Source organism: Ursus arctos, unplaced genomic scaffold (genome assembly GCF_023065955.2).
Source record: "Ursus arctos isolate Adak ecotype North America unplaced genomic scaffold, UrsArc2.0 scaffold_11, whole genome shotgun sequence".
In the NCBI taxonomy this organism is placed as follows: Eukaryota; Metazoa; Chordata; class Mammalia; order Carnivora; family Ursidae; genus Ursus; species Ursus arctos.
Window position 1 is genome coordinate 24,881,767 of NW_026622775.1, and position 288,358 is coordinate 25,170,124.

General features: G+C 33.9%; 1 pseudogene; it reads right to left on the minus strand.

Moving 5' to 3' along the window:
* Window positions 1–189,864: 189,864 nt before the first annotated feature.
* Window positions 189,865–190,777, minus strand: LOC113255475 (nucleophosmin-like; annotated as a pseudogene).
* Between the last annotated feature and the right edge of the window lie 97,581 nt (window positions 190,778–288,358).

Here is a 288,358-nt window from a genome sequence, read left to right on the forward strand (position 1 = left end):
CTAATTGTGAATTGAAAGATAGTTAAGAAATTTTCCTAGCACATAGAGTTAAAGACAGATAAGAAGTAGAAATGACAAGTTAAGAGGAAGAGTGGAAATATCCATCAGTTCCAGGATTTATTGGTCAAACAGGAGTCCAGATGGAGATACAGAGAAACCAGAGATGACATTCATCAGTCATCCAGTTCACAAATATATGTACTTACATTCTTCCCTTCAATGAATTATGTCAGTGATAATAAGGGAGACCCCCTCCCTAGAGAAAGCAGATGGACAATAATCATAGAAAAATAATCAGATAATTCAGATACATGTAAGTATTAAATTAGAAGATAAAACCCATAATGTTATAGAGAAAGATAGTGTTGGGAATGGTGTAGCTGGAATTACTTAATATAAGACAGTCAACATTGTGAATGACATTGGAATTAAATATATATAATACATTATATATTATATATATATATTTTGAAAGGGGATTATCATGTGAAATCTAGAACAGATCAGATCAGCAAATATAAAAAGCTCTCGAAAAGGATTGAGGTTGGCATGTTTGGGAGAATGAGAAACAGTGGTCTGGGAGTAGCAGGACATTATTGAATGGGGTGAAGTCAGAAATGATGGGCAGGGCCTTATCAAATGGGAACTTTTGGACTGGCCTACAGAGATAGGATCTTATTTGGGCTGCAATATGAAATCTTAGGAGGATTTTGGCTTTAAAAAGATTGGGTTTTGCTTCACAAGAATCATTTTCCTTGGTAGGTAGAAATGCTATTATAGCTTTCAGTGGGCAAAACTGAAGATGATCTCTTTGACTGCTGTTGAACTAGTTCAAGTAAAAGATGATGATGGCTGGCAAGTGCAAGTTGCCTGTGGGCCCTACAGAGGTGGCTTCCTGAAGCCTGGGATCATCTTAGCTTATCCCCACCACCTGTCACTGGGGGGTCAGGTCTATGAAGACATACCACTTTTTGGTTGTCTTATGCAATTGGTCATCCATTGACACTAATTGTTTTGATTGTATAGACTCTGTTTTAGTTCGCGTTTACAAATTACCAATTTTTCTCGCATTTATCTGTAGACATTTGACCTGAAGTTTGCACAGCAAAAAAATATTTTAGCAAAAATTTAAAAGTTAGTTAATTTTGTCATTCAATTTTTGCTCAGAAACAAAAGTTAGAAAATACAAAATGAACCTCAGAGTATGGAATGGTATATTAATCATCAACCGAATATTTTTAAATGGAAAATTTTACTAACATTACCCACCAATTTAAAGTGATTTCTATTTCTGTTATAAAAAGATTTCTTTGAATCTGTATACATCATGAACAACTTTAGATTAATAAAATTTCACAATTTTGGCTAATGTCATATTTGTCATTAAAGTGAACAAGGAAGTGCACTGAATTGTGTATAAAAGATTAATAAATTGTATTACTTTTAAATATCATTACTAAAGAACCTGAGAAAAATATGCAATTCTTTGGAGCCCATGCATGACCAGTAGCTAATTTTTCAAGTTTATTGTGTCAGAGTTGTGCTTTCTGGATTTCAAAAGCAATTAGTTTGAAATAAATGAATTGCATTAAGTTTGGGTAAAAGTTTTTAAAGAATTTATTGAAACCAAGAACAAGGAGAAATTCAACTTTTCAGTTGATATGTACATTGCTTTTCAAAAAAAAGTTAAAATCTTGGTATAAAATACCTCTTTATTTCTGAATAATACAAATTTAGACCTTAGTTCAGAGAATAGCCATCCCTTTCCTCTTTTCAGATAACACTGACAAGTATGCCTTTGTTTAGGGAATTATTAGCGAAAATGCCAGCTTATCTACTCGATGAAAGGGGTCCAAAACACAGTGAACCAAATAACCAAAAATGTATTTCATCATCATTTAGCATGAGGAGGGAAGGAAGGTCATTACTTGGCACAGTGACTGCCTTTCTCAATACGTGACTTCAGTTTTAGAGACCAATGGACTCAGTACCTTTTTCTCTCTCAAATATTTTTACTTCTCTATTTCATTTTTTTAAAATTTCATTTGATTCTCAGCATCTGTCCTTGTATTCTAGAGATGACATTGTTCGCTGAACAGACCAATACTAAGATAAAAAAATAAAAAATGTAGCATTCTTCAGCTACGATACTCTATAGTGCTATAAGCTGCAGGGAAGAACACTCATGCAAATATGTGACAAATTCTCAATCGTTACTGATAGATACTGGGTTTTCCTAACAAAGTTAAGTGTCTGAGTATTTTTACATAACTTATTTGCAGATGGCTAACCATATTTATATTACCCATAGATATTTCCGTTAAAGTATTTGTTATGCAATATATCCTCCTCATAAATGGGTCAAACACAGATCCACTATAAATTAAGTGGTGACATTTCAATATGCTTAACTGCTTAATACAGAGTTAAATGTTCTTAAAATGTCAAATATACCTATATATACTTAGATACACATGCATGTGTATATATTCCAGTTGCTCATATGTGTATAAGCATGCATATATCTTCTTCACTTACTATTGTTTAATAGAAATAATATGCTTTCATTAAATAACAGTTCAAAGTACAGAAATAAGATAAAAACTAATGTTCTTTTTCATAAGTCTTTCTCTTTTTCCCAATCCTGACTCGAAAGTCCTCCTCAGAGGTCTTTGCAACCAACAGTTTTGTATGTATACTACCAATATCTTTACACATCTTTAAATATGCTTCTGATTGTGTGTGTATATACTGCATGGTTTTCCTTTGTCATTTCCTACGATGTAAATCATACTGTCTTATTTTTACGGAACTTTTAAAAAACTTCAAGGTACCTCGAATGCTTTTTATTTTAGTACACATAATTTCATGTTTTTGATTATTTAGAAAGGTCTTAAAATTAATCATTGCACATGGTAAAGAAAAATAAATAAGCCCTGCAAAACTTAAGCAGTTATATAACCTTCTCTTGAACTACTAATAGTTTTCTGTGTTTCTAGTATAAGATAGTATTATATTACTTTTTAACCTGATTTTTGTTTTATTTAAAAATGTAACATAGAGAGGGAAAAAAATGTAACATAGAATGCTCCTTATTCTTTGTAAGACTGCTTAAAATACGTCATTAACTGGAAATAACATTGTGTTTTAAACAATCCACTATAACGAGGGTGTGTATTTTTTCAAGTTTTTCTGTAATTATACGTGGTGTTCTAATGACCATGTCTGTATAGAGATAGCCATATTTTAATGTGTGCATGTGGTTTAACCTAAGGGCTTTTTAAACTTGAGTTTTTAGCAATATCACAGAGTTTTTAGATGGACCACACTTAATACAGTAAAATCTAAATCCTCCTTTATAGATAAGGGAACTCTGGTTTTCCAATATCATGCTGTAATATCACTGCCACCAGATAAAGCATTTTGTTTTTTTTCCTCTTGGAATTACTTCTATGTTTATCTGCTTTATAAATGCACATGTGTTGATCGGGAGGTGAACTTGGGACCTCTGACAATCCAACATCATGCCAAGTTTAACTTGCTTCATACTGGGAGAGGAGATTTTGTTCTGCAGATTCTTTTTTCTAAGTATTCCAATTCTGAAATTATAAACTCTGCTCATCTCTAATTACTGTACCCTCATCAATCCTTATCCTTCTAGGCCGATTTATTTTCTTGATTGCATTTATTACCTTGAATTATTTATTTTTTGTTCATGTTCCTTTTTCTTCACTTAGAATACAAGTGTCAAGATGTCATGAAGAAACTGATATTTGTGTTTCTGATATTTGCACAGGGGTAGCTCTAGCATTTAGAATGATAGGCCTAACGTAGAAGGCACTTAAATATTTATTGAACAAATCCTCTTCTGCCTTTTTTACTGATACAAGAAGCATTTTCCTTTCATTTGTCACAAAGGTTATCATATACTGTATCATGTACCCATTATTGTTATTTTTAGATGCTTTCCTCACAGTCCTATGGCTACCTGCTCTAAAAGGAACAGATCTCATTTACATCTACTCTTTGCTCTTTTGCTTTTTTTGTTTTCCTCTGCTGGGCAATTGGAGGGTGGTTTCAGTCAAAAATCTCTTATGTTCAGGCTTGGGGCATTTTCTCTTATTATATTTATGAGCACTTCTTCCCATTCTATATATTCCTCTTATTTCTATTTATTTACTTTCTGGGAGACTGTAGTTTGCCTTTTGTATTTGAACTCCTTTCTCTTACCTTTTCTTTCATTCTTTCTATGCCTTTGTCTTTTGGCTTTTTGACCTGGGAGGTTTCTTTGGTGTTTTATTTTTATTATTTTTGCTATCATTATATTTTAATTACCAAGAATTTTACCTTGTATTTGAATATTCTTTTTTTATATATATGTAGCTGTCCTTTCTTATGCTTTGGATGCACTATTTTCTCTAATCTGAAAATATTGAGCAGTATTTTCTTCAATCATTATTATTCACTGAATTATCATTGTTTCATCCATGGTTAATTTTGGTTTTCTTTGTACTTTTATTCCTTTTCTTTCTTCAGTTGTTTGGTGATCCTTGGTTGTTGGTTGATATTTGTGAATGAACGAGAAGATAGGTTAGCATAGGTAGTTGGGAGGCATTTCTTCTCTTTTGGATGGGTTTGCTTCTCTTCCAGATTCCTCTGCGCGGGATGCGAATACTCCATATGTAAGTGGGGGGTTTTAGCAGACAGGATTCACTTTAGTGCACAAGTTCCTGTCACTCTGCTTGGAGAGGTTTTATCTCTCGCTCTAACACTCTCACGAGGAGTCTTTAGCTAAGTTCCAGCAACTCTTGAGAATGCAAAATTTGTTTTTACTTTGGGAGACAGCGACAGTTCTGCTCTTCACTCAGAATGTGTGGTGATGATGGTGATATCCAGCTTGGTTGTCCCAAATGTGATTACGCTGATTAACATCCTGCATCTCATCCCCACTCTCTGGATGTGCACCATCTGCGTTTGGAGTCTTTCTGAAGCTGCACAGGGAAGGCCTTTCGGTGTTGAGAACCATAATCTCCTCTCCTAACCTGTCACAGGCTCCTTTGTCACACCATTCTCAACACCTACAGATGCTCTTACCTCCAGGTTATTGCGATTATATCAGGGCTATCTCTATTCCGTCTCGACTATGCTGCTTCACCTGAAATGAAATTTGGGGAGAAAGAGGTGAACATATGTATACCTAGACATCATCTTATATGGGACACATGGAATTCTTTTATATTTTACCTTAATGTGTTTTTCTCAAAGTACACGATCAGGCAAACAATGCTTCAAATCCAACTATTTTCAAATGATTGAAATTGTAAATATTAATCAAAGACTATACAACAAATGAGATTTTTTCCCTCAGATTTAGAGGCATTCAACATATTATTTTCTATATAATTCTATCTGAATATAAAATCTATTAAAATTTCTGTATGTTCACTTAAATCTATAGTTCCTCCTAATTCTCAATATTTTTAGCATTATCCCAATATTGCTAACTCTAATGAAAATATAATGTCTATTTATTAGCAATATTTTTAAATGACTATTGATAGTTTTATTTCATACTATTACATGTTATGTAAAATGATCTGCTTACATGCATCAGAACAAAAATGTTAGTGTCTTTTAGACTGTGGAACCATATTGATGTATGGGGGGTTCTTGGAGCAACAGAAGGGTAGAGACCGGTTCTCATAAGACAGTCCTTGAACGAATGTTGTGGCAAACTACAAGGGAGGTTGAGTGAAAGTTTTTCACTTTCAGCATTTTATCACACTTATTTTGGGTTTCTTATATCTATAACGAACCTGGTTTAGTTCTACATTTTTTTCCATTGAGAAGAGATTTGATAATAATTTATTTTCTAAAGTCAATTGTCTCTTACAAGGTTGGTGATTTTCCTGTGGGCCTGGCTACTAGAAATTGCTGGGAACTAGGTGGAAACATCGAGCTTGATGTTGTTTCCACAGATTTTATGCTTCATTTGTTCTGTAGAAAAATGAACACAAGCTTTTCAAATAGCCGTATCTTGCTCAAATGTGTTTTTAGGACCTAACTCTAAAGCTCTCCAGTACTTTGGCTCACCATCAAGAGCAGTGCTGTGAGCAGCACTTACATAATATAGTATTGCTTTTGTTATTTTATGACAATCTGCAGGCACTCAGGAGAGCTGGATTGGCAATTCATATAATTCTACCACATAATGCAAATTTCCTTGAACTACAAGGTAGCATTTGTCTTAGTAGTAACATGAAGGTGAACACCGAGTACTGTAGAAAAGCCAGTGATTTATGATCCGTGGGAATGAGTCTGCCCCACCGGCTGGTTAAGTGTGGGGCTTTAACAGCTATAAAGCATAAATCTACTGACTATGAGGCTGCTCAGTTTTATTACTATTTTTCTAACTTGAGAATTTTCCTGTTGGGGATAGAACCACCTTGTCTCATCACTTATTACTCATGATTAAAGCTTTTGTTACAGCATGAGTCTGCATATGGTGGTATTACAATTTCCTAGTTGTACAAGGGATCACTTGCATCGAGTCTCTCTGACTCTCTCATTCCCTTCTTTATAGTTTAAGGAAGGAGGCTAGTGGTAAAAGGAAGTAGATTAGTACAAGATTCAGGGACATGAAGAGTCCAATTCTGAGAGACTGGGGGAATAATGCAAAGAAAACCTAAGGTACATTTGACAACACGAGAAAACAAATCAACCTTCCAAAGGTGACAGGAAAAGCAAAGAGTAAGAAAGAAGTGCTAGTATAATTCTTCTTAAAGGCAGGAAAAAGAAGGGAAACAAAGGGAAGAGAGCCGAGGGCTTTGAAACACCGAATGGGAGGAACGAGTTGAGTCCTTTCCTGTAAACAGTTCATGTCTTTATCTAGCTGATTATTTTTACTCCTGATATATATATATATATATATATATATATATATATATATATATATATATATATATATATATTTACTCCTGATATATATATATAAATATATAATTTTACACTTCGGATCTATTCTTGGCAATTTATTTAGGCAATCATACACCTTTATTTATTTCATCAAAGAGGAAAATGCATTCTTGTCTGTATAACCTTATGCTTAACAAATGAATGATGCGTATGCATGTGTGTTTGTGCAACTGTCCTGCAGGTTCTAACACTTTTCATATTGGCATTCTGAGTCTTGTAGAGTCTCATGCAGAGATGTTCTATCCTAGAGATCGCTATGTGTTACCCCACAGTCTCTATTAGCTTTGACCAGAAATAATCTCCTTGAATGGGCGAATCTCAAGGTGATTGTCAATGGTTAATACCAAAGTGGAACGAACGTTCACTTTCAGCAGGTTTAGTGGTTTTCTCTGCATGTGTATTGAGTCGCCAGCAGTCTTTGGTAGACAAGTTTTCTTATAGGAATCTGGTGGCCTATGTTCTACTCCAGCTTCATGACTTACTCGTTCTTTGACCTGGAGCATGTCCCTTTATTATCTTAGCCCATTTTCCCCCCAGTCTGGAAAGGACAAATAATGTCTTCCCAATTGCCACATACTGCTATTATGAGTACAAAGAGAAATTACATTCGAGAGCATGTACAGACTACTTGATAGCAGAGAAACATAAAGAATCATCCTCAGTGTGGGAGACTATCACATACGCACATAATTATATCTTCTTTAGATTTTATGTAATACTCAGGGCAAGAGGTTTTTATTTGGTTACGGTATTCTATAAGAGGACTTCCCACTAGATTCTTCTGCTATTACTACAACTTTATAGGGATGTTTCAGGATAGATTGACTTTGTAACAAATCTATAATTGGTATCAAATTATTCCCATATACCATACAAATAATTGCCTTGTTGTATGAAAATATAGAATATGTATCATTAGTAAATATTCCAAAGAGTAAACGATTTGAATAATCAGTTGCCATGCTAAGATATAAATTTTCATTTCTTAGCAATAATAAGAATTGTCTACTTACACTGGGCTTTTCATTACTAAAGAAGTGATACAAACACAAAATATATATTTAATACAGTTAATGTCTGTCTGGAAGGCTCCATTAGATAACTTTATAATTTAACACTGTAAGCAAGGCTTGAATGTAATTCAGTGACTGCAAAATTAAATTTGAATTATCTTTATTGATCTCAGATTACATGTTACAGTTTTTAATTTAGAAAAATGATTTGACTGAATCATTCCATCAAACATAATCCTAACCCGTGATATAAGATATATACTCGATAACATATTACCATTATCTTAAGTATACACTGCTACCATGTTTTAAAATTGCAGGAACATAAGTTTAGAAGTTTGAGAGAAAAATATTTCTTAGTAAAGTGAAAGTTTGTTATATGTAGTGTTTTAAATGTTGAAAAGTTTTTTTTTTTTTAAAGATTTTATTTATTTATTTGACAGAGATAAAGACAGCGAGAGAGGGAACACAAGCAGGGGGAGTGGGAGAGGAAGAAGCAGGCTCTCAGTGGAGGAGCCTGATGTGGGGCTCGATCCCATAACGCTGGGATCACGCCCTGAGCCGAAGGCAGACGCCTAACCGCTGTGCCACCCAAGCGCCCCAAAATGTTGAAAAGTTTAACAAAGACTTAAACAATGACAGCAAGTCACTCAGTAAGTCTGCTTTGAGAAAAACTGGGAACACTATAAAGTATGCAACTATCATGATCATATGATTATAATGCTATTGATAAAAAGTGTCTTCCAGAAGTAATTATGAAGTCTGAAAAAGCACAGGTCATATGCATTATTTATGTTATCTAGGCGATTCGTACAAATGCGGCCATGTAAGTGAGGTGCCGTATAATTGAGATCAGTATGAATTTCCATTTTACTGAACTCATCTCAGTTTTACTCGGAATATGAATCACTTCGCAACATAGATTTACATTTCACTGATTAGTTGATTAAATATAAAAAAAAAAAATGTTGCTGCTTTGCCCAAACCACTCAGTCACATGCCGACACGTGGTAAGCAAGGCGATTAGATACAACCCTGTGTACCAACCATGCTTCCTGGAGATCTGGGATCACATGCAGCTATCACTGAAGAATGAAAAGGTCACTTGCTTCGTTATGTGCTTTAGTGCCTGGCTAACATTCAAAGTTCACACATCAGAAAACAGGTTGAAGCATTTATTTTCTCTACAAAACAGCAACTTTTCAGAACTAGGGCCCAATGAAAAAAGTTTAAAATCAAGACAATGTTCTGAGCTTGCATGTTTTTCCATAGGCTATTCCTAAACTAATCATCTAACCTAATCAATGGAAACTCTTGAAGCATGGCCGGGACCCAAATATAGAATTACTTTCCTGTCGAAGAATCTTATGTTGAGGAGCATTTCCAGGTCAACAATCTGAATGCTTTCGAAAACTGTGGAAGAAGTATTGTTTTAGGAAAGATGAGAATATATTCTGATGTAAACAAGTTTTAACAGGTTGAAAGTAGAATGTCTGCAACCGAGTGGGCAGGATTTGCTAATGGAATGTTTTCTCGCTAATATTATCTCCAGGGCCTGAATATTTCTGGGTGATATGTAAGTTGATCTTTCCAAAATAATACAGCTGAATAATACGTCAGAAAGAAGAATGGGGTTGTTCATGATGAACTGGTTATAGCTTTTATAATTCAGTACATAAAGAAAAAAACATGTTATTTATAAAGACAGATGTGAATGCACACTGCACTGAATTCACTCGAAGTTTTAATAATTTACAATGACATATTGTGCTACAGTTTGAGTCTAAATTCGTCATTGGATTTTAGAGAGTTCTTCTCCAAGGATTTTTGGAACTTGAAAACTTGGATGGGTGGGACAATTGCTTCACGCAATTCTTGTGCCTCTATGTTCAAAACATATTGAAAGCTTTCTCTACCCTGCCAAGGGTTCACCAAGAAATAAAATGGGGTTACTTATGGATTTGTATGTTCCATTGATACATAATGTTTTCCTACACATTTTCTGACATATATTAGTGTAAATGCACCATCAGTTATCCCTAAGTCTCCAAATTTTGCTAATTTGCACCGAAAAGGGAGCAGATTGACGAGCAAAGCTACAGACTTCTGTGCAGGTGCTAATACTATTTATAATGTTCAATATAGTTTCACAAAAGTAATTGTACATGCCCTGTGGTTCCAGTTCTTCTGATTTGTTCTATCATTTCAGACTTACAATGTTCTTTTTTCTTCACCCTGGCTAATAACATTTATTTTACCAGTAGTTTTATTTAGTAATAACCACCCAGAGTTAAATAGCATTATTATCCGTTGCCTCATGCTGTACTTTTGGAATTCTGGTGCTGCAGTAGAAATTATGAAAGTTTCCATTCACAGAATGTAGCATCAATGGACAAGAGGTTAGTGCTGTTCTACTCCGTGATTTTTACCGATAAATACTCCCTTGAAGTGTTTTTGGAATTCCTATGCTAAGAGCCACTACCCTTGTGCAAAAAATAAAGATACTGCCCACAGATGAAGTAAAATGCACCTTTTGCAGTAATTGAGGGGTACTTTTTACTTCAAAGATTGAAGGAGAATGAGTTAAAAATAACCTAGTGCTCCCAAACATTCCAAATAAGAACTCACAGGAACATCTCCAACTTGCTGTGCTATGATCCTTCTAACTTGATTTTCCCACATGCAGATAATAGCTTAATGATAGTCTGTCATTTTCATGGTAAACATTATAACTTTGAAAAAATATAAAATTTATACTTAATGACACTCAATTCACAGATTTTTTAAGTGTGTTTCCTTTTATCTTCCATTCTTTCCTTGACATATTTAATGTATCTCTTTGTGTTTAACAATCAAATAATTATGACTATTTTTGCAAATTAGGTACCTTTTATTAAACTGTTAAGAAGACTTCTGTTTGTGTCCTGTAATGCGTAAATAAGTGGCATAGAAGTTATGGTTAATTTATGGTTAGCTTGGCTGGATTATGATTCCCAGATATTTGGTCAAACATTCTTTCAGATGTTTCCAAGAGAGTATTTTTGGGATAGGAACAGTAGTTACATCAGTGGACTTTGAGGAAATAGATTGCCCTCCATAATGTAGGTGGACCACACCCAATCAGTTGAAGGCTTTAATAGAAAAAGACTGACATCTCCCCATGAGCAAGAAGGAATCCTGACAGTAAACTGCCTTTGGACTTGAATTGCAACTCTTCCCTGAGTCTCCAGCCTGATGTCCGACCCCATTAGATTTTGTAATTGTCACACCTTATAGTCCCTTGAGCCAATTCTTTAAAATCTCTCTCTCTGTCCTTTCTTCTTTCTCTTTCTTTAGATTACACATACACACACACACACACACACACACACACACACACACACAAGCACACATGCAAACACACCCTGTTGGTTCTATTTCTCTGGACTACTCTAATACAACAGATTTTACTTGGAGTCTATTCTTCTAATATTTTTCCTACCTCTTCAGTTCTCTTCGTGTTTTGTATTTTGATACGAACAAGAATAAACCACGATCTTAATGAATTTGTTGTCAATAATTCGAGTAGTTTTTTGAGGACCCTAAATATATAAGAGCAAGGATCAGTTATGAAAACATACTGATCATTATTTTGGAATAACATTGTAGGTCACCATTATTTTATTGCAAGCGCACTTGTTTTTACATTTCTCTTTAAGCTGACGAAAGACGAGAATATCATGAGCACTTCTTACTCATCTTACTCGGCAGTATCCTTGCTGCCTATCTCCTACCCCTGGTAGCTCCCAAAGCATCCTCATTAAACACCGTGGATTCTGTTTGGTAGCTGTTACTGCTCTTGTTTCTAATACACCGGTTGTAATGTCATCATGTGTTCTGAGTGTCTTATTTATAAGCCTTGCAATAACAAGTGCTCAATAAATATTTTATAAAGTATTCAAGTCTAGCTATAGTTTAAAAATATACTCTATCTGCAAGTCACGTGACCATTCCATAAAACACGAGTAGATTGATCCAACTTAAAGTGGAAACAATCACAAATGGAATTGAGAAAACAAACTAGCAAAAACTAGCAAAGAAGTTGGGCAAAAAAGGAGTTGGGAAAAATTATGAAGAGGACTGGAATTGTTTAAAACTTTAATTGAACATGTTAAGTAACTTGGACTATAAATTAACATAATTGCCAAAATTAGTATAAATTATATATTTTTGCTAACATGTCTGCTCTGTAAGTCTTCAGTGCTTAACTCCTTCAATAACATTGTCTTCCTTTATGTAGTAATAGAGTCCTTCATCTAAGCCTTTTCCTAAGCCAGGTGGACATCTGTTTGAATTGGCGCGTGTTGGGGTATTTTTTCCGAATTTTTATTAAATTCCAGTTAATTAACAGGCAGTGTAATATTAGTTTCAGGTGTAGAAATTAGTGATTCATCACTTCCACACAACACCCTGTGCTCAACACAAGTGCCCTCCTTAATACCTATCACCCATTTACACTGTCCCCCCATCCACCTCCGCTCTGACAACCCTCAGTGTGTTATCTATAGTTAAGTTTGTTTCCTGGTTTGCCTCTGCTTCCCCCCCCCCACCATTTTCATCTGTTTGTATCTTAAATTCCACATATGACTGAAATCATACAGTGTTTGTCTTTCTCTGACTGACTTATTTCATGGAGCATAGTCCTCTCTAGCTTGGTGCTGTGGTTTTCATGATGATGTCTTCTTCAGGGTACTATACAAGGTGGTTCGGATCCTTCAATAATTCTGAAGTGGACTGTAGTTATGATTCATTGTAATTTGATACAAATACCAATTTTTGATTGAAATAATCTAGTACTTCATCATTAATGACGCAGAGACCGAGAGTTAGAGGCAACGTTGGTTCGTTTTTAAATTGTAAAATATTTATCATGCTACAGAGATTGAATTCTCATAATAGGCGATAACAGGATGGCAGGATATATTGGCATATTTTTATCCATAGAAAGATGTATGTTTTCTTGATGTAAACATTGATTCCCAATTTAGCCTTAGTCACGATGAATATCTGAGTCAATGAATCTTGGTATTGACTTTAATAGTAATCAATTTCTACTTCGTGTGGCTGAAGTCATAAATCATAGTTATATGGCATTTTGGTGTTACTGTTTTCTAATTTCCCATGACATTCTCAGATCAATACCTCACTATTTACTAAATGAAGAAAACAATTTATTCTGATAACTCATTTGTAGTACACAGCATTTTAAAATTATAAAGCTGATATTTTAACTTTTGTAATTCCTAAAAGACGTTGCAAGATGAAATGTGATCAAGGGAACTTATGTTCTTGACACCTTTGAATCTTAAATAACTTGATTTATAATTGATGATTGATGCACATTTTTATTTCTAAGTGTGAAGGCTACACAAACAAATAGGCAGTTACATTATTTTATTCAGAGACATGCCACTTAAAGCAATATTATAAATGCAAAATACTTGAAACTGAATTAAGCATTTTAACCTGAGCCATAAAATTAGTTGTTGGAATGCAGAGTTAGAAGATAATTGCCAGATTTCAGCATCAGTATGTACCATTTTCTAAAACTTTAGAAGGGTTATGACAGTCGTTAAAATATAAAAAGCTGCACCTAGATGAAATTGACTCATCAAAAGAAATATACAGCAAAGAGACTACAGAATGGGCCTGGAAAATTAACAAGGCCTGGCGCTCTCTGCCTAAATCATTGTTACACACTAATTAGTGCTGTGCTCTGATTTGAGGCTTTAAATTTGTTCCTTTGAAGATTTTCTTAAAATCGTATTCAAAGGAAAGGCTCTTCTTTAATAAAACTGTATAATTCTCCATTCACTTGGGAAACATAGCTTCCCAGCATAATGCTGCTGAAAACTAGGAGCTGACTTCTAATAGAGGTGCTAATTATTAACATTCCAGCATCAGCCAAACACTGCATTCTCTTAGACTGAAATGAAATAATAGTGCACAAATATTTCTCCCCTATTCCAATAAGTACTTGAAAAATTCAATAATGTTCATTAAATACATAAATGTGAATATTAAAAATAAAGATTTTTCCCCTGTGATTCATTATGTACTGTCTGAAAAGCAAAGCTAAAGGAAGGCATCATTATATGGCATAAAAAGGAATTCTTGGGCTGTTAATTATAATGTAAATTTATCCTTATACCAGGGGAAAAGAATGACTTCATAGTTGAAACCATCGGGCATGGCTGGTCACTCAAAATAAAGATGCATTAATCTTTAATAATTCATACAGTACAATATGGACAAGGATAATTTAAAATGATGAGATACCTTAAAATGATTTAAAAGAAAATTCTAGTAATGGTCTGTTATAAATGGGAGCTTGACGGAAGAAAAGAGCGTATTTTACATTGTCTTCTGGAAGATAGAGTAGTTAATAAGAAAATTTACACAGACGATAGCTCCACGCAATCAGCAAAATACCTTATTTACTACCGTCTTTTTCTACACCGGTTCTACAATGACACAGAGTCCTCTTCCTAAGTGAAGAAAGTTATCATTGTCAGGTTAGAAAAGGAAAGACCTAGGACTGGCAGTTAAAATAATGAACTTGTTTAAACATTAACTCTGTGTGTCCTTGGGGAATTAACTTATCCTCCTAGGCACTCTGTTGCCTCATCTGTCCAATCAGAGTCAGAGAAGCTGATTTCCAAATGTTCACAATTCATGCAATTGAAATCAAGGCAGCTTTCACCCTGAAATGTGGCAGCTACAGGGAGAGTGGGTAATTTTTTTTATCATGTCAATTTAAATACACGATACTTCCAAGATTTTTCTTTCTTGTATCGTTCCGAGTAAGGATTGGACAGGAGAGAGATTTGCGCGAGACTGGGAAGAAGGTGTGAAACGAAAGCCATTGCACTTTGGACACTGTCATCCTTTTAGGCAGTGAGGGACGGGGCAGAGTTGCAGCTTGTTCTCACTTTGCTCCATGACCAGCTCTTCTCATCAATTTCTGGCCCTGCTGATCCACTAGATGCTTAAAGGTCAACTCACAGAGACAGGAACGATAAAGAGCCAAAAACCACCCACAGACGTCTATGCCCAGCTTGTGGTTCCACTCTAGTAGCTTTCTGTGAGTTCTGACATTTTCATCTGTATCAGGGCTATTTAGTGACTTTTTTTCTCATCCCTCTGATTCTCTAATTCTTCAGTTCTCCAACAATTGTGTAAGACCTAATTTATATAGTAAGTTCCTGATTTTCTAATACCTACTGTGATCCTGCTTTCCTGATGAAACTCTAGCTGATACAGTTGGTGAATGTATGTATCAGGGTGAGATTAACAGGTTCATAGATAATTTATATGTACTAGTTGAATAGAAAGTAAATGCCTACATGCCTTCACTTTTATAGGTCTGTGAAAGTTATTAGAAAATTACAGAATTCCTAAATATATTTAAGGTTGAAAGTAGTACGAAATCCATGTACTCTAGGTTTTATACCATTTCACTTTCCTAGACTTTGCCTTATCTTTTAAATTCTATTTAAACTTAGCTAGTCAATATATTAAAGAAAAATTTGAAATAGACTTGAATTTGATATTGATATAAGCTAACTGAAGATGAAGAAAAACTTTGAATATAAACACATTTATGGAAATTTTACTAATACTGAAATTACTATTTTAAGTAGTATCAGAGCTCATCTGACATGAATTCATTGAGGAGTTCAACTTTCTCTTGGTTTCTAAACCGCAAGTGAACATTTTTTTTTTATCTTAAACATCATTTTCCAAAAGTATTGTTTCATGTTTCCTTTCAAGGAGTCTGTATGAGGGGGGTAGGAAAATTATTCAAATTTTCCCACACTTCTTTATTCTTTCCATCAAAGTGTATGTATACAATTCATTTACGAGGAAATGGGATAGGGTACATTAGGCCCTTTCCTAGGAATATTGCTATCAAAATTTGGGAACTTGTGAACGCTATAGAAGCAACAGAATGATATGTGTTTACCTATCAGTTTGTGTGTCTGCCTTAACTGTGTATTTTTATTTCCACTTTTAAATTTAAAGCTAATGTCTGTTTATAAACTGTAACTTTCAGGAAACCTCAGGCTCTTCAATGAAGATTTCTCAGAGATAGTGTGCATAATGACAGATCCTGAAATACCTGAAAATTGAGTTCACAGTTAAGGTTGTAGATAAACTGAGGAAGTCAAAAAAGTATCTTCAAAAGGTTCCAGCAGAGGCAAAGGGAGTAGAAGAAATAAGAAGATTGACCACCTATCTTTTCCCACCATGGACAGAAGAAAGGTATGCAAGAAACTTCTAGGGGATTAAGAAATTTCAGCTTTATCCTATCTCCTATAATGCTTATTTTTCATTTTACTTTTTGTGAATTAAACAGTGTATCATTCTAGAAGTATTGAAAGAAGAGGTAAACTAGAACCCCCTTCACCCCAAATAGTATTCTAAATTCATGGTTTATATATATTGTGGCCAATAATCTTGTTCTTCACTGATGGGAGCTAAAGTGAGAAAAAACAAACTGGAGGGGGGACAGGGAAAAAGGTAATGTAAATATTTTTCCCAAGTATTTTTGACAAAATGCCAATTTTTCACAACATAGAGCCAAGGCAGAACAAATTATAAAATGTTTTCACAAAGCTAATTCCAAAATAGCAATTAGTTCCATAGTCAAGTGAAAAAAATCCTACATATGAATTATCTAACTCAGATGGGTTTTCCAACAAACAGTAACAAATTCACAGAGAGAACTCAAGATGAGCAGGGTAGGAAAGGCCAGAAGATGAGGAAACAAAGGTGAAGAGCTGTTTGGTGTTATCTTTTCTCTACAATAAAGAGTGGGAGAATAGTTGCTGTATTCATTAGAATTAGCTTTGACTACAAATGTTCAAAATGTAAATAGCAGGATAAGTAAGATATAAATTTCCTCTTTTGTGTAGAAGAAAGCCACGTTTCAGCAGTTCAGGGGTATTTTCATAATTTACTTTGTGGTTTCACAAAATTGTCAGTGCGGCAGGCAGAATTCTAATGTGACCCCAAGATTTTTACCTCCTACTTTACACACCCTATATAATCGTCTTTTGTAGACAGGAATTGTAACATTTTTCTAACCCATAAAATATGGAAAATATACAGGGATTTTGCAGATGCTGTTAGGTTCCTAACCAGTTGACTTTGAGTTAGGAGTAAAAGGAAACTTATCCTTGGTGGGCCTGACTTAATTAGCTGAGCCCTTTAAAAGAGATTTCAGACTTTCCCTAAATTAGAGACTTGAAGCATCAGAGACATTTTCTTTTGGGCCTCAAAGAAGAAACTGCCAGGTTGTAGCGAAGGGCACAAAGCAGGGAAGGGCGGGCAGCTGCCAGTGACTGAGTGCCTCAGTCCTGCAAGTGCTAGGAACTGAATTTTGCCAACAACCACATGGGGTTAGAAGAAGATCTTGAGTACCAGAGCAGACCACAGTCCCAGCTGACACTTTTATTTATAGCCTGTGTGACCCTGAGCAGAGATCCAGCCTAAACCATGCCTAAACTTCTGAGCCAAAAACTGTGAGATCACAGATGACTTTACCTCATGATTCAAGACTCCTTGAACATTTGCTCTCATATCTCTTATATAAAAAGTAACATGAAGGAAGGATTTTAAAAGAAAAAAAGAAGAGAAGGAGAATGAGAAGAAAAGGCAGTGGCTCACTTCAAGGACTCTTTCTAAATTTCACACACAACAATCCTGCTTATTTCTCACTCACTAGAGCATGGCCACATGACCACCTTTAGCTGCAGGGCTCCTTGTTCTGAATAATTATTGAGGGTTTTCTGTCCAAGAAAGAATGTAAGAATGGATATTAGGGAAAAACTGAGAGTCTCTACCACAAAACAGGAATAATTAAATAATTAAATAAATAAATAATGGGGAGTAGGCAGTGGGATGGCTGTGCGCACCCAGAATGTTACCAGAAGAGAGAGCTGCCTGTACTAGAAGAGATCCATATTCAATCTGGTCACAAAATAATAAGATGCAGAGCAATAAATTATCTTTGAAATCACCAAATGCTAAATTCTACGTCTGTTAATAAAAATAAGACCTGTGGTTGTTTTTAACTTAAGAATACATAAATCTAGGCAGTAAAATATTTCCTATGCTTACTACTTTCTCTGTATGATAACCATATTTATATTCTAAGTATGCTTTTGTTCTTATAAGTTAAGGAATAGAACACTGTAATAGAGTGAAATTCAGAAAAAGTTTGTGGATCAATCCACATCAATTGACATCAAACTTCATACTTTTAAATAAATTGAACACTTCATCTAATTGCTTATTTTAAAGATTGTCAAGTAATAATCAAATTAAATACCTTTGTATTGGTTTTCTAGGGCTGCCATATCAAATTACCAAAAACCGTGTGGTTTAAAACGAAAGGTTCATTCTTTCACGGTTCTGGAGGCTGGAAGTTCTAAATCAAAATGGTAGGTTCCATCTGCAGGCTGTAAGAGAATCTGTTCCATGCCCCTCTTTAGCTTTTGGTGACTGCTGTAAGTCCTTGGCCCTCCTTAGCTTGTGGTAACATAACCCCAGTCTCTGCCTCCTTCTTCACGTGGCCATTGACCCATTATGTATCTGTGTCCACATTTCTCTCTTCTTATAAGGACATCAGTCATTGGTTTAGGGCCCACCTTGACCCAGGATGACCTCGTTTTAACTTGGTTCCATCCACAAAGACCTTATTTCCAAATAAGATCGCATGCATAGGTTCTAGGTGGATATGAACTTCAGCGGGGGGCACTATTCAATCCCATACAACTTTCAGAAGTCATGAAGTCAAATATATGCAAATGACAATTAATAGTATAAGTATATCAATTGGTGGGGAGGTGGCTGGAGGGGGAGAAGAACAGACAGGTGTAAGGCAATGAAGAGTGGTGGAGGCTAATGAGATTTCAGCTAATGTCTGAAGGATTGCGGACTATTCAAACACGGCTCCCTGCTGCATTTGGCCCTCTGGCTGCCTGAAACTAAACATTCTTACTCCCATATAACCACAATTTCCAGGCTCTCAAGAGTTGAAGAGGAGGTCTAGACACTTTAGGAATTGAAGGATCAAAGTTTGGTGTAAAGAGAGAAGATAAAATTTTGCAGAGATTTGGTGAACGGTAGAAGGGCAGTCATTTGCCCCGATTAATCTATTATCATCATCAGAGTTGAATTTTACTTTTTTCTTGCTCTTACAAATCACAAACTCTCAGTCTTCATTACTCTTATCACCCATCTATCTGTTCTCCTCCCAGTGTCTTGATGTATTTCTAGATATGAATTTAGTCACTTCCTCTCATCATACTTCAAAATTCCTAACACAATACTTTTATAAAGTAGATAGTCAATAAAAGTTTTTTTGAATAAATGGAATTATAATAGTTTTGCATTGCAGGGAAAAGGAAGTGGATCTTAAATAAATTTTCTGTTTTCTACACCATTTATTAATATTTACATTATTTCTGCTGAGAGATTTTGTATGGTTTGAAGTTAATTCTCTGACACTATATAATTTCATGTTAATGTAAGTAGTATCTTAATTTATAGGTTGTATTTTTGAGGTGAATTTCTCTTATGAAGAAAAAGATCTTGCATAAAATCAGTTATTTAAGACTTCGAAATATATTTTATCATATATAAAGATTGAATTTGAGATTTCTTTTTAATTCATATTTGACTGGTATATATTTTAATTAATTATTTTAATTAACGGCAGAGTTGGACTTTTTTCTAATATTTTTTATCATTTTATAATTTAAAATGAAAATAAATTTCTGATTCCACTGGACAGGATACTTTTTTATTTACTAGTTTTAAAATTTTGTGTTCCTTTAAAATTTCTTCACATGATTCAACTTTAACATTTTATTTATTTTTATGAGCATTTTCAAGACATGCATGTAAAACTTGAATCCTTGAAATCTCATTGCTCATATATGAAAAATATTTGATAGTTGTTTTTCTAAATTTCACAGAAAAGCACTAAATCATACATAAATTACCATTAGAGTTTTAACGTTCCAAGAAGTATTTAAAATTGTAATACTAAAGAACCAATTTCAATCAACCATGTTAAAAGAAAGACTGATTTATCATTCTCCACATTCTTTCAGAAAAATATTGTAATATTGTTGTCATATGAAAAGATGGTCAGAGAATACATAGCCAAAAAGTATAGGGAAATAAAACTGTTCTGGAAGTTCAGATGGGTAATTAAACTAAATAAAGTTATACATAAAATTATGTTGCTGTTTAAATTTTGTGATATTAGTGGTATTTTCTCATTCTAAATATTTATTTTATGTGCAATTTTAAGTTTGTAATTTTCTAGAAAGAAAGTTCTAAAATTTAAGAACTTCAACCCATTAAGCTTGAGTGTCTCTCTGGTGTTCTCTTGTCCATTTGAGTGTATTTGTTTACTGCAAGTTGAGTTTTGCTTTCCACTCATTTTGCTTAAATGCTATGTGTTTGTTGTCTTTCTTTCGAATAGAGATTGTGTACTTTACGTTATATATTTGCTTCTACTCTATCCAATAATATGTGTTGGGAAAGGTGGTATATGCTATGTCCTTCAGAGGACGTGAAGCAGTGTGGATAAGGTGAGCCAGTGCAGTGAGCGCCTCATACCATAGAACCATCGTTTAACCATATCATAGAACCAATTCATATTTGACTGGTATATATTTTACCGCTCTTTCAACTATTCTATATTATCTTTCTTTACTATTATACATCCAATATATTTTTGTTATTATCTTTACATATTATAATTATGTTGCCCTGTAGGTAAAATATAATTTTATCTTTGATATCAATCATAACTCAGAGTATACCTTCTTGGTCTACTTCCACTTTTTAAAATTAATGGCATAGTTGGGCTTTTAGGCCACAAGGCCATGCTTCTAGGGCTTCACATTTAAATTCATAGAAAAGAAAGTGTTGGAAAGACACAGTTGTTGACAGCCAACCTTGGGGGCAGAGGAACAATGCTCAGAATTTGCTGTCCCAACCCGATTTTGTTTCATTCAATTTCTTACTCCCAGCAAGACTTCTATATAGTCTAGATGTTTCTTCCCAAACACCAATAGGTGGGCTGTAGCTGCAGATTTCTAGGGTAAAGAAACGAGCAATAACTGTCTCTGTGCAATGACAGGGAGAAGTGAAAGCAAAATTTCTTTGAACCATCTTGTGACGACTGTCTCTGGATTCATGCTGGCCCAAGCTGCATTGAATCCCCACAGCCCACTCTGCAACACATGGGCCAGATCAGAACAGCCTCCTATATTCCCAGGGATATCTCTGAGTTGTGTGTGTGTCTGTGTATGTGTGGTTGCGAGTTATTCAAATACAGACTGCCTTCTGATTTCTGTAGTTTTGCTAGGGTAAACATGCAAAACAGATTGAACAGCCTAACTGGTTGAATGTTATTCTGTGCACCAGTTCTTTTTAGTAATTCTTTGCCAAGTATATTTTCCATTTCTTTATTTTGAACTTTCTTGTATCTTTTTATTTAACATATGTATTTATTTTTTTTTTAGTAGGCTCCATAAGTGGAGCCCAACACAGAGCTTGAACCCATGACCTTGAGATCAAGACCTGAGCTGAGATCAAGAGTTGGACGCTTAACCGACTAAGCTGCCCAGGTGCCCCTAACGTATGCATACATGCATTCATACATATACCATATACCATACATACATATGCTATTAAATTCAATAAAAAATTTTCTGATATGTGACTTTTTGTATTTTGACAAGGTAGTCTAATCTGTACACTAATTTTATAGATTACGTCTTTCCCTGGATATATTTCTATAATCTATGTTTTTTGTTCTTCATTTGTCAGACTTTCTCTTTGTACTGTAGTTGTTGTTATTCTGACTTATAAAATGTTTGCTATTAAGGGATTTGTTCAATAAGTAAGAAAATGAACACACAATGAAAGAGACGTTAATAGCTCTAAGTCACTCAACCATATAGCCCTCAGTTAACTCATGTGAAATAAAGATTTGGAGCCAAGTCATATCAAAATTAATGCCTATTTCTAAAATTTCTTTTCTTTTTTTTTAAGATTTTATTTATTTGACAGATGGAGACAGCCAGCGAGAGAGGGAACACAGCAGGGGAGTGGGAGACGAAGAAGCAGACTCCCAGCGGAGGAGCCCGATGTGGGGCTCGATCCCAGAACGCCGGGATCACGCCCTGAGCCGAAGGCAGACGCTTAACCGCTGTGCCACCCAGGCGCCCCTATTTCTAAAATTTCTTTATGCTGTAAACAAAGGCAATAAATCGGAAACAAACTGGTATAGATGTTCAAAGTAAGGCCGTTTGAGTAACAGGCATGGGGAATTTGAACTTGGATTTAGGTACAACTGTGACACTTAGTAACCACGTGACTTTTGCAAATTAATTAATCTTTCTGATCCTTTATATCCTCAAGCAGAAAATACTGATAGTAATACTCATGTAAGGGAGGTTTTTAAAACTGTCAGTGACATTTTAATGCAAGGAAACAAGATTGCAAATATTGGGAACATGATGGGACTAAGATTCCAGATGTTCAGGAGAGATATTGTATGGGATTATGCAGGATAAGACTATATATTGCAGAGAATGCCAGTTGTTAGAAAATGTTCCTGTCTTTGACATCCTTACTCAAAAATTTCCAGCAGTTAAGTTATTGAAGAAAGAGAAAGTTGAAATTCTTAACCCTGTGTGTGTTAAGGTTTGGCGACCATAATTATAATATGCATTGGGTTGTTCTTAAAACTTGTAAATTTATAATATAATTTAGGGATTTTTTTTTGTCTTGACATTGTTTTTAAAATTGATTTGTTTGTAACAATTGCATCACTTTTGAATCTCTAGTAAGTTTTATTACTATAGCTCCTTTTATCACTACTCCACTTCTCATGCTCTCATGATAGCACATGTTAAACTCAGTCTGTTATTATATAATAACATTATTTGACAATTGTAATAAAAGTTACATATACATAATTTACAACTTTATGATATGAAATGGGATATTAATCTACTAAATGTCTTTTAGTTTAAAAATCAGTATCTTTGCAAATAATCATACTGTAACTAGGTTGTAAAACTGGTATCACATTCTTGCAATCAGTGTGTGGCTTTTCAGTTTCACCTAATATGTTTTATATCTTGCCCTTTTAATTGTGATTATAGGAACACAAGTTACCATTTTTGGATTTGGAATGTGAAGTCTTTGTTGTGACAATTATTTCCACAATCTCCAAGAAAGCCGTATTTCAGTTCTTTTTCACTTAAATTGGCTATCTTAGTTGTGAAGATATATTATGCACAGATTTTTTTATTTAGTCATAATATGTCAAGCAAGCTATTATAAAGCTATCAGTTTAGATCATTCTAACTTAGTGTATTGGCTCAATAAATAGAGGGGTGTGCTATTTTTCTGATGTTCTTAAGTTTCTCTGAAGTTTTTTTCTTATCTAAACAAACTACTTTCTCCTTGTTAAAACTGAAGGACAAAGGGTCGCAAAGATTGAACTCAATTGGAAAAAAATTAAACTGACTTTAGTTTCAGCTAATATAATGTGGCATGGAGTTGGCATTTAATTCCCATTTGTTTACAAATACCAGACACTATGGAGCTTCTGAAACCTCAGGAGGAACTCCTCTTAGAGAAGGGAAATATATTAAAAGAAAAGTAAAAGTCTCTTTTTTCTTTTCCAGTTCTATACTCAAACTGTGACATTTAACTTATTTTATCCAATTCAAATTCTCTGTGTTAGAAAAGAAATTTGAAAGCAAATATTTATTTGACAAAATAAGTAACCTACAGAATTAGGGAAGTCTAAATGGATAACACAGTATTGCTCCACGATTATTAGATGAATTTGGAAATTACAGTATTCATATTTATTTTAGTAAGAGAATATCATTTCTTGAAACAAATAGGAAATCACTTGGGACTATGGGAGAGGTGGGATGAAACCCCAAAACTGGCACCAGATAACTCTCTCAGTTCTTCATCAGCAGGGCCAAGTTGATAAGCCACAGCAAACAGGGAGGAATGAAACTACAGCCATCCATGAGGATTCTATTGCTACTTCCTGTCTGTAGCCCCATCACCTCCTGATGGGAGTGTTTTGACCATGGAAGTTAAACTTTGCCAGGTAGAACATTTAGCTTGTGGGTTGGAAAATGACTTGAAGTCCTGTGATAATAAAGGAACAAATCCAACACACTGAAAAGTTCCTGAGATTACTTCATAAAGTAATCTTATCTCCCCATCTTTTAACTTCAGTTTGTCTAGAACAACGTCTAAATTTTTTTTCATAGCTAGCTCATTTATAGATCATGAGATATAATCCCAATGTGTGGAGTTAAAAAAAAGCAGTTTATCATGCTTATTGAAAACAATAACACATGTTTGGTTTGTCATCAAATATAATCTTATTTTTAGGCATTTACTTTTGGGGAGTAGCTTTTCTTCTAATTTATTAAAGTTTCCTCTCCTTTGTGATTGCACTCCAATATTAGTCTAACTTACAATGATTTTTTTTCCCCCTGACACTCTAACGGGCTGTAGTAATTTTGAAACCTCATGAGGGATTTTCAGGAAAACAAAATACATTAAAAGTACACAAGTTCTTGATTTCATTTATGTAATCCTAACAAAATACATTGTGAAGAACACTTTTGTATTACCAAAACTTCCTATACTCTGATTCTAGGTATTGAAAATGTACCAAATCATGAAATCCCATCCATTCTTATAATGTAAATATGTGAAAAAACACATTAGATTCCGAACTCATGATCATGTAATAATTTTAACAACCCTGTTCTTAGTTCACATTTCACAGAATTATTTCTTATATATATATGCCATGTTTTAAATTCAAAGAGTATTTCAAATTAAATTTACTTCTAACATTAAGAGTTTATGATAATCATTATTATTCCTGCATTACAGACGAAGATACTGAGGTTCCATCAGGATACCTAATTTAATCCAGACTACATGGCCAGTAGGAGGTAACAGGTACTCTAAAACATAACTCCACTTATTTTCTGGGGGTAGTCGTCACTCCATTGAAGTGGCTTCAGTATTCTCTCATTTTACTGTTCTGATTGTCTTCAAGCATTAATTCAGCACCCTATTTTTTTTTAATTCTACCATTAATTTTTTTAATTTTTTAAAATATTTTTTATTATATTATGTTAGTCACCATACAGTACATCCCTGATTTTTGATGTAAAGTTCGATGATTCATTAGTAATCCAGCATCCTATTGAATCGGCAATGTATAAGAGACTATTCAGAGAAGTAAACCTTATACCACAAAATTATAATTGCTTGTTTATGTAAGCATGCATGAAAGCAGTATCTTTTTATTTATAATTTCCTTGCTCCCTAATTCCTAAAGGTAACTATTTGATACTAAATAGATGTATAATTACAGAACATAGGACCAGAAGAAGGAATCTACTTAATGTTTGTTTTATAATTGACACAAACTAACTGCTTTACCACTTTCAGGTGCAAATATAATGCTATCACTTCCATTGTCCAAATAACTGTGAGAGTTCTAGATGTTTTTATTAGCAAGAAGCAAAACATGTTCCTCCCACCGCACCTTAAATGATCGGAGAACCGAGAGCATGAGTGTCAAGTCGAAGGTATTGGCCCATCTTTCTGACAACAGATACGAGGCTGGTGAATGATTATAAAGAGGGGTCTGTCTTCCAGAACCTCGAATGGGGCTGCGGCTCCACGGCATCACTGTGGAACAGCCTTTCCAAAGAACCTTGACACAACCTTCATAGCTCCATTTCATTTCATATTTGCAACTTTGTACCATGTTCCAAAGTTAGAGCAATTTTCATTCACCTTCACATACTTAACCTATCCTCAAACAGGGCATTTTGCCAGGTAATTAAGCCTGGAGATCCCAGGGTTGTCCCTCTGTTGTGCCTGAGAGTGGACTGGCCACAAAACCTTAAGCCCTTGGTGTTACTGCAGATCACCAGCCCAGATGGCAGCTTCCTTTAGGGGACATTTTCCTTTAGGACCTTTGATACATTTTCATGCCAGAAGATGAAACTTACTTAGAATAATCTCTAAACCTGCAAAAGGTTCTGATAAAACGAATTGTCAAAGAGAAATAGATTGTGATTTTATTCAGTTTGTTTCAATAGAAACTCCCTAATGAATATTCGAATACATCCCGTCTTTCATATACCAATATCCATCAATAGGCAAGAGGGGTAGTATGACTTCCTTCAAATAAGGAGTGATTCCGTTACACAGGACAATAAATATCTACTGACTTTACATTTGTGGAAATGAGACTTCATGCTGTGTACTTTGCCATAAAAACAAAAATAAACTCCAGTTACAAGACGCCTTGCTTGAGCAAACTGCACAGCAGCTTCTATGACTCTGTTGTTAGTAATTTAACACCCTCATCCCCCAACCCACTCAATTTAACAATTCTTGAAGGAGAACAAAATCCCAGGCTGTGAAAACAAACTGAAATCAAAGTATGCTCAATAGTGTAATATTTTATTGTATTTTATCATTTTATTATAAATATTTTCATATTTGAAATAATTTATAGAGGTGTCCTATATAGCCTCCATCTAAATTCTATCACTATTATTTTGTATTATATTTGAGTTGTCATCCATTTATCCATGTATCCATCCCTCTACCCATCCCTTAACCAAACATGTTTTTCTGGTGCATTTCAAAATAAATTCCAAACGTTTTCTCTTTAGGATATCAGAATGCATATTGTTAAGTAGATTTTAATATTTGTTCAGTTTTTCTTATGATAAAAACTGATATAAAATGGAATACACCCATTTTAATGCACATTCTAGTTTTTCCATACATCTGCTTAACACCACCCCCAAGCAATATGCAGAATATCATCATCACCAAAAAGTTGCCTCTTACCCTTGTTTACTCAACCTTTGCCACACCCCAAGGTAAACATCTTTATGGCTATTTTCCACTATATATTCTATTATCCTGTTCTACCAGTTCATAAAAGTAGAGTGACCATGCAGTATGTACACTTTTGAATAAGCTTCTTTCGTTTAGTGTAATATTTTAAAAATCCTTGCATACTGTTGAGCGTAAGGACAATTTATTCTCTTTTCATTGTTGGATAGAAACATATAACTGGATGAATATGATATAGCTTATTAATTCTCCTATTAATGGATATTGAGCTTGTTTCCAGTTCTTGCCATTATGAAAAGAGCTATGAACATTCTCATATGAATTTTTATGACATTTGCTTTCATTTCCCTTGGTTAACTACATAGGATTAGAACTGCTGAGTCATAGGGTAGATATATGTGTAATTTTATTTAGAAATTATCAGGTTTTTTTTCCCCAAAGTCGTTTAGTGTTTTGGAATCCCACCAGGAATATGTGGGATTTCTGGCAGTTGTACCCATTTGCCAATACTTGATATTGTAAGTCTTTTTAATTTTCACTATTTTGGGTAGATGTGGAGTGGTAAGCTTATTGTGGTTTTAATTTGCACTGTTTTACTGTGTAATGATGTTGTACTGTTGACGATTTTTCATACATTTATTGGCCATTTTTCATCTTACTTTGTGAAGTGTCTGTTCAAAGTTTTTGTTCATTTTTATTATTGGATTGTTTGTCTTTTCTATTAAGTTGTAGGAGGTTTTCATCATATACCATGGTATGTAGATGCTAGTACTTGGCTAAAGATATATCTTTTTGAATATGTTCATGTAGACTATGGCTTCTTTATTTTCTTAATGTTTTCATCATATGAATATAATTTTTTTATTTTTATAAGTCTAACTTATCATTTTTTCCTTTAGACTTTTTTTTTCTGTAACTTGTCTAAAAAAATCAACGCCTCCAAATCAAGAAAACATTTTCCTCTACAAGTTTTATGGTTTTAAGTTTTATATATAGACTTATGTTCCATCTAAACTTAAATGTTTTTGTAGAACGTGAGATAGGCATTAAGATCATTATTATTTTCATATACATGTTCAGTAATTCCAGCACCATTTGTTGAAATGATGTTTCTTGCCACACCAGCTTGCTTGGGAGACTAAGCTGAAAATTAAGTGGTCATGCAAATATCAGTCTATTTCTGGGCTTTCTATTTTGTTCTATTAATGTGGACATTGATTCTTATGTAAAATCAACATTCTATTGATTACTATAGTGTTATAGTAAGGCTTGAAAACGGCTATTCTAAATTTTTAAGTTTTGTTTTTTTCAAGATTGCTTTGAATATTCTGTCTTTTTCTTTTCCATACACATTTTAGAGTCAGATTGTCAATTGCTACCAAAACCAGACAAACAAAACTTGTTGAGATTTTGATTTGACATTGACTGAATCTATACATCAATTTGAGAGGAATTAACATCTTAATATTGACTCTTGCACTCTATGACAATAGGTTTTCTTATTATTTATTCATTTATTTAGGTCTTCATTAAGTGTAGAGGTGTTAGCATATATTTTGTTAAATTTATTTCTAAGTTCTTCATGTTTTTGACACTCATACAAATAGAATTTCTGAAATTTTTGCTCATAGTATATAAAAATACATGCTTTCTATATATTAATCTTGTATCCTGAGATTTTTTACTGAATTCACTGATTAGTCGTAGTAATTACATCATAGACTCCTGATGATTTTATGTGTAAACACCATGCCATCTGCAAATAAATTGACTTCTTCCTCTCTTGTCTTTGTGCCATTATTTCTATTCTTTGCTTTTTGCAATGGCTGAGACCTCTGTAGAAGTGGTGAGAATGGGCATTTTTTAACTTGCTCCCAACTTCAGAGAAAAGTATTAAAATCTTCAATATGAAATTGAATGTTAGCTCTAGGTTTTCCATAAATGTCTTTTATCAGGTTGAGGTGTTTTCCTTCTATTACTAAATTGTTACAAGTTTTAATTTTGAAGGAGTGTCAAGTTTTATAAAATGCTTTTTTTCATTTATTGAAATTTAATTTGTACTTTTTCTTCCTTATTCTGTTAATATGGCAAACTACAGTAATTGATTTTAGGAAGTTAAATTGATCTTGGATTCCTGTGACAAAACCTATTAGCTATGATGCATTATCCTTTTTATATATTATTGGATTCTATTTTCTAAAATATTATAAATTAATCTTACATATAAGTTCATGGGGGAATATTAGTCATTACTATTACTTTATTTTAATATATTTCTGTGGGTTTGGAAATGTTTCCTCTTCCTCTATGTTGTGGAAAAGTTTATGTATGACTGGTAATATTCTTCCTTAAATGTTTGAAAGAATTTACCAGTCATACCATCTGGTCCTGGAGTTTTCTTTTTTGGAAGCTTTATGATAATGGATTCAATTTATTTCCTAGACATAGGATTATCCAGATTTTGTCCTTTGTGCCATGTCAGTTTGGGTAAGTTGCATTTTTCAAAAAAGTTGCTCATTTGATCTAAGGTGTTGAAGTTGTTGGCAGAACATTGTTCATAATAGTCTCCAGTCTTATATGTGCTCGTACCACTTGTAATGATAACTGTCCTTTCATTTCTGATATTGGTAATTTGTGTTCTTGCACTGTTTTTTGTTTTGTTTTGTTTTGTTTTTTTACTAATCTAGTTAGTGGTTTATAAATCTTGTTGATCTTTACAACATAACAATTTCTCACTGCTAAATTATTCTATTAGTTGTCTGTTTTCTATTTTATTAGTTTCTCCACTGATCTTCATTATTTTCTGGTAGTCACTGAGGATTTATTTTGTTGTTAATGTTAGGGTAGTGTTGTGTAAATATCAAGATAGATGGTTATCGGTGTTATTCCGATCATCCATATCTTACCAATTTTTTGTTTAACTGTTCTATATATCAATCATTATTTTTGTGGAATATGTCATTTATTTCTAGTTCTTTGTATGTGGAGTAATTGGATTATATCCTAAACATTGTGAATGTGATGTTCTCCAAATTGTTGATTTTTTTCTTTTTTTTTGGTAATGTTTAGTAGGCTTTTAACTTTGTCATACTCAAAATGCAAATTCTGTCTCTTAGATAACTAACAAACCCCAGACTGGTTCTTTTTGTCTAACTGAACTCTGTCTCTATCATGCATGGTTCACAGGTAAATCAAGGAATCAACAGAGTTTCATACAGAATTTGGGCCTTCTTCACTTTGGCTCTCTATTGTCTCAGAATCATCCTTTGTTTTATAACAGCTGTGGTTGCCCAAACTCTGTCTTCTGTTATTTCAGACTGAAAATACTGCACTTTCTATCATTGTTTTAACCATCATTTTTGTGCCACAGACATCTTCCTTAAAGCTTACAGCCAATAAACAGTAAGTCTACTCTGAGCCGTTTCCTTCTTTCAATATTTGACTCTTCTCCTTAATCTTCTGTATGTTCCCTGTTTAGTTACCTCTGTATTTTGTGCAGTGTAATCTGGGTGAGCCTAGGTCTAGTAGGAGCTTACTTAGCCAAACCAAAAGGGGTCGCCCTTCAAATTTTACTAATGCAAAGAAGGCACAAGTGTAACTTCTTTTACCGATATTCTAAATGCTTACAGAAGTTTAGTTATATTTAGAGCAAGATGGAATATACGTGGGAAACTGCTTTTAACAAAAACTTTGACGGTCAGCTATTTCAGGTAACCAAAAAAACAAAAACAAAAACAAAAAACCCAGGTTTTATTGTTTGACTAATTATTTTATATGTAATTCAACCAGTAATTTCTATTCATGTACCCTGTGCTATTTTTTGACTGTTTTATAGATTTATCCAGAACTAGAATTGTCAAACTGTAGTCTTCAGGTTAAATGCAGCCCACTGCCTATTTTTATAAGTGAAGTTTGATTTAAACACAGCTACATTTACTCATGTATGTATTGTCTAAGGGTGACTTCTACCCATATTAGTATAGTTGAGTAGGTGAGACAGAGACCATAGAGCCTGCAAAATCTAAAATATTTACTCTCTATAGAAAGTAAAATAATTTGCATTTTATAGATTTGCTAAACACAAGCTAGAATATCCTATAAACTTCTTAAGGTGATTTTTTGCTAACTTGAAGAGTCCAGACCATGTTAAAATTGTTGGAGCTTGTATACTGATGGCACATAATGTTTCTTCCGAGTTAGAAATCAACTCTGTAAGACTTTAGCTATACCACTTCCTCCACCAGCCCTTGGATTGTGAATTATAAGACTACCTTATCATAATTATAATTTTATTGTACTGTAATAATTCCCAGTTTTTATAAAATAAGCTTCAGCTGTCATAATATTATCTGTATGTTAGCATGTTCAAATGTAATTTTAAAGAAGTTATCATTTATTTTCTTTATAGTATAGAATTTACCTATAACATTGTTTTATTTTTTGCTAGTATTTGCTAGTATTTCAGTACTGTATATTTAAAAGTAACTTTGCTAGTATTTCAATATTTGTTAGTATTTGCTAGTATTTCAATACTGTATATTTAAAAGAAACTTACTTATGGATATAAGGATAGTAATGACTTATATCTGATAATCATTAAGTCAATTTATAGTAATGTATTTCTCAGAACAAGTTTCTCTTATGATTTTCATTAGTCATTGATCATGTAGACATTCTTTAATATGTTTCCCCTTACTTGTTTTTGCTGGTGGCCTTTATCATTGACATGAATTGGGGATTCAAAGAGTACACAGCAAAATAAAAGAAAGGAAGAAATGTTACTTTCATTGTTCATTATCAAGAACAATTACAGTGAATTTTTTTAGGTCAATCAAGAAAAAGAAAAAAAATTTAATTAAAAAATATATATAGTTCTCATAAGAAATCTTAAAGATTTAGTATTCTCTTGAAGCTAAACTTTGAATTCATGCTTTTAAAGAAATATGCTGATTGTGGTATATGACATAAGAAACTTGACATAAATAATTTTTTCTTTTAGACTTTTGTTGAATTTTTCTATCTTCACTGGGCAAGACATAAGGGGAAAAGACCATCTGTTTGCCTAATATTACTATTATTCATATTTTATCCACTTTTAACCTCTAATCTTAAGATTCATGTGAATATTAGCATCTGTAAAGGTACATTGCTGCATATCTATTTCTTCCAACCAATTTTCTTTCATGAAAAATACTAAATTACCTTTTACAGGGTCAGCCTAAAAAAAAAATCACAGGATACAATAAATCCTTTTAATCTTCCTATGTCCACATTGGCCTTAATCTCCTTGTTCATTTTTGGACACAAATATCCAGAATAAAATTTTATTTTCCTTGGAGTGGAGAAACACATTCTGCGGCTTTCATGTTTAACAACTCAACAACCTTTGCTCAAGATTAAATACTTCATTGTGTCTACAGGCAGTTGCATATTTATTACTCCCACGGCAGCGGTATTTGAAATAAATGGAATTGAATGACTCTGTGAAATAGTTTCTGAAATCCATATATCGTGAGTTGCTCCATCTCAAAGGAGAAGAAAATATTTCTGATCCCCACTATGAGAACAGTCTATATGAGACACACCAAGGCTATGAAAGTGAAGGACATTTTAATACTGGCTATTTTGCCTTAGTTCCTTTTTTGCTGTTGGTCTGAAGTCTTGGAATCATAGAAATGGTTCTTCATATTTTTATTCTTTGGAAAAAATATATTTCTCTGGATTTTATGTGTCAGCATTTCATAACATTCTTTAAGTCTACTAGTTATCTTAGTCATATGACTATTTACCACAATAAGTTTGTGCATTAAACATATATACAACAGCACATATGTATATATGTATGTTTAATAATGATAAGAATGTGTGGATATATTTTATGTTTGGGGAGGTTTTTGGACTTATCCATACTATTAACTTCAAGCCTCACTCCCACCAAACTGGACTCCACACTTTTCTGAGTTAAATCCCAGGACATAACCATACCTGAATCTTTTCTCTTACTCTTTCCTCTACCTAGAAATTTTTTCAGCAAAATATATGTGCATGACTTTTCTTCCCCTTCCTGAAAGTCTCTGCTAAAAATTCCCTCATTGGCATGGTAACCAGTCACTCATATCCTCTTTCCCAATTACCAACTTCCATTATGTTTTTATAGTCTTATCACTTGTACATGCTTCATGTGCTTGTTCATTGTCTTCTCTCACTAGAATGTTAGCTCTATGACAGAAAGGGTATATCATATATATTCATATATTATTTATACATATATAATACACACATACACACACACACATATAAAATTAAAAAAGAAAAAATACATCCAGGCATACAACCATATGTGGAACAAAGTAAGTGGATTTCTTGAATGTCAAATAAATCTTGTTTGGTGAAAAGAAACTAAATTAAACACATGAAATCATTTAATTATATATTTTACTAAACTTGTATTTTTAAAAAGTAAATGATAATTATTAGAGAAAAACTTTAAATTCTTCAATGTAAAATGGTTGTCTTTAAAAAATAACTTCTCATGGAATTCTTCAAAAATGAGTCATTGCCATACTTCAATTGTAATAACTCCTTAATCAGCTAGCAACCTGTGGGTCTCAATATGACTTATCAACACAGTGTCTTCATATTCAATATAATATTGAGTTTGCCAAAAAAAGTGAAATAAAGTCATGGTTTAATAAAAAATGTCAGTGAAGTGTGTAAATATATTTAAATGAATAGGTGAATTATAAATAAATAAAGTAAAAGTCAATGTTTTATTTCTTAAAAGGTTAGATTGCAGTTACCTGTGAATTTTGTTAATATAAAGCTTCCAATTTCTTAACAATGAGGATAATTCAGTAACTATTTTGTCCTGCTAACCATTTGGGCTATTTCCCCTCCTAGCCACTAGGTCATAACATAACATAACATAACATAACATAACATAACATAATCATAACATAACATAACATAACATAACATAACATAACAACGTAACGTAACGTAACATAACATAACATGACATAACATAACAAACATAACATAAGTAGGGCCAGGTTAGGTCTGATAAAGAAAGAAATAGGCTATATTTTAAAAGGAGCTTCAAGAACCACCCAACATGTAAAAGATTTGGAAGAGTATGCATGGTTAGATTGGGGGTTGCCTGACTAAAAGTGTGCATAGTTAGATAAAATAGTTTTGTTGATTTGGGGTTGTTCTTTGGGGATACAGGATTTAACAACCTGTCATGACACCAGGGGATGGTGTGAACATACTTTCAGAATGCTTCCAAGAATCACAGAAATTGATGGTCTGCATTGAGATAGAAATGCCAGAATTTGCATGGCAGACAGATATAAAAAGACTAAAAGACTCCAAGATGTAGTTATGCTAAAATGGAGATTTATTACAGCTGGAAAAACCAGCCATAAGACTATGCTCCACAGGAGGATATAGAGAATACATCACTGACCAGACCCATGAGAAATCTGTTGGTGAGTTTCAGTAAGAAGCTCATGAGTCACTTCCTTGTAGGCCAGGGCTAGCAGTAGATGTCTTTACAAGACTGGGTCATTGATAATAATAGGAATGATAGTATTCTCAAACCACATTGGCTAAGTGGCAGCACTTACCTGTTAAAAGACAATGAACACAAGTTTGTCATAAATAGTGGCAAGATCAGATAGAGCCTGGGGTGGGCTGACTGCTAGAGAGTTATGAAAATGATGAATAGAACATGATATTTCAAGAGGCAAAATAGATCATCAGCCTATACAAGTACTACTTAATTTATGGTTCAAAGTAAATAAAGGATGAATGATTGGGAGGGTGAAGACAGTCACCCAAATAAAAAGTCATTGTTCCTTGCTCAGTTTCTAGTCTTAAGAAAGTTTTCAGACCAAGAATGCATTGAATGAAGGAGAAACCGAGGTCCCCAGGAAGTAAAATTCTCTATATAACACTATGGGAAGTGACCATGGTAATTATTACCCCAGGCTTCTTCAGAGGACCTGTGACCATATAAATAAGTACTTGTGTACTGGGAAAGGAGATAACTCAAACATTTCAGGGACTCTTGGCCACAGAGCCTTACTTAACATTGATACCTCAAGACCTGAAGTGTCATCATGGTTTCCTATTAGAGGGATGGTATATGCAGGCCAGGTAATAATTAGAGTCTTTAGATCCACGCTGATTATTTGCACAGTCCCTGACTATATAATGGGAAACACATACTTTGTGGTCATTGGCACGAAATGCATGTTGATTTCCTGTTCCATGAGATAAAGAAGTATTAGGGAAGACCATGTGGAAGTCTCTGGAACTGTCTCCCTAAACTTCTGCCAACCAAGATGGTAAATATCATATCCTGGGTATAATGACAAAAATCAGTGCCACCCTTAGAGATGTAAAGAATGCAGATGTGATGGTCTTCATCATACATCCATTTAATGTACCAGTTTGATCCATTTAAAAACCAGATGATGATTTATGCAAAAACCAGGTGGATCCTATTATAGTCAACTACTGTAAAAATCCATGAAACAGTAGCCCCAGTGGAGCTTCTGTGCCAGATAGAGAACCTTTGCAAAAGCAGATTAGAAAGTCTGTGAGTACATATTATGGGACCATTGATTGAACTGAAAGTATCATTTTCAGAAACAGTTCAAATTTACTTTGACTAGACAACATTATGCAGTTATAGTCTTTCCCCCAGACTGTTAATTCTTCTGCTCTCTGTCATAATACATATTTTGAAAACACCTGGACCTGCTCAACATTTCAAAAAACATTGTACTGCTCCACTAGACTGATGACATCATGCTATTGGAGTGGGTGAACAGCAAATGACAAGGACACTGAGTTTTTGGTAAGAATGGTAGAAGTACAATGAAAATTTTATAAGCCCTATAAAAATTCAGAGGTCCGCAACGTAGTAAAATAGTTCTGAGGCATGCAAGCATGTCCTCTTCAAAACAAAGGGATTGTTATTGCATTGGGTACTTTCCACCACAAAGAAGAAAGCATAACGCCTAGTGGACCTCTTTGGGCTCTGGCCAGCAAAGACCACACGTGGTATAGCTTTGAGCTATATACTAGGTGACACAAAAAGCTATTAGCTAGTGGGGATCACACTAAGAAAAGCTCTATAATATGTCTCTACCGTTCTACAAACAGCATTGCCTCTTGTGCCATATGGCCCAGCAGAACCTATGATACTAAAAGCAAGAGTGATGAGAAAAGACCCTGTGTGGAGTTTCTTACAATCGCAGTAAGAAAATCTAAAACAGACTCCTGATATCATAACAAACCATGCCATCTATGATGCCAGATCATATACCTTATAAAAAAAAGATGCTGGTGTGTTGCTAGGTCTTGAGAAGTGACTACAAATCAGATTTAAAGTGATCATGTAGTCAAAATGGCTTACTGTGAACTACATTCTTTTATAAAGTGGGTCAGGCAGGACCAGCAGCAATCCGTCTAGTAACCTGGAATGTGTATATACCAGATCAATTTTGTGCTACAAGATCAAGTACAAGCAAGTTCAGGTGGCATAAGTAAGCTACAGTTGTCCCCAAACCTCATGTCATCCACCATTGTTTTACTGGAGCCTCTTCTTCAGCTGATAGCAATGCCTGTGTGGGGGATATCTTATAACCTAATGGCAGCAGAAGGAAATGCCTTTGATTGGTTTACAGATGGATCTGCAGTTGAAAATAGATGGTGATACATTACAGCCACATTCAGGAGTGACTTCGAAAGACAGTGGTGAGGAAAAATTCTCTTATTGGGCAGAGCTTTGGCTAGTATAAGTCATCACCCACATTCTGTAGAAAGAGGAGTTCCCCAGGGTTATGGATTCATAGACAGTGATGAATGGCTCCTGGTTTGGTCAGGGGCCAAGAAAGAGAGAGCCTGACTTCTTCCTCTGCCAATCTTACTTCCTTTCCTTTCTGTCCACAAATGTTGATCCCAAGAGAAATCCCTATTAAAATCCCTGCACACATATCTATCTCAAAGTCTGCTCTTCAGGGAATCCAACTTGCCACAAAATCCCTGGCCCAGCTGTGGGCACCTTCAAATCCAACTGCCAATACAGTGTTTCACCACCCACAAACAAAGATTAAAAACAAAAACCAAAAAAAAAGAGAAAAAAAGAAAAAAAGAAAAAACCAAAGAAACAAAAACAGCTTTCTTCATTTTTTTTTTTTTTAAATAACTACCCAGAGTGTGTTTTGAGGGAGGCAGGGAATGCAGGTATATGCCAAATCAGAAAACTTAATTTAGTCATTTTCAGGTAATCTCATTCCTGTTTTATTTCTTCTTCACTATAAAATCTAGATTTCTTTTTTCTTTCCCTTTTTTATGTTGAGTTGATTCTAACTTCTGAGGTTAATAAGAGAGCTGGATGGTTCTTAAACTATCTTCCACAAATATCTCTTGGTGTGTCCAGTCATCCATTGTGATTTTTGGATTTAGTCATTCTGGCTTCTTAGCTGTTGACATTTCTCCACTGGGGTAGGAGTGTCAGTGAGGATGGGGGTGACAGCGTGTCACTGAGGCCACTGCATCTTCATCTAGTCGTTTGTTCATGTGGCCCACATCAATATCTGGGGTTGCAATGGCTTTACCATAATCATGAGATCCTCTTTAGGCTGGTAGTTTTCTCCTCCAGCTCTTTTGCTTCTTCTTTTCAGGGACATGAAGTGTTTCTGCTGCTCCTCCCTGTCTTTGATAGGCCTTGTGGACCTTAGGTTGTCATATTGCCCTGATTTCAGACTCATCTCTCTCTGTTCTCCTGCCCCACACAGTTAAGGCACCACGGATGCCTATGGCAAGAGCCACCTTCCAGGAGTTTCAATTCCAAAGAGAAGGATTAGTGGTGGGTACTCATGAATCCTTAAACTTAAAGAGGTACTCCAAAATTCCTTCACAGTGGTGGTTAAGATATGTAAGGCACAGGACCTGTCATAATGGTGTTAAAATATTGTTTATTATCACTAACACACAGAAACTTTACCAACTCTAGAATGTGAAAATTATCTTATATTGTCAAGCATTCTTCCCATACCTATTATCGCATAAACATCACTTCCACATTCAAAATGAGATTTTGTTTTCTCCCAACTTACGTTTCTGCACAGAGCTTCAAAAACTCTTTTTTACAGACATGAAAGTTAAGATTCTTGGCACCCATGCTCTAAGAAAGCTCCTCTGAAGGCAGTTTGTGCTAGATCTCTTCTTTTGCCCCTTGAGAAAGAAGCAAGGCAGAGTATGCCCACGAGTTTGCCCATCTCCCACCCCTTTCACCCTGCTCCAGGAGGACAACCTCTGTGCATCACATTTAGTCTTTCACTTGCCCTCTGGTTTCCTGTTGGACTCCCCGGAGAGCAGCTGCAGTAAAAGAGTAGAGGGAAAAGAAATGTGAGATCAGAGTATCTTCCCCCCAGCTCTCTCCATGCAGGACTGCCTGGAGCAAACTGTCACCCAAGTCACAGACTCCCCACACTCTTTCCCTCCAGTTTCCACAACGTGTCCCCATCCTCAGTGCTTTGGATTTGGTGTACTAACCGCTTAGCTGCAATGAAACCCTAGGTCACTACGCTACCTTTTCGTACTTAGTTATTAAAAATAAGTCTGCTCTTAATTATTTTCCTTCAAGAGAGCCATCATTTTTCTGTTTTGAAGAAAGTCCTCAGTGCTGCCTGAAAGGTGAAAGGCTATTAATGATAGGAAATCACTGGGAAGAAACATTTGTCAGTATGAAAATGTTATATAGTCCAGGGAGGCTGCCACAGATAAGGTTAATAGCTATGATATTTCACACTGTGTTTTCAGTTGTGAAAACAAATGGAAACCTCTAATTTGCCTTTACTCCATTCAGGATTTTCTTGTTAAGAGAATTCTTTCTCAGAAAATGGCTACTACATTCTGGGAGTATCCACATCAGGGTGAAGTATCTGGGCTATGATCATTGTCCAGACAAAGCCCTTTTCAGCAAAGATGTTCACGGCACGAGCATGATCTTGAAGTTCTTGCCTGGTGCACTAGCCTGTCTGGGATGCCAAGATGGCATCCAGTCATTGATGCTTACATGCCCCATCCTCATTTTACCAATTTTTTCAAGGCAGCAGTCTTCTCTTAACCGTTAGTCCTTTTGTGGCAGAATACAGGCACTTTCCTTATTTTCTCCTAATTTTTTGAGACATTGGGGCACTATCTCAGGTGCTCTTCTCTCTCTCATCTTCTTTCAAGAAGCCAAACGTGCATATCCTTTATTTGGTTCTCACCCAAGCCTAGCTGAATTTCTGTTTCTCCCCTGGCGACTTGTCACCTGGGAATGACAACATTCTCCATTTTCCCTGAACTTCCAATGTTGTTTGAACTTCACTGATAATGGGAAATGTTCTGTTTTTCTATGAACAATGGTAAAGAAGTTCCCCTGCACAGTTGCCTTAAAATTATCCCCATTTTAAAAACTGCACAAAATAAAAATCACAACTTAATAATAATACCTTAAATATGAAATTGATCATGTTGGTCTTTTAACATTTCAATAATTATCTAATAATGTCATTTCACTTTCAAAAAAAAAAAAGATGAATGAGTTCCCATTCTGACCCTGAATTACAACAGCAGCCTCTAGCCCCTGTTCATTGAACTCCTGGGGTAGGGAGAGCCAACGACAGATCTTCTTCTGGGAGACTCAGCTCACTTTTAAACCTAAACTCTCTCAGATCCTTCCTCAGCCCACGCAGACTTTATATAAAATACATGACTTTGGCCGCATTCCTTTCCTCTTTTTTTTTTTTTTAAGATTGTATTTATTTATTTTAGAGAGAGAGCGAGAGTGTGTGCCTGCAGGGGAGGAGCAGAGGGAAAGGGAGATAATCTCTAGCAAACCACGCTGAATGCAGAGTCCCATGCAGGGCTTAATCCCAGGACCCTGACATCATGACCTGAGCTGAAACCAAGGGTCAGATGCTTAACTGACTGAGCCACCCAGGTACCCTACAATACTTTTCCTCTTGACTTTTTGTACCACTCTAGCGGTAAAGTGCCAGTTTCTTCAGAATGTTTTTCCCTATCTGCTTGCCCTAAGAAGTTCTAATGATTTTTTCAAAATGCAAATTTGATCCTGTCATCATTCCTGCTTAAAATACTCCAATGGCTTCCTTATGCTCTGAAAAAACAAAACATATGTGAACTATAGATATGTTATACATATATAAATCTTCTGCACGGTCTAGAAGATGTCACATGGCTTGGCTCCTGAGGCATTCTCCGTCTTATTTGCTATACTCCAGCTACAGTGACTAAATTTTGATTTCTTTGAAATATTATGCTTGCACATGCTCTTTCATCTACATCCCCCTTTTCAAGCTTAGCTGCTATTTTAAATTTTACTCTCATTTTAAGAATTCCTCTCAGGGAGTCTTTTACTGACCTCCCAATTTAAGACAACACCTTTGTTGCATGCTTGCACATTACTAATGTACACATAATCTTCGTTCTATACTTAAAACTAGTCATAATATTTGTCTTTAGTGTTATCTCAGATTGAGTTTTAAAAAAGAATACTAGGATGCTTTAAAGAATATAACTTGAGGGGCATCTGGGTGGCTCAGTCAGTTAAGCCACAGATTCTGGATTTTGGCTCAGGTCATGATCTCAAGGTTGTGACCCCTGTGTCTGGCTCTGTGCTCAGTGGGGAGTCTGCTTGAGATTCTCCCACCCCCTTCCACTCCCCCCATTTGTGTTCTCTCTCTACACCCTCTCTCTCTACACCCTCTCTCTCTCTAAAATAAATAAATAAATCTTAAAAAAGAATGTAACTTGTGTATAATCAATTATTTGGTTGATATTGTCTTTACTGCTCGATTTTAAACTCAGAACAAAAATCCTATAGTCAATACATGATCAAGTTTCACCATGGCTTTCCCAGCACCTAGCAAAATGCCTGAAACATGGTGGGCACTGAACAAACAACACGGGTAGGAATGGATATATGTCAACCCCTCTCCTACCCTCCTTCTTTACCCTAAGCTTAAGTCCACACTCATCTTTTACTTACTCTAGAACATGCACAATCTTTTCCTTTCTTTGCATATTACTTCTCTTTTTACCTTTTTTTTTTTTTTTTTTTTTGGCTGGCTCTATTTCTTCAAGCCAGGATTTGAATACTGTTTTCTCATAGAGATACTCTTGGACTAAAAAATATGAAATGGGGGGTGCTTGGGTAGTGCAGTCGTTAAGCATCTGCCTTCGGCTCAGGGCGTGATCCTGGCGTTCCGGGATCGAGTCCCACATCGGGCTCCTCGGCTGAGAGTCTGCTTCTTCCTCTCCCTCTCCCCTGCTATGTTCCCTCTCTTGCTGGCTGTCTCTCTGTCACATAAATAAATAAATAAAATCTTTAAAAAAAAATATGAAATGGGTCCACTGATATCTATTTAACTAAACACATATACATTTCACTCACAGCAATGGTTTCCTATCTCTGTTACTCAGTAAACTATAAGAAGCAAAAGGCATGAATTATGTCTTTTTTGTACATCATTTTGCATGTCCTACATCTAGCACAAAACCTGGCACCCCATGCGTCATTGCTCCTCATAACGCTATGAATGAAGTTGCTGGGTTCCTCGATTACTATAGTTACAGGAGGATTCTTGCGGTGAGCTGCATTTGAACTGTGTCATCAGAGAAATGGCATTATTGACACAGTTGATCTAATACTTGTGTTAATGGTAATTAAAGACATAATTCCCTTGTCCAGTAAGGTCAAAAATATTTCCCGGAACATCTGAGAATTCATGTCTTGTAACTCTTTGTTCAAAATTTCCAGACACACTTTACCTGGCTAGTACAGCCCAAACATTTATTTGTATTACATATTCATCTTGCAACTTCTGTGTAACACTCATTGTTCAGGGTATTTTGTAGGATTAAAGGAAATGTAAGACATAGTCACTGACTTCGAAATGCCATGATTATGTTGCTGAAACAATGCAAACTTACATCATGTTATTAAGGACAAGAATTTACAATTTAAAAACAAACGGTGTGGCACTAAAATGTAGGAGTTTAAAGAACAGAGTGATCACTAGAGGTCAGAAGAGACAAAACAAATCAAATGTCATGAAGGAACTAGGACTTGAGCTTGTTCCTGAAAACTGAATAATATTTGATAGAAAGGAAAAAGAGGATATTATTCCTGGATGATACCTTCAGAATTATCACACCATTGCAAAGCCACTAGTTAAAACAAACAAATAAATAAATGACATCATCTCTGCCAGCTGCAGTCATATGCAAATTCATACACAAATTCACCCCCAGTGGAGTCCCATTACCTCCTGAGATCCCTTGCTACCCTATTTACCATTAACATTTCAGGTATTGCTTTTTAAAAATAAATTAGAATATATTATAAACATAAACTTCATTATGATTGATTCAATCCTATTTGTGTCTCCTATAGCCAGAATAGAGTACATTATTTATTGATCTCTTACCCACATTCTTCTACTTTACTATTACTAAATGAATTTTGACTTATAAAGAATGACCCATAGAGTCAAATGTCATCTCCTACTCAATAGAGTGCTAATTCCTGTTGCTAAAATGGTCTCCTTCCTATCCTAGAAATGTAATGCATATGTTGCTTATTATAGGATTTCAATAAAATATTGATGTACTAATACCTTATCCACTTAAAGGATGTGAGGTCGAGGGTTCAAGAAAAAGGATAGTCTGTTCAGAGTTTCATCATAGGAGGACATTCAAAATGCAAGGATTCTGGATGGAAGAAAGAAGAATGCCCTGCTGTCATGCCTTCCGTGGATTTTGCTGTAACAAGGTTTGTGCCATATTACAGTTCCGAAAGGGACTCTGTGCAGTGGGAATTTGAAGTAAAATTTGTTACATTCCATTAAACAGGCCATAATGAGATCTTTTTAACGTGATTAACATTTTATGCTGTTATATTATTATTTCTTTATTTAGGACTTTATATTTTTAGGAGTATAGCACAGAAAGTATAAAATCTACTGTAGATAGCAATTGCTAATTAACAGATTTAGCCTATGTTAGGTGAGAAACGTCTTTATTAGAGCCAGACAGAATCCCTTCACCTAAATAGCTATGCATAATATCAGCTGTAAGTTGTAAATTTTTATGAAAACTGCAAAATAATTTATCAAAATGACTGAACTAACTCTTTGAAATGAAAAACACATATTTCTAAATATATTTTTTTTAATGAAAAAGACATGCAGTAGGGTCTGGTACCAGGCTCCAATTTTTCTCCCTAATGTTCAGGTGTAACTCCCCAAATAATTTATTTTCTAATTTGTTCCTGGTGCTGCTTTTTCAAGGTTGAGGGGATCCTTTTGTGAGGCTTCAAGTAAAGTTCTTGTGCTCTGCTATCAAGGCTGGATGTCTGTCTCAGGGGTCTTAGTCTTTCCTTGTGCACAGGGTCAAAGCACAGTCATTAAAACACCACATCTTTATCAATTATCTTCTGCAGACAGCTCTGCTTCCCTCCAACATATTCTGCAAAATGCTGGCTTCCTGTTTTAGTATTTAATGGTGAGGCTGTATCTCTTAGCCTCTGTCTCTAACCTGAACATTCGAAATCACTGTGATTGATGGAATTTTACCTGCTGGCTGCATTCTTACATCTACAACTTGCCTTCTGCTTTTTATTAGAGTGAGAGCAATATTTTTAATCCTTTAGGCTGGAAGAAAGTTTGTGTTTAGTGTAAAAGCTGAAAATAATTGCCCCAATCTTACCTAGCTCCATAGCCTGTCCTTTCTAATACGTTAAATGATCCTTCATCAATAATGGTGGCTTGGGATCTATTGTTAAATCACTTCATGACTGGTCTTACGTAGACTAACTTTTCACATACACTATTTTACTTGCTTTTTATCTGAAGTGTTAAAAAAAAGAAAGAAAAGGAAGAAGAAGAAAGAAAGGAAAGAAAGAGAGAAAGAAAGAGGAAAGAAAGAAAGAAAGAAAGAAAGAAAGAAAGAAAGAGAGAAAGAAAGAAAAAGAAAGAAAAGGAAGAAAAAAGAAAGAAAACACACACATGTGCACACAAACGTGTTTCTTTTTGATCTGTTGCCTTGGTCCCTGTAAAACTAGACTTTCAGGCTGCAGTGTCTGGGACATTTGCGTCAGAAGGGGAATTATGTATAAGGATACAGAGAATAGAGTCAAATTATACATTCTTAAGTATCTAGGTAGCCTTGAAAAGCAGGGGTTTGATTTGCAAGGCCACATCTTTTTGAGAGAGAAAAGGTTTCAGAATTCAGAAGGCCTGTTTTGCATATCAAAAGCAAAACCCCAAAGGAATCAAGGCCTAGGGCTTCTGCCACTTAAAAAAAATATATATATATTTTTTTTATTTATTATTATTATTTTGTTGTTGTTGTTGTTTAAAAGCCAATCTCCCCCTTTCCAAACCAAGCAAACAAGAAGGAAGTTAGGAGAAAACAATGAGTTATTTGCTGATATGAGTTCAGGAAATGGTCCAGCCAACAGATACCCGCTCTTCAGGCTGTAGGAAACAGTAAAACCCCAGACAAGGTTTGGTTTGAATAGAGTTGTGAGAGCCCTGCATCTTACTTGCCATTGACACGCTGAGAAATGGCGAGCCTCGTAGGAAAGTCTCTCACAGCAACATTCTGTGGAGGCAGGATTGTTGACACAGCGTCCAAAAAGGTCCAGGCAGAGAGGGCCTGAGTAAGCCCCTAGTCCATGTGGTCAACTAGGGAAAATACTTAAATGATGTGAGTTTATCATCAAAACTGGAAACTTTTGACAGTAAAAGGGTGCATGATTAGTTATTAATCCAGCATAAACCAGCAAGTCCGGGGCAAACCAGGGCACATAATCACCTTAAAGAGGAACCTACAGGTTCGGAGAGACAGAGCCAGAGGATCCAGTATGAAATCACAGATGGCATAAATAAAGTCTATGTGGTGCCAGGGCTGTGGGGATCTCATTAGATGCCAGAAGCAATGGATACTGTAATGAAAGACCACAGACGGAACATAGACATCCTCACATATGATACCAGTGGACAAGAATGCCTACACATACCCAAAGATTCCTATATTGAAGTTATGGCCGTGAAACACAGGGAATAGACAAGAAAATAGAAAGTGAGAAAATTATAAAAAGGCGAAGAAAACTGTAAGCAGAAAGAGTTAGGGGTCCCCAGAAAAAGAAAGAAGAGATACAGCTTTTGTGACACAAGAGAAATCATCTTTGGACCCGGGTGTTTTTTTGTGATCTATGTCGTACTTGGCCAAACACACTTCTTGCAGAACTTCCCAGGAGGTGCTGAATTGCAAACACATCAGTGGTTAAGGATTGCAAGGGAACAAAGGGAATGCAAAACTAGCAGTCTCCACCAGGCCTGAACATAACCTGACCATATCAAGACAATAAATCAGTGATTAAACTCTCTGTGCTGTTTCAAAAGTGTAAGAGGCCCTGCATTCCTTACTCCAGATAAGGAGTCCAAGACCCCATCCACTTTAAACCAGCTCTTGGAACATGCCCACAGTCCCTTCCCCTTGTCTAACAGTTACTCTGCTTCATTATAATATTAAAGTCCTCACTGAAGGAGGAGCGCAAGCTTCATGAACATAACACAGGATGCATGTATAAGCATGTTTTCTAACTCCGCCTGCTCAATCTTCTGCCCTCCTTTACAAGGGATGGCAAAACTCCCCTCTGTGAACATTCATCCTAACCCTAAACAAAAGAAACTCACTCACCCCCACTCAGGGAGTCAGGGCTTTGGAAGTTATTCTCCATGATCAATTTATTTGCTACAAATAAAGTACCCTTAGTGTGACAACTTCACCTGATGTGGTCTCTATCTGGAACCCACCAAGGAGCAAGCTCACATTAGCTCAGGTATAAAACTATTCATTGTTTAATATAAGTTTCTATTTAACAGCCAACAATTGAATGATGAATCAGGATTTAAGTTATAGAAAAACAATGTCTTCTATTTAACTGTGTTTTTTGGCTTGAGAATAAATTACATGCTATATCCACAGAAAATAGGAAGTATTGAATCCATTTTTCAGATGAAGAAACTGAGCCTCAAGACGTTTGCTGAGCAACCCTGAATCTCAGAGCATGTAAGATAGGGTGTTGGGACAAGAACCTATATTATCTAGTTCTTGATGCAATATTTACAGTCATATATCTTTTGTTTTTGCTGTTTTTCCGACTTTCTGTAGACTTACCCATTCTTCCATATTCTCATAGGTGTATCTTCTTTTTCTTGAGAATGAAGTAATATTTGAGGATCAGTGTAGGATTGGTGTGATCACGCTGGTGCACATATTTTTTTTTTTTTTTTTGGTCTTAAATTTTCTTGATAGTAAATGTTTCCAGTGAAGGGTTCTCCTCCCTATGTTTTGATGTTTCTTTGTAACTCTTATCACTGTCTACCCAAATCTAGTCATATTTGTATGTATGTACCATGCACACTCAACTCAACCATTAAAATGCAACTTCCACGGAGGCAGAAAATTCATCTTTTTTGTTCGTTTTTATAACATTGTGGCTAAAACATTGCTACAACCATAATATGCAGAGAGTAAGAATTTGTCTAACCTATTCATTAATGAAGAAGCAGTAAGCCTCATCAAGTATGGCACTAGAACAAACAGAAAGTTGACTAATTAATTTTGAGTTTAATTTTCATGAGTACCATTAAATTAATTACACTGCATGTGAACACATTATCATAGATATTTCTAGAAGGGTCATTCTCAAATTCTATCATGTTTAATGATCACTTGGTGAACTAGTAAAAATGCAGATCCTCAACTCCGTCATTAAAAATTCTGCTTCAGTGGATCTCGAGTGGACCCCCCAAATCACTTAACAGTAATTTAATAAGTACCCTAAAGAATATGGTCAAGTTGCTGCTTCAATTTAGGCTCCAGAGCTTCACTCAGATTTCACTATGTAAAACAAATTTCATATATTCACCAGCATTTTCTCCCAGCTATTAAGTACTGGTTTTTATAAACTATAGACCTATAAAATATATACCAATTTCGTATTATATTGAAAAAATATGGAACATAATATTTTGAGAAAAAAAACCATTGCATGTTCATGATTGACATTGCATGCAGACTTGAACCTTCATTTTAAACACGTTCAGGTGGTAAGCTCAGACAGACACAGTTATCCGCACACATGAGTACTAGACCTACCAATCTAAAGAGGCATATTTGCAGACAAACTGTGATTGCACTTTGGCAGAAAACATACATTTATAGCAAAAAGTCACGTCCTCATGAGTAGACCCTCCTGTGATAAATAATTGTTGGCAGGTGCTTGAAATCTACTTATTAGTGTAAAAAAAAAGTAAGCAGAGGGTCAGTAATGCTCATTTTGCATATGAAGGAAAGGGCATTACAGCAATTTGAACGCTTTGTTCATTCACAATGGGAATAATCTTTTGAGTGGATATTTTGATGACCCTGTTTGATAGAATGTTTAGCAAAGAAAATCTGTGATTTTTTTTTTTTCTCACCTATAGAAACATTTACCTTAGGGTCATGGGGAATTTAATATGCCATTGCTGTTGGCTCTATATTAAGGATGGTAGAAATATATTAGAATAAAAGTGTGCGATATGTAACCTGTTCCCAGGAGGAGATAGAATAATGAGCTCTGAACTCTGGCTATAACATGCCTTGCACATTCTAATGCTACATAACAATACATCCTTCTCGGATTTAATCTAATAGATATTCAGCTTCCAAGAACATGAGAAGGATGTAATTATAACATGAACACATCCATAAATACTTCTAGTGTAGTGAATTCTAACATAAATGGTCTGTTGTTTGTCTTTTTAGATATGTTTGTGGTTTTTTACATAGTTGGCGTTTGATACCACATGCATACTTTCAACGTCTAAATCTCCAGCTCAGACCTACCTCTTCACCAAACTCATATATATCCAAGTCCCTACTAGATATTTCCATTTGAAAGTCTAATTACACATCTCAAATTTAATTCAACATATCCCAATCTGAATTCTTGCTCTTCCTGCAACCAAAATGTTCCATCAACAGCCTTCCCTGTCTTAGCTGACAACTCTTCAATTCCTTCATTGGCTCAATTTCCTGACTATATTTCTATCTTTGAGCACTTTCTTTCTCTTATACTTACATATAATCTTCTAGGAAATTCTATTGACTCCACCTTCAAAATACATACCATTTCCAACTACTTTTCACTGCCTCACTGCTACCAAACTGATCCAAGTCTTCTCCACGTCTTCTCTTGCTTGCTGAAATCGTGTCTGAAAATGTCTCCTTGCTTCTACCATAGTTCCACTGCATTCTATTCTAAACACAGAGGGAGTCATTGAAAGCATAAGTCAGAATACACACTTAAAGTCTATAATGGCGAGAAATCATTCTTTTTGATAGCTGAGTAGTATTCCATTGTATGTATGGACCACAACTTCTTAATCCAGTCATCTGTTGAAGGGCATCGAACTTTACATCAAAAACCAGGGATGTACTGTATGGTGACTAACATAATATAATAAAAAAAAAATTATTATAAAAAAATAAAGTCCATAATGGCTTTTTATTTCACCCTGAGTACAAATCAAAGTCCTGACATTGACCTATAAGACCCTATGAGATCTGGCCCTAGTTAGGTCTCCATCATCTTTTCTGAAAACTGCTCCCCTCCCTTCATTTCCTTCCAGCCACACTAGTTTTTTGTTTGTTTTGTTTTGCTTTGTTTTTGCCCTCCCCTGAAATTGCCAGGCACAGTCTTATCTGAGGGTCTTTACTCTAGGTATTCCCTCTTGTGTGTCTCTGCTCTGTGTTCCAATGTCTATGTGGTGAGTCCTCTAACTTCTTTCCAGTTTTCATTCAAATTTCATCTCCTTACTTCGGCCCACCTTATTCAGCCCATTTACTATCACAACCTATTTCTCCTCTCATCTCTTCACCCACCACAGGCATTGTTGAGTCCCATTCCTTTCTCTATTTTTTTCTTTTTATGTAGCTATTATGGTCATCAAACAAAATATGTAATCTCCTTAATCAGTTATTAATTTTATGGAAGCACATCATTGTAAAAAAAAAAAAGTGCAGAAGCATACACATATAACACAAAGAATTATCACAAACCAAAAATTGTGTAATTGCCACTGAGGTAAAAAAACAAAGCATTGCTAGCAGCCCAGAAACACCCTCTTGCCCCCTTTAACTGCTCTTCTCCCCATTCTCTGCAAATGTTATTACTACCCTGATTTCTCATACATTATTTAAATTTTGCAGAGTTTGACTCTTATATACAGTAGTGTGTGTGTGTGTGTGTGTGTGTGTGTGTGTACAGCATGTCTGTGTCTTCTTTCACTCCATGGTATTTTGTGAAACCCATGCATGTTGTTTCATCCAGCTGTGATGTTTTAATTTTCATTGTTGAATGAATTTCCTCGTATGACATATGACAAGTTATTTGTTCATTCTCTCAGTGAGAGGACATTTGAGTTCATAATCTTTTTTGTTTATAGGCTATTATCCCCCCAAGTTTTTAAGTTTGATGAGAATGAGATCTTTATCTGTTGTACCAATCGATTAACACCCAAACTCTAGTATAGTGCCTAGAACATGACACGCAACCTAATAAATAGTTGAACTGAAATAAGTTGAATTAAAAATTGGAGGAGATTCTACTGGTTTGTTGTTGGAAGTAATGAAAATCCTTATATTTGGGTTGCCTTTTGAAAGCTTTTATTCATATATCACTAATACTTATATTGCATTTACAGGCAATTGAAAATAAAATAATGATTTGGAGCTATTAGGCATAAATTATCAGTGTGTATAAGCAATTTGGGAAATAGAGCTCAGACAGTTTTTTATGACCTAACACATCACGCAAAATTGAAAGATAAGATTGGTCAGGATTATCAAAAAATTCTGACACTAATCTTATATAAATAAGATTGAAGCATCAAATGTCAATAATACTCATATAATATTTTTAGATTTATAAATATCTGAGAAAAATCCTAACACAACACTCTAGACAAAATAGGAAAATTGTTTTTGCCCGGCCATGGAAAATAGGTATCATAGACATAAAACACTTAACTGTGTAAATTTAATTTCTTTTGGATTGTTTTATTATAACTAGTTGATAACATCCAAGAAAGGTGAATTATCAAGTTATTAATGGTTTGTATGACACACGTTTAATTAACTAAATTAATAATGAATAGTGGCATTACAGGGCTATCCAATTCATTTACTATGTAATAATATACCAGTTAACACTTAAGAAAAGTGGCCAGTCATTATCAATGTACCATTGTGCATTGTGCTAACATTAATCGGATCAAATTAATGTAGTGTTACTTTTATCTTAAGCAGGCATTAATGATGCTTCATCATTTCAAAATGTTGCCATGACATATTATCAAAATATCAAATGCTTAGCCTAATGTTTAGTATAAAAAGGTTCATTTGATACTCATGTTAATGAGAACTTTTTTTCTTTTTATTACAGGTATAATTAAAGGCAGGTATTAAAAAGGCTTTTTAAGATTATTTAAATATATAACAGGACCACCTTCAAAGTTGTACTTGTGAGGAATAATAATGCATTTAAAGCTATGGGGATTCCTTTTCATACTCCACTTTTAGCCAGAAGATCAGTTCATTTCTATTAAGAGACAGAAATATGACTTCATATTAATGATGGAATCAAAACAGATGGAGCTATCTAATGGTTCAGGCAGGAAATTGGAGTAGGAATTATAGCTTCTTACCCTTATATCTACCACTGATTCACTAAATAACCTTGGGCAAATTACTTAAGCTGCCAGGTCAAATTTTCTAAGAGCACGTCTTCTTTTTTTATGCCCAGAGCTCATATTAACAGAAAAGGAAGCTCTGGAGATATAGAAAAGGAAATGATATAATATAGAGTGGAGGAAAATGCCTTTGGCATGAAAGAGATTAAGTGGCTTACCCAAAGTTTCACAGTTAGTATGTAGACTACGGGAGATTCAAATTCAAGTATGTGACTCATTGGGCCTCAAGTACCAAGCTTTTGATATCAGTGGTAAAATAGCTACCCTGATTTTGATTATGATAGTATGAGCTCAGGATTTGCCTGGCAAATTACAGATGCTTAATAAATGTCATTCTTTTCAGTCTTTTCTCCAACACCCAATGCTTTTGATACTTACTCTAAAAACAGCAGATAGATTTATGTGCTCATTTAATTATACTTTACTATTTATGTGCTCTTTTAATTAAGCTCTATTATGATAATTGTAGTACTTATTATTCCTAACCTAGGCATTGATTTAAAAATTGTTCTCAGTGACTCCACTGTTTTCCCAAATTTATTTCAGCCTCCATGCTTTTTAAAACCTATAGATATTTAAGACCATTGAAATGGTGGGAGAGCACACAGAAAAGAAGGACGGCTACGCAGAGCTCTTTGAACATGAGCATTTACCAGTCATATAGTAGAAGAGCCTGAAACAAGAGCGAAATATCCTTGTCTCTGTCTTCTGTCTTCTTTCTGATCAAATTTATTAGGTTAACACAATACACTGATTTTGCTTCTCATGTGTTATCAGAACTAAGCCACAAATTTTTTTTTAAAGATTTTATTTATTCATTTGACAGAGAGAGAGACAGCCAGCGAGAGAGGAAACACAAGCAGGGGGAGTGGGAGAGGAAGAAGCAGGCCCCCAGCGGAAGAGCCTGACGTGGGGCTTGATCCCAGAACTCCAGGATCATGCCCTGAGCCAAAGGCAGACGCTTAACGACTGAGCCACCCAGGTGCCCCAGAACTAAGCCACAAATTTCCATCCAAACTGCCCTTTCTCTAATTCAGACTTAAATTATTCCTTAGAAATTTGTTACTAGTCTCCTTGTTTCTAAGGTTTCCCCCTCAAATTTATTCTCCACATCATCTCTACAATATGTCTTTGTAAACTTTTTAACATCAGTTTTAGTCTAGTTACATTCGTCTCAAATAAGTCTGAACTCCTAATTTGTTGACCACACATAACATCCACACATCTTTGCTTATACTAGCTCCTCTGCTGGAATGGCCACAACTTTCTGTTTCTAATACTCACCCTTTAGCACTTGACTTGAATTTCACCTCCATAGACCTTTGATGCTTTGTTCACACCAATTACTGGTGTTGCCCTTCTGTGTTTCCACAGTATACTACATATATCACCACAATTACATTTATTCCATTATTTTGTAATTATCAGTCTTCATTTTTTTTTCTATCAAATTTTGCTCTTCAGAGATGGTGCTCTATATGGCTTAGTTCAAATGTTAAAGAAAAAATTCACACCAGATGAGTTAAACATACAAATAAAACTTTATTCAAGACTATTGCAATAACAGGGGCCAAGACTATTGCAATAGAGAAGAGAGATTGAACTCAACTCCATCATAGGAAAGCTGAGAGGTGTTTTACTTAGGTGAGCTGGTGGAAAAACAGAACAGGATGTTAAGGAGGAGGTTGGTCATGTGACTAGGTCTATCCCCATCCCCCCCACCCCCGATTGGCATTGGTGCTTATAGGGGTTAGGTTCCTACACTCCCACAGAGACTGGGAGTTAGGAGTGCTGTCTTCCTTGATGATTACATTTCAAATGGATGGCTGCAGGGTCCTTAAAAAATAATCTTTCTGGGTCATAAAACTGTTAAGAGGCTGGGAGAAGAGTCACACCTCAAAGGAATGGAGAAAGAATTTACAATTGCAAGTTTTCTAAAGTAAATGCTCTAAAAAAAAAAGGCAGGTTAGAGGCCTATAGACTGGGAGAAGCCTGTCTAAAGTTCAGGCAAGCTGAGAAGAATGTTAAGGCCATTTTGATCAATATTAATATTCACAGTTCTGAGACATATTAAACACTCCAGAAATTTTGCTTTGCTGCAAAGTTCTATGAAGTCTAATCTTGTTAGACTATCTTTATTGCAGCACAAATATTTTCTTTAAAAGTCATTATTTATTTTGCTTATGTACACATACACTGGGCATTCAATGTTGGGCATAATATGAATTTTTCTTTGCTTTATTTCCCTTGTTTGGGTGCTGTTGAGTTTCCCCTTCTTTATTTTTCCTTCACTTCCTCCTTGCTGCCTTCACTGTAGGTTCTGGCTCCTAACTGCTCTTACTTCTAGCTTATGCCAGGGATGTCCAGTAACTTCTCATATCTGAGTCCCAAACCTGTTCTTGCCTCTATCTTGGGAGGTCAGGAGCAATTCTTACTTTATATTAAGCAGAAAAAAAAAATACGCTCATGCTAATTTTGATTACTACTCATGGCCTAAGTAGATACCACATTATATTAAGCACACACACACACACACACGCACAAGCACATACACATCTGTATGCACACATTTTACCCCATGTATATAAGGGATAAAGCTGGAATCTGTGAGCTTAAAGATAGGTTAACAGAAAGTTCCCAAGTGAAATGCAAAGAAGAAGAGAATGAAGAGAAAGCCAGAACACAACATCCACAAAGTATGGGAAAATTTCAAAGGTATTCACATGTGTGATTGGAATACCATAGTAAAAGAAAGAATGGGAAAGATGTATTGAACTAACAACAGCTGAGAACTTCCCCAAATTTAATGATAGACACCAAACCCCACATCTAGGAAGCTTAGGGAACACCAAGCAGAATGATACCAACAAAAATACACCCACGCCTATCATATTCAAACTGCAGAAAAACAGACAAGAGAAACTCTTGAAAGAAGAAGAAGAGGTATGTATGGGTTGAATTTTACTTATAGCAGGAACAAGGATAAGAATTACAATGAATTTCTCATTAGAAACTACACAGATGAGGAGAGAATGGTATATATTTTAAGTATTTGAATTTTAAAAATTTAATATAACATTCTATATCCAGCAAAATTACCCTTTGAAAGTAAGAGAAATAAAAACTTTCTCAAACGAAAACTGTGTTAAGTTATTGCCACCAGACGTGCCCTACAAGGGATATTGAAAGAAGTTCTTTGGTGAGAAGGAAAATGATGTCAATCAAACACTTGGATCTACACACAGAATGAAGAGCATTCATTCCATGAAGAGGGAATAAAGAGTTTTGAGAGGGGAAAAAAACATATAGCATCTTTCCCCCTCAAAATATCTCATATAAATTACTATAAATGCTTCCCAGTCAGGAAAGCAATAGTAGTTATACTTCTTACTACAGGGAAATGTAGAACTGAAGCTTTCACCTACTTCTTCAAAGAACATTGTATCTGGGGTGCCTGGGGGGCTCAGTTGGTTAAGCACCCGACTCCTGGTTTTGGCTGAGGTCATGATCTCATGGGTCTTAAGATCCAGTCCTTTGTGGGGCTCTGTGCTCAGCAGGGAGTCTGCTTGAAGATTCTCTCCCTCTGCCCCTTCCCCCATTCCTTCATGCTCTTTCTCTCCCCTTCTCTCTCTCAAATAAATAAATCTTTAAATAAACATTGTATCTGTTCACACTTAGCATTTGTGTTATTTACAGGAATTGCCCCAAAGTAGTGCTACAGGGATGGATACTGCTTCCGGGGTATTTATGATTTAAGATAGCAATGGAAAAATATGAGATGTGAGTAAGGCCAATAAAATATATTCCATAATGAAATCTATAAACAAGGTAAAATTGTATAGTATTGGAATACAGAAGATACAGTGTATGAAGGAGTTGCTAGAAAATAAAAGTACAAAAAATAATGCTTATAATCAGGTAGAGCACCTTAAAGAAATTGAGATTCTCTGATCAATTTCAGAATTTAAGTGATAAAACAAGAGTACTGGGTAAATGAACAACAGGAAAGAGCTATAGATATTACAAACTGGTTTGTGAATCTGCTGTGATTTGTCCTTCTTACTCAATTCAAACACACAGATAATTTTGGTGGCACAACATATTCCCGATTTGGATTCCTCCCCTTTTATTTGCGAGAAGAGTGGCAGAGAAGAATAACTAATATTGAATTCTAATTTTGCATCTTACATCAAGAGGTACTCTCTAGTTTCTTCATTTGTTTCAACGTTATTATTTCCACTTAAATATAGACAAGGGCTCAGCTGTTGAGTATTTTGCTGAAGCTCCTACAGTTTGAAATAGGTAATTAAAAATTAGCAAGAAGAAAGCATAAATGCAAAAATATGTTTTAAATTTAATTATCTAGGGGCACCTGGGTGGCTCATATTTGGTTGAGTGTCTGCCTTCGGCTCAGGTCATGATCCCAGGGTCCTGGGATCCAGCCCCGTGTAGGGCTTCCTGCTCAGCTGAGAGAGCCTGCTTCTTCCTCTCCCTCTGGCCCACCCCCTGCTTGTTTGCTCGCTCTCTCTTTCTGTCTCTCTGTTTGTCAGATAAATAAATAAATTCTTTAAAAAAAATCTATTACTATTATTTATTAAAATAAGGAAAGCCCACATAAGTCTAAAGATTAAAAAAATGAAGAAAAACAGATAAAATTAGAAAAGAGAAAGCAGTGGTAAGTCCAAATAAAAGAAAATCCAAGAATTAGATGGAAAAACTACTCAAAACTAACCCAAACTAATAGAAAATCTAAAAAGATGAAAATTTTTTTTTATCTAAGTATAAATTATCAAGTTTCCTTTAAAAGAAACGGGAAGGCATGATATTTCAATTGTCACAGAAAATATGGGTAAGGTGATTAAAGTTAAAAAACGGTAACTAACATGTTTACAGCTGAATTTGATCTGCCCTTTCCAGAACATATTTCAGTTCTCTAAATTATTGAAGATGTTTGAGAAAAAGGAAATTTTCCCAATTCAATATACTAAGCCAGTGTAACATGTGATTATATCAGTTGGGGATAAAAAGACATTAAATAAAATTCAAATGTCAATTCTAATAAGAGCTCTTAAAAAAATAAGAACAGATGCTAACCTATTTAAACGTAATAGACTATTTAACAAAATTGAACAGCAAACATTATTTTAAATAGAGAAGCACCGAAGTAATTGAATTAAAGCAATAACACCCTTTATCATCACTGTTACTTGTATTTTTTGGAAACGGTACAAGAAAAGAAATAACTAAAAGAAATAATGGAAAAGAACAGATAAAACTGTCTTCTGCTGATATGATTTTATACCTTAAAAGCCACAATATAATGCTTTAAAAACACTATATTTAATAATGGGATTCTGTGTCTGCACGTGGATCCAGTACTTATTCTCTGTTACAACAATACACACCTAGATTTATAAAGGAGAGAAAAAGTGCCACCGAAAATCAAGGCAAAAAATGTGTGTGTATATTACATAGGATTAGCTTTTTAAAAAGGTATTAGTCCTATACGAGGAAAGCTACTGTATTTTGAATACTTCAAATATGCTCTTAGTCAATGGAGAGACAATATTTGTCATTCCATTTGATTAAAATGTAAAAAAAAAAATAATTGTACCAAAATAAATTTAAAAATTTAGTATAATTCCATTTGTTGGATTTGGAAAAGCAACCTGAAATTTTAAAAATGCACACAAAATTCCAGTAGAATCATATGAAAATTATGAATGATAAAGTGAAACTTCCCTTATAGATACCAGATAGTGGAAAACAACAGAGAAGCAAAATAAATCATTATTTTCATAACAATAATATAAGACATTACACAGTTAAAAATTCACAATGAAGGAAATAAAAATGGATGTACATTTTATATCCTATCCAAAAATAAATTCCAGACAGCTTAAGGTTTAAATTAGGGCAATATTAGTTGTCTTGGTGGTATATCTACTATATAGTACAGATTGAAGAAAGAAATATGCAAAGATTTCTGAATAATGTGATATTATTTTTTTAAAATGATGTCTAAACTTCTCTCCCCAGTCGGACTGTATGTATGTATGTTTAAGTGAATGTGTGTGTGTGTATTGGGGGGTATGGACATGGGTGTGTGATTTTATATAAATATATTTTGGGAGAAAGAGGAAATAAAGAAAAAGAAAGGTAACGCAAAGCCTGCCCCCTCTTCCATAGAAAAACTGGCTTATACGTAATCACATTCGTACACGAATGTAAAAAAAAACAAACCTATGTGTGTTTTGCACATAATTTAAGGAAAGTACATAGGCTTTTTTGCTTTGTATAATAAATATCTTCTCTTAACTTTTTGAGATTATGTATTATACTTATTCTGTATTTTTAAAATGTATTTATTTGTTTTATTATGTATTCTTGATCTGTCTCAAAGTTCTGCTTCCTCTGCTATGTGTTGTCTTCCTTTGACAGTGATAGTATTCTCTACAGATTCAGTTTACTGACTCTGAGCTCATTTCCCTTTGGAGTTAGGAGTTCTCGTATCTGATACTGTGTACCGAAACAGGGCCAAAGTTGAGACCTGCTTCTTTCTCTCTTGGTGAGTTATAACGAGAAGGGAGGGATGAGCCTTCACAAGAAGAAACACAGGCTTCCCAGAACTACTGTGACATATCCTAGTGAGCTATTTCCCCACCAACAGCTTCTTTCTTCAGGATTGGTTTCTAAACTCTTTGAAAGGACCCTAATGGAAGGAAAGATGCCTTTTAGGCTGTAATCCACCAGCCCTGAGGCTGTGATGGAGTGGATGCCTAATTCAGCTCTTCCACCTGCTTCTCCTTTCACCGTTTTCTTCGCCCAGCCGGATTTCCAACTGCTGTGATTTCAACCCTGGGGCAGCTGGTGGACTACAGAGCTGATGCTCTTGTGCATCTCAAAGCGACCGTGGGAGCAGAGAGCGACCCTTGCAGACCGATGAGACGGTGAGATAAAGGCAGAGTTAAAAATTTCTTCCTCAGCTCATTTCTCACTGCGGGGACTCTTTCAAACAAAAAAGTTCCTGACAGCCAGGAGTTCCCCCAGGACTTGGCCACTATTTGTTTGTTTTCTGCCTCCCTTGAACTACATTTTCTCACGTGAGCGTTATTTTTTATCTAAGGTTAATTTTGCTTTTCTGATGTTTCTGATCATGTGCCTCCATTATTTCATGATCGGCATTAAGTGTTTTGAATAATGGTATAATTTTAAAATGTAGAAAATGTTTTGGTCATTTTCTTCAAAAAAAAGTTGAACATATAAAAGTCCTCAATCCGTTTTAATTATGGATACGGGTGTTTGAGAGCAGAGTGTTATTTTGATGTTTTGCACAACAGCGCAGCAGTAACCACAGGTCGTAATTTGAGATGGCTTTTGTTTTTTACTTTTCTTCGGTTTTGCATTTGTAGCATTTTCTGTTTGCTTGTCCCATGCTGATGCACTTCATTGTAGCTAGCTGTAGCTTTTTACTCTGAACTGCCCAATTGTTGTACTTCCTGCTGATATTACCCTATTGTTCGAAATCTAACATTAGCCTTACAAACCACTGGAGTACTGGCCTTTGGCTACATTGTCTGTAGGAATGCCAGGTGCCCGTGCATTCGGCATTAATGTGTGATATAGTCCATTAGCCTCAAGTCTTTATGAGATCCTCTGAGGTTGGCTGAATGTTCCAGGCAGACTTTAAATAAAACAAATTTATTGACTTAGTGTAGAGCTTTATTGCCTGAATCATTTTTGGAGTGCCCTTGAACATTTTTATTTGTTAATGCATTTATTCATTTTTACTCTTTACATGCTGTTGATTTCAGAATATTTTATTGTCTGTGAATATTATATTTGGTTATGTAGTGTTCTCATTTATAAAACTCCTGTATAAAATAGGACTTATACACACTAAATGTTGTGGTTACCATTTTCCTTTAAGCAGAACTACGTAAATATAAGAAGTTGTAGAAAATTTGACTATAGGCACATAAGAAGTGAAATACAAATCTAATAATTATCTATGTTATTTAGCTAGAAATCTGTAAATTTTAGGTGAAATGCCTGGGGAGAAAATATGAAAATTGTAAATTGGTACACCACATTGATTTAATAATATTGATTTAATAATATTTACTTAATAATTTGAAGAAGGTGGTAGAATTGGTCTTTGGTAATAAGATTTTCCAAGTTCCTTTTTAAAAAAATTTACATTTATGTGTCTCTAAAGACTTCTCATTCTCCAAAATTTAATTCCCCCTGATGTAACCATGTATGTAATCTATAGTTATATGTCATATGTCATATATTTTATATGCTCATAGAGGTAAATCCTGTTTCCAGGTAGATGGCAACTTTTGGAAAAATTAAACATGTTTCAGCATCTTCTAGGCTAATGGCTGCTGCCCGAATTACAGTCCAAAACCCAGATCATCTAAAACAGAAAATAAAACCCAAATTTCACATTGTTCTATGGCAAAATTCAGAGACAGAGTGTATTACAAAATGTAGGGAAACATTTTGCTCCATCAGATCCATCCCTGGAGCCCACGACTAATCAGGTGGACACCACAGGAAAAACCATTCCTCAGGATCCTAAGCATGATGGGTAGGAAAAAATCACATTCAGAATGAGAGAGTCTCATCTTGCCTGTGGGAATACAGGGACCAGGTCTGAGATAAGGTACATCTGAATGCTGGATGCTGGAGAATTGAATGGAAGGAGTTGGGAGGATGTTAGTTCCAAGGAGGCAGTCTTGGGGGGGACCACTACCAAGGGAGAGGGAGCTACCTAGAGGGGTGAAACAATGTGGCTAGGTGGCAGGTGGGAAAAACATGAGTAAAGAAGTAGATACTAATGGTCCTACAGAATCAATGCAAGTTTTTCAAAATCAGGAAAGCAACCTCTCTTCAGAGCTGAAAACAATGAAATTGCAATCATGCTATGCTAAGAAACAAAGTATTATCATAAGACACCAAGTCAACCATCCAGAACTGTTGCTCTTGCCTACATAGAATAACTTCTTATTGCTGGACAGAGTTTCAAAATGAGCCGAAAATAGCTAACAATATCTTAACAAATTTTGCAAGAAGAAAAAGAAAACAACAGGGGCGCCTGGGTGGCTCAGTCCATTAAGCATCTACCTTCGGCTCAGGTCATGATCCCAGAGTCCTGGGATTGAGCCCAGCACTGGGCTCTGCTCAGTGGGGAGTCTGCTTCTCCCTCTCCTTCTGCCACTCCCCCTGCTTGTGCTGTTTCTCTCTGTGTCAAATAAATAAATGAAAACTTAAAAAAAAAAATAAATTTCTGTGGTAAAAAATTGTCCCCCAACACGCACACACAAAGCAAACATGAAGGGAAGCAAAAGTATAACAAAATGTCTTGAAACATATTTTCAAAGAAGTATCTGTAGAAATAAGTGCAAATAAATTGCATCTGAAATTAAAAACAGATCAAAAATGGCAAAGTCAGGAAGCTGTCAAATGAGGGCTGATGGAGTTCTATAAAAATACAAGTAAAAATCATTTGGAGAAATGATTAAGTTTTAGAGAGCTCAAAGGAGAATAATTTTGATAAAAATCATTAAAGTGCTTTATTAAAATACAATAAAGTGCAATAAAGTGCACATTGACAAGCATGCAGTGACAAACAGAAATCAAAATAAAAAGTGAAAATAAAGTAAAATAAAAAATAGACTGATGATCAGAAGAAGTGTGATGAAGGTAAAAGACAGACCAAGGAGACCAACACTGATATAATTAAAATTATGAATACTAAGATAAATAAATGAAACAGACCTAATCATTAAGACTATTAATCCAGGGGCGCCTGGGTGGCACAGCAGTTGAGCGTCTGCCTTCGGCTCAGGGCGTGATTCCGGCGTTATGGGATCGAGCCCCACATCGGGCTCCTCCGCTATGAGCCTGCTTCTTCCTCTCCCACTCCCCCTGCTTGTGTTACCTCTCTCGCTGGCTGTCTCTATCTCTGTCGAATAAATAAATAAAATCTTTAAAAAAAAAAAAAGACTATAATCCAACAAAACTTCCCCCAAATAAAAGCTAACCTGAGTCTATGTATTGACACTAACCATATGCAGCTGGGTGAATTGCTTCAGAGTCATCGATTTCTAGGCATACCCAAGTAAATTAATAGACTTTAATATGAAAAGAAAAAAATCCTCTGAACTTTCCATCCAAAAAGTCACCTACCTGAAAGAATTTGGCTGTAACCAGAATCCTTAATACCAATATAGAAGGAAGAATAAAGTGTGCAACACTTTCAAGAAGCTCAAGGAAAAAAATGCAAGTCAGGCATTTATATCAAGGCAATAGATAAAACTGTTTAAACATGAAAAAAAAATCATAGGGACTTCTGTACTTATGAGGTCTTCCCGATGAATACAGAAGAGATAGCTTACAGCCACAAAGGAAGAAGATAAACAAAATGTTATCTTAAATGTTATATGTTCTATATATTAAATGTTATATGTTCCAACAAAATGAAAAAAGATTAGAGAAGAGAGGACAGCAAAGGAGGAAAATTAAAATAACCTCATGGACTAGTTGAACCTCATAGTTGAAAAAAAAAAATTAAAGCTCCCAAAACTAGTAGAGACCGCTGCAAAAACCAACCAACCAAACAAACGAACAAACAAACATACAAAAACCCATTGGGTACTTAGTACAAAAGGCATAAAAGGAGTAAAAATAGAATGTTTAAGGAAGTCTAAAAAAAAAAAGCATGGGAGAATATTAGAAAGTACAGGGTAAAGTTTGTGATAAAGAGCTACACATAAGAAATACAGACACTAAAATAGGAAAGACTTTAACTCTAAATGAATACAAAGTAATTTTGAATATCTACACTTCCAATAACACAAAAAAGCAACTAGTTAAAGCAGAAACTACAAGAAATGGAAGAAGAAAAAGCTGAAATACAGAAATATTAGGAGCCTTTAACATATCACTGAGTCAAAGACAGGTCAAGCACACAAAAAATAGGTAAGAATATTACAACTCAAATTAAATGGATATATACCAAACTTTTCAAGGTGATAATAGAGAATATACTTCTGAAGCTCACGTAGAGCATTCTAGAAAGTTGAACATGTATTAATTTAAAAAAAGAAAGACTTCGACAAATTCCAAAATGTAGGTACATTACAAACAGTATTTTCTGATCACACTACAAAAAACTAGAAGTTAAAGTTACATCAAAAGAACAAAATGTCATCCTACTTAGAGATTTAAAAACTCTGAAAGAGAAATTGATGAAAGAGAAATACAAACCCAACTAATAGTGTTTATATTAAAATTAATTATTAAAACACTTGGTATCAAAATCCGCAAGTTAAAACTGAAGCAGTGAGTAGCAGAAAATCCATACCATTGTGTTATCTGTATAAACATGTATCAGTGAAAACAAGACAAGGAAAATGAACAGAAAAAAAATCTCAAAGGAATAGTAGGAAAAACTTAGTAAACTCAAAAAAAATGAGGGATATGATATCGATAAAAACAGAAATTAATACAGCAAGAAAAAAAGCAGTAGCTAAATATATGCACATACATCTGTACATAACATATATGTGCACATATAATACACATATATTTGTGTTTAGATGATAGACTCTGAAAAAAATCAATATAATAAGCAAACCTCTACCTAATATGTAACAACAGAAAAATAATAAATTATAAATATTTACAGAATAAAAAACGAAAAGAAGGAACACCATTTAAACATATATCAATATCTAATGAGTCTTTCGCATAACTGAAAATTAACTTAAAATCTAGATGAATGTCTTGGAAAAATAACATTAACAAAAACTGACAATTTTGAGAGTTAATTTTTAGATATTTAGAAATAGAAATGGTTTAAACAGACAAATTTCTATAGAAGAGAAAAAAGAAAAAGGAAAGCTTAATGTGTTTTATTTAAGCAGGTAAATGATTATACCTAAATCTGATAAAGACAACACAAAAGGAAACTACAGACTGTCCTCACTGATAAATGTAAATGCAAAACTTCTAGATATATAATAACCTACTAAAAACAATACAGCATGACCATAAATCTGGGGTTTATTCCAGAAATTTAATTCACTCATGGTTCAATATTAATAGATAGATTACTGTAATTAGTAAAATAGATCTATGAAGAAAAACCTATTGTCTCCAAAGAAACAGAAAGGACCCGAATTTCACATTTTTAATATTATACACACATGTACACCGTACAAACCAACACGGAAAGTTAGAAAGATGAAGTAGGAGAAGAATAAGAGTGGTTGACTCTAGAGCAACAAGCGTGTGAGCGATGATATTCCACAGTTTCCCCAACACTTCTGTAAGCTGGAAATGATAAAGAAATGGAGAAAGAAGATCATAAAACATTTTCAAAAATCTGATTCAAGTCAATGCAAGTCATCTTTAAATTAGCAAAGGCATTGACCTATTATTATTATTATTTTTTAATCTGAGACAATTTCTAGGAAAGAAATTTTTCTTACATGTCAGTGAAGAATTCACAGAATCAAGACCAATAAGAAGCACTTTTGCTGAAACATTCCAGAGTGTGTCAATCTCTGAAAATTTGGGGTTGCTACAGATTATCTCAATGAGTTATACTAACCACAGATGATTTACCTTACTGACAAATTCAGCTAACCAGCGTGAGGAAATGTTTAATGTTTGTTTTATAGTATTTTTTACAAACAAATTAAGTAACACTACTTAACACATATCCTCAGAGTAGGTTATGCTGCTCCAAATGTGGTTGGGATTATGGGGATTTTTCTTTACCAAAAAATAATTACAAATTGAAATGATAAACTAAAAGAAATGGTTAAAACATGAGACATAATTAAGCAAGTTCTGTTATATATAACTATACAATATAATGTCATAAAAAGAAATTCTTTGTACTTTAAGTTATATTTTATAAATTTTGTCCTTGACTTTTCATATAATTTTATAAAATTCTAATTTCTAAAATAAGTCATGGAGCTCACAGACATGGAAGTAATATCAGAGCATCATTCTTCTAGTTTATGAGTAGGTTTTTCCCTTTGTCTCTCATTTTCCTTTTCATGATTGTTTATGTTCTCTCCTTTATTATACTTCTTTTGTCATTTTTATTTTCTAGAAAAGCAACCAAAATCTCATTAGTAAATAGAAATTCAAGCAAAATACTTACTTTTATTAACATGCAGAGCAAATAGGGGAAGGGGTCATTTATTCCTCCTTCTATTTCCTGAAGTTCAAAAAAATTACATTGTTAAGTGAGATGAAAAGGATCTTGGAAGTTTGATGATACAAAATCCCAAGGACAGTTGGTTAAATAAAATATCAATTCAAACTCCTTTCTTACTATACTTACTTATGAGAATCAGAGAAATTGATCAATCTCTTGTTAGAAATTCTTTGCTATATGACATAACAAGATTTAAGAAGTATCCTTTCAGCCACATACTTTTAAACCAACATATTCCTATTTTCTTGTGAGTATTTCATAGTTCCCTTCTCTCCTTTGATTTATCAGCTTTAAATGGAAAGATCACCTGAGTGGGAGCTGTGGGATGGAGCTGCCAGTTCTGGCTCTAAAATGAATTAAATGTTACTTGAGACTAAGTCATTTCATTTCTCTTACCTTGCTTATACCTTACATAATCTGAAACACGAGACAATGGATGAGACTTTATGTATGTGAAATTTTAGAATTCCAGTAAAAAAGAATTCAGTGACTTCAAAGGAATTTAAGCATCTCTTAAGAGGCTGGCTAAGTATTAAATGTCTATATATATTTTGTTAAAAACTTGTGTTTATTTTTACATATATTTTGTAGTTTATCCATACTCTAACATTATAAGTACTCTTTAAAAAGGGCAATAAAGAGGTGTTGGGGGCGCCTGGGTGGCACAGCGGTTAAGCGTCTGCCTTTGGTTCAGGGCGTGATCCCGGCGTTCTGGGATTGAGCCCCACATCGGGCTCTTCCGCTATGAGCCTGCTTCTTCCTCTCCCACTCCCCCTGCTTGTGTTCCCTCTCTCGCTGGCTGTCTCTATCTCTGTCGAATAAATGAATAAAATCTTTAAAAAAAAAAAAAGAGGTGTTAGGAATGAAAGAAGTTAGTTATGATCCTATCTGTTAATAAAAGGCAAAATTTATAGTGACTAATCAGTTGTGTTGATAAAATAAATGATATAAAATATGTATTTTATTTAATACAGTGACTGAGCTATAACATTTACTGGGGTTATTATCTTATAGCTTTATTTTACTGGAATGATAAAAATAAAAATAATTCTATACATTTTTGGTTTAGAAACTACTGAAATGAAACTTTCTGCCATTTGATTACATCTTTCAAAGGACTATAATCTCTTAATTGCCATGAGCTTCTCTTTTATCCTAGTAATTGGCATTCATGCACATTGCATTCATATTAAATTTTTCATGTCAGAAAGTGAGGCTGACTGCTGAATTAGAGGCTTTCCAAAAGTAAAGCTTCTGCTCTTTTAGTTTATGATATATAAATCACATTGAATATCCCATCAAATATCACCCTTTGATGGGGTTAATCTATATGTTAATGATTTCTCTATTTTCTGTGATATCTTGGCCTTTTCATTTATTTAATACATTGTATTTGTGCAGTTTATATTGTTTAAAAAGAAAATTTGCAAGTTAGTGAAAGGGACAGCATACTCTTTGATGACAGGGAAATTACATTCTGTAAAACTTGTGTTTAAATGCTATTAATACATTCAAATGAGGTTAAAAAGCTCCTTTGAAAGGGGTTTGTCTGGAATAGAAAGACTTCTTACAGAAATTGCAAACAGATCCAAACAGGGGCATTAGAGAAGAGTAAGTAAGCTGTGTAAAACAACTGCATAGGAACCCTATAAGCTTTCTTGTATTTTAACAATCAAAGAAGACAAACTCAGAGATTTTCAATAATATGTCTAGCTAGCTAACTATACTATAAACACAATTCTATATCCAGAAGAGTAAAGCCTTGGGGATATTCCAAAATCTCTTCACAGCTGGACAGATACAAAGCAGGTATATAAGAAATGAGGTGGTGAAGAGAGCTGCTGGGTCATTAGGGAGAACCCTCCCTTTCTGGAAGCTTGTCATGTAAAAAAGGCACAGATAATAAGAAAATGAGGCATAAGAAAAGGAACTGAGTCAAAGAGACTTTTCAGTAATCCAGTCATTGGAACTCAAGATAGGTCTTTATCTTAGAAATCAACGACATGGAATATAAAATACCCAAATTTAATCTACACTTTATTTCTATGTATACTCTCTTTGTTGAGCCAATTTCAAACTTTTTTTGTCTCAGTTTCCTCGTCTGTAAATGGGGATAAATATGACTATATAATAAGTTCTTGATGTAGGTGAAGATTAACTGAGATAATGCATGTTCGATGTTAAAAACATTGATTTACTGTGACAATGTATTGGGGGTTGATGCAGAGCATGAAATCAGCCACAATACCTGGCTTGCTAAAATGTAACACACAGGGTGCCCTCTGGCTTGCTAAAATGTAACACAGAAGCTGCCCTCTGGCTTGCTAAACTGTAACACAAAGGCCGCTGAGGGCAGGGAAGGGTTTCGGAAAAGGGCGTAAGCCTTTGGAATGCCGAAGCCTACCTGACCCCTCTGCCGCTGGAATGCCCCGGGGAGTTGCCTTCTGAAACTTTCCTAGCCCAAACAGTCACCCTGTGATCCAAGCAATGTAGCATTGCCCCTTAGGTTATGTTTAGCAGACCTCCTGAAACACACAAATTAGCATATCGTACCTTTCCTGTAAACAGATCCCCCCAGTTTCTGTAAGAGCCCTTGTCACACATCACGTGCTTGAGGAACAGTGATAAGGATTTGTGATTATCCTGCAGCACCAACAAACGGCAGAGAGAAGAGCAAAGAGTCTTCGTCTCTGAGTGTTGACCCCTTTTCCTTCTCCTCTCTTTCACAGTGAAGTTTGGAGTCATCCTTCATCTGTCAGTACAGGGATTGCTGGCCATTCCCGGCAACAATGAATATCAGTCTTGCCATTATTAAAATTACTTTGGGGACATCTATAAGCTTTACATTATGCTAAATGTATCAGGTACTGATAATTGGCTCCTAAAGTTTTCCTCTCTATGTTCACAATTGGCCAAGTTAAAATGGAACAAACAAAAGTCACGTGTTTATGTCCCCAAATTAAATGCACATAACAGGAAATATTTGATTGCTTTGTTCATAGCAAAATTTGGAGTAAATGTGTAGCTAATTCATTCCATAAAGAAGTGTGTCATCGTACACTCCAAATCTCTAACATGACTCAGTTTTTTTGTATTATTGAGATTTCATTTATGTTTCCTAAAAATATTTTTTAAAAAAATATTATATAATTAGCTGTATTTTCCTCCCAATAAATTAAAACATATCAACCAATGCTAAATCTCATTTGACTTTGTTTTTCTCTCCTTCTCTCGAAGAATATCCATTCCTTGGACTACTTCCTTCCAGCATTTTTGCTAAGTGTTTACATTATATATGTGTGTTGGGGGGCGGTGGTGTTTCTCTATGTAAAAGGTATCATACTGCTTGAATCATTCTGCTAATTTTTCACTTAATAATATATTTTGGGACTATTTCTTTGTATATACAGATTTGTTTCTTTTAACATTCCTCTAAAATTCTTAACACAACACTTCTTCGATGTGCAGACTAAATGTGATATGCCTTTCTAATTCTCAAATTGCCCAATTCAGTTAAATGTTGGTCCTAGACAAAAATTCAAAAATGTCTTTTAAACAGAGTTCATTTTGGCTTTATAAAATTAGTTGTTCTGATATCCTTCCCACTTCTTAAGTAGCTCTTGAAAAACAGATTTGGGATATCAAGTGACAAAACTAAACCAATTTACAACGCGTTTGTTCAGTCCTTGATTCAAGAGAAATCAGTCCATGGATTCAGAGAATACAGTGCCTCACAAGCAATGGCACTCCCTGCCTTAGAGATTTGGGGCAAGAGCAAGTTTTATAGAATGTGAGAAAGGAGGCAATGCATAAACAGGACAGGATTGTCTAGGACGTCCCGATGAGGCCAGCAGGACCTATTTTCTAATATAAGCGAGCTAAAGCTAGGCTGGAGGATTGCGGTTGGTGTTGGGTTTCCCTGACAGTGAGGCCTTTCCCGTCAGTGCACGCTGACTTCGGTTTAGATTTGTGATGTGGTCTGGGCCACTGAGACAGCCTCCATTTTGTGGGTCCTGACATACATAGTCACTGTAGCAGGGAAGTGAGGAGCTTGAGGAAGAGTATGGCTCTTGTGACCTCAAGAGAGAAAGAAGAATTAGGGTCTCTGGGCATATTTTTCTGTGCTTCCTTTGGTCTCTAGAGGAGTGCTGCTTGTTTCTTTGCATGTTTTTAGCCTTAGAGACACCCATAAATGAAATCTAAGAAAGAGATCACTTTTCATGTGTTTTTTTCTCACGTTAGAGCCATCAACACTCTGCATCTATGTTCCCTCCTCGCTGCAACCCCTGAGTGTTTGTTCATCCATTCTATTGGTCAGAGATCCAGTGCCTCTCTCTTCTGTAGGTTCATCTCTTACGGCCTTAGAGGTACCCTGACGGGTCCATTTTCTCTCAATTTAATGTCCACAGTGCGAACAGACTCTGGGCGGCAGAAGACAGCAGACCCTAAGGCTTTCTCTCTCCTGGACTCCTCTGTACAGGCAGCTGAATGTAGTCACTTAGGTTTAGGAGTCAAACATGATGACTCTTTAGATAAATGAGGGGTGGATGGTTTACTGGTGGAGAATTCTCAGTAACCCCTCATTCCTCACTTTCTCTTCCTCTTTAGGCCAAAGCACAAGAAGAAGGAAAGTGTTATTAGTTTTCTCACCATTTGACTTTTCTGCTTCTCTCATTTTGCCTTTTTCTCACATTTTTATTGTCCTGGAAAAGAGCAGCTGATCCTTTACTTGCCCCAAATCATAACACCAATGGTGCCTTAAAGTGATGTAGGTGACATATGTGGAACGAGTTTATTCTCCACGCCACAGGAGAGCTCTAATCTGGGTTCTCAGAACCCTTAACTCACTAAGGAGAGAGAAAAGAAAGAGTTGGGAGTTTTTTTTTCTCTCAAAAACTCTCTTCCTCACAGATAACCTTCCTCTGGCATTTCAGAAACTGTTATTACCTTTACATTTGTTGCTTCCATTATTTTTAACTCTTTTGAATGAGATAGAAGATTCGGGTGAGTTAGGGTAAAGAGGGCCAGAAAACAAAAAAGAATAACACAGCTTTTTAAAATACTTCCTTCTCTTAATAATAAACCCACTTCTCCTTATTAAAATAAAGATGGAATAAATGGCTTTGTGTATGTCTTCTGTATATATACATGATAGTTTCTTTAAGGTAGACAATGAGGAATGGATTTGCTGGAACTGAGTGCATTTTAAATTTTTATTTCTACAGATAAATTGCCTTCCAAACGGCTATACTAATTATAGTTCAACAAGCCAAGTCAGAGAATACCATTTTCCTCTTGTCTTCACCAATTCTTGACATTACCAAATTAAAACATCCATTTTAGGGGCGCCTGGGTGGCACAACAGTTAAGCGTCTACCTTCAGCTCAGGGCATGGTCCCGGCGTAATGGGATCGAGCCCCACATCAGGCTCCTCCTCTATGAGCCTGCTTCTTCCTCTCCCACTGCCCCTGCTTGTGTTCCCTCTCTCGCTGGCTGTCTCTATCTCTGTCAAATAAATAAATAAAATATTTAAAACATCCATTTTAGTATTAGCATGTATTATGTCGTTGATATACCTTCTGCTTTATTTTGTCTAGAATGGTTTTTGATGCAAGTGGCAAGCATTAACTCTATTCAGTTAAATAACAGTTAATGTATCACATATCATAAAGTTTCAAAAATAAGGTGGCTCCAAACATGTTATGACCAAGGCTCCAAGTCCACTTCTCTGCATTTCCTCCAGTTCTGCTTTACTTCCCATGTTTGCTTTGTCCTCAGGCAAGATCTCATTCTCATCATTTAATGGCAACTGCAATTTCAGTCCTCGCATCCAGATGCAACAGTGTCCAGAGGCATACAAGAGGCCATTTCTCCCTCATGTACTTGTTAGAGCAAAAAAAAAGAAAAAAAAAAATCCTAGAAACAATTCCCTGCCCCCAATAAATATTGACCAAAAGAATTTAATGCCTATACTGTATAGGTTCTGAGGTTGGTTTCCACCCAAGAAGAACAAGCCTCTTTGTCAAAGGAAGTCATTAGCCTTCCTTGAGGTGAGTGGACATAAGGAAGAGAGTGGAAATTGGACAATGAGACAAACTGTGATGGAAAAATTCCAGTGTTGCTGGGGTGAAAGTTACCTAGGCAGATGACCGTTTCTGCTATTTTTTTTAAGAAGAAAGGGAAAAATAAGCTTCCCTTCTAAAGATATCCCAAATGGAGAATAAAGTGTATTCAAATAGAAAAAAAATTATGAAATTGTAATATATATAAATATATATATATATAAAAATATATATATAAAGAAAACTAAACACACATGAGGATGGAATCCATGGGATTTCCTGACAGAAATTCAATTTATAAAATATTAGTATGTTTTTAAAATCCAAAGTTATATGATTGCTAATATAGTTTATGAAAATATATAAATTCCTGCATATCCCAATATGGCATATGCAGATCCTTTTCATGTTTTAAAATATGAACAGAGATGAATCTTAAAATATATCTTCTCCACAAATCAATTACTTAACAAAATGGTTATTTCAATATGGATAGGAAAATTAGAACAACAACCTCATAGAGATCAATGTCTGGACACCGGAAACAAAAGGACTCATTCAGTGAGGCTAATTCTGTTCTTCTTATCACTGAAAGTACATTTGAAAGCAGAAAAAATATCAGAACTCACATTTTAGAAGCAAAGACTGAAAAAATGCATTCAAGTAAATATGTAGTGAACTGAACAGTGATAAGTACTAAGGAGAAGGAAAAAGCAAGGAGAAGGGTTTCGAGTGTACCGGATTAGGATTGGTATTACTGTTTTAAATATGGTGATTGGTTAAGCTCTCCTTTAGAAGATGATATTTCATCAAAGACCTGTAGGAACTGAGGAAGGAAGTCATGCAGATATCAGGGTATATTTTACAATTCAAGTAGAGACAAGTGCAAAAAATTAGGGAAAAAAATCAAGTGGCATTCTCTAGATAAGACAAAGAAGTGAATGCCACAATTGTTCACTTTGCAAATGTTATTTTTACTTTTTCTTACATTTTTTATAGTCAAGATCTAGTTGTAGAAGCAAGACATAACATATAAAAATTTCGCTACGTATTGAAACCTTCAGCTACATTCCTACTCTATCTCACAAAGGTATCACAGCGAAAGGAAAAATAATGGCTACATCTGGATACATATTTTTATTAAACAAGGTTTCTTCCTATATTATAATCACCACTTCTAGCACTTCTCAGGCACATCTTCAGGTTTGCTACAAACGGTACCATTTTTCAGTGACAGGTTATGAACACTCAAATAAAGAGATATGGATACAAATGTGTCAGGGCTAGTAAAACATTCTCTAAGGGAAAGACATAGTATGTCTGTTATAATTGAGTCACTAGAAACAGATCCTGCAATGGGCAGAGATAATTATCCAAGTTCTAGTTTAAATATCTTTGGTGTAGCTTCTCATAGACTCAGTTTCCTTTGAATTATTCAAAAGGTTGATTCAGTAAGATAATGCATATAATGCTTTTAAAATATGGCATATGCTTAATCAATGGTTGCTATTTTTATTGTGATATCTGTTTTTCTATTCCATAATCAACAGGTATTTTTGAGATTACTAGCTTGCTTCCCCTCTTCTTGTATAGACTTCAACTCTAGTGAACTGGAGGATTTTGAATGTGCACTGATTCTTGAGAAATACATTTTGGGGTGTGTGTGTGTGTGGTGTGTGTGTGTGTGTGTGTGTGTGTCTGTTTACAGATACATAAAAGCTATTCTGGTACAGATATTATAATAAAGAGTCTTAGTTCATTTTTTGATGTTTACTGATACAGCTTTAAAGCTTCAACCATCCCCCTTTCCTTTGCCCCACAGCTAAATAAGCTGCTAAGAAAGCATGGATGGCCTCTCCTTTGACCCAGTTGGGAAGTTTAAATTATGAAGCCCCTTTCCATGCATGGCAACACTCATGCCAGCCTGTGTCTTAACCATTAGAAAATTAAAAATTCCAGCTGGTCTCCTTTTTTTCAATCAGCTTGGGAGTCACCCTACTCTCTCTCCTTGGAAAGCCTAATGAGTATGCCATCATCAGTTTTGACACTGCAACCAAATGCTGGGTGGGTTCCATTCTATTAGTGCAATGTGGTCCAGACACATCCTTTTCTGTTTCTTACTTGTTCCTATTACTTATTTTGTTACTTGCATTGTACTCAAATTATTTTTCTTTAAAGACACAAGGACACACATAGATACAGCTACATTGAGATTTTGCTTCCTGCTGCATAGTATTTACATTTTATTAGCTGTATCCCTATTGGTTGACACTGCATTGTCATAATTCTTTACCACTACAAAGCGAATTAGGATAAATATTTTTATGTTTCCTCTCATGAACCTAAGTAATCTTTCTTTGGGATGTATATCCAGGTCTGGTGTTGCATGTGCATATCCTTTGTGTATTTTTCTATTTTTGTTCCTTGCTTTGCAGGGATCATTTGCGTATGTTAAATATTATGCCCTAATTGAGCATTTCATGAGTTTCTTCTCCCAGACAATTATCTCACTGATAAACTTTCTGCTTATCTTTTGTGCAAAGGTAGTTTTAATGTTATGTAAAGAAATCAACAACTTTCTTAACTATATGTGGTACATGGCTGCTGTTTAAGAAGTACTTCCCATGACTAGTTAACTAGTATTAATATTCTCAACATTTTGTCCTCCTTTTGGAGTCCATAGCTTTGTGTAGTGTAAGTTAAAAATCTTGTTTTATGTTTTCTCCAAATAGTGATTCAGTTTCCCCAAGATCATATATGAAACCTGTATCCTTTCTTCACTGATTTCAGTGACCTCTTTATTTTATATTGGTTACCACATAAACATAGGTTATCTCTTATTTTCCATTCTGAACTATTGCTTTACATTCTGTGGCTACTTGGTGTGTGCTAATACCTAGTAGGGTGAGCCCCCATCATGCTTTTCCTTTTTTCAAACATACATTATTAACAATCATTATTTTTCAAAATAAAAATTTGATTGGGGTTGCATTTACTTACTAGTTTAGTCTGAGAAGCAGATATCAGCCATTTAATCCGTTACTATGTTAGGTATTTTTTACTTATTTAGATAATTTTAATAGAATATTATGAGATGTTTATATTGTCAAGGGTTGTAAAATTTTTCTGACGGTGTTGAGCATTTCTTGTTCAGTTATTTCCTAAGATATTAGAACCTTTATTACTATTTTGAATTATAAATGAATATTATATTCTATAGCACAGTAAAAGTCCATTGTTATGTACCTAATTGAGATCTAAGACATTAGGCGATTGGCTTTCTTTGTACTCTTATCCATCCCCATTCAAAACAGGACTGAGATAAAAATAATAATAGTCATTATTGTTTATAAGAGCAAGGGGGCATGGAAGAGATGGAACTGTCCTTAGAGAAATGTTATGTTTAGGCAACTCCAGGGAGGTAGAGTGTGTCCCTGAGTCATTACTTTTCTTCCTGCTCAGTGTTCCTGGGTTTGGATCCAAATATAGGTAATACCCGGGTAGATATTCCTTCAACTGCTCTTCCTTTTTGGAAGACACTGAATACCACAGCACCAAGAGTCATCTTCACCAGGTTGAAGCCAGAGTGGGCAACTGCCCTTTGGTGATGTCAAGACATCTAGGATCAGGCTGCAGAATCCTGCCTCCTCAATTTGATCAGAGCATTTTATTAACTGGTAATAATGCAATACTGAATTATATGCGATTTATGTTTTGTGCCCTATTTATCATACGCTGGCAGGTCTTACTGCATTTTCTAATTGCTTTTTGCTGGTACAGAAAAATTCCTGTTACATTTGACCAAGTGTTACTTAAAAACTTGTTGATTTTGTTAAATTTTTCACAGTGATGATCATATCATCTTCAAATAATGGAAGCTTCATCTATTTTCTTTCAATTTTTTTTTGTATTACCTTACAGCATTGGATAGAATTATTTGAAACAATAGTATCAAAATCAAATATCCACACATTTTCCTGATATTAAAGTGAGTATGTCTACAGCTTATCCATTAAGTGGGATTTTTCTGAATATTTGGGGGATATAACCATTATCAAACTATAGCTATTCCTTTCTCTTTTATCTTTTTTAAAAGTAGATAATGTTGAATATTATGAAATTCCTCTCTGTACTTATACCTTAAAATTTTGGTGGTAAATTCCTCTCTTGTGAGATAGCTTCTTCTGTGCCATATCCCTTAAGTTTGATCAACCATAAATTAAGAATCTAAAATACCAAAGTCTAATAATATTTTTTAAAGATTTATTTATTTATTTTAGAGAGAGAAAGAGAAAGCACAGTGCATGAGTGGTGGGAGGGGCAGTGGGAGAGAATCTTTTCGTCTGCCTGACTCTGTGCTTGCCCAGGGCCCTACCTGGGCTTCATGACCCTGAGATCATGATCTGAGCCAAAACCAAGTCTGACACTTAACAGACTGAGCCACTGAGGCACCCCTAATAATATTTTTAATCATAGTAATCAAAGTAAGCGATAAACAGTGCATGAGTTCCATATGAAAATCAACCACCCTAAGTACACCTTAAGTACAACAGGCAAACTCAAACTGTATCAGGACATACATTAACACATTCCAGTTTGGCTAAACCCATAAGAAATTGTTCTGAAAGTAAGGATAACAGCGCATTCTTCATATAAAGTTAAAATCAAACTTAAAAATGCTGAAAATTAGTTTTTGGTTATTTACTACCTCTTGTGATTGTTCATGTATATGTGACTAGTTATATGTATATAATTTAATAAAATTACATGATAAGGAACATGTCTATTGTCTTAAAAATTCCTTTTAACTGGAAATGTTCTCATAAATGTACTTTCAAATGGCCTAATGAGGTTTCTTATGATGTCAATCGAAAATACTCTTCCAAATGTCAATTTCTGAAGTTCATCAAAATAAATTTTGAAATGTTCTTGCAAATATCCTTATGCTTTGGATTTAGTGATCAGGAGAATGAAAATGTTAGAATTTCACTTTATTAGATTTATCCTAAATAGTTATAACTCCTATTGTGAAACAAGCCCAGGAATTTATGATACAGAGAATTGACCTGTGGTGTGTGTGTGTGTGTGTGTGTGTGTGTGTGTGTGTGTGCTTGCAATTAAAATCTCTCTGGGAAGAAATGACTGTATAATAAATAAAATTCAAAATAATATAACTATGTACAATAAATGTAAGATGAAATTGAAGAAGAAAAATATGCGTATGGATTTAGGGAAAAGAACTAAGGGTTGGGCTGAATATTCAGAGATGTGAAAAATTAGAGAAGTAGATAAAAGGTTAAAGTACCTGTAGATAATTTTATGCCTTCCTAGTGCATTAATCTGAGAATATTAAAGGCTTGTTAAGGCTCTTTAATTATTTTTTTGGAGTAACAAGGTATTTTAACTGTTACTGATCCTGGAAGACAAAGAATCTTTCTCTTCTTTCTCTGATCTCTTTCTCTTCTTTTTCTTCTCAAGTGGATGATATATAAATTATCCATTTATTTCATTCCTAAATGAATTATATCAAATATTTAATAACATCTTGGCTTCATAATCTTCCTCTTGTGATATTCCTTGATACTCAAATGTAATAGGAACTTAACAACAACAACAAAAAATGTTAACATTAACAACTGTTAACAACTCCCCCTGCATTGACCTACATTAAGATGAGCCCTATTTATACATTACACCAGATGTCTTTCCTGGTGAGGACTTGTGTTTCCTTTGTTGGCCTCTTTGATTTATCTTTCAGATTTATAATACGTTAAGCCTTGGCCAGTATAAAAACGACAAGAGAACCATCAATACACCTGGTCATCACCTTCAAACTTTGTATCTTTACTGATAAGAATGTAAAACAACTATGGAAGGAGGGTGGCCTAAACCTTTTACAAAATCTCAGTGGATTAAGAGACAATTTACCACCTTGAAGTAATATGTCTATAGTCATGGAAATGCTGTGATTGCTAAATAAGTAAATAAAAATTAAAAAAAATTGAGCAAGAAATGTGGTGAAGTTATTTATTCCATATTTATTGGCAGTACTTTTTTACTGCTTATATTTTAATGGAATCATGTAATATAGCTTTCATAATGTATATGAATGCTTTTAAGCACTGGCTTCTAGACGCTATGACAAAGTTAGCAAGGTCACATCTTCATCAGTAAATTTTCTAGAATAGAGAAGCATTAATTGCTTTGGTGGACTTAAAAATAAAGTGATTTATTTTGCTCTCTAATTTCCTACCTGTATGCAGTTCAGTCATTAGTAGGTGTGGGCATATTTTCCTCTAATCAAATTTTTCAAACCATCTCTATTAAGAAGTCAGTAAAACAAAGTATTGAAATGCAGATTGCATTGATTTGCTCCAAGTTATTGCAAGGTAAGAGGAAACAGTTATCTTAGGGTAAATCAATATAATCTACATTAAAGTACATTGTCTCTTAGAGTGCCAGGAAATATTCAGTGATCTCCATTATAAAAGTGGCCATCGTGACCACCTTATGCTGTCAGTCCTTAAATTTATATCCATTGCACCTCAAGGTAAGCAAGATTTGTAAACTTTTTCACAACCTAAATTTAGTTTCCTCTGAGTTTCCTCTCAGTGTTTCTAGTTTCTGGTCAGAGAGGGAAACAGTGTCTGGTTAATTTCATCGTAAATAAATATGAATACCCAGGGTCTATTATTATCTTCAATGAATTGATATTTTTTATCACCACTGTCCCAAAACTTATTACTGTTTTTATAATTTTGGTTATTATGTAATTATGGTTCTATTAGATATTACCATCCCCCCAAATAAATTTATGGTTTTACTGACATTCACTCTAAAAAGTCTACTGGTGGAGCAGGTAATCCTTAACATTTCTGCTTCAGTAAGCTAAAGGAACTTTTAAACACTCTGCATGCGATATTAGTTTTTTTGTATGAATAAAAATGAATCTTGTAAACTATTGCTAGGAAAGACAAAAACAGCAAGGTTGAGACTATTCCAGTCACAAAAAAATGATTCTTTTACATTACAAATATATAGGACGAGAACAAAGTATAAGAATCTTAAGATGTCCTTTAATTTCTTTATTGTGATAGATCATAAAAGTCTTTACACTGTTCAATTTTTAAATCGTTACAGAGTTCTCAATAATAAAAAGATAGATGCATTTTCATGTCACAAAAGATGATATTGAGCATAAAAGATGGAAGTATGAAAAAAGCAATGTCTATGAGATCATGCCCATTACTGCTTGACTGGCAAGTCACTTTCTGTCTGTCTGTCCTGAGACTAGGGATGCGAACAGGAATCCTGGGCCTTCCAGAATGTTTGAAATAGTACAAAAACATGATGTTAGATAAGTCCATAAACACGAATATTTTGTAAAGCTCTTATCAATTACAAATTTGGACTTGCTGTTGAAATATGCTCTTTCATGTTTTATATTTTCTCCATTTAACCCATTGTAGAACTATTTATTACCTGTCTATTTAAGGGTCATTTTCCTCTTCTAATTTATTAACAGTACCTTCATTTTGAGAAAGACATCTCCCAAAGCTCTAGGAAGTTGCACCCATCTTCAAGACCTCAGAATAAATAATACCACTTCTAATTCAATAATAGTAATCCCTTTACCCTTTGTCCACGATTGGTTTAAACATGGGGATATCATTAAATTTTGATCAATTAAATGCATGGCAATATCTGATGAAAGGACTAAAGGAAAATTTTTCCTTCCTACCAAAAGAGAAACAATATTAAGAAAAAATTTCTCATTTCATCTTTGACAAAAAGAATTTGAGGAAGTTATGCCTGCAGCGGGTGCATCTATCTTGTGACCATGTGTGCAGAAAAAGATGTACTAGCAGTGACAGTAGAAACATACAAAGATCAAAAAAAAAAAAAAAAAAAGGAAACAACAAAAACCAGGGGATTTTTGAAGTTACCAATGTACTACTGAATCAACCGATTGGAACCATCTACCTTCAGATTTCTTATACAGTGAAATAGTAAATCCGTGTAATATAAGATAATAAACTACTTAAAACTGTTGGATACTATGCCACTCACATTCAAAACTTTTCAGATTTAATAAAGCCCACAAATATCCCCACACATCCATAATTCTCTCAAAGATGAATTCATCAGATTCTCACCAGGGTAAAGGCCATCAGGGGAAACTTTCTACTCTTCAAACAACAATATAAGTAATACAGTACAATCCTTATTCTCCCTTATCATTTTTAGAAGCTTTTCTTTTATAATGAATCTCCATTTGGAATCAAAGACTCATTAAACCCACCAATTGTGATTTTGTGAGCCCCGTTAGCCATTTTTTAGGACATTTTTCTTTGTTGTGTTCTCTTCTGTATTGACAATGCCTTTCTATGGATCAAATCTACCATCTTCTGGTTATCTTTTATATTAAAACAGAAAGAAAAAAATAACTAAACCATCCCTAGATTCTATGTATTCATCCTTAGATTCTAACCCTTCCAGATTTGTCTTATAGCAAAATTTATTTAAGGTTTTTATACTTTTTTTTTTTACACTGTTCTTTGCACTTTCTCACCCTTCAACCCAGTCTTCTGCTCCAACACTCCCCTTGCTTGAAAGGACATCAATTTCCTTCATGTTGAAAATCCCAATGGTCCCTTTGTTGTTCCCCTTATATTTGTCCAGCCAACAGCATCCCAAATAGGCAATACCTTCCTTTTGGAATATTTCCTCTCTTGGTTCATACATTTCCAGTTTTCTTTAGATTTGGCAGTTCTTTGTAATTTCCTCTTCTCCTTAACTACTTCTATAAATGTTAAGTTTTCTTAGTACAACTTATCCCCCTTTCTTTTCTCTACCACACTCTTTCCCTAACTGATTTCATTTATTCCTGATTTATGTGTCATGTTTTTCAAATGACTCTCTAGTTCTTATTCCAGACTAGAGCTCTCCACTGAGCTCATAATACTCTTAACTATCTTCTTGAGATCTTCACTTGCTTGTCTCATTGTCATTTTAAATTTTAAAACATGCAAAGTAGAAACCAAGACATTAGAAACCATACTTTTTTCAATATTTTTTTTTCTGGTTTATTTTCTGACTTCTTATAGCATGTAGTAGCATAAAGTTAGTAAATCTGCTCAGTAAAAGAGGGTTTTCCTGATGTAATGCTCACCTTTGAATGACTCTTTTTTTTTTTTTTAATAAAAGTTTGGGTGGGGCATAACCTTAAGGCAGCAGCTTGTCCCAGGTCTCAGACACGCAAGTTAAGCATCTCTAAGTGAGAGTAAACAGAGACTGAGACAGTGAGAGTTGATAATTGGCAGAGGTATCATAAAAGTGGAGCTTATTTCATGTTTAGAAATCTTGGAAACTTATGCAATATCAAGAAGGAACAGAAATTGAACCTCTGGAAATATAGCCAGGGCTTATTTTTGACTGAAACTCATTATTGACCTGAAGCAGAAAGGCTGACTGTTCTCAGCAGCTAGGGTATCGATACTGATGGAAGACAAGGTTTTTGTTGGTTTTGCTCATCTATTTCTTGGTTTGTTTATGGTCCCTAGTGCATGTGAAGGTGAACAGAGAAAACAATCATGGGGTGACAAATAAAGCAGAGAATCTGATCCGAGCACTGGTAGATTCACTTGTTAATGAAATTTACAAATTCCTTCTTGTTGAGAAATTAACTATGTATCTCAAATGTCCATCAGTGACTTACATGTCTCTAAGATTTGCATATTTATCCCATTCTGAATTTCAGATTTAGTCATTCTCCATTATTTTATTGTCTACACAGTCCTGAGATAAAGAGCTCCTGTAGGTTTTGCTATAAAGATAAATGTAACATATGAAACATGGAATAAAAATTTCAATGCTCTTTGTAATGGACCTCTAAATCACAGTCTGAACAAAGCATGGGAATTCATGATTAAATTACAGGAATAGTCGATTTCTAGATTCCCAGCAAAGAGCAACTGTTTCTTAATTTGATAAAATTGTATGTTTGTAGAACAAAAGTGAGAGCAGAGAGAATACGGTATTACTTGAGAGACTCTCATCGTCTCAATTTCTTTGTTCATTTATTTATATTTTATACCTTAATTTTTCACTGGGTCTCATTAATGTAACTGTTCCTGGCTGGATCACATAAGTTTAAGTTTCACTTTTCAAAAAAGATTGCCAAACACTTTTCCAAATTGGTCGTATCATTTTACATTCCCACCAGCAGTATATGAGAGTTCCATTTCCTCCACATCTATAGAAACACTTTGGATTGGTCAGTCTTTTTAATTTTAGCCAATATAATGCTTGTGTATGGGTGTTCCCTTATGATTTTAATTTACATTTCTCAATGAATAATGCTGTTAAGCATCTTTTGATATTTCTTATTGTTCTTTTGTGAATTATCTTTTTTTCAGAATAAGTTGATTTGTAGTTGTTATTAACTGTAAGAGTTCTCCATGCAAGTCCTTTATCAGATAAACACACTGTGAATATTTTCTCCCAGTCTGTGATTTGCTTTTTCATTTTCCTATTGGTGACTTGTGAAGAGCAAAAGTGTTAAATTTGGTGAGGTTCAGCTTCTCAGTGTTCTTTTTTATTTTGTGCTTTGTAGTCTATTTAACCAACTTCTTGCCGACTGCAAGCTCATGGAGTTTTATGTTCTAGAAGTTGTTTTTTGTTTTTTTTTCCCCTTTGGGTTTTTTTTTAATTTTTAATTTTTTAAATGATCTCACATTATAAATGGTTTCCTTCTTTAATTGATATAAACATTAAGGCAAAGATTTAATTTTAATTTAATTTTAATTTTTAAATGATCTCACATTATAAATGATTTCCTTCTTTAATTGATAAAAACATTAAGATAAAGATTTGTCTGTTGCCAATTATACCTTATTATTTTTTTAGAGATAATAGTGAAGGTGATATAAATAGCTAATTGATTGCTGAGATCTTACCATGATCTAGAACTCTGTTACCTGAATTATCACATTTAGTGCTAAGAAGAACTCTAAAGGCACATTCTGTTAGTCCCCTTTTTGTAAAACAAACAGAAGTAGAAAGAGGTGATGCTTAGACTAGTAAGTTGCACACATGGGATCTTTCCAAACAACACAATTTTATCACCTAACTCCATTTCATTGAACATATCATCTCTCAAATGTATAATTATTTTTGACCAGTATTTCAGAAACTTTCCACTAATTTAATAGAAAAAGCACATCTATAACTTTTGATGGTTGGCCTTACCACTCCAATTAATATGTATTTTAAAGTTTAAAAAATTCATATGAGAAGTGATTTCTACTTTAAGCTTTTTATTTATTATGTATATTTTTGTTTTGTTTATGTTTTTATTGTGGGGAGAGATGTATACATTTTGGGTTTTGCTTTTGCTCTTGCCTTTTAGAAGAGAAGCTTTAGTACAAGTAGTCAAGGACTTGTCATTTCCATATTGAATTGGTCCTTCTGGGGTGGGTGCTACAAAAAGGTGTAAATACACCAATCCAAGTTACCTATTTTAAGAAAAGTTTTCATAAATCCCCAAAGATATACTTAACGTGTTTAAAACAGTTCACTTGTCTCTGTCTTTCTTTGTGGGACAAATGTCACATATGTATCTGTAAATCTACACTATCAGCAGAATTATGTATACTCAGTCATTACTCATTCAGTTCTTCTAATTCACTTGACAGTTGACACAGGTTATGGGTTTTTCCACTCATTTAAGTGAATTTACATTTATTTTTCCATTATTTGTGGACATATTTCTATACATCCAAGACAAAGATGGATGGAAGTAAAGTAAATGGCAAAGATTTATGTCAAATATATCTAAAATGATTTCTATAGTGACATTTTATACTCAAAAATAATCCTTAAAACTTTTCTAGTGATTTAGAGGAAATGCTATAAATATTTGAAAAGTGTTTACTGAATAAAAAATAAATTAACTGAAAAATTTTCACTACACATTAATTTGAATATTTGCAATAAAAATAGTTGAAATCACCATATTGGTACATCATATTGATTAAGATTGTGAACTTTATATTCGGCTATGTCACTTTGATTAGATTTGGAGCAAGTCATCCAGCCTCTTGCTCTCAATTATCTACCCGTAAAATGGAGACAGTAATAACATATAGCTCATTGGATTACTATGGTCTTTTTTTTTTTTTTAAAGATTTTATTTATTTATTCGACAGAGATAGAGACAGCCAGCAGGAGAGGGAACACAAGCAGGGGGAGTGGGAGAGGAAGAAGCAGGCTCATAGTGGAGGAGCCTGATGTGGGGCTCGATCCCATAACGCCGGGATCACGCCCTGAGCCGAAGGCAGACGCTCAACCGCTGTGCCACCCAGGCGCTCCTGGATTACTATGGTCTTACATAATTTACCTATGAAACACTCTGAAGAGTGTTTGATACATACTAAGGGCTAATTAAATGTTAGCTGCCATTATTATTATAGATTTCACATCTCTGGAAAGCAATAAAAAGTCCTGTGTCTTTTTTAGTTAGTATTTACCAAAATCATATAGAGAGGTATATGATTTACTTCAATTAGCATTTAGAATAGATTGCCTTACAAATCCCATCGTATTTTAAACAAACAAACAAACAAAAACAAACATTTAAAGGCTTCCTATCGCTTAAAATTTGTGTTCAAAATCAATGACTTTATCTCCCTCTCCACCTTTGTCTTCTCTCACTATGTGAATACATTAACACTCCCTACAAGCTGATATTTCTCAAAGTATAGTCCTTGAGCCACATGCATCAAAAGCATCTAGTTGTTTAATCAAATAATCATTTCAGGGTCTCACTCCCAGAGATGCTAATGAGTTGGACTCTGGAAAGATTGAAGATTTACATTTTTAACACTTGCTCCATGTATCTTATGCACACAAAAGTTTAAAATGCAGTGTTTTGGAAGACTGATCTATTCATTATTACCCAAATGCTTATTTCTCCTTAGTTGAAAAGTGCTCTCTGTATGGAAAATATCTGCTTTAGTAATTATACTCAACCCTTGAAAAATGCCATAATTTCGTTATGTTTCATATATGCAACATTAATTCATATTTCAAACCACATTCATCTTTCAGATTTTGACTCACATCCTATCACTTTCAAGTCTTCCACAACTTTTTCAAATCTTATGTGAAAACACCATCAAATCCTGCAGAAACTTCTACTGCATCGTATGTTATCTTGCTTTTTCTTTTTCTTCTAACTGGCACTAAGTTAATAAAGTGAAGAAGAATGGAGAGCACAGCAGTGATGATCACTCAGGCAGATGTGGGTTTGGACTAATTGTGCTAAGTACTGAGGTTACTTGCTCTCTCTGCTCACTCTTCTCATTTTAAAATATTTAAAATATTAAAATGTTAACTATATTTAATATTTTAAAATATTTACTAGTATATCTATATTCACTAAATTGATTACTGTCAAATATAATTTATTTGAGCTACCTAATACATGCCTTGCACAAATTAGTCAATCAAAACATTTACCTTTCTAGCCTTTCATTTCATTATTTTTTAAAGGATTACATGTGAGTGAGTGTGTGTGTGTGTGTGTGTGTGTGTGTCTCCAACTAGATGCTTAAACATTTGGATGTTTGTATCTATAACATAGAACATAAATATTCATAAAAATTTAATTACCATCATATTCCAAAATTACTTAGAGTGTTGGAGCAACATTTATCATTTTTGCATGCTAAAATGCATGTTGATTACTTATTTACATGTATGTTGTCTTCATTAGGCTTGAGCTCCTTATTTGTGTAGCTCTATAGCCTTTTGTAGAACTTTGTGTAAAATAAGAACTTTATAAGCATGTGTTCAATGAATGAATGAGAAAGTCTCAAGAAATTTTGAATTTGGTAATTTGTTTAGTTTTAGAGTAGAGTAATGCATTTTTGTTTGTTTGTTTTTATCTGATTATTAGTGTATGAAAGTAAAACAATTAAGATCTCTACACATTCTTTGCACTTAGTTTAGCTGTCACATAACCCACTCTTTATATGCAAAATCTCGCATCTGGGAGCTGCTGGTTGGGTAAATGAATGAACAAATAACTAAGTTTGTGGATATTTCACAATCCCAACATCCTGGTATTAATTTACAAAATGGCATTTGAGATAGGTTTAGAGGTAACTAGTTCAAAGCAATTTTGTCCTTGTTTCTATGTAAGACTTTTTCAGTTCAAAGAATGAGGAGATGAATCCAAGGTCACAAGTTACTTACTTGGAAGACAGAAAAAAAAAAAAAATAGGACATACACATGGACATTTCTGTTCATTTATTATAATAAATATTTTGTATAATGGAAAACAGAAATTTAAAATAAGCAATATTGGGCACCTGGGTGGTGCAGTTGGTTGAGTGACCGGCTCTTGGTTTTGGTTCAGGTCCTGATCCCAGAGTTCTGAGATGGAGCCCCACGTCCAGCTCCGTACTCAGCACAGAGTCTACTTGGGTTTCTCTCTCTCCCTCTACCTCTGCCCCTCTCTCCTGCTCTCTCCCTTCTCTCAAATAAATAAGTCTGTTAAGAAAAGAAGCAATATAATAAACTTGAGATTGTACATATATTTTAAGAAAGCATAAAATTAACATTAAAAATAACTTCTTCTCTCTGTATATAACTATATGTAATTACCCATGATCAGAAAAATGTGGACCTACAAGAGTAAGACTCAGAATAAATTAGCAATAGTCAAGTGCTTTAAATTTTGTCTATATATTTATTATCCTGGCCAGCATTACCATTTTGATAAAATGTTGCTCACTGTGATTCACAGATTTTGGGCTCTATCTTAAGAAACTATTTAGAAGAAATTCTAAATCAATAGCTAATGATAATGATAACTGAACAAAGTGATTGAACGTTGCACAAACTACTCTGAGAATAATGGTTATGGGTAATGGATAGAAAAAAGTAAGGAAAAAAAGCTGTCATTCTTTTAGTTAGCATAATTTTCACATGAAACCAGCATATGTACTATTTATGTTGTGAAATTAACATTCATTAAATAGCATTTACATAAGAAGTATCATCCCTTTTTAATGGTTAACAAAAATGAGATTTGTTTCACTGATGTAGACAAAGTTATAGTCTTAGGCTAATTTGCGGGTCTATGACATTTAGAACATCATGCATCAAGTGTTTATTGTATATTTACTCTACGCCCTGAACCATGACTGGTTTGATATACTTAGTATATCAAAATACTAAGTAAACTTCAAGAAAAAGTTTGAAGGTTGGTATGAATCTTTGCTGGCTCAGAATTGCCTAAAGTACTTCTCAAAATTCATATTCCTGAACACTTACACACAGAGACTTTTCAATGTGTGGGAGTAGAGAGTAGTTCCTAGGAATTCTTAACATGGACTCCTGGGATTTGCATATACTAAAATTTGAGTTCAACTGAATTGGAAAATAAAACAGATTTTACTTTTTTCTTATTATTTCTTGCTTAATTAAGACATTACATAATTGTGATAAACAGTCCCTTCTCTGCTTTCTAGTCTCTGAAGACTGAGTAATTTTTTTTAAATGATAGAAGCATTAGCAAATTTTAAATTATGTACCTTATCCCTGGCAGCCAGCTCTACCATACTACTAGCGGAGCATATATTTCCTAAATTACTTGCAAGCTACTAAAAGAGATAATTTTCCTGAATGATACAGAGACAATTTGCCTTCTCACTTTTTGTATTTGAAGGACCAGAGCTTTATGAAACTTGTTTCTTATTACGAGTATTACCTTATTTTGTTTCTGCTGATTTTGGGAAACAACAACAACAAAAACAAACCCTGAAGAAAAAAAAGAACCTCAACAAAACTTGGTTCTTTAAAGCCTTTGAATCTGATGAAAAACAGTATTGCTATGTATCTATGCATAATTCCTATAAGAAAAATCAGAAGAAGCAGTTAACAGCTATATTACAGTCTTAATTCTAGGTCTATTTCTAGCGATGTTCAATGAAAGAGAGAAAAATTGTGCCTACAAATATTTGGAATGCCATTAAAACAAATAATTTTCGAATTTGAACAGTTAACATATTTGTATTGTTTTTGAAGAGCTTAAAAGGAAGCAACTTATTATCTGTAGCATAATTACCAACCAAGCAATTAAGCCCATTAATGCATACATATTCATTGTATATATTACTTGCCTGTCTCTGCAAAGTATTATGCCAAGAACAATAGAGAATACTAATCCTCTGAACAATGAGGAATACCAGGTTAGGATTAGACATAGTTTCTACTCCTTGGAGTTTATAGTTCAATATGGCCATAAGGCATGTACAATCAACATAAAGCTTTGGGTCTTTTTAATGGATTAAGAGGGACTCACTACGTGGAAGTGTCCACTAATTTTAAAGAGTAGGGATGAAGACCCTCAGAACCACAGCAGTAGGAGAAATAAGGAGGCTGTGGAACAAACTTTTTCATTCTACAGAAGTACCATTCCAGTAACTTGTCCACTGACACAGTGAGCTAAATTACACTGGTTTTCCAAGGGTAATGAAACAATCAAATAACTTGAATAAAGTAGACTATGTTAAAAATACATGAGAAATGATGGGGCACCTGGGTGGCTCAGTTGGTTAAGCTGCTGCTGTAGGCTCAGGTCAGGATGCCAGGGTCCTGGGATCGAGCCCCGCATCGAGCCCCGCATCGGGCTCCCAGCTCAGCGGTAAGTCTGCTTCTCCCTCTCCCTCTGTGACTCTCTCGCTCTCACTCTCTCTCAAATAAATAAATAAATAAATAAATAAATAAGAAATACATGACAATGACAGTGACCATATTTAGATGTGAACTTTATCAGAAGATAAAATGTATAAACTAACTTAAAATTGGTTCAAAAATATATTTAATTTCAACTAAAGCTGAAATATGTAAACTTTGACTGCTATATGTGTAAATACACAGTCATTTTTTTATTACAAAATGTGTTCGTAACAAAGAGCTAAAGGATTGTATCCTCTTGTGGTGTTTCTATTTTAAGGAAAATAATACAAAATTCTGAGGATAATTAGAACAGTATTGCTCTAAAGTCACTGTAAGGCTTTAGAAACTATAGTACGTGATTTCCCAGATGTATCGAAAAACCTACAGGATTTGCAAAAGAATTTAGTCACTGAATTATATTAAAAGACATCAAACACAAGATAAATAATATATGTTTATTATTAAAATGTGAATATTGAGCATAAATAGGGACAACAGTCTATACTAAGCTAATTTAATTTTTTCCTGGGGATCGTGGTAGATCTAGATATCAATGTATGTAATACTCAGATTAAAAGTATTTTTCCATAATTGGATTTTAAATGCCACTGCCAGATTGATCTGCCATGTATATAAATTAATAAAAGAGAAAAATAAAAATATACTTCATATGCACATTATCCCTGTTTTTCATTTGGTTTATATTTCCATTTATAGCTAAACACTTGTTTAACCTTACCTTGTTTCTTTATTTTTTTTAAAAGATTTATTTATTTATTTGAGAGAGAGAGGGAAAGCAGGGAAAGGGACAGAGGAGAGGGAGAGAAAGAATCTCAAGCAGATTGCCCTCTCAGCATGGAGCCCGATGTGGGTCTCCATCTCAGGACTCTGAGATCATGACCTGAGCAGAAAACAAGAGTCGGATGCTTAACCAACTGAGCCACCCAAGCACCCCTTAACTTGTATCTTTAATAATAATTATTATTATTTTTAGTGAGAGTTTTAAAAGCCCTATTTATTTTACTATAAGATTTTAGGCTTTTAGTAAAAATAACAATCTGTTATATAAATTAGAAAAAAATTGTTTTTTAGACAAAACATGTTTTCTTATTATGGTGTTTTAAGAATTTGGAAACATCTATTTCCTAAAGAAGTATAACCACTATATAGCTTGCCTTACTCATCTTTTTCCATGCATGAATACAGGAAAAATTCATTTCATTAAGGTCCAATTGTCAAATTCCAATTTATGTTATTCTTCCCTAGACTCAAACATTAGCTATTCTGAATTTTTTAAATTTAATTTTATTTAAATTCAATTAGTTAACATATAGTGTAACTAGTTTCCAAGGTAGAGTTCAGTGATTCATCAGTTGTATATAACACTAACGCTCACTACATCACATGTCCTTCTTAATGCCCACCACCCAGTTACCCCATCCCCCCACCCTATTCTGAATTTTAAAAATGATTTCTACTATATAATTTTTCATGATATGTTGTTGGAGCAAAACACTTTTTTAATCACTAAAAATATGTTAGACATTTTTAACTTTTTACAAAATAGTTCTGAACATCAAAATAGTTCTGAAAATTTTCTTGATATTATAGTCAAAATATGAACATTAATTTATATAATTATAGTCTGACCTAGGTACATCCAGGCTTGTTCTAGATGATGGAGCTATAAAATCATTTGCTTTCTGAAACTATTGGGGTTAATTTGAATTTTTCTGTCTTTTTATCATTGATAGACTCTCTCTAGAATTCTAATTTGAAACTTCTATTTGTAGTGGGCTTGGAAGCCAGATAAAAACAAAAATCTTTACCAAAATGCATGAAATAAAAGAATGAATCAAGTTGAGGAATATCTAAAGTATTCTGATGTTGTTGTTGTTGTTAGAAAAATCTGGCTACGTATAGACTGATTATTTTTTCCAGAAGTCTGAGATTCTAAACAGATGTTAATGTTGTGTGTGTGTGTGTGTGTGTGCCAAGCAAATTTTTCTTTTTCTTTTTCTTTTTTTTAAAGATTTTATTTATTTATTTGACAGAGATAGAGACAGCCAGCGAGAGAGGGAACACAAGCAGGGGGAATGGGAGAGGAAGAAGCAGGCTCATAGCGGAGGAGCCTGATGTGGGGCTTGATCCTGGAACGCCGGGATCACGCCCTGAGCCGAAGGCAGACACCCAACCGCTGTGCCACCCAGGCGCCCCCAAGCAAATTTTTCTGATCATTTAATTTGACAATTAATAAGAGAAACCTACAATATGGTGTTTCAGATAAAATTAATTACTTCCACTTAAAAAAACATTCAGGGTTTCTTAATTTGGGTTTCCCCAGAGGCCAAACAAGAATCTGACTGGCAACTACTTTATTAATGGTTTTAAGAATGATAGGTTCAGATGAGACTACGTTAAGAACAAAGAGAAAGGAATATCTAGGGGGTATCGGTGATCAGCCCATTGCTGTGGGCAAATGGGGGCACCTGGCCCATCAGGGATGTGTGTGAGAATACACTTTAGAGTTATTCACCTTCGGGATGAGAACTTGAGTAATTTACTTACCAATGCCCATCAGTCATAGTTTGATGATTATAGTTGGGGAAGGGGAATTAGGGCAAGAGAGTAGGAACTTAATTCCTTAGCACTCCCAGCCTTCTAGCTCTTTTCATCTGCGAGTGAAATTTATCAGGTAGAGAGTCATAGTTGCTCAGAATAAAGAGCTGTCCACCTGTATGAGAACAGTGAGGGCTAAGTACATACAATACTGCTGACCGGGTCTCCTGCAGAAGATGAAGATTGAATGTTGAGACTTTCAGGGTGGGTTAAAAAAAAACCCTAGGATTGTCTGGTGAATGCTATATTGAATTATGTATGCTTGATCTATTGTAAATGTGTACTAAATCTTTCCTTAAATATCACTTTTTCTAAATATTAGACCACCATTGCTTTCTCTATGCTAGGAAAATCAAGAGATATCAGAGAAGTGAGGCAAGGAATGACTGGGATGCTCAAAGTGAAATGAAAGTGAAATGGAAAACATCACTGATGTTTCTAGGTCCCAACAAGGAGCTGAAATCAAATACATATTACCTTGTGAGCATACAAAGTTACAAAACAAAAAATTGAGCAATACACTTCTCATCTGCCAGTTTACATTACTGGAATGGAAATAGACTTTTGGAATTACACAGAATGTTCTTTAGGTTTGTTTCAGTAGCTTCTGTGTTACACAGAGTGGCTTCGGTAGTTTTCAAGGTAAAGCTAGCATGGCATATTTGTATAATGAACATTCCGAATGACATAAAGGTAATGATATGGAGGTACTGGAAACATGTTTGCATTATTTAAAGTGACAAATGTTAATTTAGTGGATAAGCAATCTGTCACCTGCTTGGGACATAGTCTCACAGCTGTGGGAATCAAACAGAAGCATGACTTACTGAAAGTCATTCTGGAAGCACCTGTTCCAGACAAAAGGATAAATTACTTTTATCCTTAGCTTATGTGAGTATTATTTGAAATGTGCGGGTCATTTGCCACAGATTTGGCATCATTAAGAAGACTTATCAAGTTCACAGATGTTGTGCTCACTAAGGATCAGAAATGACTGAGCTGAATGCAGAGAAAGGCTTGCAGAATTAGATAATGAAGGAGAAAAACTCCCTTTGGGAGCTTAATATTTTGGCCGATTAGATCCAGTAATATTAGATTTTCTGCCTTATTGTGAGAAATGTAGATTATGAGAGTGAGGGCTTCTCTGATAACTATAAATTTTAGTAAAAATTTATTTTTTTAATAAGAGTAAAACAAAGACATTTAATGAAAGAAATGAACAAAGATTCTGTGTGATGCTTTCTTCGTCACTGTTTAATAGTGCTTTATTTGCTTGCACAGGTCAGTTTTAAATTGTTCCTCTATAATTACTGTGTTCTTATTCACACATCAGAAGTTTAATATGTCAAAATATATTTTCCTTTTTTTATGTAAAAGGTCTATGATTTCTCAGATGGCTTTTTATAGAGGCATAGATTTTTAGTTGATACGTATTATGGTAATGATAATAAACACAATTTAATAATCTCCTGGAGAGAAAGTTATGAAACCTCCAAATGCATTTTTTAATGGAATTCAGAGCTGCAGGAATCTAGTTCAGAAAGTAGATATTTGCCAACTGTGGCTTAAAAATAAGAATCACATTTCACAATTGTTAATAATGTAATCTTTCCTGAAAATTTGGTCAAGTAGTAAGTTATTGCCTAATCTGTAGAGAAAAATGAACAAACACAAAACAACACACACACATATGCATACATATATAATCTCCCAGCCTCTAATCTGAAATGCTATCATGACATTTCACGGCTGTCTGTTGGCCTAAAAAAATTAAAACTATTGAAAAGTTTCTTTATAAAATATACCATTACCCGAATATTTGATGTACTTTAGTGGTCAAAACAACCATAATTATGCTGCTCCTTGAAAACCTTATCTTTTACATAAGAGTGTATCAACTTTAAGAATTGCATGGTAGGTGTAAAGGGACAGAAAATTTACGACTGAAGAATTCTAAGCTAATTCAGGACTAAAAGAGAGATACATTGGCAATATAAAAATAAATATTATAGAAGGGAGTAATATTTTATTGATATTTTTCAAAATATTTAAGAATTATTTAATTAACAAAACTGGATAATCATTGCAGTTGAACAAAGTAGTGGTCTATATATGACAAAATGTTTAAAAACTGTATGAAGTAAACAAAACTAAATTCTTATCTGAACATTAAAACCACTGCTAATTAGAAATCAGATGTCTCTTCTGAGTCCTGGGCTACTATGACTAGTGAATGACACTTTCCTTTTCTTTCATCAGAATGATCAAGTCTAGTCATTTCATCCCTAATTATCCCATATTTTGGGTCCTCCACCATCTCTTAGATTACTAAGACTACTTCTAAAGTAGTATCCTCACATCTGATTTTATTCCATTTTCTTTTTTAAAAAAAGATTTTATGTATTTATTTGACAGAGAGAGAGAATGAGCAAGCCCACAAGCAGGGGGAGCAAGGAGGGAGAGGGAGAGGGACAGGGAGAAGCAGGGGCTCCCATCTGACCCTGGGATCATGACCTGCGCTGAAGGTAGATGCTTAACTGACGGAGGCACACAGGTGCCCCTTTATTCCATTTTCTACACTGGAGTTCAGAGTGATATTCCTGGAGTAAACACTGATCGTCTGATTCCCTTAAACAGATGACAAACAAATCATCTGATAGCTTCTTATTTCTAGAATCCCCTCTCTTACTACTGGTCCTATATCCTATATTCTATACCCAAAAAGATGATGAACTATTAATGCTCTCTCTAGTCTTCAATACTTTGAAGAAGCCATTCTCTCAGCCTGGATTATTGATCTCTGCATCTTTGTCTGATTCTTTTGTTCTCATCTTTAAGATGAGATGGACAAGATGGATAGTTGGGCTGAATTATATAAATTCCATAATGTGGGTTTTGTACCCCTGTCATTGTATTTACTCTTAAGTTCTGCAACACAAAAAGTCGTGGAAAATGTAAGAAATATATTATCTGTATTTAATTATGTTTTCGTCTCTTTTTTGGGGTGGAAGGGGCAACTCTAAGATTTCCCAACACAAAAGTACTTGTTGAGAATTATTATCAGAAATCTTTATCAATCATCAGTCTTTATTTTTATTGTGTCCTTTGCACATGGTACCATAATCTATATGGTTTCATCTGTCAACCACACTGGACGTATTTTTTAACTTCAGGAAATACGAAATAGTATTACTGCATAAAGAAATTGGTGAGTTTCAATGAAGAAAAAAATCTAATTAATTTTGAGTTGTCATGTAGGGTTCATACCAGCCATCTAATCTAATATGTGAATTTAATGCTGGTTGAGTCGTGTTTGTTGAGTATGGACCATGTAACATATACATCACCCTAAAACTCATTAAAACTTTGGGGGCATAAATCCTATCAGCCTTACAGTTCAGGAAATTGATACTCAGGGAGGCTGATTAATTACCCCATGCCATAAAGTAAGTTTTAAAGACAGTCCGTAAACTGAATTTTTGGAAATCCAAACCATTGTGCCATTCTGCCCCCATGTGATCAATCTAGACTCTTCTCAAACATTACACTATTTAGCCAAACTAATTTATTTGTGTCTCAAAAACATACACAGAACCCTTCATCTCCATTGAAACTTTATTAGCTTTCTTATCAATATTATACATCAAAATGAAAAAGTGGCTAGGGAGAGATTTCTTTATTTCCAATTTATGATTCCAAAAGAGCTACTCTTTATAAGGATGTAATCTTACACATTTCTAACGAGTAAAAGAGTCACATCCATGGACAGCTTCAAAAGTAATATCTATAAGGGTTAAATAAAGGAAATGTTTCTTTCTATACACTTTCCAATTGTGACACAAGATAGGCCATACTTGGTGATAACAGCACAATGAACATAGCCTCAACACAAATCCTTAGAAAACTAAGAAAAATTGCAACTGATCTGGGTGAGATTGATGTTTAGAAAAAATGTCTTAGAAAATGCCAACAAAACAAACAGTTATAATTAAACTAATAATTGTATTCTTAGTTCAAATACACTTTCTTTCTATGATATGAAGCACCAGTCTTCTACAATTAAGTAGAAAAACAGTTTGCTAATTTCCTATTGTTAAAAAGGCAACACTAACTTTTCAAAGGGGGAAAAATCCTATATGTTTCCAAGTATTTGATAATGTGGAAGAAGCTATAGAAACTTTTATGCTTAAAGACACTTCCAAATGTTACTTAAGACATTTAAAATGAAACTTGGTATTTCATTTTATCTTGATTGCAGTCTCTACTGCTTTTCTAAGAGAATTCAATTGCCTTGTTGCTTTTTTCTCCCTTTTTTTAATTTGCTTTCATCTTTTTTGCTGTAAAACCAAAAGAATCAAGTCCTTTTTATTAACTTAGCAGATACTCAAAATTGAATAATTTACTGTAGTTGGTCATAATCTATCTACTCTCTGTATATTTATCTTAATTGTTCTTACTATAGTTTATAGTTCCTTTACTCAGAGATCAAATTTTTCTCATTGCATTTAAAAAATGATATATCTTCATCTGGTAAGTTTAGATTTTTCTTCCTTTTTAAAATTGTTTTCCATTCTTTCCTAATAAATATAATATAATATAATAATAAATATAATATAATAATAAATATAATATATTGCTTTCTTAAAATGATTCTTAAAATAAATTAAAGCAGAGCATGGATAAGCAAGTAACAATGCAATTGCACAAAGATAAAACGATTGTTTTGGGGAAAATAAGATCATTTATTCAATTTAGTTTTGTTATTTTCTATATTCTGAAGGATTACAAGCATTAAGTTACATTTGTAGAGGGAAGAAAGAACAGCAGTATATCTGAAAAGCAGGCATGGACATGTAGCAAATATATGCCTTTGATCTAAATGACAGAAATAAATTTGCCAATAGCATAGTAATATTAGGCATGTTTAAAGTGACCTATATTCCTTGAAATGCAGGTTCAATATTTTTCAGTTTGATGAGGCCATTCAATGTAAAGCATAAATGAAAATAAGTTACGTACATAATATCTATAATAGAATTTGCTACGTTAACTCTTGCAGATGTGGGTTAATATTTTATTTGCATATATCCTCAAGTCTGTCCTGTTCTTTGCTTGGATTTATCACAAGTCTGCAGACATGGCTTGCTGCTGGAAATGGACATGAACAATTAAATTTTCAGTCTGAAATGCAGTGAAAGATTCCACTCTAGCAGCATTTGCTAAGCCCTTTGGTAGCTGTACTGATAAGGCAAAAAGAGGTTCAAGAATGAGAAATCTGAAGTGGAGATGCAAATCTCGTGCTCGGTTGCTATATTGTTATCTTAGAATATGCTGATCCTGACTGGACTTAAACTAGTTTTACTAGGGGAACTAAAAAGAACAGAAAAAAGGGTTATGGTTCTTTCTTTCTAAACTGTTTTACATTCATTTTTTATTACACCTTCATTACAGTGGAAAAAACAATCTCATTAATATATATTTAAAGCAGTTTTTGTTTCATAAATTGTTAAACACATAGACTTTAAAAATGCACTCCATTTATATTTCTAGTTGGTGCTCTTTCCAGACACACTCACAAACACACACACACAGAGTCAGATATATATGTCATGAATTTATGCCTAAATGGTGTCAGATTATGTTTAATCAATCTTGTCAAATAAATGGTTGAATAAATGTCAAGTTCTATATTTAAACAAAGGAGGGATATTTTAATATTTCTGTGATATCTAAAACAATTGATTGCTTTAATTTACACGTTCTAAGGATGCTTGTCCCCTAACTACTATTTATCAAAATTTAAAAATATACAAACACTCAAAATAGAGCAGATATTTCTCTGCCAGTTTAATCATTTGCATTCCAATAGAATTTTTTTTTTTTCAAAAAGCGCTGCACAGTTACTTTAATATGACTAGACAGATTTCTCCTTGGTGAATTTTAATCTAGCAATAATTTCACTGGGGAAAATGCTGGTATTTCTTTTGACTAGATGGACAATTGGAAAAATTAAAATATCAGGATAATTATTTTTTTATAATTTGAATTTTTTGATTTAAAAATGTATAGTGAGATAGTTGAGCAGTTTTATAATGGATTCCGTGTTTTTTCTTTACTTGGATTGAGCTCTACCTTTTAGGGGTATGTAATACAGGTAGGATTAATAAAGACCAAAAGAGTCAAATCCAGTTACATTTCTACAACATTAATCATGAAGAACTCAAATAATATGACTTAACTTTAAATCCTTTTTGAGGAATGGACAAGCACAGAATTATTGCTTTTATTTATAAATTGACATAAAACTAATTTGTAAAATTATGTGTAAAATATTTCTAAACCAATAGATGCTTTCTTCAGAATTTTAGTTTTTTTTTTTTAATTGTGTGTTCTGTTTTTCAAAACTATCTTTGAGTTTATTCTTCTGTTGATCTTTGGCAGTTCTTTTGGAAAACAGTAATTTAAATGCACAATGACTAATTAAACAAATGAAATTTAGTTTGATGCTATACAACACGTAAATTTACACATATTACTCAACTTAAAGATTAAAGTCAAATACTAAAGTGAGCAAACAAAACCTTTATCTGGTTCTTTGTATCTATACTCTAAATTACTGTTTCGTTTCCTTGAGATGGAATCCTTGTACAACTGTTTCTGAGGTTATGAGGTTTATATTTTTTGTATGTTTTCAGTGTTTGCTAATGCCTTTAAATATTCTTGACTCTTTGTAAGATGGAAAATAAAGTGTTCTTTTCATGGAGAAGTCTGCTGTTTTAGCATTTTTAACTTCAATTAAATCTGCCTGTTTAGTAGAGAATTACAACTGGTTTCACCTTTCAAAACGGTTCATAATTGCTCCAAATACTTGTTACTGTGGGTAACTACAATTTTTATGAATATTTCCATCCTTTTATCACTTCATTCTGAAAGTAGGAGAGAAAACAAAACAAAAAAAGAGCAGATCTCTAAATATCAAGACAACTGAAAGTTCAGAAGATATAGAAAAACACAAAAATTAGCAGTTAATTAGGAAACATATATTTTATACAGCATTTAATAAGACATCCTGGTATATTTATATATGAAACATAGAATTTATACCCGAAGAGATACTGGACAAGTAGCCAAATTTTATTGTAATTCTGTCCTTTTATTTAATCCTCTTTTAACCTGTAATAATAGTGGCATTTTTAATTTCTTTTCAGATATAATTCATAGATAGTAAATACATAGATTAGAACACAGCATGGCAAAAAATACAATTTTGTACCTCAAAGCGATCATACAATCACTATATGATCATTACATACTTGAAAACACAGAAATATAGTAATATTCATTTTTTTATACGTACTGCTTCATGTGAAGCCACGTTTCTTCTACTATTCAAAGTACAGTTCGAAGTTTACTTTGTAAAGGGTTTCCCATTGTAAAATGGATTCCAGTAATTTCTTCCTGTTGTGTTCTTACATTTATTCTTCCTAACATGTATGTTGAAGCTGTTTCCAATATGGATAGGCGCTTTTCTCTAAGTGTTTCTTCTGTGTATTCTTTTCTATTGCATATACTGAAAGCAGTATGGACGTCCTGGGGAGAGACTTGGGCAAATAATTAGTAAAAATCCTTTAATTTAATAAAAACTGTTTCATACAAGATAATTTAAGTGACTAGAAGACTATGTCACATGCAAATGGGAAGAAAATTAGATGGGGACTATATAGTGTAGTTCTAATTTTATAATAGCTTTTAATGAAAAATGTCAAAGAAAGTCATGGAAATTATACAGGTCACGACCCCACCCCTTCAAAAAAAAACCTCAAAACAACAACAACAAAACATTTATTGGGTGCCTTTTATTATATGTCAAGTTTTATAGATATTAATATCCTAACACAGACATGATCAGTAGTTTACAAAAGAGGAAAGTGAAGCTCAGAGTTTTCAAGTAATCACCAAAACTCACCACTTTACAAAGGGCTCAGTTAGAATTCAAAAATTAGGTCATTCCAGCGTCAAAGCCTGTGCCCGCCCTGCTTTACCACCAGTTTTTCTTTCTCAGTGAAAGTGCTTAATTTATGCTTCAGTCACTCCTGCAAAGTAATCCTTTAAAGAGCTGGAATTACGTGTGTTTCATCTGTGCACTGTCCAGCTACCTGGTGTTTGTGATATGGTACAACTTCAATAAATATTTGATGAAGTAAATATGTGTTTTTAAGAAATATTTTCAGCCCCAAATTAAATATCTCTCATAAGTATATAATAATTTTAGGGGAACTATAATTTGGATTTCTGAAATTCTTTCAACTTATAATTAAAATAGGAGTATACTTTATCAGAAAAATATCAACCAAGTCTACAGAATGCAAAGACCATACTACTTAGTTAAGGTAGTTTCATGAAAACTACTCAAGAACAAACAACTTTCATATGCAAATAAAATAAATTTTGACAAATGTTTTTAAATTTTCAAACGTGGTCATTATACTGTTAGAAGAATAGCATATTTATTGGAGGCTTTTATAATGCACATCAAAAAAAAAAAATCTCTGGACTGAAAAGTTAACCTACACTTAGCATGACAGAGTATTCTCAGAAATAGTTCTTAGTGAGTTCTGGTCTATGTGTGTTGAATTTTTATTCCACATATTTCTGACGATTATTTAATAGCAGCTTTTCAGATTTTAGTTTTATGGGGAGGAAAAAAAGGAACAATATTTCAATTCAGTTCAGTGTTGAAATAGTGATTAGTACTAGTATGCTCTGTGAACAAGGTCTATTATCTACTTGATTTTTAATTACCTTTTTAAAAAAATATGTGTGTCCTGGGATTTTACTTTCCTTTATTATACCTGCTAGATCCTGAACTTTTAATTTCAGACTATTAATTACTGTGATATCCCCAGGTCATTTTTTACCCTCTGTTTCTGCAAGATTAATGCCAGTCTAAACATTTACTGTAGGTCTCTTTTTCTATCTCCCTAGGTAACTAACTTAACTTTATTCACACTGAATCTTTTTGTTGCTGCCATAACAAATATCAATTTCTCTTCTTCTTAACAATTTCCTTCTTAGTGCTAACAATGTTTCCTACTTTATCACTAAATTTTATTGTCAGGAAGATTCGGCTGTAGAAATTCAATTGTCTGTAAATCTGAGCACCAGTAAAGCTGCTAAAATCATTGTGAGTCTTATTTAACTGTCTGGCACATAAATCAGGTAGATTTTATTTGATTTCAGTGGGGTGTTTTTCTAGACCTTAGTGCTCTAACACATACTGGTATTAACTAACCACACATTCAAGTGCATATTAGTGCTTCAAAGAGGAATGATTCATCCAATAAGCACAGCCTATCTTTCTAAATGGCAATCATCAAGAAACATGTCCTGAGTAATCTCATCCTGGGTCAGTAATATAAAAGGGGACTGGAAATTCAAAGCTTTTCAATGTTGTCATTACTTCATTCTGTGACGGTGTAATAGTCCTTAAATGCTAAGCGGGTCAAATTCTTGCTATATACCATCTCGATCTATCACCGTTTGCATGAAAAGTAGTATCTTTATAGCGTTATGGTAATTCATTATTGTTCGTCTGTATCTCTATGTTTAATTTCATTGTCTTCTTTAAGTTTACCAACAACCATGTGTAGTAAATAGTCTTATCATTATTTCCATTGAAAGTTCTAAAATCTAAGGTTCAGAATAAAAAATGACTTTTCCACAGTAGAAAAACTGCTGTATGCAAGAACTGAGATACAGATATAGATGTGGCTGTGGATGTAGATATAGATATATGCCTGTGTTCAAATTTTGGTTTTAGCCTCTACCAACTTCAATTCTTCACAATGAATATATATATATATACACACAGACATACATATATATAATTTTAGGATATATATTTACTACAATGTGCATATGTCTACATATGCACATATATATATATATATATATATATATATACACATGCACACATATACATATTCAAAAACATTTACTTACAATATATTAAAGGAAAATGCAGACATAAGTGTATGCAATACATTTAAATGTTATCGGTTAGAGGCAGAGATGGCAAAGCATTTGACAATCCAAATGATTTTATTCAAAAATAATGTATTTAATATTATGATTCAGATGCCCATGTTGAGTTTAACAGGATGTCACCTTCCCCTCTTTGCTTCTCTTTGCTTGTTGTTGGTTATCTTAGAGGCTTTTTAGAAAGACGTTTTCTAGGACCGTGAAGATCTCTTTTTAGCCAGTGGCCTTGATTTTATATAAAGCATTTCTTTTCAGGTAGCTAAATTTTACCCATGCTAACCACATTTAGTGCTCTGAGGCATGTGGGAGCATACAATTCTACTCTAAATTGCAGTCATAATGAAGAAGCCAAAGAATAGGACAGAATTAGTTCTTTATCTATGTTTGTTTTTTAAAGAATTGCTCATAATGGCAATTTATTTCTATTTTAAATATACACATGCATGTTAATTTTGAAAAAGCAAGGTTCACATTAAGAGGACATATCTCGAATAATGGAAGCCAGATAACATTACCTAAACTTTCACTAGGTTAAGATGTCAATGTTACAGTAAGTTCCTAGTGAATTAACAAAATAAAGGAAATAAATTAAAAATTGCATTTTTATGTGAAGAGTGGGTCACTTTTAGCTGAAGTCAGTATGGAAGCAGATTTGTAAAAAGTGTAAAAACTAACTGTTAAAGGAAAGATACCCAGGAATGTATAGATGATATAGATACAGATAAATAAGCACAATCCGTAATTTCAAAATGAACAATTTAGAAAACCACATGAGACATAATAACCACAAGAGCTCAATATATTAGATCTACAAAATGCTGCATATAAAATAATGATATGTCTAATACATAAAGATAAAAAAATAGGTGATGGCAAACATGAATAAAGAACAAGAGATTATCAAAATTGGTAAAAAACATGAATGAGTATGAAGTAGAAAAGCAAACATAAAAAATGCAATCATTGGAATTAAAGTTTCAATGGGTGAAAGAAATAAGGGTCATTCATCATTTGGATGATGTTGCAAAACAAAAAATGAAAAACAAAAAACCCTGAATCCATATACAGGCATACCTTGGAAGAATTCAGTGTTTGATTCTAGATCAAAATAAAGCAAATACCAAGATAAAACAAGTTAAAGGAATTTTCTGGTTTCCCCAGTGCATATCAAAGTTATGTTTATGCTATTCTGGAGCCTACTAGGTGTGCAACAGCTTTATGTCTAACAAAACAAGGTACATACCTTAACTAAAAATACTTTATTGCTAACAAATTCTAATCATCGTCTGAGCTTTCAGTGAGTAGTAATCTTGCTGGTGGAGGATCTTGTCTTGATGTTGATGGTTGCTGACTGATCAGGGTGGTGGTTGCTGAAGGTTGGGGTTGTTGTGACAATTTCTTAAAATAACACAATAATAAAGTTGGTTTTATTGGCTTTTCAATTTTTTTTTAAAGATCTTATTTATTTACTTGACAGAGAGAGAGACAGCCAGCAAGAGAGGGAGCACAAGCAAGGGGAGTGGGAGAGGAAGCAGCAGGCTTCCAGCAGGGAGCCTGATGTGGGGCTCGATCCCAGGATCTCAGGATCTCAGGATCTCAGGATCACGCCCTGAGCCAAAGGCAGACGCTTAATGACTGAGCCACCCAGGCGCCCCTGGCTTTTCAGTTTTTTAATTGGCTTTTCTTTTCAGGAATGATTTTTCTATAGCACATGACACCACTTGCAGCATTTTACGCACAGTAGAATGAGTCAAAATTAGTCAATTCTCTCAAACCCTGCTCCCTGCTTTATCAACTCAGTTTATGTAATATCCAGAATCCTTTGTTGTTAGTTAAATAATCTTCATAGCATCTTCAACAGGAGTAGCTTGCGTCTCATGAAACCATTTTCTTTGCTCATCCATAAGAAAAAAATTCCTCATTGTTCATGTTTTATCATGAGATTTCAGTGATTCAATTCCATTTTCAGGATCTACTTCTAATTCTAGTTCTCATACTATTTCCACATCGGTAGTAACTTTTTTCCACTGAAGTCTTGAGCACCTCAAAGTCATACACGAGGCTCGGAATCAGCTTATTCCAAGCTCCTGTTAACATGGATATTTCAATCTCTTCCCATAAATCACAAATGTTCTTCATAGGATCTAGAATGGTGAATTCTTTCTGGAAGGTTTTCGATTTACTTTGCCCAGATCCATCAGAGGAGTCACTATCTATGGCAGCTATAGCCTTACAAAACATATTTCTTTTCTTTTCTTCTTTTAACAAAGCATATTTTTAAATCCTGAGACTTGAAAGTCAAAATGACTCCTTGATCCATGGGCTTCAGAATGGATGTTAGCAGACATGGATACACATTAATCTCATTGCATATGTTCATTAGAGCTCTTGGGTGACCACACTCTTCCCAATGGACACTTTTATTTTGAAAGGAATCCTTTTTTCTGATCATCAGGTCTTAACAGTAGGGTTAAAATATTCAGTAAACAATAGTCACTGTAAACCTACTGGTTTACTGCTGTCATCCAGCCTTTGTTGTTCCATTGACAGAGCACAGGCAGAGTAGATTTAGCATAATCTTTAAGGGCACTAGGATTTTCAGATTGGTAAATGAGCATTGTCTTCAGCTTAAAGTCACCAACTGCATCAGCCCCTAACAAGAGTCTTGTTTGACTCTTTTTGAAGCCTTGAGGCTAGGCACTAACATCTTTCTCACTATGAAAGCCTTAGGTGGCATCTGCTTCCAATAGAAAGCTTTCTTGTCTACATTGACAATTTGTTATTTGATCATTTGGTCATTAATGATCTGTGCTAGAGCTTTTGGAGAACTTGCTGCAGCTTCCATATCAGCACTTGCTGCTTCACCTTGCACTTTGATGTTATAGAAATGGAACCTTTCCTTAAACTTCTAGAAACGACTTCTACTATCTTAAATTCCTCTCCTACAGCTTCCTCACTTCTCTTAGCGGTCACAGAATTGAAAAGGGGTAGGGCCTTACTTTGGATTAGGCTTTGGCTTAAGGGAATGATGTAGCTGGTTTTATCTTCCATCCAGATAGCTAAAACTTTCTCTATATCAGCCATAAGGCTGTTTCACTTTCTTATAATTCAGGTGTTCACTGGAAGAGCGCTTTTAATTTCCTTCAAGAACTTTTTCTTTGCATTCACAACTTGGCTAACTTGGCACAAGAGGCCCAGCTTTCAGACTATCTTGGCTTTCAACCTATCTTCCTCACTAAACTTAGTCATTTCTAGCTCCTGATTTACAGTGAGAAACATGCAAGTCTTCTTTACACTTGCACACTTAGAAGCCACTATATGATTATTTATCAGCCTAATTTCAATATTATTGTGTTCAGAGAATAGGGGTGCCTGAGGAGAGGGAGAGAGAAGGGGGAATTGCTGGTCATTGAAGAAATCAAAATACACACAACATTTATCAATTAAATTTGTTTCCATATCGGTACAGTTCGTGGAGTCCCCAAACAATTACAACAGTAACATCATCATAAAAAATAATAATAATAGAAAAGTTTGAAATATTGCAAGAATTATCAAAATGTGGCATGGATATCTAAAGTGAGCAAATGTTGCGAAAACTGAACCCATAACCTCACTTGATGCGGGGTTCCCACAAACTTTCAATTTATAAAATTGTAGTATCTGTGAAGCACAATAAAATAAAGGGTTTGTACAGTATAGTGAGAAAAATTTATGAAGCAAAGAGGTTATGAAAAAAGGTAATAGGGATGTAAGCTTTCACTACTTCTATCCCACAATTACCAAAGGACTTAGCAAATACAGAAAAACAAACACAAGATTTAAGAAATTTTTTAAAAAAAGTAGAATTAAAGAAAAAAATATTCTTGGTCTCTGATGATATGGTGCCTACTTATGCAATCTAGATAATCTCCTGATAAAGGATAAGCCATATGAGATTAAGATGATAATTCAACTGCATTTCTATATACCTATAGGAAGGAGTTTTAACATATTTAATATATCTCAGATACATAGATAGATCTTTTTTTTTTAAGATTTTTTATTTATTTATTTGACAGAGACAGCCAGCGAGAGAGGGAACACAAGCAGGGGGAGTGGGAGAGGAAGAAGAAGGCTCCTAGTGGAGAAGCCTGATGTGGGGCTCGATCCCAGAACGCTGGGATCATGCCCTGAGCCAAAGGCAGACGCTTAACGACTGCGCCACCCAGGCGCCCCAAGATAGATCTTTACATACAGATTTTCATCCATACATACTAAGCACACATATATATGACTGAATAAAATGCATTTGAAATAGCAATCAAAACATAAAATATTGAGAAATAAGTAGAACCTATATGTAAATAAGATTTTTCATTACTTATTTTATAAAACTTTATGCAACTATATAAAAGGAACTATGAAAGTTAATATATAATTCATGGTCTTGGGTAAGAAGTCATAATATAAAGATTTCGATTATCTTTGTATTTATTTTTAAGTTCAATATAATTCAAATGAAACCACAACAAGAGCTTTAATGGTTGTCAAGTGGAAGAGTAATAGCCAAAGTTCAGTCGTGATGGTTAAAAGAAAAATATCAATGTGGAGTTATTTGTCCAGTTAGATACCAAGACTTAGAGTTGGGCAGGACATTGCTTATGTAAATTTCTGCAACAGTCTTTCCCCCTGCATGATCTCTTTCCTAATCCTCAGTATATCAGTAAATAACACCTCTATTCACTCAGTTGCTCTTGCAATAAACTGGCCCATGTTTTGTGAGATTCTCACTAAGATATCATACCCAAACCACCTAATTATCCTCAGTTATGTCTTAACTATATGACAAGAGGTATATGTACCCAGCAATTTGAGAGTAGGAAGTCATGCACAAAGTCCCATCTATAACCAATTGAATAACCGGGACAACATCTTAAAATTGGTACCAATGCAGAATTGTATGGACAAGATCCAGGACGGGTCTTCCAACATTTGCAGCTGATAAATGTAAAGAAGAGACCTTTCTAAAAATTCATCAGTCTGGTGGTAAAAAGTTACTTTAAGGACAAGCATAAAGGAAATGCCTGATAAATACTTTGCATTGTGGTTGGAAGCCTCAAGAAACTCAAAAAGTCCCAAGAATGATAACTATAAAAAATCCACACCAAGAATAACCTCACTGCCAAAACCAAATGTCAAAAATAAAACTCTGAAACAGCTGGAGAAGAGATACACTACCTTCAAAACAGTAATTACAAGATTGATTACCATGAACTTCATAAGAGAAGATATCAGAGTGATATCTTCAAAGTTCTGTAAGAAGATTAAATCTACCATAGCTTTCAACAAAATAACTAAATACGTAGTAAGATAAATAAGAAGATGAGACACTGTAAGATGAGACACTATAAGGTTTAGATTCAGTTTTCAACTGCTTCATCTTTCACTCCTGACAGGTAAGGCTCAGGTTGTGTGGCAATAGAAAAGGGTATAAAAGTGCTGAGGCTCGCGTCAGAATCTGGTAGGTAGGCCCCGATCATGCGCTCTCCACAAGCAGTGCTGCTGCCCCGCCTGCTGGCAAGGAGGGCTTTACAGTTTACTGAGGTAAAAAGCAAAAACCCAAATCGAAACCAAACCAAACTACACCAAAACAAAACAAAGAAAACTAGAGCTTAAAAGGAGGTCAGTATGACTTGTTGATAAATTAATTTGCATCCTGTTTTCACCAAGAATGAAAATTAATAGCTTTTCTTTCCCAACCTAAATATACACTATGTCTGAGTCCTGAGTCTTTTGCTGATAAGAGGCTGAACAGGGAAAATATCAGTGTTTTAGTATTTCTTCCGAAGACTTCCTGGAGGCTGACACCCAGAATATTCTGGAAGATGGAGATCTCTTGAAGACAATATCTGAAAGATTGAAGGAGACAGAAGAAGCCCAACATGAGAGAGGCAGTTGGAATTGTTAAAACTGGAGTCACAAAGGGGTATAAATTTTCAATGAATAGTGAAGACCTGTGCATTGTCCCCAAGCAACATTTGGAAAGTGTCTGTGTGTAGAGGAGAGATATGACATGGGATACCTGATTTTGGAGTCTTAAACAAATTTGGCTTGGAAGCACAATAAATGTCCGTTGTTAAATGCAATGTATGAGCTTGACTGTAAACATTTCAGTGCCAAATATAACCTGACCAAAGTTTTCTATGAGACCTTAGAATCAAACTTGAGCCTCAATGATAGTGGTCTTGTGGTTATATTTCATTTTAGCTACACAGCATTTACATGATTTCCCTATTTGAAGATGTCAATTTGGTTGGCAGACAGCAATCTGCATTAGATAATAAAAGCGAAGTTGACATGTTTCTTTTTCCCGATTCTGATTAGCAAGGATATGGTCTATGTCCAAGGTCAGCCAGTCAGATACTCCAGCCTGGGATTTAGAATCTTGATACAAGTACATACTAGACCTTATCTGGATCCAGTAATGACATCAGCTTCAAGCCAAGCACCAGATGATGATCCACTGCCTGCCTCTGTGGGTGTTGGTCATGGGTGTCCAGGGCATATGCGCCAGCCCTGAAGTTCTTTCCACACCACTTCTGTGTAGTAGCTTTGGCTTGTCATTGCCTAACCCCCTGGCTTTACCATGTGCTAGTTTTCTGGTCGTTTCAATAATCCTGTGAGCTCCAGTTATATTCCAGTGGTTTCCTTTCCTACTTTTGTTAGCCAGAATCTTTTGTTGTTGTTGTTGTTCTTTGCAGGTAAAAGTCCTTTTTTACTTCCATACTTCAAACTCTGAGTCCATTTTTTCCTTCTTTCCCTGCCTCCCACCAGAAATCACATTCAAAACTTTCTTATATGAAGCAGTATTTTACACTGTCATAAAAAGGATCCTGCCCCTCTGCCCTGTTTTTTCCTAAATAAAAACAACTTACAATCTTTAAAATTGCATGAATCTGGCAGAAAATATGATTATACCAGATGAGGAATGGGGAATAGAAATAGGAAAGTAAGACTATTTTTAATTTCAATGATTCATAGCCTGAAGTTTTAAGAATTTTAGGCTTCTATAATGTGGATCAAGTTGTTTTCAATATTTTGAGGCTTTTGTTCACATTTTAAATGATCACATTTTGGCAAACAGAAACTAATTTATCTTCCCTATAACTTGACAAATTAAGACTGACAATCCAGTTTATTGGTTCCTAACAGAGTGCAGGAAAAAAAAACACAATTTTCTGAAAAACTTAGTATAATGACAAAATCAATAAAAATTTGATGAAGCTTTATAAGATTACTTAAATTTTTTAAGATATGGAGAAACAGACTTAAAAATTGGTCCTATTGCTTAGAAACAGATAATTCATATAAAAACATCCTATTTTCTTTTTCCCCCCATGAGTGCCTTAAGAGATCCAGAAGTATATCTGTGGTTATTATAATGGGGGTAAGTAGAAAAACTGAAGTTGAATTTAGGGCCTTCTCTAAGGAAAACTGTCCAGTGTTCCATAGACCCTTCTCTGGGATCCATATCTTCTGGACCTAAAAAATTGCCTCTTGTTACTAGTTTATTTTCTTTCCATACTGCATTGAAATTTAAGGGACAAATTTCAATGTCTAAGTAGCATTAGTTGTTAAAAGGAAAAATTAACCTTTTCATAAAATTATTTCAAATAAAGAACTACTTAGTGAAACCAACTTATTAAAGACATTTACTGAAGAGTGTCTGTTATTTGTTTTAATAGGGAAGCCAAGGAACATATTTTCACTGTGTAGAGACATATTGAGAGTAAAGTCTTTTTTTGTAAGACTTGCCACAAAAAAAGTTATTTGGAACTAAAGAAAGTATATATAAGGGTATTTATTGGAACACAAAGATGTTGAGTATCTTTTTAACATACCATATAATAATATTCTTTTTTCTCTTTGGGGAAAACTCTATACAAATAGATGATAGCTTGTTTGAAATATCATAAGCCTAGAATAATATTAATTAAATTTATATATATTTATTGAGTTCCCAGCATGTGTAACACTTTTTGTATTACATCGCTAAAATGTACTTCAGTATTCAGTTCATAAAACTGATACTTATGAATTTAAATATTTCCTATGCTAGGCACTTTTGTATGTATTTGATGTAATCCTCATAACAACCCAATGTGATATAGTGCATTATACATATTTTTTAAAATAGGAAACTTAAATTGAAAGCAAATTGACAAAATTAGCATTGGCAGAGAGCAAGCAAATGGTAGAAATGACATTGCAAAACATTTCTTGAAAACATATAAAGGGATGTTAGTTTGATTGCTTTTACTTTTCCAAAGCAGATTAATATATAAGAAAAAAGCACTGGGACAGTTTTGGATTCATTCACTATTGTTCAATAGTTATTTCTCAAAAGATAATAACATTAATGACAATATTTTTTCCAACTCTGAAATGGTAGACAATTAATAAATATTTGCTCTTGCCATCCTAGTAACTATAACCAACACATACTTCTTGCTTTTGTTTCTTGTTTGTTGAGACAATATGTTATGTGATTTATTTACCAATCCTTTCATTGATCTTTCAGTCAGTCAAAAAATCCTTATTGAGGCCTACACCATGGGCCAGACAACACCCTAATTGCTAGTTTAATTGAAGTTAAGCTGATGAATGAAAATAAACACAGTCCAATCCTCAATGTGTTTATAATATGATGGAGAATAAAGATTAATTAAATATTCATAAACACATAAAAAAACAACCACAACAAATGCTAATACATGTTATATACATGATTCTATGAGAGTCGATAATCCAGGGATAGGCTTAGGTGAAGAGGTCAAGAATGATTTCCTTGCAAAAATTACATTTAGGGGTGCCTGGGTGCCTCAGTTGGTTAAGCGTCTGACTCTTGATTTCAGCTCAGGTCGCAATCTCAGAGTTGTGAGGTTGAGCCCTGCGTTGGGCTCTCTGCTGAATGCAGAATCTGCTTGGGATTCTCTTGCTCTCTCTCTGCTCTTCCCCTTGCTCATGGTCTCTCTCTCTTTCTAAAATAAATAAATAAAGTATTTTTTAAAAATTACATTTAAGTTGTTATTTAAGGGGTGACTGGAAGAAAAGACCACCCCAGACAGAAGATATGTGCAAAGATTAAAACATACATGGCAAGGAAGAGGGATTAAAGGTCGGTGTGCAGATAGGAGAGGAGCAAAGATTGATGAGGATGTCGAGGTGGGCAAAGATCAACTCATAAAGGACTCGGAGATCATATTAATTTTGGTCATAATTGTATTAGTCATAGGAAGCTGCTGACGAATTTTAATTAATGGTGTGAGATGACCAGATTTGATTTTGAAAAAAAAAATTATTTCTAGAAGCAGTGTGAAGAATTAGAGGAAAGCCAGATGGATGGGAGAAGGAAATTTACTATTCTGAGAGTCTAGGTGAAAGATGATATTTCCTGAGACTTGTTTTGTGAAAACAAGAAATGAGAGGAACAAATAGTTTCAAGAGAAAGTTAAAGCTATGATTGATAAAACTTAGCGATAGTTTTGTTATTTGGAGCTGAGAGAGAGAGCTATCTAAAATGACTCCTTGTTTTTTCACTTGATCAACTGAGTGGAGGAAGGGTGTCTAAATAAGATTAGAGACATGTGAAAAAAGTTTGTTCTCTGTGTGTGGGTGTGAGGCGGGGGTGTATGGCTTAACCAGTTAGAGGTGGATGGGGATATCTATGGCTCGGTTTTAGCTGTGCTGAGTTTGAGATGTTTGTAAGGCAGGGAAATATACAAGTATTGAGATCAATGGGGAGTTCCAGATTGTGAGTGAGTTGAAAATAAGTGCAGAAAGTGGCTTGAATGATTGGTTAGAGTGCAAGACAAAGGAAGAGGACATAATTCTAGGTTTTGAGGAACCCCAGAACCATGATAGAAGGAAAGAAGAGCATGCTTGAGAGCAAGTGCCTCTATTTTTAAATGTGGCTACACATTTTGTGTTGGTGTGTTCTAATATAAACAGAAAATGGCTAAAGAAGATGTTTGATTTTTTTTTCAAGAAAACATACAGAAGAATTACATAAAAAATAGTAATACATTTACTTTAATTTCATTTTTACAGGTTAAACTATGTCATTTAGAAAACATCAAGATAACAAAATTTTAATATGAACTTTCTTATAATTCAGAACATAACGCTCTACCTTTAAAAGTTAGTTAATATTGTTATAAAAATGGATTGTTGTTTCATTACCTCTGACCTAGTCTAGGGTTATATTCTTAAAAACTGCTTAATTTTGTCTAGTTTTTCATTGCTTATCATTATTTGTTTTTGTTTTGTTTGATTTTTTTTATCTGTGGAAAACAGATTAAAGAGCACTAATGCCATCAGATCTTTGTTCAAATGATGACGTGAGTGTTATTTTTCATAAAAATATATTATTTAATAGTATTTTTAAATTAAATATCTTCCAAGTAATGTGTGTTTTTGTGTTTGTGTGTCTGTGTATAACCTTACTCATACCAAATTATCAGGGAAATAAAAGGAGATGCACCTATGTTCATGCTTCCTCCTGAGTTGATAAATAATACATTGGCTAGTAATTTTCAAAGGAGAATAACTAGAAAAATCCAGGCAAAATATACATCCAATCAAACAATCAGGCATTAATTTGACTTACAAAATGCATATATGAAAGACATTATGTCAGATTTGCTGACTTCAATAAAAACTCACTTTATTGAAATGTATGAATGAGTAAACTAAAAAGGATTCTTTTAAAAATCAATTTGCTGAAAGTCCATCAACAACATAGCTTTTCAATGAAATTCTTCTAGAGAAGGAAACGCAGAGAAGTCTATATAATATAAACACTAAGCATTTAAAAATATATCCTAAACAGTCAATAATCTTGTTATGAAATAAAACATCCCATATATCCTCGTAGGTTATGCTTTCACATACAAAATGCAACATCAAAGTACTATTCCATTCCAAAATGGCAAATTGGATGTTTAAAGTTATGATTCAATTAGTTTTTTTAATATCAAGATTCCAAAAAGTCTATAGTTCAGCTTATCACATATCATTTTATGGATTTCATTGCATTTCAAAAGAATGTACTCTTCAAAATTATGAGCTCTCAGAAGGCATCCAGCACAATCAAACTAAAACATTTCATCAAGTTTTACCTCTTTTATCTTTTATATACATTAATATCTATATTCAAAATGACTACAAGTAATGTTCTTCTGGCCTTTTCATGAGTGATGCAAACTCTAAATCATATAGACAAATAAAAACTAACAGCAGGAAAAAGAGGAGAAGCCAAGTGCTACATGTGACATCAGGTAACGAGGTGACCACCAATGGCGTAAAATCAATGATGCTAAATTTCAATCTTGTCAAAATATGTCCAAGGTATAAAAAGTATTCCCTTCTTTTGACAAATGGATCAATAGAATGATAGAATAGACAAAGGTACAGACTCATAGTCCGAATGAGATATGAACTCTCTTATTTTTTTCCAGGATGGTCATAATAAAGCAACCTTGCAGACACTGGACCCTTTCCCCCATATTTTATACTCTTGTTTTTTGTCTCATGATGTGCTTGCTGTTTTGAAGGGTGTTTTTGACCTCACTACTCTTTGGCTATGGGGGAGTGAGAATCTCCTTACTCACTGAATTATGTAACTTACATGTACTAAAAGGTGGGGGGAATATAGTTCAGAAGTTAAATGTGATGAAAGAGATTTAAGATTGGCATATTTTCTGAATTCTTATTTATAATCACTCAATGATTATGTTTTTCTGTTTTGTTTTGTTCTATTTTATGGCAGTCTTACCAAAATATTAACCCTTTTGCTATATATTTCCTTCCCTCAAAAGAACATTCTCGACATCATTTAAAAAATGTTTGGAAAGAGAAGACCATTAAAACATATATACACACATCCTGAAGTGAAAAGACTACTATAAAGTTTAAAATTTGCTCTAACATTGACCGTAATTTAATTGTTTTTTGTTGTTGTTTTTTCATGGAGATATCATATGTTAAAAATGAAACCAAATCCATTTGTTGACTTATAGTTTTCATACATTGTGGGCAATATGTAACTTTCAAACTTTAAAGAATTCGTTCTTTCTTTGGCTAATAATGTTAAAAATGGGTACTCCTCATTAAAGAGGAAAACAACAAGAAAGTAGTATTACTCAATAATTTGAAAAATCAAAGCAAATTTTTGTTTTAAAAGATTTATTGAGGGGCGCCTGGGTGGCTCAGTTGTTAAGAGTATGCCTTTGGTTCAGGTCATGAGCTCAGGGTCCTGGGATTGAGCCAGGCATCATGCTCCCTGCTCAGCGGGAAGCCTGCTTCTCCCTCTCCCACTCCCCCTGCTTGTGCTCCCTCTCTCGCTGTGTCTTTCTCTGTCAAATAAATAAAATCTTAAAAACAATTTTTTATTGAGACATAACCTGTTACAAAGTACACAGATCTTAAACGTACAGATCACTTAATTTTTAAATATGCATGCACCTATATGTGAAACCTAGTCATATTTCACTGGGTAGAACAGTAATGATTAGATTGTACCAGTGAATCCATACCTAAATATTACATATTTGTCTTTATATCTAAAAATTGATGTTTTTCCCTAGATGCTGTCACTAATTGAGGTCAAGTTTAAAATTCTATTGTTAATTTTTTACCACGGGTTTTACCTTTAGTTCCACGTTGTCAGTTTTAGCTCTTCTAAAATTTAAAAGGACTAATTAAAAGAAAGCCAAACTCTAATAATGTCACAGAATTCAACAATTTTAATTTGTCTCAAGTGATCTTCTTTCTTTAGACTGTACAGGTGAGTACTGAGTCAAATCCAGAATTGAGATTTAAAATATGTTTCAGCCAACTTATGTAATATTCTTTCTTTACTTCTTTTTTATATGTTGTGGTATAACTTGTGTTTAGTGGGGTTAAGGCTAAAGTACAAACAGAAATCAATATGTCTTCTTTTAAAGTCTTTATATCTATGACGTTATACATATATTAAGTATTCTATGTTCTTCCTGGACAATGTACCTTCATAAGGATTCTGAATTTCCAAAGCTGAGTCCAGATTCTGGGCTTTTCAGCCCTTGTACTTTGTGTTGCCCTGTTTTTTCCCACACATAGATCCCTCCGATCTCAAAGGGAACTCTGGTACATACTTACGGATGTCACAGACCGCACTGCCTATTCAAGCTTCATTTCCCCCAAGTAGTTATTGTTGGCAGCTCTCAAGCCTCCTCTTAAGCCACCACACAGACTACTGATATTATTTTTTTGACCTAAATAGTTAATAAACAAAATTATTCATATTTCTTTTGGCCTAAGGGTGCCATGAACCGAGAATGTTTGGAAACCTGTGTCTTAGTCCCAGTGAAGGGAGTCTGCTCAATCCCAGAAAGTATTTATATATTTATACAATTTAGGCTTGTTTTTTGTCCCTACCATTATGACTATTTCAATCCCCACTGTAAACCTAGTGGCAAAATGCCTTTCACAAAATAGGTTTTACATGCTGACTTATTTACTTATTTAACTTACACGAATAATTGGTTAAATAAATACTTGAATACTTAATGAAGGTATCTGAGGCACTGAAAGGACAATTTAAAAAAATTTACGGTGAGTCTCTAGATATGGAAGAGGGGGGTATAACGTTAAAGAAAACTTTGTGACAAAATATTTCATTGTAAAACCCAAGTGATAGAAATACTGGCAAGAGAGGAAAGCATTGATAATTAAGACTAAGGGGCCCAAACATATGAAAATTGTATAGTAAGTTTAAAAGATAAAAAAAATAGAGCAGGAATAAATAGGAGTGAAAAATGAGAGAAAACAGAAACATTTTCAAGTGTTTATCATCAGTCACGCACAGTGCTGAAAGTTTTCTATATTCTATTCCATTCACTCCAACAGTTATGTAGGGTGGGTATCGTCATCCTTATCTGAAAAAATGGGTAAAATGATGTTCACGGGAGTTAACTAAATTATAGTTGTTTACTTAGTTCTAAGTGATAAAGTCAGAGTTGGAGCATACATCTCTTTAATATTATTTCCTGTCTGACAAATTTAGAATATACTTAAGGAATGTTCCATACCTGAAAGTCGTAAGGCACTGTTAATGATATTTCGCTGAGATGATTAACTAGTGAAAACCAATTCAGGTCTTTCTTCAGTCACTTTGGTGATTAGTGTCTTTATTTTTTTCCTACTGACCCACTGGAATCAAAACTAGAAAGGAATGGGTAGGGAAAAGGAATAGCTCTCAATTTGTTACAGAAATCCAATGTCAAGCCATTGAAATGACCTCTAAATGAAGAAAAATTGCCAAACATGACTGGTTAGAGAGGATATATAGGTGGTTATGACAATCATATGTGTTCTTTTAACATATCTAGAATCAGAAGGCAGAATGACATTTTTCATGGGAATTTCAAAATAAAAAGGGAATTTTTTTTCTATTTTTTTCTTTTAAATTATTTTTTCTCTTTCAGGATTACATACAATTTAGGTAGACAGTCACCACTTCCAATCCATACATTTTCAAGACTTAAATTATTGTAATTTTATTAGCAATCATAGTGAGATACTTCATGGATCTGTCATTAAATAATGCATTTGCCAATTTAATACACCAATTGAAAGGAGTTATAATGTTTGCTTATTTCAAAAGTGGTAGAAAGGATATGGAATGCTACTTATCTTTTCTTCTTAGATTAAATAATTGAGAGAAATGAGTAGTTAAATACAAGGAAGAAAAACATAATAGTACTTTGTCCTTGTTCAGTGTTCACTTTTGGGTTCTAGAGTGTTATTATAATAGTAATTAAATCACTTTAATGAAGAAACAATTTTGCAGAGTAAGAAATGGAAGAAACAAAAATATGAATGACTTGCTCAAGGCAGAGTACGCCATCGCTTTATAATTCTTCATTCATTCTTGTATTCATTTTGATTTAGGAAAGCACATTTTTGAAACAGAGATTCATCAGAAGAAATAATTAATTGTTCTAGGTACTCACCTTTTTAGGGATAAAAATATCAATTGGTTGTACTTACATGGAAATTTGGAATCAGCAATAATATTACCCTTCATCTTATCAGCAAGCCTCAAGTCAACTCACCTACATAGATTCACCTAAAGCAAGTTTGCCCAAAATCCAATCCTGTTTAAATGTTTTTTTTCTTAATTTGCACACTACAATTTTAAATAAGCAATATTTTCAAAAAGATTAAGCACTTTTAAAATATTTTGTCTAAGGCAGAAATTTAAAGAAAATGAGAATCTGATCACAGTTTCATTTCTCTTCAGAACAATAGATATGCATATAGCTTTTTGGCATTGTGAATTAATTCCCTTACTACATCATTATATATTCTGTAACTAAAAGACATGCTACTCAGATTACCATTCAGAAATATGGGATTTGTAAAACCCTAGCTGGATATGCTGCCATCAGACTGTCACCCAACTGTCAACCCCTGCTCAACTGACAACTGCTTCACACAAACCAAACCTATTTCCTTGGGTGGCCCAAACCCAAAGACTGGCCAGTGCCAGTGTATAGAACCTCGCCCATTTGCCTCAACTAGAAACCACTTTGAAGTTTGATGTCCCCAACAGACTTCATGTTTGGTCAACTGAAGGTAAAATGAGGACTGCTTCACTTCACTTCTTTGTTCAACGTCTCCATCTGACCAGTCCTGTTTGCTTCCCTTTTCTTCCACAAGTGGTGATCCTAAGTACTCCCCAGTCAAGCACCACACCAAAATATCTGCTTCTGAGGGAAACTGACCACTGTCTACAAAGAGACATATCTCTCCCAATCTTACGTTTCAGTACAAAACTGAAGAATCAATTTCAGGAAAAAAATGAGAAAAAATATTTTAAACCCCCCCAAAAACACTTCAATTCTAATATGGAGTGAATTTCAATTTAATAGCTATTTTATAGCATTTACATGAAAAAGATGAAAGTAGAGATAATATATAATGGCAATTGCTATTTAATTTTTGATATCTATTCAATTTTTACCACTCATTTTGGTTACAACCATGCCAAGAGGCCAATTTACAAAAGTATGTTTTGTCAAATGGAATCAACATTTTCATGACTAGAAATACTAACATTATTTAACTCTAGTTACAGAGAACTAAAACAAGCATAGTTTTAAACAAAATATTTACTTTTTTTTCCTCATTTATATCCTCAATATCACATGCTTCTCCTCTCTTTAATCTCCACTTCACATGAAGTTCATGGAGATAGGGCTACAAGAGCACCAGCCATCAGGTACATGTTTCCAGCAAGAAGAAAAATGAAGAGGAAAGAGTAAGAGTTTAATAACTGATTGCATGTCTTTGGCCATCTGAAATGGAGACTGGGAAAGGGAAGCTTTTTATTGGGAGGCAAGAGTGTATATTTCTGCCTCCAATATTATAGGCAATTTAAGAAATGAGAATCACTGATATTGAGTAGAAAACTAACAGTCTCTGCTACAGAAACAAATAACAAACAAACAAACAAAAAACCCTCTTGATTTAAGAGACACAAAATATCCCAAACTCTTCACATTCAACTCATATTTTACAATTTCCTTTTTTCACAAATTAATGAAGTCAATTTTGGTAAATTCTGCTACTATTTTCTCCTCAGTAAGGGAGTTACAAATCCATATTCCATTTTCAGTAGTATGGTAGTCCCCTTTTATCTGAGTGGACTATATTCCAAGACTCCTAGTGGATGTCTAAAACTGCAGGTAGTATCAAACCCTATATATTCTGTTTTTTTTCCCCATCTATACATACCTATGATAAAGTTTAATTTATAATTTAAGCAAAGAGATTAACAATAACAACAATAAAATAGAGCAATTATAATAATATACTGGAATAAAAGTTATAAGGGTGTGGTCTTTCTCTCTTTTAAAATATTTTATTCTACTGTACTCATCCTTCTTCTTGTAATGATGTGAAATGACAAATGCCTACATGATGTGATAAAGTGAGGTGAATGATGTAGGCATTGTGACGTAGTGTTAGGCTACTACTGACCCTCTGATGATTTGTTGGAAGGAGGATCATATGCTTCCAGACTATGGTTGACTATAGGTAACTGAAACCACAGAAAGCGAAAGCAGATAAGGGCAGACTACTATTGAATTAACAAATGTTCCTATCAAAACTTATGTATTGATTCTAAGTGTCCATAGATGTCCATGTGCAGTAAATTTGACAAGTCTTCAGAAGTGTATCTTTCTTCTGCTTTCAATCCCCATTTCCAGATGGGCATATTGACAAAGTGCAGTTGACCCTTGAATGACATGGGTTTGAACTGAGCAGATCCACTTACATGTGGATTTTTTTCAATAAATATTGCAGAGGGGTGCTTGGTGGCTCAGTCAGTGAAGTATCGAACTCTTGATTTCATCTCAGGTCATGATCTCACCTCAGGTCATGATCTCAGGGTCATGAGATCAAGCCCCACATCAGGCTCTGTGCTCAGCATGGCATCTGTTTGAGGTTCTCTCTCCTTTCCTCTCCCTTTGCCCTCCCCCTACTCATGTTCTCTATCTCTCTCTAAAATAAATAAATACATAATTTAATTAATTAATTAATTAAATTTAAAAAATAAGTAAATATAATGGAAAAATTGGGGGGGACTCTCAACAATTCGAAAAATGTCTCAAACTGTGTAGCCTAGAAATACCAAATTTTTTTTTAAAAAGTTAGATATTATTGTAATAGAGTATATAATACATGCAACATACAAAATATGTGTTAACTGTTTATATTATTGGTAAGGCTTCTGGTCAATAGTAAGCTATTGGGGAAGTCAAAAGTTACACGTGGATTTTTAACTATATGGAGTTTGGTGTCCCTAACCCCTGCATTGTTCAAAGGTCAACTCTATGTGCTTAACAGCATGTGAGTTTGTAATCACAGAGCCTTAAAACAAACAAACAAACAAACAAACAAACAAACACTCACCTGTCCTTATTTGTGTGGCCCCTAAGATCTACCCAGGAGACAAAGCCATAGATGAACTCATTTCGGCCAAGTTGTTCTTTGGGGATTTCATTTTGAATGGGAAAAAAGTAATATTTCCCAATAAAAATTCTATCAAATGCTTCAAAGAGAATTCTCTGCAAAGCCAGCAAATTCCTGAATGGTAGAAAATTTCATGTTTTATTCTCATTACATTAATTTAAATACTTTTTAAAAAGAGGATGAGTCAAGGCTGTAACTCTGATGATGACAAAGATTTTTATCACATTAGACAAGATTGCTGGAATAAGACCAAAATAAATACAGCAGAACTTGCCAACGTAGAAATTAGTCACAATTTTGTGTATAGCTGCTTGGCCAAAACAGCAAATCTAGATGTGTTGCCAGGCTTTGTGTTTGCTTATATTGTAACTCTAAGATTTCTTTTTTTAGATTGAGCTATGGGTTGTTGGTAAAGAGACTTTCTAAACCTCTAAAGGCACTAAATATATATTCAAGCTCCAGCAATCTACTCACAAATTAGTAATTCTCTTTTTTAATGGAATTAGTATGCGTGTAACAGAAGAAAAGCAATATTGCCTGGAGGGAATGCAGTATTTTCAATCCAATTGCATGCTGACTGAAAATGACATAGCTGCCTTTTCTTCAAAATATTCATTTCAAAATATTAAAAGATATTTCAGTATTTCTAGACCAGATAATGTAATTTGGTAGCAGAAATGGCTTCGATTTTCTTCCCTTGCTTTAAGGCTTAAACCAACTCAACCATTTCCAAAGCACATGTTCAATTTAGTTATCTGTTTCCGGAACAGATGCTTATGTGGTTTTATCTGCTGCAAATTATTGATAAACTATTTATCAAATCCCTGTCATTAAATTCTCAAATACCTCTCCAGTTGTTTTAATTCAATAAAATGCTAAAGATTTGAGGGGAAAATATTTCAGACTACACTGATACTTTACCCTTTCTGTTTGTATTTACTCAGGTCTCTGTGACAATTTGGTTCATTGAAATTAATCAGAATGTTTCTAGTTAAAAGCTTGTTAAAAATATTCTTCAAATGTTGATCTACTAACTCGAAGTTCTTTTGAGGTAAGATTAATTTGAAGTTGCTTTATGTTGTTTCGTTTTGTTTTTCAGTACTTATGCATTGCCATATTGCTTTAAGTATCACCAGATCATTATATTTTGGCTTATTTTTTCATATCTTGAGAGTGTTCATTTGTAGCATGGAGGTAATATAAAAATCAAAATAAATAAAATAGTTTATATATAAATATTTTTACCTGCCAAAATAAAGATAATATGAGTTCTAATTTTAATTTTATTTAATTTTATATTTAATTTATTTGATCTTATTTTAAATTAATGGCCCAACTTGTAGTAATTTAGAATGATATTGGTATTATGCTAGTAACCAATGAAATAAGTGTTTGTAGGGATATTGTTATAAATTCAAGAAAACAAATATTAAACTGGTTTTAAACAGTAATTAATGTCTTTATCTAAATCTTGATTGATAACAAACAATAATTAATCATTAAGAAAATTATTAACTTAAATAAAAATTATTAACTTAAATATATTAACTTAAATATGTATCAATTCTCTTAACACATAATTATTATTAACTAATTATTTGTTATCAACATAATGAATTTGATTTAAGGATGCAATTTTTTTTTCTACCAAAGTAGAAGATTATTATTTTATTGACTTAAGATAGAAGCCAGTTGTTTCTGATTCCTCTTGTCACAGATGTACATAATTCTATACATTATTTTAATTAGTTTTAGGTAAATCTTGATAGATAATTTAAAAGATTTTGTATTTCCAGAACAACACAGGCGACATCAGTACATTTAATAGATTATTTTCTCATTTAAAAAATATGTTGGAAAAGAATTTTGACTTCTAAGGATCTTAATATAATAACAATTTGCTATTTTTGAAAACATTTGGTTTTATTTAAATTAAAGTGGATAACACATTTAAAAAGTAAACTATTGTGATTAAGAAAAGCTGTCCAAATAGGTAATTTTAAATTTAATAGACATCTATTATTATTATATACTAGGTTGGAAGATTCCAGGGATGTAACTTCCACAAGGAACTTATGGTTTAAAAAGAAGAAAGCATGGACACAATTGAAATAAAGGCAAAATAGAACCATAAACACATGCAATAAGGACACAGAATAAACATGAATTTATTTTTACTTTTATTTTTTTAAAAATTGTATTTATGTATTTGAGAGAGATAGAGCACAAGCAGGGGAGAGGCAGGGGAGAGGGAGAAGAAGGCTCCCCACTGAGCAGGAAGCCTGACTGGGGCTGGATCCCAGGACCCTGGGATCATGACCTGAGCTGAAGGTGGAGGCTTAACTGACGAAGCCACACAGGCATCCCAAGCAATATGTTTTAAAAACAAAATAGAACAAACTATTTTTTTGGAATGTAAACTTTTCCTCAGTCTGGCTAAAATCACACTAACTCTATCAAGAGCGGCATGGGAAGTATTTTCAATTAAGTACCAACTCTATACACCGCTGATGGCTATGTAAATTGGTATATATTTTGAAAAGCAATATATCAGTTATGATGAGAACTTTAAAAATAATGATATTTTGATTCCATGATGCTCATGTATATTATCAAGAAATAACAAATTAAAGAGTAAAAAACGAGAAGGAATATATGTCAAACTAAAATATTCAGTGGGATGCTTACACTATGAAAACCTGGGTTCACCTTCAGAGATACAGGATCTTGGTGGGTTCTCATGAAATCATGACTTAAGACACAGGCAGCTAGTTTATTCAGAAGACGATCTTAAGAAGCAAGCAGGAGGGAATTTTCTAACAGGTTCTCTCAGCTCTGGAGCTCTTCATTTGGCTGGCAGAGGATTTGTCAGTAGAATGAAAGATGAATTCTCAATGCTGAAGCTGCAGCTTAAAGACAGGGATGAACTCATTCCCCAACATCAGAAATAGCTGGAAAAAGTCCAGCATTCACAGAAGACTTTTGCTTCAAGAGTAGATAAATCCACACAGACTGAACTTCTAGTCTCTGATGCCCTGGAATCCTATATGCAGAGAAGATTTATGTATATATTTCAACCTAGGTTAAATCATTTGACCATAAGCAACGTATCACCAATCTGTGACATGTTATATATTGAATAAAATACATTTTCCATCAAAAAAAAAAAAGAAAAGAAGAAGAAGAAAGAAAGAGGCAGTTGGAAGAGTGAAAGTGGAAAAGGGAAAGCACCAATGTGGTTGATTTGGTTACTGCTATGAGAAACTGGATTGAGATCTTGCTGTGATCCATCTGAAAAATCATGCCAATCTACATCATTTTGGTCTCCACAAAGAAAGGAATTTCCGTGAATTCATCCATTAACTTCTGAACCACAACGGATGATTTTCCTTGAAATTTTAATCCCTCACACTTCTGGGTTGTCCCTTGCTCCTGTAGTTTTTATAGGGAAAAAAAGGCAAAAAAATCGAGAGTAGTGTCACTGCCTGGAAAATGCATGCTGCCGGGTTACACAGGAACTGCTCACTATGGCTGTTAAGTGCAATGAGCTGAACCAGGACTACGAATTTGTGGATCAGGGCACTCTAAGTCCCTGACATGAATAACCACCTGGTACACTCAAATCAGCTCATACCCACCTTAAGTGCACTCAATATGGTGGTTTCTTATACTCTAAAAAGATTTACAATTAGAGGATTGGTGGAACAAATATTGTCTAAAACCCTGTAGCTGTTCTTAAGACCATAACTGATGGTCTTGCTCTGTCACTGATGGTCTGTTTATTGTTTGCATCAGCTTCAGGCATTTCTTCAGCTTACCTAGGTTAAGTGCTTGCATGATGAAGCTACCCAGATTTCAATTCCTGAGAGAACTGGGCCTTTAGTTTTCTTGCTCTGATCAAGCTATGGTTGCCGAAATTTTCATTCCAATGTTCTCATTAGACATGGAAGCAACAAAAGAGACCCTACTGAATTCCTCAAGTCCTAGACGTACTCTTATGTGCCTGCTGGGTACACATTGTAATCAAGATAGATTATCCTCTCCAGTATATAAATTATGTCTTTTCCTGCTAGGTACCATAAAAATCACTACATATCATCTGATATTTTAATTTATAAACAGCATCTTGGAGCACAGCACTCCAGCTCCTTAGGGTGCCATTCCAAACTGACACTTTAGCTAAGTGTTTAATGGTCACTTGTTCTGAGAAGAAATACGCAGGATTTCATCCCTGTAAACCAAGCATTTTGTAAGCCCTCAGATCATAATGTCACATTTCTTATCACAGTCTCTCTTCAAGTGACATTATTCTACTTCACATAAGAACTTTTCAATAGCATACTTTTATTTCTTCCTTCCCAGTCTTTAAAGTATTGTTATCATAATATATATATATATATATATATGTTACTATTTGCTTAGTCATTTATCTTTTTAAAATATATGAAATCTAAAAAAAAAATTACCCATTTAGTTACCATTTTCTTTTTATACTCCAAATTTCAATCTGGTATCATTTTCTTTTACCTGAAAGACCTCCTTTAACATTTCTTACAGTATGGGTCTGCTGGTGATGACATTTTTTAGTTTTTGTATGTAGGAAGGTCTCTATTTCTCTTTAAACAAACAAACAAACAAAACTGAATCCAAAGCAAGGCCCTAACTCTGTTCAGTTCTATGAAAGCTGAAAGGTGAAGAAGCCGCGGAAGAAGAGTGTGAAGCTAGCAGAGGTTGGTTCATGAGGTGTAATGAAAGAAGCCGTCTCCATAACATCAAATGTAAGGTGAGGCAGCACGTGCTGATGTAGCAGCTGCAGCAAGTTCTCCAGAAGATCTAGCTCAGATCATTAATGAGGGTGGCTACATTAACCAACACTTCTGATATAGATGAAACAGCTTTCTATTGGAAGGAGACACCATTTAGAACTTCCTAGCTAGAGAGAAGTCAATGCCTAGCTTCAAAGCTTCAAAGGACAGGCTGACTTTCTTGTTAGGGGCTACTACAGATGGTGACTTGAAGCTGAAGCAATGTTTGTGGCCATTCAGAAAAACCCTAGGGCCCTTAAGAATTATGCTAACTTGGTGCGCCTGGGTGGCTCAGTCAGTTAAGTACCTGACTCTTGATTTCAGTTCAAGTCATGATCGTGGGGTCCTGGAATTGAGCCCCGTGTTGGACTTCACCCTCAGCAGGGAGTCTGCTAGAGATTCTCTCTCACCCTCTCCCTCTGCCCCTTCCTTTGTGCTCTCTCTCTCAAATAAATAAATAAATAAATCTTAAAAAAAAAAGGCAGAATTATGCTAACTCTACTCTGCTTGTGCTCTTACACTGGAACAAAAAAGCCTGGATGACAGGACATCTGTTTATAACATGGTTTACTTTAAGCCCATCGATAAGAACTTCTTTTCAGAAATAAGGATTCCTTTCAAAATATTACTGCTCATTCACAATGCACCTGGTCACCCAAGAGCTCTGATGGAGATGAATATTGTTGTCATACCTGCTAACACAATATCCATCCTGCAGCCCATGGTCCAAGGAGTAATTTTGACTTTCAAGTCTTACTATTTAAGAAATACATTTTGTAAGGCTACAGCTGCCATAGATAGTGATTCCTTTGATGGAATTTGGACAAAGAATACTGAAAACCTTCTGGAAAGGATTCACCATTCAGGATGCTATTAAGAACATTCATGATCAAAAGAAGAGGTCAATGGGGCACCTGGATAGCTCAGTCAGTTAAGCATCTGAATCTTGATTTTGGCTCAGATCATAGCCTCAGGGTCATGAGACTAAGTCTCACATCAGGTGCCACGCTGGGTGTGGAACCTGCTTAAAATTCTCTCTCTCCCTATCCCTCTGTCCCTACCCCCACCTCTGCACCCGTTTGTGTGCTGTCTTTCCCAGAACAAACAAGCAAACAAACAAACACAAGAAGAGGTCAAAATATCCACATTATCAGAAATTTAGGAAAAATTATTTCTAATCTTCAGGTGTGACTTTGAGTGGTTCAATACTTCAGTGGAGGAAATAATTGCAGATGTGGTGGAAATAGCAAGAGAACTAGAATAAGTGAAGCCCAAAGATGTGACTGAATTTATGCAATCTCATGGTAAAACTTGAATAGATAAACAGTTGCTTCTTTGGAGTGAGCAAAGAAAGTGGTTTCTTGAGATGTTATTTACTCCTGGTAAGAATGCTGTGAAGATTGTTGAGTTGACAACAAAGGATTTAGAATATTACATAAACTTAGTTGAGAAAGCAGCTGCAGAGAGGATTGACTCTACAGTAGGTAAAGTGCTATAAAACAGCATCACATACTGCAGAGAAACCATTCATAAAAGAAAAAATCAATGTGACAAACTTTATTATTGTCTTATTTTAAGGACTTTCTACAGCTACCTCAACCTTCAATAACCACCACCCAAATCAATTAGCAGCCATCAGCATGGAGGTGAGACACTCCACCAGCAAAAAGATTACAACTTACTGAAAGCTCTGATGATGGTTAGCATTTTTTAGTAATCTTTTTAAATTAAAATATGTACATTGTTTCTTGAGACAATGCTATCACACACACCTACTAAACTACTATATATATATTATATATAAACTACTATATATATGTATGTGTATATATAGTGTGTGTGTGTATATATACACATATATATATATTACACACACTATAATGTAGACATAACTTTTATATGTACAAGGAAACCAAAAAATTCCTTTGATTCACCTAATTGCAATATTCACTTCATTGAGGTAATCTGGAACTGAAGGCACAATATCTCCAAGATATGCCTGAAGTTTATAATAGATGGTTTTAATTTTATTTCCATTTAGTGATTGCCTCAATAGATTCAGAAAAAAATTTTTGAAAAAAATGAAATCTTGAAAACTCTTAGGAAACTAAAAATTAAAGGGTATTCCCTTAAACTGGTTAAGAATTTGTATAAAGAATTACATCATAAAACTAGAATACAGCAAGGATATCTCCTGACACAACTTCTATTCGTCATTGTATGAGAATTTCTGGCCAGTGAAGTTAGGTAAAAAAAATAATAAGTCCAGATAGAAAAGGAGGCAATTAAAGATGTATTTATTATTATTTTAGAGAGAGAGAGTGGGGGTGAGGCGAAGAGGCAGAGGGAGAGGAGAAAGAGAATCTCAAGCAGACTCCCCACTGAGTGTAGGGCCCAACATAGAGCTTGATCTCACAACCCTCACGTCATGTCCTGAGCCAAAATCAAGAGTCAGATCCTTAACCATCTGAGCCACCCAGCACCTCCCTATTTTTTTTTAAGATTTATTTATTATTTTAAAGAGAGAGAAAAAGGAGGCAATTAAACTTTGTCCATATATAAAATCCAGTGTAATCTAAAATGAAAGCTAGTAGAGCTAACAAATAGTGAGGCTGTAGAACATGTGATCAAAAAATTAATATACCCTATGATCCAGCCATTGCACTACTGGGTATTTACCCCAAAGATACAGATGTAGTGATGAGAAAGGCCATATGCACCCCAATGTTCATAGCAGCATTGTCCACAATAGCTAAATCGTGGAAGGAACCGAGATGCCCTTCAACAGATGACTGGATTAAGAAGTTGTGGTCCAGGGGCGCCTGGGTAGCGCAGTCGTTAAAGCGTCTGCCTTCGGCTCAGGGCGTGATCCCGGCGTTCCGGGATCGAGTCCCACATCAGGCTCCTCCGCTAGGAGCCTGCTTCTTCCTCTCCCACTCCCCCTGCTGTGTTCCCTCTCTCGCTGGCTGTCTCTCTGTCGAATAAATAAATAAAATCTTTAAAAAAAAAAAAAAAAAAAAAAAAAAAAAAAGAAGTTGTGGTCCATATATACAATGGAATATTACTCAGCTATCAGAAAGAATGAGTTCTCAACATTTGCTGCAACATGGACGGCACTGGAGGAGATAATGCTAAATGAAATAAGTCAAGCCGAGAAAGACAATTATCATATGATTTCTCTCATCTATGGAACATAAGAGCTAGGAAGATCGGTAGGGGAAGAAAGGGATAAAGAAAGGAGGGGCAATCAGAAGGGGGAATGAAGCATGAGAGACTATGGACTCTGAGAAACAAACTGAGGGCTTCAGAGGGGACGGGGGTGGGGGAATGGGATGGACTGGTGATGGGTAGTGAGGAGGGCACGTGTTGCATGGTGCACTGGGTGTTATACGCAACTAATGAATCATCGAACTTTACATCAGAAACCAGGGATGTACTGTATGGTGACTAACATAATAAAAAACATTAAAAAAAGAATAAAAAATTAATATTTCTGTATTCTAGCAGGCAGCAATAATAAAATAAAATAATTTTTAAATTTTATTTATTTGGGGATGAATCTAGTGAAAAAAATGGGAGGATTGTACACTGAAAATTGCAAAACATTGCTGAGAGAAATTAAAGAAAATCTGAGTGGAGTGATATATTGCTAGGTCAGAAGACTCGGTATTGTTAAGATGATAATTCTAAGAAAATTTATCTATAAATTCAGTGTAATTCTAATGAAAATCCCAGAAAATGTTGTTGTAGAAATTATCATGATGTGTCCAAAATTCATATGAAAATTTGAAGGATGTAGAATAGCCAAAACAATTTAAAAAGGAAATCACAGTTTGAAGACTAACACTAACTGACATTATTTTAAGACTTACGATAAAGCTTTTGTAATAAAATCAGAGCAGTATAAACATAAAGATAGACACATACATTAATGGAACAGAGTAGAGTCCAGAAATTGATCCATATGTGTATGGAGACTTATTTTTGATGAAGTTGCAAAACAATTCAGCGGTGAAAGGATATCTTTCCATCAATAGGACTGAAACGTTTTGAATATCCATTGCAGAACAACAAACTTTGAAGAATACCTCACACCATATGCAAATATGAACTCAAAATGGATTGTAGAATTAAATGTAGAAGTTGAAACTATAAAATTTCTAGTTAAAAACAAAGGAAAATATTTGTAGCCTTAGATTAGCAAAGAATTCTTAGATACAAGTGTGACAACCCAATCCATAAAATCATAAATCGATAAACCGAACTTTATCAAAATTTAAAAAATTAGCTCTTCAAATAATACTATCAAGAAAATGAAAGGCTTTCCACAGATTAGGAGAAAATATTTGCAAATCACACATACTTGTAAAGTGCTCGTATTTAAAAAAATATAAAGAATTCTCAAAAACTCAGTAACATCCAAACAGCCCAATAAAACTAGACAAAATATTTGAACAGACATGTCATCAAATAATATGGACGAGTATATGAAAAGATGTCAAACATCATCAACTAAAATCAGAAACAAAACAAATCAGAAAACCCGGCCATGTCAAATGTTGTCAAGAATGTGGAAGGACTGGTAATCTCATACCTTGCTATTTTAAATATAAAATAGTGGATCTGCTTTGGAAAGCAATTCAATATTTCTTTAAAATATTTAACACAAATCTATCATCTATATAATCCAGTCACTGAATTCCTAGGTGTTTACCCAAGAAAAAAGAAAGCAAATGTCCAGAAAGAGATTTGTATACGATTTTTTTTTTTAAATAGTAGCTATATGCTTAGTAGCCCCAGTTGGAGACAATTCAAATTTCTGTCAGCGGGAGAGTGGACCATCCAATGGTGCAATGATCTGTGGATGCATAGAAGGACAAGATGAAATCAAACGATTATGCTTCATTAAAAATTTGAACAAAAAAGCAACATACTCTATGATTTCCTTTATTTAACACTCCAGAAAAGAAATTAATATATAATGAAAGAAAGCACATCAGTGGTTGCATGAAGAGGCTGGGGGATGAGAAAAGATGCAAGAGGAAGCAGATTTTGAAGAGATATGACGACTTTCTCTGGGATGAAAGATAGGTTCACTCTCTTGATTGTGATCATTGTTTGAAGGATGTATTTGTATTTCAAATTTATCAAACTGTAAACTTTAAGTATGCTGTGTATTGTATGTCAATTATGCCTCAATAAAGTTGTCAAAAAATTTTAAGCTATATAGGATGGTATGAGTTATTTGCAAAATGAAAGTAGGTATAAAGAAAAACGATCCCAGGTTATTTTCAAATTCAAATTTGTATATTATGGGTTCCTACAAAAATCCATTATAGTATCCATTTTACTACCACATTTTCAAACAGAAATTCTTTGAAATCAGCAAACAATTCTGCACTTCCTACTTCAGAAAATAATTAACTGCAGTGATTCTTCTTCTTGTCCTGATGATTTTATGATGTGGTCCGAAACTAGAATACACAGACTTCCTGTTTTTCAATTTCATCACTTTTCATTTCAGTTACTGGGAGAAATGACCCCAAATTGTCCTCTCACTAATGCCCTAACATTGTGTTTTTATTCTTAGGCTTGGTTCTGTCCTGTAATTCTATCCTTTATACCTATTCTGAATTTATACGTAGTTTGCTCGCTTAAGGGAATTGAAATTTGAAACATTATGTATTACAGGTATTTTGCCATGACTCCTTAACAGACAGTAAATACTATAAAAATCTTTGCTGATAGACTGATTAAAATTTTATGTATATCTTACTGCACTTAGCATTTTATTAAGCAAACTAAGTAATATGGTTCATTCAATTATTTAACTGTTTTAGGAGTTTCTGCTATAAGCCAGATCATGCATTAATCTCTAGAGATTCAAAGATAAATTGAACAAATGTCCTGTTCTTCTGGGGCCACTTGCTCAGTGTCCTATGACAGCTTCCAACCGAAGCTTTGCAATGTATTTTTTAATATAGCATAATTTTGTTGTATACATCGTTATGTTTTATTGAGCAGATGTTTATCCATTATGTATAATCTCACAGATATCACTAGAAGTCATGTTCTGTCAAGGCAAAAAGATTTTTCTGTGCAATAAATGACTTCTGTGAGTAGGACAAATGGAAGGTAACAGTGAGTTTTCAAGACATGGAATATTTCAAAGCTCGCTGTGCGACATAATCAGAAATATGCCTTCTAAAAAAATGAGGGGAAAATTAATCAGAACCCTTAAATACGAGCATTGTTATTTTAACATGCTAACTCATTTGTTTGGATATATGACATTAAAATATTAATTTCAAATCACTTCATTGCCTATATTTAAGCTACCTCTTTGGACAAACTCTCCATGACTGTTGAAGCTATATCCTCAGGAGAGTCGCAGTTCACTGCAGCTTTCGCTCTAATTACAGCAAAATGGAGATTAAAAATGGCTTGGGAGCAACAGCGCAATATTGTTTGGAAATATTTGGCCTAGTTACCTGGGAGGTACCCAAGGTTTGCCTACCAACACAAGATTTTTGACAGCTTCTCTACTGCCTGAAGCAGACTCAGTGGTTGCTTTCACTCTATTAGGATCCTAAAGGACAGTAATTGTTGCTGCAATAAATTTAAGTGGGACAACTTTGCAGTTTATTTTGAATATATTTTATGTGTATATGATCTACCACAGGATAAAAACCCATTTAAAGTCTGTAAAAATTTAATTTTTCTAGGATTACAATTCCCCCACTTAAACAACAGGTAGAGCTGAAATTATATATATTTATACATATAAATTCAGATATATACACATACTTACATATATATGTCATTATCATGTGTTGTATATAAATATATGCCAAATTAATGTCATATAATAATAAATAAATAAGTGTAGAGTATATGGGAACTGCCTCTAATATCTTTGTAATATTTCTGTAAATCTAAAACTGTTTTTTTACGTTTATTTAAAAATCAGCGACCAGATACTAGAATTAAGATTGATTCATTTTATTTATTTAGCATGACAGAAGACATAAACATCATGGGAAAATAAATCATAAAACTAGTCAAATAGCTTTATTTTATTAAAATTTATTTAGATAGCTTCGTCATATATACTCTTTTAAATAAGCTATTTTATTTTATTAAAATTTTTGAGTATAGTTGACACACATTGTTACATTAGTTTCAGGCGTACAGCACAGTGATTCACCCTCTATACCTTATGTTATGCTCATCACTGGTGTATCTGTTATCTGTAACCATGCAACATTATGATAATGTCATTGACTCTATTCCCTATACTGTACCTTGTACTTCCATGACTTATTCATTCCGTAACTAGAAGTCTGTATCTCCCATTACCCTTCACCTATTTTGTCCATTCCCCCTACTCTCCTTTCCCTCTGGCAACTGTCAGTTTGTTCTCTGGATTTGTAGATCTGATTCTGCCTTTTGTTTATTCATTTGATTTTTATATTCCACATGAGTGAAATCATACAGTATTTATCTTTCTCAGTCTGATGTATTTTATTTAGCATAATACCTTCTAGATCTATCCATGTTTTCGCAAATGGCAAGATCTCATCCTTTTTCATGGCTGTGTAATATATATGTGTGTGTGTGTGTGTAATATAAATATAATATATATGTGTATGTAATAAATATATATATATTTCACATCTTCTTTATCCATCCATCTATCAATGGACACTTAGGTTGCTTCCATATCTTTGCTATTGTAAATAATGCTGCAATAAACACAGGGGTGCATATATCTTTTCAAATCAGTGTTTTTTTGGTTTTGGGGGGTGAATGCTCAGCAGTGGGATTATTACATGGTATGATATTTCCATTTTTATTTTTGAGAAACTCCATATTGTTTTCCATTGTGGCTATTCCAGCTTATATTTCCATCAACAGTGCATGAGAGTAAGAAACTTATTTATACTCAGGGTACTGGAATAAAAACACTCAAAGACAATATTCTTATAGCTATACTCTAAAATTATATTTTACATGACTTATATTGTTATCTATAAATATACCCTGACAATTTTACATCAGTCCTAAGGTAGTAGCAGATATATTTTATGGAAAAAATTATATTTTCCTTTTCATATAACAAAAGTCACCCATACATCACTGAGCTGTATGATCCTAATTGTATAATTCTATATCACAGGGGCAATGTCTTTTTATAACTGCAGCCAGCGATTATCTCAAAACTGCAAGGACTGTTCTTCCCTTGTAATTTCTTTGCTAGAAATGTTAATAGCAATGTAAAACAAATGATGCTTCTATTTGTCAATAATATGTTTCTATTGAGCACTATAAAATTAGTAGAAATAACAAATATTAGAAGTGATCTCATCTGGCCAGTCATACTGTGGATATCTACAATAAAAATCATCTCCTAGAATTAAGATAAACTGTAAGTTATTCATGATTTAGGCACTTATAGGTATGCCAAAAAACCCATAGAAATTAATTACAATATTTTTTTAATTAAAATGCTGCAAAAACTTTAAGGTATAAAGTCCAAAGGGAAATTTTCTGTAAATCTGTCAACATATCTTTGCCTCCTAATTCTATGCATATTTTGATCTCTTCATGGGTAAGAAGAAAGAAAAGCAAAGCATATATGCTACCAATATGGAAAATCTAGTTTTGTATAAAATCAAGGGACTTCAGTGCTGAAACAAACATAATTTCCTAAGACAAGTGTGTTCAAGAGAACTTTATGTGATGACAGAAATTTTCTCTATTTGCTTGGTCTGATATGGTAACCACTTGCCTCACATAACTGAAAATGTGGTTGGTATGACCAAGGGTATTAATTTTAATTTAATTTAATTCAGATTTAAATTTAAATTTAAATAGTTATATGCAACTATAATTTTGGACCAAGGTGTTCTAAAACAACTAACTTTTTATTTGTTCATAACACTTTAAAAATAGTGCAAATTATATAGGAAGGGATACATTGTAAATATTGGAATTTGAAACAAAATTATTAAACCACTTTTTAGGTGTTCAATATTAACCATTGAGATGTAATATCCACTATCATATATTTAAAGAATACCTGGAGAATGTTTTACATCAGAAATTTTGCATTCTTTTTTTCTCTTTGAACTCATATTTCATTACCGAGCAATTTTAAATACTAATAAATTTCATATTTGCACTTCAGCATTTTCATTACATTCAAATATAGTGAATGTTAAATATGTATATAAGTTACATATTTATTTGTGCCCTTGAACCTTTAGTTTTCCTTTTATTGATTCATTTTATTTATTAGTAAGATACAATTAAAAACACATTTTTATAGTAATTGAACATATCAAGTAAATTTTATTAAAAACGAAACTCAGTGAATGTTATTTATTATTATAATCAGAAAGGGTCTAATAGCAATTCAATTATTTTTTCTTCTTTTTGATATTCACATAAATAAATATATGGAACTACTTTTGTCAGAGAGATTATTATTTGTGTTCTAGGATTTTTATGGTTTCCGGTCTCCTATTTAGGTCTTTAATACATTCTGAGTTTATTATTGTATATGGTGTTAGAAAGTGGTCCAGTTTCCTTTTTTTACACATTGCTGTCCAGTTTTCCCAGCACCATTGTTTGAAAAGACTGTCTTTTCCCCATTTGATATTCTTGCCTCCTTTGTTATAGAGTAAAAGACCATAAAAACATGAGTTTATTTCTGGGAATTCTATTCTGTACTATTGATCTATGTGTCTGTTTTTGTGCTAGTACCATACCATTTTTATTATTTTTTTAATTTTTTAAAAAGATTTTATTTATTTATTTGACAGAGAGAGAGCACAAGCAAGGGGAGCAGCAGAGGGAGAGGGAGAAGCAGGCTCCCTAGTGAGCAAAGAGCCAGATGCAGGCTTGACCCAGGACCCGGGGATTATGACTTGAGCTAAATAAAGGCAGATGCTTAACCAACTGAGCCACTCAGGCACCCCACCATACTGTTTTTATTACAACAGCTTTGTAGTATATCTTGAAACCTGGGATTGTGATACCTCCAGTTTTGCTTTTCAGTCTCAAGATTGCTTTGACTTTTCTGTCCCGGTCTTTCATGGTTACATACATATTTTAGCATTATTGAGTTTTGGAAAGTGATGTCCTATAGATTATATATGTTCATGTAGCCTTTAAAGCAAACTTCATGCATGTCCACTATTACAAACTTTTTGTTTAAAGACTTTTGGTAGATAATTTTATTAGAAGAAGGAAACATTCTGACTTTTAATGTTGAGACATATTGAAGAAAAAATAAACCTATTTCCCCCCCCACCCCCACAAAGAAGGTTTAGATGCTTGGAAAATTTGCATTAATTTACAAAAATATGAGTATTTGTGATGATAGACCTGTAGATGCTGTTTTAAAGTAAACTTACAGTTAAAAGTCATTGCTATTCCCTTTTACAAAAGCAATTTAAAGCATAATTAAAACTTCTTATTTTTAAATTTTAAATGGAAATTAAGTGCAAGCATATAGCTAATGTACATTTAGAAAAAGTGTTAAGTTTCACAGAAAAATAAATAAATTGATTTTTTTTTATATTTGTTTAATGTCAAATGCATGTCTCAAGAAAGTATAATGTGAAAACTTTATTTCCCTCATTGCATATTTTTAAAGTTTTAATATCATTAACTTATAATTGAAGCAAAATAAAAATGTTAGCAAACATCTTTGAAACTATCCATTCTTTGAATACTAACAATTTTTAATTTGAAAGTAAACAGCACTTTTATTTTTACCAATGTTGTAGGAAAAAGTTTCTGCTTATGTATACCTCTACCTTCTACTGCTTGAGCATATAGGAAATGTCTCCTGTTTCTTTTTTACTTTAGAGTGCCAGAAATTATTTTCCTTTCTCTTCCCAACAACAACAAAAAGATAAAAATTGCAAACTATCACCAACCTTTCATCTAAATCTTGGACCTATTTCATCATTGCTAAATTGCAAACTTGGCAAAAAGTTGTTCTGGTCCCTTTCCATTGATTTTCAAAGCGATTTAGTTTGAGAATTGCTAGTGTAGGTAATTGAATCCCAGTACACAAAAGCTTGTATGTGTATTCAATTGCTTCTTACTGCTTCTCTCATCTTAAAATTTCTTCCTATTTAACCTGACCATAGTTTATATATAATTTGAGAATAACCAAGGCATTTTCATTGAAGAATAAGATAAAGTGTCTGTTTGTACAAAGCATAATGGATCTTTATAAGGAACTTTCTCAATGTCAGCATACTATTGGTACTTGACTATAATTTACTTCAAAAATGTGGAAGTACTTACTGCTGTGGGAAGTAGTGACTGTGGTATTAGAAGTTTTCCTTTATGTCTTCATTGATAGGTTATCTAGAAATTAATCTTCTAGCTCTTGTTAGACAACTTCTACTGAAGCTTAAAAACAGCCACCTACCTACCTTCTCATAAAATAAAATGTTCTCTGATAAATCTGAGTGCATTCTGAAAACATGTGGACTCTATATTCATCAGGGTTCTCTAGAGAAACAGAACCAATAGAATGTGAGCGTGTGTTTAGATTGAGAGAGAGAGAGAGAGATTTACTTTAAAGAACTGGTTCATGAAACTGTGGAGACTGGCAAGTTCAAATTTGGCAGGGTAGGTTAGCTGGCTAAAGACCCAGGGAAGAGATGACACTGGAGTTCAAGTTCTAAGGCAGACCACTGGCAGAATGCCCTCTTCCCCCCAAGAGGTCAGTCTTTTTCTTTAGGTGTTCAGCTGATTGGATGCATCCTACCCACATGATGGAGGACAATTCTGCTTTACTCAAAATCCACCAATTTAAATGTCAATCCCATTCAAAAAATACCTTCACAGAAACATCTAGAATAACATTTGACCGAATATCTGGGTATCCCTGAGCCAAGTTGACACATAAAATCAACCATCACAGCTTCCATCCTTTACTCTTTTTTCTAACTTCATTTTTAAATTTTAATTTTGAATACATATATTTTGAATTTTGAATATGTATATGTATATATATATTTCAGAGAGATGCTGGGTACTGCATAGTTTACATGAGTTTTCTTTTTAATAATGAATAATGAACGTGGCAAATATTTTTATTTTATCTCATATTTTACTGGTCACTGTATTCACCATGCATAAAATAATAGTGAACCCTGATCAACATAGATGAACTTGGGCAACTCTGAAGAAACAGAATACATTTATTAAGATTTTGACTCCCATGCTGAGAAGACCTGTGTAACTTTGACTGAAACATTGCTTCCAGGCTCTGACATAAGAAGTGAAAAACAACAGATCAGTGACATTTGCATTTATGCAGAATGATTGATTTAGTTGTTCTCTATTGTTTACCTGTTGGCTCAGTAATACAGAGTTGGTGAATTCCTATATTCTTAGAGTTGTCTGGCATAAAACTTGTTTCACTAAGATCTGGTTCTTATTTTATTCAATATGTTTTTTTCCCCATAGAATTTAATTCATTGCTGATATAAGGAGAGATGACGGTGTCACATCCCATTTCTGTTTTGTTTATCAGGATGAGTTATGTTGCACATCGTTTCATCAGAACACATATTTGAGTGAAGAATGAAATTCTGAGAACCAGTGAGCAACAGGAGCATCTCCAGGACCAGAGAAGAGAAAGAAAAATGGAATACAATAATGTGCTTTCTCATCACAATCCTGACCGACCGATCAAATTGATCACAGCCCTTGTCCCAATGTGTGTGTGTGTGCGCGCACACACATGTGTGTGCGCATAACTTTTTTTTAAAGGTGTGTGAAAAGCAGACTCCACCAGATCCAGACTTTACACAACTTTGTAATAGTCCTTTTCCCTCTTCAATAGACAAAAAAAGTCTATAATTTATGGGTGCATCTATAGAGATGTGATATACAAAGCAAAGGTAATATTTAATAAATTTCGTATCAACGGTTTCCACAATTAGCCATAAAATTAAGGTCAATCATGAAATTCAGGCCACACAAATTTCTCAGTTTTTTGATGGAGCTGTGTAATTGACCAATTGCCCCTGAATTCATTCACTCAGTAGGCAGAAGCACATTTGTGCTCAATTAGAGCCCAATATTTTTTTGCTTGTCTTTCGTTTTGATGATGAGATAAACATTAGCGTATGCCCAAATTAATTTCCTTTAGAAAAATTTATATTTCTAATTATTAGCTGTACTTCTAGGATAAGAGGAGGCTTAGTTGAGAAATCACTTTACCTTTTCTCTACCAATATTAAAACTCAAATTTTTTTCTAAACCTCTCTCCGTTTATCTAACTGAACTATCATTAATCTCAAATGTCATCATTGCAAAATGTCACTATCTTTTATGCTGTTTATTAGCGGCTCATAGTCTCCTCATGGAGACAACTGAATTCCCAGCTATTAAATATTTGATAATTAAAATGTATGATTAATTCATGCTAGTTCTTGTTTCTTGTTTACTCTCTATTTTAATTTATCGTTCCCCTTAAGTTAGTTTTCATCTTATTCTTCTCATCATTTTCTCTCATTTCACTATTTCCAATTGTTCTTTTTTTTATTGTGAGACATAATCCGACTTTAAGATTTCTCTTTTCCATTTTCCTCGTTTCTTTGTTTTTATTTTACGGGAAAGATGAAGTCTTTTTAATTTGTCCAGGAAACCCTTTCTTTGCAATGGGAAAGTACCACATAGTTGGCAATGCCACCAGGACGATAATCCTGAAGGAAAAACAATCCAACTTAAACCTTTCAGTTGACTCCATGAGGAAAGGAGGCAGTACATTTCTTCATGTCAAGGAGACTATTTGCAGTTGAATACTTGAAACAGCTTTGTATATTTGGTTGCTACAAAATATAGAATTAGCTGCCCAGAGCTTAGTATTGTAATAGCTGAAAACAGGAAAAGGACAACTGTTGGAGAGTAGTGTAAGAGGGGAGATAAAATAGAATTTGCAAAAATATTTCTGGGTCCTTTGAAAAATAGAACTGAGATTTTGAAAACCACATATTCAAATGCATATTCATTAAAAAGACAGGACATAAACATAATTAGCCAGCCCTACCCACTTTTTCCCTTTTCACTATCCCAGTTTGTTCCATCATTACATAACTGTGGTGTCCTAGACCAAACTACTAACAAAATATTTTTGATCTCTTTTGTACTCTTCAATATAGGAGTGGAAAAGAAATCTTCTTTCACATGTGCACTCAATTAATGAGTATTGACTGCCTGCCTTGCGCTCTGCAAGCAGAATTAGAGGCCATGTCTCTGTTCAGGAACAATTAATAAGGAGAAAAGGGGCATGTCCACCTACACCTACAATTACACAGTAGGTAACAATTTTAGCTAAGAATTCAATTCACTATTTTACTTACTTGTGATTCATAATAATATTTAGCGAATTACTTTGAATTATTTTATAAATGGCTGAAAAAATGTAATATTTGAACTAGTGAGAAAAAGTGGAGGGAAATGTACTTTATATAACACAGTATATAAAATTACTTTGTACATAATACAAAATATAGGAGAATGTGTTTTATATAATAAAATCAAATGTCTTATAAGCTTAACTATATTATTCTTATGAAAATTTAGAACTTAATTAGACTAAAGAGAACTACTTTTGGGTACATGTTACTAGAAATTAACATAACATCTATGAAATGCCTTCCTGTTGTTGAACACAAAATTAAAAAAACACAATTAAATAAATAAATAAATAAATAAATAAATATACATACAAATATGTATGTACAGTATATATATATAGTTTATGATAGTTATTTGAAAATCTTTAAGACAATTTTGTTAAATTTTTAGTTGCCCACGTTTTATTCTTTTTTTTAAAAGATTTATTTATTTATTTGAGAGAAAGGGGGAGGGGCAGAGGGAGAGAGGGAATCTCGATGTGGGGCTTGATCTTACAACCCTGAAGTCATAACCTGAACCGAAATCAAGAGTTGGACACTTAACCAACTAAGCTATCCAGGTGCGCCCCAAGTTTTATTCTTATATTTAAAAAGGAAGTTTCTTATGAAAAGAGAATATTAAATAATTTGGTAAGTTTCTTCTACACTCCTACACTCATTTGTGAAGTTTAAGGTTTTATATTTTTGATGTTGCCCAACAAATTGAACTACATATGCTTTTCAATGACTCATTTATAAAACAGCTGATTTGATACTCCCATTGCATGAAAGCAGGCCAGTGTTGCAATATAGGAAACAATTCAATTCTAAACATAGCTCACTGAGATTTCTATATTGAAAAGCCACTGTTGTCCTTTAGCAAACCACTGAAATGAATTTAGTGGCTTGGAAAACTGCCAGACAAAGAAATACAAACCAAACTCCTTTAAACCATAGAATCACAACATCAAAGTAAGCATAATTACCACTCTTCATATCGTCGTCCTGCTGGCCACTTCAACTCTGCCCTGACAGAGATTCTAAGTTTTTAGAGTGACAAACTAGGCTGAATTCTGGCTTTAGCAAAATTCAGATTTTCCAATACTGTTATCTGCAAATTAAATATCCTTCTCTACATTACACTTTTAAATAAAACTAATAATATCTCTTAAATTATGCATATTTATCCCAACAAACATGTATAACTATTTCCAATTAATAATAAAATTAAAAAGCAATGGTCTACTTAGTGGTGAAAACCCAAACACATTGAAATTAAAACTAGAATAATGTTAAAGAGGCCCTTCTAAACCAATAGTTTTACCTAGGTATAAGCATAGAAATATACTTAAGACATATTCTTATATATACTTCTCCAATACTGGAGAAGAGGATAAAAAAATTATTTGTTAACATTAAAAGAATATACTTAACTGGAAGAAAGCTATTAAAATTTATTAGATAATATGTAAGTTTTGAGGTCATAAAATAAATAAATAAAAAACCAATAGCTTTGCTATAAAATAAAAACATTTGAAAATAAATTTCAAAGTTGGACCTTTCAAAATGAGATGTCTCTATGTATACATATATAATTTGCAAAAAGTATGAAATGCGCAGTGTCTATGTGAAGATAAGTAAAAACCACTGTTAAATATCCTAATCAATATTTGAATAAAGGGACATATGATGGATCACACTATTTAATTTTATAAAGATGTTATTATTATAATAAGAATCATGTAGTATTTGAAAAAATCAATTGTATTTCTCAGCATTTTGAGAATACTTGTGTATATGTATATCATAATTTAAAATTTTAATTTGTGTAAAAGTTATAGATATATATGTAATAAATAATATAAAATATATGTAGCAAAACTTCTAAATGCTATGTGCTAAAAAGGGGGAATGTATTTTATATAATTAGATTTTATGTGATTTTCTTTTTTTTTTTTTAAAGATTTTATTTATTTATTCAACAGAGATAGAGACAGCCAGCGAGAGAGGGAACACAAGCAGGGGGAGTGGGAGAGAAGGAAGCAGGCTCATAGCGGAAGAGCCTAATGTGGGGCTCGATCCGGTAACGCCGGGATCATGCCCTGAGCCGAAGGCAGACGCTTAACCGCTGTGCCATCCAAGCGCCCCTTATGTGATTTTCATATGAATTATTTACTTTTTGCTTATTTTTATTATTTTAAATTTAAAATCATAATCTCCCCCTTAAAATTTTCTAACTAGAAAGATTAGTTATAGAAATACTTCAAAACGTTAGTCATATAAAAGATTAAACTCAATGTTGGTGTGTGTATTTCTGAAGTTCAAAAATAAAAACAATGGTTCTTCATGTCATTGGGAAAATTCAGATGTGCTGAACTAGGGAATTATAAATTAAAAGAAGAAAAAGTGTTTTAATTAGCAATAAATAAAAAAACAAGTAAATTAATCACCAAAGCAATTGTATGCTATTTCCCTATGAATTTGGCAATATTCACAAGTGCTAAGTACCTTCAATGTATTTTGGAGTGATTTCTATTGTATCATAAATACTCAGTGTATCATTTTATTCTCTAGGTTTCTCTTTATTTTTGTATTAGAATAAAATAATTTTACATCATTGTAATGTCAAAGTATTACAAAAAGCCTTAATATCTTTCATAGTTATTTCATTATTGGAGTATTCAGACTATCTTAAACTATGTTTTCATTTCATATTGATATTACATGCTTTGATTCCATTTTTCTTTTTTTTTTTTTTTTTTTTTTTTTTTTAAGATTTTATTTATTTATTTGACAGAGACAGACAGCCAGCGAGAGAGGGAACACAGGCAGGGGGAGTGGGAGAGGAAGAAGTAGGCTCATAGCGGAGGAGCCTGATGTGGGGCTCGATCCCATAACGCCAGGATCACGCCCTGAGCCGAAGGCAGACGCTTAACCGCTGTGCCACCCAGGCGCCCCTGATTCCATTTTTCTTCAACCTCGTATTCTACAAATAATTTTGTGAATGTTTTCAATCAAAAACACTATATTTGTAGGAGGAAGCAAAGAGTTTCTCTCTTAGTATCACCTCCAAAAATTTCAGTTTCCTTATGAATTAGTTGTTCCACAATTTATAAGATAAAATTCAAAGGAAAATGATCTTTTAAAATCTGTTATTACACAACCCTTAGAATATTGTTGACTCTGTGGCAATCATGCACAGTTTTATAACAGTGAAATAATTGAGATTGTTATATTGTTTATTATTGTTACAAGATTTGTAAAGTATTAAGGATCATTACCTCATTTAATTTAAATAATGAGCATATGAGGTATTTTCTCTAATTAGGTAGTCAAGAAAACAAGTTTAGACTGAAAAAATGACTGTGGCAGCAATGCAGAAATAGAAGGGGTTGAGTCAGGCCTCAGATCTAAGAAATTTCTAGTTGAATCCTTTTTTATTTTCTTTTAAACAGTAGAATCCTTCCAAAATATTTGCTTAAAAAAACTTGTTTTTATTCACACGTACTATTGTTTTTGACTAGTAATGGGCCATTAGTTGTCGTATTTCATTTTGCAAGAAATGAAGAGGATGGGGTTAAGAAAGGGATCATACTCTCACACAGTGCTGTGCCACACCGCATCATTCACTGCTTCTAACAGCCCCTGAGATGAGGCAACATCCTCTCTGAATAAATAAAAGTTCCTTCAAGTGAGGTGGTTTGTTCAAAGTCATTATATTGGAAAATAAAAGAGCAAGGATCTGAATCCAAGCCAAAACACCCAGATATATACGTGCTTCCTTTACAGCACTGCCCTGCATATTAGGCTTGACCGCAAGGGTCTGTACTTTGAGTTCCATAGTAATTATTTATTTTCCCATTAGTCTCAGGAATTATCTCAAAATCTACAGCCTAGTATCATACTAATTAAGGTAACTGTATATTTTACCTTTTATATTATGTTCATAGATTATCATGTCACATAAGTTGTGTTGAATTAATACATTTATTGAAAGATTGTATTCTCCTTCAAGTTTCTGGCCCGTGGATAACTATTACTAAGTCAATGGTCAATAGTTAAAAGAAGCATATGTCTAAATTCTTGGCTACACTCAATCTGTATAGGCAGATCTTCAAAATCTTGAATAAATCTAGGGTACACATTCTCTCCCATCATTATTTTTTAAAAAATGTTTTAAATAATTGGGACATTTAGTGATCTAAGTAGTTACCATTTCCATTCTCCAATTTTCTTTTCTTTCTTTTATTGGAACAACTCAATTTGGTTCAGATACTCAAAGTGTAACTTTTAAATAGCATGCTCCTTTAAAAGAAAGTACAGATTTTATAAAGCATTCAGTTGTATGATAACACAAATGGGAAATGTCTCTGATCAAAATTAATTCAGTTGCATAACAGCCGATTTGTAACCAGGACAATAAATAACTGCTGACACTAAGTTTGGATGGGACGTAATTTATCAGATAAAAACTAGAGGTCATGATGCATGTAAGACAGCTCTTTGCAGTGCTGAATTTGGTTGCAACATAATTTAACTAGAACTTTTGAAGCAATTAATTCATTAAAGGTTGCCATTTTTCAACCAAAACAAGACATTCCTCTTCCCTTCAAATAAGAAGCAGACTATGTCCGACCTATTAAATTCTCCAAGTATTTTATAGTTTATAGCTTAAAAATTTAGTGAGACAGATACAAACTAATCATGTCAAACACATCCTTACGTAGGTTTTTAAAACTTAAATAGGCACAAATATATAAGATGGGCAACTATCCTCACAGAGACCATGGCTAACAAAGAAAAACTTGGTAATCTGGAGGTTTTGGTAAATGTGTCCTTCAGGCTGGCTCAATTTTAGGAGAGTGAATGAAGTGTTAGCATAAAATAAAATATATCCTTATTTCAATTTAATGTACACTTATTCGCATAAAATAAAATATATCCTTATTTCAATTTAATGTACACTTATTCCTTCATAGAAAATTTGCTATATTAGTCATTTCGTAATGATGAATAACTACAGTGTTATCAGTTGTTATATTTCTTAGGATGTCCAGTTGCAAAATGCAGACAGTGTATGTAGGTCTCAAAGATTATAACATTATTTTAGTGTCTTCTAAAATTAAAATCTAATGATCGTGACTAAGCTTTCTGTCACATGTTTTCTTATAAAATTATATAATAATAGTAGTAATAAAAATAAACTATTAAGTATAAGGATATTCTTTATATGACATTTACTTTGAATTATAAAAATAAATTACTTAGACAAATTAAAATAGGATCAATTGTTTCTAAACTTTTGTCTTTCAAGAGATATTTTCTTCTTACTATAGATATTAACAAGTATTTATTGATTTAGTTATTGATCTAAGTGGTAGGATACAACTGTGAATTACACAGGCCAGGGCTCTCTTGTTATGGAACTTCTAACTAGAAAAAGAAATACGCAGATTAGATACAGGGTTAAACCTAACATTTGCATACTAGTGGTAAATGCTGTGAAGGGAATTAAGAACGAGACATGATACTGACCCATGTGGTTAGAAGACTGGAGTTATTTTTGAATGAGTGATCAAGCCTGATGTATCTGAGGAGGTAATAATTGAAGTGAAATTCAAGAAAGGAAATTAGCTAACTCTCACAAAAATAAGAGAAAATAATTAATGTGAAGAAAGGAATAATTCCAAAGATTCAGAAGAGAGAAGTAACTTGTGAAATCAAGGGTAATAAAGGAGGCCAGTGTGGCTAGAGGGAAATGTACAAGGGGATCAGTGGTGGAAATGGAAATAGGAAGATGGGACAAGACTGATCAGTTAGGGCCTTTTGGGCCACAATGTTCTCCTTTTGCATTGATTTCTTCTCATTCCTCTTCCTCCTCCTCCTCTTCTTCCTCCTCCTCCTCCCTTCTTCTTCTTCTTCTTCTTCTTCTTCTTCTTCTTCTTTCTTCTTTTTCTTCAGATTTTATTTTTTATTTATTTGACAGAGTGAGAGAGAGAGAGAGCACAAACAGGGGCAGTGGGAAAAGGAGAAGCAGGCTCCCTGATGAGCAGGGAGCCTAATGCAAGGACTTGATCCCAGGACCCCGGGATCATGACCTGAGCCAAAGGCAGACTCTTAACCGACTGAGTCACCCAGACACTCCAGCCCTGATTTCTTCTTCAGGTTAACTGTGAGAAAGAATGTGAATGCCAAGATTCCTTCACTTTGGGAAGAACTGATGCCATACTAAAAGATCCCACTTCAGTTATATAAAGATCATACTTGTGCACACACACTACCAGCAGCATACACTCTACCAGAAAACCATTGTCTCAAACTCTGATTAATACATGACCATAGACATAATTGGATGCTATATAATTTGCATCTTTTAATGCAGCATAAGATGCAATAAAATTTATTTTTAATATCATAATATGATTAATATAACTGCATAAGGACTATGCCACATATCTACTTCCTCAGAAAGTTATTCAAACAGTAGAATGCTGAGTTCTGAACAACATATAGGATGGTATTTTTAAAAAGGTAGATTTCACTGAGGACAAGAAGTTACAAAAGTGTTCATTGTATCAGTGTAGTAGATTTGTTATTTCATTTAGCATATGGCATAAAAAGTTATCTTACTAAAATTAAGAATGTATATTTACAAAGTAGTAAAAACAGTGAGAGCAAAGATACATTGATGGTATTTTTGTAACTTCATATTTTTTAATAACATAATGTTTTATTCCATGAGAACTGTATCAGTTATTAACAAATGGAGTTGTATATAAAACAAAATTTTAAATGCAATTTCTTAAGCAAAATATGTAGTCCAAAATATGAAGTCCAGGATTAAAATAATAGTTGCAGTGCTATTATGTCTTTCCCAATAAAATAAAACTAAAAAAGATAATAATTGATACCGTTCAAAAAGAACAGAGAAAAATAATTCTCGCACTAATCGTTTCTTAATAGAACAGTTTGAAGTGACCCTCATATTCATAAAATATTTAAAAATATATACATTAACAGATTTATTTCAGAAAGTATGGAAAACAAGCCTATTATTTGTCACTTAGACACAAAGTGGCCCATTTCATCATGATGCAGCATAATTCATACTTAAAACATTTTTTTATTGAAACATAATTGACATCATACTTAAAACTTTTTAAACCTACCAGTTCAATATAAAATGTGCCAAAATAGATTATGTTCCCTTATTAAGTTATATAAAAATACACCCATTAGCCAGACCATTCATGATTTTTAAAAATTTCTATTAATAGAAATTCCAAATATTTATGAAAATCAATGACTTTTCTCAATTTTCTTTGTGAAAAGCACACAAACTGTAAAATACATGTGTTATTTACGATACAAATATATCATAATTCAGCATTATACAAACGCAGTGGCACTGTTCTTTTGACTGTAGTGAGGAGATGTAGGAGTTCCTTTTTGTTAGAATGTGATATATATTAAGTAGCTTACAGAATTAAACAATAAGAAAAATTACTTTAAATACCAATTGTTATTGTAGAACAGGAAAAAGAAAATATAAGCAAATATTAAGGTTCTGAATGGAGATACACTGCTATTATTTGGAAAAGTCTGTTTGATAGAACTACGTACACCTTCCAATGGCCCCAAATCTGTCATTTCAGAGCTTCGGTGTTAGGAAGACTCATAAAATGATTGAAATCAAAATGGTCGAGGTAATTTTAAACAGAAAAATGTACTTGATTTTTTATCTACTTGTAACATATGGTTTCGAGAACATAAAAACTACCTGCCAGGTATGTTTCTTTTCTCAGCATTGAATTAATATATAAATATTTCATCCCTTAACTTTTTCTCTTTCATTTGAATTAGGGAATGCACATCTTAAACTCATTTGTTATTTTATTTTAATGATATTCTATCAGTACTTACTTTTCTTCCTCTCCTGACATATTTTCACTATCCTGCACCTTCCCAGAGAATATCAAGTCAATGCTCTGAGGATATGACCTTTTGTCTCCTTACAGAGCTGGGTCTCTTCTTTCATCTTAGAATTCCTTCATCTACCATAAAAATGGAGTGAAAAGACTGTACTCTCATTTTAAATACAAAACTATTACTATCCTTCAAGAACTGCTGCCTCCCTTATTTCTTGATCCTTTTAGGTATACTTATGATAGGTTTCTTAACATTTTTTTTTCTTTTTTCAGCTTCCTTTATGATTGAAGGAGGTGGTGAGCACTTTTGTATACTTCCTGTCTGCAGAATCCTTCTTATCTGATGGTAAAAATTGGTCTTTTTATTGTGCTGAAGAAATTGATTGCCTCTGCCACATTTAAAAGAGCAGTGATGATAATTTTGGTTTAAGGGTACTGAGGGCTGTGAAATTTCATAATATTCTTTTATTCTGTCTCTTTTTCTGTAGGGCAAAAAATTAAGATTTCTTCTATACTATATACCACTCTCAGTTCTTTACTGTTTTTCCTTCTTGGTTTATTTTCTCCCATTTCTTAAATCTTAGGGGGCTGAATGCAAACATATAACCAGGTATACCTAGTGTACAAGATATTGAGAATAACACCATGTTGAACGTCCACTATACTATTACACTGAAACTAAACAAAACAGTTCCCATTGGTTAAACATTTACCTGCATCTAAATATTTACTTGACGGAATATATTTAAATAGATATTTCTGCATTTAACCTTCATATAAGTGCATATAAGGCAATTTTAAATTATGTAATAAAATTGTTTTAATCATATACACAGTATATTTGCTTTCCAATAGTTTATACATTAAACAGAATTTTTATCACTTTCTTATAGTTACAGTATGGTTTTCAATTGATTCTATATTATCACTTTTTCTTTGGTTTGTATATGAGATTACTATTTTTCCTTGGTTTGTATAAAGAGAACTTAAATTAATTTACTATTTTATATTATTTTTCTTTTTATAAACTGTCCCAATTTTTATATATATTTAAGCTAAATTCTAAAACCTATAAATTATTTCTTCTAACAATACAATCCTTTATAAGAGGGCTTCATCAAGGTTGATTTTTTACTTTCTAAGCTCTGGGTCCAAAGTCAGATTTGATTGAACAATGTTTATGCAGTACCCACACCATCTAGTCACTGGGCTAGATGCTCTGATATACATACTTTTACTTAATAATATTTAGTGGATATATTTTCTCTTTAAACAACTTATTTAAGAAACTGTATATTATTAAATGAAAACTAATTATTCTTATTTTTTATGATAACATTATTAGAAACCCCTTTAAGATAAGTTTAATCACATATGAAATAATTTTTAAGACAATTCCATTATATAATTTAACTTCTTGGTTGGGTTTCCAAAATGTCCCTTTACTATAATGTTTTCTAAGTCACTGAGAGGAGAGGGACAAAGAAAGAACTGCATGACTCTTTGCTTTGGCTTTAATTTTCTTCTAGAACTTCCAAACCAGATATGGTTGATTCATTAATTTACTAAATAGTATCTATGAAATATCATTTTGGGCAGTTACTTAAAGTCACTGTGCTCTATATGCTTAATCTATGAAATGGGGAAAACAATAATAACTCCCATATTCAGCTGAAATGCAGATTAACTGAGCTAATCACATTATAGGAACTCAGTAAGTGGTAATTATTAAAATTTTTTAATCAGAATAAATATTTCAAACTTAGAAAATTTAAATTATCTAAAATGCTTAAGAAAAATGCCTGGCATGCATTAAGTAGCCAGTTTAAATTATTTATTAGTGGAAGTAGTAATAGTATTTATTCACAGCATTGGAATTACTTTGTGTGGAGTAAGAACAACACGAAATGGAAGGGTAAGAAGTTAAGCAAGACTGTAGATTCAGGTAGTGTTTTGTTCTCAGCCTCATCCTAGAGAAGTCTGGAACATAGATTGAACTGGAGAGTTTATCCTGATTCCCCCCATGGCCAGGGGAGCTTAGTCTTAGTTGCCTGAATCTGTCTGCCATTAGTTAGGAGCCATCCTGCCGAGGAAAAGGAAGAATCAGTAGAAGATAAAATGTACAGGCAACTCATGGCAGGTGGCTTGACTTACCCAAGAGCAAACCTTCTAAGAAGGTGTTAGCTATTAGAAGCAACACCCATAATGATTGGGAGAAGAGCTTACTTAACTGGTAAATGGAGGCCAGAAGAACAGGGCTAGGCACTAGGAGAGTCTACTTTGGGAACTTTTTTGGCTCTCTCTCCCACAAGTCTCTGATAAACTCAGTATGAAGTCTTGGTCTTCTTACTTTATTTTAATTACTATGCCATTAATTAGCAGTGCCAAGTATATTGTATTTTCTCAATATCTTAAGTTGAGGAAAATAAGAGGAAGACATATAAATCAATGCCATCACCAACTAATGAGATAAATAAAGGAAGATAAGAGATTGTGTTCAAAAGCTTAGGGCAGAAATTCTTGTTTTGTAATTCAAGGAGACATGGATGGTCTTCAGAAAAATATGTGTGACCTCTAGGAATTATACAAATGTGTGCTTCTAAATATCAGTGCATATTTTTCTAGAAATAGAACTATATTCTAAAATGGTTTTGTAACATAAAATGTTGGAGAATCCCTGATGTAGAGTTTGAAAACGGTTATGGTTATGTAATCATGGCCCTATCCATGATGAAGTCCTGGACATTCCACCTGGCTTAATTGTGATTAATACTTATCTCCAAGAGTAAGGGGATAAAATTGAACTAATTGCAAAATAACTTGATTGGAAGACTTCTAATGCTTAATTTTAACTGCCTGTCCCTAAAGTTATAATTAAGCAGCACTGTAATACAGTAGTTCTTCATTTTAAAGTGTGATTTCTCCTGGTTCCATATCTCTTATTCATGATTTCAGTATTATTCTTTGTGGTGAGGTCTTAGGTTTTGGCTGTGCAGGTCCCCAGGAGATGGTGTCTGGACAGTACAAGGCTTAGACTGAAAAAACAGAGAGGAAAACCACCACCATTTAAATTTTGCTCAATTTATTTCTAAAGTTACCAGTCCTTTCTAATTGTAATTCATTTATTTATAATATTTGAAGATGTTTTTTCAGCTGAAGAGGCAGTATGGAATAGTATAGCACAGTAAAGTCAGGAGTGAAGAGGAAGTCTCTGTGCCTGCTGCTTTATCTGTACAATGGTGAGCACTAGTTATTCCTCTCAGTTTAAAGGAGTTAATAACTCTAAAGTGATTCAACAGAGCCTAGCACACAGGAGTACTCAATAATTATTAGCCATTTGTCATATACAGATTCTCAATGAGTGCTGTTATGATGATCCTATTTAAAGAAGAATAATTTAATGAAAATAGTTGGAAGATGGAAGATTACCTAAACTAACCCCTTTAATTTGCGGAACTGCTTAGAAAAACCTTGAGGCATGAAGGGGATATCATCAATGTTGTATTCTGCACTTATCTACTCAGAGTGAAGTATGCCTTTCTGAAGGATGTTCATTAGCATCATCATCCCCATTTGATTATCAGCAACAGGAATTAACAATTGCCTAAATAGTAGTATGAATCACTGGAGCTGTCCATCATTACTAATGATAATATAATTCATTATAAATAGTGATTTTAGATTTGGATACTAATTATAAAGGTGCTTGGTCATCTTCCAATAATTAGAGTTAAATATTCTGAAAATTAAACAATTGTGTTCTTCAAATGATAACTGAATTATGATTGTAATTGTATTTATCACTTGTTAAAGGCAATCAAGTCCTTTTCTAATACGATTTAGATTTAGCCTGGGTTCATTCACTCAGAATATTTAGAATATTACAAAAAATAAAAATAAAAAAGGAGGAAAACATATAACTCAGCAAGAAAACTGGCTTAATCTAAAAAAAGAAACTATATATATTATTAAAGATTTTATTTATTTATTTGAGAGAAAAAGAGAGCATGAGAGGTGGCGGGGAGTGGGGCATGGCAGGGAGAGGCAGAGGGCAAGGGAGAGGCAGACTCCTTGCTGAGCAGGGAGCCCAACCCAGGGCTCATGGGGCTCGAACCCAAGACTCTGAGATCATAGCCTGAGCCGAAGGCAGATGCTTAACTGACTGAGCCATGTGGAAGCCCCAAGAAACCGTATTTTTTAGCCTTAATAAAAAATAAAGAAGATGAAAGTTTTTAGAGGAATATAGACTTTAAATATGACCTCAGAATTGACTTAGAAGACTGTTTATGGATAGTGTCAGGGATGATCATTTTATTTTCATTCAATTGGTTGAGTCTAAAAAATACACATTGTTCTTGATTACTACTGTATAATGTGTAATGTAATTAAAATGTGAAAATCTACTTAACTATAGAGATAATTTCAGTCTTTATAATTTTATTTGTTTTAATATTGTTCTTTCTGATAAAATGTTAAAACTCTACCTAGAGTTTTAAAACCAGGAAGTTCCTTTATGTTCCAATTTTTCCAAATATTTGAATATATTTTTCTGAGTTTGCATTCTCATGATGGTAAATGGTTATGTTCTGAAGTTTATTGTTATTAGTTTTTGATCTATATATCTTTATACATACAGCCCTATATACCTTTTATTTTTTTTTAAGTTTAAGGTCCTTTGTAAAACTTTATATAGCCAGTTTTCTTGCAATTATTATTCTGTACTAATCTCAAACAACATCAGCTCACTTTTGGAGTTTTGAAGGGGGTGACCCAGATGAGATGGGTTATTTGGGAAGCAACTCATCCCTTAGGAATGAGTTACATTGGCATATCAAGACTGATGTACAGCAGCTTATTTCCTGCAGGGCTGCTGAGTTGTATTACTCCTAAGGGCATCGTTCACGTTGTACTCTGGAATTGTGCTCTGGGACAGCATTCACTTTAGATGCTCACTGAGATTGTATAAGAAGTGCAGGTGATCTAACTATTTATTCTCATCATAATTCCTAGATATCAACTCATATAGAATAATGCTATGATTTTTCTAATTAACATGCTGAAAAGACAATGGAAAATATACAATATAGTCATGATTACTATCCAAAGGAAATCATTAAAAACAAATCTATACCTGGGTTTATACTTACATTTAAATCTGAATCTACATTTTACAAGTCCTAGATATTCAAAAGCAAAAAGATACATTTCTCTTTTATTGCCATTATTTTCTTACATTTATATAAATATGCCCATCTGTATCTCATATTACAAATATTTTTATTAAAACAATTATTTTTAAATCAAGCAGTTTATCTCCCCTGTATATGTTCTACAAATTTAGGTTTTATTGTATATTTAAAAAAAAAAAACCTCTTCAGTTTTAAATGCACTAAGAAAGAAAGAATAATCTTGAATTCTGTTATAACACACACAGCAATTAGCAACAGAGCATTGGACACAATCTTTTCAGTATAATAGAGCCAGGATGTCCCTTTCTAAAAAGTATTACCAGCCACACCTTGCAGACCCGGAATGAACCTTGACTTGGCGATTGGCAGACATTTCAGTGAGGACTGGCAGGATACGGCGTGTGTCTGAAAGGCCTATACCCTAGATGCCAAGATGGTTACAGTCGCCCTTGTGTCGAACCTGGGAAAATGGAAACGGAGGGGAAATCTTGAGATGGCAGAAACAGCCAGAAGAGGGAGTCAGAACTTTGAACTGACTAAACATTTGCTAAATGAGACTCAAAATCAGAGTCCTGAGTTAAAGCTCAGGCTTAACCCACAGTAAGCAGACCGGAGAGCCCAAAAGCAAGAAGCAATCAGTAACAGACAACCAGAAATGTAGGTTTTATTGTACATATAATTTATAGTGCACGTCTAATTCAGATCATTCTATATATGTACTAGTTCACAGAAGATTGTGCAGCTTCGTGGCAGACCTAACTAACTACAAACATTTGGTACACAGATATTTTTAAACAGATGCAACATGCCATGTACTGCTCTAGTCACTGAGGATAAACTGAATAAAATTCAGTAGTATTCCTGCCTTTATGAAAATTGCACCTTAGTGTGGGAAGACAGATATTAATAAAAGAATCACAATAATAAATTCAAAATTAAAACATAATTTTCTTTTAAAATGTGGGGGAGGGAACAAAGGACTATAAAGTTTTTAACAAAAGGGCATGCCTTGAACTGGGAAGGAGGAGCTGGAGTTGACGGTAAAATACTCTGAACTATGACTTGTGACCTGAGCCCTGACAGGTGGCATGGAGTTAATTCATGTGGCTCAGAGGGGAGAAGAATCCACCCTCTGCTTTCTTAGCTGGTAGAAAATTTAGAAAATCCGAAGGAGGGGGGAAAGGTTTCCAAATTCCTTGTACGTATCTTTTGATTGTTAAACTCCACTTTTCTTCTTTAACACTACCTTCTTGAGAAATACATGTCTATAATCTATCTTGAATTGGGGAAAGGAAGGATGAAAAAGGAAAATTAAAACTTTGACCTTCAAAATACAATCTTAAGAAAAGTGAAAAGTCAGGACACCAACTGGTAAAAATTTGTTGTTGAAACATAAATCTCAAAAAGACTTGTATGCAAAATAATTTCTAAAAAATCTTAAAATTAATTTTAAAACGATTCACTTGTTAAATGGGTGAAAATTTTAACAATATTCACCCAAAGATTTATAAAAGGCAAATAGCTATTTTAAAGATGTTCAAAATCACTAGTTCTTAAGGAAATGCAAATTAAAACCACAATAATGTGCCACTCTACAACTATTAGAATGGCTGGAATTAAAGACTGGTGATGCCAAAGGGGAATATGAAACAACAACTTTCACATATTGCTGCTAGTGATACAAAGTGGCACAGCACTTTGGAAATTAGTGTTTTAATTCTTTTTCCTTTTATAAATACTTATCATACAACACAGAAATCCCACATCCCACTCACGGATATTTATCTGAAACAATTAATTAATCAATATAGTTATAATAATAGATATGATTTCTAATTAATGACTCAATTTCAAAAATCATTGTATATGAATGTATCTTTTTTATACAAAATTCAACATTACTATAAAATTTGTAAGTATAAATAGAAACAATTTTACAAATGGATGAGTTAGTTTCATTTATATAGCAATCTACAAATTTTTAAAATGAAATTATATTTCAAATATTAAAATATAGTTGAAATATTTTTAAATATTAAAATATAATTGAAATGGATGAGTTAGTTTCATTTATATAGCAATCTACAAAATTTTAAAATGAAATTATATTTCAAATATTAAAATATAGTTGAAATATTTTTAAATATTAAAATATAATTGAAATGGATGAGTTAGTTTCATTTATATAGCAATCTACAAATTTTTTAAATGAAATTATATTTCAAATATTAAAATATAGTTGAAATATTTTTAAATATTAAAATATACTTGAAATATTTTAACATAAATAAGTCCATCATTTCTTAATAATTTGTAGTAACAACTTATATATGGGTAGTCTGGAATATATGCTCCATATCTAGCTTAATGTTTTTTTTTTCTTTTGTTTGTTAAAAAACAATTAAATATGACTTTCTGGGAAATGGAAGGGAAGTCTTTGGAGTACTTATTTAACCGTTTCTGAGTTAAGGCCACACCAGATGTTTGATTTTATTAACTTGGGTAGTTACAGAGTAGAGGTCAGGGAATAGCCTGTCCACTTAGTATCTGAACCCTAGTCAGAGTGCACCTTGCTATTGGTCTGCCCCCATGACTTGATGGTAGTGTGCTATTTTGATCATCCTTATAGAAGAAAGTTGCTTACGTACAAGGTGCAAGACTTTTGGCTGATCTTGATAAGAACAGGAGAGACCTTGTGGAAAAATTCTCAACTTTCTAATGTATCAGAGCATGTTAAGTAAGAGTTACTAGATAGATTGGGAGGAATATAATATAAGAAATGGTTCTAATAAGCTGTTGGGGGGTCTAAAGCTGAGTTGACATGCGAGAACACGATGAAATGTGAATCTGAAATGAGGAGAAGGACGGATTTGGTAGGGAAAAGCTAGTGAATCTCTCTCCTTCCAAGAAAAGAATTTGGACATTTTAGAGAAGATGAAGCATTCCTTCATCTCTAATAGGAACAAGAAGCTGTGGGGAATCAAAGCTGGGTTAAAGTCAAAAAAGTTCAGAATTGACACCAAAACTATGGTAACAAGGCTGAAAAATTTAGTAATAAGACTGAAAAATAAATGTTAGATAGATGATAGTTGATGGATAGATAGATAGATAGATAGATAGATAGATAGATAGATATGCAGATGATCAAGCTTTACGCCAGGAAGCAATGTTCCATGGGAGTTATAAGGTTGTGTGACTATTACTCCAAAAATGAGAAGCGAAACATTCTGGAGTGGAGACGCATCATGAAGGCTGGTTGCCATGCCAGTACTTGATGCTGCATATTTGAATAGATTGTCTATTTAGACAGAAGGGGTACCTATGACTACGGTTAAATGTATTTTCCATTATGCAAATAGATTTTTTTTTGTTCGTCATTTTTTCTCTAGTGACTAATACAAAATCACCGTTTATTTCCATTGGCTTTCTTGCAGTGTTTTTCTACATTAAAAAAACCCATTTAGGCACCCTCTCATGCATTCAATCAGCAACGTTTGGTGTCTGATGTACATTAACATTAGATTTAATACAAGATTAACTAATAATGAGCAAAATCACTCTAGAGTGTTATAGATACAATTTCTGAAAAACACAACAAAATTTTACGTTACATATGATATGATAAACTATGACAAAGTTCTGATATTTATTTTAATTATTCTTTAAAAAGAAATAAAGAATATTCTTTCCATACATGGCTAGAAAAGAGGGATTTTTCTCAGCTTTGCATTTTTTTTGTCAAGTTATTTATTCATGCGGACTTTGGTTGCTCTGCCATTATGTGAACCACACAATCTAGATTAGAAGGGTTAGTTTCTTGTATTGCATCTTTTTTAATAACTTGCTGAGAATTCCCAGTATCTTCACCTACAATTGTATCTAGGTTTCTAATAAAATTACTAAATCCTATTTCCTTAGTTCTAGATAAACCTTTTTTCCTCCAAAAGTAGTATCACGTAATGGTAAAGACCACAGGCTCTGGAGATGGATGCCTCATTTTAAAACTGGACTTCTCCTTTTACTAGCTCTGTGACCTTGGTAAGTTTTTTTTTATAACTCAATCTATTTGTCTGTATAAAGGAGAAAGGAATAGTTCCTATTTTATAGATCGCTTTGAGTCTTGGGTTTCTCAATGTGAAACACGAAAGTACCTGGCATATATTAAATTCTATGTAATGCTAACTACATTTATTACTACAACCACTGTACTAACATTACCACTAATATACATATAAGTGTCATTCTTGATCTTTCAAAGAACATCCTGCAAAACTTCACTGTGTAATATCCTTTAAAATATTTTTTCCGTGTTACTTAATGATCTGTCATATGTGTCATTTCCTGGACTAATAGAAAGTGATGGTAAGGATACCTAGTCCATTTTAAGTTTCTGGTTGCATGATTATAATTTACAAATTACCCAGCACTGAATAGAAGACACTAGTACTGCAGTAACTACTGTTTCATTGGGTAAGATGTGCTGTTATTCTTACATATATTCTTATATAATCTAGAATGAATTTATAACCACTAAAACTGGCAGTTTCTTATTCTGCTTTTATTTTTTTAAGGGCAATTATTTTTTTATTAGCTTTTGGACATAACCTCACAAGAAGAACAAATCAAGCAAGTACCTGAATTCCCAAGTATCTTAAATTTCCTTTCCATTCCCAATCTCCCTTGCCCACAGTTCTGGAAGGAACTGTATGCATAAAATATAAACCTAACAAATAAACTCTTTATTGCTGGCAAATAAACTCTTCATTGCTGTCAAATTCTGATATCAAATTCTTTTGGGTTTGGGTAGACCACAAGGGGAGTCTCTGTCATCTAAATTAGGCAGAACTAAGTGGCTTAGAATCCAATCAATTGGAGGTTGTTTTTTCCCCCCTATATCTACTCCAAGCTCAAATAAAATTGTAGCTTTTAAATGGTGGAAGCCAAAGGAAGCCAAGGAAACCATAGTAACCCATAATAAGAAAGGAGAACAGAAACCGGAAAGACAGAACAAAAGAGTGTTTGCCTAATGACTAGAGCACAGCAGGTTGGAGCAGTGAGAGGGTGCTACAGTATTGAATCGAAGAATAAAAGCTCTGCAGTTGGACTCTTCGGATTCAAACACACAGAATATATGACTTTGTGTAGGTTACCTAGCCATTTTCAGACTTGGTTTTTTTACTTATGAAATTGGAATAATTGAAGCATCTAACTCATTGGGTTTATGTAGGTTTATAGACATTTTAAGTTAATATAAGGGATGTCATGATGCAGCTTCCTACCACCTAAAAGTGCTTAATAACTATATTAGCCATTATTAATATGGTCTCCCAATCTCCCTCATCTTCTATGGAAATAAAAATAACGGAAAAACAGCGATATGACTTGTATTCTCAGAGGATTCAGTTCTTGTTTATTTTAACCTCTGTAAAGCTCATGAAGGGAAGACATAAAAAGAAGGCCCCGAGGTGAAGAGGGATGCCGGTGAACTAGAACACTCATTCATTTATGCACCAAAGATTTCTTGAGTGTCTCCACTGTTTAGGTGTTAGAATTCAGTCAGAAAAATAAACAAAAAAGCCTACCTTCGTGGAGCAAAGATTCTAGTGCAATGTAAATAAAATATCAAATAAGTAAAATATAACGGGTGCTAGGTGGTAGGAATGCTAAAAGAAAGATAAAGCAAAGATACAGTATGTCAGACAAAGTATGCCCCATTCAGCAGAGTAGCTGGGAAAGTCCTCCCTGAAAGGTGACATTTGAAGAACTTGGGAAGTAAAGTGAGGCATAAATGGGGCCAGATCACGGAAGGTCTAGAAGACTGTCAGAAAGATTTTGTCTTTATCCTTAATATGATGGGAGAAATTATGGAGAGAATTAGAGGTTCAATATGTTCTGACACATGTTTTAAAAAGGTCATCCTGGGGCACCTGGGTGGCTCAGTCTCAGCATCCTGGGATCAAACTGTGGAGAATAGCTTGGTTGGGGTAAAGGGAACAGAAGGGAGACATGCTGGGTAAATATTGCAGCAATCTAGGGAGAAACAATGTTGACTCAGACCAGGGTGGTGTCAGTAAAAAAGTCATGTATTAAGTGGGAGGATTATGGATATATGTTATAGAAATCTACCAGGTAGGTTGTCTGAGAAATTAAAGAGGAGTTAGAAAGGATCTCTTTAAGGATAGGTTGCCATTTATTGAATTGGGGAAGCCTGAGCAAAGAGCAGAATGGTCTATGGGAGGGGTGTATGGGATGGGCAAGGATAAGGAGGGTGAGGATAACCAATGCAGACATCAGAATATTTACCCCAGGAGGAAGCATGCTTTGTGTACGTTCCCTTCCCAAGTTGTATAAACTTCAGAATGGATGGCAGGTTTTGGTTTTGAACCACAGAATTAAAATTTTAGCTTGAAAGCTTTGATGCAGCTCTAAAAAGGAAAAGTGGAACTTCATAATTTGAAAGTCTCAAGAGAGCAATCATGCCCCCTAGCTCTATAGTCTTGTCACTTAATTGATCTTTAATTTATCTAGTCATTAATTCAAGGCATAATTTTGGAGTGCCTTCTTTGTTCTAGGGAGTGTGAAAAAAAATTTACATATGTGATAAACAAAACAACTACGGTCCCTACCCTTATTTGAGTTTACACAGCTCACTGGGGATATGTATGTGCATATGTGTTTCTGTGTAAATCATTAAATGATTCTAGGTCAAGGAATTTTGCCATCTTATTGTGTTAAGATGTATCAGTATGTCAGCAGGTTAAATGTTCAGAAGCAGTCATTATTATGAGTGATTAGCTATGTGGATGTGTACAATGGGGAATGTTAAAAATAGATTTTGAAAGTGTAGCAGAAAAATAATTTTTCACAGAAAGTAAGGAACATGATGTTGCATTTACAAGCTTGCCTTATAGCATTCATCATTAATCTAAAGATTTATGAAGACACTTCAAAGTCCAATCACCAAATAGTAGCTTAGGACCACTTAAAGACGAGCTAACATAAATGATATTCACAAGATAGCCATAATTTGTTTGAAAAATGTATTATTGATATTTAAAGATAAAAAACCTCAATTCAGGAAGTAGTGTTATTTCTGTTTTTTCTTAATAATTATAGGCTCAGTGTAGTTAGAAACATATTTACTAATAAAACAGTTTTTAAATTAATGGCTTAAGTAGCTGAAACAGCATTCATAACAGAACAAGCTAGAACAAAGAATGACCCATCTATATTAAAATATGTGTTATTGTGTATGACATTTTATTTCTAGATTCATTTATAGACATCCTAATAAGAATATTTTAAAAGCAGTTAAATAATATTAACAGTATATAAAAATAGTCTGCATTTATACATATAAATATATATTTAGAAATATGCATTTATACATATATAAATATAAGTAAATATGTATGTGTATGTACTCTAAATTATCAAGAAAAAACTAGTAGATTTTTTACTTAAACTTGATTTTATGCTAGTAATTTAGACAAATTCACTGATTATGTTAGGGCATAACTTTCCTATAGTGTCTGACTTTCTTCTTTAAGTAATTTGGAAAATTAAAAAACTCTTCCTATATCAATATTTTTAAGAGGTTGTATTAAAATACAATGTGTGTATAACTGTATATATAACACTAGGTATATAGCTATATATATTTTGCTCAGACCTATCTCATAAAGATGTTGTATTTGAATTTTCATAAACCACTGCCAGGTTTATATGCCCCTCCTTTTTCTGTGTCCATTTACTATAGGAATAATGTACTTTACGAAGTAGAAATTTTCTTGGTTGCCCCACCTAGGAATCCCTCCTTATTTGAGAATATTTAGTAAATGACCCACATTATGCTGTAAGTCTTGAAACTGGTGGGAGTTATAAATCACCCTGCACCATTGAAGGTTAAAGACAAGATAATCACTTTTTTAGCCTCTCTTACACTAATACATGAGCATCTGAAATTAAGCAGATGAATTTGACCCAACCTTTGAATTGGGAGGCAGTGACGCAAAATCTAAGTGGTCATGGAGAATTGCTTTTGGTGTCAGCCATGCATCAGCATCTGGTTTACAGGAGCATAGTGGCAATAATACCGGTCATATCCATACCAGTAATATGCACACAGCACTTTATGGTATGTCTGGTTTTCATTTTCCTGTGTGGTAGATTTTCCGTATATAATGTGACCTAGACATTCTGCCATCAATGAGGGCTTCTGGCTATAACCGATAGAATGGGGTAGAAGGAAGGCTGTGTAATTTCTGAGGCCAGGCCATAAATAATGATGCTGCTGTCTGCCTGATCCAATGGGATTCTAACTTTTGAAGCATTCATCCACCACATAAGCAGGCCAAACCTTTGGAGGCCACCAAGCTGTGAGGAAGCCCAATTAGCTAACAAGGAAAGACCACGTGAAGGTATACACAAAATGACTTGAGACTGCTTTGAAAGAGATGCCTGGCTAGCTGCTCCAGCTTCTCCCACTTCAAGATTCAACCACTGCCTGATTGTAACTGTGAGAGTCCCTGAGCCAGAACGGCCGAGGTGTACCTGGATTCCTGACCCACAGAAACTGTGAGATGAAATAAAATTATTGTTGTTAGCTTAAACCGCTATATGTTGGAGTACTTTGCTATTCAGCGATAGGTAAAAGAATGGCTTTCGACTAAGCAGAAAAAAAAAAATCAAAGAATTGCTTAATTGGAAGTATGAATTAAATTTTTTTTAAAAGATTTTATTTATTTATTTGACAGAGAGCGAGAGACAGGCAGCGAGAGAGGGAACACAAGCAGGGGGGAGTGGGAGAGGAAGAAGCAGGCTTCCCGGCAGAGGAGCCTGATGTGGGGCTCGATCCCAGAACGCTGGGATCACGCCCTGAGCCAAAGGCAGACGCTTAACGACTGAGCCACCCAGGCGCCCCGAATTAAAAAAATTATTTTTCTCTCACATGCTTCCACATTCCTGACCTTCTTATGCTCTAGTTTGTGATGGAATTGCATGTGAGGAGTCTAGGGGTTCCTTGTTACTTCTATCTGATGCTTATACTGCACACCATAAAATAGGTGTAGTTCTAACCTATTGCACTTCTGAACCGTTCCTCTTCTTCACAAATCCCTGATGTTGAAACTCAGATGATTCTCATGGGAGGAGAGGCTTTTTAACTTTACTTCCCAGGATCACCAACTTTTCTCTTTCAGTATCTTCAGCTTTTCTTTACTTACCAGATAATTATTCCCAGTTTTCCTTGGAACCTCCATCTTTCTTTTGACTCCTACTTTTTCTATGGCACACCGAGTATTATGAGCATGTTACATTTGATAAATTTCAAATACAGTGTTTTGGTAAAGGAAGACCGGATTTTTCTCATCTGGATGCGTTTCCTTGCAAAAGTAGCTGTCCTTTGTCTCACTGAGCAAACTGACCTCTTAAAACTGAGGAATTGGGTTTAAGGTCCAGGATAAAGTAGGGCTGTTAGTATTTAGGGAATCCCATATTATGTTTGTTTGTCCTCACATGAGCTCCCTAAGGTCGCACTAGGCTTTCTTGTGTGTAATATTTTCTAGAACATCCCAAAGCACATTTGCGTTTTACACATATTTTCCTTCACGTTTTGCTCCCCATCTCTACAGCTGTCCCATCATCTATGTGCTACCCACCTGTAGGAGAAGGGCCCTGTCCAACCTTGGATGTTTTCCAATGGTTTCCCCGAGATAAAGAACACTTTATCTTGTAACTAATAATATGCTTTTCCATTATTTAAAAAAGTGTTTGGATGCCTTTGTTTTTATCAATAGAGGCAGATGTGTCAGAAACTAGAACTGAATTTTAAATGCCTGATAGCTTAACTTGAGCTAATAAGAAAAATGTATGCTATAATATGTAACATGGCAAATAGATGGCAATATTCTTGGGTAGACAGTAAGGGAGATGCAGGAAATGTGAAGGATCGGTCTCCACGTGAGCCTATGCATGAAAATATAGCAGAACAACTCTTTGCCCGTGTATTTCAAAGAGTGTGTGCTGCCACCCAGGGATGTAGCCCAGAGTAGGTCAGGAGGCCCTTGGGGACACAATAACCAAAAACTAAACTGAATCCACCCTGCCTTCTCAACTCTGCAGCTCCATGACCACCAGTCAGGTCTCTACAAAAGATGACAGTAATCTTCAGATTGACAGTATCTCCTGTGGAACCCATCGCCCAGAGAAACAGAGCTACTCTGCGCATGGAGGTGGTGGAGCGCGCAGGACCTCTCATGCAGCTAAATGTCCTTTGAAACCCAGTGAGAACAAGGCTCAGTCTTTATGTTAGGCTTAGAAATATATTGCTAGCAGTCTCCATTAAAGAGCAAAAGAGAAAACAGCTGTTCATCTCTGTTCTAAATTCAATATTATTTTTATTTGCTATACTCTGGAGGTTATGTCAAAAATTTTCAGATACTTTTTATATCTCTATGAAATCTCTCTTCAATTGGTTTCTTTTCTTGTTTTATATAGTTACATTTACTTTACAGAAAAATGTGTTATAAATTAGTATTTTTATGAACAATACAGATATGTTGCCTAATTTTGACACAATGGTTGAGACTCCTGAGGACAAAATGAAAAGAAAGTTACAATGAGTTGATTACTGTATTAAGCCTAGATATAGGATGCTGGAAGCATCAAATTAAACCCTAATATTTTCCCATTATATCCCTCATGGAACTAAAGCTTACTGTCAGTAAGATTTAAATACATTGAAATCTAGATGTTTTTGTATTTAGGAAAATCTTCACGTAACACACAGAATTTTAATAGCACAAACATGAAAAATAGGATTTCCTTTTAAAATTAATCAGTTTAAAATAATTGTCAAGGATGGTTTTAGAAAGTAATTGACTTAAAAGATATATCTGGAAAAAGTGAACAAGAAAAAAATGTTTTTTATTATTTGTATTACATTCATAACAAATGACATTGATAAGACAATAGCAAGAATGAGGTGAAAATTGGAGGAATATTCATAGCAATTCTAAGTGCCTTGAAAAGTTGATCTGAATTGCTTGCATCAAAGAGAAAATAGACTCCTTAATGATCACTTCTCTGACAACTAACAGTAACATCATTTTTAGCTATGACTGCTAAAATTAGATACCTTCCTCTTGGAAATATGCATTCCCTGACAACAGCACAGGATGACAGCCTTCACCTCATGATAAGAGGGAGAGTAATAATCCACTTTAAATGAGCAATTTCTGTGATAAAGAAAAAAAAATGTTAAGAAGGATTTGATGGCAGAATAACAAAAAATTGTGCCACACTAATTACTTTAGCAATATTTAGTGAAATGTTTGCTTTGATTTTAAATAGAGTATACGATTTTCACGATATTCGGTTATTTGGACTGTTCATACCAGGAAAAGAGACTTTTATTGTTGACAAAAGGGCTTTTAACAACTTGTTATAAAATTATGCTTACTTGAATAAATGACACAATAGAATGTACTTGTTAGAAGTGCAAACAAATGACTTTTAAACTGCTGCCTTAAGGCTGCGAGCTGTTGATAACTACACTGGCAGGCCGATGCCACGATCGTTTCCTTGGCAGTGCAAAGCTAGACTATGGGACCTTGTCAGGCCATCCATCACGCCTGTCACCTGAAGACATAAATAAAAATTCAGCGTTTCCCCAGATCTATTAGAAGGCTGGTATGTCTATTTAGAGTCCCCATGGCAAAATAATGGCTTAAATTCAGTGTTTTAAAATGTATACATTAGTACCAGTGCAGACATAGAGTCAACATTCATTTTGCACACTTAAAACAAAATATACTGAGAAAATTAGGTCCAAAGTGAGAGAAATAGCTACAAAAATATTAAGTTAAAAGCCTCTAATTTTATAAATCATGGTAATTTGACAGATCAATGTGTTAATGGGAAGGAATCGCATCTATGATGGCTATATAGAATCACCAAAATGTCACAGGAGGAAGGGAGAAAATCTTCTTGTTCTTTTGAAATATTTTGTTAAAACACACTCTAAATACAAGTACGGGTGAGAGAATTACTCTAGAACAGAGGTCTATAAATTTTTTCTCCATAGGGCGACATCGTAAATGTTTTAAGCTTTGAAGGCCACATGTGGTCTTTCTCACAAATTCTTCTTCAGCCTTATTTGACATCTCTTCAAAACCATGGAAAACCGTTCTTAGCTCATCAATGGTATAAAAAAGATAAAGTGTCCACAGGCCAGACCTGACCCAGGGGTCGTACTTTGCACATGCCTGCTCTGGAAAATAAACAAATCCTTATATATATAATGAAAAGGTACAATTTTTTAATTTAAAAGACTATATTCTTGCTTTTGCAGTGATTATTTTTCAAGTAACAAAAAACTCTATAAAAATATGTCAAATTTCATGACATTGGGAAAGTAACTATTAGATATAACTCCTGGCATGTGAGTGCATTTCATTTCAAATCAGCATTTCTAGCTATACTTACACATTTTGAAAAGGAGAGTTTAATTCAAGTCGGATGGTACTCCAGCAGTATTGTCACTTAAAATGGTACTAAGAGTAGTCTTGATTCAAACTGCATTAAATTTAGTTCAATGCCAAAAGCAGCTGTTTGAAATAGTCCTGGATGTACTTCGGACATGTGTATCTTGGTGTGAGGTTACAAACCATCCCTTTTAACATGTGCCATTTTTACTACTAACATAAAAGCAACAACAAAATAAACTTTGAATTTTTAATTTCTTTGAAATCTGCGTCTGTGTGTCTATGTAACTGTATGCGTTTATCATAGCTGCCTGAAAGGTAAAGAATGGTCAGTTTTTTTAGATATTTTGGGGAGCGAGATGAAATCATTGTTAACAGAAATAAGATTAAGCTTTATGAGTTCTACAGGCAACAAAAGATAGCACAATTATTATGAGATGCAGTGGAATTATGCATGCTTTTGACATTATTGAAATTATCTTTATTGGATTATATGCTGCTTAGAAATTTTTTTAAACTAGTAGAAATTGTATCCACTACTGAAAAATTATCACTTTCCAAAATAACACATCTGTTAATCCTCTGTTTCAAATGCCTAGATTTTTTTTTATTTTTATTTTTATTTTTTAATGTTTTTTTTTATTATTATATTATGTTAGTCACCATACAGTACACCCCCGGTTTCCAATGTAAAGTTCGATGATTCATTAGTTGCGTATAACACCCAGTGCACCATGCAATATGTGCCCTCCTTACTACCCATCACCAGTCTATCCCATTCCCCCACCCCCCACCCCTCTGAGGCCCTCAGTTTTAAACAATGTTTTTTGTTATTCTTTGCACCAACAAAAATGAAAGTATTTCAACAATTCTGAAGCTATTTTTAAAAATACTATGACTACCCTTTCTGCCCTTAAATAAAAAAGTTAAGTATTAAATATCATTGATATTTTTAAAACAGTTTTCAAATATTCAAGAGAAGTTTTTTTTTCTTTAAATAAATATTCTCTGTGCTCCAGGCATTGTGTAGGAATTAAGAAATCCAAAATGAATAAGGCTTTAAAAATGCATGTTAGAGGAGACAAGAAGCATGACGTAGTTCAGTTCTAGCATTTTCTGGGCACAGATACACTACGGGTACTTTACATAAGTCCGTGATTTACTACTTAAAACAACCCTAGGAGTCAGGTCACAAGCTGTGACTCAGGATATTTAAACGGTAATTTTACTACCTAAAACCAAATGAATAACCAGTGAGTTGCAGTCAGGCTTTGAAGATAGGTTTGCCCTGAATCCAAAGTCTAATTTTGTTTACTGATTTGTCTGTTGACCCAAGTATACTCTCCAGCTATTTTTTTTTTTCCCAACAGCAAAAGAAAGCATCCAAAAGTCTTAAGGGGAATGCAATTATAATTGCCTAAGGTCTACAAAAATTATTCCTAGATTATATTCTTGTAACTAAAAATTTCCTTCTCACCAAGATTTTTGATTATTTGTAAGTTTTGCCAACTTGCCATTTCTATCCTTATTTCACTATTCTTAACTTATGTGTTCCTCACTTTTTAGAATTTTCATTTACGTATATATTGCCACTGAAATTATTAATACTCAGATTTTTTTAAAGACTCATTTATTGTCTTTCTCTGCTTGACTTATTTCACTTAGCATTATCTCCTCCAGTGCCGTCCATGTTGCAGCAAATGTTGAGAACTTGTTCTTTCAGATAGCTGAGTAATATTCCATTGTGTATATGGACCACAACTTCTTAATCCATTCTAAGACAATTATCATATGATTTCTCTCATCTATGGAACATAAGAACTGGGAAGATCGGTAGGGGAAGAAAGGGATAAAGAAAGGGGGGGTGATCAGAAGGGGGAATGAAGCATGAGAGACTATGGACTCTGAGAAACAAACTGGGGGCCTCAGAGGGGAGGGGGGTGGGGGGAATGGGATAGACCGGTGATGGGTAGTAAGGAGGGCACGTATTGCATGGTGCATTGGGTGTTATACGCAACTAATGAATCATTGAACTTTACGTCAGAAACCGGGGATGTACTGTATGGTGACTAACATAATATAATAAAAAAAATTAAAAAAAATAAAGACTCATTTATTTATTTGAGAGAGAGAGCGAGAGTGGAGGTGGGGGGCAAAGGAAGAGAGAATCTCAGGCAGACTCCACGCTGAGCACAGAGTTCATTGCAGGGCTCGATCTCATGAGATCACAACCAGAACCGAAACCAAGAGCCAGGCGCTTTAACGGACTGCACTGCCCAGGTGTCCCAGATATTTTTTTTATTTTTATCTTGACTTTAGATGTCATCTTATTTTTCTCTTCCAATATAGTTTTAAAAAATTTCCAGTGTAGATTTTTAAAAGTAGCAATAAGTAAGTGGAAAGGACTAGAAGAAAAAGTGGGAAAGTGGGAAAGGACTGGAAGAAAATAAGTTACTTTGTATCTTAAAGAAAGCTTCAGCATACACCCGGCAAAGAGGAGGACCTTGCTGGGGCTGTGTGGCCTTGGTTGTCTTTTTTCCTGTAGATTTAGCTATGAGGTGGTAGACTGTTGGCCCTTCCACCACTGGCAGAGAGGGAGTCCAGGGCTGAGTGTGGGAAAGCCTTTGGGTTCATCACCAACAGGCAGCTTTTTCCACTTGACCTAAAGGTTTCCAGAACATCAGTTCCACCTTACGCTCTACCTTCAGTGAGGGTGTGTTTCGCATGCTTTAATCCAGAGTGCGTCCTTTACAGAATGAGACAGATGGTGGGTCTGACAAAATTGCATTCACATTTTTTTCCCTTAATATTACATGCAACTAAATGTATGCCCAAAAAGTGATCATTAAATGGCCAGCAAAATGTTCCTAGAGGGGACTTTAAACGCTTCTTTTGGTCAGTTACCCCAGTTAGATATTTCTTAAAGATTTTTTTTTTTATTTATTTATTCGACAGAGATAGAGACAGCCAGCAAGAGAGGGAACACAAGTAGGGGGAGTGGGAGAGGAAGAAGCAGGCTCATAGCAGAGGAGCCTGATGTGGGGCTCGATCCCATAACTCCGGGATCACACCCTGAGCCGAAGGCAGACGCTTAACCGCTGTGCCACCCAGGCGCCCCCCAGTTAAATATTTCTGATTATTTGATAGGAAAAAAACCACATAATAACCCCGTGGGAACCAAGAAATTACTAATATTTACTTGGACATGCAGAGTTTTAAGAATGCTTTAAACTCCTCACTGTGGCACGGTATTTGTTTAGGGCCAAGTGATGCTGTAATTTAAGTAGAGCACTTTACATTGGAATCATGTCTCAGAGATATCAAAGCAATTTCACTTAAGGCATCACCCTTGAAACCCCTTTGTAGATTGGCTGGATGTACAAATGTACTAAGTTTTAGACTGGTGACTCGCCTAATGCCAAATGCTAGTAAGTGTTATCCAGTTAGGGCCACAACACACATCCCTAATTCTCAATGCAATTTTTCATTACACCATGCTGTCAGATAGGTACAGGATAGAGGGGCATTGGGTTAATTATGGACTTCTCTCTGGAAGACACGGAGTTCAGGTGCCCTTGAAGACCAACCAACTTAACATTCCCACAATAGCTTTAGCCCAAATCGCAAGTAAGAAGGAGACGGGTAGCACAGTAGCACAAGGAGTCAGAAAAAAAATCTCAAATTTAAGCAGTATCTTAGAGTTACGTTACTGTGTTATTTATATTGCTGGTAATGTTATTTTGATGAAATATGGTTATTAGAATATGTAAACAAGTGTGTAAATTTGCAAGTATGTACGTAAACAAGCGCTACTATACTTTAAAATTCTTACTTACCTAAAGGTTTATCAGTATCTGCTGTTCCAAAAGTACCCATAGCTCCTTGAGGTTAAATAGAATCTTCCTTTTTGCTCTCTTGCAGATTCCACTCTTGTGGTGCCAAAATGTGCTTAAATGTAACAGAACGTCTCTACACCTCCCCCACAACGGCCTGCTGGTACCGGGAAGAGAGCTCTTAACAGTGATTCCTCTTCCCTTAAGAAACTTACCGACATAGTAGGGCAACCTTTGTTTTCCAAACATCTCCTTTCACCTTCCTGCTAATGGCCTTTCTCCCTTTTGTACCTTCAGACTCTACCCCTCCCCTTAGCTCATGTAAGTGTCAAATTGCCTTACTGTCTTGGGAACTTCGCGTCTCTGGGGATTCTGCCTAGGGATGCTATTAAATTTGATTTTCTCCTGTTAATCTGTTTCATACCAGTTTGATTCTTAGTCCAGCCAGAAGAATCTCAAAGAGCATAAGAAATTCTTCCTTTCTAACAGGGGTTTGCCAAATTACTCTCTCACCTTTATATATGTTTGAAATTTTCCACAATACAATTTTTTAAAGTAGTGCCATCATGAAAACTTCTCTGGAGAAGGGACATTTGAGGAAGCACAGGGAGATGGTAAATAAATGAGATACGGCTGATAGCAGAGGAATGAGTATTTCAGGGAGAGGGAACAGGAAGTGCAAAAATCTTTCAAGGGTAAGTAAAAAGTAAGTGTGGCTAGAGCCAAGTCAGGAAGGAGCAGGGCATGGGAGCTGAGCAAAAAGGAATTGTTAGGCATTCATTCAGGCCTTGCGTATATTTTCATTTTGGTCTGAGTGTGATGAAAGCTATTGAAAACATTTGGGCAAGTAGAGGTGACATGTGTTAAATTAAAAATAAATCTCAGGGGTGCCTGGGTGGTACAGCGGTTAAGCATCTGCCTGCGGCTCAGGGTGTGATCCCGGCGTTATGGGATCGAGCCCCACATCAGGCTCCTCCGCTATGAGCCTGCTTCTTCCTCTCCCACTCCCCCTGCTTGTGTTCCCTCTCTCGCTGGCTGTCTCTATCTCTGTTGAATAAGTAAATAAAATCTTTAAAAAAAAATAAAATAAAAAAATAAATCTCAAGCCAAACATTTATGGTAACATTTTTATAGGTATACAGTCTAGTTCTGGACAACTGTGTTGGCACAAGGAGATGATATAAGATATTACACTAAAACAAGTGAGAGGAAATAATGGCCTGAATTGGGGAAGTGGGGGTATGTAAGGTGGTGAAGAGTGGCTAGATTGGAGAATTTGATAATAAATTTTATGTGGCACATGAGGGAAAAAGAAGACTCAATGATCTGTGTTCCCCTGAACAACAGCGAGGATGGTGGCAATATTATTGAGAAGGTAAACAATGGGGATTGGTGAAAACAGTTTGGGCAGGGGAATTATGTTTTTTGCTTTGGACATATTAATTTTGAGATAACTATCAGTTATCCAAGTGTATTTTTGAACAGGTAGTTATATCTTGGAATTAAGAACTTAGAGATGATCTCTGGACTGGAGACTTCAAAGTTATCAATAACAACGTTTAAAACTACATGAGCAAAAGAGTGTGGGTTATACAGAGAAGAATAGATGCTCTCGTAGTGAATCCTAGATAATTCCGACTTCAAATAATTGGAAGGGAAAAGAGGAGATAGACGAAATTGAGAAGGAACACAAATGCAATAGGAAGAAAATCAAAGCATGTGGTATCTCTATAGCCAAGTGTATAAACGTTGAAAGAAGTAGGGGTTTTCTATTTCCAGGAGATGGCACACTAGATGTACAGAGAATATGCTCCCAGTATAGATTCTTATGAGTGATGGATATAATATTTTAAACAAATTTGTTTTTAAGGCAAAACAGAGCAGGTGGTAATGTTAGGGAAACAACCAGATGCCAAAAATGACAAGAAAGCTGCATTCCACAAACATAAGCTCACACTGGGGCTGGTGTTTTTCTTCAAATATTCTTCTGTTCCCTGGCGGCCTGGAGCCTGGACTTGAAGAACCATCTATGTACATGTAGAACAGAGGAAAATGTAGGTTGATCTGGGTGGAAAATGGGATCACATATCCCCATATAGAGTCAGGACCCAACGGTTGAACTCAGGGAGAAAAAGGCCCTCAAAAGGAGACTTTCCTGTCTCAATCTTGCTCTGAGTAAAGCAGGGGTAATAAAAGAGCTTCCTTGAATAAATCCTAACTGCACACCACTATTCACTCAGTGGGTGTCTGAATTCTTTTTGTGGTCTGAAAAGTCTCAAGTTGAGAATTGACATTAACATTTTTCATAGGGTGATTATACCATCAGGCTCTAGGCAAGTGCCTGACAGAAATAACACACTCTTCCTTTCTCAAAGAACACATTTTAGAAACAGACCTGAAAGATTTTACAAAGAATAAAGGAATGTGAGCTAATAATCAAAGAATAATAAACATATTTCGAAACAAATCTTGACGTCAAAGACTGCTGAAAGGTTGGGCACAGTGATGTTGATTACCTTGAAATGATTGTTTTGTGTCCGGTTGTGAAGAGGAAACCCTGACAGGACTGGGTTCAAGAAGGAATGAGGGTTGTATCAATGTCCTATGACTGCTGTAACAAATCACCACAGCTTTAGTGACTCCAAACAACACAAGTTTATAATCTTCCTGTTCTGGAGGTCAGACGTCCAAATGGACTAAAATCAATGTGTTGACAGGACTGCATCCCTCTGGAGGTTCTTTTTTTTTTTTTTTTTTAAGATTTTTTATTTATTTATTTGACAGAGACAGAGACAGCCAATGAGAGAGGGACCACAAGCAGGGGGAGTGGGAGAGGAAGAAGCAGGCCCACAGAGGAGGAGCCTGACGTGGGGCTCGAACCCGGAACGCCGGGATCACGCCCTGAGCCGAAGGCAGACGCTTTAACCGCTGTGCCACCCAGGCGCCCCCCTCTGGAGGTTCTAAGGAAGAATCTGCTTCCTTGCTTTTCCCAGCCTCCAGAGGCTACCTGTGAACCTCCTCTCATGGCCCTGTTCTCCAATTCGGTGCCCCTGCTTCCACAGGTACACATCCTCCCCTGGTTCTTCTGCCTCCCTCTTTCATCTTTTAATTATTTACATTGGGACCACCCAGATAATGCAGGGTAAACTTCTGATTTTAAAATCCCTAACCTAATCACATCTGTGAAATGTTCTTTTGCCATGTCAGGTAACATATCCACGGGTTCCAGGGATTAGGACGTGGGCATCTTAGGCAGGGGCAGGGGGCCATTATTCTGCCTTCCATACAGGGTGGAGGAGAAATCTGGAGGATCAAAGGAATGATTTGCTATGTATTTTAAATGAGCAGGCGCCTTCTGTTTTCTTTAATATATTTGTAATGTGTATTTTTAATGGATGAGAGAGACAGATATCTGCAGGAATTTATTCCTTAAGTACATGGAAGGAGATGAGATAAAGAGTGCAAGAGCTGGAGAATGGCGTGCATTGAGTGAGGACAATTCATCAAGTACAACTTTCAAGAGCAGAGTTCATGGAGTAGCATAGTAAATGTGGTGGTGAGAAGATGATTTTCTGATTGCTTCTATTGCTTCCATAAAAAAGAAGCAAGGTTATCAGTGAAATTTAATATATTATTGACATTTAAAATGAAAAAGCTAATAGCACTGCTCAAGATAAAATTACTGTCAGAAAGCCAAGAACAGGAAAATAATTAAGATATTCTAGATTCCAGGTGTGTAGTACAAGGGAAATATGGAGCCAATAGTCAGGGACCAGAAGGGGATAATATTGAAAGATAGGATACAATATAAGCCAGTCAAGGGGGGTGCCTGGCTGGTTCAGTCTGTTGAGCATCTGCCTTTGGCTCGGGTCATGATCCCAGGGTGCTGGGATTAAGCCCCACATCGTGCTCCCTACTTGGTGGGGAGCCTGCTTCTCTCTCTCCCACTCCCTCTGATTGTGTACATGCTCTCTTTCTGTCAAATAAATAAATACAATTAAAAAAAAAAAAGAAATCAGTCAAGGAATTCTGGCATGACTGGTAGAGGCTTTTGCCTGAATTTAAATTATAGGATAGAAAAGCCTACAAGACACAAGACAAGGCTGTACCCACAAAACAAGTGATATGGGAAAAGTAATTGGTCTTTTAAAAAACCAGAATCTACAGCTTCATTTATCTCATCCGTGTCTTACATATAGACCCCACATCCTGTTGAACGTAACTTCTAAAATAGTTTGAGTCAACTTTCACATGCTTTGTCACTTATTAACATTGATATTTAGCATGTTAAAAATATAAGTTACAACAATAATGTTTAATAAGTATAAATAGTAATTATTATAATTCCATAAGCTCTAATAATTATTACATCATTATTTATAATAATTATCAAAACAATGATTATTTAATTGTCAATTAAATCAGTTATTAAATTAATTAAATTAATTGTTATTAAATTAATAGTTATTTAAATAATAATTACTATTTTTTAAAAAGTAGTAGTTGTCAGTGATGCAGTACTCTTTGTTTTAGTAAAAATTAAGATATGTCTTTTATTATCTGCAATATAGCAATTACTTTCCCCAAAACTGGTTTTCCAGAATCTTCTTTTTATGCTGAACAATGGAGCTTAAAAATTTTTTGACAACAAAGCAACAATAATAATGAAATACTAAACCCTAAAATGTTCTAAAAACTTTCTATTACAGGCTATTATCTCTAAATCCTTTACATACAATAATCATTTAATTCTCTACAAAACACTAATAGTGTTGGGTTAGTACTATTAATATCCTTATTTATCTGACGAGACATCTGAGGCTTCAAAATATTAAGCAACTCTCTAAGGTTTACAGGTAATAAGTGACACAACCATCATGGTAGCACCTTATTCCTTTAAGAAGTATTTTAAGAAACCATCACTTAAAGAAAAATCAAGGTTGGGATACATATGTGGTGCTTTTGCCTTGACTGCCAGAAAGAAATACACCTTATACTTTACTGCTTTTATTGACCTCTAGGATGAAAAAGACTAATATGGACGTTCTGATTTTATTTTATTTTTTATTTATTTTTTTTAATGATTTTTTATTATATTATGTTAGTCACCATACAGTACATCCCCGGTTTCCGATGTAAGGCTCGATGATTCATTAGTTGCGTATAACACCCAGTGCACCATGCAATACGTACCCTCCTTACTACCCATCACCAGCCTATCCCATTCCCCCACCCCTCTCCCCTCTGAGGCCCTCAGTTTGTTTCTCATAGTCCATAGTCTCTCATGCTTCATTCCCCCTTCTATTACCCCCCCCTTTCTTTATCCCTTTCTTCCCCTACTGATCATCCTAGTTCTTATGTTCCATAGATGAGAGAAATCATATGATAGTTGTCTTTCTCTGCTTGACTTATTTCACTTAGCATTATCTCCTCCAGTGCCGTCCATGTTGCAGCAAATGTTGAGAATTCGTTCTTTCTGATAGCTGAGTAATATTCCATTGTATATATGGACCACAGCTTCTTAATTCAGTCATCTGTTGAAGGGCATCTCGGCTCCTTCCACGATTTAGCTCTTGTGGACATTGCTGCTATGAACACTGGGGTGCATATGGCCCTTCTCTTCACTATGTCTGTATCTTTGGGGTAAACACCCAGTAGTGCAATGGCTGGATCATAGGGTAGCTCAATTTTTAACTTTTTAAGGGACCTCCACACTGTTTTCCAGAGTGGCTGTACCAACTTGCATTCCCATCAACAATGTAGGAGGGATCCCTTTTCTCCACAACCTCTCCAACAATTGTTGTCTCTTGCCTTGTCTATTTTTGCCATTCTAACTGGCGTAAGGTGGTATCTCAGTGTGGTTTTGATTTGAATTTCCCTGATGGCTAATGATTTTGAACATTTTTTCATGTGTCTGTTAGCCATTTGTATGTCTTCATTGGAAAAGTGTCTGTTCATATCTTCTGCCCATTTTTTGATTTGTTTATTTGTTTCTCGTGTATTGAGTTTGAGAAGTTCTTTGTAGATCTTGGATACCAGTCCTTTATCTGTAGTGTCATTTGCAAATATATTCTCCCATTCCGTGGGCTGCCTCTTAGTTTTTTTGACTGTTTCCTTGGCTGTGCAGAAGCTTTTAATCTTGATGAAGTCCCATAAGTTCATTTTATCTTTTGTTTCTCTTGCCTTTGGGGATGTGTCATGAAAAAGATTGCTTTGGCTGATGTCGTAGAGGTTGCTGCCTATGTTCTCCTCTAGAATTTTGATGGATTCCTGTCTCACATCGAGGTCTTTCATCCATTTGGAGTTTATTTTTGTGTATGGTGTGAGAGAGTGGTCAAGTTTCATTCTTTTGCATGTAGCTGTCCAATTTTCCCAGCACCATTTATTGAAGAGAGTGTCTTTTTCCCACCGGATGTTTTTTCCTGCTTTATCAAATATTAGTTGCCCAAAGAGCCGAGGGTCCATTTCTGGGTTCTCTATTCTGTTCCATTGGTCTATGTGTCTGTTTTTGTGCCAGTACCATGCTGTCTTTGTGATCACAGCTTTGTAGTACAGCTTGAAATCCGGCATTGTGATGCCCCCAGCTTTGTTTTTCCTTTTCAACAATTCCTTGGTGATTCAGGGCCTTTTCTGTTTCCATACAAATTTAGGGACTATTTGTTCCAGTTCCTTGAAAAATGTCCTTGGTATTTTGATCAGGATAGCATTGAAAGTGTAGATTGCTCTGGGTAGCATGGACATTTTAACTATGGTAATTCTTCTGATCCATGAGCATGGAATATCTTTCCATCTTTTTATGTCTGCCTCAATGTCTTTCAAGAGTGATTTATAGTTTCTAGAATATAGGTCCTTTACGTCTCTGGTTAAGTTAATTCCAAGGTAACGTATGGTTTTTGGTGCTATTGTAAATGGGATGGATTCCCTAATTTCTCTTTCTTTGGTGTCGTTATTCGTGTACAGAAATGCAACTGATTTCTGAGCATTGATTTTGTATCCCGCCACGTTACTGAATTGCTCTATAACTTCTAATAGTTTGGGAGTGGCTTCTTTTGGGTTTTCCATATAGAGTATCATGTCATCTGCGAAGAGAGACATTTTGACTTCTTCTTTGCCGATTTGAATACCTTTGATCCCTTTTTGTCGTCTGATTGCTGTTGCAAGGACTTCTAGTACTATGTTGAATAATAGTGGTGAGAGTGGGCATCCTTGTCGAGTTCCTGATCTTAAGGGAAAGTCTTCCAGCTTTTCCCCATCGAGAATAATATTTGCTGTAGGCTTTTCATAGATGGCTTTTATGAGATTGAGAAATGTACCCTCTATTCCTACACTCTGAAGGGTTTTAATCAGGAAAGGATGCTGTATTTTGTCAAATGCTTTTTCGGCATCAATTGAGAGGATCATATGGTTCCTGAGTCTTTTCTTGTTGATATGATGTATCACGCTGATTGATTTGCGAATATTGAACCACGCTTGCATCCCAGGTATGAATCCCACTTGATCATGATGGATAATCCTTTTAATGTACTGTTGGATTCTATTAGCAAGTATCTTGTTGAGGATTTTGGGGACGTTCTGATTTTAAATTACATATAGAGGGAAAAAGCATTTCCCTCCATAAACCAACTTTGAGGAAATAGAGCAAAGGTGTTTCCTATATTCAGAAGCATATAGGAAATTGATTGGCATCTTGATGGCTTCCATTGCTCAGCAAATTGTATTCCAGGTCATCTGCTTTGATATGGGGGAATCATCAGACACTTGTGAAGAATGTAGAAGCAAGGGATTTTTATGAGATAATCCTAGGCTTTAAGTAAAATTATAAAATTCAATGAAAGTGAAAATATCTCTCTGTATTAATCAATTTACTATAAAGGAAACTATAATGTCTGATAAAGTTACTTGTCTGCCCGCCTGTTGTTATCACTCACTGATTCAACTATGTGGTCCAAAAATGTTATTCATGGGGCGCCTGGGTGGCACAGCGGTTGGGCGTCTGCCTTCGGCTCAGGGCGTGATCCCGGCGTTATGGGATCGAGCCCCACGTCGGGCTCCTCTGCTGTGGGCCTGCTTCTTCCTCTCCCACTCCCCTTACTTGTGTTCCCTCTCTCGCTGGCTGTCTCTATCTCTGTCGAATAAATAAATAAAATCTTTAAAAAAAAAAAAAACAAAAATTTTATTCAGGGTGCACTATTAAAAGAAGTTTCTCAAATACACTCATCATGTTTATAGTATATACGACTGCCAATATCGTCATTAAGATCAAAGGTTCATTTTTACATGTTGTCTTTATCTAAACTTCTAAGTATTTGGGAAAAGTTATAACTACCTTCTTTTGGCAGCAGCATTTTTACTTAATAAGGATAAATTGGCAAACATTGAAGTAAGTTACATAAAAGTAGTTGATACCACTTCTTCAAATCATGAGAGCTATTTCTTCTTATTATCTTCTTAATGCAATTATCACAGATCCTGAGGGACATTATTCTGGGAGCAGAATCAGATATTACTGATGTTGATAATTTAAGCAATGGTTTAGTTCTGTTTATATAAGTTGGGTAAAAACTACGAAGAAATATGGAGAGCAAGGAAATAATTTTGTACAGGTTAAATGAACTTGGATTCATCAATTTCTTTACAAGAAAGGATATAGATAATGTACTCATATATCACCTAATCTATAAATGGAACAGTTTAAAAATAATAAAGACGTAGAACTAAAAAAATTTATATTAGATTCCAGATATTGATTATTTTGATCTATTTTCCCCCCTGGGTACTCCATTGTACAGCTACAATATTTGGATCTGCGGCCAAACTCTTCAAACAAATGGTCAGTGCTCAGCATCTCTGCTTTCTCTACTCCTGTTCTCTTCATCACCAAATTTAGCACTGGTTTCCACTCTTACTACTCAAAAAGAATAATGACTCCTGATCATGTTTCCAATGAACTCCACATCACTAAATTTAATGGACATTTTAATTTTCATATCATAATTATTTCAGCATCATTGGATGCTGTTGAGCTTCTTGAAACTCTTTTCCTTTGCCTCTAAATCAACAGCAATCCTTCCCTTCCCTGGTGATCTCCCTTTCTTTGATTACTGTTCTATGCAGACATTATTTGTTGTCGTTTTTCGATGGTCAGTTCTAGGCCCTCTTGTCTCTCCTTATTTTTTCCCTTAGGTGAGCTTCCCCATGCTGACAGCTGCAGTGATGACCACATATAAAGATGAAGCCCAAATTCAAGTCTTTAGCACAGACCTCTTTTTTTCTGACTCTAGAACTATACATTCACCTGCTTGCAGGATATCTTTTCAACGCTTCTTTAAATGTAACGTGTAAAGAAGGGGGCAGATAGCCATCCCCAGGCCAATTCTACTTTTATCAATTTGTATCTGTGAATGTTCCCACCATTTTTAGGGTTATGTCAAGTCTAATCATAATAATCATCTTTCAGAGCCAAAGGCTTCCTGAAGTCTTTTTCATACGATTGCTTATTTTCATCTACACCACCAACATTCCTATTCAAACTACAATCCTCTTTCATTTGGATTATAATTCTTTCTATCCAAGAACATGATATACATTCCTATATTAAGCCTTTTTTTCCCCCAGCACTTATATAATACATCCTATGTGCCAGGCTCTATTACTTACTTCGTCTTCAGAATGATTCTGTAGGGTATTTACAATTATTATCCCTACTTTATAGATAGAGAAAATGAGGCATGGAGAAGCCAAGTACCTTGCCAAAGCAGGCCACCAAACTAGTTTGGGTTAACACCCAGTCTTAACTAAAACCAGATGGTCTTACCTAATTCTTTATGTTGTTCTGTTCGCTAATGCAGAAAATTTAGTAATGTATTTTTTAAGTTTTCAATAAAAAAGACTTTAAATAGTCATTCTTTAAAATTTTAAATAAGTAATTCCCACATCATTCCAGACGACTTGGGGGTTTAATATGTTCCCACTAGAAACTCCAATTATAATAGAGAAGTCCTTAGGATAGAGATCAACACTGTAATAGAGTCTATATATCTTTATTTCAGCCATTTAGCTGAATGGATAACCAGGCAATGATTATGACTCATAACTAGGACACATTTTTTTAAGTATGTAATAGACTGTATATTTAGAACTGCAAGGATTTTGAATGTGTTAGTATCCTGTTAAGTTGAAATAATTTCATAAATAACTGAAAATAATTGCATTTTTTCCTAATTTTCTTCCCATATCCTTATAATTAGCCAGCCAGAATAAGCTATATAAGCACATGAGCTATCCACCTGTTTATTTTTCATCTTTGAAAAAATAGAATATTTGTTTCCCTTTAGGAATATTCTAATGGAATAGAATTTTTTGCTTCCCATTTTAACCCAACTTCTAAACAATTACTAAATTTTGCTGTGTACTTTATTGTTCAGTATGCAATATTATGATTGAAACATAGATCTCAGACACAATAAACTCAAAATACTGGCCAAGCCATTACAAAAATAAATCTGCCTTTTAATGAAAATATTTCCCTAAGTAAGAGGATAAGTAAGAAGACAATACTAGTATCTGTACCAGCATATTTAAGAGCAGATAAATATTTTCTTTAAGTCCAGAATCATGCAATAACATAGTGTTTCAGAACTGCTGTATTAACTATTGTTTGGGATAATGAGTTGACACATACACAGCTCAGTGCAGTGTAATCACAGATGAGCAGCTTTGACAATATAACAAAGACTTTGAAACATCCATGGGAAAATAATAAAAGATTTGAAATGGGAATAGATTCAACAGGCTTTCTGCAGTTAACCTTTAAAAATGCCATTTGAAGCTATTGAAAAGAACCAATACAGTAGTTTAAGAAAAACGTGTCATTATGAAATGTTATTCTAAAAAATTGTCCTGATTGAACTAGTTTTTCCATCTAGTATATACATACACATTCATATCTTGAACAAGGTAGAAAAGTATTACTTTTCTCAAAATGAAAAACATGAGAAAAAGTTCATTGTTTATTCTAATGAAGAATAGAAATGACGTTGCAGCAATCACCTCTTCCATCACTATTTCTTTATTTGCATTTTATTTCAAATCTTTTTCTGAGTGCTATGTTTACTTACTTGGAGTGCCAAAATAAATTCACCTGATCAAGAATGCTAAGAAGCAACCACTGCAGATTGACCTGCTCTCTTATCTGGTCTTTGATGAATTAAAATGGTCCACTGCACTGTTTTAAAAAATTATCTATTTAAAAAAAAAACTTGCAAAATAACAGAAAAAAAATATGTATGTATTTTCCCAAAGACTATAAATCCATACACCAAGTGTGATAATGACAGATATTTTCAACAGGAAGATTGGCTTAAAACTCTAGACGTTCTTAGTCATCTTTATCTTGAATGTCATCTGCCTCACAGCACTGGAGAGATCTAAGAGAAAACCAAAATATAAAGAATGAGAACGGACGTTATATATACATACATAATGTGTACGTATATATGTATACATATATAGGCATTATGTGTGTGTGTGTGTATAGGTTAAGTAAATTTTTATATATGTGTGTATATGTGTGTTTTCTTGAAACTTTAAAAAATTATATTTCCTCAATATTTGACATTTAAAGAAAGCATGTATTGCTCTTTTCTCGACTGGTATTATACCTTATCATCTCTATGAAGAGCAAGAAACTTTGAGAGGATGGTTATCTATGCCATAGCCTTGCTGTCACTGTTTCATTCTATTAAATCCTCCCGTACCCACAGGTGCAGCCTTATCATTTGAAACACTAACGCTATATGAAAAGTGAAAAGAACAGAGAGGTTTCCTAGCAACTCCTGGGATCCTTCTAAAGCGAGTCAGTTAAAACCATACAGTACGTGAAATGGGTGTAAATTAGAATATGAAGCACGATCATAGGTTTTCAAATGCCCACTATAAAACACAGCAACCTATAATAGGAGCTGAATTGCTCCAGAAGGAAATCACATCAGAGTCTTGACAACTTAACAATCATTGGAATAATCCTGCTTAAATTCCACTGAAAATGTACAAATCCTCGTACCAGAACCAAAGTGACAGCATACAAAATTAGAGTCCTTAATGTCTAGTACCCTTACTCTTGGTGTGGACTTTGAAAGTGTTTCATCTTTGCCTGCTCCTACCCTCTACACACCAAACACACACTCGCTCATTACTCTCACCTGAATAACTAGGGAAATATAGGCATATTGATATCTGATTAATTCATTTTCTGTTTTTGCACTGTATCCATTCACTTCACAAAAACAAAATATAGTTAAAATATATTTAAGTGGAACATGACGTTGCTGGAGAAACTTTTCCCCTCGAGCTCTTTAACGTACAATAAACATAAGTAGCATTTGTATGGTACATGACATTTGAAATAGTACTTTTGCTTATGCTTTCATTTTATATTTACTAAATTTCTCTGAAGTAGTGATTATTTCATAGCCCCATTTCAAGACAAGGGAACCAAGTTTAAGAGAGAGATTAAATGGTTCATTAAAGGCCATTTAGCTAATAAGTGGTTGAACAGGAATTCCAGATGAGATGTTCTAACTAGAAAGACTTTCTGCTTGTCTTTACATCAGTATCTCGCCAATTTTTATAGAAACACTTTAAATGAGGCTTTTAAAAAGACATGATCAATGAGTGGTTGACAAGTTGCAAGAAGAGTTCCCATTAAATAAAGACTGCCTTAGATAACATTGTGAAAAGTTTGCTCTCTTACTAAAGAAAGAGTCTTAGAAAGTAATTATCGGTAAATATCATTTTGTGCATTCACTAATCTATCCTCACCTACTTTAGACAAAAGAAAAAAATCACAAGGAGTCTTACTGAAAGCAGTAGAGCCAAGGTAGAGATAGCAGCAAGCAATTAGGTTAAGGGTAGTTGCTGCAAATAAATAGAGCACTGGCTTAACTTTGATTTCTCTAGCAACCCAAACAAAAAAAGTGAAAAAAAAAAAAAAGGCTCATTTCGCAAATGCTTAGGTGCAATGCACAGAATACTCTTTCTAATACAGAAAGCAAATATATTAATTAGAAGAACCTGGAACTTATCTGTGTGAACTGAAACACTAATTTAGCTTCACTAATCATTTCTTGTTTGATAAAAAGCAGATAATAATACAATTTCTGCATGCTAAGAATTTTTTGGAGGGTAAAAGGATAATTATGAAAGTTATTTTATAAACAACCGAGCAAGGGTGACTGGGTGGCTCAGTCAGTTAAGCTTCTGCCTTCAGCTCAGTTCATGATCTCAGGGTCCTGAGATCAAGCCCCACATCGGGCTCCCTGCTCAGTGGGAAGCCTTCTTCCCCCTCTCCTCCACCCTTGTGCTATCTCTGTCTCTCTCTCTCAAACAAATAAATAAAATCTTAAAAAAATAAAAATAAACAAAGCTTTGGGGCGCCTGGGTAGCGCAGTCGTTAAAGCGTCTGCCTTCGGCTCAGGGCGTGATCCTGGCGATCCGGGATCGAGTCCCACATCAGGCTCCTCCGCTGGGAGCCTGCTTCTTCCTCTCCCACTCCCCCTGCTGTGTTCCCTCTCTCGCTGGCTGTCTCTCTGTCACATAAATAAATAAAATCTTTAAAAAAAAAAAAAATAAAATAAACAAAGCTTTGATTAAAATATACTTTGATTAAATATACTTTGATTAAAATGACTGCTAATGGAGGTTTTTGATATTGGAAAAAATGGTTAATTTTCATTAATAGCTATCATATTTATCAAGTATTTACCTAGACTTCTTACATATTGACTCGTGAAAGTTGTTTGCCTCCAAAAATGAGAAATAAGAAAAAGACAACCATAGCAGAACCAAAATAAAACAAGCATTTTAAATAGTTCATTCTTCCATTTTTATGAAATGTGTTACACTCTATGGTCAAGGGTATTAATGCTGAGTGAAAGTGTGTGAGAGAACATATAGGGAGAACAAGAAGTGATAGCAAGTACTAGTACTTACAGTGATACATGCTTTCTTTGGTTTTGGTTTGGATAATAAATGTTAGAATGGAGATGACAATCTTCCCTTCCTTCCTTCCTTCCTTCCTTCCTTCCTTCCTTCCTTCCTTCCTTCCTTCCTTCCTTCCTTCCTTCTTTCCTTCCTTTTCTTCTTCCTCCTCCTCCTCTTTTCTCTCTTTCTTTCTTTCTTTCTTTCTTTCTTCTTTCTTTCTTTCTTTCTTTCTTTCTTTCTTTCTTTCTTTCTTTCATCTTTCTTCTCTGTTATCATTTAGCATTATCATCTCTTTACATTCATTTATTCATTCATTCCAAAATCAGGAATGACAAGGTTTTTCTCTTTTGTTTCCTTTTTAAAAAATTTAAATTCAAGTTAGTTAACATATAATGTATTATTAGTTTCAGGGTAGAGTTTAGTGATTCATCAGTTGTATATAACACCCAGTGCTCATTGTTTCAAGTGCTCTACTTAATGTCCATCACCTAATTACCCCTTCCCCCATAACCCCCCACCCAGCTCCCCTCCAGCAACCCTGTTTGTTCCCTAGATTTAAAGAGCCTCTAATGGTTTGCCTTTCTCTCTGTTTTTATCTTATTTTATTTTTCCTTCCCTTCTCCTATGTTCATTTGTTTTGTTTCTCAAATTCCACATATGAGTGAAATTGTACAGAATGACAGGGGTTTATATATATCATATTTATTCTGAACTATGTCAAATAAAAAGCAAATCAGAATTTAGATCAGGAGAAACTTTATGTCAAACATTGTTGCCAAGAGGAGAAAATGGACTACCAAGTCGGGGGAGGAAGACTATTTCCATGGGGAGAAAGTACCAACCATTAGATCTGCGAGTGTCTCAGAAGTTATGCAGAAAGTAGCTTTTCTTTATAGGGAAAAGTAAACAAGACAAAAATAAACAAAAGAAAACAAAACAAGAAAGAGCAGGAAGTGGTGGAGTGGGATGAAAGAAAGAATAGATAGAGGTGGTAGTGATAGGACAGTAGATCAGAGTATGTTTTACCCTGATACCAGCCAATTCTTGGAGAAGCTGTTAAGAAGGGGGTGTATATTTACTTAGGTTGTGGGTGAGTCAATGTTCAGGGGACTGAGGGAAGCAGAGATGCATGTCCAAGGCTTGGTTAACAAGCTTTCTGGTTTCCATTAAGAAACCCGGACAAAAGGCTGAGCCAATCCTTTATAAGATAAAAAATGAGAGTTTGTAGGGTCTATATAAAGCCTTGTCATAGGGAGTATCTCTGAGTTTTAACTAATTCATATGGGGAAGGATATTTTTTTGCAATAAGTGGCTTTCTGGAACATAACGAATAAGACAATTTATTTATTGCTGTTTTACAGGATCACAAGAGTCAAGTAAAATTAAACATTGCCAAACACTTTCTCTGAGCTAGCTTAAAACTTGACTTTTTTTACATCATTTGTTTTCTAACATTAAAAAAGTATTATGAATATTCAGCTTTGGAGGCTCTTTTTTCATAGGAATTCAAAAATAACTTTCTAGGTACCACATCCTTGACTTGTGGCCTGTAGATGCTTGTACATTCTTTTTTGTTGTTGTTGAGGGAAACATAAGGAAAAGAAGGCTTTGAAAATGTTGCAGTATAGTTCAATAACCTGGCGATTTGCAGGTTCAATTCTGACCCTCTAGGTGCTTCAGGTATATAGCCCTAAAAGTTCACTAAATTCTTTGCTGCACATTTACAGTGTTTCTATCTGGAATAACTCAATTCTCCTGGGTCATAAAGCCACTTCATTAACACTTGTTGGTAATAAAAAGAAGCAGAAATTTGCTAAAAGCAAAATATGTGCTTCCCAGATACACACACATACACACACACACACACACACACACACACTAAACTTTGTGAAGATTAGATATGGTTTATTTTCTCTGATTCTATCCTTATAAATAAGGCATTAGGCATCAATTGGTGCATAGAATGGCAAATGTATTCTATAAAATACCATATAAATCAAAATACCATGAAGACTGGATTTTTAAAAAATGTTGATAATGATAATATTTTGGTATCAAAACCCAATTCCCTAATAATTTCTATACCTTTAAAGTTACTCATTAGCATCTCTAACTTCGGCTACCTTCTTCTATCTGATGAGTTAAAAGTAATTTGCCCCATTTATATTCTCTGCATTTGTCCACCACCTTCATGAGGCTGGAATACCTTCTCTTGCCTATAATTTTTTTCTGTCACTCATTAGTCCAATGAAGAATAGAAGAACCCGAGTAAAATCAGTTATATCATAAGTCTAGTGTCTTCATTTCTTTTAGGAGTGAAAACCTAAGTCCTACTATACCTTTTGATGACTAATATATGTAAGAAATTTAGTGGAGCTTCACATGCATAGTAAGATCAATCAACAGTAGATGCTGTTATTCATATCACCACAAACCTGTGACGTATTATCTGAATTTTATGTAGAGCGAAACTGAAGCAGATGAAATATGTGAGGTATCACTGGAGGTAAATGACAGAAGCAAGTTCTGCATCTGTGCCTGTAGATTCTCACAGACTAATGCCGTAACCACTTTAAAACACTGCTCAGATAGCTCCTGCAAGCCCAGAAGGATTAGTGGCCAAAAGATGACTTTCACAGGTATTACACACCTGTTTAGTTGAGTTAATGTCATTGGTTACTAATGATGTCCATAGTTCCCATAGTGTGAATTTGATTAGACAAAATAATTTGTTTTACAAACTTCAATTAAAGAAGCTACTCAAAATAAAAATGTTGGTACCTATAAATACTATATTACCTTCATACATTTTCCATTGCTTTTTCAACTACATGTTATGTTACCTTGCAACAAGTGAAAGGAAAAAAGGGCTGTCTTCACAAAGACTGTATTTGTTAGACAACAAAAGAATACAAATATTAAATATCCTATATACTCAAAAATCAAAAGGCAGCCCCCAGAAAATCCTAGAACTTCATTGCTTTCTACACTCTCTCCGATTTACATGGCCAGATTCTCTTTCATGTACTTTCGAAATAACCTCTCATTCTAGTTAGTGTTCTCCATAATCTCCTCTGTGAAAACATCCACCAATCATGATCATTCCAACCATTGTATATTTCTGTAATGTTTTCACCAGATTAGCTCTGTACTCCTTTGTAGATATTCTAACAAGTTAATAGTAATATCACTGTTCTATTACCAGAGGCGTTGAAAAATGTTACAAATTGTGAAGATTCTAACAGAGTAGTTGCTTCATGATAAAATATAAACTCTACATTTGCTTTAGTCTTTTTTTCTATTTGGGTTATATTTGACACTAAAAAGTTATTTAAAATTATCATAAAAAGATATCATGATCATACTTCAATAAATTTGAAATTTTAGATGAAATGGAAAATCTCCTAAAAAATGCAATTTATTAAAATTAAGCCAGAAAGAAATAGAACACTACACAGATTCTTATTTTTTGAAAATAGAAAATTAGAAACCTGCTCAATGAAAATAAATGGACAAACAGGTACTTTAGGACAGGATTTATTCACTGGTAAATTTAAACAAATAATACTAATTTTTCACAGATGTCATCAGAATATAGAAAAAGAGGGAACACTTTTAACTTATTGTATGAAACTACAATAGCCTTAATATCAAAATGTCAAGAAGATGAAAGTGCAAACCAATCTTATTCATAAACATTTTTTAAAATCCTTAACAAAATATTAACAAACGAAATCAGCTATATATCAAAAGAATAATAAAAAGTGAAAGATACATGGCAACTAAATTGAGTTTCTTCAGGGATATAGTTGATTTAATATTTCAATTAAATTATGCAATCCAAAATACCAATAAAGAATTTAAAAATGATCATTTAAAAGCAAACAAAACTTGTGATAAAATTTCAAAGAAAAAATTTAGATCAGTAGCTTGAACAAACTAAAAATTGCAAAGAATGTATAAAATCTGGTAAGTGTAGCTACAAACAAAACTATAAGAAATACAAACTTAGTTACAAAAAGTTGACAAAATTTAATTACACTCTAGGGAGTAAAATAAAAAAGATTTAAATTATGTGTAAAAATTGTAAAGGAAGAAATGAAAGTTGATTTTTGCATATATAATCATACACAAACATAACACAAAACAAATTTCAAATAAATTATTTATTCAGAAAGTCAATACAGCAAGTCAGTAATCATACAACTCAGTAATCAAAATGAACTTGTATTTTATATGTAACATGAAGAGTATAAAAATGTAAAATGTATAAGGATGAACAAACTAAGTCTAATGACTATATACATTACAAGAATGTTTGAGAGAAACTAAAAGATGCCTAAATAAATTGAGGAACACAAGATTTTCATTAACTGAAAAATTTAGCACAGTTAGGATGCCAAATCTCTCCAGATTAATGCATAATCTTAATTTAATCTGGATGAGTTTAAAATATATAATGAGGGGCGCCTAGGTGGCTCAGTTGGTTAAGTGTCTGCTCCTGCTCATGGTCCTGGGATCCAGCCCCATGTCATGTTGGGCTCCCTGCTCAGCGGGAGCCTGCTTTTCCTTTTCCCTCTGCCCCTTCCCAACTCATGCTCTCTCTTTCTCTCTCTCTCAAATAAATAAATAAATAAAATCTTCAAAAAAAACAAACAAATAATATATTGATATTCAAAGAAACCAAAAAAATTAAATAAATAAATAAATAAATAAATAATAACAATGACACCCTTGAAGAATAATAAGATTGAGGAAATTATTCTACTAGTTATCAAATCTTGTAACACTACAATAATGAAGAGATGGTAATTCTGATGCAAAGAGAGATGAATAGAAGAGTGGAACAGGCTAACAAGGTACCTATTGTTGACTGTAAAGATCAAATGATACAGACACATTTTGCACAATGCCTAAATTCATAGGAAGTTTTTGAAACATCAGTTTTTATTATATGTGGCATTTTATACTACTTTTTTAAAGTTCCCACATCAGGAGACCTCAATTCACCCTAATGATTTCATCTTAACCAATTACATCTGCAATCACTATTTCTAAATGAGGTCACATTCTGAGGTAGTGGGTGTTAGAACTTCAACATGTGAATTTGGGGGAAACGCAATTCAACCCATAACATAGCCCTCTTAAAATTGTTCTTTTACACCCAGTTCATCATGCTATGCTGAATTGAAATGTTGGAATTTAAGGAAACAGCAAAGATCATGGTAGGGTTTAGTTAGGCAATGACAAAATGAAGGTGATGATTTGGAAAGATGATTTGAAATGGAAAAATGGAAGACAAGAAAGGCTACCATGAGTGTGAGAATGAGAGCCAATGTAAGTTGGAAATCAGTTTTCCATTTTGACAGAAAATTAAAATGACAGAGAGTTTCTTTTATAACTAATGAAGTTATATTTTTTAAATACAAGGTTATAATAAAAGGGACTACTCGTTTAATAAGCAAATCAGGAGTTGATTTCTTCTCCTCTCTTTGAGATTTTAAGTACAGAGGTAAGGTAATAGAATGAAAGTCAGAGCCCCATAGACTGGAACAAGGTTAGTGGAAGTTTAATAGGCAAATCTCTGGGAGTTTACATCATCAGAGCTGGTTCTGACAAGATTCCATTATTATATTTCATTGACACTCGTATTCCAATCATCTAGGAGAGCATCTACAAATTAGTAGATGTCCAGAGTATTTGTTAAAGAAGTGGCTTTTGCTACACAGTAATGACTGGATTGTAAAGGAATGGACAAAAATCCAGATTTTTAAAATTTTCTCCTCCTTAGCTATATTCTTATTTCATATAGTCTCAACTCTTTATTTTTCTATTTTTTCTCTTATACATTCTTTATTTCCTTCTCCTTCATTCTTCTTTTCCCCTGTTTATCTATAATTTGATTCCACTCTGTACTGCTCTCTTTCATTTCCTTTTTTTGGGTAGTTTTATTATTTTTTTAACTTTATGAATTTCATAAATGTTTTAATACACATACCACATTTGTTGGTGAACTTGCCTTTGGAGGGTCACTTCATGACATGTGAATAAAGCCAGTTTAGCTCAGCAAGAGACAGAGCACATGCAATTAAGATAATACCCAATTTTATATTCTGGCTTATAGAAGCAGTGCAGCCTTTCAACAATGATTTTGCTACGTTGAGTATCAACTTACTCAAATATAGAGCAAAGATAATGTTGTTATCTTACAGAGTTGTTCTGAAGATTTTGAGCTAATGAATTCATGCTAAGTTTATGTATCAATTCTTGGTACCATATCAAGCTTTCGAATTATGTTAATTATAATTATTTTATTAAGATCTACACAGAATAGAGTGAGAAATTAACCAAATTCATAGCCCTTAATGAACTTGCTCAGAGGGCTGTCCTTTCAATAAACAGAAAAGAGAGTGGGTAATCGTGATCACAGTGGTGTCATGACAGCAGTGCCTATAGGGAAGTAATATTCAGCTCTGGCCATTATAAATATTTTCTGATCAACTGTTGGCCATAAATTATCAAGTGCCCTTGCTTGGCTTAAATTTCTTAGGCTTGCTACTGGCTGATTCCACAGACATTTCCAAATCAGTCATTGAACTATTTAAGAGATATTGACTCGATCAAATATTGCATGCTTAAGACATTTTTAAAAAAATACTAAATCTTCCCTAAAATATTTTATATAAGCACAAAGTATATAAACAAAGTTTATGAATATAACATTTTCAATTATTAAATTAAAATGCATGAAATACACACTCAAACATTAAGTTTTGGTGATAAAATATAGAATATTTGTTAATAAATTGAAACTATACTTATTTAGGAAAAATACTATAGTATTGACCAACAGAAATTTCTGCAATGATGGAAATATTCTATATTTGCTCTGTGTAGCCTGGTACCCATTAGTCACATGTTACCATTGAGCACTCGAAATGTGATTAGTGTGACTGAGAAAGCAAACATTTGATTTAATTTAATTTACATTTAAATTTAAATAGCCACTTATGGCTAGAAGCTCCATATTGGACAGAGCACATTTATAATGTCAAATTTGTATGGAAAAATACCTTAAATGTTGGTAGCAGTTATTATTTTGTCAATAATTTTTCTTCCACAATATGAAAACTCTTGTAGAAATATGAGCTTTTTTTATAGTGATCTGCTGTTATTTGAAATAAGGAGACAATCTTAGTAATATTCAATCTGACAGTCTTTAAGTAAGCTACATAAAAAAGTGAATTTCTTTATTACCACTAGTCCAATTTTACTTGATAAATAATATTAATTGTGATATTTGACTTACTATAGTGAAGCAAATCTTGAAAAATCTTGAAATTGTTGAAAATCTTATGTTGTTTCATCACAACCAAACATTACTTTTTAAGTTCCAACAATCTAATTGGACTGTGTTTTGCACTGAAAGTTCATGGGATCAGGGGAAATTGATAGTGAGCCAAATTTCTTTCAATCCATTTTAGCTCAATTGATTACTGAAAGAAAAAGTGACTACAACATGATTATTAGTATCTTTTTTATTCCTTTCACAGAATAATTTACAAAATAGGTTTCAGGAGTATTTACTTATTTCACCACAAAAGAATGTTTAAGAAGTGAATGTGTATCCTTCAAACACTTCACTAGCCTGTTGCTCAATAAGTCAATATCTATTCAGTATTTTTTCATGTTGTTATAAGTAAATACTTGTTGAATAAGTAGGAGGATATATTGCAATTTATTTATTAAAAAAAAAGATAAAGAAAAGAAATATAATATCTAAATTCATAACCATAGAAGTTCTTTTAAAAAGATGGAATTGGATAAAGATTTTAGATTTAGAGATAGAAGTAACAATGCATGGAACAATATGATAAAATAAATATTTGTTGAACCTCACACCAAATAAAATTTATTCAGGATTTTAAGTTTATAGTCTCAAACCGAAAAAAAAAAAGATATTCGTATTTCCTTTTAAAATGTTTGTGTTTGGTTTTAAGATTAAAAAAATAATATTATATTGTATTATCAATTATAATATTGATATTAATCTTAGTTGGAACTTTGTCGTTGAGATATAATCACATAAAACTTTGTTATGATTTCCTCTACAGAGTTTGGAAGATCATATGTTTTTATGAGGCAGTTCCACCTTTCTGGCAGTGTTATTTCTACCACCCAATAGGTTATTAAGGATGCTACCATTCCCCCAGGATAGGACTCTGCTGTTACTATGTAATGCTGCTGTGCACCACTTTGTTGTGTGAGCCGATGGATTGGTTTTTGAAAGTGTTTTAATTGGTAAAGTTTTTTAAAAAGTTTGCAAGAGGAAAGACATCTTGTTGTACTTTACTGCTCCTAGATATGTGTCAGTTCTATGAAAGCAGCAAAACAAATAATATTTAACCAGATTCTTGTTTGAGAGAACAACACAATTATAACCAAAATAGAAGAAACCAATAAAACAACACAATTTTACTCTTCAGATATATTATTTGTGTTTGCTGCCTGAATATTATGTGTATAGAGAACTCTGACAGAATTAAAAATTTCAGCAGATAATTAATCAAAACCCCATTGTTTCCAGATTACTGTGCTAGATGCTTAGGGAGAGACAGAAATAAATTAAAAAACTGAGATCCATATTTTTTATACTTAATCTCATAGAAACATTTGAGTGATATAAACTCATCATCCCAATAATCTGGATTCTGAAGGATGGTTTATGTTATTGAAAATTTTTAGTGGCTCCAAACTACATTAATTAACCTCAGATTAAAATAGCAAAATAATGATAATCATAAAATAATAATAAAATGTGTGAAAATTATTCTGGATAAATTTACACAGAAATCTCTTTCTTTCACCAGTCAGATGCACACACGTGCTCACACACACACACACACATACACACACATGGAACTACTTTGAAGTATATAGTTAGAATTCCAGAGCTTCAGGGTTGACCAGTTGTGGGAGAAGTAACTCGATGACTAGAATATTATCAATATTCTTTTAAACACTTATCATGTATTAAGCATTATAATATATGCTTTATGTGTATTGTTTTATTTAACATAACAATAATATATGATAACTTCTAATCTTCTTATTCTCACAGATAAGGAAATTGATAAAATTTACTTCAGAGTTATTGGGAAAAAGAATTCATTCTTAGGCTTCTTTGTGTTATATTCATTAGTTGCCAATGACTGGTCCTCAGACCTACAGGACTGACAACACCAGAAAACTTTCAGAGAAGCAAATTCTTTTTTCACCTTATTAAAACATTGAGCTTATTTCACATGTATATTTTTATGTCCCCACCATTTCCATTTGTTGGACCACCACTACTACTATGTCCTATCATAACATTCCATATATACTTAAAACCAAGCAAAGGGTGGAATTCTATCTTTAAAAACGAAACAGGCAATTTGGTAAACACATTCTTGGCAATGGAACCTGGACAACATTTATCAGACACAGTACAGAAGTTCTCACTCTGTATTATAGAAAGGACAGCCAGATATCAACTGTTACAGAAATGAAATAAGATGGAAAATTTTAGCAACTTGTTTAAACTATTTCTTAAAACACTTGCTCCATTGCCAGAGATCTTGAATAGCCTCTCGGTCAATCATCTGGAAGTAATTCTTCACATAACTGATGAGCTTGGCTTCCACTTTGGGAAGAAAGGCAGATTTTTCTATGCTTGTTTGCATTTTTGCTTTAATGTCCTCTACAGGACTAGGTCCTTTCATTGTTTTGGTTATTTTTTCCTGCTTTTTTTTTTTTTTTTTAAGATTCTTGACCTTTTGATCTTGGTGTTGATGAGTCTTCCACTCTGGTTTGTTTTTTGTGCACTTTTGGCTGGAGAATCTCATACAGGTTTCTTTACTGGAGCCTTTTCTTCAGCTTCCTCATCATCCAAATCATCATCGTCATCTTCATCATCATCTTCATCGGCAGCAAGTTTTACTTTTTCTGTGGAAACTTGTTACCACTTCCAGGAGCAGAGTGCTTTTCCAGATATACTAAAGGGTTTCACATCCCCTTCCTCTGTATCCTCTGACTCTATGTTTTCCTCCATATTTACTAACTGCTGTCCACAAATATGTACAGGCCATGAACCACATTTCAATGTAAGACCACAGATGGTGTTATTTCAAAGCCCCCAAGGGAAGCTGTTGGCTGTACTGACATTCCCAAAGTTGCCAGTGTGACTTTAATTGGACTGCCTTCGTAATTCATTTCCTCTGCTTCAACAATGTGCAATTCATCCTTTGCACCTGCCCTAAACTGACCTTTCTTAAAGATAACTGATGCTCATTTTCCTTGATATCCACCTTAAAGTGATAATCTCTCTCAGCCTTTAGTTCACAACTGAAAAGATAGTTCTGAGACCTCAGGGGGCTCAGGTCCATGTCCATCCAATCCTCCATGGGGTGGTGGCACACACTTGGGTGGGAAAAAAGGCAAACAGAAGTAAACTACTACTGTTCTCCAGAACAGCTGTGTAGGACAGCATCACACCAGGGCTCAAGAAGCAAATTTTTGAACCCCAACCAAAAATCTACTAAATAAGAAACTTGGAGGCAAGTCCAGCAACCTGTTTTTGAAAGTCCTCTGGTAATTCTAATGCATGCTAATGTTTGAGTGTAGGCACCATAACTCATTCTCTTAAACATAGTACTACACTTAAAACAGATATTTGTGCTGGATATCTGTGCCTGAAATAATTAAAATTATTAGAGTACTATCATAGTCAGTTTGGGCTGCTGTTAAAACATTTATTTCCCATTGTTCTGGAGGTCGGTAAGTCCAAGATCAAGGTGCTGGCCAATTCAATGCTTTGGTGAGGGCCCTTTCTCCTGTTTGCAGATGGTAACCATCTTAGTGTGTGTTAACATGACCTCTTTTTTGTACATGATACCATATTTAAAAATAAAGAAATAAACCAGATTTTCACTGTAGTTGAATGAACAATGTTTTTAGTTGTATTTAAAATTTCTCCACTTTTCTGGTAATGGAAATAATATATGGTTGTTTAAAAACTGTATACATTTTTCTCATGGTACTATTTATTTAGTAAAGATGAAAGTCAAATGCTGCCATTGTTTTAAAAAATGTAGTTGAACATTGTATTGGAAAACTGTAGATAGAAATGTTTGAACTCTGAAAACCTTCAAAAGCGTGGAATGATTTTCAATAGAAAAGTTCAAAATTATAGGAAAATTAATGTAGATAAAACATATCCTCAAAGAATTATGTGCTTGATTGGTATATTAGTTTCTTAGGACTACCACAATAATTACCATTGTTTGATGGTTTAAAGCAACAGAAATTTATTCCTTTTTAATTCTGGAAGCCATAAGTACAAAATGAGGTGTCAGCAGCCACACTCCCTCCAAAGGATCTAGGGGAGAATTCTTCCTTGTCTTCTCTAGTTTTTGGTAGCTCTTAGAATTCCTTAGCTTTACAAATCTGTGCCCCTACCATCCCATGGCCTTCTTTTCTATGTGTGTCTGGGTGCCTTTTCTCTTTTCATTAAAGGATACCAATCACTGGATTTAGGGTCCATCTTAAATCCAGGATGATTTCATCCTAAAATCCTTTAAAAATTACATCTTCAAAGATGCTATTTCTAAATAAAGTCACATTCAGAAATACTAGGTGGACATGAATTATTGCAGAACACTAATCTAATACAGCAGGCAAAAAACTAAAAAATTAGATTTTAAAAGTTAAACTTGTTAACTATATGCTTTTTTATAAGAAATTGTTCAAAGAATTATAAAGTAGCATTGTTCATAGTACTTTGATTTATTTCATGTAAATCATTGAAATTCTAGCCTTTATAAACACTATTCTTCTGAAAAGCAAACATCATTCTGAATTTAAGCTGTTTTGATCCAATGTTATTGCAGCTCATTTATATAATCAGCAACATGGTTGGCCACAAAATATAGTTTAAATTTTATGGAATATTTTTGTTTTATTTGAGGTTATAGGCATTGTTAAGCAAGTTTCAGGAGGAAAAAACCTATTGCATTACTTTATATTCTCAAGATTTTCATGGGTGCCTGGGTGGCTCAATTGGTTAAGTGACTGCCTTTGGCTCAGGTCATGATTCTGGGGTCCTGGGATCAAGTCCCACATCTGGCTCCCCCTGCTCTGTGGGGAGCCTGCTTCTCCCTCTCCCTCTGCCTGCCACCCCCCCTGCTTGTGTTCACTCTCTCTCTCTCTGTCAAATAAATAAATAAAATCTTAAAAAAAGAACTTCATAAGGATATTTATAAATTTTGAAACTCCTTTTTTCCCCACCCATAATAACATAAAGACTGTCTATTGTAAACTATTTGTGTGGGCAATGCTATAACTTATAATTATTGACTAAGGAATTCACTTTATATCCACAATGAAAATTTAAACAGCACACGTAGGTCTAACAACTTCAGATAGACTTATTTATTTGGCAATAAGCCACAGATACTGTGAATAAGTTGTGTATAACTCACACTGATGATAGGATTCATGTAATGTGTTTTGAGACACACTCAGCCATTATGCAAATTTTAGGAGATATAACTCTAAACAAAGGAAGGCACCAAAGAATTAACATGGCATACAGAAGTCACAAAATTAAATATCCCCAGAAGAAATGCAGGGTTCCTTAAAATGTGTAGAGCAGGTGTAGAAAAAAAAGACAATAATGAAGACTGGAAAATTGGCAATTCTATACTCTATCTAATAACATTGAAATGCAGAATATTTAAAATAAATTTGGGACTATACATCTTTCCACTGCCTTCAACCTGAGACACCAGATTGTCTACAAATAAAAATAGGTTAGTAACACCAGCAATCCCAATACAGAATGATAAATGTTATATTAGGCACATCTACAGGAACAAATTCAGGAGGCAGATAAGACTTTTCTGTAACAGTGGCATCTAAGTTGAGGGTTAAAAGGAGCAGTTGGGTCTTCACAGAGTGAGAAGGCAGAAGAACATTCCATTCAAAGTGAACAGTGCGTTAAATTTCCTGAAGGCAAGTTCAGTTTATTGTATCACTGGGTTTGGGAAGAATAAGGCTAAAAACTGAAGCTGGGAAGGTAAATAGGGCCCACATGAAAAGTCTAGTAAGCCATATAGGGTTTCACTCTGGAAACATTGGGGAGCCAATAATACAGTTTACCAGAGATGTGACATGATCAGATTTGTACTTTAAAAATAATATTTTGGCTACAGTGTGGAAAATGGATTTGATTTGTAAACACGACTGGAGGCAGAGACTCTAGTTGGAGGCTATTAGAGTAATTCAAGCCAGAGATGCTGGTGGCATGGACTGAAGTACATCAGTGGAAATGGAAATGAAATAGACTGATGTGAATCATATTTAGAAGCAGACCTGACACAATCTGGTGATGGATTATATGTGGGAGACAGGAAAAAACGAGAAAGCAGAAGTCTGATGATACAGAGTTTCCTGGCTTGAATAGATGGGTAGATAGCAGCGTCACTTTCCCTTAAGGAGTAAGCAGAGTTGAACATGCTAATCAAGATTACCATTTATCTCTTATTTTCCCCCATTCAGTTTCTGTCACAGCATAATTCTCCAGCTCTAAATTCAGCTTGAGGACATAATGTGAAAGTTGTGACTCTACATAATACGTTGCCAAAGTCAAAGTAGCACATTTTTTTCGTTTTATTTTTCTGAAATCAAGATATCTTGTAATTGGTGCCAAAATAAATTTGCCAGGCACATGGCAGAGGATTACTGTGAGGAAACTACTAGAGGGTGTATTCTGGCAAAGTTACACCTGTGTGGGTTTGCAGTTCCTTTTCTTTAATGAAAGTGGTTAATAAGGATGCATACATAAACTGAAAGTCATCTTGGAATCACCAAGAGTGCCCTCCATGAGAAGAGGAAGTGAGGGAAGTTCCATTCAAGTTCCTTCATGAAGGCTACCACAGCAGGCCAAGTTTGGATCCACACAAATCACTGAGTGGTGCCCCCTGCAGAGGATGAGTCCCTGGAGAAGGGAAGGTATTAAACGCTTCTTATTTTAAGATTTGAAATAGATAAACAGCTTGACCTGTCTGGGGAATGGGGAAGATTTGTGGGAGAGCATTTATGGGTCTCTCAGGTAGAAGTTGCTGGAATAAATCCTATTGCTAGCAGCCAGAAAGGATAAATATATGTGAATCTGAAGGCAGAATATAATGACTACAATATCAAAGACATATGTCAGACCTCAGCACCGAGAGAATGACTGTGGTCTTTGAAGAACGATGCGGCCTGACTAGGATGAAACCAGCAAGAAATCTTTAAATCAGAGAAACCAGATTACCAAAGTTTGGTACATGCGTCATGTGGCATTATGAAACAATAGCAGAAGTCAACTAGGCTGACTCTAGTATTCATTCAGTGTGTGAGAGTTAAATTGTGCCGTTTGAATGGCACGGGAATCCTAGGTTGTTGGAAAATGTACACAAAGATCCAAGCAAGCTGTACAGGACTTCTTCCTAATAAATTATTAAACGGCCATAATGAAAAATTCTTGTGTGTACACTTCAAATTTAAGTAGTTTATTTGTGTGTAATAAACTGTGGCATTCACACAGTCTGTACCAGAACGAAGTTAGCAGTACAAGAATGGATCTCTCCCACTGATTGTCATTGTACTTGACTTGCATAGGTAACACAATAAAATTGAAGTTTAATTTAAATGTTCAACCTTAATTCTTGATAACAAAACATTAAAATACCTTCTAAAAGAACATATTTTAATAATCTTAAAATGAAAATCTGAATCTAATTATAATTTATTAAAAGTCACATGCCAGACAATGCATTATAAACAAAGAAATTGCCAAATATCTTGGAAAATTTGGAGTTTTCTCCCCTCATAGAACGACTGTCATTACTACTTCTTTAATTGTTAACCACTATTACTCTGGTTCATATATTTAAGGTAAAAATGTCTTAATATACACAAAAGATGCTTACCACTTAATGATTAACAGACAATGAAACTAGGAAAATACACTCTGAGTTTAAACAAATATTAATTAGGGGTGCCTGGGTGGCTCAGTTGGTTAAGCGTCTACCTTTGGCTCAGGTCATGATCTCAGGGTCCTAGGATTGAGCCCTATGTTGGGCTCCCTGCTCAGCAAGGGAGTTTACTTCTCCCTCTCCCTTTGCCCCTACCCCCCACTTACACGCACTCTCTCTCTTGTTCACTCTCTCTCTGTCAAATAAATAATTACAATCTTTGAAAAATATTAATTAAAGACAAAATAATATATGGGTAGTTATTTTGTGAATGATTGGTTACTTAAGAGTATAAAATCAGCAAGCATGGATTATAAAATATACTGCGGCCATGTTGATGCAGTCAAAGGATTGAGAAGACTAGAACCCAACTGGAAAAAAAGCTCAAATGCAAACATTTATTGTGATATGAATAAATGCAAGATTTTCCCCGGTTATAAAGTTTTTGTATGCATATATTCTATGTAATGTTAGCATTTCTCCTACTAAACTGTTATTAAAGTGATATTATGTCTACAAAAATAAATGCCATCCTAAAATGAAATTCTGGTCATATCTGTGTTTCATTTAAGAAACAACTACCTGAGGTTTCTTTTAGGCTAAAGTGGGTTTTATTTTTATTTATCACAGCAGAAACTGAATGTATAGCCAGGATTCTCCAGAGAAACAATATGAACAAGAAATTATATACATAAAGTTTTATTATAAAGTATTACCTCACATAATCATAGGGGCTAGAAAGTTCCACCATCTGCTGCCTACAAACTAAAGACTCAGGAAAGCTGTGGTGTAGTTCAAAGAACTGGGAGCCTAACAGCCAATCGTGTAGATTACTGTCTGGGTCCAAAGGCTTGACAACCAGGATAGCATAAGTTGTATATGTAAGTGTAATTCCCAGTTTGAGGGCAGAAGATTGATGGTTCAGCTCAAACATTCAGGCAGAGAGTGAATTCAATCTTTCTCTACCATTTTGTTTTATTTAGACCCTCAGTGGATTGGATGATGTGAACACTGGGAAGAGCCATTTGCGTACTCAATTGGCCAATTCAAATGCTAATATTTTCCAGAAACATCCCTGCAGACACAATGAAATAATGTTTAACCAAACATCTGGGCATCTTGTTCCCCCCTCAATTTGACACATAAAATTAACCACCACCCTGAAACTCCAAAGGAGTTTCTTCTATCAAAAGCTCACAATACCCTGTACCTCTTAAGCAATCAGGTGTGCCTATAGATGCAAAAAGATACCAAAGTTCTGGATTAAGCTATAAACTTTACAAGGTATGCAACAAAATAGAATTATAGTATCTCAAAGCCTTATCCTGCTCAAATACTTTTAATTTTCTTTAAACAATTACACTGTTTTCAGTTTGCAAAAACCCAAATGGAGAAGGATAGTACCCACGCTAAGAATGCAGAGAACCCACCCTTTCACTTCACTCAAGCTTCCTATTCAAATGGTATATATCAAAGAAACTTTTCTTGACTTTCCAATTAAACACACACACACACATGCATGCACACACATACACACACACACACATGCAGGCCCTCCCACCCTCAGCCACACCCTCACATATTATCTTACTTTATAAGAATTATTACTATTCAAGATTATTTTAAAGCCTATGTATTAACTTATTTATGTTTTGTCCATTTATTAAGTCGTTGACAGAATGAGGGAACAGCAGTGACTTATCAACACAGTATCTAATATGTGTAGAACAGCACCAGGGGTACATTAAGTACTCAATGCAAATTCTGTTGCCTATGTGATTCATCAGCACGTCCTGTCAAAATGTCCTTGAAAATAACTACTGATTATAGTCCTTAAAGGAAGAGTTATCAAAAAGAAATATGGTCCTAGAAAAATACTTACTTATTTAGACAAGCAAATATTAGAAAGTATTGACCAATCTTGAAAAAAATCGGCAATAGCCATATGAATTTTACTAATGGTGATATTAAGCTCTGTTGTTGTCTCGTTTATTTTTGAGAGGGCATTTTCATATTTAGCTTTTCCATTTTAGTTCTAGATTTCAAGTTGCTTCTTTCCCCATTGTTGCTCTCAATTATTTGTTGGTCTTCATATCATTTCATTTTTTTTTAAGATTTACTTATTTTAGAGAGAGAGCAGGGGAGAGGGGCAAAGGGAGAGAGAGAGAATCTTAAGCAGACTCCCTGCTGAGTGTAGAGCCCAACACAGAGCTGGACCCCAGAACCCTCAGATCATGACCTGAGCTGAAATCAAGAGTAAGATGCTTAACTGACTGAGCCCCTATATCATTTCTTAGCAGGAAACTAAAATTTTCCCTGATGCTTAAAAATGTCACTGGCTAATTTAGAGAATGGGCCTCTAAAGAAAGCTATCATTTTCCTTTATAAGTATTTCCCTAGGTTTAAAGACTTTTTCTTTAGCTTCGGCTTCTTGGAGAGATTCTCTTTCCTTAACTTTGAAAGTGCAACATTCATATGCAAATTAATGATATGATTATGTACTTAGAGAAAAACAACTCCTGCAAATACAGAATAAAATATGAGAATAATGGGAAGAAGGAGACAGGGCTAAAATAACATCTGATTTTATAAATTAGCCTGAGCTAGAAAAACTCCATTAAATGGTTTGTTGAAGATGGAGACCTGAATATGGAGGAGATACTGAATAAATTATTGCATAATTGGATTTAACTGGGGGGAAAAGAAAGGTTTGTAAATTTTGTCAATGTAGCAGAAGATTAAAAATATCTCTTTTTTTGACTTATGCCACATGAATTCATGATAAATATAAAACTAAATATGGGTGATATTGTGTTAGGTGCAGTGGAGGATTTTAAAAAGTGCTAAGATATGTATCCTGCTTTCAATAATCATAGATGCATGGATGAGATCAAGAGTGGTGTGTAAAAGGAGAAAACTCAAATGTCATGGGGGGTTCAGAGACCAGAGATTACTTCTAACTGCAAAGATTAGGAGAGGTTTTATCAAGTAAACTACATTTGTTCTTGTCCAGAAAAGATAAATATGACTCAGACATTTGGCTGTGGGCTGTGTGTATTCTGGATAGTGGGAACAATATGAATAAGATACATAACTTGGTGTATATACGTACACTGATGAAAATTCTACTTGCTAAAATTTGAGAATTGGGAAAGAGAATAGTGAGGTGATACTAGAAATTCTGTATGCAATTAGATCATATAAACCTTGAGTGGGAGTAGAATTTTGATTGGTGATGGAAAGGCAGGGAATATTTTTCCACAAAGGTGTTGGATGATCATTGCTGTATTTTAGGAATATACGTCCAATATCAGTGGACATGGAACATAAGAACAGCAAGCTAGTTAAGAAATTATTTTTGAATTCCATAGAAAAGATAGTAGAATCTTCTGAAGCAGAAACTTAAAAATAAGCTTGGAACTAAAGTATAGATGTCAGAGATTCTTAATGGAGGAAGATGAAACTTGACAAAGAAGAAAAAAATAAAGGGAATTGTAAGTGATTGAGAGCTATGATAACGCTTAAAACTTTTCATAAAATGGCTACATATCCACAGCTTACATCACTACATACACGTATTGTCCCTTAGCTGGGATTTGTCTGATTTTTTTTTTTTTCATGATTAGAATGGGATTATGTTTTTTTTAGGAGAAAGACCACAGAAGCAACATGTTATTTTTATCACATCATATCAAGGGCACTGTTATGGATTGAATGGTGTCCCCCCCAAAAAAGATAAACTAAAATCCTAACTCTCAGTACCACAAGAATGAAAGCACCTCAAGGTCATGAAAAATAAGAAAAGTCTGAGATACTGTCACAGCAAAAAGGAGCCTAAGGAGATCTGTAACTCAGTGTAATGTGATGTCCTACAAATAATCCGGGAACACAAAAGAGCAGTAGATAAAACTAAGGAAATCTAAATAAAATAAGGACTTAAGTTAATATGATATATTAACATTAGCTTATTAATAGTAACAAATTATCGTAATTTATATAAGATGTTAATAATATTAGAAACTGTGGGACATATGAGAATTCTCTGTACTATGGAATTTTTTCTGTAAATCTAAAGCTGTTTTAACAGAAAACATTTATTTAAAATATACTTAATATTACAATTCAAAAAGGAGGTAGCAAATGTAAAATGCTTTGTACAGTGCATTACATATAACAGATGTTATATAATAGCCATTATTTATGTAAGTTGCATTATATTTGCAAATATTAATGTAAAAATTGAATAATGATTATTAACAACAAATTAAATAAATCCACATTTGCAATGCCAGCCTCCTTGTCCCTGTTTTTAATATAACATGCTAAATGTATATCTCCTGCTGGGATCTGCAATGAGTGAACATGGTTTAGCAAATTTATAATTTGTGCGAGTCTTTAGATTGCTATTGTCAAAGTTAATAGTTTAAGTAAAAGCTCTGTCTTCAATATAATGAAAATGATTTGAAATTATATAAATCCATTAAATTTACTAATGCTTTAAATGTCTGGATAAAGAGACAAACCCAATTTCCATATGCTGACAGATGGTTTGGATCAAGAAACTCAACGTAATTATAGATCCTGGCATTCCTTTGGGATATTCATGGGTCTGTATGATCATGGTAGCATGAATCATGTAATTTAATGGAGATTCTTGAGTTTTCATGAAGAATGCTCTGCTTAAGTGATAGAGACTCCAAGCCTTTATTTTGGAAATACAGAGGATGATCTTGCGGTTTTAGGACTCTGATAAAATAAGAATTGAAGGTCCAGGGCAGGCCACTCATTGTAGTGGCCTACAGAATCTTACAACATCTGTCAGTCTGTCTCCAGAGAGTCCCTCCTCTCCCTCACTGAGTCCGTTCCAAAATCACAAAGCTTCTGTTTAATCCTCAAGCACTCCAAATCATCTCCTGCCTCAACTCAGGGCTTTTGTACTCTCTTTGAAATATTCTTTCTCAGCACTGGCTCTGTTCCCTCTTCCCTCTGCCTGGGTTGCTGTCAGCGAAGACTCCCTTTCCACTCTCTTTAAAATTGTGGTGCTACTCCCACCCTGATCCTCTTCCCCTTCCCTTTCGGTTCTCCCTGGCAGTCATCTCCATTTGATGTCTTATAGTTTTCTAATTCTAATTTCTAGATTGTCTCCTTTCACTAGATTGAAAGAGGTAACTTTGGCCTGTTTTGTTTTCTCCTCCAATCTGGTGCACAAAACAGTGCCTGGCACATACAAAATATGTAGCACATATATGCAGAATAAAAGAACAACAACACAAAATTAATGCACTCATTATTTAATAAAGTTCTGTAATAATATTCTTTAGTCTAATTTTCAAACATAATTCACTATTTAAGTTTTACATGGGATATATAAGTAGACTCAAAGTTCATGTAATATCATAGAAATTTCAAATATTCATGGAGTCATGATAAATGTTATAATTATAGTATTATATTATATATAATTATATTTTTATAGTAACAAATTATATAAGTATAATTTGTTATATTTATAAATAATATAAGTATATTTTATATTTTATAGATAATATAAAATATAATATATTATAATATAATACTATAATTATAATATTAAATACATAATGTAATCTACTAAATCTCAAGGATATGAAGCTCCTATAAGGACAATACATTTTTCTGGATTTTTAAAATCATCTTATTGATCACTGAAATAAGATGGTTAAATATTCTCTGCGATCTATTATTTATTTATTCTAGGTTATAGTCCATTACTTTCAGTTGAGGATTTTATATACCCTTGAGTTATTAACATAATAGGCTGTAAGGATTTCTCTGCCAACATGTTGGTAGGAGATTACCCATTTAAATAATAAAATAAAATGCTGTAATTTTTATTAACATGTCATGATTCCAGTAATGCACTAAAACCCTCATAAAAACATTAATTTTGATGTATGGCATAGATAAGGACTAGATAATAAACAAGGAATGAAACAGTGTAAGTGATTTAGGTCCATGGGTAGCCTCTAAATTAGCCATCAACTCAGAAGGAAACAGTATAAAGACATCAGTATGATTAAACAAATGTGGATGTGTGTTCAGTGAACTAAATGAAACACATAAAAAGACTGTAAGAATGCATGCTGCATGAAAAAAGACAGTCTTAACACACACCTCTATAAATGTGTGGTATTTACTTTCAATAATATTGGTCATTACACAGTACAAATATAATTGCATAAATAAAAATAAGAAAAGTTTTAAAGCTGTTATACTTTGGTGTTTTTTTTTTTCTTTTGGCACATTGTTTGCTACATTCCAGTTCCTTAAAATATATTTATTCTTTTCACTCTACCTTTTGAACTAGTTAAAACCCAATCATTTGTGCAATTTGCCTGCAGGCAAGGAAAAGAATACACAGACTTTCTCCCTGTATTTTATGCTTTGTTGATGGCATTTATCTTAATAACTAATATTTATTGTATTTTCATGTTTATAAAGATGGCATAAATTACTTAAGAAACTGTTTTTAATTAAAGAAAAGAATTAATACTGTAAAACACAACCACATATACACCCCCAGATTTAGCTTTTTATGACATCTTGTATTTTCTTCAAAAAATATTTTAATGACTACCTAACATTTAATAATGTTTACTCGGGCACTGTTTTAAATGCTGGCTTTATTTTTAACATAATAAATAATGTTAGGATTAAAATTCTTGGACTTTGTCTAATTTGAGTTCCTCACAAAACACAGCCAGGACAAAAGCCTGCGTGCCTGTACTTCTTGGGGTAAGTGAACCCAGGGAGCAGGGAAAGAGGGAGCAGGGAGAGAAGGGAGCTAGGCGATGGAAAAGGCAAATTCTTTATAGATTTAATTCCTGTGGACGGCTAGACTCCATGTCCCCCATCGATGGTGGAAGAACTGTGTAAAATACACTCCCAGTATTGTGTCTCCTGGGACAAGCGGAAGATTTATTCGTTTTGTCCCCCTGCCTCTCTCAGTTCCTAGCTGTCCTGGACCTGAGCTGAAGTAGCTGAGCTGCGGAGGTTCAGGAAGAGGCCTGGGGCAACAAAGCTGGGCCACTGTGAGCACTTGGGTTGTCAGCATCTAAGAGACCTCCTCCAGGAGCTGCAGCAAAAATGAAAAGCGGACCCTGGAGTGGCGGCAGGCAGGAACATTTTCTCCAGTTCTGGCCAAGGGGCAAGGAGAAGCCGGCGGGACTGGCCCTCCCACGGCCCTCCAGCCCACTGCCTGCACCCGGCTGGGCTACTGCAACTCCTCCCCGCGACCTGATGGTGGCAGTAGTCACTACTACTGGAGCCCTGATCAGCCCAGAACCAGGGGAGCCCCCGCCAGCACCCCCGAGGTCTTACATTGGGATTTAACAAATAGGCCAGGTTCCAAGAATTCCTCTACTCAGATTTTCCCATTAGCATGCAGACATGGCATTATTCCTCCCATCTTAAGGGGGAAAAAAATCCCCCTTGACTCTCCTTACAGCTATCACTGCATTTCTCTCCTTTGCAACTGAACTGAAAGCTTTTTTCCCTCTCTGTCTCAAATTCCTCTCCCATTTTCTTTTGAAAATATTTCGTCAGGCTTTGGCTACTAATCCAGTGAAACCTCCATTGTCAAGTTCACCAATTACCTCCCTGCTGCTAAATCCAGTCTCAGACCTCATCTTATTTGACCTATTAGCAGCATTTGACACAACTGTCTCTTCTCTTCCCTTGAAAAATTCTTCAACTTGACTTAAAGGATTTTTTCCAGGGCATCACTGGCTGCTCTATCTCCGGCTACTAGGGTGTTACCTTTCCTAATCTTAACGTTGGTGTAACTAAGGCCTCAAATCCTGGTCCACAATCTTTCCCACATAGAGTTTCTTTCTTGATCATCCCCTCCAGTAACCTGGATGCAAATACCATCAGCATGCTGATAATCCCTAAATTTATATTTTTAGCAGAACCCCTCTGCTGACTTCAGAAATCATACATTCAGCTAATAACTCACTTGGATATCTAATAAGCGTATGGCATTTGTCAAAAACCCTCTCTTACAACAAACAAACACATAAACAAAACACCTCCTACCCCCAATGTCTTCCACGGTTTAGTGTTTTCTCTATTCCTCCAATTGTTAGGTCATTTCCTCACTCGTTTTCTTTTGCCGGTACCCATAAGCCCTCCTACCTGCATCTCAAGACACCTTGGCCCAAGTCACCTTTCACTAAGATTGCTGCAAATCTCAGAAGTCGTTTTCCTTTTACTTTGTTTAATTCCCTTTTAATCTATTCAATACAAAACAATCACAATGATCCTGAAAAAACATTGAACAGAGTATGTTCTCCTGCTCTCCTCCTCCCTCCAGTGGCACCCTGCATCTGTCTAAGTGAAAGCCATTATCTTGCATGGCGAGGCTTATAAAGGTATACACAATCTCGCATCCTTTCTATCTAGGCACACACAAACTATTACTCTCCTCATTTTCCTCACTGGAAACTCTAGCTCTTCCTCAAATAAGAGTGCGCAGGGTACATTCAGATCTTAAGTGGTCTTTGCATTTTTTTGTTCTCTCTTCCTAAAATGCCTTTTCACGGTTTACCTGCATGAGTCACTTTCTCACTATCTTTCATTACTTTGACATCCCTGTTTAAATTTCCAAGACCACTTTGCTGCAATTCCATCCTCCTTCCCTTTATTATTGTTCCCTGGTACCTGTCACCATTTAACATACTGTATGTTACACCTATTCTCTTTTATGGTTTCCCTCTTTACTTCACTGTAACCTTCTTGAAAAAAGAAATGGCTGGCCATTTTAATAACTGTTACATTTCAGTGATAAGAATAATACCTGGATTATGTTAGGCATTTAATTAATAGAGTAAATGTTGGATTAACATACAACTTATCATTTTATTCTACACAGATTCAAAATTTGTAGATAGCCCATAGTAAATATTCAGTGAATATATTTGTATTAAAGAATAAATAAAATTGATATTTTAACAAGTTTTTATGGGTAGATTACTATTAGCCAGAAACTCACTTTACAAATAAAAGTAAGTCATGGTTGACTTCTTTACAAATTGAGACATCACTAGGAGTCTGAGTTCTTTCACTTTCTGTGACTATCTCTCTACATGTCTTCTATGCCTCTACACTTTCTGTGGCGATATGGTGCCAACATTGATGCATAAAGCAAAATTATGCTTTATGAAAAGAAAAACACCCTTCTCCGACACATCTGCCATATTACTCCATGTTGTGAAAAGAATCCACAGAGCCAAAATGAAGTAATACAAATAATAAGATAGCATGCACAATTTTTTCTCAATCTTCGCCTCCAAGGTAAATATGGAAATGAAGAAAAATCTGACTCCATGTTCTTTAAAATTTCACTGTAAAGTCATTACTGGATGCCAACAATATTCTTGGCCATGTTTTTGTAGTTTCCTTTCTCATTCTTTATATATTGAATGACTACTGCTTGTTAGATACTTATAAAAAAATCACTATTTGTTAAGGCTCTTCCTAAAACACCACTCAATTGCCTTGTAAGAGGCAACTATTACAACTGGAAAATGAGGGAACTGACAGTTTACTCATCCAGTGAGGAGGTGAAAACGTAATAATAGACAAGAGAATATGCAAATATGGCCCCTTTAAATCAATTTCTCAACATAATTCTATTTCATTGTTTATTAATTTAGTCATATTTTAATAAAATGTGCCAAGAATCATTAATTAAGTCTTCCAGGTATTTTGAATTTTCAAATATTTTCTTTAGTGTTTTAGAGCAAGACAATTTGAATATATAGAATATCCAGAAACAAATGTTAAGCATAATTTCATCAAATGCTAAGTTGTCTCTATGGTAATATAAAAGCTATTCTCTTCAATAAGATTGTTCACTTAAAAAGTGGACATTCAAGATTTTTTTATTAAATATTTAACTGCCTAAGCCAAATTTGTCATTATATTCAGCAAGTTGGCTGCTTAAATCTGTCTTAGAAGAACTTGGAAACTAATCAATAACAGTAAAAATAAAAACATTCTAATGATTTAGCATTTCTTCCGAGTAAAACTAATAGAAATCGGATTATTCGAACTGTGATTTTCATTAAGCTGAAAATCCATTTATTTTTTAAAGGAAGAGCTAATGCTTTCCATACGAATCATCAAACTTTAGATAGTATTATAATGCAAAAATATAACCCAAAGCATATTAAGTTTTGAATTACAATTTGAAGGAAATTATTTCAAGATGTTTAGAAACTAATATGTTAAAATAATGAGTACCAGAATATTATCATTTACCAATCATATACTTAAATGAAAAATTCTTCTGTCTAATGTCATACGTCTAGTTTGCATAAATGAATTATGCATCAACTTTGAAAATATTGAATTTTGTAAAAGTAAAACTAATAACGTCCTTTTCAAAACATATGTCTTCTCTATAATTATTAATTTATTAAAGTTAATAATGCTAAATTCCATCATATTCCAGTTTAAATTAAATTTCACTTCTACTCTACTTCAAAACACAAGACCACTAAAAGATTGCCAAATATTTTAATGTGTTTAATTTATTTTGCTAATTAGGAAAATAATACTCCAATATGTCAAATGCTGACCTTCCAACTCTTAGTTAAATGATATACTACAAGTTATTTATTTACAATGAGATTTATTATAATCCTTTAAATGAATTGCTTACAATTTTTTCAACCTGAATTAGTTCAATTAATAAGAGGCTTAGGTTTAAACCATATACACGTATATAGATTAAAAAGGAATTGCAGTAAATAAAGCAATCAATTTTCTTCCTTTGAATCCAAGCAGTTTAAAAATAATCTCTTTCTAGCATCCTGCTGTTACTCGTCTGATTCATCAGATAAGCTGGTTAAAATAGTTACTACTTAGGTAGTGTTCAAGGAATTCTCACATATGTCCTTCTGTTTTCTCCTTTCACCTTACATCTGAGATAAGCAGAACGTGAGTTGTCTTATGATGACTTTTTGAGAGCAAACGCTAGATGCGCAGATATAATTTGCCAAATCCAATGTTAGAACCTGTGGGTGCTAACTAGTAACTAACTCCTGTGTTCTCTTCTGAATTCGAGTGCATAAATATCAACATAAATAGTTTATCAAATAGCATAAAGTTGATCACAGTTTACATATGTTCTCAAATGAGACACCATTTTACCGCTTACAAAAGTTTACCATCGTACTATGCTCCTTTTTGAGACTATTCACTATGATAGTGAATACCTACAACTAGGTCTTATTCTAAATGAAAGAAAGAACCAAATTTGAAATTCCTTAGAATGAATACTTGGCTTTGGCGAGTTTTTCGTTATTGTTTATTTTATTTGATTAATGACTGAGACGGCTTTTCTAATTTTAAATACATTTCAACACAAATAATGTAACAGCATCCACTTATTACTATCTTTCAGTACTAGGCTTTATAACACTTTCCAAAGTTCATCTTTTTAAAATTTTTTCTCAAAAATTTTGATTTACTTATTACTGACCCCAGAATTCAGATAAAGAAAATGAGTCAGAGTTAAGTAGATGGTTAAGATTACCTGTCAGTAGTGGAAACAGCAGAATGCCAGCCTTTGCTGGCCTTTTTTTTTTCATGCTAGGACTAAGTGCTAACCACTTGTGCTTGATACAATTTTCTTTGCTTTAAAACTTTGTTTGCTTATAGGCTTTTGCTTATTTGACTTTTTGACTTATGATACATGATATAAAAACAAGCTACAAAATGCAAAATTTTGTATAAACTGCAATTTACAAAAGGGTTCAAAGTAGGGTGTGGAATGATGCAAGTAATGTCTTCTACCAGTCCCCTCTTTTCCGTTACTCAGAGGCAAACACAATTTACTCAGCCTTTTGGTGAATCTTTTTAAAGATCACGCTTAAAACAAAACAAAACAAAAAACAAAACAAAACAAAACACTAATAGAAAAAAAATCACCTAATTGGTCTATACAATACTCTGATAAACTGTTCTTTATCTAAACTTTCACTGAACAATATATTTCAAAAAGATAGAAGGACTTATTAAATTTTTTTAGTTAATGGTTGAATGATAAGTCACAATTTTCCTTTTGGAAAAATTTCCAGGTCTCATCTGTCATGTGATTTTTTTGTCTTTTCTATTGTTCATACAGATTGTGTGTGTGTGTGTGTGTGTGTGTGTGTGTGTGTGTTAGATCCTTTACTGAAGAGTTGAGTCTCACTAGGTTCCACTAAAGCCGTTCTTTTCTGCCTGAGGGTGTAAGAATCAAAGCTTCTCCTAGGCCCCGAAGCACAAAAACAAAGATGGTGGTTCTGCATGTTTCTGTTTGCTTGTTTATCACAGAATACTTAGACAAAGAATGTGATAGAAAACTCCAAACACCCACCTCTATTATATTGATCTCCAAAGAGTGCCACCCAGTTTGTGGAAGCCTACTCCGAAAGAGCTGCTCAGGGGTCTTCTCTCATCTTTTACCTCTTGAATCTAATTTTCTGTACTTGGCTCTGTTCTTTGCTCACAAGACACAATGCCCATATATTGAAAATATTAAAAACAGCGGCATTTTAAGTCAGATATGTTTGCATGGGCAGTATGAGTCTTTGGCTGTATTGAGACTTCATTGGATGCTTTCACAGCTGCGTTTGCACACACACGTAGGGGCTGAGCTCTATCAGTCGGTTGTATGTGTGAGGGGTCCAACTTGCTTTCTTCTGTTTTGTTTTGTAGTCATATGGTTACAGAAATCTGAAACATTTGTGTTACATAGGGCTATAGCCTTTTCATAAAAACGAGAAGAATAAATGTTTTAAATTAATAAATTTGGCTGGACAACTTGAAAACAATCACTTGACTTTGTTCCTAGGGCACCTTAAGTTAGGAAAACACAAAAATGAAATTAATAGTCTTTACCTTCTCATTTCCCAGCTCTTATTCAAATAGCATTTCCTTAACTTTTGAATATTCTTATGCTACATTTGGTGTGGTAAGATTAATGTATATAATGTGAGAGGATTTCTTGCTTCTTGACTCCAGGGGAAATTCAAGCTGGTGTTCAGCAGTCCTACCCAAATATCAATACTAATGACATTCCCCTTTTCACTAAGTTTATACTTAAGAGCCAAGAACTCCATATTCGATTTATTTGTAATGAAGGGACTGGGTTTACAAGCATCCTAGTTATTGAAGAGTGTTCAGAGAGAGTGATTCGAATTGAGCAGGAATGGATAATTGTCACTAGGAGACCCACTGTTCATGGCAAAAAGAAGACATGTTGATAAAGTTATGTAAGTTCACTCCCACTTGTTTTTCTGCTGCTGATTTAGAAACTTGTACAATGCAGCTAGGCAATTTTTGTGCTGATTTTTCTTTTTTTCTCATACCATCCCTCCTGGTTAGGTTTCCCTATCATATGTCCTGTATATTGCCATCCCACGTTCCAATGATTTGGTTTGACACCCAGTCTGGGCAAATTTCTGCCTCTTTATCCTTGTTCTTTCCAGAGTTTTGGATAGTATAAGTGTTATTTATTGCTTCCCTCATTATTTAGTGCTTAGGTCTCAAAATCCTTCTATTTTCCCAAAACCATCTTGGGAAAGGTGTTTTGGTTTCCACTGTCTCTCCCTGCCCCTCACATTGAAACTATCTATTGAGTTGCATTTTTTTTTAGTCAACCTAATCCCCTAGGGTATCTGAGTTCATAAAGGGCAAGTTTGGTGTAGGGGGAAACTTCCTTCTACCCTCTTAGTTTTTGTCATTGGGTCTGAGAATTAAACTGGTATAAGACAGATTAAAAAAGAAAAGCATACAAATTTTATTTAATAATTTTACGTGCATACAGAAATCTTCAGAAGGAAAATGAAGACCCAAAAGAGCCATTAAGACTGAGAGCTTATGTACTTTTTTTAAACAAAAAATTGATCCATTTTTGGAAAAGTGACAAGATAAAGGGGTTTGGGCTGGGGCAGTAAATTGTAGGAAAGGGACTAGGAAATATATGGGGAAAACAAATGGAAGATAAGAATTATTTTAGTAGGCCTGTTTGTACAGATACGTTTGGCATCAACTCAGTCTCCAGTGATAAGTTCTCTTCCTGGTACAGGAAGGGCATCTTTCTTATGGGAAATTTTATGTGTTTAGGTAGAAACCAGAGGTCAGAGAACCTTTCCTGCAACTGCTGTTTCTCAAGTAACATTAGCTCAACATAATCAATATACAAAGTGGCATTTTGGGATTGGCATGTTCTGATCCCCTTTGTGGGTGATAGGTAAAATCTTAGTGATTATGTTTAAATGTGCTTCAGTGGAAAGCAAATGGGGGGGGTGCATAGAAAAAAATAATAATTGGATTGTTTCCTAGACCCTTTCCTATCCATTTTACAAGACTTTTCCTGCCTTTCTTTATCTCATAACTAGACATGGTCTCTGGTGCAACCTTAAGGAAACTAGCAAATTGGAAAAACTTTTGAAACTCAAGTCTCCTTTTAGAGTATACTTCTTTAAATTAAAGATAATTCACTGGCTCAATTAAAGGTGTTCTATAATACAATAGAAATGGTAATGACCATTAATTCTAACAACTGAATCCCTGCTATATATCATTCACTAAATTAATAACTTAAATACATTATGTAATATATTATATACCTTAATGTATGTATGTATTAATGAGATAGATATTATTAAATATATTTTAAAGATCATCAAAGTGATCGATTTATTTTTCTCAGGATAATAAACTAACAAGTATTATAATTAAAATTTGAACCAAGGCATTTCTTACTTCAAATCCTTTATGTAAATCACTAAATTATACTTTTTTCTCTCTTATTAGTCCTAAACCTGCTCATAACAACTTAACCTATACTCTAAGCAACATATAAAATAAGAAAGAAGACAAAGTCTTCCAACAAATTAAAGGTAAGATGTCTGTTCTTTCTTGACTGTTCAGTGAGAAATCCTCCTTCATTTTAAACAAATTTGCTACCCATACACCCAGATTACCTTCTTGATTTTAAGAATGTCTTATAGAATTTTGAACATGTTGGATTTAAATAGAATGTCTTTACATTTGTCAAAATCTTTTCCAAAAATTATTTTTCTGAAGAAGGTCTAGCATACAAAAGTTACAGGCCAGTTCACAGACTCCTTATTTTTAAAATTAACTGTTCTCCATATGGAGATATCTAAAAACATGCATTTACATGAGGTCTTGAGATAATCCAAGTAGTAAAATCTGAGAGTTGGCAGTGAGGTGAATGGAATTTTTTCATAACAGTTCTCAAGGAATAATTCTTCTCATGACTAATTTTAATTTTAAATCAGACAAGCTTGAATGACTATCAGAGTACATTGAGGAAAAGTCCAACATGGGTGTATTTTCGAAGATAAGAGAAGGTCATTTCAAAGATCTTGCTTTTAGGATAGTTACTAACTCTTTGGTTTTCATCCATAAAGAGGTTTCTTTCAAACATAGTACTAACTAATTTTGCAGGTATTATGAAAAAAAGTAGTGAAGACAATTCACATTGGGATTGTGTTATGGTCTATGTGAGATGAAATTTCAGTTCCAGTTTGTATTATCTTCTTCTAACTTTATTAGTCAAACACGAACCAAATATTATTTATCCTACTAATACTAATAATAACAATAATAATGAAGATCCAAAATGTATGATCCAAGTGAACACTGTATCAGAAATACAGTTAACCAAATATATTGTAACATTAAACTTCTGTCTTTTATGACGGTACATTTTGAATATCACGAATTTTTAAGACTTCTATATTTTTCCATAACCTTTAAAAATATTCAAATGTTAACATTGTATAAAACATACTGTCCACCTAATATTCCTAAATTTCTGTTATTTTATGACATTTACCATGTCAGAGTAATGTGAAAACAACCTACATTTTATACCCATACAGACATGTAAATTTTCAGTTCGTTTCCTTGATAAAATAAAAGATGTGAGCTCCAAGCGAGAAAAATGTTTATATAGGAAACCAGTAACTTAAATTCTTTGCAATTCATCAAAGTAAAATATAGATCAAGGTGTTAAAGTAACTAACGCACAACCTACATTTTTTAAGAAAAGGAAAGCCACTTTGAGAAAGAAAAGTGTTTTCTTAGAAGTTTCTTTAATAAATCCAGATTTAAAACATCTCAAAAATATTTGAAATTTAGAAATGCAAGAATATGGGTCACACATCCTTTCAATGTCACATAGGGGTGAAATCCATCCAAGGAATGTTAGGGAAAATGTACTTAGCTAAACTCACTGTTTCTTATTGCTTACAGTTTCCAGACCTGTTAAAGTTGCATGAGAATTTGTAGGTTTATGGTCCGTAGTGGTGCAGGATAATTCTCAGTGAAACAGATAACCCCAAAGGGTTATGCCCCTATTAGATATTAACCAGGTGTAGCTAATCCAGAAACCCCAATTTATAGTCTGTTAGTCAGTCATAAAATCTCACTGCTTCCCTCATTATATTCCCCCCAAATTATGAAATTACCTTTTTGTATTATACTTCAATAAAAGACATGCATATATGAGGGAATGGATACAAAATAAATTGTAACATGAGATCAAATGGTGTCTGAGATGTAGGAATATATGGAATGATGTCTATAGGTTAACATGAATAAAGTCTTTCAAAAATGCTTTGTAAAACCAAAAAGCTTTTGGAAAAATAACATGTATTTAATAAAGATGGTTGAGGAATGGAGAAACTGCTGCTCAAACTAAAACAAAAACAAAACCAACTCCTTATATTTTTCTCTTAATTTTTTTTTTTTTAAGATTTCATTTTTAAGCAATCTCTACATCCAACATGGGGCTTCAACTTAAAACCCGAGATCAAGAGTCACATACTCTACTGACTAACGAGGTGCCCCCCCACCACTTACTTATGACTCTCTTAAAAAATAAGTAATAGACTTTGCTTTTAGAGAAATTTTAGGTTTATAGAAACAATGAGCAGTAAGTACAGATAGTTCTATATCTCTTCCACATACACACAGCTTTTCCTATTCTTAGATGCTCACATTAATGTGGCATATTCATTACAATTGAAGAACCAATATTGATACAATATTATTATTGAGGTATAATTAACATACAGGGTTATATTAGTTTCCGGTGTACAATATAGTGATTTAGTAATTTTACATATTACTCAGTGCTCATGTGACAAGCATAGTCACCAGGTTACCAAACTATGTTAGTAGCATCTTATTGCCCATATTCCTTATGCTGTACTTTTCATCTCTGTAACTTATTTATTTTGTGACTAGAAATTTGTACCTCTTAATCACTTCTATCTGTTTCACCCATCCCACTACCATCTGACCTCTGGCAACTGCTAGTTTGTTCCCTGTTTTTGAGTCTGTTTTTTGTCTCTTTGCTTTGCTTTGTTTTGTTTCTTAAATTCCACATATGAATGAAATTGTATATTGTCTTTCTCTGTCTGACTTATTTCACTAATTATTAAACCTTGTAAGTCCATCCATGTTGTTGCTAATGGCAAGAGTTTGTTCATTTTTATGGCTGAGTAATATTCCATTTTATATACATACATACCACATTTTCTTTATCCATTTATTTATGGATGGACGCTTGTTTTTTTCTCATATCTTGGCTATTGTAAATAATACTGAAATAAACATAGGGGTGCACATATCTTTTCATTTTCTTTGGATTAAATACTCAGTAATGGAATTACTGGATCATATGGTAATTCCATTTTTAATTTTTTGAGAAAACTCCGTACTGCTTTCAACAGTGGCTGCACCAATTTGCATTCCCACCGACAATAAACAAGGATTCCTCTTTCTCCACGTCCTTGTCAACTCTTGTTATTCCCTGTTTTTTTGATTCTAGCTATTTGCTAGATGTAAGGTGATATCTCATTGTGATTTTAATTTGCATTTCCCTGATGATTAGTAATGTTGAGCATCTTTTCATGTGTCTGTTGGCCATCCATATGTCCTCTTTGGGAAAAAAATGTCTATTCAGGTTTTCTATCTATTTTTCATTAGATTATTATTATTATTATTGGTGTTGAGTTGATTAAGTTCTTTATACATTTTGGATATTAACCCCTTAACAGGTATATCATTTGCAAATATCTTTTCCCATTCAGTAGGCTGCCTTTTTGTTTTGTTGATGGTTTCCTTCACTGTGCAAAAGCTTTTTATTTTGGTGTAGTTCCAGTAGTTTATTTTTGCTTTTGTGTCCTTTGCCTGTGCAGACATATCTAGAAAAAATTTTCTGTGGCTGATGTCAAAGTAATTACTGCCTAAGCTTTCTTTTCACATAACCAGTTTTTCCAACACCATTTGTTGAAGAGCCTGTCTTTTCCTCATTAGATAATCTTGCCTCCTCTGTTGTAGGTTAATTGACCATGTAAGTTTGGGTCTATTTCTGGGCTCTGTATTCTGTTCTGGTGATCTGCGTATCTATTTGTGTGCCAATGCCATACATACTGTTTTTAAACTGTAGCTTTGTGGTATATCTTGAAATACTACTGGGACTGTGATACCTCCAGCTTTGTTCTTTCTTAAGATTATTTTGGCTTGGTACATTATTATTAGCAAAAGTCCATAGTTTGTATTAGAGTTCATGCTTTGTGTTATACATTCCTATGGGTCTTGTCATATGTAAATGTCATGTATCTACAATTACGGTATCATAAAGAGTAGTTTCATTGACCTAAAAATCTCCTGTGGTGTACCTGTTTATTTCTTCCTCTTTCTTCCTCTGTAAACTTAGTAACCACTGATCTTTTTACTGTATGTATATTTTTACCTTTGCAAGAATGTCATATAGTTAGAATCACAATATGCAGCCTTTGCAGATTGGCTTCTTTCACTTAGCAATACATCTCTAAGATTCCTCCATGTCTTTTTGTGGCTTGATAGATTATTGTTCTTTTAGTCACTGAATTAATATTCCATGATGTATGATATACCATGTGGGTTTTTTTTCTTCATTCACCTATTGAAGGATATCTTAGTTGTTTCCATAAACATTATGTGAAGGTTTTTAGGTGGATGTAAAATTTCAAATCATTTTGATAAATGCCAAGGACTGTGATTACTTGATCATATTATAAGAATTGTAAGAGTAGGTTTAGCTTTGTAATAAATTGCTAAACTGTCTTTCAAAGTACCTTCCAAAGTACCAGTTTGCATCCCCACTAGCAATGAATGCAAGTTCCTGTTGTTGCATATTATTGCCAGCATTTGGTGGTGTTGCAATATTCCATTTTTATAGCAAATATTCCATGAAGTTTCCTTTAATAGCCAAAAAAAGTCATGACCAAAATAATCTAGAATGCATATAACGTAAAACAAAATAAATGTTCCTTTGTATAAAGCAAAAATGGAAATAATTTATTATACAGTAATTTGTATTACAAAATATAAGTGTTTGGGGTTAAGTAAGCCTAATAGCATAATATAGTAATCGGATGGCTTCAACTTAAGCAAATATTAATGAGAATGCTAACACTACAAACAGAGATTGATCTCATTGTATTTTATGAGTGACTCAAATATCACAAATGGTGGTGGCATCAGAATGGTGATTTTTCTGAAATCTGAACAAATATTGATAAAATCCCCCCAAAACCAAAGAAAAGTCTTCCCTTAATTTGTGGTGCAGTTTCTTCCTAAATATGTCAAAGTATATTTAAAGATAAATATGCAAAAAATAATACATATCAGTGTTTAGTTTCAAGTCTTAGATAATTATAAATAGAACTTTAATGTACAAAACAATTTCCTGGAGGGGCGCCTGGGTGGGTCAGTCGTTAAGCGTCTGCCTTCGGCTCAGGGTGTGATCCCAGCATTCTCGGATCGAGCCCCGCATCACGCTCCTCTGCTGGGAGCCTGCTTCTTCCTCTCCCACTCCCCCTGCTTGTGTTACCTCTCTCGCTGGCTGTCTCTCTCTGTCAAATAAATAAATAAAATCTTTAAAAAAAAAAAAAAGCCCAAAACTACTTCCTGGAACATTTGAAAGCCATCAAGGACATGAACCTGCCCCATGTAGGATGTAGAAAGGCTAGGATTCTTGGCCCTAGCCTATAAATTTCAACACAATACCATCAATATAACAAATAAAATTGCCCTGAAAATTAAAAAAACACCCCACACTGGGCTACAGTATTCCAATAAGAACCACTGACCTATATCACATGGGGCAGGTCAAATTCATCTAATTACAAAATACAAACAGATAAAATATTTAAGCTGTTTTAAATGTGATAGTTTAGATATTGGTGAAAATAATATTTCATTTTGGTGCAATTATCTTTAAATCCACAATTTTATATGTCTGAAATAGCATCTTTCATAATTTAATCAGATGGGGGAGATCTTTTTTCTTTATTATTTCTATTACAGCTATCATTCTCTTATTTTTCTCTGTCTTTATTCTGGGTGTATCCACACCGTGCTTTTATTAATAAGGCCCCAAATCTCTACTAAATACTATTTCTAATATTTTAAAAGATCACCTTCCTTTCATATCTGCTGTGATTTTTACAATTTTATTTATTCGTTTTCAGCTAATCTCTAATTAATGGAAAAATCATCATGTTTTTAAGAAAAAAATAATATGATCAAAACAAAATTTCAGAAACCATTGTCATTTTAAATTTCATAGACTCAATTAGAACTTGTATATGTTTAGCATTAAACATTAAGAATACTAAGAAAGAAGCTGTTAGAGATTTCTAGGTTGAAGCTCTAGGTTGACAATGAAAGCAAAGGAAGGAAGGGAAAAATGCAGTAAATAGTTTTGGGGAGCATGCCCTATGTATTTGCTTAAAATAGTAAGTAGATTTGATTTTTGGTTTATATGTATTTATGGAATAGTAGATGAAGTCAATGAAGAAATAGCTAATTTTTCTTAATTGAATCTTTGTCTCGTTCATATATTATCTGAAAATGATGTAATAATTATGTTAATTTATGAAAATATTCTTAAACATATATTTAAAAGTATGAAAGTATTAAAAGTAGTTCTCTTTTATCTGTTTGTTTTTCCCAATTGTCTTTAGCTCAGAATAAACAATATCTTGAAGTGGTATATTCTGATATCCTTCATTGTTGTTTTTCTAATTTACTGGTTAGTGGGGCACCTGGGTGGCTCAGTCAGTTGAGTATCTGCCTTTGGCTCAGGTCAGAATCCCAGGGTTCTGGAATCAAGCCCTACATCAGGCTCTCTGCTCAGTGGGGTGTTTGCTTCTCCCTCTCACTCTCTCTCTGTGTTTTCTCTCTCTCTCTCAAATAAATAAATTAAATATTTTTAAAAAATGTACTGGTAAGAAAACGGAAATATTTGTTTAAAGAGATGGGATAATATCACAAATTTTGTAAATAGAAAAATTGAGTTTAAGTCAAAGCTTTATGATTTTAGGTATTTTGACAGTAAGATATCTACGGTTATTATATAAACTATTTGTGACTATTAATATATGTTCCTTGATCTACCCCTTTCAATAATCCAGGGAGGTTAAAAAACAACCTACTTCTTTTTTGAAGAATATCTAAGGAGTTACATTGCTTTTCTGTATTATTCACTTCTTTCTGTTTTCATAAATGGAAAATAGGCATTCCATCAATTAAGAGAAAAATCACATATAAAAATGCTCAAAATATTTCTAAAATAAAATTAATATAATGATTATTTACTCTAGGAATATACGCAGGCATATAGATTTATATTTTTAGAGTCTTGATTTCCTTTTCTATTGTTATTAGCTTCCTACCTCTGACATTTATTTAAATATATATAAATTAAATATTATATATATAAATTAAATATATATATAAATTAAATTTATATATGTGTATATATATATTTAATTTTTAACCTTTTAGGTGATACACAGCGAGTCTTAGGACTTGACTTTTCCTATGTCCCTTATTAGCAAGATGAGCCTATTTTCATAATGAATGCTAGGCAAATCTCTACGATATAGCATAGACTTTTATGTTAGCTACTGCAAAAAATAATTATTTTTCAGCACTTTAAACATCTTTGAAAACTAATTTTATTATTATTCACTTTGAGATACTTGTAAATAACATTATTTAGAGCATATTATGTGCTAGGTATTGTGGTAAGTACACATTGGCTTTTATATAATTGATTTTAAGTATCATAACTTTATGAGGAGGTAGGTACATTTCTTAAGGTTATTAGCCAGATTGTACTTATTAATCGGATTGATTAATCAAGCTAGCCAAATTATTGGGTAGACCTATAACCTATTCCCTCCATACTTGTGAAACCAAAACTCTCCTTAATACACTAAGAACTACCTCAGACTTTCTTGTAAGTTATTAGCTTAAAAAATAGCAAAGTCCTATTTTTATAAAGATATACCTGTAAATCAACTTGGAATTTATAGATTTCTGGGGCAGGGCTGGCTGGAAAATGGGGTATAATCACCTAAGCACCTTTCCTGTCTGAGTACTTAAGGGAGTGAAAATGGAGACGTTAAACAACTGAAATAGCTCTCCTTGTTGATCAATGTGTTTACATACATTATACTTAAGAGAACCGAAGGCACTGTAGTATGTGGAAGAGAAGAGACACTTTTTTGACAGCATCATTTGATGTGTTTCTGGCTCCCTAAGAAAAAAGGTTTCTCTGTTCCAGAGCTTGTGGTATCATTTGAGTTGGTAAAAGTTGGTGCCTGGTGAGATCACGTGGGTCTGCTGTGACAGTTTTTCATCATACATTTGTGGTAACACAATGGAATACTACTTTTTCTTTCTTCCTGTTTTTTTTTTTCACTTATGATGCCCTAGAATAGAAAGTCATATAACCAACTAGATGCTTATACATGGATCAGAAGGTGTTAACATATCTCAGCAAAATCTATTCAAATATCATCTATTTTATGTACATTCATTTATTTGTATTCTTCACAAGAAGTACATGGTTACACACAGGGGGGTTTATTCGATTAAATATTTATCAAGGAAGTCAAATTTATCCATTTTTATAGGACCAAGGGGCTAAACCTGTCTCTTTGTTTACCATTTTCTCCTCAGAATTTTACACAGGCCTTTACTAAGTCCACTCTTGACAAATATTTACTGACTGAAGCACTGCAAACTTAGAGATTATTTATATTTAAAATCAGATAATTTAATATAAAATCCTGCTACTCAGTATTTTCTTTCAAACTGTTACAAAAAAAGCAAGAAAAAAAAAAAAACCCAAAACCCTCGAACAGTTAATATTATTTATACTAGGAACATACATCTAGGGTAAAATAATCCCTCCATATGAGGACTTTTAAGGAAGATTTTAGAAAAATAACACTGAAGGACGAAAATTTGATTGTGAATAAACATATTCAATACAAAAAAATCCTTCCTAAAACATGCATTTATTATGTCTTTAAATTTAATATCAAATATATAAAAATTGTAAAATTTTAGTAATCTGATTAAGAAGACTTTACAAACAAAACTGAGTTTCTTCAAATAAATGAAAACAGTATTTAAATGAAAATACACTTGCAAAATTTTAGTAAGTAGATAATGAATATTTATTAGAATTACTGATTAGGAAGAACATCGTAAGTCATAATTTTCCTTCGTAAATGTCACAGTTTGTTTTTTGCACTTTTCCCCTTTTAAAATTCTATGTGTTTTGTTTCACTGTGAACTTCAGACCAACACTCCTTTACTGGAATAACATCATCTAACATCTTCTCATAATTGTAAATATGTCTCTTCTTTGTTATATGCTTTAGATGCGTTAAATTCTCCCATGGCCTCAAGAGAGGGACAAAAAGTCTATCTAAAATCACTAAAGTGAAAGAGATTTTTCCACCTGTATCTTACTTGCCTCTTTCGTGTGATTCACTGTTCATTACAGATCTGCTGACACTGGCCACATTCCAATGTATGAATAGCTTGAAGAAATTTTCTTTTCCTAAACTGGTTTTTGTCTTTCCTCCCTTATGTGCCCACCAAATGAAGTACCATGGATCTATGGATAATAGTTTTGTTCTTTCTGGCTGTGGCACAATTAGTTAATACTCTTCATTTTCTTTCCACATTGACAAGTATTTCTTCTAGATATAGTGCCGTCATTGATTTTGCACATTACCTCTACTCATCCAGATCTATTCAGGGCACCAGTTTTCTGATGCGCAGATTCCTTCAAATGCTGTAAGAAAAGTCACCTCCTTAGCCATTTTCAGTGATCTTATTTACCACATTAAGAAAGTGTTCTATTTCTTCCTTGAGTCTAAAACCTGCTCTGTTTGTTTATTGTTTTATTTCTGTTTTCGTTTGCTATTCACATCATTTATTCAACTTAATTCAGATGACTACTTCATGAAATGTGCACATTTTAAATAGAATCAATCTTAACTCTTAATGATACATATATATACATGTATATGTATATATATGATGATACACAAGTTCTTTTTTCAAAGTAAAATTCCAGATGTGTGCAGTCTAACTAATGTGTCATAGAGAGGGTGGAAAAAAACATATATATTTGACATGTATAAATTATAACTAAAAAATGTGTCAAACAACGATTTCTACTCTTTTTTTTTCACCTTGTTCCCCTAATTATGTCGTGGTCTTTGGAACAATGAAAGAGTGACATAGACTCATCAAAAGAGCATACAGATCTATACTGTAAAAAGTATAGTAAGAAAATGTCCCTCACCACCCTGGTGGTGTTCACTCTAAGGGACCTGCCTGGATGTAAAGCCCTTGTCTTGCAATACATAGGGACTAACGGCCAGACCAGACTTTTGAAGAAAAGAAAGGTTTAAGGAGGGTGCGGATCTAAAAAAGAAACCCTTAATGAGCATGAGAGGTGAATTTTGTAAGGACTGATTGATGGAAAATAAAATAATTATTTATAGCAACCTCTGGACTCATTTTGTATGCACAATTTTTTAAGAATAAAATTTTACTTTTGCTGATGAATGGTACCTTCTCATCTTTCCAAGTATCTCATCATAGCTGAGTTGTTACAAGTGTGTAGTTAAATTTTTATGAAGGTTTTTCTGATCCCTAAATAACAAATCCCACACACCTTCCCACAAAGGGCTGTGTTTTTTTGTTTGTTTTTTTAAGATTTTATTTATTTATTTGAGAGGGAAAGACTGAGAGAGCACAGAGCAGGGAGGGCAGAGGGAGAGGAAGAATCAGGCTCCCTGCTCTGCAGGGAGCTGGATGACCTGAGGCTCTATCCCAGGACACTTAACAGACTGAGCCACCCAGGCACCCCTGCTGTGGCTTTTTATATGGGCACTCAGTAACTCCGGAAGAAGAAATCGTTCCTAAGTATGGCTCTACGTCAGATTACTTGAAGTGTGTTAAAAAATACAGATTTAAAAGTTTGACCCCAAATTACATTAAATCAAAATCAGAATAAGGCCAAAAAATATAAATTTTAAAGCTGTTCTACAGATGATTCTTATAGAATAGCTCAACTTTAGCCCAAAAACTTTTTAAAGGATTATTATAAAACAATGTTAATGTTGTTGACATTGTTGAAAAGTAGATACACAAAATATGAATATATGAATTATTGTAAATGCCAAAATATGCCAATTCATACTGGAAAGGAAGGTGGGGGGCACCTGGATGGCTCAGCTGGTTAAGCATCCAACTCTTGATTTCAGGTCAGGTCATGGTATTAGGGTCATGGGATCAAGCCCCCGGTTGGACTCTGTAATCAGCATGGAGTCTGCTTGTTGCTCTCCCTCTACTGCACCTTCTGCTCTCTCTCTTTCTCAAATAAATAAGTAAATAAATAAATAAATAAATTAATTAATTAATTAAATCTTTTTTTTAGAAAAAGGAAGAGGATTGGAAAGGTTACATATACTTAATTATGGTCCAAAATAATAAGATGTCAGTAGACTCTAATTTTTAGTTCTTACAAATGATTTAATAAATAAATAAAATTTACAAATAATTAAACAATTTAATAAATAAAAATAAATTTTTTTCACAGGGCCGCCTGTGTGGCTCAGTCAGTTAAGTGGCTGCCTTTGGCTCAGGTACTGATTTCATTTCCCTAGATCTAGCTCAGTGTCATTAGGCTCCCTGCTCAGCAGGGAGTCTGCTTCTCCTTCTGCTCCTCCCCTTGCCCCTTCCCAGCTCATGCTCTCTCTCTCCTTCTCTCCCTCTCAAATAAATAAATAAAATCTTTTTTAAAAAGAAGTTTTTTTGGCAACCTTACAGTAGGGGTCCCTTAGCAAAATCTGATTGAATCTATCATCTATCTCTCTATGTATCTATGTTTCTGTTTTTATTTTTCTATCTATCATCTATCTATCTATCTATCTATCTATCTATCTATCTATCTATCTATTTATCTATCTATCTATCTATCTATCATCTATCTAATCTATCATCTATCATCTATCATATCTATCATCTATCTAATTTATCATCTGTCATCTATCTATCATCTATCCATCTATCTATCTATCATCTATCATCTATCACCTATCTACTTATCTATCTCTGTCACTACTGACAGTACTAAAAAGAAAAATATATATAGCACATTCCATCTGGCAAAGATGGAAACAAGGGATGAAAGAAGTATAAACAGTCAAACCTTGGAGATATTATGGGTTTAGTTCCTGACCACTGCAAGAATGCATATATCACAATAAAATGAGTCAAGTGAATTATTTGGTTTCCTAGTACATGTAAAAGTTGTTTACACTATACTGTAGTCTATTAAGTGTGCAGTAGTATTAGGCCTTAAAAAAAGTACATTCCTTAATTAAAAACATATTGCTAAAAAAACGTGAATCATCATCCAAGTTTTCAGTGAGTCAGACCTTTTGCTGGTGGAGGGTTTTGCCTTAATGTTAATGTCTGTGACTGCTCAGGGTGATGCTTACGAAAGGGTGGAGAGGCCATGGCAATTTCTTAAAATAAGACAGTAATAAAGTTTGCCACAATGATCGACTATTCCTTTTGAAAATGATTTCTCTGTAGCATGTGATGCTGTTTTGATAGCATTTTACCCACAGTAGAACTTTCAAAGTTGGAATCAATCTTGCCAAACCCTGTAGCTGTCTTATCAACTAAGTTTGAGGCATATTCCAAATTCTTTATTGTCATTTCAACAGTCTTCACAGCATCTTCACCAGGAGTAGACTCCATCTCAGGAAACCAATTTCTTTGCTCATCCCTCAGAAACAATTTCTTATCCATTAAAATTTTATAAGATTGAAGCATTTCAGTTCCATCTTCAGGCTCCATTTTTAATTCTAGTTCTCTTGCTATTTCTGCCACATCTGCAGTTCCTTTCTCCACTGAAGTCTTGAGTTCCTCAAAGCCACACATGATGGTTGGAAATAACTTCTCCAAAACTCCTGTTAATATTGATACTTTGAAGTCTTCCCATGAATCATGAATGCTGTTCATGGCATCTAGAATGCTGAATCCTTTCCAAAAGGTTTTCAGTTTTCTTTGTGCAGATCCATCGGAGAAATCGCTAGCTGTGGAAGCTACATGAAATGTATTTCTTTCTTTCTCTCTCTCTCTCTCTCTTTTTTTTTTTTTTTTGAATGTATTTCTTAAATCATGAGACTTGAAAGTGGAAATGACTCCTTGATCCATGGGCTGCAGAATGAATATCGTACTAGCAGGCATGAAAATGCCATTCATCTTGTGGCAGCATCTTGATCAGAGCTCTTGGTGACTGGTGCATTGTCGATGAGCAATCCTAGTTTGAAAGAATTTTTTTTTTTTCTTCTGAACACGAGGTCTTAAGAGTGGGCTTAAAATACTCAGTAAACCATGTTGTAAACAGATGTGCTGACATTCAAGCGTTGTTCCATTTTTAGAACACAGGCAAATTAAATTTAGCATTATTTTTAAGGGGCCTACAATTTGCAGAATGGTAAATGAACTGGCTTCAAATTAAAGTCACCACCCACATTAGCCCCTAACGAGAGAGTCAACTCTTTTCGAAGCTTTGAAAACAGACATTGGCTTCTCCTCTAGGGAAGTCCTAGATGACATCTTCTTCTAATGAAGGATGTCTCATTGGAAATCCGTTGTTTGGTGTAGCCACCCCTGTTACTGATCATAGCTAGAGCATCGGGATAACTTGCTGTGGGTCTGGCTCAGCATCTGCTGCTTCACTTCGTACTCTTCTGTTACGGCTTCTTTTCTAAAACCTCATGAACCAACCTCTGCTGGTTTCAAACTTATCCTCTGCTGCTTCCTCATCTCTCTCAGCCTTCGTAGAACTGAACGGAGTTACGGATTTACTCTGGATTAAGTTTTGGCATAAAGGGATATTGTAGCTGGTTTGAGCTTCTCTACAGACCACTGAAACTTTCTCCATCTCCGCAATAGGCTGTTTTGCTTTCAGATCATTCATGTATTCACTGGAGTAGCTAGCACTTTTAATTTCCTTCAAGAACTTTCCCTTTGCATTCACAACTTGGCTATTAGGTGCAAAAGGCTTAGCTTTCAGCTTATCTTGGCTTTTGACCTGCTTTCCTCACTAAGCTTAATTATTTCTACCTCTGATTTCAAGTGGGATCAGTGTGATTCTTCCTTTCACTTGAACACTTAGAGGCCATTGCAGGGTTATTAATTGGCCTAATTGCAATACTGTTGTATTTCAGGGAATAGGAACACCCTGGGAAAGGAAAGAGAGAGAGAGAGAGAGACAGGGGAACAGCTGACAGGTGGAGGAGTCAGAACTCACACATTTATGGATTAAGTTTGCTTCCTTATATGTGCATGGTTCGTGGCACCCCCCAATAATTACAACAGTAACATCACTGATCACTACAGTAAATATAATAATATAACAACAATGAAGAAGTTTAAAACGTGAGAACTATCAAATGTAACACAGAGACATGTACGGAGCAAATGCTGTCAGAATAATGGTGCCAATAGACTTGCTTGACACCAGGTTGCCACAAAACTTCAATTTATAAAAAATATGATACATGTGAAATGCAAGAAAGGGAAACACATTAAAGCAAGATATGCCTGTAAATGAAAAGGCATGATGACTAAACTAAATCCCATTAAGTCCGGTAGTTTTTATTGTGATACTAAATGTGAATAGGTTAGTCTCTCAATGAAGTTTGTTTTTAAAGTCAATGGTGTGCCTTCTTAGTAGATACTCCCCACTAAACAGTGACTCACTGATATAAGAAAGTAGGTATATGTCTTATGTAAGATATGTATCGTTATAATGCGTTTGGGAAGTGGCAGACTGATGAAGTTAAATGTCTTTTCATCAGGCCTTCTCAAAGCACTTGATCTGCTAGTGTTATCACTTTACTGGCCCTAGCATAAACATATTATGTTGTACTTCCCAAAGTGAGTTGAGATCAGATGTTTTTCCTCAGAAAACTGTTTCAGAACAAATATTACTTGGATGCACTTAGGAAAGCTGTGTCCTGGCCTGATATCCAATATCTATTATAATATATGTCCTCAGACTCCTAAATAAGTAGCCTTGTCCCTACATATTCTGGATTTTTTTAAAGGTGAATGAAAGAAGAAAATAAAGAGGATATCACCCCCAAAATATGCCACTTTGGTATGTTGATTATTTTGAGCTGTAGATAATTGAAAAACAGCAAACACTGCAAGAAACTTTCTCTTGGCAATGCAATGAAACAAGAGACCTTAAGACTGAGGGGGTTCTAATGCCCCCGCAGCCCACATGAACAAAAGGACACCTAAACCAGAGTAGATTCCTGTAAATGCTCAAGGTTAAGAAATCATACCTAAGAACAGCCAGACAACAAGGCTTTCCCCTAATAAGACAACTGCTTAAACTATTGTCAATCAAAACATCTCCTTGCTTTGCTTTCTCATCTGCTCTAGAAAAGCCTTTCCCAGAGATCCTAACCACTTTCAGTTCGACATTGCCCTGGAACGATGTTTGCTCAAAAATCTTTTGAAAATTTTAATGTGCCTAAGTTTAGCTTTTAATACTCTGCACTCCCTTTAATTTGTTTAAAGACAGGCAGATCATCCAAAAAGAACTCCATGTCAAAAATCTCCTTTCTGGGAATTTCATCATCCAGGGAAGACTGACTCTTCTCACAGGAGAGGAGACTAAAAGTTGACACCCACCCCATCTAGCAGACTTTGTCACAAACTATCTTACCTCCTATCTATTCTTCCAAGGGCCCATTCATCTTTCCTAAAATTCATTTATTCTCCCTAAAAGGCCTACATTCCCTCTCTCCTTTCCCAATAAGATGGCATTTGAGCCTAAATTCTAAGCCACCTCAGGGAGTTACTGCCATGCATACATGAGATATACATGTTAATAAATTTGCTTCTTTTTTCTTTTTAAGTCATCTTACAGAAGTCTCAGCTAAAAATTCAGAATATGTAGAGGGAAAATTATTTTTCCTTCCCTACATAGGACTTACAAAATGATATTTTATAATGAGACACACATTGCATTATTCAAATTTTGTCATTCTGATTTTTTTCTTGTACATTGCCTAGTGACTCCACATCACCCCACTTTATATTATACACATTTAAAGGCAGTTTTTAGGTGTCAGCCTGTCTAGACTGCCTGGCATTTCTTTAGACTGTCATTGATCCTTCTTTTTAGTTATGACTCATGATAACTGGCTAAGATATATAAAACCTCCATTTCCTATTGAAATATCATCAGGAACAGTTTTCTTCCAAGTTCCATAATTGTGAATCATTTAAACACCTCAGCAACTCATGTTTGTCTCATTTAATACAAGGTATTTTATCAACAGAATCATTAAATGTAGCATTTTTGGCTTAAGAAAAATTACAATATTCATTTATGTGTATTTGAATATGATAGAAATTTAAATTTTTTTCAGCTATCCAACTTTTATACGGTTTCAACTTTTGAAATGAACTAGTTTAATTTTCAATGTAACTTTTATGTCATGGTTTTATCTGATATTATATTTTAGCCACAAAGGACTTTGAAATCATCTTTGCAACATTTTTAATAGTTCAACTGTTTCATTCCTAAAACTATTTATTTTCCTTATGGTGCATAATAACATTTTATTATGTTCTTTGTGCATTTTTATTACATATTCCGAAACATAATCATTTTATTGCCATTCACTTTGTTGATGTCAATATTGAACCATAGTAAGAATGTAACGACCTGTTTTAATAAGCCTATTATAAGCATTCATGTATTATAATCTCTATTATGATTTGATATTCATAAGTGTGACTAGATGGTTTATGGAGAGTAAATAACTGAGTAGTACTACATTTGTAACCTCAGAGAGAAAATAAATGATTGTGTGTGAGAAATAAGTAAGTGAACATGAAACACACTGGTGGTCGCAGCTTTTTAGCTCCTGAGAAATGATTGCAAGTCCATTAGGTTCTAGAAGGCACCGAATTTCATGAGCAGTTAGTGCTAATGGCTTTGTACTGTAAGACATCACTGGGTATTTGCAGTTATGGCAATAAAGTTTAGATGACATTAAGGCTACACTTGATAAAGCTGACTGACGTCTGTGAAGAATACAGTGAAAGCGTAATTGTAAGGTAATTATGAATAATTCTATATAAGAAGTTACAGCAAGAACAAATTTATGGATTGAACCATAAAACGTGTTTAGAATGAATATGCAAATGACAGATATTAATGATTATTATGTGACTTCAAAGGAGGTGGTTAGAAAGGCGGAAATGCCACAGGCAAAGCAACGCATGCGTATCCCCAGCAGCCAGAATCTAACTAAACAAATTCTTGAAATGACAAATGTATTATTTCAAAATACATGCTATATCATCAGTGAACATTCCTACTTCTAGAAGAGTTCAAAAACTAGGAAGAACCCCAGAAAGTAACGTTATCCTCTCTTTGCATCTTTTCTTTTAAATAGAAAATGACAGTAAGTGAATGGGTGATAGAATCAAATGAATTTTCACTCTCCATTAAAGTGTTAGCATATGTAATTGTTGTCATACTTTCAGCAGAGACGAAATTATTATACAGATACCTTCATGTTCTGGGGTATTGAGTACTTTTTAGGTATCATCAGAGCCTCATCTTTTTACGAGAAAATTACTTAAAGGTTTTGAGCCTTATCCCATTGACAGAAGACAGAGGATTTGAACTCAAAAAGCTCCTCATAGCAAAGTGTCAGTGTGCGGTGTTTGTGTTTAGATGGGATAGATGAACTTATTTTTCTGAAGCTATTATTACTAAAGTTTTCTAAACCAAAGGCCCCATAGATAGATCACAGAAGGCAGCCGAACTGCAGAAATCCACTTGGAACAGTGTGTGTGTGTGTGTGTGTGTGTGTGTGTGTGTGTGTCTACAGATCATTATTCTAAAGAAGAGACCTAGCTTCCATCAGAGTTCCTAAGTGCATTTATGACATGACCTATAAAAGTGGAAAAAATAAAAATTACTGAATGAGTGCTTATAATTTCAGTTCCTTGAGTGAGATTACCCTCAAGATCAATGTTTGGTGATAAAAGTTTATATAAACTGTGTGTGTGTGTGTGTGTGTGTGTGTGTGTGTGTGTGTGCAGTAACCATGTTTGTCACTGAATATTTACAGTTTAAAATAGTAAGAATGGAGCACCTGGATGGCTCACTCCGTTAAGCATCCGACTCTTGATTTTGGCTCCGGGCATGATCTCAGGGTCGTGAAATCATGCCCCACCTTGGGCTCTCAGCTCAGCAGGGAGTCTGCTTGTCCCTGACCCTCTCCTTCTGCTGACCCCCCTGCTCTTGTTCTCTCTCTCTCAAATAAAAATAAATAAATCTTAAAATAAATGGTAAGAAATCAAGATAATTACATAAATAAATAACTTGCTTAAAGCCCTGAAAATGCCAGAATTTTTAAGAGATTTTCATATTTTATTTAAATTTATTTTATTATTTAAATTTTTATTAATAAAAATTGTGGTAAAATTTACATGCCATGATATTTATCATTTTAACCATCAGGAAGTATACAATTCAGTAGCATTAAATACATTTATAATGTTTTATAAGCATGACATCTAACCCCTAGAATATTTTCATCAGCCTTAATAGAAAGTCTGTACCCATTACATAGTAACTTCCTGATCTTTTTTCTCCCCCAGACTCTGATAACCTCTATTCTGCTTTCAGTCATTTTGAATTTGCCTATTAGAGATACCTCCTATAAGTGAAACCATACAGTATTTGTCTTTCTGTGTCTGACTTATTTAAATGAGCATAATGCTTTCAATGCCCATCCATGTTGAATATATATCTAACTTCATTTTCATGGCTGAATAATATTCCATTATATGTATATACCACATTTTGCTTATCCATTTATCTGTTGATGGACACATGGGTTGTTTCTAACTTTTTGCTATTGTGAATAATGCTACTATGAACATTTGAGACTCTGCTTTCAATTTTTTGGATATATAGCGAAGAGTGAAAATGCTGGGGTTTATGGTGGTTCTATATTTAACCTTTGAGAATTTAGCTCTTTGTTACAGCTTTACAGTTTTCTGTCCTTAATTTTTCCCATCACTGACTATAATGGGGCTTTTGTAGTGAAAGATTTTGATTCGCTTCTCACTTCCTCTTGTGTATATGCTATAGATATTTTCTTTCTGATTACCATGGGAATTACATTTAGCATCTTATGTTACAACAATCCTATTTGAACTTATATCAACCTGACCAATATCTTACAAAAACTCTGTTCCTATAAAACTCCTACCTATCCCCTATTCTATTACTGATGTCACAAATTATGTCTTTTACACTGAATACCCCAAACTATAATGAATAATTGCTCTTTTTATACATTTGTCTTTTAAATCATGTAAAAATAGAAGTTGGATTCATTAACTAAAAATTAAATTATAATTTTTCATGCATTTACTTTTATCAGAAGTTTTATTTCTCCATATGGCTTGGTCACTGCCTATTTTCCTTTATTCAACCCAAAAGACTCTCTTTAGCACAAGTCTAGTATTAACTTCCCTAAATTGTTATTATTCTGAGAATATCTTTTTTTTTTTAAGATTTTATTTATTCATTCGACAGAGATAGAGACAGCCAGCGAGAGAGGGAACACAAGCAGGGGGAGTGGGAGAGGAAGAAGCAGTCTCATAGCAGAGGAGCCTGATGTGGGGCTTGATCCCATAACGCCGGGATCACGCCCTGAGCCAAAGGCAGATGCTTAACCGCTGTGCCACCCAGGCGCCCTTCTGAGAATATTTTAATATTGCCCTCATAGTTGAAGGACAACTTTGCTAGATATTGAATTCCTGGTTGACTGTGTTTTACTTTGACTATATAAACTCACTTCTTTCTTCCTTCCAAAGTTTCTGAGAAGAAATTGGTTCAGTCTTATTGAGAATTCTTTGCATGGAAACAGTCTTCTCATAACTTCTCTGAACCTGTGTTATTCCCTGGGCAGTGGACTTTTACAATTTTACAATTGTAAAGTGGACTTTACAATGACTTTCCAAATTCTACTATTCGTCGGGTTAATTTTGAATGTTCAAAAGAAACAAACAAACAAACAAACAGGTTGTTGTCCCTTTAAATTTTCTGGAAGCTGCTTCAAATTTTACTTATGTATTTTTAACCATGTAGGATTATTTTTGGTCTCTTGTAATATACTATCCATCAAAAATTCAATTCATCTTCTCTGTCCACACACTAGATCATTGTATTTTTAGTTACCATAGTTTCTAATTCAGAAGACTGTCATTAAGAGTAATTTTATTCCTTAACATAGAAATACTTACATGTTATTTTGGCCTTAAAAACTCAAGAGATTCCAGCTGTAAAATACATTATGTTAAAGTATTTTATTTAAGTTGAAGTTCTAAATAGATAAATTATGATTCTACTTTTAGAAATAATTGATAGAAGTTTAGAGTAATAATATAGTAACAGACCAAAGCAGTGAATATTAATATGTGTCAACATATGACTTATGTCTATGCTCATATTTTACATCTTGAAAATTATTACAGGCATTATTTTGATATTTTCAGGATTAAATATTGTAGCTACCTAGTATCTCAAAAAATTTAGGTTAAAGGTGCATTTTATTATATTGTCTATTAGATATAGTAGAAAATTATAATGACCTTTTTTTTTTCAGTGTGACATCAAACTCTATTTCATAAGTGAATTTTGATTTGGCCTCACTTGTCATCACTAGTGACTCTACTGAAATCTCCTCTTATTCATTTTTCTTTCTACCAGTGGCTGATTTACATCCATTACTGATCTGAGTCCAGGAAACATGAAACAAAAGAAAAAAAAAAAAGGAAAAAAGTAGAGTGTTCCAGATAATTATAGTTAAGATACCACTTATACTAGAAATTTCAAACATACCTCTGTGGGAAATACTGAAATATTATTACACTACAACAATGCATCATAATTTTCTCATTAGTATTTCTCTTCCTTTTTGGTCATATATGCATCACGACATATGTTAAAGGAAAACTTCCTACAGTTACTTACACTGAATAACAACCATAGGTCATTGGACTATAGCTCCTTTCTGAGGGCTGCTAAAAAGGTCTTTCTTTAATGGCAAACAGCTTTTACTAACTTCCTGGGATTCCAGAAATGCTAATCAGCAGTTCTAGTCTGCAGCACATTTATTACACCCTGACATGCTGAAGACAGCCAGTTACAAATAGAACAGCCTCTTGAAAAATGCTGCTCCAGTGTTTTATAATAAAGTGCACCAATTAGATGCATTCATTAGGACAAACTGCTTGTCTTTTCCCATATTAGAGCTCTTAGAAAAGCACAATGCATTTCATAGTTCACCCTGCTCTGTATTATTATTAATTGAACATAGCACATTACAAAGTTTTAATCTAATAACTGTAAATACATAATGAATAATATTTCCTTGGGGACTGCCAGGTCTGCAGGAGTCCACTTGGTTTTATACTCCAGGATAAATAACATGGAAGTCTTTTTCTTTTCCAGTGTTCCCAAATACTTGAGGGACAGCACTGCAATAAATAACAGCATTGACTTATAATTTAAAGTTGTCATTTCATTTAAGAATCGATTAGAGTCCGCCCCTAAAATAAATTATAATTTGTTAGGAAAAAAGATTTATAATTCACATAATACTCATAATACTATATATATTGCCTTATTAACTTTACTTCCACATATAAGGTAATATTTTGATATCAATAAAGTTCTGAGGGCAAGAATTCCAAAAGGGAAAATGGAATCCTAAATGTTGAATGTGGACAAGGATCACTTCCAGCCAGGGTGGGGAGGGCACAGGTTTATTATGCAACACTGAATAGAATAAAGCAAGATTGATTGGACTGCTTTTTGTGCTGGTGAGAACATCATCACTTAGTTTCCTACTTGTATGCTAACTGGAGATTCCCAATTCCTCTCTACAATGGATATAGTTTGCACAAGGATCATGACTTGTATTATGACTTTTTAGGTTTCTCTTTGAATGCAGAAGCACTAGAGATGACAATACTCTTAGCCACTCATTTACCTATTCATAATTCATACATTTTATGTTCTTATGCATTACCAAAAAAATGGGAACATTCAACTGCCATACGTTTTTGGATTGATCTCAAACTGGATTAAGAAAATGAGGATAAAACATTTTAGTTAATAGGAAAAAGAATGATACTCTTACATATTCTTAGAATATGTAAAAGGTGTTTAAAGTGGACATCTGCTTTTTAAGAATATGATAATTTTTCCCTTTTATTTATTTCGCTCAAAAATAACTTTGTTAGTTGGTACTATTTGTTAGTGAAGTACGTAAAACAAACCCCCTTGGCCCCTTCCATTATCATAAAAAAGTAATTACAGTCACAGGTCTGCTCTAACATCTTGATTACGAATATCAATAAGAAAGATATTTGGCATATAATGTGAAAATTATATAAATAATATCCAGGGTGAGTATTGAAGACATTTACCACTATCTATGGTGTGAAAGCAGCATCAAAATGGATGTATTGATCAATTCATACAATGCTAAGTTTAAACAACTGTCTGGCCACACTGGCTTTTACTGGTTAAATAGTAACAAATGCATATGTAAAACCAAAATAAAAATTTCATAAACCGTAGTTACCCTTAACATTTGAAATGCACCATGATTTTTCTACAGTTTCCTATTTTAATCTAGTTTATTTCATGTTGAAATACTAGCTACAAACCACTGCTTAGATTTCATGATCCACTGAGACTAGCTCTGCAATTTGACAAACGTAGCATTAGATAATAACATGATAACATTAAAAAAACCCAATATTTACAGTACTTTTCTTTTTCCAGGACATAGTGAGATGTTTGGTCATATAACAGTCCTCTGTCATCATCCATGCACAGCATAGTTTTAAAATATTTCACAAATATTTATTGGATCCCCTCTCAATGCTATGCAAGCAATTTGCTATTGTAACTTTCTTCATCAGTAAGACTATGAAGATATGCTTTTCTGTATTGGTTTTGTTTTATGATATATATGTTATACTATTTAGCTATATTAGTGAAGAAATTATAAAAATTGTAAATTACCTTAGCTCTAGAATCTTATTTTTAAATAATAGAATTTTCATGCATGATCAAGAGTAATTGAAAGATATATTCTAAAATCAGCTAGAATTTTAATCTTGGAAAATTCAAAACTTGTTTACTATTTCAATATATTAAACCTTCTTTAGACAAGTCTACTTATTTATAAGATATTAACACATTGAGAAACAATTTATTTCTTGATATTTGTTTTCTTATTATAGTATAAAATTTAATGTGATAGTATAAATGCTATAGGCCCAGAAAATTCACTTTTAAGATGTATACTGAATTTTATAACATAATGTTGTGATGATTTTTAAAAGTTTATTGATTTGGAAGATAAATAACTTCCACTTCTTTATGGTGTCAAATGGAGTTACATATGAACATAATTACAATGAAAAAATGACATAATAGTGACTAATGAGCCATTATATATCTTTATGTTTGAACATCTTGGAGAGAAACATTGAAAGTAAAACCATGACATAATTGCTGTCACTTTGAATAATGGTATCCCTAACAGAAAGCCAAACAGCATCTTAATGTCCTCTTATTTTAGCTATCTTTAGCTTGCTCTTAGGCTTTGTCTGGATAGTCTATAACAATCCCAGTTCAATTTTATGTTATTCTTATATGGTTTCTTGACATAATCTGTTACGATATTAAACTTGCTTTTTTCATTATTCTTCAGATGCATGTGTTTTTATATCATAGATAGGTAAAGATTTCACCAAATACTGTACTATATGAAATGATTGAAAGATAAAGCCACAAGAGGTGCTGTAGATCAGGATAATAATTTTAGTCTTTCAGGGGATTTACAATATATCTCAGGTGTTAAAGAAGTAAGGAAATCATTTTGCCTGATAGTCAATTGGAAGCAAGAGGATAAATGGACTGCCGTCCTCACTCCTTTCAGAGCAGACAGGGTCCTGAGTGGAACTAATGTAATGGCAGTTTGACAATGGGTATGAAGAAAGTCAACCCACTGAGAGTCAGAGGGAAAGAGAAGTAAAAGCAGTTCCTGACTAAAACCATGGCAGGAAATGAGAGAGCAATACCTTTTGATAAAGATTGAATCCTTAAATTTTATGCAAGGACAAGAGCAGAGCATACATATTTCCTATTAACAGCAAAGAAAGCTTTAATACTAGGAAGTGACAAACCCAGAGCAGAGAAACAGGAAATTCATAATACCACGAACAGACTATGGATAAATAAATAAGACTTATATGGAATGGTTAGAATAGAAACTATTCACTTAGCTGTAGGGATGCTGTAATGAGGGAAAATTGAAAATTTATATCATAAGAATTGTATATCATGAATAATTTGTCTTGTACAAATGTGCTTAACTTGACTGACAGTAAATTGGAAACAATTCTCATGCTTTGGTGAGGGTTCAGTAATATGCCACAAATCCTATTGACATCTTAATATCGGAGGTGGGAGGGTTCCTCAGTGAAGGCCTCCCTTTGCCATTGTGGATACATGGATCTCCAGAGTAGCTCTATCCTTTTTCACTGCTACAGTTTCATTTGAGATCATCAGCCCATAGAAAGCAGACTAGGCAAAAGGCACTGCTATCTGTGAAATTTTAATTTTCACTAAAAAAGATTTACATAGAATTAGGGCAGATAAAATACATATAAATCATTTAAACCAATGACACAGCTGTCTCAATGATGGACATACTTAAAAGACAATTGGTTTGTAAGGGCCTTTATTATTTACAATTTTGAAAATATATACCATTCGAGTTTGTTTCTGTCTACATTTGGTACGGGTTAAATGCAGCACTCAGATATTACATAACAAGAATATCAATGATGAGAGAAATAACTTTAATATTTGTTAAAAATACCTTCTTTCCATCTCAAACCGAGGTCTTAGTGAAAATCCTTAGGATTGTTTGCCTTGTCTATTCATAATAATCTTCTTGTACATATAGTCTCTCTCTCTCTGAATAATCTTCTTCACTGTTATTATTTCTCCAAAATACAAAGTAAAACGTAAACTGGGTCATGTTTTCACTCTCCTGATTGCTGTATGTACGCTGCCTTGCAATTCCCTAGAGACTGAAGTCAGACAGCAGCTAGTGAGTTGTCCCAGCTACTTTGGGGTCTGATCTTCCAGAATGGCTATATCCTGCTATGTGGTCACCTTTAACCACTCAACATTTCCCAAAGATGACATCTTCAATCATATCCATGTGCCTTTGCACGTGTTCTTGAGTTTTCTTGAAATGCATTTTCCCCACTTACCTCCTAAGAAAATTCTCTCTCTCCTTCAATCCAATTTCTATGTGAAACTGCGCCTTATTACTATATAGTAATTATCAATAACATCTGTTTTCATTAATTGGGCTATTCAAGTCCAGAATGCATTTAGTTCATTTTTGTATTCCTGGGCATACTAAAACATTCAATAATGATTGGTTGATTCTAACTTATAGACTGTCTAAATTCTCATTGCCTGCTCTTCTAGTAACCTTTAAAATTTTAATAGTAATTAGAAATGAACACTGGAGACAAGCCTTAGGGAAACCGAAAGGTTTCACGAATTTTGTACTATGAGCTATTTATGTGTGTGTCAAACACAAACATACACACACACACACACAAAGAAATGAAAGATGTATGCATAACAGTATTTAGTGTTTTATCTCAAACATTCAACAAACTGATAAAATCAGAGGCCTCTGAATTGTCTACACACTAAGGACAAAATTAGTTTTCTGGGCCTTTATGTTATTTGTAAATGTCTTTCTTACCTCTCTAACTTTGAATGTAAATGCGGCTCCAAACATTTACTTCAAAGTCTTCTTCTGGAAATAATGGATTGCTTTGCATTTGAAATCACATTAATTTGTTTATCTCATCAGCAACTCAGCAGCTGTTTGAAGTTGATGCTGTCAGTATTGACGATATCAAATTTGAGTTGATTTTTTAATTGATCACTTACCCAATTGCAAGCTAACCTCGGGTCTTAAATTTTTACTCAGATTCATTAACGTTATTTAGTGCATAAAAAAGAAGCATATTGCTCCCCATACTCTGCAAAATCCTTTCAATATGCATACCGATTAATTTGTTAATTCAGCACATTTTCAATGCATAATTACAACACTAGTCTCTGAACAATAAGAGAATGATAATAACGAGGAACATTTACATAGATTGTACTGTTTAAAAATAATAAGCCCCCAAAATTTGTTTTTCCTTCAGGAGCATGTTTTTATACAAACATACTAAGTTCATATATTGCAAGTTAGATTAATAAAGCTTCCTTTTTTCATGTTATGGCAACATTTGGACTTGGAATTTTTTGTAAATTGATATATGTATCTTTTATAAACTTACATTCTGAAATGCTACTTTTCGTTTACTTTCCCTTGCCAATTTTTCTACAGCCTATAATATTAAAAAAACAAATGAACTTTCAAATTCTGAAATATATAAATAACACATATAATATTATAAACTTTAAAATATAATATATATAATATTTTAAAATTACATATGCAGATAATCCTACGTAGAGAAAATGTCTTAACCATTTGTTCATGAATTGTTTAATTATAACAGTATTTATACATTTCGAAATGCCCATCTTTATAAATGCCCTGATAATTTTTTTTGCCTAAATAATAATGAATTTCTCCCTAAGCTAAAAAATTATCCTTTCAATTCCAAGATTCATCACAGTATATTTATATATCATTCTATAATATACATATATCATATAACATATCAAACTGGATGTCATCTCTTAGTCATCTGGTGAATGATTGTGATTTTCATTAAGAAAGAAGATACAAAAGGAAGAGCAGAATAGGACTAGATGTAGAAATTATTAGCTATTTCTGTTTTGCAAATGGAGATTTTGACCTTCTTATGGTACACATACTTGCACAGTTCTTGGAAACTTTACATGTCTGTCAGCATTTTTATATGTGTGTCAGCTCAGGAGTTTTATTTTATTATTATTATTTGATTTTGGTAATAGATTGGGGGATATTTAAAAGGTTATGAGAATGATGGGGCACCTGGGTGGTTCACTCAGTTAAGTGTCTAACTCTTGGTTTCAGCTCAAGTCATGATCTCATGGGTTGTGAGATTGAGCCCCATGTCAGGCTCTGTGTTCATTGAGGAGTCTGCTAAATATTCTCTTCCTTGGTCCCTTCTCCTCCCTCCCTGCCCTGCATGCACATATGCTCTCTCTCTCTCAAGTAAATAAATAAATCTTTTAAAAAAATTTTTTTAAAAGCTTATGATTATGAGGCATTAGAGAGCCTGAGATTGATGATACAGGAAGACAAGAAATAATTGGCAAAGTGAGATTCTTGAGAAGGAAGCAAGTATAGAAAGCGGGGCTTAGTTAGAAGGAATCAATCTGAGAAACAAGATTGTACATTGTAACAAAGAAAAGAGGAATGAACATGCTGGTGCAAGCAAGTTTCTTGGTTCAGAGGTAAAATTTGAGGACATTCCTCTCATGACTTATAATTCCTTTTTGGAATAGAAAATGGAATTATTTCTTTAAAGTGGAGTTTTAGGTGAATATAGATAATGTTTTGAAGTAATCATAATGAAGAGAGGGAAGGAGGAAGGGAAATAGGGAGAGACAGAAGAAAGGAAGGAGGGAGGAAGGAGAAGGAAGGCAGGTAGGAAGGAAAAAGGATAAGAAAAGTAAAGACAGATGTAGGACATTGGTAAAGGTCTGCTTGAATATGGATATTAGGAGTTTAAAATGGAGCCAATCTGTACAGTCCTTACCAAGCTGTCCTAGCATCCACAAAAGAATGTTTTTATTCAGGGTTGGAATTTTTCTAGACAAATATGTTTTTTTTTTTTAGACAAATATGTTGTATGGAAATGTGACAAGGCAATTGGGTTCGTTATATTTGCATTCATAGTCTAAGAACTAGATGCAGATAATAGAAAAATACTGAGCACAGAAAGACTTAGAAAATAAAGTGGAAGGGTCAAAAGAATAAGCATGTTAAAGTAGTCAAAGAGATATTAAATTTGTTTTTGTAGCTGTTTCTGTAAAACTGTATATAAGCCTACACCAAATATTCCCTTACCAGAGCGCTCTTTTCTTTGTGAAGATTGTGTATCCCAGGCAGCTGTCCTAAGTTGGACTCAAATAAAATTCTCTTCCTTTTCTAAAAAGTAATAATAATAATTTGTTTTTTTAAAAATGGAATGAAGATATGCAGACAACTGAATCCAGAATGCTACAGCAAGTATGTTTCCTGATTCATATAGTTCAGCTATGTAAAATTCATATGCCAAGTTTGAAACATTGAAATCAATTTCTTTTTTCTGTTGGAGTAACAGTAATTAATACCTGTCTAACTTTGTGGCAGTAGGAAAACAGGGCCAAGCAAAGTTCACTTATGTAACTTCTCACAACCAGAAAGGAAAAGAAATATGTACACAAATAGCTTCAAAATTTACAGCTGCATACATTTCCCTCATTGAATGAATGTTTTGTTATGTTTAATTTTTACTTCATTGAAAAGCTTTAACTGAAGTTTTTAGTCAACAACACATTTTTTTTCTTAACTATAATTTTGCTAACGAGATGTCAATAGCATTAAACTTTGAACTTTCCATCTTGAGGAAGACAGGATAATAGTGTCACTGTGTACAATTGATGATTCTCTTCTGTATGTGTATGTGTGCGATGAAAGTTTTCCTCTCATTTATTACAGACTGTTCTGTTCCTGGGAAGACATTAGGAAAGAAACATTTCAAGTTGGTAATTAAAACTTCTGTGAAATAAAGTTCCCTAAAGGAATTTTACTTCATCTATCTCCTTTGGAACGCACAAGAGTAGCAAAAATAAAAATAAAAACAAAAACAAAAACAAAAAAACCCCACAAAAAACAAACAAAAGCCCCCAAAAAAACAAACAAAAAAAACCACAAAACACCCCACACCAAACAAAAACAAAAAAAAACCCACACCAAAGAAAACAAAACCAAACCAAAACAAAAACACTAAAAACCAAACCAAACCAAACCCAAACCAAAAAACAAAACCAAAACCAAACCATATCTAGAGGAAACATGTCCCATGAAACTAAAAAACAGTGAAAGAATTAAGCTATAGAGCATCCTTGTCAAATTCTGTGATAGTTGTACTAAAATAAAAAAAGATGCACAAAAACAAAACAATATGAGAAAAACAAAAGCCTAGAACAAAATGCACAATTTCTTAGAAATCCTCATTGGTCATGAAAATCTTGTATCAATTTTTTTTTATTAGAATATTATGCCTTAGAATCCTGATCAAATCATGAAAGAAGTCATTTATCCCTAGCAAAGAGAGAATGGTGCAAAGATAAAATCATGCTTAAATGTAGTTTCTATTTTCAATTTAGCAACCTAGCCAGATACTAAAAAAAAAAAAAAAACAAAAAAAAAAAAATGAAGAAGAAGAAGAAAGCAAGCAGAGACATCCAGGGAACACAACATGGCCTTGTGATTTTAATGGCTTTACTTTGCACAGCACTAAACTTTGAAACACCAACTTCTAAAAGTGCAATTGCTAAGAAAAGAACAGATTTAATGAGAAAATATTTGAACAGCAAACATGAATTTTAATGTGGACACTTCTCAGTCCCCTTCCTCTCTTCATTATCTCTTTTCAGTAAATTGATGACTATATTTAAATATAAGTAATATTCTTCAAGATATAATTATATGCAATATAAAAAAATGTCAAGAACTTATAGCAGAGAAATATTCAAAGAACTACTTCCAGTCAATAACTCAGCAAAATTATGGACAGAATGGATTATGAAGCAAAACAAAATAAAAAGTACCATAGCAACAGCTCAATGATGAGCAAATGTTTTTAAAGGATTAAAAACAAGTTGACAACTTTGTGAAGAAATAGAAGAGATGAATAAAAAGAGCTTGAAGATTAATATAACATTAAACTCAGAAAAAAGAAAAAATATAACTGAGAACATTTAAAATACTTTTGAAAGTCATAATAAATGTTGGGGAAAGGCCACAAGATATAAACATAAAAAAAAATTAAATTACAGAATTAGAAGACAGGGAAGTTCGAAGGTGCACAAAATAATAGTGTTGATAAAACAACAGATAATGGGAAAGATGAAGAAAATCTGAGAAAAAAACTTAAAAAAATATGAACATTACAATACAAAGGTCTACCTGTTACCTAAGACGATATGGAAAAAAGAGTAACATAAGTTCATTAATTATTCAACTTTAATGCTAAAAAAATCATATAAGCAAATAGGGAGAAATGTCAGGTTACCTACAAAGAGGAAGAGAAAGAATATTGTTAGCTTTCTCCACAGGAAGTACCAGAATTCAGATGAGCAACATCAATAATATTTTGAAGGAAATAAACAATGTCCCATGACTTTTACTTTAATCTGAACTTTGCTTCAATATAAATAAAGTATGCAAAATCAAAAGGTTTAAATTTATAAATATTTATGTGGGGTTTCTGCATGTTGTTAAAATTGAAATTATCCCTTAGTTGTTTTTGATTTTGAGAAATATTTTTAGGAAATGAAGCTTATACTCTGAGAACATAAATAGAAATAATACAATAGGTAGTTTTTTTCTCAGTATTTAGGAATATGCATATAACCTAACCACAAGAATTCCACTTCTGAGCATAAATCATAGAGAAGCCCTTGTGCAAGTGGATAATTATACCTGTCCAAGAATATTTATTGCATGATTTCTGAAAGAGGAAAATATCCAAATGCCTAAATGATCCACATATTAAAATGATTGAACTAAGACTATCCATATCAACATGTATAAATTGCCAAAACATATGAATGGAAAAAAAATAGTTGCAGTATATTAACATGATACCAGAAAAAAAGAAAATTAGCTAAAATGTTAATAACATAAAAAGTCAACAAGTTAACAAGTAAATGAGATAATCTAACAATTCACAGCAGATAGTAAATTGCATTATTTTGCATAATCATATAATTTTGCATAATGTAGTACTTTAAATATTATTTAAATCTTATTCTATCATGAAAAATATATATATTAGCATAGCCCTTCCATATATATATATATATATAAATCTACTTATCATGGTGAGCCTTGCATAATATACAGAATTGTCAAATCACTATGTTGTATACCTGAAACTAATATAATATTGCATATCAACTATACTTCAATTTAAAAAAATGTGTAAGATGCTCAATTGTTTGGCCTTAAAAATATAAGCCCATAATACATTATAACTCTATAATACATGCATTTTGTCATGATCAGCGGTGCTGGTAAAATAATCAACACTTTATAGAGTTACAATTTTTCCTAAAAATTTTATTCATTTATCTGAGAGAGAGAGAGAGAGAGAAAAAGAGAGAGAGAGAGTGCATGAGCAGGGGGGAGGAGCAAAATGAGAGGAAGAAGCAGACTCCCCACTGAGCAGGGACCCCCCAACAAGGGGCTCTATCCCAGGACCTAGAGGTCATGACCTGACCCTCAGGCAGATGCTTAGCCTACTGAGCCATCCAGGCACCCTTACAGAGTTATAATTTTTTTATGGAATTGTGTTACTTCAAAATAAATTCAAATTTATCTGTAACAGTTAAATAACACATTAGAAAGAAAGTGTAGAGAAGATATACAGTGATATGTAAAAGAAAATATCTAAAGAACTTCTATGAGTAAAACTGCAGATATTAATAAAGACTTTTTAATTGCATTTGTTATTTAACATTTACATATTAATGTTCAAGTGCAAAAAATGCATCTTAAATTTTATTAATCATAAGGATAATGTAGTAAAGTAAATCATAAGGATAACAAAATTTCTTGAGGCACCTTGGCGGCTCAGTCACTTAAGCTTTGGTCTCTTGATTTTGGCTTAGGTCATGATTTCAGGGTCATGAGACTGAGCCCTTGAGGAGACCCTAGTTGGGATCCATGATCAGCAGGGAGTCTGCTTAGGTTTCTCTCTCCCTCTGCCCCTCCTCCCACTCTCTCTCTCCTTCTCTCTCTCAAATAATAAATAAATATTTAAAAAATAAAAAAAATATGAAATTTCTTTTAGAGATTGTGTCTATTCTTTTCAAACGCACCGATTCATACTAAGTGTAATTGTTGTTAGCTGATTGGAATCAATAGTAGTACCATTAATGTTCACATATAAGCACAACAAAATTATTGAACTCTTTAAATATTAAGTAGATTTTAGAAGATAGTTTTGAAAGAAAAAATGATACTTGGCAATTGAAATTTAATTTAATAATATTTAAGTCACTCATACTAAACAACCCTTGTCTTATAATTTTCTGTGACATAAGTAAAATATAGCTATCATTTTAGGACTTAAACTTTATTTTATAGTGAATAGAAGGGAACACATCATAATAATAAAAACTCATCAAGACAAATTTTTTATAAGACTTTATTTATTTACTTAAGAGAGAGAGGGAAAGAGTCAAGCATGGGGAGAGGCAGAAGCAGAGGGACAAGCAGACTCCCCGCTGAGCAGGGAGCCCAAAGCCGGGCTCAAACCCAGGACCCTGAAATCATGACCTGAGCAGAAGTAAAACACTTAACTGACTGAGCCACCCAGGTGACCCAAAACAATTTTTTTAAATTGACAGTTTCCAGAGAAATTACTAATTGTTTTTACCTTACATGTAGTCTGATTTGTTCAACTCTATGAACCTGTCCCATGACACAAATGCAAATGTTTATGCAAGCAAATGTTAATTTAATTTTAAAAGTATTGGTCCTGAATATGTTAATTAAGTATTTTTATTAATAGGTAAAGATATGGCTATGCCAAGAAAATCCTAAAGTATAGGATGAGATATAGTGGACAAATAACGGGCAAAAGTAAAAACTAAAATTGGATAATTGAAATTTAAATGTAGCTCAAGATCATACTTTGCTTTGTTTCTCAGGTTTTTTAAATTATCCAAATTTTTACTTCTTTTAGACTCACTAAAAAATGCCTAAAGACTATTCTGACAACTTGGAATTCCATTACTTTTTCTCTTCTCTATTCATTATGTTATTTCTCAATTTTTTTTTTTTTGCTATGTGTTCTCATGTAAGAGGTAAGTAACATTTACCAAATTTCCTCAGAAATAAATAATAATGCATTTATTATTTATAAATAATAAATAAGGTAAGTTAGGAGGTTTTCAGCTATAAATACCAATACTCTTCTAAAAATGTTTTAAAAATAAGTAAACTGTATTAGCTCACATAAGAGGAAGTCCTAAGGCAGGGTACTTCAGGGTTCTTTAATTCAGAGACATTGTTAAGGTTCCAAGTGTGTTTGTTGTGGTCTTCTATCTGTGTTGGCCCATTTAGCTGGATCCTCTCATGGGTTCTAGACAGCTGCAAAACGTTCCAGTTGTCTTCAAGCCTTTTAAGCCTTTTTTTTTTTTTAATAGGAAAAGCTTCTTCTTTTTCCCTTCCCTCCTAGCACCTACAACCTGCAAGGCAGTTGTTGGCCCAGAGCAATTAGTATTCTTTCTTGTGTTTGGAAAACACCAACCATAATGATTCTGAGGTAAAACCTAAATGAAACACATTGGCAAATAAATAAATTGTACTATTGACCTCTTTTATTTACTTCCCATTCCAAAGTTGAAAGAAAAGTTTTTAAGAGGACGAAGTGGACCTGACCAAGAAACACCTAATTTAACCGATGAGGTATATTGAAGTAGCCTTGATCGAAAAGACTGATTTGTTTGCAATCTGAGATTTAAAACTTTCAGCACACTAATATCTAAACATATACATCAATAAGTAAATACTCAATTGTTAATAATATACTGGTTACTACCAGAGTAAGTATCCTAGAGTTGCTAGCCTTTCATTTCTCAAAACTAGCCTTCTTGATACTTCCTAACTTTTCCCTTTTTCAAGTTTTTTAAAAAAGATGTATTTACTTATTATTTTAAAGAGAGAGAGCAACAGAGTGTGTGTGCACATGTGCAGGCGGGAGGGGCGGCGGGAGGGAGGGAGAATCTCAAGCAGATTCCCCACTGAGCATGGAGCCTGAGATAACCACCTGAGGTGAAATCAAGAGCTGGATGTTCAACCGACTAAGCCACCCAGGCTCACCTTCTCTCTCTCTTTCTTTTTTAAGTTTTTATTTAAATCCCAGTAAGTTAACGCACAGTGTAATACTAGCTTCAGGCGTACAATATAGTGATTCAACACTTCCATACAAACACATGAAAAGATGCTCAACATCACTGATTATCAGGGAAATACAAATAAAACTCCAATGAGTTATCACCTAACTTTACTCTTAAATTCATTAGACTCCAGGACTCTTACACAGCTCTTGGGAATACCGGAGTTACTAACCTTGTCCACGTGTTTTCTTAGATCTGTAACTACTGCTCATATCAAACTTCCATTTCTTAATGAATGCTGATCTCAGTTGTTGATTAAACTTAAAAGTTTTGTAAGAGATTTGAATGATCAACAGGCTTAATGTCTCTGATGAGTCATTAATATTTTTAATGTATATTAAATACACTAGACTTCTAATTGGTGAAATTAGAAGGAGAGATTTCTATAAGAATATATTTGCTGATTACTCTTTTACAAACTAGAGCAAGATTATTTTCACTCTGTTGGAAATTTTGTATGTTTTTGCATTAGCCCCAAATTCTTTAGATTCTAGAATGTTGGATGAGGGGGAAGAAAACTATGTTGACAAAATTTAGGTGAAATTTATTTTTTGTTTAAAAATTTGGTGCATATAATATTCCAAAGATCATAACTTCATGCAGATAAAGGGAAAAATAGAGAATGAGACTTGCAATTGTTAAATATGCTTTTTATTATTGACATTCCCATGTGGAAATGATGGTACCCATCATCGACATGGATGGAAAGATAATTGTCATGGAGAATATGACAGCGTTCATAGGTGCCATGCTTATGGTTAGATGTCTGTTTTACTCCTTGACATACTCATACTAGCAAAGTGTTTCTCACCCTTGTTCTTACTATTGGCTCACAGTCAATGAAGCATCTTTATAGATAGATTCTATACCCCATTTCCTTTTTGGCTTATTCTTTTGACAAACCAGAGAGTGTTAATCAAAGACAAAAGAACCCTGTAATTTATCTTAATTGTAGAATTAATATTTAAACATTACATGTTTTACTTTCAGACACTGAAGATTTACTTCCTTATTTACAGGTACAAGTGTAGTGAAATTCATTGATAATGAGAGCCAGGAATACAATTTCACCCTCACCCTCCCCAATATTTACGTTGAATCTACTAAAAGAAAATTCAAGGAATTGTAAAGGACTTCTGCCCTGATTCTTTTGCCCCTCTTACATTAAAAGTAATTCTGTACCCAATGGGCCACACTACAAGAACATATCATCCCCTGAAGTATGCTTAGAGTATATTTTGCATTTAATTACTTCATTTGCTTTCTCACTGAAGAACTGTAAACTCTTTGAGGTCAGGCCTCAGATAATTTTAAAATTCTGGTATTTGCTTTAGCATCCTCTCAAACATAAAAATACGTACTCATTAAATCTCCTTGAACTTTGCTTTGTGTAATTAAAATAATTATAACAAGTATTTTTTGATGGCAAGAGGTAATATACCATGTCAATTGCCACTTAAATAAGATCCTGGCATTCATGTACAATTTTGATAAGTTTAGAATGGAATATCCCTTACAAGAGGAAGAAAAATCTTCAAGTTCTTTAAGCTATTATAATCTATTATTTTCAATGTTACTCTTAAACCTACACCTGTTAAATATTTTAAGGTAACTAATTAGAAGATGCAAATTATCAATATATTCTTGAAGAACAGTGTAATAATTTGTGTGATAGTGAGTATATAACATAAATTAATCAGCTGCTTTGTAATCGAGACCTTTGATAATACATCCTTGACTGATTTATAGGAATTATTCATGCAAAATGTTTTCTTCAGCCAATATTTGGTTGATTGGCCAACACAAGCATTATCGTAAAAGAATTTCCAAGTTAGAATGTCCATTCAGATACTAGGTAATCATTCAGCTTGGAAATTTTACTAAAAACACTTTTTTACAAAATGAAAAATAAAAATTTTTACAAAATAAAATATAAAAATAAAAATAAATCATTCAGCTTGGATATTTTTTGTTTTTTTGTAATAACTTTTTATTATGTTATGTTAGTCATCATACAGTATATCCTTAGTTTTTGATGTAATGTTGCATGATTCATTATTTGCATATAACATCCAGTGAACCATGGAAAATGTGCCCTCCTTAATACCCATCACCGGCCTATCCCAATCCCCCATCCCCCTCCCCTCTGAAGCCCTCAGTTTGTTTCCCAGAGTCCACAGTCTCTCATGGTTCATTCCCCCTTCTGTTTAACCCCCCTTCATTCTTCCCTTACTTCTCCTACTGATCTTCCTGCTATTTCTTATGTTCCATAAATGAGTGAAACCATATGATAATTGTCTTTCTCTGCTTGACTTATTTCACTTAGCATTATCTCCTCCAGTCCCATCCGTGTTGGTACAAATGTTGGGTAATCATTCTTTCTGATGACTGAGTAATATTCCATTGTAAATATGGACCACATCTTCTTAATCCTTGGATATTTTTACAAAACTAATTGATTCACTTTCATATCTTGTGAAATTGAACACAAAGAACAGATATTCACCACATTAGAGTTAAAAAAGAAAAAAAAAAGAGCAGCTTCTGACATTCTGAAGATGGCCTGACACTCACAACTAGGCTGTTATTTTCCTATTAAATGTAAACGATTTCACAAACCACCATCCTCAGACAGTTTACTCTAAGACCACAATAAAAATGGGAAAAAATAGAGGTCACTTTATAATTTTGTCTAAGCACAGTGAAAAACAAGATAATTGTAAAACCCCCCAAATACAAAACAAATCCCCAACCTTCTTAGAAGGTTGAGAAAAATAAATGAATATTTTAAAAATAACTATAGCTTAATCCTTGTGCTCGTTTCCACTTACTGTAGATAAATTTTATTGAGATAGACAATCACAGAATTGCCTTCACTTTCTGATAGCATCCAATCTTACACCCTCACAAAAATTGCCCAAAACCCAAATCCTATAATAGGTTCTTTCTAGCACCTTCCTTCAGAGATAGTCCATGGTTCACAGTGTGTGATCTCCCTTGCTGCAAGGAGTGATAAATCCAATTTGTTTAACTGGGAGTGTGTTTCTGGTGATCTTTGGCTTAATTGTGTTAAGTGAAAGTGACTGCTTTCAAGGTAATGCAGCAAAGAGAAAACAACCATGGTCACCAAATATCTAAGTTATGCCTGTGTTCTTATTTTAAATTCTCTCATGCCTAAAATCAAGCAAAAGCCCACATATACAAATCCTCTTTCACATTTAATCCTGGAGGAAAACAACAGAAAATGTTATGAATTCACCATCATTATGAGAAATAACACTCGAGTCAGGGATAATGAAAGGAACCCTGTGTGTGTTTGTGTGTGTATATGTATGTGTGTGCAAATAAAGACATGTGTAAATTTGAACAGTAAAATTAATCAACTGTTGTGTTTTCTTAGTTTTTTTTTTTTCTTTCAAGAACTTGGTGGGGGTTATGGTAGGCTGAATGATGCCCCCCCCCCCCCCCGCAAATGACAAAATTCTAATCCTTGAAACCTGTGAATATGTTGCATTATACTTTACAAGGGATTTTGCAGTTGTAATTAAGGTTATGGACCTTAAAATAAGTAGATTAACCTGAATTATCTGAATGATCCCAATCTAATCAGATGAACCTTCAAAAGCAGAACATTTTCTCTGGCTTCTAGCCAGAGGAATAGCAAAAAGAGGAGGAGGGGTGGGAAGTAGAGAGAGACTTGACGACCCATTGTTCCTGGACAGAGGCTACATGCAAGGACCAGAATGAATATGACAGTCCCTAGGCACATAGACTGCACTCTAGGTGACAGTGGGCACAGAAATGGGGACCTCAGTCCTACAACCACAAAGATGAACTGAACTCAGCCAACGACCTGAATGATCTTGGAAGTGGATCCAGAGCCTCACGAAAGGAGTGCATCCTTGTCACACCTTGATTTCAACTTTATGAAACTCAGGTGAGAACATAGCTGTTAGATGCTGTATCTGGACTCTGACATACAGAACTGTGAGACAGTAAATGGTTCTTGCATCCAACTGCTAAATTTTTAGTGATTTGTTATTGCAGTAATAGAAAACTAAAAAATCTTTTTGAAGCTCAGGGTTAAGCAAAAGAATTTGTTCTGCACCCTTTGGGAATAATCCTTTTCCCAGGATGAAGGTGACTCCTCAATTCAACATCTATTTTTGCTTCATGTATCTTTTTCCTTTTCTCTAAATTCTACAATTCACTTTTGTAAGTTAAAAAAAAAATACTGTGTATCTTTACTTAGAGGATGGGAGACAAGTGTATAGGAGTCCTGCCTTAAGAAAGTACCTAGGCAACAAAAGTGTAGTAAAACAATAAAGAACGCAAGAAGTTTATCTGAGCTTGGATTAATCTAATGTATGAATGAAAGAATAAATTTTGTTATACTAATGCAGTTGGGCACAAGGGAAAAAAGTCTCAGAATTGTTGTAATAAGCTGAGGAGATGAATAGATTTTGAGAAAGATATCAGTCATTTGAACATAATGAAGCAATAAAGTAGAAATAAAATTCTGAATGTAGGTAAGAATGGCTAGAAAGTTATCGATTTTTAAACAAGATGCATGTAAAAATTTATGAGTATTAACAAACATGTGCACATATATATGCATTTATATAAATATATTTTAAAATAAAAATATCATACAAAAATCTACCTAATTTCCTTATGAAATTATTTTGATTATTGCTAATTACTACATACTTTGTTCTAAATTACCAAAAGATATGTTTATATACTGGCAATATCTGAATCTAGGGAAAGCTAAGCAAGCATTTGGAAAAAAACACTTGTGCAGTTGGGCATAACTTTCTGTTTATTAGGGAATCAGAACTACTTCACAGACAGAAAATGTTTCTAATTTGATTTGGTAAGATTTAAGTTTAATCTTTTTCTTAAGAAAGATATTTGAATTTAGTATGTTTTCTCACATTATACATATATGTGATGAAATACAAAAGAATTTGTTTATCATTAATTACATTAGAATTTGTGAGGTTTCTAATAAATTCTAGATTGTAGTCCTTACTTTGAGTCTGTCTCCAAGTTATTTTGAAAATTTCCTTATAATGAGGAATTCAGCTTATAGTGTTTGAACCATTTAGAAATTTCATTCAACTGTGTGTAACAAACCCTGGACTAGAATGGCTTAATTAAAAATAGACTTTGTTTTCACTTACCATGTTTGTAAGTAGGTTACCCAGGACTGGTGCAGTCATTCCACAATGTCTTAAATGTCCCTGTCACAGTCTGTCTCTCAGCTACAATACCTTTAGTATGTGTTCTCATGATTGTGAAATGTTCAAAAAGATACTTCACTATCTCTATCCTTTTTTTCTTTTTTCTTTTTTAAAAATTTAAATACAATTAGCCAAGGTATAGTACATCATTGGTTTTTGATATAATGTTCAATGATTCATCAGTTCAGTAAAATACCCAGTGCTCATCACATCATGTGCCGTCCTTAATGCCCGTCACCCAGTTACCCCATTTTTCTGTATGCTGCCCAGGAAGAAGAAGAAAGCAGCAAGCTGGAAGTGGTAAAAAAAAATTTCCCAGCCAGGTCTAGAATTTATCCTTTTGCTTGGTTGGCCAAAATTTTGTTATTGAATAACCCTTGTTGCAGAATGTTTGGGAAATATAGCTGATAATTTGGGCATATAGATATCTTGAAAAAGAAAAGGAGTTTTGATTGGTAAGGAACAGGAAAATGGATTTACAATTACATCAGCCATGTGTAACAAGGCTTAATAACCTCTACTGAAGATATAGTCACTTCTCCATCTTTAATATCTAATGCCATATCACAATTAGACTAATGCATAGGTACTAATTATAATTTTGATAAGGATTGCATTAAAAGCACAGGTTGCTTTGGGTGGTGTAGATATTTTAACAATGTTTGTTCTTCCAATTCATGAGCATGGAATGTCTTTCCATTTCTTTGTGTCCTCTTCGATTTCTTTTATCAGCGTTAATAGTTTTCAGAGTACGGGTCTTTCACCTCTTTGTTTAGGTTTATTCCTAGGTATCTTGTTATTTTTGGTGCAGTTGTAAATGGGATTGTTTTCCTTATTTCTCTTTCTGTTGCTTCATTACTGGTGTACAGAAATGCAACGGTTTTCTGTACATCGCTTTTGTATCCTGTAACTTTACTGAATTTGTTTATCAGTTCTAGCAGGGTTTTTTTTTTTTGTGTGTGTGTGGAGTTTTTTGGGTTTTCTATATATAGTATCATGTCATCTGTAAATAGTGAAAGTTTGATTTCTCCCTTACTGATTTGTGTACATTTTATTTCTTTGTGTTGTCTGATTGCTGGGGCTAGGACTTCCAGTACTATGTTCAATAAAAGCAGTGAGAGTGAATATCCTTGTCTTATTACTGACCTTAGGGGAAAAACTCTCAGTTTTTCCACATTGAGGATGATATTAGCTGTGGGTTTGTCATATATGGCCTTTATTATGTTGAGGTACCTTCTCTCTAAACATACTTTGTTGAGGGTTTTTATCATGAATGGATGTTGTACTTTGTCAAATGCTTTTTTAGAATCTATTGACATTATTATATGATTCTTATCCTTTCTTTTTATTAATGTGATGTATCACACTGATTGATTTGCAAATATTGAACTGCCCTTGCAACCCAGGAATAAATTCCACTAAATCGTAGTGAGTGAATGTTTTAATGTAGTGTTGGTTTGCTAACATTTTGTTGAGGATTTTTGTATCTGTGTTCATCAGAGATATTAGTCCGTAGCTCTCTTTTTTTGTGGTGTCTTTATCTGGTTTTGGCATCATGGTAATGTTGGCCTCATAGAATGAATTTGGAAGTTTTCCTTCTTTTTCTATGTTTTGGAATAGTTTGAGAAGAATAGTGATTAACTTTTCTTTAAATAATTGGTGGAATTTGCCTGTGAAGCCATCTGGTCTTGGACTTTAGTTTGTTGGGAGTTTTTTGATTACTGATTCAATTTCTTTGCTGGTAATCAGTCTGTTCAAAATCTCTTTTTCTTCCTTTTACAGTTTTGGTAGGTTGTATGTTTCTAGGGATTTATCCATTTCTTCTAAGTTGTTCAATTTGTTGGCATATAGCTTTTCATAATATTCTCTACAATTTTTTGCATTTCTGTGATATTGTTATTTCTTCTCTCTCATTTGTGACTTTATTTATTTGAGTCCCTTCTTTTTTTCTTGATTAGTCTTGCTAGAGGTTTATCGGTTTATTAATTTTTTCAAAGGACTGGCTCCTGGTTGATCTGTTCTATCATTTTTTGTTTGTTCATTTGTTTTTGTTTCTAGCTCATTTATTTCCATTCTAATCTTTATTTTTTCCCTTTCTTCTGCTGGTTTTAGGTGTTTGGTTTTTTTTCTTCCTAGCTGCTTCTTAAGAAATATTTTTTAAAGTGTAAATTGAATCCTGGAACTCAGGCTTCTGATACAAGGGAGTTAATAACTGATACATGAGTAGATAGATGTTCAGTAAATACTTAGAATATAAATTTTATTTTATATTAGGATGGAGTTCTCACAGCAGCATGAACATAGTACAATCTAAGGGGGAAAAAAGTAGGAATGCTCCTGGTGAAACAGTTAAAGATATTTTTGTTTGTTTTCCCAGCAAGGCAGTATAACTAATGTAAGAATATGGAGTCAGAAGTTTGATGGTTTGGTATTTCTGGAAAAAAAAAACCCAATGTGACATTTAAAAAAGGTAGAGGAGAGGGAAATTATGATTGTAGAAAGCTGATAATATTTGTGAGATGGAATATTGAGTTAAAACAGGAATACTGATCTTTTTTCCAACTCTGTGACTTATTTATTTTATAACTGGAAGTTTATACTTCTTATTTTTTATATTAAGTGTGTGTTACTGTTAAGTGTTTGGATTAATGGAAATGGAACAGAACAGGGAATGTTCTTCGGGGATGTTCGACAGAGAATTAGCATAGGTGATTAAAGCCATGAAGGTAAATTTATTGATGAGGGATTATAAGTAAAAAGAAAAGAAAAGAAAACAATTAGATCTATAAAGAATAGTCACTAAAGGGAACTGAAAATGAATCAGTCAAATAATAACAGCAAGGACCAAAACAACCAACATTTATGGAGTGTTAATTATATGCCTGGCTTTTTGTTAAGCACATTACATCATTTAACAATAATTACAATAATTTTAATACATATAATTTTAGTGCAGATGAATAAGAAGTAATGTCATGATGCTTGAATGGTGTCCAATATGAGTAGATTTTAAGAATGCAAACTAATCAACAGTGCCAAAAATGAAGCAAGAACAGAGAAGTTGAAAAATAAAATGTGCTTTTTTCTTACTATATTTCTTCATGTTTACACTGAAAAAGAGATGATTTTAATAAAAACTTCATTGTAGTCAATAAATTTCCTAATTTTGAAAGAGTAAGCAATATTTTTTATTTTATTTATGCTCCATTTTATTTCTGTATTAAATGCCCACATTAATATATTAGGAGAGACATTTCTCAAATTCTCAGTATTTAAGGAGCACCAAATAATGTCCTTTTCCCAGTTTATCCACAGTTCTTTTTTAGAGTAAATATGGACATTTAAACTCTTGGATTGAGACCTGTAAAGAACCGTCAGCACAGAAGGATTCCATCTCAGCTCCTGCATTAAGAGACTTGGTCAACCCTAACTTGGCTTCTACCAGCCTAAGCCCAACGCCCTGGGACAATTCAGGTCCTTTTTGAGCTTCTGCCTGGCTCAGGGTTGTCAACAAAATTTTCTATTTGGCTAGAACAAATAGAAAGGAAAAACCCCTGCCCTCCTTAGAACATTTAGTAAAAATGTCTTACAATAGTGAATGCTTAGTTTGCCTTAGTTTCATAAATCTGCACACATATTAATCATTTCAAAATCATTCAATATTATTTTTAAAAAGAATATGCAATGCTATTTTCCCTAATGTGACCTCATATTGCGAGTTAAAAAACAGCTAGATTCATGATAATACTAAAGAAAGGTCATTAATTATTAATTGGATTAATCAATAAATATTCTTTTAGAGCATTCTAAATACCAGACACTCAAGTAGTTTGGGAATTTAACTAGGTTGGATTTGAGCAATACTCGAATTAAAAAAGGAAGAGAGTCATATTAGTTTATGATAAAAAATTCCATTCTAGTGATTATCAAGTTGGTCAGTAGTGGAATGAGCAAGGATGAAGTTAATATGAAGTGAAGAAGTGAGTCCAAAAAGACATCTGGGGGAACAATCAGAAAGAACTTTGGGCTGAAATAAGACTTTATATTTTTTCTAAGTAAAATATAAAGGCAAAGATCTTGATAGCAGAAGAATGGTAATTTGATTCATATGAGGAATTACACTGTTCTGCAGACAATATAATCTAGAGGGGTAAAAACAAAGACTGAAGGTCATTAAGAAAGTGCTTTTAGTAGTCCAGCTGAGGAAAAGACATTCAAAAGAGATTTAAATATTGCACAAAATGAGAATATGTAGGATTTAGGTTATGTTTTGAAGTTAAAGTGGACAAAATTTGCTAACGGATTGGATATAGGGTGTGAAAGAAAGAGAGGAACCAAATACATATATTTTTGGCTTGAAAGTTAAATGATGGTAAATGGAAAATGTATACTAAGAATGAATATTGAATGAGAATAGAATTCAATCCCAGATCCAGCAGTTGTCACTTGAGGTGCATTCTTGATAGCCTATTTGTATGACTTCATATAATATTGAGGGTTAGGGACAGTATTAACAGCGCAGGGTTGGATATAGATGTTTGGGTCCTGAGATTAGGGATGCATGCTAACGCATGCATACAGAGAGGAACTCTAGTTAGAAAGCAAAGATATGCTTGCATTTAGTGAGAAATTGTGTTATAATAATTTAGCATGAAAGATAAAAGGTAGGAAAAGATGTATTTATAAAGTTTCAGTTGCATTAAGTTTCATTATGTTTTGTTGCAGTAAAGCAAACCAACTCTTCTGTGACATCTAGAATAGCTATAAAAATCTTGGAAAAAATATTAGTTTCATATAACTATAATTAGAATCAAGAATTATGGAGACATGATTCCAAAGATAAATAAAACTCCATGCTAAGAGACAAACATTTGAAGTTTCTTTTCAACCAGATATCTACTAATTCTAGAAGACATGAAACTGAGAAAGAAAAGCTAAGATAATATTTAGCTAAGCAGGGCTACCAGGTAAATCAGAGCTTGTCATGTGTCATAGTTTTGTATCAGGGCCCAAGAAAAACAGGAGAATTGGAAATAAGCCAACGTTCTCACAGACTGAAATTTAGCCTAACTCATTACAATATCCATGAACCAGAACTGATAGTGCCCCTATTGATTCTTATAGAAAATAACATCATGTTAGATCTCACAACATTACAATTTTATATATAACTTTTGGTATATCATCATCATCATCATCATCATCATCATCACCTGGCCACAGGAGATGGGACAGTGCAATTGAAAACTAAAAGAAATAATAAAAATAGATGTTACAAATATTGTTTTCAAACACAAATTTAAAATAAATATGCCTAATATGATCAAAAGGATAAAATAAGAGATTGAAACTTCGCAAAGGAGTTGGAAATCATAAAAAAAAATCAGAGGAAAATTTGGAATAAAAATTAAAATAAAATCAACTCAAAATTTGCTAGTGAAAAAACTAATGGACATATAAGAATAGAAGGAAATCCATTTTCATATTAAGAGAATAGCCCTTATTACTTACATTACATACATATAAATTTCCTCTACAGAAATCTAAAAATTGCCTGTTATCAATACTTGTAATTAACACTGTATGATATTGTTATAGTGCAATAATGTAATACAAGGAAAGAAAAATAATTATAAAAACTGGAAAAGAAGAAATAAAACTGTACTTGCTAAGTCATATGATTTTATACCTCAAAATTGGAAATAACTTATAATTATTAGAATTTGTAATCCAGTTTAGATATTTGCCATTTAATATATAAAAATATAAGGTCAATATGCAAAAAAAATTAACAACTTTATTTTATTTTGTCTAAGCATTAGAGAGATAAAAGAAAATGTATATTAATTATACAATAATTTAATCAAATGCATATGAGTAAGTCTAAGGAAAGTTATGTTAAACATGAAAACAAATACTATGTTCAGAAAAAAACTAGACCCTATAGAAATGGGAAAAGACTTAATATTGTAAAGATATGAGTTCTCAAATTGCCTTGAAGGCTCGATGCAATTCCAGATAAAAATGCAAAATAAAAATCTACCAAAAAGTTCATATTCTGACAATCTCAACTTAAAACTTGCATAAAATTGAGAATGAGCAAGAAGAGCAAAATCAATTTTGAAGAATGAAGTAGAAGACCTTGTTTTATAGTTATCAAGATTTTTTACACTCCTAAAACATTTTAAAGATGTGATTTCAATCATTGAAAAAATAGTTGAAACAAAATATTGATATAAAATATTGATATATTAAAGTGATGGCACTATAAAGTGGCAGGAAACAAATGGCTAGTTTGTTAAGACTATCATAATAAAATTCCATAGGCTGGGTATCTTAAACAACAGAAATTTATTTTTTCACAGTTATGGAGGCTTAAGTTCAAGATCAAGGTTTTGGTAAGTTTGGTTTCTTCTGAGGCCTCCTTCCCACCACGGTTCGTACATGGCCACCTTCTCACCATGTCCTCTAATGGCCTTTTCTCTGTGCAAGCACATCTTTGGTGTCTCTTTGTGTTTACAAATTTCATCTTTTTATAAAGACACCCGTCAGACTGGATTAGTGCCCATACTAACAACGTCATTTTGATTTAATCATGTCTTTAAGGGGCTTTTCTCCAAATACAATCCCATTCTGGGGTACTGGAGTTGGGGTTTCAAGACATTAATTTGAGGACAGGGTAAAATTTCAGCCCATAAGAAATGGCCTTTAAATAACTGTTTCTGGATCAGCTGGAGGGCCAAATAAAAATAAAACCTGATTCCTGTCTCTCTCCATAAAATAAATCAATTTCATGTGAATTATTGATCTAAATATTCCAATTACACACATTATGCTTTATGAAAATTTCCCACCATTCTTTGATATTCTGTTTGTTCATTTCATTTTTTATTTTCACATTTCAATAGGGGAGTTTTTATTCATACCTTCAAGCCTTGTCCAGGATACTGATGAGCCTATCAAAGGTATTTTCCATTTATGATGTTTTTTGTTGTTAATATTTCTTTTTGATTGTTTCTTAAAGTTGTAATCACTCTATTTGCATTGCCCATATGTATTTCATGTTGTCTTTTTTTCCCATTAGAGCCCTTAACATATTAATTGTAATTATTTTAAATTCCTTGCCTGTTAATTCCAAAATTGGTGTCATATTTGAGTCCGATGCTGATGATTGCTTTGTTTCTTCAGATTTTTTTTCTTGTCTTTTAGTATGCCTCATGACTTTATGTTGAAAGCCAGACATAATGTATTAGATAATAGAAATAGAAATAAATCAACATTTAGTGTAAGAGTTTATGTGTATCTGGCTATAAATTGGATTGTGTTTGATATTTTCTGTAGCTGTATGTACAGAGGCTTCAAATTTATCTAGAGTCCTTGATTTTGTCTCCCTTGTTATCTTAGGGCTTCCCTCAGAATTTCCCTTTAGATACAGTCTGTGCCTTGCACCTCTCTCAGTTGTAATCCACCTTTATTACCCTACAGCCCACCTGATGAAATGCTAAGGTATGGGAAAGGGAAAACATTTTATAATATCATGATTAATGTTTCATCTTTTAGTGGTCCTGTGTTCCTGGGTTATGACCTTCACATGTATTTCTTAGACCCTTGACTCCCTACAGTGAGTAGGAAGACTATAGGATTATAAAGTTGCATAATTGCCTTTCTCCAAGTCAGAAAATGCTCTGGCAATGTATTTTCCCATGAAGAGTGTACTTTTTTTTTTTTAATAGAGAATTCTCTGAATATGCTTCAAAGTGTATACTTCTCCCTTCACATGCCAGAAACATAGAGAAATTTTTCACAGGTATTTGTCCTGAGAACCTGGTGGGATTACTGTGACTTAAACCCACAAAAGTGTGGAAGATACCCTAAGACTGAGTGCACAGGAGTTTTTCACTCTCAAAGTAATGTATACTAAGCCTCTAGCAATTTCTCAAAATTATCATTTACTTTTTTTGACAAATTTATGGCCCTGGTGGTCCTTATCTCAGGTAAGCTGGTCTTGGCTGTAATTCTTTGTATTCTTCTGTCTATCCTGATTTCAGAAAGGAGGTTTGCATACAAAGATCAGTTACATTTCAATACACTAACAATAAAACATCTGAAAAATGAATAGAGAAAATTATCCCACTCCCAATAACATCAAAAATAATAAAATATATTGAAACAAATTTAACCAAGGAAGTAAAAGGTCTGTACAATGACAACTACAAGACTTTGATGAAAGAAATTAAAGAAGACACAAACAGATGGAAAGATATCCTATGTTCATAGATTGAAAGAATTAGTATTGTTAAAATGTCCATACTACTCCAAAATATCTATAAATTCAATGCCATTTCTATCAAAAATCAAGGCATTTTCTGCAGAAACAGAAAAAAAAAACTACTCTGAAAATCTTATGGAACCACAAAAGATTTTTAATAGCCAAAGCAAATCCTGAGCAAGAAGAACAAATCAAGAGGCATCATACCTGCTTATTTCAAGCTATACTACAAAGCTACAATAATTAAAGCAGTATTTTTGTGTGATTTAATTTTTCTCTTTACCAGGTAAATATACTATTTCTATTAAAACAAGAGTGAAACTAAAAAAAAAAAAAAATAGTGGCATAACAATAGATATATAGACCGATGGAACAGAATAGAGAGCCCAGAAAAATAAAATCAGACCTCTGTCTTACACCATGAACAAGAATTAGCTTGCAATAAAGACTTAAACATAAAATCTGATTCCATAAAATTTGTAGCAGAAAATATATGGGATAATCCCCTTGACATAAATCTTGGCAATGATTTTTTGGATTTGACACTGAAAGCAAAAGCAACAAAAACAAAATCAAGAAGAGGGGGGAAAAGTGGGGCTACAGCAAATTAAAAAGCAAAGGAAACAATCAACAAATAATAAAATCAACTCAAAATTTGCTAGTGAAAAACTAATGGACACATAAGAATAGAAGGAAATTCATTTTCATGTTAGGAGAAGAATAGCCCTTATTAACTTACATCAAGTACCATACATACAAATTTTCAACAAAATGAAAAGGAACCTACATGATAGGAGAAAATATTTGCAAATCATAAATCTGATAAGGGGTTAATATCCAAAATATATAAAGAATTCATACAATTCAACAGTAAAAAAAAAAAAGCTGCTTAAAAAAAGGGCACAGCAACTGAGTCGGCATTTTTTCAAAGAAGACATACACATGGCCAACAGACACATGAAAGATGCTCGGCATCAGGAAAATGCAAATCAAAACCACAATGAGATCACCTCACACTGATTACAATGGCTACCTGCAAGAAGGTCAGGGAGACAACGACTGGTGAGGATGTGAAGATAAAACATTTTATAGTGTTAGTGGGAATGCACATTGGTTTAGTCACTATGCAAAACAGTATGGGGGTTCCTCAAAAAATTAAAGTTAGAACTATCATGTGATCCAGCAATCTCATTTCTGGGTATATAGTCAAAAGAAATAAAACGAGATATCAAAGAGGTACATGTGCTCCCACGTTTAGGGCAACATTATTTACATTAGCCAAGAAATGGAAACAAGCTCGGTGTCCATCATCAGGTGAATGTATAATGAAGTGCTATATACAATGGAATGTCATTCAGCCATGAGAAAGAAGAAAATCCTGCATTTGTGACAACATGGATGGAGTTTACGGGTATTATGTTAAGTGAGGTAAGTCATACAGAAAAAGATGAATACTGTATTAATCATTTATATGTGGAATCTAAAAACCTGAAGTGAAGTTATAAAAACAGAGAGAAATGGTGGTTATTAGACACTAAGGAATGGGGGAATTGGGGATATATTTATTAAGGGTTCATACTTACAACTAGTACATAAATAAGTCGTGGAAAGCTAATGCACAGCATAATAATTTTAGACAACAATACTGTATTATAAATTTCAAAGCTGTTAATAGACTAGATCTTAATTGTTCTCACCACAAAAAAGAAATGAAAATTATGAGACGTGATAGAGGTGTCAGCTAACACTACTGTGGTAATCATATTGCAATATATAAATGTATCAAAGCAACATGTTATGCACCTTAAACTTACACAATGTTATATGTTAATTATATATTAATTAAAATAAATAATTTTTAAAAAGAATGGTGGTTAACTCCATGACTTCAAATTTCAGATGGGACCTTAGATTTCCCAGAATACTCTTGGCATATGTGAAAGTAGTTATCACAGTATTCTATAAATATTGGTTTAGCTGTTTCTCTCTTCAGTGTAATAACTTACTTCTCTAACCACCCTGGATAGCACACTGTGTATTTTTATTCATTTGTGTTCAATTGAAATTTGTTAGATAAAATATCCGATCAAAAATTCTCCATTTGACCTCATTTTCACCTTGAATCTTGCTGATGCTTTTATTATGCACTTACTAATAAGCAATCTAAATTTAATGGCTCTCCCCTTTTATCCATTAATTAAACCCTTTTAGAAAAATATGTTCATGTTGTTGAGTGCAGTAATGGAATATGAAAAGTGTAAAATCAGCACTTTTCTTTAGCTCAGCCATCTTTAAATACAAGAACAGATAACTTCTCCCAACAATTAAATTATATTAATTCAAACAGAAGGAGATTGCTATATTTTGAAGCATTTCACTTTAGTGATTGTCTAGAGGCATATTACTTAGGTAAAACAGAGACCACTAGTTTCAGCATCACAGTGCTATACTGGTACATGTTTAATTGGCTGAGCAGGGATAGGAAGGAATCCTGATTTGTATCATTTGTTGATTTATTTTCTATAAATACCCCCTAAATCATTGATTTGAAGGAATGTGATGTCATGGAATACAGACTTGAGAGTATATAGGCACAGTTGTTTTTCAAAGGCAACCACTCAGCACAAAACTGCTTGCAATTAAAAAAAAAGTCAGTTACAGGTGGTGTAATAGATAAAATAAAGCTCTCTTAAATTATTCTACTTCAGACTTCACATCATGGCAGTTAAAAATTTAACATTATACTTTTAAAATCACTTTTCTCTGAAACTAACATTTTAAGTCCATTTTAGAGGGATTATCATATTAAATCATTTTAATTTCACCAACAATTTCAAGTATATTTGGCAAAGGGGCAGATGGCCTAAAGTGAGGAAAGGCTTTCCATATTACATAAGGATATATGCAAAGAGATAGAAAAATGGCCTCAGAAAAGATATGCTTCATTAGTTTAGTCTTTGCCTTCAACTACTCTTTGCACAGATAGAGCTTTATTTCAGATATCTTTCATGAATGCCCTAGGATAAGAATTACAATAGAATTTAAATGACAAAATACCCATTTTAGTATGAAGTTTGCCCAGGTTTACATTTTCAATACATATATTTTTAACATGTGTATTTGACAAAAAACATAAATGTGGAGATATTTTGGTGTTTTAAAGACTTTATCTTTTAACTGAGAGTGTTATCTGTGGAAATATAAGATATATTGCAGTTTATTTTTAACAAATAGAACATTTCTACATCTTGCTCCAATTACATAGTTTTAGCAAATTCTTCAATTACTACGTATTCTCTAACGGGATGAACTGATTTATTGGTGGCTTCTTGTGTGCCTTCCATTCTCCTGTCTGTGTACAATTCATTTACACTGGAAAAGGATGTATTTTCAGGGAGATCTTTTAAGGTTAGCTGCAAAGCAGTAGGTTTAGTTCTTAAATATTGAAAAACTCCTATAGTACTAATCAAGTAATATGACTCTAGCATTGAAGACAAATATTTCATTACTTTGCATAAAATAAAGATAGACTATTTGGTAGACACTTCTTTAAAATATGCTATTCTGGGTGTGCCTGCGTGGCTCAGTTAGTTAAGCATCTGCCCTCAGCTCAGGTCATGATCTCAGAGTCCTGGGATGAGCCCAGCATTGGGCTCTCTGCTCAGTGGGGAGTCTGCTTCTCCCTCTCACTCTCCCTCTGTGCTTTCCCTCCCCCTTATCTCTCAAATAAATAAATAAAATCTTTAAAAAAATGTTATTCTGGTATAATTGTATAGACATTTCTTATTTTTGGTGACTTACATACATTATTTCAACCGATGTTTAAATTACTCAATAAAAATTCTTATGGAAAAGATTTAGTTTGTGCGAGCACTGTGCTAGGTTCTAGAAATGAGTTCTCATAACAACAAGAATAAGTGATTTCAGGTAGACAAAACAATTTATCCTTCATAAAGGCATGAAACTGTGTGATGTGCCAAAAAAGAATTAGCACAGGGGCCAGAATTCAATACACCAACATTTGAAAAATTCCATCTCTATCATATTCATCACATGTTCTGAGGAAAATTGCACACATGAGAATTGAATGATTATCTAAAGACAACAGGCTAAATTGATAATTGAGGTGAATAATTTGTGTAATAAAGTAAATTTATTTAAGGGACTTGATTACTCATATTCATTATCTGCCTGATGTGAAGTGCTCTACTTTCAACTCTGCTTTAACTAATGAGAACATCTTTTTAACATAATTGATGTTAAAATATCTTCCTTATGGATTTTATTATTTTTTGTGTATTGGTGTTACACAATTTTATTTCCTAGGGCAAGGATTTTTAGGGTCCCTAAAAATTAACACATATGATTCTATGATATATTGAGATATTAACCTATGTTTTTCTTTTCTCTTTTATTTTCCCTGAATGTGTTTCTTTGTTCATTTTCAAGTGAAAGATATGAGACAAGACAGAAGCCAAAAGTAGTCTAAGTCTTGGTGTTTGTTTCCCAAACCTTAAATGCCTAGAAGTGTTTGTAAGATTGGAGTATTTAGTAGTGAAAGGGGAGTGTGGAATTTCATATACAACATCATGCACAGATTCAATAAGGGAGAATCACTAGGATTGTGGCTGAAGTTTCCTTTATGAACTTGGAGATTTGAATGTGTATACTTTATCAAAAGAGACTCTACAGGTGTGATTAAGTTAAAGATCTTGAGATGGGATAATTATCCTGGATTATCTGGGTGGGACCCACATAATCATAAGAATTCTTATAAGTGAAAGAGAGATGCAGGAAAATACAAGTGATGTAATGTAAGAAAGGCTCAACCGATCATTGTTGATTTGAAGATGGAAAAAGTCCGGGAACCAATAAATGTTGGTAGTCCACAGAAGCTGGAAAAGACAAGAAAATGGTTCTCCCCTAGATCTTCCAGAGAAGAGCACCACTTTGCTGATACCATGACATAAGTCCAGTGAGATCAATTTTGGACTTCAGATATTCAGAATTGTAAGATGTTTTTGTGTTGTTCTAAGTTGCTAAATTTGTGTAATTTTTTACATCAACCATAGGAAATAAATACAAATAAAATGTAAGGAAGATGGCAAGAGAACGGATTAAATGGCTCTGTGGTTGATGTGTTTAGCAGAGGGAGAGTTATAAACAGACAAACAGGCTATCTTGCTCCAAGCATGGCACAGAATCAGAAGAAGCAGGCCAATGAGCGTGAAAAGCCATACTATGAGAACGATGTTTCAGTGTGAACAGAGGTGAAGTGATGACCAGATGAGTTTGGGGACCCAGATTAATTTCTATGCAGAGTTAATGACCTTAAGCCTGACTTTGATACCATCCTTTATTTTAGAACTAATTATCAAATTCTTTATTTTACTTATGTTTTGTGCACAAATATTTAGAAACATTATTTGTATTTATATTTCCAGTTCTTTGATTTATTGGCAAATCTCAAAATACTAACTTAATATTCTTAATAGTAAACAATACCAAATGAAAGTATCTGTATTTCATTTATTTTTACTGAAATTCTATCTTTAGATAGGGAACCAAATATGCTGTTTCTTTCTTTACATCTCTTTAGAATCTCTTTAAAATGTTGACTACAAACTTTTAACATGCTTACAACCTAATTCACAGTATCATAGAGTTTGAGATATTTAAAAACTCTTAGGAAATACTTATAGTAGAGAAAGAGTATCTAAGAGTACACAATCAAATATACATGACAAATATACATGAGTGAGAGTGTTACAATTTTTTAAAATAATTCTTAAGTTAATCATGAATCTAAGATTAACATAAATATCTATGTGGGAAATAAACATAATTTAAAGTATATGTATAAGCCCAGCTGGATTCATTTTTTTCTTAATTACTTTCAATTTCAGGTTCTGGAATTTTTTTCAACTGAAAGATTGCTAAAATAAGGCCATTGACATTCAATTTCCTACACCCTTAAAAATGGCAATTATATTAGAAGCATTAAAAATGTTTCATATGAACTTAACCAGAGCTCCAACCTGGTTTCAGATAGTTAAAATATTTGAAATTATCTTTTAGTTGCCTAATTTACCCTTACTCTTTCTTTTAATTTTAATAAATATTTAAATCAATGAAATATTTAATGAGTATTTTGACATTAAAAGAAGAATCAGTCTTGCTATTTCAAAAGAATAATAAGATTTAAGATTATTTGCGAGAGTTGGGGGAGCAATTTGCCCTGTCAAGTCAATTTGGATGACCCTAAATATTTTTATTGTAATTGCCCTTTAAAATCCATACAAGAGAACCAGTTAATATATTGATTACATTTATTTTTCTTGTGATGGCTGGACGTGTAGTATTTTCAATTATCTATACTAGAGAGAAATAGGGAAAATAGACTCAACACATCATTTAGTGTATATTTATTGCATGGTTATGTCTGGTAGCTATTCAAATTAAGTTGGTTATTGAAAAGGTTCAGCTCTCATTTTTCATACAATTATAAAATATGAAGGAAATATTTGCACGGCAAGAATAAAGGTAATGTCTGACAACAAAATTATAATTGTATATTGATAGGGTATTAGTGATCATTCATTCTAAATTTTCTTTTTAATAGGAAAAGAAATTGAGAGTGAAAAGTTTATTGACTTGCCCAAGGTTTTTAACTACCTAGGAACATTCAAAGATATGAAACTTTGTCTTCACTTTATTGCTTATTTGTTTTTTCTTCAGGTTATTGCAGTCAATACTTTGATTTTTTACAGACAATACAATAAGGATGTTTTGCACATGACTTTTTCTTTGAGTACTGTAATATATGTTATTGCTGTGAAGCGTGCATTTTACTAAAGCTGGCTTAATACATCTTCTCAATCCTTCACCTTATACTTGCCTGCAGAAACATTGATATCTACCGAAGATGTTTGCTACAGATTACAAAATAAGTATACAAAATATCTCTATGCTTTCCCCAGTCCCTCCATGCATGCTTCAACACTGGAGGAGAAATATAGATGCAGAAGAAATAGAATGAGTGGGAAAGAAGAAGAAAGAGTCTTAAAGACACCATGCTTTGTTTCTTCTCTCTCTACCTGAATTATGAGATCAAATGTGAACTGAGGAGATGGATGATAATTTAATTGAATTTGATGTTAAAGTTTTAATTTGATCAATATAAAAGAATGAAGGTATCCAGAGAAAAGAACAAGAAATAATCCTTGGGCTGCATTAAACACAATGCTTTAATGGCCATGTAGGGATAAAAATATGAGGACTTGAAGTCACTCAAACAAGAGTGCTAGAACTAAGTAAGTACATGTATAAAGCCAGATTCCCCCCAAACCAGGTTCCCCCCAAAGCTTTTCAGTGAAAGTGTAGGGTAGGAAACCTAAAATTTAATTGAGATTAAGGGTGACCAGAAGGGGACTATACTATCTTGACCTCTCATGGAGCTGGTTACAATTAAAAGAAAAAAGAGAAGAGAAGAGAAGAGAAGAGAAGAGAAGTTAAAAGAAAAGAAAAGAAAAGAAAAGAAAAGAAAAGAAAAGGAAAAGAAAGGAAAAGAAAGGAAAAGAAAGGAAAAGAAAGGAAAAGAAAGGAGGAAGGAAGCGAGAGAAAGGAAGAGGAAAGAAGAAAAAAAGAAAGACATTTCTACGCAAATGTAGATGCATAATCTTGCTGTCACAGAAGTTTGAGATTCAAATGTATACACAAGTATGATACAGCAAACCTAAAAGTTAGAGATTAAAATAAAATGGACTCAACTTTGTAGTACCCAAGTACACCTAAAAGATGTAAATACCAATTCTTTCTGGAGGAAGTCATTCAAAAGGTATAACCCTCATGATTTTACACATTCAGATCAGTTAAATTTCAGTTTGCAAAACATAAATAAAAGACAAATATGGAAACAAAACCTACAGCAAGGCACAATTAAAGACATTAGAAACTATTAACAGCACAATTAAACTTTGATATTTTCAAATATGATATTATTACATAAAAAATGGAAAAAAAATTGAAAAACTTTTTGTGGCTATATTACAGTGCTAAATAGACTTTAAAGCAAAAATAGCATTAGCAGTTTTAAAGAGTCCATTATATAATGACAAAGGTTTCAATTCACCAGGAGAAAATAATCATTCTAAATTCACCTGAAAAACCTGTCTCATTTCTATTTTTAATGACAAAAAGACATGTTAAATTTGATAGTGGGGACAGGGCAGTGTTTGTGTTCTCTACTTTTTCACTTTCAACTACAAAATTCTATGAAATGCATATTTTCTTTTGTGTTAGAAATTATCCATTTATGACAAAAACACATCCATATTGAGTCCAAATTTACTAAGGTCTTCCAATACTGGGAAGGGTCTCTGCAGCATGTGGACATTGCCTTTTCACTCTGCTAAAGAAGTGAATCATGTTGGGTGCCTGGATGGCTCAGTCTGTTAAGTGTCTGCCTTTGGTCATGTTCCCAGGGTCCTGGGATGGAGTCATGTGTAGGGCTCCCTTCTCAGCTTCTCACTCTCCCCCTGCCCCTTCCCCCCCCCCCCCGCTCGTGCTCTCTCTCTCTCTCTCTCTTCAAATAAAAAATAAAATCTTAAAAAACAAAAGAAAAAGAAGTGAATCATCTTGATAGCCACATTCTCCCTCTCATCTGTCTTTGGGGTAATGGTAATAATGTCAGAATCTACCACTGTCAGAATTTTTTCTTCACTTGCAAGAAACTGAATTTCAAAATAAAAGTAAACTAAAATTAAGGAATGTAAATCATTTCATGTAATAGAAAGTATAGAGAGAGGTATTGTGATTTCTGGGTACAGAGTTCTCTAGTCTACGGATCCATTTCTGCGTGGTTCTCTTGACTGTCTGCCTCCACATGAACATCTGCCCTGTGATGATTGCTCAGGAGGGCAGTGGAAGCTACAGAGGAAAGATAGGTTATTTGTTTACATTCATATGGAAGGTAGGGGAACATTTGCCTAACAATGCATTGCATTTTTTTCTTGAATTTTATTAAATTATTTCAGTCTATCTATATACACCTAACCCATCAACTCATTAGTTTGCTACCAGATACTAATAGGGATTATGCTTATGTTCCTGAACCAAACACAACTCCTGCAAGGGTTGGCATTACCAGGACTGACTGACACTAATCAGAGCTCAGACATGAGACTGGGGTTGGCTTCAGTCTCCCCTGAGTCACATGCAATTTGAGTGTTGAGTAAATACAAGAAGAAAATTGTGGTTCTCTAAGTAATATTGACAGGAGGGAATTGGTAGTTTATTGTGGGCATTACTTAGGGGTTAGTGTGTGATATAGAAAAATATTTTCTTTCTGTTGAACCCAACTAAAACTCTTGAAATTCAATTTTTAGTTTAGAAAGATAGAAAATTCTGCAAAACAAATATATCTATCTTGTCCATACTATTTTATATATACTAATATTTTTATGTAATTCAAACCAAAATTATAAGCAGAGATAATTCACCTTATTAACAATTAAATCAGGGTCTATGATTATCTTTAGTAGTTTGAATATTTTGAAATTTGACTATATCATAGTATGACTTTAGCAAATGTGACTATGTTCCGTTCACTGGGAGGTCTATAATATGGGCCTTGTATTAGTCTGGGTTCTTAATAGGATACTATTTATATTTAACAACAGAAGGAGAAAAAGGGAGAAAGAAGAGAAAGAGAAAGGAAGAGGGAGAAAGATTTACTCTAAGGAATTAGTTCATGTGATTGTAGAGGCTGAGAAATCCAAAATCAAGTCTGATGACCTAAGAACCAGAAAAGCTGACGATGTAGATTCTATTCCAAGGCTGTGTCTGAAGGTAGGAGAAGAGTAATTTCCCACCTCAACATAACCAGGTAGATAGAATTCTCCTTACCTAGTTTTTATTTTTTTGTCCTAATTGTAAAATGATTTTTATTAAACATACACTGCAAAACCAAGATTATCAAATTCGGCTACTCTTCATCTCTATAACATACTTCATCCCAAATTATGCTTAAAAATCCAAATGTGGGGCGCCTGGGTGGCACAGCGGTTAAGCGTCTGCCTTCGGCTCAGGGCGTGATCCCAGCGTTATGGGATCGAGCCCCACATCAGGCTCCTCCGCTATGAGCCTGCTTCTTCCTCTCCCACTCCCCCTGCTTGTGTTCCCTCTCTCGCTGGCTGTCTCTATCTCTGTCAAATAAATAAATAAAAATCTTTAAATAAATAAAAAAAAATCCAAATGTGCAATTGTTGATGATCTTTTAAATTTGTCCTTATTTTAATGGTTTTAAAAGTATATGATTTTGATTGGACAATAACTTAATGTGGCCACATGCCTATACTCATAGAAAATCTCTCATTATTTAGCAGGCACTCAAATCTTCATTAGCAAACATAAAATTTCCATTGCCTTCTTCACATTGTGGCAATTAAGAATTATATTTACTAACTTACTAACTTGACAAATCAGATATTTTAATTAAATGTCATTTTATCCATTTATTGCTTTGAATTGATTAATTTTATCCTCTATAACAATGAATTTTTCATGTTCTTACAGTTAGTATGAGCATGGGCTTATCTGCCTTGCTTTGTATTATGATCCACTAAATTTGCTCCCTCTGCCTCTTCTGTCTTTCTACAAATGCAAGTGACGTGTAATTTAGGGAGACATGAATGTGCTCTGAATTATTTAAAGACCAAGAAAGTTTCCAGTGCTGTATCTAATCTATTCTTACAATTTTTTAAAGAAGTTGAATGGAGAAGAAACCCCTTTTCTTGTCTCTAACCTAGTTATTATTCCACTATTCATATTTTTGCATGAGTTATTTCTATGTATACATCAGGGACATCAAGATAATAGTCATCTTTAACTACTCAGAGAGTCACTATTTACTCTTCCAGGTCCACAAGTATGACTGTCAGTGGCCTGGTCAAATCTATTCATTTACTCAGAATTTTGTTCGATTCAGGCTTTCAGTGAAGTAGATGAGGCCCACCCACGTTGGGAAAGGCAAAATGCTTTACTTGGCCTGCTGATTCTAACGTCAATCTTGTCCAGAAACACCCTCACAGAGACACTCAGCAATGTTTATCCAAATATCTGGCAACCTCACGGCCCAGCCAAATTGACCCATAAAGTTAACATCAAAAGATTTACATGGTCTAAAAAAAAAAAAAAAAAAAGATTTACATAGTCTAGGAAACAATGTGAATAGTGTTTGTGAGAAACCTGTTTTTTCAAAAGTATCTATTATCCATTATGGACTGTGGAGATTTTATAGGTAGGTTTACATTTCATGTTTCCAAAGAAACTGTGAACATTGTTAGGACTGCACATCTGTATTTTCATATGAACTTAAATCTTTGCTGGTGACCTTCACAATTTCCTTAATTAGCTGAGTCTTACTAAGTGAAAGCAGTTACACTGGTTTACTACAGTACTTAAATATGTTCATTGGTTAACACCATTTTCTTCAAAGGAAAACTGCAAATATGCCCTTACCTTGACCCATTTTATTAATTTAAGTGTCTGAAAATCAAACAGTATGGAAATCAGGCTTTCGTATAAAATTGGGGTTTAACGAGAAACACATTTAGGTAGTAAAGCAGTGAAGCAGTAAAATTTTAAGAAAACCCTGTGTTTGCTTTCATGAATCTGAGATCATATCTGCTGTCCATGCATAGCTATATATATGCATAATATTTGCACGTATACATAATATTAAGTAATTGATTAGTTTAGTTTATATAACTTCTGGGTTTTGTCTTTGTCTACTAATCCTCTTTCTCCAGAGAGGAGTGAACTGCGATTATTTAAATTTATTTAGAAAAATGTCTTTCTAATGTTTACTCTAACTTTTTCTCTACCAAGAAGTTAGAAATTACATTTTGAGCAATCAACCACATGGCCATCAACATTAGCTTATTTTCATGACCCCTAAAGAAAAATACCAAAGTCTGTTGCAAAGCATTTTAAAAACTTTCTATCCCATTAGGACACTTTAAAATGTCTCTCAAATAACTTGAGGAAATCTTTTTGTTCATAATCCTGTGTGTGTGTATTTTTTAAACTTCTTTAGAGCAGAGATGCTTTAGGCCCACAATTTCTAGCCTATTTACTGACTTAGAGTAATCATAGTAGATGCTCAGTAAAGTTTAGACAATAAATGAATGAGTGAATGAAAGAATGCCAGAAATATCAGGACTTGTATGTTTTTTACTTTCTAACACAGCTAACTAAATAGGAAATATTTCCTGAAAAAGTATTATCAGATGTCATGGATTAACTTTATTTTCTTCATAACTTATCATTAATCCAAATAAGCAAAGTATGTTATTCATGAAAAAAAAATTTGAAGCCAGAGTTTCAAAAGTTAATATTGAGTGAATAGAATAAATCAAACTGAAAACTTTCCCATATGTTCAGTAGTAAAGAAAAAAAAGAAAAACAAACCTTAAAATATGCCTTTGAAAACACGAAGAGAAGAGGAGGTCCTGAGAGCCCAAGATAGAGTGTTTCAAATGGCAGGGGGATAATATGAAAATGTGAAATGTGAAAATGAGTGAGGAACACAGTCCTCCACTCCATCAACACTCTCTGAGATGCTGTAACAAGGACATATGGGAGCTCAAGCTTAACTAAGAAGTGGGAATTTCTTTGCAGTGATCATAATGATTTTATAATGTTTCTTATACTTCTGAGGAGACAACGTGTGTTAAAGATAACAAAAAATGTCATATTTATTATAAGCTGTTTAAAATGTTTTCTTTTAAATAGAACATTATGCCCATGCATATATACATGAATATGAATATATACTTTCAATCATAATTATTGCAGAATAGATATATGCCACCTATCTTACTTAATGTTGCCAAAAGTGTATTTCAATAATAAATCACAAATTCTTTGTTAAAAATCTGTTATATGAGTTCACTTATTTTATAATTTTTTTAAAAAAATTGAAGATATTTTCAGCATGTAGAGTTATCTTACATAAAAGACACTTGCATTCTTAATTCCCAATGATAAGTGAACAGCATTCTAGCCATATCTAATAAACTTGAAAGCCCATAGTTGACCCAGATATCTACACACCATGTGGAGTGGGAGTTGTAATATTCACTGGTATAGGTAGATAGTATAAAAAGTTAAAATTCTATAGAAGAACATGATAATATTGTCCTGTCACATCTGTTTTGGTAGGGGACCTGTGCATATGATTAGATATGGTATTTGACATGGTTCTATAGAGAAAAAAAACAGAATATGGCAATAGTAGCAATTTTACCAGTGTCATTAATGTAAAAAATGGTACATTTAAAAATTATAAATAGCTATCCATATACATTTGTGTACATACATATATTTATATAATAGGCATTTATATTCTTCGTCGTTGCAGAAACATTTTGAAGACATTATTCGTTGACTAGTCTGAACGCGACTGAACATATCAGTAATTTTTATTATTTCATTTTTGAACTGTACAAAATGTTTTAGTTATTGAAAATGAAGCAGTGTTCAAAATCTAGGTAGTATCAAAACAAATTTTGTAAAGCCAATCGATTTTTGTGTTTCAATTGATAGACTCACTCATTTAAAATTAAAGTGAATATATTCTTTCACATATGCAAGCATGCATGGGTGGTGGGGAAGAAATCTCATATTTACTTATTTTACTTTATCTCTATCTCTACCCAACTCCAGGCAGCAAGACTAGGTCACTCATTTCCTCAAGAAGACCGTTGTCTCTGTGAAACCAGTATAGGAGAGAGAGAAGATGAAATTCTGTATACTTCCTGCAGACAGAAAAATTTTCATGTGCTGGACAGGGAACATCACACTGGGAGAAATCTCCTTCTCGGGGACAATTGGCAATGTCTGGAGTCCTTTTTGGCTGCTGTAACCAAAGTTAAAGGGGTGTTGTTGGACAGCATCTAACGGACAGAAGCCAGACCTGCTGTGTAATACAATGCACAAGACAGCTTCTTCAACGTCAAGTTATCCAACCCCAAATATCAATAGTGCTGGGGCTGACAAACTCTGGGCTAGAGGAAGTGGAGAAAGGGTAACCTCATTAATATGAGAAAAAAGGCAAAAGCAAGAGATCACCAAGTTCTATCTAAAAACGCACTCTTCTCGGGATTAGGCCTATGGAAACGGAGCCTCTTTGCAGAGAACTTGAGTCCCCATTTCTGTACGTGCTAAACATCCCTTAGGCCAACGAGACACTATAGCTGACCTCTGTTTGCAAACTAAAAGGATTTCCTTCTAAACGGTAGCAAGCATGTCACCCACTAATTGACCAAGGAGTTCTGTTGCCTACTTTAGACCCCACAATTTGTGGCTTTATCAAATGAGCTGTCTACAGCCCACTCTTGTTCCAATGATCCAGGACACTGGACACTTTCAAGGGAAATGGTGAGGTGGCAGTGAAAAGCCTCTGCGTCTGGCCCAAGCAGAATCACACAGCCGCCGCAGAAGCCTGACCCTCCAGCAGTGCGACGGGTGAACATCCTCCACCCCTCACATACATCTCATCATCTTAGAAAGTAAAGTTCTCACCTGATGCCATTATACACAAATAATTGAAAGTCTCTGTCCTAGCAAACAATTAAAAAGAGATGAGAAAATTATATTGAAAGAAAATGATAATGATTTGTATTTCTGTTTGCCTTATATACATAATATTTTCCCTTGTAAGTCTGTGGTAATTTTCAGGAAAAGTCATCATGATGTAATTACTTTCATGAGATTGACAGCAACAGCCAATCTATTATAGATTTTTATGACATGCTAATTTCCCATCTGTCCAGGGCACTTCTTTTCATGTGCCAACGTTTTAGAGAAAAGTTATAAGAATTGAAAGCCTGCTCCTCTTCTAATTGCAGGTTGACAATTATTAATGCAATCTTGCTAAAGGAGGAGGCACGCCTCTTCATTTTTTAAAAAGGTCACTTTTATTAAAAAAAAGATAGTTCATTTTAACTTCGAAATTGAAAATTATTTTCTAGTAATGTAAGTAGGCTCTCTTCCTCTTTCATGCATATCCCTAATACTAAAATGTCTCCCTTTTTCACATTTATTTCCAATATTCTCTGTGAAATTTCTTTTACACTAAGAACCTTTCCAAAAAGGCTTCATTGAAACATACCATGTGAAGGATTACAAAATTAATGTTAAGTCTCTTACAAAAACATTGTGAATGCTATAAATGAATCAACCAAGGACGAACCGAATGATTTGTTTTCTCTCTTATGAAAGAAAGCAAAGCAATATGCACAAGAGGCTTAAGAAACCTCAAGTTGAAGTAAAAACTTAAGCTACATCAGAAAAGATCAGGAATGCTGTGTTTACATTTCATTTTTGGTGTTGCAAAAGTGAGCTCCATTCGCGCCAGGGTATATCGCTGGTTGCAACCTAGATTGGCTGCTTCACATCACAAGGGACCTCATACTCTTTCTTATTCATGTGTCGGACAGATGATTTTTGAGTGAAACATTTGAAAACGTTCACAGGCACTACTCCATATTTCAATTTTTAGATATATCACTTCGTTATTAAGTAAAGTAGAGGAAACAAGATTGATGGCATTGAAAAGAAAGACGGCAAATGCACGAAAATCACGAGTGTGATAAGAGTGAAGTACACACACACACAAAAGGTACCGTAGAAATCATTTTAATTTAGAGACAACACGCATGATGTAGGCTAATGAAGTTTTTTACAACACTCTATAAATGTACATTGCAAGCAATATTACAGAACGCCAAAGAAATAAAGAGACTAACGTTCCTAAGTACTTCAAAGGGATGGTTCTTACAAGAGAAACAAAAGTTTTTTTTTTTTTTGAGAAGCAAAGGTATTTTAATATGACCCCACAGTCGTTTCTTCCCATGTAACATATCTCTCAGCGAAAAAGGACTTTAGAGCCTTCTTTTTCAAGTGAATCGGGAGGAAATCCTCAGTTTAACTAAAATGCCACTAAAACGATGTGACAAAAAAGAAAAGCAATATTAGCAGCAAAGGTAAATTCGGCAGTGCTGATTAGATAAATACTCAGCTGATGTGACAATTATTGAAACCGGCATTTGCAAGTTGCATTAGATCTGTACCCTTTTCATTTAATTTATTAGAATGCTCTGAATACAGATTAACTCCCTTAGCCTAATATTTCTTGGTTCATTAGCATTAAAATGAGAACTGCAAGTTCCTTGGAATAACCTTTAAATTGTTTCTTCTAACTTCAGCATAACTTCTGACAGTATCTCTAAATCTCCTTGAACTATTATTTTGTCATGTTCAACTCTTCTGAAGCTGTTTTTAATTTAGTCTTTACCAAGGGCTAGCGTTTTTAAATTGACTTTTAAAAGCAATCTACAGATTTTGTCCTGGACACTGGGGGCACACAGCAAAGAACATGCTAGTAAAACTTCAGGCCATTTGGTGGCTTTGAGAATTTTTAAGTCCCGAAAATATACTAAGGGGCATAGTGAGGGTGCTCACACAAAATGTTTATGCATGGTGTTTTCTCTAAATCTTAAGGAGCAGAAAAGAAAGGGTAAACAGTGACGTTCTTGTTACCATGTCTTCTGCTTTTTCAAAAGACTCAGAAATTTGCTGAGGGCGCTGCACAGTATAGGTATAGGTTACACTAGATAGATGGCATGGAAACCAAATCATTTCATAGAAAAATACTTTGAAAATAGAGTGAAAAATAAAAGGAAGGGGGGTGGAAATAAACCCTAATGAAAAGCCTGAAGAAACATCTGTAAGCAATGCTGGAAAGAAGACAGTCTCAATAACTCGCAGATGACAAACCCCTCAAAAGGATCATATGGACTGTTCCCTTTGAAATAAAATGACAGTGGAAACATGATCTAATGGTTTTCTTGTTTGTTTGTTTTGTTTTTTGTTTTTAATAAATGTGGTATAAAGAGTTTTGGAGAAAAATCTAGTACATTTAATCCAAATATTAAAATGCATTTCAAACAGCAAGCGAGATTTTCTAAATCGAAATAATCTTCAGAAAATAAAAATAAATTAACTTTATGAATGCTCCAAGGTGAAAATGGGATCAGTCTCAAATTTCATGAGTTATATTTGTCTGAGACAGTTTTCGAAGGCACTTCAGGAAATTACATTTTTATGCTTCTTTTTCAAGTCTTAAAACTAAAACAATCATTTAAAATACACCACAAAATCAAGCATTTTGACTTCAGTTTTCAACAAAATTGAGAGGTAGTTAAATTATTGATCTGAAATTATTATATTTTACTAATTCTGATGATATCTCTAGCGTTCGACCGTATTAATTTTGTAACCTAAAATAATAGATATTTCTATAATTACCTATGGTTTCATTAGGTTTTCCTATTTCGATCTATAATAATCTTTTATCACACATAAAACATAATTTTATATCTTTTTATTTTATGAATGATATTGATTCTGCATGATATGATTGCTCCATTTCAAATTAACCATTATAAATGAAGTTGAAGATTGACTTTTATAACAAATTCGATTTTTGTGTAAGTGAAATTCTTCAGTCTCTGTGATGAGAATAGCCACCAGTGCACACATATCCGTGGTGTCCACGTTTCCTTGGCAGGATTCCTTTACATGGTAATAAAACGCAGTGCAGGGAATGGTTTTGTCTCATGGCTTTGGGTTTCCCAGTCTGACCTTCACAGGAGAGTCTTCTACTCCAGTCTAGTGCCAAGTGCTTAGAAAAGTTAGACCACAGAGTCTACCCATTGAAAAAACACTTCGAAATACATTTCAATTTCTACAAAAAGAATAGTTAACAAACATATGTTTCTTACTGACACGATTTTGATCTAGAATTAATGTGGGTTTTTTTCCTGGCAGCGAGTACTTTTCCTGCGCGCGGCATCGCATGTGTTACGTTGCAGGACCTATATGTACTGCATTGCACCCAGACTGTTCCCATTTAGGCAAATAATTTTGAAGTCATACCTTTTAAAAATAATAGATTGAAATTAATAAAACAGCTATGATTTTGCCTGCCCAGAGGAAATAACCTATTTGCCTGAATTTTTGGCAACCCTTTTTTAGCTGTTAACATAATTATGTCCTTTCGTTTTCGCATAAGTATTTGAAATGATGCAGCAAAATCAAGCTCATTTTAAATATTTTCGAGTAATTATATTAATCATGGGGCAACCTTTCTTTAGTGGGTAATAAGATACAATCTTTTCTTTACAAATAGCAGCATGGTACAAGAAAAAGTTTTCAGATCTGTAATTAGCAGTTTTTGTTCTGCGTTAGAATACATAAACTTGTATTTTTTGCAAGATCCTCAAGCTCTTAGAAGCTGTGTATGCTTACCATAAAATCACGTCTGGTGTACTTGTTAGGCAAAGGAAATGTTCATGAATTCTCAAACCCCTGCCATCTTTTGAAACAAGTGCGCTTTTTTTTTTCTTTCTTTTTTTAGTAAAATACCTGCAGTGCCTCACTTGTAGCAGATTTGACGGTGGATTTGAATTTCTTAACTGGAAGCCATGAGTTTTCTCTTTGGGTTTATTTTTCTTCTCTGTAAAGGGTAATCTTTATAATTATTTGATAGTTATTTTAGTGATGTTCTACTAGTGATAAACTCTAATTTTTTCCTTATGAATAATTTAGGTATGTTTTATTTCATCTTTAAACGATGTATAAGTTAGATGTGAAATTTTAAATTGAGAGTTTTGGGTTTTTTTCAACAATCTGAAACTATTACTCTCTGCTTCCTAGCATCTATATTTACTAACAAGAAATAATGTCCTGAAATCATGTCTCTCTGGGCAATTTGCCTTTTCTCTCTGGCTTCAAAAATGTGTTTGTTGAGCTACAGTTTCACTTCATTGAATGTAGTTGTACATTTATTTTTATAGATTTTATTTGATGATCAAGTTTATGGTGGTATAGCATATATTCTGCCAGTTCAGGTATTCCATACCCAGAGGAAATTAAATGGACTCTGTAAAAAACTACTAGTTTTGAAGACTAAGTGCTGGCTCAAAAAAAAAAAAAAAAAAAAAAAAAAAAAAGAAAAAAGAAAAGAAAAGAACAGTCATGAGATTATTGAACTAGACAACATGGAAGTTATTTTCTAGTTTTCTAGGGAACCAAAGTGTCAGTCACCAACAAGTGGGATCCCTGGTGTTGGGCAGCTAATTCCCCGAGATGGCTAAAGCTAGCATTTCTTCATATTATCTGCAAAGATCATCTGTACATTTCTTTTCCTTGAACCAATTAGACCTGCACTATGAAATTTTTTAATCTAGGGCAAAGAACCATTGTGGGGAAAAAAAAGGGGGGGATTTAATAATTTGTAATTCCCACTCTTAATTCTATTTTTGGTTGGAGTGTTTTATTCTGATTTTTTTTTAAACCATTAAATCCATTGTATATCAATTGCATTTATTTCTCTCACAAAATCTAGGTGTTATAGCTTATCAGATAAAATGGCCATTTCTTTATTTTGATCATTTTTCAGTTTCTCTATCAATTCTGTGTTCTACCTCAATAAATTACTTTCCTGTTGTTGTTAGCTCTTGTGTGTTCCTGTCAAACAGTAAATTTAACTGATAAAACACGTATAAGTATAGAATTATCTTCCATCTTTTGTAGACATGGACAATTTTCATTTTTAACGTGATCTTTACATCTCTCCATGCACCTTCTTTCCTCCTCTCTCTTTAACCAACTATATTATTTTCTTTACACGTAGGATTGGCTATTGTATCTTCCCTGACTTTTGGTAAACAATATCCATTTAGATTTATCAGTTTATCAACCCTAAAAATGGGTTCAATCATTTCGTATATTTTAGATAAAATTCCAATGGAACAAAGGCAGTTGGCCCATTTTTCTTATAGCAGGCCATAGCTCATAATGTCCTGGCCACAGAATTGTTGAACTCAACATATGTGGATTAGTCATCGACGACCTAAGTGACTGGGATGGTACACTCTCAAACAGTAATTCAGATATTCTAGGCTCAGGGAGAATAGACACATTCTGTAAGCATAAGAGCAAAATGGATTGATCTTGATTTCCAGTACACATATAGACCATGACAACAGGGCCTCTCAATCATTCTGACCTTTGTGGTCTTAAGCAGGAAGTGTCGAAGGTTACCACAGTGATAATTGGAATGTGATGGTGAAGTGTTTATAATAACTCCACATCTTAGTCCTTAGATACAGGATCTTTGTTGTGAAGTGGACTCGAAGCATTGGGTTGTTCTCCCGATACTAAGAATGTTAGGTGACATCAGGCCATTGTGAGATAGGGCAGTTTTACCTACTGATGACTGGTGGTTACCACAGAAATCCTGCTCAGCACAAGTGGAACAGGAGGTTTAGATCTGTTAATAGCACATATGACCAGTACACTATATGAATATAATTTAAAGTTAAATCATATCCAATATAAATTGGTTATTGAAGTGAGCAAAAATAATATTTGTTCAAAAACTTATTTAAAATCTGTATGTAAGTGAAATAAGTCAAACTGAGAAAGACAAAATACTGTATGATTTCACTCAAATATGGAATCTAAAAAAACAAATGAATGAATGAACAAACAAAAAGCAGAATCAGACCTATAAGTACAGAGAACAAACTGATGGTTGCCGGAGAAGATGGGGTAAGGAGATTGGGCAAAATGGGTGAAGGGGAGTGAGACATATAGGCTTGCAATGTTATGGAATGAATAAGTCATGGGATTGAAAGACACATCATAGGGAATATAGTTGATGGTACTGTAGCAGTGTTGTATGGTGACAGATGGTAGCTGCATTAAAAACTCGTTGGATCACCATATTCTACACCTGAAACTAATGTAACATTGTGTGTCAACTATACTCAAATACAATATTTAAATAAAATAATATACGTATACACACATTCTCATGTCTAGATGAACATGTCTACAGGAGAACATAGGTGAAACAAGGGTGAATGTGCAAAAATTAATACAGAGGAGAATATCAGATCATAAATGAGTGGTATGTACATGTAAGATAGAAAATAATTGTCTTAAAGTAGGATAACTTTAGTAAATTAATGTCAAAGATGAGCGTGCGTATGAATAAATGCATACTATGCATTAAGACTATGTAGAAATTACATTTAGAATGCGGTGTGACACTTTTCCTTGATATATGAGTTCTGCTCAATTTAACTTGTACATACTAAAGGCTTTTATTCTGTGCAAGTTATATGCTAGTTCTTGGTGATACAATTGTAAATGTGAAAGATATTGCTTCAAAAAAGTTCTTAAATTCAGAAAGGTACAGACAGAGATATGGTATATTGCATGCTGTTATGACCAAAGTGTAGAAAATTTTAAAAGGAAAAGTCTCATTAGATGAGAGGCACATAAAACAAGACATCAAATTAAGTAAAAGATCTTCAGATGAAAAGAAGTTATCAGGGAGAATATTCCATAAGAGGATGCAATATGTACTAATACTCCAAACAAAGGAGAAAGATCATGGAATTACAGACTGCAAATTAACTTATCCACCTGGAGTAAAACTCAGGAAGAGTGGGAAGGTGGATGGGAGTGAAGGGGTAAGATTTGGAACTAGAGATGTAACAAGAAGCTAGTTCACTTAGAGTTCATGCAGTTCATGTGTAATGGTCATGTATATGTATAATAGTCCAGGGCCAATGGCAAGTCAAAAACTTGAAAAGTAATGAGGGTAGAAGAGACACATGATCATGTTTGCATGTTGAAAGATCTTTTTTATTTCAGTGTGATTAATTGATGGGGAAGGCATCTGTGAAAGCCTGGGAGGCCAAGCAGGAGATAATGGCAGCTTCCTACGTGAGCAGTGATCCAGGTGCTCCAGTATTTTGCATGTACCATAAGCCAAATAAGCAATCTGTTATGTATATTAAGAAAAAGAAGTTATTTAAAGTCATGTTTTATATAAGAATATTTTAAAATTTATTCAAAATATTAATATTTCAGAGCATAAATATTGGTTACTAAATATAATGAAACTTCCACATTCTTATGACTAAATTCAGAGCAGTCCATGTTCTTAGTAGATATACTGCATTAGTGCTGAACACCAACCGAAATATGAGTAATTGAAATTTTTGTTTATTTTGCTGACATTTAATCTAATAAATTTTTCATCTAAACATTGTTTAGGACTCTAAAGTCTATATGGGATATGTCTGCCCTTAGCTTTGCCAGAGGCAAATGTATTTTTGTTGGTAGAGTGAGCATTATGCTTTCTTCTGGAATTCCCTATTCATGGCTTATTCAGTAGGTTCTTTCAGTCTGTTCAAAGTACTCTTCTTATGTTTTTTTTCTTTCTTCTTCCTCTTTTTTTTTTTTTCTTGAACACTGGTGAAAGCCTGCATGATTTTGTTTTCTATGAATTAAGGTGATAGAATATTCTTTTTAAAAATGAACTAAATGGGATATAAATAGACATTTTTTCTCATGACAAAGAAAAGCATTATGAGGAAACGATTCATGAGGAGATTTATATTAGTAATGAAAGAAAATGTGTGTGTTCCGTGATTTTGAAAAAATATAAACTGTTGATTCATTAAAATGATAATTATTTTAAAACACAGTACTTAGACTAAATAGGGCTTTGTGGTCCTTCTTTTCTGCAAATCTTTTTTCCTCTTTTTTCATCTTTTATTTCAGTTTGGAAATATTTGTAAGTTATATAAATGTAAAGAGACTTGGTTAGATTATTTCTTTAAAAACTTAAAAAATGTAAAGAAATATTTTCACATTTTTAATCAAAATTACACTTTATGAAAAAAATAGATTTAATATTAACAATAATTAACTTAATATTCGCTACAAGTGTGTTAATCTCACTATACCAAAATACCAGAATATTTTCAGTAGTTACTGCTTAAATGTGTAGTGACTTTCCAAGTTTGATGGTGTTTTGTTGGCATAAATTTGAATCTCTTTAAGGAAGTGAAGATATAAAGTTATGTGATAGTTCAGTAATAAGGATTCAGATTTATATTTATAGTATGTGATACAGGGGAAATACTTATTTTTTTCTTAAAAATAATGTTCAATAAATTTACAGAGCATATTTCTGACCACACTAAGGGCAAGTGAAATTAGTAACAATAATTACTGTAGGAAATACCAAATATTTAGAAATTCAGCATCAGTCAGAGAAAACAAAGCTAGTGATAATAAAAAGAAATCATATAAAAATTCATGGTATACAGCCAAAATAGCACTTAGAGAGAATCTTAAAGCTTTAAATACTAACTGTGTAGGAGGAAAAAAGTTCCAAAATATTCAAAATCAATCACCCAAAATTTCACCTTAAAATACATAAAAAAAGTAAATTATACCGAAACAATGGAAATAAGATACAAAATACTGACAAACAGAAAAATTATAAAGCCACATGTTGACTATTTGAGCAGACTGAAAAAAAATAAATAAAAAACACGACAAGAAACCTCTCAAACATCTACTCAGATTGATGAAAAGAAAAACATTTCACAAATTATAATACCATGAATGAGAAAGAAATTATCATCATAGAGCCTATAGATAGTGAAGGATAAGAGAGAATATTTTGTCCAACTTAATACCAATACAATGGAAAACTTTGATAAAATGGATGTATTCCTTGAAAATTCAACTGAGCAAAACTCACAAGCAACAAAATAAGAAATTGTAGTGGCCCTAAATCTACTGAAGGAACAGAATGAATCATCAAAAAAATTTGCTACAAGAGAAATTATAGACACTGATGGTTTTACTGTTGAATTTTATCAAACCTTTAACAAGAAATAATACCAATTCTATGCAAATTCATCCAGAAAACAAAAGTATCCCTTTCTGCTTGCTTTATGAGGCTAGAGAAAACATAATCCCCTAACCTCACAAAGACAATGATAAAATGTATGGATTAATATTGCTCATGAATATAGGTACAAAAATACTTTAAAATATTGGCAATTGAATCCGATAACATATCAAAGGAATAGTACATCATGACCAAGTAAATGTTATCTCAGTAATGCAAGGTTGTTTTAACAAACCATTTCAATAAATGCAGGAAAAGAATGTGAAAAAATCAATGCCAATTTCTGTTAAAAACTCTCAGTAGGAATAGAAGGAACTTCCTCAATCTGATAAAAGACAAGAATGATAAATCTAGGGCTAATATCATAATGAATGGCAGCATACTGAACACGTAGTCCTAAGAATATCCACTCTTGCCATTTCATGTTCTGAAGAGTGTACAAAAAGCAACTACAAATAATAACTGCATTTAGCAAATTTACAGAATACAAGGTTTATGTACAAATGTTAATTTTTGTCAAAAGTTTTATTTTAAAGCACTAGTAGCAAACAATACAAAAATGTAATTTAAAACATTCTATAAACAATATTGTCAAAGTCATGTAAGTTAACCAAACACTTAGCAAGAGGTAAGAAAGAACTATATAATGAAAACAAAACAAAACAAACAAACCATAGATTTGAGAAATTAAAGAAAAGTTAAGGAAATGATGAGTTACTCTATATTCATGGTTTGGAAGATCCAGTATTTTTAAGAGATCAATTTGCCCCCAAATGAATGATAGATTTAATACAATCCCAGTCACAATTCCAGTAAACTTTCTCTTTGTAATAATCAACAGTTTCCAACATTTATGTATGATGAGGGAACGGAAGGTAAGCTGAAGACAAAGTAGAAGCTGACACCCTGCAACCCCCCCCCCCCCCCCCCCCCCCCCCCCCGCCATGGGATGGATGCAACATTCCTCAGGCACTCCTGGCTGCCCTAAAGAAATAGTCCTTACTACCTACAGCCCATTGACAAGTCCTTGAAACAGGCATGGTGACATTCCTGTAGGAACTCAGCTGCCTTGATGTTAATACTTTTCTAAGGGCAAAAGGCAGTCCTGGCCTGATCCCCTCCCCTCCACCAAGATCCTGTAAGTCTACTTTAACGTATAAAAATTCCTTTGGAAACTTCCTTTATCTCTAACCGCCAACCCCCTGCCAAGATACGTGTTGGCAATCATCCCCCAAGCATATGGCCCTCCGATATACATCTGAAGGGTCTCATGACTAAGGTTTTATTAGATGGTAATAAATGACCCTTTCCCAACAGTAGCTAGCCCCCTCAAGGTCCTGGAGACCTTGCTTCCAAAATTCCTTAGAGACTTACGCTATCCCTAGCCCCCTCCCCACTTGAGGGTATAAAATAGGCCATTCCTCACAACCCCGGGGTAGCAGCTCTTTCTGACCACGGGTCCTGTCCCCATGCTTTAATAAACCACCATTTTGCACCAAAGACATCTTGAGAATTCTTTTTCGGTCGTCGGCTCCGGACCCCACCCCACTGAACCTCACGTATATTCAGCTGTACCTCAATACGTAGAAATACAAAAGACCTAGATGGCCAAATCTTGCCAAGAAAAAAAAAATGAGGAATTATATCTGTTTTCAAGATGCACACAAAGTTGATATTAATCAAGTCAGTGTGACATTTGAGTGAGGGAAGACTCATAGATCAATGGAACAAACTAGAAAGTCAAAGTGATAAGCAAACAACACAGAAATATTGTTTTAAAGTGCATTTAGTACTATTGTAGATAAATCTCTTTTCAAATATTTAATAACTATTCATTCAAATACTTTGTCATTTTATTTGGTTATAAGCGTTTTCTATATCTCCTACGAAGTTTTATTTATTTCTTGAACATTAACTATTTTAATTTTTATAGTAAATATTTATCAAAGCCCCTTTTCATGTTTTTGATATTTTATTATACAAAGTTGTTTTTGTTCTTACATCATGAAATGTTTCATGAAATGTATCAATATCCTTTCCCTAGTTTTGACTCTCTTTGTTGTTAGATCTTTTTTCTTTCTTTCTAGTAGCTTTATTTCTTTAGCTTAATCTGTAAAAATCTATTATTTATCTTTTTGTGGCAGAGTGATCATGTTGAGACACTACTCAAATTTTATTTCTCCCCTGCTGCTCCTCTAATAGGACCTCTAGCTTAAAATGGTGTCAGCCTTAGCACATATCATATTGTTTTTCCTAACTTTTCAGTTAATTGCATAAGAAAGCACAGAAAGAAACAAAAACGTATAAAAACATCACTAAAGAAGAGAGATCAGTTATTGTCCGAACTCTAATCCAGCAACGAACAGTTGACGACTCAACTAATGTAAAATGACAATGTAATTTCTTTCCAAATTCTTTAAGGCACTTGGGAAAAAAATAGAACTTTTTGTTACAACTACAGTATTATTGTGTCTTCTTTCATTTTGTAGAAAGATTTTTGAGGTACATATAAACTTTTATTTTTTATTAGTTTTTAATTTATTCACACTTCTTTCAAATTTGGGTATATTTATGTCTAACAATAAATGCAAGATTACCAGTATGATGGCTGAGTTCACAGTAAATATATTCAGTTACTATTTCTGAGTGACATTTGCCTATATTTTCATAAAGCATTAGTTAACTTTTTATCATTTGTACTGCCACTCTGGTTTCTGAACTCTTACACTACAATGTAAAACATACTATTAAAGATATCTTTCACTTTTTATACTGATGTGATCATTAATTTATATTCACTTTTTAAAATCTCCCTTTTTAGGAGACTACAAATTCTTTCATTGTGTATTATTTAAGGTACTATATTTTAAACAATAGAAGATTTTTTAATCTAAGATGATTTTATCTGTTTATTATTTGTTTGAAATGGCAGGATTAAAATATTTTAAGTAAAGAAACTAAAAATATAAAAGTTTGTTCATGATTATCTGCTGAGCAACCTCACATATAGATTTTGAAAACAGAGGAAGCATATCAATCACAGTCACAATATTTATTAAAAACATAGATATATTGAACTTTTAATATCCTATTTTTCAAGATTTTATTTTTAAATAATCTCTGCACCCAACGTGGGGCCGGAATTTATAACCCCAGCTCGACAGTCGCATGCTTTACCAAACAAGACAGCCGGATGCTCTGAGATTGTAATATCTTAATGGCTTATCATCACTCGTTTTTTAAAAAAAAATAAGTGAAGGATTATTTGAAAGCTATTGTCTTCTGTGTAAGATTTCATTAATTTTTCAGGTGAATATTTCCCAGAGATGCTTGACTAAGGAACGGACTAAAATGAAAATGTGCCTAAAATACCTAACAGAGGATCTGCTCTAAGGCATGTTCCTTGAACATGTTTCTCAGCACAGAACACCTAACAAATCCTAATAAGAATATTTTTACTCCATTAAAAATAACATTGCACCTGTGACTGATATCTAAAATATGTGTCTACATTTTTTAAATGTATGTGTGCACATTTTTTAAAAATAAAAACTTTTGTAATTTAAGATTATTTCTGTGACAATTCTGTTTCTTTTTTCCTGATGGAAATTTATTTACACTTTCTGAATTGTTTTATTTCGACATAATAGTATAGTATTAACAAATTGTTAATGAAAGAGTTTTCTTTTTCATTCTTTGATTGTTATTCATTCCAATATTCTTTCAGTGACTACCATCAAGGATGATTATCAACTACTTGGAATATGTTTGCACATCATAGATTTTATCAGCTTCTCCTTTGTTTAAGCACTGATGCGGCCAGCAACGTTTTAGGGGTTTTGTTTTGGTTTGTTTTGTTTTACTTCACCTTTGCTGAGCCCTCTATTTGGTTTACTTTCTCCCAATTTCTCAATGAACCTATACTTTACCCCAGTTGCGAGTCACCACACATCATTTGGTATTTGGTACTGGTTTTCTTATTTGTGAACAAGCACACATCTTCAAAAATTAAACCAACTATTTGCTTCTTTTATCATCAAATCACATAAGAATGTATGTTAAGTACAAATATCTTTAAAGAGTAATGAATATGTAAATTTCAAATATATTATGTCCTATATTGTATAGATTTTGAATTACTATAATTATGTAGCCATATTTTTGTTTACATTTAATTCAGCATTCATTTACAAGAATAAAGTAAATCTGGCTTGTACAGCAAACTAGATGTTGAATCAGAAATTAAGATTTTGAACAAAATGTTACACTTAACACAGTTAAAAAATATAATGGCATTTTATTTTGCTTTAAGTTGTGAACCTTGAGAATGCAATCATAAAAAATTCATCTCTATTTAGATACGGCTTTTCTGCCCCTTAGGATCATGAAACACAGTCCCACAGTTATCATAAAAACACATGCTTTGTAATTCACGGTAATTATAAGCTGTAACCGTTACGCTAAGGCCCTCATGAAGTTAAGTGTAGCCTGTCTTAGACTTCATTTCTTACGATGTTTTTCAAAGGGTGCAGAGATGTTTTCTTTAGTGTAAAGGCCTAATCTTAGAGTTTTAGTTTCCCTCGGGGACAACTGAATCAGGTGAGATGTGGCAGATCCATTTTATATTAAGGTTCTGTATGGCATTCATATTTAAATTCATTATTCTTGTTTCTTCCTTGCTTACGGAACTCTCATTTTATTCAGATAAAAAGTGCTGTGATGAAGGAGATAAATTGCAGTTAGCTTTAAATGGTGAATCTCAAAACCCAGGTGCACATTATATTCACTGAGGCACTTTTATGAATTGCTGATGCCCTGGAACATTGGACTAACTAATTGGTTAAGGATGAAGGCAGTATCAGTGTTTTTAAAGATCTCCAAATATTTTAATGGTTTAATGCTTGAGCCAATAGGCTAGAGATTTCATAGCTATTACCTAGACTTAAAGGGAAATTTTTTATTTCTGATGATATGCAAAATTAAGACCAGGACAAGGTCTTTGTGTCTCTGTAGCTCACATTTCCCACCCTCCTTCCATTCTTTGTTTCTTTATTTTGAAAATGTTAAGGTGTGACAATCTCATGTTTGAAAGTATGGCAGCTGTTTTTGTAAACGTGAAGGGTAATATTAACACCCCCTCAAAGCTGGACGATTGGAAGGAGTGAAGAAATTGAAATCTTTATGGTATTAAATTGTTGAATCAACCTTATGGATTTTTTAAAAGATTTTATTTATTTATTTGACAGCACCAGAGAGCACAAGCAGGGGGAACAGTAGAGGGAGAGGGAGAAGCAGGCTCCCTGCTGAGCCGGGCTGAAGGCTGCGGCTTAACCATCTGAGCCTCCCAGGTACCCCTGGATTTCTTGATATATAAGTAGCAAATGCTCTGTAGTTAAGCTTTATGTTACTTACCACCAAATATACCCCAACTGATTTAATTACTAAACTAGGGAATAACTCAATATTAATACTTAATTCAGATAAATCAAAACAAATGGAGTTTTTTAGGCAGTAGATTTAAACCACTGCAATCTTTCATTTTCTTCCAATGTCATTCCCCAAAACGCAAGTTCTTCGAACTAACTTAGACTTGCTATTGTGCATTTTGACTAAGGTCATGACTTTAGTTAGAATGTTCACATTGTGCTCCTATAATATAGTTGCAGTTACATTTGATCCATCAAATATTATAAAACTAATGCCTAGTTTAACAGTGTATACAAATTGAGATCCAACTATATTCTAGCATCTTGGTATGTGTTCAGAATTCGGTTATTTAAACACATTTATTGAGAATCATCAATGAAAATGTTTAATTTAGTATATAAATGTATGAGACTTAGAATAAAGCCTGTGTTCAAATCTAATCCTTGAGACTTATGGGTCATATAAAGCATTCTGATATGGGGAAATACCCATGGCCTTTCTAAGCACAGTGAAAGGGTTAACGAGGTGGAAAAATACAGAAATATACAGGAAGAGTATAGGATGGAGCATTACAACTATTGAATCTTTCAGGGCTCTTTAACCCAAGTCTTGCAAGAGGAAGCCATTCAAAAGATTGAGAAATATAAAAGTAATTGTCATTATATTTTTTTCGTATGAAGAAATGAAGACAAGGAGAGGTCAAATAAGTTCCCTCAAACAAATTAGGTATAAATTGATGCAGCCAGGAGTGGAATGTTCCTCTACTTTAAGCATTACACCATACTTCAAAATTCAGGCTGATATTGAGTTTCATCTTTCTGGTGCACAATAAAACTGTGATAAATGAATGTACGTAGGTAAAAATGGGAACAGTTAAGACTGTTTGGTATGCCTGAAGGACCAGAACCCAGAATTGAAAAGCTACCAGTAGTCCTCTGTTTCTCTCCTCATTCTACTAGATAAGCTTTGTTCCTGATGCAGGAGCAAGTGATACCACTTCTTTTATAGGAGTAAAAGGGGCTTTAAATACTCAATCCAATATGAAAAATAAAAATCCTTGTAAAGATCCTGGTTGTCCTAAATAAGACAACAGGTTCATGCTGTGACCACAAAAGTTCAGTCCCATTAGAACCCAAAAATGAGAGTTGGAGTTTGGGGATTTCTTGGACAATGTTCATAAAACAAAGCAAAACAAAATGGATGTGATGATTCAATTGAAAAAGGAAAGTATACTGGGAAGACACATTAAATACCATTATATCAGGTAAGGATTTTAGATCCTACTCTAATTGCAGTGGAAGCTACTGAATGGTTTAAATAGGAGTAAGGTAAGCACTTTTCTGTTTTAAAGGATTTTTTTTTTTTT